This window comes from Oratosquilla oratoria, chromosome 12 (genome assembly GCF_046742065.1).
Source record: "Oratosquilla oratoria isolate Oo_2021 chromosome 12, ASM4674206v1, whole genome shotgun sequence".
Taxonomy (NCBI): Eukaryota; Metazoa; Arthropoda; class Malacostraca; order Stomatopoda; family Squillidae; genus Oratosquilla; species Oratosquilla oratoria.
In genome coordinates, this window is record NC_134788.1 from 67,164,363 (window position 1) to 67,404,362 (window position 240,000).

The window sequence follows — 240,000 nt, forward strand, 5'->3', positions numbered from 1 at the left end:
CTCACCTTTTTCTATTACACGTAGGTGTGACCATTTATGCCACGAGTGATGAACATAAGATCACGCATACAATTGTCCGGGTCAGGGAAAGGCAGGAGTGTCACTTTCTTCACTTTATTCTAACTAACGAATATGAGGACTTTACACGTGTGTTCAACACCGGTTCTAGGCTTACACTGCTGCTATGCGAGGTATGGCATGCGACGCCGGGACCCCCCCCCTCCCCTTGGGGTCCCCCCACGCATACCCTCGCTACAATACCCCTTGCTATGCTTTCTCTCTCCGACATCACGCATCACTCACACATACAAAATCACGTCACGTCCATACTAACCATCCAGGCACACTATGCAACATTCATTCATGCTCTTTCGCCACATTATACATAATACATAATACTTATGTTGTATTAATCATACAAAAATATACAAAATAGGTACTATACATATACCTATACAAAAATAAACTTCTCTTGTATTTCTTAAATTATCTCTGGGTTTTAACACATAACTCAAATATAAGTAATATAATAATGACATAAATGTATTTTTCACTGTCAAAACTAAAAATATATACTTCTGTGAAAATAAACTTCTATTGTATTAATCATACAAAATATAAAGTAGGTACTATACATATAGTATATGACATACCTATACAAAAATAAACTTTTCTATTTCTTAAATCAACTGCGGTTATTAACACATTACTTAAATATAAGTACTTGAAAAATTAATTTGAATATAAACATTTTCTATTCGAAGTTTCCTCCCCTCTGTCTCTGCATGGCTGCTACAATCTGTATCAGTGTACTTTTCATTTTCTTGCATTCATATGCAGTTGGGTAATTCTTGCATTTACATCAACATGTGATGGTAAGGTTTCTGTTGTTTTGAGAATAGATTCCAAGGTGCGTACAGCAAGGGAACTCCTGAGTTTTGTCTTATTTCCTCTCCCTCCTCCTCCTCCTTCCCTCCCTCCCTCTCTCCTTCCTCCTCCACCCTTCTTCACAGACTTATTGCATTCCTCCTCTTCATTTATTGTTTTTAAATATTTCACTTCACTTTACAAAGGATTACAAAGGCAGAACATGCCAACAGTAGACCTTTTGTTCCATAACTAGGTCGGATGCAAAAAAAAAATAATAATAAAAGAATAAATAAAAATAAAATAAATAAATAATTAACAATGAAATATAATAATATTCATAAATAGATAAATGCATAGGTATAGTTAAATGATAATGAATTGACATATAACTAATAATAAATGAGAATCAAACAAATAATAATAAACAGACAAATAATATAAAATAAATGACAGTCATCACAGCATCTTGCTTTGGTGTTTAAATTAATCTTAAAGCTTCGAACTGAACTACGAGTTGCATATTGTGCGCGCGCGCGCGCGTTTAATAAAGAATACATAAAAATGCTGACTGACGAAACTGGGATCTATGTATTTCGTTCTCGTTGGCGCGTTTTCCTTAATTGTGGCATTACTTTATGTCTAATGTTAGAACTTGTATAAATCAAGTGTACAGTAACGTCACAACCGGGGGGAACGTATCCAGAGCCTTGGAATAATTACCAAGTCGGTTTGTCTCCCGAGGCCCACAAAGGGTAATTATGGACTCTCACTTTTCTCCATTTTCTTTAATCATCCCCAATCCCCGGCCCATTGCCCTTTCGTTTACCTCTCACACCACCCCATCCATGTATAAATTGAACCGCCAAGGCAACATAACACATCCCTGGTGAAGTCCCACCCGTACCTCAAACCATTCACTCTTTCCATTTCCGATTTCAACACAGGCTTTACCACTCTCGTAAAAATTCCTGACTGCTCCTAACAGCTCTCCTCCTATCCCAGATAGCCCGTTCCAAATCCATAAAGGACCAAAAAACATCCCCACCCTTTCCCAAAGCTTTCTCACACATCTGCCCCAACACAAAAATCGGATCCATGCAACCCCTACCTGTCCCAAACCCACACTATTCCTCACCAACCACTCCCCCTGTTCCTCTCCTAATCAAGGGAGTATGTCAAAAGGCAAGTACCCACTCCCATCCAGCACCCTCTCATCTTAGCTCCTCATGGATGACGGGTCATCCCTGTATCTTTTTCCTACGAGTCGTATATATCTTACAAGTCAATAACACCAGATTCCTTGGTAGGCAGCAAATCTGATCTTGCAGGTGTTATCTCCCCGTGATACTGTCGTGTCTCTGACCCACTGGGTTTCTGTGTTTTCCAATGCAACATTTAACAGAGCATTATTTCAAAATGCCTTGGTTTTATTTGTTACCCTCTCCTCCCAATTTAACTCTTATTAATAATCGAAATCTCCAACCAGGATTATACTGTCACTTTGTTCAATTGTCTGACGTGTGTCACGTTTATTTATACTGGACAATATACAGGTTACTGATGGCAAAAGTTTCACACAATTAATACTTTAGCGATTTTAGTGACATCCCCACGAACCAGTCAAACAGCATTCTGTTATGACTGGAGACTAAACTCCATTCAAAAAATAGAATGGGATTACTTTTCAGCAACTACCAATTCTCAATGAAAAAGTTTTAGAGAACCCACACCCCTTATTTCATCCAAACAAGTGTATAATTATGTTCCAACAGTAAATATTGCCAACATTTTTACATACATACATATACCAAGACTTTTTCCCCCTTACAAGGGAGGTAGCCAAAAAGGAAAAGGCATAAAATCATTCCCATCCATTCCATCCCTGAATACACTCCACACCCCTCCACCCTCCCTTTCATCTTAGCACCTCCTGGATGACGGGTCATCCCTGCACCTTGTTCACTGCCCTGGGTCAGAAGCAGTGTCGCAAGACACAGCACATCCACATCAAGGCCGCTTTATTAAATCGGCGACCCCCCCCCCTCTCCGTCCCCCCATGCATAAAAGGAGAAGACGGGAAGAAATCCCTTCGGGCTGCGTCAAATTTTGCTCACACATACTACGTCACCCCCCATCCCCTCGCCCATTTTACCTCATGCATCACAACATCATCCATATACAACCATTCTCCATTCACTCGTCTACTGTCCTCTCCCGTCCTTCCTCAACAGACATTCCCCTCTTCCCCAAAGCCCCCTTCACCCCATCCATCCACCTCATCCTAGGACGTCCCCTCATGTTCACTCCCTCCACACCTGCCTTCCATACATCTTTTACTAGTCTTTCCTCACTCATTCTTTCCATGTGTCCAAACCATCCCAATACTCTTTCATCAACCCTATCTCCCAACTCCCTTTCCACTCCTGTTCTCCTCCTCACCTCCTCATTTCTCACTCTATCCAGCCTAGTAACCCCCATCATACTTCTCAGACACCTCATCTCAAACACAAACTCCTTCTCTCTTCCTCTCTTATGTTCCATGTTTCTGCCCCATACAGTGCTGTTGGCACAATCACTCCTTCATACAGTCTCCTCTTAGCATCCATTCCCAAATGTCTATTCCTCATTACACTTTTTAATCCACCAAGGCATTTACTCGCTTCTCTCAATCTACATTCTACCTCCACCTTCACTCCACCTTTTCCTGCCACATTTGCACCCAAGTATCTAAAACTATCCACTTCCTCCAGTCGCTCTCCCTTAATGCTCACTTCCAGTCTACTGCCACTTTCACCCCTTGTACATCTCATCACCTTACTTTTACCCACATTTATCTTTAGCTTTCTTCAATGACACACTCTCCCAAACTCTGTCACCAACTTCCTCGATCCCTCCTCCGATCCTGCTACAAGCGCAGTGTCGTCCGCAAACAACAGCTGGTTCACCTCCCACTTTTCTCCATTTTCTTTAACCATCTCCAATCCCTGACCCACTACCCTTGCATTTACCTCTCGCACTACCCCATCCATGTATAAGTTGAACAGCCAGGGCGACATAACGCATCCCTGACGAAGTCCCACCTTTACCTCGAACCACTCACTCTCTCCATTTCTAATCCTGACACAAGCTCTACTACTCTCATAAAAACTCTTGACAGCTCCTAGAAGCTTTCCTCCTATCCCGTATCCTCAAAACCTCCCACAGTGCCTTTCTGTCTACCCTTGTCGTAAGCCTTTTCCATGAGTATTGAGTTTCTGGTTCATCTCTTTGAAGGCCTGCACGTTGCGGAATTTCACCTGTACAGTAACTGGAGCCATCCGTGGTTCTACGAGGCCCTAACTTTCATATTGTGTTTCTTGTGAATATTTACCATCAGTTTTTTCTCATGTTTCTTGGGTATTTTCTTTTTCTGCCTCTTCTTTCTTTTTAGGGATTCTTGAACTGTGGTAAATAAATAAATAAATAAGTCGAACATAGTGGAGAGAAGTTCTGTCAAAACTTTCTTCTCTGAAATGATCTGAGCATAAACGTGAATACTGTGTTGGGACAAAGTCTTCCCTTTGTATAGCTTTGAGCCAGGCTTGTCGTAATACCTCCTCCTCCTCTTCACTCGCCCACCTCCACCTCCGCCCGGGATTTGTAACCAGATTGGTACTTTTTCATACACTTAGTGACAATCTGGGGACTTTTTCGTGCAGTAAGTGACAATCTGGGGAATGATGAAAACCTTTGAGAGACATGAAATCCCAGTTACACAAATGATGGGTTTTGGGGCTGATGGGTATAGTGTAAGGATGGGAGCTCACAATTCAGTTGTAAGTCACTTCCGTAATGAATGCCCTGGTCTTTTTGTAATCAAATGTGTTTGCCATTCTTCTCACCTCTGTGCCAGAGAGGCTTGTAAGACTTTACCTAGGAGGTGTAAGGATTTAGCAAGAGAGGTGTACATTTTCTCTTAAGTGTAGTAGCAAGCGCCAGAGTGAGTTTGTACAATTTCAGTCTTTCCTTCACTTGAAGTCCCACAAGATGCTACGCCCATCACAGACGAGATGGTTGCTGTTGTTCAGAGAATCTTGGAACAATGAAAAGATCTTCAGTCGTTTATCTCAGACATGTGGTTATCTGAGAAACTAGTTGCTGCTGTGCTAAATTTCAACTCTCTACATGACCCTTTCATTAAGTTGTACTACTACTTCCTAGATTAGATTTTGCCAAAGTTCACTACTTTCAATAAGTACTTTCAGTCAGATAAGCCAGTGATAACAGTGCTCCATGAAAAAGTAAGTGTTCTTTTTAAGGATATTCTCCTTGCATTCTTGGAGAGAGAATGTGTAAGGAAAACAGAACTTTGTTTGATAGATCCAAATAGAAACAATAAGCATCTCAGTGACACAGAAATATATCTAGGTGTAAAAGTGTTACAGGAACTGCAAGACTCCCGTGTAACAGCAAGAAAATCTGAGTTGCAGGATTTTTTCCAACGCTGCCGCAACTTTATGTCTGTGGCTTGCTGTGAAATTAAAAAGAGGTATGATTTCAGCGACAATGTCATCTCAAAACTGAATTGTCTGACTCCAACTAATACTTTATCATTGAAATTTAGGAAATCAGTTACTTCTTTGGTACCCTTAGTAACTGAATTGCCCCTTCTTGTACCTCCAGAAGACAGCTCATTATTTCAAAGACGAGATGATGAATGGCGAACATTGCCACTGGAGTGTAAGAACTCAGCCTTATATACAGAGGACAGTGATAAGTTTTGGGCTGCATTATTAAAAGATACACCAAACTTAACAGACCTTTCACATTTTGTACTCTCTGTTCTTAGCCTACCCCACTCGAATGCAGAATGTGAGAGATTTTTTAGTAAAATGAACCTTTTCAAAACTAAGGCAAGAAAAATGTTGAAGACAGCAATTGTAAATGGGGGCACTGCTAGCAACAGATTGTATGAAGTCTACTGGATCATGCTGTAAAAACTTTAACCCAACAAATTATATGTATTCTCTCTTGGCAGCCAAGGAACTATACAGTAACACCTCACATTTTGACACTGAGTAATGTTATAAGCCATAAGGTATATCTTATGTCTAGAATATGAATAGTTATTTTTAATTACATACAAGTATGAAAGTTTTTTTTATTTTTTAATGTTTCATTTCATTACACTGATTATGAGGCCTATTATATGTGATTTGCTATTGAGGTATGGTACGTGTTAAAATGTGATTATTTGATTATTTCCAATGAGATACTAATTTGTGAAAGATCATTTATTTGAATTTCTCAATACCAATGAATTTTTAGAAATGTTGTATAAAGCGTACGTTTTATTTATCTGAAGGGATAGATATTAGATCTGAAAATGTACGATAATTTGTACGATATATATTTAATAACAGTACCATGATTTTGTAATGAAAACGATAATTTTGAGGTCCCTGTATGATAATACTGTCTTCAGAATCTGGCAACCCTTGTACTACCCTTCCGGTCTCGACAAACAGTCGTCGTACAGACCCGATAGGAAGCACAGTGCGTCTCGTTATACTGCCACAGGATACCTTTGCAATATTTTCGTGGACCTTCATTTTTGCGTCGTCTCACGGGTAAGTGAGCTGTGTTGAATAGTCGGTGGTGGTTGTAGCAGGAATAAGGTACGTTGTGATTGATAACTCGCAAGATTTTTTCTCTCGAGGGCACGGTCGAGAAAGTGTCATGTCGGGTGGCATTTCCCCCAGCCAAAGTCTTCAACCGACGAAAGACGCCACGTCAATTGTCTGCATTGCTGTGCATCATGTGTGAATGCAAAGGTCAGGCCAAGTGCGATAGGAAAAAGAAAGAAAAGAAGAGGAGGAACCAAGTGAAAAGATGGACGGACGTTCAGGACGTTCTCCCATTGACGAACGAACGAAAACGTTCTCGCAGTGATCAGGGAAACTCCTCCTCCTCCCTCCCTCCCTCCCTCCTTCTCATCTCTCCCGCCTTCACCTACCCCGCTCCCTCCTTTCTCTATCTCCCTCCTTCCTCTCCCCTCCTCCTCCCTCCCTCCTTCCTCTCCCCTCCTCCTCCCTCCCTCCTTCCTCTCCCCTCCTCCTCCCTCCCTCCTTCCTCTCCCCTCCTCCTCCTCCACCTTCCTCCTCCCCCTCCCCCTCCCCCTCCCCTTCCTTCCTTCCTTCCCTTTTCCTCCTCCTCCCTCCCTCCTTCCCTTCTCTCCCTCCTTCCCTTCTCTCCTTCCTTCCCCTCCCTCTCCCCTTCTCCTCCACCCCTCCTTCCTCTCCCCTTCTCCACCTTCTGTCCCTCCTTCCTCTCCCCTACTCCTCCTTCCTCCTTTCTCTCCCCTTCTCCTCGTACTCTCCCTCTACTCCTCCCCCCTTCCTCTCCCCTTCTCCTCCTCCTCCCCCTCCTCCCTCTCCCCTTCTCCTCCTCCTCCCCCTGTTTCCCTCCTTCCTCTCACCTTCTCCTCCTCCTCCTTCACTTTCCCTCCCTCCTCTCCTCCTCCCCTCCTTCCTCGCCCTCTTTCCTCTCCCCTTCTCCTCCTCCTCACCCTTCTTTCCCTCCTTCCTCTCCCCCTTCTCCTCCTCCCCCTCCTTCCTCTCCCCTTCTCCTCCTCCTCCCCCTCTTTCCTCCTTCTTCTCCCCTTCTCCTCCTCCCTTCCTCTCCCCTTCTCCTTCTCCTCCCTTTCTCCTCCTCCCTTCCTCTCCTCCCTCCTCCCGCCTTCTCCTCCTCCCCTCATCCTCCCCTTGCTTCTTCCCGGTTCGTCCCCTCCTTCCATCTCCTCCTCATCTCCCTTTCTCCTCCCTTCCTCTCCCCGTCTCCTTCTCCTCCCCTCCTTCCTCTTCCCTTCTCCTCCTCCTCCCTTTCTCCTCCTCCCTTCCTCTCCCCTTCTCCTCCTCTTCCCTTTCTCTCCCCTTCTCCTCCTCCCCCTCCTTCCTCTTCCCTTCTCCTCCTCCTCCCTTTCTCTTCCCTTCCTCTCCCCTTCTCCTCCTCTTCCCTTTCTCCTCCCTTCCTTTCCCCTTTTCCTTCTCCTCCCCTCCTTCCTTTTCCCTTCTCCTCCTCCTCCCTTTCTCCTCCCCTCCTTCCTCTCCCCTTCTCCTCCTCTTCCCTTTCTCCTCCCTTCCTCTCCCCTTCTCCTTCTCCTCCCCCTCCTTCCTTTTCCCTTCTCCTCCTCCCTTCCTCTCCCCTTTCTCCTCCCTTCCTCTCCCCTTCTCCTTCTCCTCCCCCTCCTTCCTCTTCCCTTCTCCTCCCTTTCTCCTCCTCCCTTCCTCTCCCCTTCTCCTACTCCTCCCTTTCTCCTCCTCCCTTCCTCTCCCCTTCTCCTCCTCTTCCCTTTCTCCTCCCTTCCTCTCCCCTTCTCCTTCTCCTCCCCCTCCTTCCTCTTCCCTTCTCCTCCTCCTCCCTTTCTCCTCCTCCCTTCCTCTCCCCTTCTCCTCCTCCTCCCTTCCTCCTCTCCTCCTCTCCCATTCTCCTTCTCCTCCCCTCCTTCCTCTTCCCTTCTCCTCCTCCTCCTCCCTTTCTCCTCCTTCTCCTCCCCTCCTTCCTTTTCCTTTCTCCTCCCCCCTTTCTCCTCCCCTTCTCCTCCTCCCCTCCCTTTCTCCTCCCTTTCTCCTCCTTCCTCCTCCTCCTCATTCCTCCTTCTCCTCCCCTTCTCCTTCCTCCTCCCCCTCCTTCCCTCTTTTCCCTTCTCCCCTGCTTCTCCTCTCCCCTTCTCCTCTCCCTTTCTCTCTCCACCCTATCGTCTCTCCACCCGCCCTTCTCCCTTCTCCTCCTCCCCCTCTTCCTTCTTCCTCTCCCCTTCTCCTCCTTCCTCTTCCCTTTATTCCTCTCCCCTTCTCCGCCTTCCTCTCCCCTTCTCCTCAACCTTCTTTCCCTCCTTCCTCTCCCCTTCTCCTCCTCCTCCTTCCCCCTTTTAATCCTCCTCCCCTTCTCCTCCTCCTCCCTTCTCTCTCCCCTTCTCCGTCTCCTCCCCCTCATTCCTCTCCCCTTCTCCTCCTCCTCCCCCTGTTTCCCTCCTTCCTCTCCCCTTCTCCTCCTCCTCCTCCACTTTCCCTCCTTCCTCTCCCCTTCCTCTCCTCCTCCCCCTCCTTCCTCTCCCGTTCTCCTCCTCCTCATCCCTCTTTCCCTTCTTCTTTCTTCCCCTTCTCCTCCTACTCCCTCCTTCCTCTCCCCTTCTCCTCCTCTTCCTCTCCTCCTCCCCCTCTCCTCGTCCCCCTCCTTCCTCTCCCTTTCTCCTCCTCCTCACCCCTCTTTCCCTCCTTCCTCTTCCCTTCTCCTCCTACTCCCTCCTTCCTGTCCCCTTCTTCTCCTCCTCCCCTTCTCTCCCCTTCTCTCCCTTTCCTCCTCTCCTCCTCCTCACCCCTCTTTCCCTCCTTCCTCTCCCCTTCTCCTCCTCCTCCCCTCTTTCCTCTCCCCTTCTCCACCTCCTCCCCCCGATCCTCCTCCCTCCTCCTTCCGCCTCGCCCCTTTTCCTCCTCCTCCGCCCTCCCTTCCTCTCCCCTTCTCCTCCTCCTCCTCCCCCTTCCCTTCCTCTCCCCTTTCTCCCTCCTCCTCCTCCTCCTCCCCCTATCCTTCTTCCCCTTCTCCTCCTCCACCCTTCCTCAGCCCCCTTATCCGTCTCCTCTCCCTCCTCTCCCCTTATCCCTCCTCGCCTCTCCGGCTTCCTCCTCCCCGCCTACCTCTCCCCCTTCTCCTCCCCTCCTTTCTCCTCCTCCTCCCTTTCTCTCTCTCCCCCTCGTCCTTCCTCTCCCTCCCTCCTCCCCCCCCCCTCCTTCCTCTCCCCTTCCTCTCCTCCTCCCCCTCCTTCCTCTCCCCTTCTCCTCCTCCTCCCCCTTTTTCCCTCCTTCCTCTCCCCTTCTCCTCCTCCTCCTCCTCCACTTTCCCTCCTTCCTCTCCCCTTCCTCTCCTCCTCCCCCTCCTTCCTCTCCCCTTCCTCTCCTCCTCCCCCTCCTTCCTCTCCCCTTCTCCTCCTCCTCATCCCTCTTTCCCTTCTTCCTTCTTCCCTTTCTCCTCCTACTCCCTCCTTCCTCTCCCCTTCTCCTCCTCTCCTCGTCCCCCTCCTTCCTCTCCCTTTCTCCTCCTCCTCACCCCTCTTTCCCTCCTTCCTCTTCCCTTCTCCTCCTACTCCCTCCTTCCTGTCCCCTTCTTCTCCTCCTCCCCTCCTTCTTCTCCCTTCTTCCTCCCCCTTTCTCCTCCTCCTCACCCCTCTTTCCCTCCTTCCTCTCCCCTTCTCCTCCTCCCCCTCTTTACTCTCCCCTTCTCCTCCTCCTCCCCCCTATCCTCCTCCCCCCTATCCTCCTCCCCTTCCTTCCTCTCCCCTTCTCCTCCCCCTATCCTCCTCCCCTTCCTTCCTCCCCCCTTCTCCTCCTCCCCCTCTTTCCTCTCCCCTTCTCCTCCTCCTCCCCCCTATTCCCCTTCCCTTCCTCTCCCCTTCTCCTCCTCTCCCCTCTTTCTTATGTTCTTTTTATATTTTTTTTTCGTATGTTTCTTCTTCTTCGTATTTTTCGTCTTCTTCGTTTTCTTCTTCATCTTCTTCGTCTTTTTCTTCTTCATCATCTTCTTCTTAGCCATCTTCTTCTTCTTTGTCATCTTCTTCTTAGTCATCTTCTTCTTCGCCATCGTCTTCTTCTTCGTCATCTTCCTCTTCTTCTTCTTCTTCTTCTTCTTTGTCTTCTTTGTTTTCTTCATCTTCTATTCCTTCTTCCTCCTCTTCTTCTCCGTTATCTTCTTGTTCGTCCTCTTCCTCTTCATCGTCTTCTTCTTCTTTGTTTTCTTCGTTTTCTTCTGTTTCTTTTTCCTTTCCTCCTCCTCCTTTATCTTCTTCGTCTTCTCCTCCATCCTCTTCTTCTTCTTCTTCTTCGTCTTCTTATTCTTCTGTTTCTTCTTTATTTCATCCTCCTACTTTCTCGTCTTCTTCTTCGTCCTCCTCCTCCTCCTCTTCGTCGTATTTCTTTGCCTTCTTCGTCTTCTTATTCGTCTACGTCTTTTTCCTCGTCTTCCAACTTCATCTTCCTCTTCGTCTTCCTCTTTATCTTCTTCCTTTTCTTCTTTTGTTGTGATAGTACCGGTGAGCAAGACCAGATGATTGGTTGAGTGTGTGGCGATTCGGACGGTGCCTTGTTTTGGTCGTCATTATTGAGCGCCACGGCAACAGCGGACGGGCCGTCCGCTGTAGCGGACGGCCCGTCCGCTGTTGCCGTGGCGCTCAATAATGACGACCAAAACAAGGCACCGTCCGAATCGCCACACACTCAACCAATCATCTGGTCTTGCTCACCGGTACTATCACAACAAAAGAAGAAAAGGAAGAAGATAAAGAGGTGGACAAAGTTGCAACAGCGGACGGGCCGTCCGCTGTTGCCGTGGCGCTCAATAATGACGACCAAAACAAGGCACCGTCCGAATCGCCACACACTCAACCAATCATCTGGTCTTGCTCACCGGTACTATCACAACAAAAGAAGAAAAGGAAGAAGATAAAGAGGTGGACAAAGTTGCAATAGCGAATCATAATACGCTCGACTTTACACATTTGCTTAGGCAAACTCTCTCCTTTCGTCTTCAGTATATCGCTTCCTCTCCAATTTTCCTCCTTCTCCTTTTCACACCTCTTTCCCTCCTCCTCCTCCTCCTTCTCCTCACCCTCCTTCTCTTCCCCTTTCTCCTCCTCCTCCTCGTCACCCCTATTTCCCTTTACCTCCTCCTTGCCCTCCCTCCCTCCCTCCTCCTCCCTCCCTCCCTCCCTCCTCCTCTCTCCCCCCTTCCCCTATCTCCCTCCTCCTCCTCCTCTTCCGTCTGCGACTGGAGGACCGTTGTTTCTGGCAAATAAAAAGCAACCCAACACCTGAAGAGAGAAGATGCAGCCACTGTAGCCACCCTGAAGCCACCCTGAAACACTACCTCCAGCATTGCCCCGCAACTGCTTGTCTGAGGAGAGGGCCTCCGACAACATCTGAGGGTCTTGTGCGTCGCCTATGCAGCCACCTAAGCGATTGTGAACTGCGTCGGCTGGTGGAGTGTCAGCCCCCCCCCCCTCTAGAATGATAAAAAATTGCATTGTTCATGTCAGGAAGGGTGACTGGATGTGCATACATATTTCACATAGGTATGCACATCCGGTAAATGTGTGGGTGGGCGTGGCCAAAGCCACACACACTCATACATTTGACCTATTCAACTCCGATGACAAGATGTCTTGTCATTTGGTCAAATAAAACAAAAAATCATAAAACACCAAAATGTTTGATCAAACACCAGAAAAGCATGACGTCAGTCCTCGCTTCGCTGCGAGCGAAGCGAGGACTGACGTCATGCTTTTCTGGTGTTTGATCAAACATTTTGGTGTTTTATGATTTTTTGTTTTATTTGACCAAATGACAAGACATCTTGTCATCGGAGTTGAATGGGTTAATCACTCCCCCCCCACTTCTCTCTTTAAATTTATTTAAATTGATATAACACTGTTTACTGTATTCACTTCATCTTATGCAGGGTGCATTCACTGAGATGTGCATACGTATTTCATGTACGTATGCACATCTTGTGAATGTATGAGTGTGTGTGGTTGGGCCCACACACACTCATAAGTCAAATCACCCTCCAAACGGGCTCAAACCAAAGCCAGTGGGAGCTTCACTCCCGAATTATACACACACACACTCCTCCTCCTCCCTCTCCTCCCCCCCTCATTCATCACCCCGCCCCTTCTCTTCCTCCTTCCCTCACTCTCGCTCCTTCCCTCCCATCCCTTCTCCCCCTCCCTCCTCTACCTCCTCCATCTTTTTATCCTCCTCATCCCTCTCTCCTTCCTCTGCCTCCTCCTTCCCTCTCTCACTCCCGTCCGCCCTTTCTCCTCTTCCCTCCATCCTTCTTCTCCCTCCTCCTCCTCCTTTTCTCTCTTTCTCTTCCTCCTCCCTTCCACCCCTTTTCCTCCTCCACTCCCTCCCTGCCTCCCTCACCATCAACTGGGTGCCAAGCCACGTAGGTGTGCATGGAAACGACCTTGCAGACGCAGCTGCTGCCACAGCCCGCAAAAGAGCCAGGGTTGACGTCCAGGTCCCTCCCAGCAAGAGTCAGCTCCAACTTAACCCATTCAACTCCGATGACAATATTCTTGTCATTTGGTCAAATAAAACAAAAAATCATAAAACACCAAAATGTTTGATCAAACACCAGAAAAATAGGACGTCAGTCCTCGCTTCGCTCGCGAGCGAAGCGAGGACCGACGTCCTATTTTTCTGGTGTTTGATCAAACATTTTGGTGTTTTATGATTTTTTGTTTTATTTGACCAAATGACAAGAATCTTGTCATCGGAGTTGAATGGGTTAAAACCAGGGCATTAGCACGCAAGCAATGGCACCTCCAACACAGGCAGGAGGCCCAGATCTCCCAACGAGCGGGCTGGTACCAAAAAGTAACAGCCTATGAACCTCTAGTCCTTCCCCGCTCCACTCCCAGAAGGATAGAAAAGCTGCTGTTCAGGTGACGCCTGGATGATCGTTGCTTCTGGCAACTTAATCCCCAGAGCACCATAGAAGACCGCCGATGCAACCATTGCCGTGAAGACAATGCCGACCTCCACCACTACCTGAGCGATTGCCCCGCCACCTCTTTCCTCAGACGGGGACCACCGGCTCCCCCTGAAGGTCTTGTGAGCCGCCTCTGCCGCCTCCGCAGCCCATATGAGCTCCGTCAGCTGCTAGAACGTCCACCGCCGCTCTAGCAGCTGCGGCCTCTCTTTTCTACTGCCATCTATCACCCTCTGACTAGCTATACCATTTCACCTTCTCTCCGCCAGGTGTGTCTTACATAAACACCACCACACGGGCTCAAACAAAGCCCGTGGGAGTGATTCCTCACTCCCGAATGAAAAAAAAAAAAAAAAAAAAAAAAAAAACCGGCCCCCCTCCTCCTCCCTCCCTCCCGATCGCATGGTTGTGCATTGGCTCCTGCTTTGGCTGGGACGGTACACAAAGATGGCGGAGGGACGTGGAAGGCGAGTATCGTCGTGTATTGTTTCGTGAATTAAATAGCATCTTTATTATCTCCATGCGGTTGTACTGCGAAGGAATTCCATTGGAAAATATGTATTTTAACCCGACGACTTAGTGTACTACGGTAAAAATTAAAGAAAATATTAACAGGTGTATAGGAAAACTCAAAGTTGATAAAACACCAGGGCCTGACGGTTGGCACCCAAAGAATATTAAAGGAAATTAAGAATTAAACTGTTGTTCCATTAGAAATTATTTTCAAGAAATCCATCATATTAAAAAAAGGTGACAAAAAGAAACCAAATAACTACAGGCCTAAGCTTGACTTTAATCATAGGAAAAATTATGAAAACTATCATCAAAGATGCTATAGAACACTATTTAGAAAATAACTGATAGATGATAACCAGCATGGATTCAAAGGGAAACGTTTTTGCGTTACTCGAGTTCTACAAAAGTATGACAAAATAAACAATATTGATTTAATATATATAGACTTTGCAAAAACTTTTGATACTGTCCCCCCACGGACTCCTTACTAAATTAGTTTCACACGGAATAAGTGGTAGCCTATAATCAAGTTGGACTACTAATTGGTTAAACGATCGAAAACAGAGTTGTTCTAAATGGCAAAACTTCTAGACAGAAAAATGTTACAAGTAGAGTTCCTCAGGGTTCCGTTCTTGGGCCACTTTTATTCATAGCATACATAAATTATGTAGACCGCAGACTGAAATCTATTGTCTCCAAATTTGCTGATGACACAAAACTGTGCGGAATGGCAAATGATCACTTAAACCAATTAAACATTCAAGAAGATTTAGATAAACTACAGCAATGGTCTGAAAAGTGGCTAATGAAATTTAACACAAGTAAAAGCAAGGTTATACACATAGGTAAAAAGTAACAGTAAGTACGATTACAAGTTATTTAGAAAATCGTTAACAAAAGTGGATAGTGAAAAGGATCTCGGCGTAATTATCAGTAACGATCTCAAATCATCTAAACAGTGTATTTTAGTATCTGGGAAAGCAAATAAGATTGAAGGACTGATTGCGTAATTTTTTTTTTTTTTTTCGAAAGTCCATCACTCATTAACAAGCTATATAAATCGTTAGTTCGTTTGTGATATGATGTTTCCGTATGGTCACCGAATCTCATTAAAGACACTGACAGATTAGAAAAAAAAAAAAATACAATGGTAATCCACAAAACTGATTCCAAATATAAAAAAATAAATCATACGAAAATCGACTAAAACATATGAATATTTTCCCTTAAAAGGCGTAGACTCAGAGGTGACTTGATACAGGTCTTTAAGATTCTAAAGGGAATTGGCAACATCAAAAGTGACAACATTTTCACAATGAATGAGAATCCGACAAGAAATAATGGTCTCAAACTGTCAGGAAATGTATCTAATTTGGAAGTGGGTAGAAACAACTTTGCCAACTGTGTAGTAGTAAATGAATGGAATAAACTTCCTGCAGAGGCAGTGTAATGTAGTTCAGTTCGAAGCTTTAAGATTCGTTTAGATAAACACCTAAGCAAGATGCTGTAATGCCTGCCATTATTATTTATTTTTATTATTTGTTTATTTGTTTGCTATTATTTGTCTGTTTATTATTATGTATTTCATTATAATTTATTATTTATCTGTCCATTTATTATTATTCAATATTTACCTGTTTGTTTATTATTTACCTTTACCTATTTAGTTTATTATTATTATTTATATTGTTATTACTCTATTAATTAGTTTATTGATTTATTTATCATTATTATATTTTTTCGCATCCGACCTAGTTATGAACCAAAAGGTCTTCTGTCGGCATCATGCTCCTTTGTAATCTTTTGAGAGATCTTGAGCCCAGAGGCTGAGTGTCAGCCCCTCAGGGCTGCAGCAGGTGGTCGGGGGTGGGGGATTGGTTGACGGGTTTTGAAAATGGCAACTTCGCTGTCCACCTTGCAGGACCACCACAAGAAAGCAGATACCCGTCATTGGTCCCCTTCAGGTGGCCTTGAGGCAACTGGCAGTGTACTCGCTTGAGTCAGGATTTTCAGATTGTTTACTTGTTTAGTACTTCTGGGTTGCATCTTGTTGTTGTTGCTTCTGCCCTTTTGTGGCTGCCTGCCCCCTCCCCACGCGTGCATTGCACAGTATTTACTGATACCAGATTCCATTTGATAATGTTGGCTCCAATCTGAGAGTTGCTTTCTGATTAGTATTATAAAATTGTTCACCCTTTTAGGATATTTCCCGTTCGTTCCATCAGTTTAGCTCAAAATCAGTCTTCTTTATTGAGTTTTTACTTGAGTTTCTTCTGGGATGATGTACCTACGCTTGCGTGTGAATTTGTGTTGTGGTAAATTAGGGAGGAGACTTTCCTGGACGCATCTATATCGAAGGAGGTATAGTGTAGGCATGGCAGTGCGGTGACATGAGAGATTTGTCTGAAAGAAGGGCGCGTGCTTGAGATTATAGGCCACTTCCTGAGTCAGTGAATCGACGATGGGGGAGTGAGATGGTCACTGAATACATGGTTCATCTTGACTGATACACGAATAAATTGGTTGGCATTTGCAGGTAGCAAGTGAAGAGCTAATATGGTGGAAACAGGAACCTTAGGCAGCCAGGCGTGGGAATTGATGGCTGACAGCAACGAGCGCCTTTAGCACCTGTACACCTCGAGCGAGTTAAGCGACCTGGACATCTTTCCAGAAGACGAGGAGCCTGTCAAGGTAAGTGTGGTGACTCGCACTGAATATGATTCCCTCCTTGAGCAAGGTTGGCGGTGCTCTGACGCGCGTTGCCCCAGAGGAAGGCTTTGTTTGGACTTAACCCATTCAACTCCGATGACAAGATGTCTTGTCATTTGGTCAAATAAAACAAAAAAATCATAAAAAACACCAAAATGTTTGATCAAACACCAGAAAAATATGACGTCAGTCCTCGCTTCGCTGCGAGCGAAGCGAGGATTGACGTCATATTTTTCTGGTGTTTGATCAAACATTTTGGTGTTTTATGATTTTTTGTTTTATTTGACCAAATGACAAGAAGACATCTTGTCATCGGAGTTTAATGGGTTAATACGCGAGTCACTCAGGCCCACAGACTGGTTCTGTCCATGAGCTCCCCCGTGTTCCTCGCCATGCTGAATGGACCCCTGGCTACCAGTAAGGAACTCACCCTTCCAGAGGACCCTCGTCAGTTCTTCCGGAAGCTACTGGGTCACATGTACCTGAACCGGATTGACCTGGAGTCGGTGGAGGAGGCTCTCGAGGTGTACAAGCTGGCCCACAAGTACCGGATGGGTTCAGCGATGAAAAATTGTGTGCAGGTATGTGGGGAGGCCAGTTGCCCTTGCTTTTTTCTCCACAGCAGTTTTACCTCTCTTCTTCTGTTTCTTCTTCCTCTTCTATTTTTTCCTTTTATTTTTGTCTTGTTTTTCTTATGTTTTTTTCTTCTGGTTCTTCTGTATAATCTTTCTCAGTTTCTTTTTATTGTTTCTTCTGTCTCTTCTGCATTTTCTTCTGATGTCTCTTATTCTGTTTTTCTTTTCCTATTTTTTGTTATGGTTCTTCTTTTGTTTCTTCGTCTTCTTCGTCATTTTCTTCTTTGTCTTCTTACTCTTAGTCTCCGTCTTCTTCATAGGCTTCATTTTCTTCGTCTTCTTCTTGTTCGTCTTCTTCGTCTTTTTCTTCTCTTTCGTCTTCTTCGTTTCTTCTTCATCTTCTTTGTCTTCTTCGTCGTCTTCTTCTTCTTCGTCGTCTCCATCTTCTTTGCCTTTTTCGTCTCCGTCTTCTTCGTCCTCGTCTTCTTAATCGTCTTCTATTTCTTCTTCATATTCTTCCTCGTCTTCTTCTTCTTCGTCTACATCTTCTTCATTTTCTTCTTTATTCTTTCTTTCTCGTTTTCGTCTTCTCCTTTGTCTTCTTCGTTTTCTTCTTTTTCTGCTTTTTCTACTTATTCATCTGTTTCTTATTCCTTTCCTCCTCCTCTGTCTTCTGTCTTTTTCGTCTTCTCCTTCTTGTTCGTCTTTTCCTTCCTCTTCTTCGTGTTCTTATTTGTCTTCTTGTTCTTATTCTTCTGTTTCTTCTTTATTTCCTCCTACTTTCTCGTCATCTTCTTCCTCTTAATCTTATTTCTTTGTCTTCTTCTTCGTGTTCGTTTTCTTATTAGTCTTCGTATTCTAGTTCGTATTCTTCTTCGTCATTGTATTTTCTTCCTCCTCTTTCGTCTATTTTTCCTCGTCTTCGTCTTTTTCTTCGTCTTCTTCTTCATCTTCCTCTTCGTCTGCTTTCTCTTCTTTTGTTGTGATAGTACGGTGAGCAAGACCAGATGATTGGTTGAGTGTGTTGTGTGTAAATGTGTGGCAATTGGACGATGCCTTGTTTTGGTCGTCATTATTGAACACCACGGCAGCAGACGGGCCTCTCTGTGGACAAAGTTGCAATAGCGAAACATGATACACTCGACTTTTCACACTTGCTTAGGCAAACTCTCTCTTTTTATTTTCAGTACATCGCTTCCAACGGGAAGGCGGAGACGATGCCGGCAGTGCTGGAGACTTTGGCCCTGTATGAGGACGCGGAGCTGAAGGAGAAGTGCAAAGAGGTACGTGGGTCTGTTTCCTGATGTCGTGGCTGGTGTTTCTTTTGGGTAAAATGGTGATATCTACACTTCTTGGAGTTAGTGTCCAAAGCCCTCTTGGTTGAAAGACGCCTCGCTTTGCATCAGAGCGTAAGGAAGCACGGCGGCATTGCACGTTCGGTCGCGTCAGTTGTCGCCCGTCCCTTGGATTCGTCGACATGTTCAGAAGCATGACCTCTTTGACCCACAGATACTGGACCGCGACCCCGACGCCGTCATGCTGCCTGAGACCGTGTCTCGTCTGAGCAAGGAAAGCTTAAGAGCTTTGCTGACGGACGATACGCTGGCCTTCTCTTCCGAGGCTGTCCCCTTCAGAGGACTGATTGCCTGGTAAGTACTCGCACTCGTGGCGACCAATACAATACTCTCCGCCCTTTGCGCAGTGTTTGTTTTCGTAGTAGCTCATCAAGCCCGCGCACTAAAGTGTTCTCTGTGCCTCTTTTTGGTCGCAGGGGAAAAGCCCAGCTAGGCCAGCAGGAGGAGCCGTCGGGGAGTGCACTACGGGAGGAGATCGGGGACGACCTGCTGAGGGAGGTGCGGTTCCTCGACATGTCCTGTGACGAGTTCGTTGACAACGTGATCGGCTCGGTCGTGCTGACCCACACGGAGTGCATCCACATCCTGACGGCCATCCGGGGCGCCGACCCCTCGACGCTCCCGAGGACCACGCCACTGCATCCTGCCAGGGGAGGAAGGAGGGGGCAACCCCCGAAAGAGCGGCTTTCCCGCTTTCACCTTTCCCCGGATGGAGACAGACATTGAAGTCGCATGTGCGTCATTGTTTGATTGTCTTGCTTTCGAGTGATAGGAATATTTGTGTCCATCGCCTGGATTCACCAGGTGCTGGCACCCTTGCGATAGTGGATATTGATGGGGGCTGTGTTCTAATAAGCGAGGCAGTCTCTGAAGGTCCTGAATTCGTTTTTGCACCGTCTGCTGCCATTGAGAGGGGCAAAAGATATCATGTATGGTTTATCCCCAAAACGGAAGTAGTTGCGAATGGGGCAGATGGCGGAAGTCAGAGGGTGGGGAATGTAACCCTGACGCGTGGAGGGCGTGGTCGTGAGTGTGCCCTGTATGTGTGCAAGTCTGGAAGCTCTGGCTGTGAGTGAGAGGAAAGCCCTGTTTGGCCGCCGCTGCACACCACCCCGGGTCCGGCCGTCCGGCGAAGGAGGAGTGGGCGGGTTGGGTTGGGTTTCGCCCATTTTTGCACGAACGAGGGAGGAAGGGGGCACAGCGGGCGGAGACCCGAAGCCAAATAGAATCGCTTGGCGAAGAGCGGTTTTATTACCATCATCATCGATGCCGCCATTGTTATTATTATTCATATAATCAGGTGTCTTTAAGAGAGGCAGTTTCAGTCCTAAGGAAGCGTTTCATTTGCTGTATTCGGATCCTTTAGTTCAAGTAATTTCCAAGGTGCAGAAATCGTCACAATGGGGGAAAAGCCGTTGGTATACGTATGTACCTGCCTTACTAAAACACACCTAATTATACAAATTATATATATATATACAAATATATGTGTGTATTGTTACGCACTTGTGTCTCATGCGTATTAATAAAGACGAAAGATAATTTGCCGTACGTCTGACAAACCTAAGTTTGGGTAACCACCATTCAAATCTAATTATATGAAATTAATTTCCTGGAATGTACACAAATTAATTTTGAGCATATGATATTGAAAAACAATATTAATAGAATTGGGTTCTCATAAAAGTATGTCAAATTTTTAAATAATAGATGTGTCGTGTTGGATGCTTCCAGTTGTTCGAGAGCTACCTGACTTCGTCTTAGAAAATTAACCCATTCAACTCCGATGACAAGATGTCTTGTCATTTGGTCAAATAAAACAAAAAATCATAAAACACCAAAATGTTTGATCAAACACCAGAAAAATATGACGTCAATCCTCGCTTCGCTCGCAGCGAAGCGAGGACTGACGTCATATTTTTCTGGTGTTTGATCAAACATTTTGGTGTTTTATGATTTTTTGTTTTATTTGACCAAATGACAAGACATCTTGTCATCGGAGTTGAATGGGTTAAAACTTTTATCTTATACATAACCGTTCTCTATAATTACATTTTTCTAACATTTTGTTTATTATCTTTTTTTTTTTTTTATACGTCAAAGACTTGCGTTTTGTTTTAACAGGTCTAAACTATTTTACGTTAGTGAACAACGGCTCTCGAACAACCCTACTTCATAATATTGTTAACTTTCATTTGTAAAGGTTAATAAACATTATTATAAACCTTATAATATATTGTGTAATTTTACTATATAATTTTTACATACAAAAGTCATGGAATTAAGTAAGATGATAAAAACTTCGGGCGAATCCGAGCTTTCATCCAGTCACAGAAACGACTGTCAGTTAGACTTGATTCAGCTATAAAACGATACGCACTGTAAATGTCTAAAACTTGATATCTGAGGTTCTGGTCGATCTAAGCCCTGAACAATTCTCACTTTTTATAGATAGCCAGCTTGCTATCATAACCACGTACTCACGCACATCCGCAGGTAACCTTCTTGCTACCATAAACGAGTACAGTTCAGAGTACCTTTCAACGATCGTCTTGATACGGTTTTCTGTGATACTATATTTATATCAATGTATATGTATATGATTTACACACACACACACACACACACACACACACAGAGCAAAACTTGAACTACAGATACTAGAGCAAAGAAGAGAGAGAGGAGATTTGATAGCTATTTACAGAATCATGAAAGGCATAGAAATTATTGATAGAGAGAATCTGGTAAAATGGGATGATAGAAATACAAGAGGGCACGGAGAGAGAAAAAAAACAGCTATAGAAGAGATGTGAAAAAAAAAACAGCTTTCCTCACAGAGTAATAGACAGTTGGAACAAGTTAGATGAGAAAGTGGTGTGTGCAAAAACAATACATGAACTTAAAAATAGTTTAGATAAAATGATATATGAAGACGGGACTTCACGAGCATAGCTCCCCTTCCCGTAAAATACAACTAGGTAAATACAACTAGGTAAACACACACACACACACACACACACACACACACACACACAGAGGGCCGAAATTATTTCGGTATCGCTGCGCTTCGGGTCGTTACTCTGGCTCTCGTGGGCGGGGAGTTGGGTGTGTGTGTGTGAAAGGTCATAGCATTACCCATAGATCGGTCATACGAGCTCTGAGCTCTCTTCCGGGAGGGAAATAGCTGTCGATCACGAGTCCAACACGTGATCCAAAGACCAAGGTGAACACACACACACACACACACACACACACACACACATATATATATATATATATATATATATATATATATATATATATATATATATATATATATATATTAACTTTTGAATATATGCTGCCGGTGCTCTGCATGTTCAGTGACGATTATTTCAAGTTCATTGTTAATTGTCGGTCCACTACAAAGACTTTAATGTAAGTCCCGGAAACTTTATGTGGCTTCTGTAACTTTTTGGTTACAAATTTCTAATTTCATGAAGTTTGTTTTCTTTTTTATTTATTTTTGTTTGTCTAGGAACGAAAAAGTTGTTCGTTTTTCTCTTTTTTTTTTTACACATTTGAAATAATATAACAAATCGCTTAGTTGGTTTACATTTGTTTACAAGTAAAATGAAATATATCAGAAGATAGAATACTCACGCGAGATGTGGACTAACCCTTGAAATTCCTGCACTTAGCAAACGCATGTTGGGGTGAACATGTGTTAAAGGGAACAAAAAGGTCACACACGAGAATTAGGAAAAAGCCCATTTCACACTCCCAATTCAAAAAAGGTTAGCCTAACATCAAACTAAAACCTCACACCAGACATGGGACGTGTTTCCTCATGTCCATAAAAAGCATTTGCGTAAATGCACTAAGAACTGGTACTACACACGTGTGGGGAAAATCCCCGTATAAGGAGACGGGTGGACAGTCACCGTACTGCGTGAGAAGAAGAAGCGAGAGAGAGGAGTTTTGAAATATTTATGAAGTACGTGTTGCTGGTCAACTAATGAAAAAAAAAAAAAAATGGCTACCTGACATTCCCAAAAATTTCTTTTTAGAATTTTCATGCACACACAACCTTGCATGAAGATAAGACCAGTTGTTGAATCCCCTTGTTGACAATGCACTGGTTATGATCTTACTAAAATAAACTAATAAAGTTGAGGACAAAAACAACTAATATGATCAGGAGTTTCCTGTTATAGTGAAACTTTGAAAAATACAGTTCCATACTATTTCGTGGAAATTTCTTCACTGAAATATTAGGACCTTTCATTATCAAATAATCTTACATTTGTCATCGTCGTTGGTAAAATTTATGCGTGTAAGAGGCGTTATCACACACACACACACACACACACACACACACACACACACACATATATATATATATATATATATGTGTGTGTGTTTGTGTATATATATATATGTATATATATACATATGTATATATTATATATATACATATATATATTTATATGTATATATATATGTATATATACATATATACATATACATATGTATATGTATATATATATATATATATTTCAAATACCCAAATATCAAATTATCTTTCCGTCCTACAAAATGCAAAGCTAGATGATGAACTAATATACTGTAAATTTATACGAATGTTAGACCTACTGCTGAAATGTTCTTAGAGAAGTCTAGATTTCTGCCGAAAGCGAAGTTATATTCTAGATATTCAAATGGAGGTTGGAGGTACGATGTGGGAGGAAAAATACACCAAAAAACATGAAATAGTTTGTCATGAAGAAAAACTGACAGAATCTACATTTTTCATAAACTGGGGCGGGAAATATTTATTGATAATAAAAGATGAGTAAATTCAATGCCTATTTTCTTTTCGACCCTACCCTTATAAAAGTCAGCACCCCGTGAAACGCTTTTAATTTTTCGCTTAACCCATTCAACTCCGATGACAAGATGTCTTGTCATTTGGTCAAATAAAACAAAAAATCATAAAACACCAAAATGTTTGATCAAACACCAGAAAAATATGACGTCAGTCCTCGCTTCGCTGCGAGCGAAGCGAGGATTGACGTCATATTTTTCTGGTGTTTGATCAAACATTTTGGTGTTTTATGATTTTTTGTTTTATTTGACCAAATGACAAGACATCTTGTCATCGGAGTTGACCTGGCACTGCAATTACATACTAACAGTAGCCTAATACTATTTTGATACTAAACCTAACCACTGGAGAATTACAAAACAATGACAGAGGCAGTCTTGCCACTAATATCCTGATCTTGTAAAGATGAATAACCCCGACATCTTGTAAGGATGAACAACCCCGAGATGCAGCACACACACCCATAGCTGGATAACATTGTAAACTGGCTCTTAAAGATGTAAGCTATAAAAGCCCCCACAGCGACCTAGCCTAGTAAAGATCAACTTAAACTGACCTAACTCCGGTGATATTCATCTTTTACAAGACCAAAATATCCTAACCAACTCTACCTAGGGTTGCTAACGTTGTCAGAAATTCTACGTTCAGAACTGGGCTATTTACGTTCACGCTAACTGCTTAAGCCAAGGCTTTAGACCCATTCCCAGGCTAGCCTGACACTATCTCAATCTATTACTGATTAGCCTATGCTCTGTTTTGATCTTGATATAATAATAATGAGAGATATTTCATCGGCTTTGGAATATATCAATCTTATTGGGTCGAATGAATGCGAATAGTGAAAATTTTGGATTGGGAGACAAAGGAAGCCGATAGCCAGTAGTTTAATGGAAAACATATTTCCTAAAAAATATTTCACAAGTATAACACGATCAATTAAGTGCAATAACTTCACGGGTTCACTGACAAATCCCTCAGCTGATAAGGCCTATAGTATTATTATTTTCTAACAGATTTAAACGAAATCCGTCAAAGTGTTCTCTGCTCAAGGCCTGTTTGGGGGGGCTCAAAGACTTTCGCGCGGGAGGACCCGATCTGATCTAATCGGTGAAACAGGTTTAACCCATTAAACTCCGATGACAAGATGTCTTGTCATTTGGTCAAATAAAACAAAAAATCATAAAACACCAAAATGTTTGATCAAACACCAGAAAAATATGACGTCAGTCCTCCTCGCTTCGCTCGCGAGCGAAGCGAGGACTGACGTCATATTTTTCTGGTGTTTGATCAAACATTTTGGTGTTTTATGATTTTTTGTTTTATTTGACCAAATGACAAGACATCTTGTCATCGGAGTTTAATGGGCTAAAACCGGCATTGGACAGTATGCAAGCGAACAGAAAAAAGAAGATTGGAAATGTAAAAGAGAGAGAGAGAGATTTGATGTTTGACCCTTGTTTCTTGTATGATCAACATTTCTTTGATCTAAAGTTCAAGAGGAACCATTTTCCTTAAAGTGCACAACTGGGTGTGTGGTATTTGACATTGTAGAACTGCAACGTAGTCTACAGTGCGTTCTCATGAAAACAATTAATTGAATAAATAAGCAATAGATAGATAACACGTAAATATATTAATGATAAATGTAGAAATAAGTAATAGATAGACAAATATAAGAGAGAATATCATGAAATGCAATAAGACTAGAATAACCGTGACCCACCGATTACTGTTTGTCAATCCAGTGACATCATCAGAGACACCTTGAAGATAAGCGTTATCGCTTGGCGAAAATGGCTGGTGAGGAGAATGTGGGGGATGGGGGTTTGGGGAGGATTTCAGCACGGACTGTATGCATCATGACAGACGCCAGGTCAGCTTTGAGGTCAGACCATGTCAAGAGCACTAGAGAGGAACGGGTCACTTGTAGGTCACCGTTGCAAGGGTGTGGTTATCGACAACTGAGAAGGTGTGTGCCTTGGCATCTCCATTACATCACCTCTGTGCGCCGGTGGCGTTATCAGAAGCGTCATGCATTAGATTCATTGCCAAGGTCAAAAAATTAATCCCGTCAAGTAGTCGCCGCTCCCTCCTGTATGTAGGTTCCCCTTGAAAATACATGTAACAGCGCGCGCGCACACACACACACACACACACACACACACACACACACACACACACACACACACACACACACACACACACACACACACGCTTGCGTACAAAGTTAGAACTGCCTTTAATGGAAGGGAGGAGAGGGAGACAGCGAGGGATAGAGTTATCGCCGCGTTCAGGGCGATGATAAAAAAAAGGACAACATTGACAGAGAGAATCCCTTGGTATGGAACGAGGGAGCAAAGAGAAGGATCAAAGTATTCGGAAGATAAAGTCGAGCATACAGTATGGCACTTGGGTCAGTATGCTTAGGTACACGCGTGCAAGGGGGGGGGGAGGCGAGAGGAAGGGCAGCGAAGAGGGAAACAGGAAGAAGAAAAAGGGAGAGGAGGACACACGAACGGCGAAGGGAGGGATGAAGAACGGGGCAAGACGTCTATAGATTGGCTCGCCTTTTTATCTAGCTGTGCATTATCTTTAGTAACCTTTAGACGATAAGATAACACTTGATTACAGACCTCCCTGTTAGCCGTGGCAGCAGTCAACATTCCGTCAACCACGACAAGGCAGTGTGAACAAGCCAGTCTTCTCCTCCAGTTACCTCCCACGGTTCGTTTTGCGGGTAAGTGAGACTTGTTGGAGGGCGAGACACTCACGCACTTGTGTTCAGGGTCACCCAAGTGGTAATATCATGTTTTGTCGCTCGCAGGGTTAACTGCTTTGAGCTTCCCGCAAGGCAGCGAACAATGGATGTGAAGGAGGGTGGGGAGGGTGGTAGCTTATTTGTATTTTCTATACCCATGGCTCCTTTTAGATGTATGATCAGTTTCGAAATACAATTCTTTTTTCCTTTTATTTTGAATAGGTGTGTTGCTGTGGTAGTGGTGTGTTTTCCCTTCTGTCCTCGTATATGTGTCTTTGTGCATGTGTCATCTTTGTCTTCCCCCTCCTCCCAATGTTTGATTACCTTCTCTGGGTTTGTTCACTTATTGCCTCGTTGTAGTAATCCTATTCTTCGAATCTGGTGATAAGCCATTTGACCCTTTTCTAGTTTTCCTTTTGTTTTATTTTCCTTGTCTTGACCTGTTTCTTCCTGTCCTTATGTCTGCTGCCCATGCCTTGCCTCTTCTTCCTTGTACTATTGCATTTACTAGTTTCTTCATTCACCCTTTGTATGTCAGTCCTTGTCGGCCTCAAAATCTTTACTGAAGCCTTTCCAGAAATGGTCCATGCCCCTTTTTAAAAGTGACTTTGGTACTACTGCCACCCACTGGTGCTCGGTTTCGTGGTCTGCATGATTAGTGTCATGTTGAAAACCACAAAGACGAATGCCTGCTATTTGTATGCTGTTCAGTCAGTCAGTCCACAAATGTCTCGAGATTGACCAAGTGGAATACTCGCAGCCCTGCAGTGGCCGGCAACGGACCTCAGATCCTCTCAAATATTTCTGGGAAGAAACTTTTGACTCTTGTTGTAGCGAGAGGAGAGCAGTTGCCGCTTGTCAGTTGTCCATGTGTGTAAAAGGGGTAAGAAATACAGTTGAAGGTAATAGAGAAAAACATTGGGCCCAATCCGGAAACTGAGTGTCAGCCCCTCAGGGCTGCATCTGGTGGATGGGGGATGACGGATTTTGGAAATGGCAGCATCACTGTCCATCTTGCAGGTCCACCACATGCAGGCAGGTACCCGTCATTGGTCCCCTTCAGGTGGCGTTGAGGCAACTGGGAGTGTACTTGCTTGGGCCAGTGTTTTCAGATTATCTACTTCTTTAGTAATTCTGGGTTGCATTTCATTTCTGCCCATTTGTGGCTGCCCCCTCCCCACGCGTGCATTGCACGGGATTTACTGATATCAGATTCCATTTGATAATGCTGACTCCAATCTGAACTGTTTTCTGATTAGTATTATAAATTTGTTCGCTCTTCCAGGATCTTTCCCGTTCGTTCTATCAGTTTAGCTCCAACTCAGTCTTCTCTATTGAGGTTTCAATTGAGTTTCTTCTGGGATGCTGTATCTATGTTTGCGTGTGAATTTGTGTTGTGGTAAATTTGGGAGCAGACTTTCCTGGACGCATCTACATCGAAGGAAGTATAGTGTTGGCATGGCAGTGCAGTATGTCGCAAGGATTTGTAATTGCACTCGGGAAAAATGAGAAGAGAGAGAAAAACTCACCAACACTTCTATGATGGCTTTATTTGGATTAACACAGTACAGCTATACTAACTGAACGGTATCTAATAGAGGTAAGTACTTCTACAACACTTTCCTGTTCTGTGTGTGTGTGGGGGGGGAGGCTGAAGTGTCCGCCCAACAACTCACGTTTGTTCACTTGCTCGGGTCGAGCGTTGAATCCCTCCTGGTCCGTCACGGATGGCGGCCCGTCGTAGAGTGTCCTCAAGTTCCTTCGTGACCTCCCTCTGTAGATGTGGGGGAGGAGGAGAACCGAAGAGGAGGGTTGAACTGCGCATGCGTGGCGCAGCAGTGACGACGAATTGTCCGGTCTAGTTGGCAGCCCTGGGAAGGGATGACCTCTCGCTATGGTCAACCTTTGACCTGGGGTCAGGTAACTGGCCGCGCTGCAGCGGCTCCTCTCTCCTAAGCCTGGGTCGGTCCACGTGGGGGCAAACTGTCTCTCGCTGTCAACCTCCAGGTTGACACAGTGACATGAGAGATATGTTTGAAAGAAGGGCGCGTGCTTGAGATTATAAGCCACCTCTTGAGTCAGAGAATCGACGATGGGGGAGGGAGATGGTCACTGAATACATGTCTCATCTTTACTGCTGCACGGCTAAACCGGTTGACATTTGTAGGGAGCAACCGAAGAGCTAATATGGTGGATACAGGAACCTTAGTCGGCCAGGCGTGGCAATCGATATCGAAGACCAACAACAAGCGCCTGCAGTACCTGTACACCTCGAGCGAGTTAAGCGACCTAGACATCTACTTTCAAGAAGACGAGGACCCCATCAAGGTAAGTGTGGTGACTCGCATTGAATATCATTCCCTCCTTGAGCAAGGTTGATGGTGCTTTCACGCGCATCCCCTCAAAGGAAGGCTTTGGGCTTAATACGTGACTTCCTCAGGCCCACAGACTGGTCCTGTCCATGAACTCCCCCGTGTTCCTCGCCATGCTGAATGGACCCCTGGCTACCGGCAAGGAGCTCATCCTTCCAGAGGACCCTTGTCAGTCCTTCCAGAAGTTACTGGATCACATATACCTGGAGCGGATGGACCTGGAATCGGTGGAAGAGGCTCTCGAGGTGTACGCCCTGGCCCACAGGTACCAAATGCTGTCAGCGATGGAATATTGTGTGCAGGTATAGTTTGGGGAGGCCAGTTGCCCTCGCTTTCCTCCACAACAGTTCTACCGCTCTTCTTCTGTTTCTTCTTCCTCTTCTATTTTTTTCTTTTTCAATTTATTTTGTTTTGTTTTTCTTCTTACGAAACAATATAGATTTAATATATCTAGACTTTGCAAAAGTTTTTGATACTGTCCCACACGAAAGACTACTTACTAAATTAGCTTTGCACGGAATAAGTGGTAGCCTATTAAGTTGGACTAGTAATGGGTTCAATGATCGAAAACAGAGAATTGTTTTAAAAGGAAAAACTTCTAGATGGAAAAAATATTACAAGTGGAGTTCCTCAGGGTTCCGTTCTTGGGCCACTTCTAAGCATAGTATATATAAATGATATAGACCATGGACTAAAATCTACTGTTTCCAAATTTACTGATGATACAAAACAGTGTGGAAAGGCAAATGATCACTCAAACCAATTAGATATTCAAGAAGATTTAGATGAATTACAGCAATGACCTGAAAAGTGGCTAATGATATTTAACATAAGTAAATGCAAGGTAATGCACATAGCTAAAAATAACAGTAAGTATTTGGAAATTCGTTAACAAAAGTGGATAGTGAAAAAGATCTCGGCGTAATTATCAGTAACGATCTCAAATCATCCAAGCAGAGTATTTCAGCCTCTGAGAAAGCAAATAAGATTCAAGGACTGATTGCGCGATCTTTTGATTTCAAAAGTCCATCACTCATTAACAAGCTATATAAATCGTTAGTTCGTCCACATTTGGAATATGCTGTTTCCGTATGGTCACCGAATCTCATTAAAGACATTGACAGACTGGAAAAAGTACAACGGCGAGCCACAAAACTGATTCCAAATATCAAAAATAAATCATACGAAAATCGGCTAAAACATATCAATTTGTTTTCCCTAAAAGAGCATAGACTCAGAGGTGACCTGACACAGGTCTTTAAAATTCTAAAGGGAATTGACAATATCAAAAGTGACAAAATTTTCACATTGAATGAGAATCAGACAAGAAACAATGGTCTCAAACTGTCCGGAAATAGATTCAATTTGGAAGTAGGTAGAAACAACTTTGCCAACCGTGTAGTTAATGAATGGAATAAACTTCCTGCACAGGTAGTGCAATGTAGTTCAGTTCGAAGCTTTAAGAATCATTTAGATAAGCACCTAAGCAAGATGCTGTAATGATTATAATTTATTTTATATTATTTGTTTTTGTTTTGTTATCATTTGTCTGTTTGATTTTCATTTATTATTAGTTATATGTCAGTTTATCATTATTTACTATTTACCTGTTTGTTTATTATCTAACTATACCTATGCATTTATTCATGTATTTTATTTGTTATTTACATTATTATAGTTTTTATTTATTATTTTACCATTATGATTTTTTCGCATCCGACCTAGATATGGACCAAAAGGTCTCCTGTCGGCATGCTCCGCCTTTGTAATCCTTGTAATCTTCTGGTTCTTTTTCTGTCTCTTCTGCATTTGCTTCTTGTGTCTCTTCTTCTTCTGTTTTTCCTTTTCTATTTCTTCTTCTTATGATTCTTCTTCTTTTGTTTCTTCTTCGTCTTCTTACTCTTAGTCTTCGTCTCCTTACTCTTAGTCTTCGTCTTCTTCATAGTCTTCTTCTTCTTCTGCGTCTTCTTCTTCTTCGTCTTCCTCCTTGTCTTCTTCCTCGTCATCTTCCTCGTCTTCTTCCTCGTCTTATTCTTCTTCTTCGTCGTCTCTTTCTTTTTCGTCTCCATCTTCTTCCTCTTCTTCTTCTTCTTCCTCCTCTTCTTCAATGTCTTCTTTTTTCTTTCTCTTTGTTTTCTTCTTCGTCTTCTCGTTTGTCTTCTTCGTTTTATGATTTTTTTTCCTACTTCTTATTCTTCTGTTTCATCTTCCTTTCCTCCTCCTTTACCTTCGTCGTCTCCTTCGTCTTGTTCGTCTTCTTCGTTTTCTTTGTGTTCTTATTCGTCTTATTATTATTCCTCTGTTTCTTCTTTATTTCCTCTTACTTTCTGGTCTGCTTCGTCTTATTCTTTGTCTTCTTCTTCGTCTTCGTCTTCTTCGTATTCTAGTTCGTATTTTTCTTTGTCTTCTTTATCATCACCTTCTTCTTCTCCTCCTCGTCTTCGCCCTTTTCTTCGTTTTCTCCGTCTTCGTCTTCCTCTTCCTCTTCATCTTCCTCTTTCTTTTCTTCCTCTTCTTACTCGCCTTCTTCCTCTTCTTTTTCTTTTGTTGGCTAGTACGGAGAGCAAGACCAGATTTTTGGTTGAGTGTGTTGTGTGCGTGGCAATTCGGACGATGCCTTATTTTGGACGTCATTATTGAACACCACGGCAGCAGACGGGCCTCTCTGTGGACAAAGTTGCAATAGCGAATCATGCTACACTCGACTTTTCACTCTTGCTTAAGCAAACTCTCTCTTTCTGTTTTCAGTACATCGTTTTCAACGTGAAGGCGGAGACGATGCCGGCAGTGCTGGAGACTTCGGTTCTTTATGAGGACGCGGCGCTGAAGAAGAAGTGCAAAGAGGTACGTGGATCTGTTTCATGATGTCGTGGCTGGTGTCTCTGTTGGATAAAATGGTGATATCTACACTTCTTGGAGCTAGGGTCCAAAGTCCTCTTAATTGAAAGACGTCTCGCATGGAAGCATGGCAGCATTGCACGTTCGGTCGCGTAATTGTCGCCCGTCCCTTGGATTCGTCGACATGATCTGAAGCATGACCTGTTTGACCCACAGATACTGGACCGCGACCCCGATGCCGTCATGCTGCCTAAGACCGTGTCTCGTCTGAGCAAGGAAAGCTTGAGGGCTTTGCTGACGGATGATACCCTGGCCTTCTCTTCCGAGGCTGTCCCCTTCAGAGGACTGATTGCCTGGTAAGTACTCGCCCACTTGGCGACCAATACAATACTCCCCGCCCTTTGCGCAGTGTTTGATTTGGTAGTCGCTCATAAAGCCCGCACGCTAATGTGTTTTCTGTGCCTCTTTTTGGTCGCAGGGGAAAAGCCCAGCTAGGCCAGCAGGAAGAGCCGTCGGGCAGTGCACTCCGGGCGAAGATCGGGGACGACCTGCTGAGGGAGGTGCGGTTCCTCGACATGTCCTGCGACGAGTTCGTGGACAACGTGATCGGCACGGACGTGCTGACCTACACGGAGTGCACCTACATCCAGTGTGCCATCCGGGGCGCCGATCCTTCAACGTTCTCGATGACCATGCCTCTGCATCCTGCCAGGGGAAGGAGGAGGCAACGCCGGAAAAAGGACGCGGCGCTGAAGAAGAAGTGCAAAGAGGTACGTGTGTCTGTTTCATTATGTCGTGGCTGGTGTTCCTTTTGGGTAAAATGGTGAGATCTACATTTCTTGGAGCTAGGGTCCAAAGTCCTCTCGGTTGAAAGACGCCTCGCTTTGCATTAGAGCGTAAGCAAGCACGACGGCATTGCACGTTCGGTCGCGTCAATTGTTGCCCGTCCCTTGGATTTGTCGACATGCTCAGAAGCATGACCTGTTTGACCCACAGATACTGGACCACGACCCCGACGCCGTCATGCTGCCTGAGACCGTGTCTCGTCTGAGCAAGGAAAGCTTAAGAGCTTTGCTGACGGACGATACGCTGGCCTTCTCTTCCGAGGCTGTCCCCTTCAGAGGACTGGTTGCCTGGTAAGTACTCGCCCACTTGGCGACCAATACAATACTCCCCGCCCTTTGCGCAGTGTTTGATTTGGTAGTCGTTCATTAAGCCCGCACGCTAATGTGTTTTCTGTGCCTCTTTTTGGTCGCAGGGGAAAAGCCCAGCTAGGCCAGCAGGAGGAGCCGTCGGGCAGTGCACTCCAGGAGGAGATCGGGGACGACCTGCTGAGGGAGGTGCGGTTCCTCGACATGTCCTGCGACGAGTTCGTAGACAACGTGATCGGCACGGACGTGCTGACCCACACAGAGTGCATCCACATCTTGACGGCCATCCGGGGCGCCGACCCTTCGACGCTCCCGAGGACCACGCCACTGCATCTTGCCAGGGGAAGGAGGCTACGCCCGAAAGAGCGGCTTTCCCGCTTTCAACTTTCCCCGATTACACGCAGAGAGACATTGAAACCGCCTGAGCGTTATACTTTGATTTCCTTCCTTTCGAGTGATAGGAATATTTGTGTTCATCGCCTGGATGCACCAGGTGCTGGCACCGTTCAGATAAAGCAACTTCATGGGGTCAATGTAATAAGCTCGGCAACCTCTGAGGGTCCTGAATTCGTTTTTGCACTGCCTGCTGCCCTTGAGAGGGGGGAAAAATATAATGTATGGTTTATCCCCAAAACGAAAGTAGTTGCGAATAGGGCAGGTTTCGGAAGTCAGAGGGTGGGGAATGTAACCCTGTCACATAGAGGGGGTTGTGAGTGTGCCCTGTATTTGTGCGAGTCGGGAAGCTCTGACTCGGAGTGAAAGGAAAACCCCACTTGGCCAATGGTGCACACACCGGGTCCGACGAAGGAATGGACGGGTTGGGTTTCGTCCCTTGCACGAACGAAGGTGGCACAGCGGGTGGCGACCCGAAGCCGAATGGAATCGCCTGGCGTTCTCCAGAGCCAAGCGCGTCAAAGGGGTGACGTGAAATGGCCAACGCCCCTTCCACGCGGCAGCAGCCCCGAACTAAGATGGCCTGGCGTCGGTCGCCGCCGAGGCGAAGAGGTGTTTTATCACTATTATTATCATCGTCATTGTCATTAGTACTTGAATAATCAGGTGTCTTTTAGAGAGGGAGTTTCAATTCTAACGAAGCGTTTTATTTGCTGTATGCGGATCCTTTAGTTCACGTAATTTCCAAGGTGCCGAAATCATCCCATGGTATGATATGTGCATACATACAATTTTGTTTTTGTTTTTGTAATGATTTCGAAGTTGCGTGAACTAAAGGATTCGAATACAACAAATGAAACGCTTCGTTAGGATTGAAACTGACTCTCTAAAACGCACCTAATTGTACAAATGTATATATATATATATATATATATATATATATATATATATATATACATATGTATATATATTGTTACGTATTTGTGTCTAATGTGTATTAACAAAACGAAAGATAATTTACTGCACGTATGACAAATGTAGGTTTGGGTAAACACCTTTCAAGTCTCCAAGTATATGGAATGAATTTCCTGGATTGTACAAATATTCATTCTTGAGCATATGTTGTTTGTTTGAAAAATGAATGTTAACCCATTAAACTCCGATGACAAGATGTCTTGTCATTTGGTCAAATAAAACAAAAAATCATAAAACACCAAAATGTTTGATCAAACACCAGAAAAATATGACGTCACTCCTCGCTTCGCTCGCGAGCGAAGCGAGGAGTGACGTCATATTTTTCTGGTGTTTGATCAAACATTTTGGTGTTTTATGATTTTTTGTTTTATTTGACCAAATGACAAGACATCTTGTCATCGGAGTTTAATGGGTTAACAGTATTGGGTTCTCACAGAAGTATGTCAAGAGCATAACAGATGTGTCGTGTTGGAACCTTCCAGAAGTTGTTCGAGAGTTGATGCCTGACTTCGTCTTAGAAAATTAAAATATCTTATAAATAGCCATTCACTATGATTGCATGTTTCGAACATCTTGTTTTCTTATCTTCGTTTTTTTTTTCTTTACATCAAAGACTTGTATTTTGTTTGAACAGGTCTATACCATTTTCCGATATTGAACAACGACTCTTGAACAACTCTACTTCATAATATTGTTAACTTTCCTTTGTAAAGGTTTATAAAAATTATCATAAACCTTACAATATATATTGTAATTCTTTTATTATAGTTACATTTCCCATTATCATCATTAAACCTGACAAATTTTCGTCATGTGTATAATGAACCTTTCTCTCATAGCCTTCTAATATTCCTTTCCCTTCTGCACAAAAGTCGAAAAGACTTTGTGTGGGGAGGCGGTCGTGAACAGGAAATCCCACGAGACATCGCGTAGTATACCAGGATCCCAGTGAGGATTGGGGAAGGAGAGCTTTAACCACACGACCGTAATATATATGTGTGTATGTATACATACATACATACATACATATATATATATATATATATTATATATATATATATACATGTGTGTGTGTGTGTGTGTGTGTGTGTGTGTGTGCGTGTGATCATCAACTCTCTTTCTAGACACATTTCCACCATCAACTCTCCCCTACGATTCTTTCCTGGAACTCCACATTTCCCAACCACTCCATCGATTGGACCATTTCCTACCCTAGCATTAAGGTCTCCCAGTACTATTACATTGACATTTCTTCCTAAATCCTCTATGCGCTCATTTAAATCTATCCAAAAGGCCTCCCTTTCATCTACACTCTTCTCACTGCCAGGCCCATATGCACTTACAAAAACCCACATCTCCTTTCCCAGTTTCACCTTCATCCACATTATCCTTGAGGAAACCTCCTTCCACTCCACTACACGTATACCTATCTCTTCACTTACTAGAATAGCCACCCCTTCCCTCCCTCGCCCTCTCTTCACTCCTGATAACCTCCCACTTACACTCCCAAGCTTACACTCCCCCTTCCCTTTCAACTTAGTTTCACTCAAAGCCAACACATCCATCTTTCTTCTCACAAACATACTACCTATCTCTTCCCTTTTACTCTCATCTGTACCACATCCACGCACATTAAAAGACCCAAACCTTAGGGTGCTGGTCCAAAAACTCCCAGACCCTCTTATGCCTTTACTTTTTCGTTTAGGAATGTCCACTGTGGGGCTACAAGGAGAAGGATGCCTAGTCCCAATCCCCGTCTTTTTCTTATCGCCTCTTACGATCCAAGTGGGAATACTTGGTGGCAGTATTCTTTTCCCCCACCACAGGGAATTCCCCCCACTACAGAAAAAGAATACTCAGAGAAATGGTACAGGACAGCAACAAGGGGTTGGGGGACAGCATAACGGAGGTACAGTCGCAGTATAAAAGTGTCATCATTTCTCTATGAACAGAGTTTTCTTCTATCATAGACAAAATGATGTGTGGCTCTGGTCCATAGGGGCGCCCCATATAGACCCTAAAGTATCAACTGCATGCTACTTTGCCACAATAACAAGCAGCCAATACCCCAGACGGCTAGGCTACATGTGACCATGCAGAAGTGCGAGACCTACAAGCAGTGAGTCTTGCAGAATTTTTTTCGTTAAGGACAAATGAAAATAGGAAGAAAAGTGTGATACAAACTCAAGAAGGGAGAACAAAGGCGTGTATATGAATCCCAGTCAGATATATGTGAGGCCACAAGTAAGGGGTAGTTGGAGGAAACCAGTTCAATGTTTTAGCTGTGGAAGATTTGGGCATAAAACTCGGGATTATCATGATAGGCAAAATGAACAAAGATACATGCAGGAATTAGGAAACAAGTGAACCAGGACGGAGGTAATGTGTGTAGAAGGAAACAGGAGGAATGTGAATCTGGGTAGGAGATGGTATCCAGCGGAACTTATGGTCATGGGATGGAAAATTGCCACAAAGATGGGAATTAAAGGGACACACAAGACTGGAGACAGGAAAAGGACTCTAGCAAGACAAAGAAGTTAGTAGGAGGTAAGAAGGATGATAATAATTGCTGTGTAGATGAAGATAGATTTGATGAGACAGAAAATACAGGAGTCAGCCAAGAGCAGTTACCTTATGTGAAAGATGCCAAGATAGGAGTAGAGGGAAGTGGAAGGAAGTATGCGGTTAAGGTCTTATGGGACACAGGGGCATCCCACACCATTGTGAGGCCAAATGTGGTACCAGGATTAGAAGATAGTTACGTAAGTCAGTTCACCATGGGATTAGTCGGAGTGATGACATTAGCACCCATAGTTAGGGTGTTATTTGGGATAGATGGTTAGACAGCAAGTGTTGAAGTAGAAGTAATGGAACTTACAGTAAAAGGAATAGACATCCTCCTCGGGAATGATATAGGCGAGATAGGCCAGGATAGACTCAAGACAGTAGATGACCCCATGACCAGACACACACAGATGAAGCTGACATGGCTGACCCAGTGGCTGTCATCACTAGATCACAGGCCAAGAAAGCACAAGAGGAAAGTGATCAAGTAATGACAACCTGGATCCTTTATTTAGAGCAGATGTTGCAGATGTGGTCCTGAAGGAGTCACATAAGGAACTTGGCAAGGAAGGAAAGCAGATAGCAGAAGCAGATGTAGGAGACAAGGGAGACAACGTCCTAGCAGAGATGATCCATGAGACAGCCATAGTTAGGGAGGAACTCATCTGACTACAGCAGGAAGACCCAGAGCTGGAGGAGGTATGCCAAGCGGCTGAGGAGGATGAGCAGGAAGAAAGGAAGTGTGGCGAGACATTCATCAAAGAAGATGGTGTACTTCTGAGAAAATACAAGGCACCAGAAAAGGTAGGAGGTGACTCTTGCCCAAATAGTAGTTCCACGGAAGATCAGAGAGAAGATTGTGAGGCTAGCTCAGGAGAATTCTTGCACCCACCTTGGAATCATCAAGACTAGACAATTAATCTTGATGCATTTTTTCTGGCCTCAGTTGTCAGATGATGTCAAGAAAGTGATTGGGCGATGCGTTGTGTGTCAAGTGACTGGGAAGCCAAATGACTTACTCAGGAAGGCACCCATGTGCCAAGTTCCTGTCACTGAGGAATCTTTCAGTAGAGTTGTAATTGATGGTGTTGGACCTCTCCCAAAAACTAAGTCTGGGAAGTCCTTTCTTGTAACTATAGTGTGCCAAGCTACATGGTATGCTGAAGCGATACCCCTTCCAAACATATAGGCCAGAACAACCACCAAGGCCTTAATGTCTTATTTCAATAAGATGAGTATGTCTCGGGAGGTACAAAGTGATAGAGGCACTAACTTTTTAAGTGGGGCATTCAAAGGGGCCCTAGCTTCGATATAAAACATGTAATTGCATCAGCATATCACCCCCAAAAGTCAAGGGAGTCTCAAGAGGTTCCAAGGAACCTTAAATCACATGATCAAAGCATTTGTGTTAAAATATGAGAAGAATTGGGATGAAGGCATAGACTTGCTGTTATATGCCACTAGAATAACTGTACACGAGGTTCTAGGATTTTCTCCTTTTTACTTGATGTTTGGTAGAACCCCATGAGAACCCCTTGCATCCTTATATGAATTGATGTTATCAGGGAGCTCTGGTGATAACTCCCCCTATACATAGCTAATTGGTACTAACTTTGAGAAGTTGAGGAAGATTAGGCAAATAGCAAAAAAAAAAAAAAAAAAAAAAAACTCAAAGAGGCACAAGATACTTACAAAGGTTATTATGATAGGAATTCGTTTAGGAGGGAGTTAAATGTTGGGGATTATGTATTGATGTTATCTCCTCAGAAGACCTCATTGCATCTAAAGTATGAGGGACTATTCAGGGTACTTGAGAGAAAGGGGAAAATAATTACTTAGTGCAAAACCCAACGAGGAGATCAGGAGTGCAACAAGCACATATAAACCTCCTGAAGGAATTTAAGGGGATTATAGAGGAGGAAGCAGTTGGTATTATCGAGACAGGGCAGGTTGATAGAGATTTTGATATAGATGTTGGGATCTAAATTTCTTTTATGATTTGGACAGGTCAGACAAAGTGAGTCATTAGAGGGATCTCTGTTGTCTCATAGAGGGAGAGATGAAAAAGTCCAAGTGCATCTCTGCAAGAGTGCCAAGATATTCTTCACATGCCCCTCAGTTACCCAAGCAATATCACATGACATTGTCTTAGAAGATGGAGCCAAGCCCGTGAGTTAGACACCCTACAGATTCTCAGCCCAGAAGAAGAGGATCATGGAGAAGGAAGTGAAGCAGCTCATGGATCAAGGATTAGTGGAACCTAGTACTGGTCCTTGGGCTTCACCAGCTGTGCTGGTACCTAAGCTCAGAGGTGAATGGAGACTATGTGTTGATTACAGGAAGGTAAATGCTGTCATGAAGGTGGACCCTTACCCTCTCCCTAGGATAGACGACCTCATTGAGGAAGTCGCTGCTGCAAGGTATCTGTCAAAATTGGATTTGATAAAGGGATATCATCAGATCCCTCTTACAAGCAAAGCTACTGGGATATCTTTTTGTTACCCCACATGGACACTTTCAATACAAGGTGATCCCTTTTGGTATGAAAAACAGTGGAGCATTCTTTCAGCACCTTGTGAATTGGCTAGTTGAAAGATTGTCAAGTGTCAGAGCATACTCGGATGACATAGTTGTGTTCTCTGTTACATGGAGTGATCATATGCACGGGTCAAAGGGTTTACTTGACAGACAAGAACAAGCCCATCTTACTGTGAATCTGAATCTGGTTGGCCAGAATTGCATCATTCTGTTAGAAGCTAGAGTGAAGGACATCATGGAATTCCAGGTACCAAAGACAAAGTGAAGTATCAAAAGATTCATGGGCATGCTTGGATTCTATTGGAGGTACTGTCCAAACCTTGCAGAGGTAACTGCTCCTTTAACCTGCATACTCTCTTATAATCATTTCAGGTGGGATGAAGGTGCTGATGCAGCCATTGAGGAGTGTAGGAAACTTCTCTCAGGTCCTGTCTTGATAGCTTTAGATTATAGTAAGAAGTTTTACCTCTTTTGTGATGCCAGTCATGTAGCAGTAGGTGCTATGCTTACTCAGGAAAAGGATGGTGCCATGAGGCCCATCTCATTCACGTCTTAGATCCCCAAGGATTATCAAAGATGGTATTCTACCACTGAAAAGGAGGTCCTGAGCCTCATATTAGCTTTGAAGAAATTCTGGATATTCCTGGACAAAAAGGTAATCATCCTGAGTGATCATAACCCCTTGAAATATATCATAGGTGGAAAAACAAAGATTGGCAGATTAGCCAGATGGCATTAGCAATCCAAGGATATGATCTAAGTGTTCAACACCTCCCGGGAAAAACAAATGTGGTAGCCAATGCCTTGTCACATCCAGATACAAAATGTAGCCTTGTTTCACAGGTTTAAACAATTTTTATCCAGGGAAGGGGGATATGTCATGTTCCATGACGCATCACTGACACAAAGGGACATGGGTATGGCACCATAAGCCACATCCTAGCACGAGCCATAGTGCTTGCCATTCTTAGTAAATTGATTATTACATTAGACCCAACAAATTGGTAGATTACCTTAAATTAGATAATTAGATAAAAACTTGAATTAGTTTTTTTTCTCATGTGAGTGTGACTAGTTGCATGAGACTTGCAAGCCAGTGGTGGTGGTGGAGTACAAAATTGAGGCTTTCTCCCCTCAGAAGTCAGGGGGCATATAAACAAAATGATACTACAAAGGAGTATCCTTTCATATGGATTTATATTCTCCCATTTGTTTTGATAGGTAATGATTGAAATTTTGTAAGCCTTCTTCACAAATGAAGAAGTAGAAGTGTATGCAGCCAGGGAAATAGTGATAGAATAGGCTTACAGAGCCATACATCAGCACCTGTCCTTGGCACCGATGTTGTGTGGTCATGGTATAAATTTAAGAAGACACGGGCATTGACTTTGACTCCTGCACTCGCACTCGGTTCATACTAACTTCATTGCAAGTCAAAATCTTATTTTCATATAATGTAAATTAAATAAGTAGTTGCACCCCACCTTTCCTTATCCTTGTGAAGCAGAACTGATCCTTAGAAAGGGCAAATAGTCATACTAGAGACTGAATTGTAGGACTTGTACAAATCATGGCTGAGATTTGATACATCAACTCAAACTCTTGTTCTGTGATACATAGTGTAATGAAGGCTATCTTTTAAATGGACTGTACATGTTACATACATACATGATCCATGCATTCATACATTATGAATAAAGAACTGAAAAAAGTGAATATTCAATTTTACTTCTGATGGAATAACATACTGTATGCTAACCAAATTAATCTACATCGCAAACTAAAGGAAGTAGTCTACTTACCATAGACATCCATAATGGCAGTCTATTTTTTGTATTGCATCCCATTACTTGCCATCTCCAAGAGTCTTCTGTTGGCTAGTAATCTTTTGTACATGGCTGGGCACTCCTCTAAGAAGTTGTTACAGATTTGGAGATCTGCTTTTGACTGAATTCACTTGCAGATGGTTTCTCTTGTTTCTCCAAGCAGGATTTATCATTGATAAAACTTATCCTGTGTGAGCATTGCTGCATGGAATAGAGAAGATATTAGTGCTCACCATCTTCAGAGTTGTGAGTGACTTCAGATTTACTGCACAGTTTGAGATGTTCCTCAACGTGGCTATCATCTCAGTGGTATTGATAATTACCTTCACAATCCCATACTTTTCATTTAATTCATACATACGAGGTATCTTCAATAAGTAATGAGAATATGTCAGGAGAGACACTATTTATTTTCATAAGCTTACAAAACTTCGTCTCCTTCAAAATAATTGCCTCTCGCATCTACACATTTCTGCATGCATCTCTCCCAATCCTGGAAGATCTCCTCAAAGTCCTTTTTCAGTAGTCCTTTCAAGTAACTTTCTGATGCCTCTTTCAACTCCTCTGTTGACTGGAGTCTGGTTCCCCTGAGACTGTCTTTCATGTGTGGGAACAGGAAGAAGTCACAAGGGGCTAGGTCAGGGCTGTAAGGTGTTGTACCATTTTCATTCCCTTGTCGGCCATCCAGGTAGTCACCAGTGTTGACTTGTGGCATGGGGCATTGTCCTGGTGGAACCACCACTGGCCACTCCTCCACTGCTGAGGCCTCTTCTTCCTCATACTCTCCCTGAACCTTTTCAGAACAGTCAGGTAATATTCCTTATTGACGGTTTGACTCTGAGGAACCCATTCAACATGAATGAGCCCCTGGGAGTCAAAGAAAGGAATGACCATGGCCTTCTCTTGCGACCTGGTCATCTCAGCCTTTTTGGGTCTGGGGGAGGTCGCGTGCTTCCACTGAGCACTCTGACATTTACTCTCAGGGTTGTAGGGGAACACCCAACTCTTGTTACACGTCACTACCTTATTCAGGAAACCTGAATCAGCCTCTATCATTTCGAGAATCAGTGCAACATTCCACATGAAATTGCCTGTGGTCGTTGGAGAGAATCTTTGGCACGAACTTGGCACAGACTTTGTGGAGCTTCAGATCTTTGGTCAGAACTGTCTCTACTGTGTCAATACTAATATCAACAGCTTCAGATATCATCCTCACAGACATTTAATGATCTTGCATCACTAACCACTTGCATCACTAACTAATCACTTCTTTAATGTTTTCCTCCTTGCGTGCACTTTTCGGTGCTCCAGATCTGGGTTCATCCTCAACCTGTTCATTTTGTTCAGAAAATCTGTTAAACCACAGATAGAAACTTACTTGGCTTATCTATTCATCCCCATAGGCCTCCTTTAACATTCCATAAGCTTCTTGCTTGGTTTTCTTAAGTTTAACACAAAATCTGATGGCATAACGTTTCTCCATGTTTCCCTTCAAATCATACAAAACAAAGCCCTAAAAACAATTACAGGCTGCACAAATACAACACCAACGGGCCATTTACACCATGAAACAAAATTCCTCAAAGTCAAGGACCACTTCGACATGAGAGGCACACAAACACTTGCCGCAGCCACCACAAACACATCACACCTGCTACACCATATAGCAGAACACCCACACACACCAAGAAACATTAAAACAACACCCAAAGACCTTTATTATGCACAAATACTCTCTTCTCTTCCTCCACAACCACCAAATTCCAGCCTCCGGAAACATATTCATAATCATATCACTCACCGCTCCATCACACTGAAAGACAACACACTGCTGCATGCCAGACCCCCTGATATCCACCCTTCTGAATCCTCTCTCCCACGAAAGGACAGAGTCCACTTGGCCAGACTGCGGTGTGGCCACCACCCAGCACTTCTAAGCTACCAGAAGAGGCTGGATGACCGCATTGTGAACAGCTGCCCAGGATGTAACACTTCACCCCATACCATACAACACATAATTGAAGACTGCATTATACACAATAATGCACGCAAACAACACAACATACACTCTATAAAGGATTTGTGGGAAAACCCAGTTTCAGCTGTGGCATTCCTTGGGGAGACGGGACTGCTCGGACAGACAGTCTAGGGAACAACAACAACAACAACAATAACAAGTGTTCACAGATCGGCAAACCAAATCAGACTGGTTCCACCACATTCACTGCTGCACTCAGACCTACAAATATAGAAAGTTGCCAGTTAGTCATTTCATAGAATATATGTATGTGTACTTCATCATGAAGTAGTATTTTGATCAAGTCATATTTAATGTCTCTCCTGACATTTTCTCATTACTTATTGAACATACCTTGTATAAATATTGAAAATGTTACAGGTCATGATTGCATCACACAATTCTCTAAAAGTTGTAGCATTTGTTAGGTTCAATTTTGACACATTGTTATTGAAGCTATTTTCAGAGAAGTCATACCTGTCACTTAAGTATTTTAGGGCTCTTTCATAGAAAAAAAAGTGTTTTTTTTTTTATGTGTTATGGGAGCTTATGGCTCAATTCCCCTCTAGTAGTCAACCTTAGACTGAATTATCCAGTTTGTAGCCAGGCAATTTATAGTAGAATTAGAGGTACAGTAACAAAGATCAGAAGAATCCAGAAGGAATATAAAACTTGAGGTTTAAATAATAAAAATATATTGATCTGTATAAACAAAATACAGACAGGTATACATATGTGTATATATATATATATATATATATATATATATACATATTAAAAAATGGGATACCTGGGTCAAATAGTACATAACATTAATAGTACATAACAATATTATCAGAATAAGACCTTAAAAGACAAAAGGGGGTTATTATTTTTTGGCGATTCAAATTAGCCTTCTCTTGGGTCTAACCTAGGTTACATCTTAACATGAGAGTGAACTTGGATGATGTGATGGCAAATGAAGGGTAGAGCAAGACATAAATACTCATGAATTGAAAGTGTGGATGTGACAAGGGCACTCAGAAACTATGCCACATGGGGATAGCCAGTGTTGACATAATTTAGCCAATCTGGCTTTCTATTGGCCAACTACGTATGTGAGTCAACTGGAAAAGTGTACATGACTTTTGACATGAGAAGGAATACAGAATACTTTTACAATTTTGATAACATAAATAAGATGTGAAGGTGAATGCATAAGGTAACACAGGATCGCCCATTGCATATCAATAGTGCAGCTTGCACTTACATATGAAGATACAAAAAGGAATACAAAAATATTGTATGATACATGAGAAAATGCATACAAATTAAAAACTGACACATATGGGTAAAATATGAAGAACAGGAAAATATTCAAACAGAAAATAACATAATCATCAAATTATTTTATATATTCTTCTCTCAATTTTGCTTTTCAGTCCAAACATTAGCTTGAATACTGAAATTATGCTTAATGTCTTGGCTTCTAGTACTTCCTGAGAACAACTTAAATGTGTGACTGAGGAAGAACAGGTTTCTAACTATCCACAGGCCTTTCCTTCATCTCCAAAACACTTCCATAGTACCTGGGGGCACTTCTCTTCACCTAAGCTCTGGAAATAACTGTTTAGGATTTCCCAGCATTTAAGTATTTTGTCAATAGCTGGCAAAAGAGAAAACCATCTTGTCACAATTAAGTGCAACTATCAACCTCCACAAATTCACAGAATTCCTTCAATTGTGCTGTTCTTTTACCCGAGTTGGCCATACACTTTGAGCACAATATTTTCAACATCAATTTCGAGGTTTAATTGTGGTAAATCTTGTTTCATTGCACAATACACGAGTCAAGAAATTTGCAGCAATAATGCTCTTTTGAACTATTTCCATCTTTTATGAACACTATCATATTTTCCATAATACACAGTTGTATTGTCAACAGTATATGCAAACACTTTATTCAGATCCAGAGCTGATGTCTCTAGTTCAGATAGTAAATTTTTTTTACTTTTATGGCCTCTGATGATTCATGATTATTGCTGTAAAAGTCAAGTAAACATATGAAAGTATCTCAGAAGTATTGGGAAACATTTTGTTGCAACTTTGAAAAATATGTTGCTACTGTAAAGGGCAAACCATATTCTTTGGTACAGTCCTCAAGGGTTTGTACAGAATATGGTGCTAGAATATTTTCACACAGAACTTTTGTTTTAGTTTTCCCACATGTTACACCCTTTTACACCCTTCACTATCAATGAGTTACTAGGCTATATGTCAAAAAAAAAAAAAAAAAAGAAAAAAAAAAAAAAAAATAATAATAAACTGTATGATTGATGTTGCTTCATAGGATGTTACATTTTACACAGTTTTGCAAATATAATTTTTGTAATCTTGAGATGATTGAGGTGGGAGGAAAAAATTACAATAATGACAATCCAGCACTAATATGAGTTTTATTCTATGTTTATCTGTGGCATTGGCAGTGTGCCATTCAACTGCATTTTTTCCTGTGCTGCTAATATCCACATCACAAGGGCATAATGTACAAAATCCATGAAATTCACAATTTTAACTTTTAGCAATGAACCCAAATTATTTTGGCCTATTCATGGTTAATTGCAGTATTACTTTTCAGTATTTCTTCAGGGGTTTAAATACCACTATTTAATTAAATCAAGAAATAAAGTCAACCACTTCACTTTGGCAGACTGTCTTAGAGACTCAGAATCTGAGTTGGAGTATCAGACTCTGACATGTACTTGATATCTTGACTGTCTTGTGGCCCTGCACGTTGTTGCCAATGGTTACTACATAAAATCATAATAAAAATATATCAGTGGTTAATATGGACTTTAGTTCTCACCGTTTTAGTATACATAAGGTAATTTATACAATTCTTTTAGACAGACATATACCAAGGGCTTTTTCCCCTTACAATGGAGGTAGCCAAAGTCAAAGGCTTAAATTCATTCCCACCCATTTCATTCACATATACTCCACTCCCATTCACCACCCCTCCCTCCTTTTTTTTCTTGGCTCCTGGATGTTGGATCCCTGCATCTCACCCACTTCCCTGGGTCAGAAGCAATGCAGCTAGACACAGCACATCCACAGGAAGGCTGCTTCACCTAATTGGCGACTGCCCCCTCAGTCCTGTCATGAAGAAACAAAGAAGACTGGGAGAAATCCCTTCAGGCTGTGTCAAAATATCATTCACACATACTCCCTCACCCCCACCCACCCCTTCCATGCATCACAGCATCCTCCATACACAACCATTCTCCACTCACTCCTATCCTCTGTTTTCTCCCTTCCTTCAACAGACATTCCCCTCTTTCCCAATGTCCTTTTACCCCATCCATCTCATCCTTAGTTGCCACTTCATGTTCACTCCTTCCACATCCCTTTTACTGATCTTTCTTCACTCAGCCTTTCCATGTATCCAAACCATGATTACCTTTATTTAAACTTTCTAACTTTGCAAATCATACATACATATACCAAGGCTTTTTCCCCTATACAAGGTAGGTAGCCAAAAAGGAAAAGGCATAAAATTATTCCCACCCATTCCATCCCTGAATACACTCCACATCCCTCCACCCTCCCTCTCATCTTAGCACCTCCTGGATGATGGGTCATCCCTGCACCTTGTAACAATGGCAGAACTTTGCAAATAACTATACATAATAAAACAAGTCCATTACTAATTCTTGTTTAGTTCTAGCTTCTCTCTTCTGTCATGGGCATTCACGCACTCTTTCTATACACTATCTAAATTCCTTGAATTTTCATATAATTGGTAGCTTTTCACTCCCATTAGCATACCCAAAAGACCTTCTCCTAAACTGTTTCTATGTTTATTTTTCATTTGATTCATTGGACTAAAACCTCACTCACAGTCTGCACTTACATAAGAACATAAGAATGAAGGAGACTGCACAAGACCATAAGACCTACACTAGGCAGTTCCATGTCCATTACCACCTGTCATCCCCATCCATAAAGTTGTCTAACCACTTCTTAAAACAACTGATAGTTTCAGCACCGATTACATGGTTATTAACCCATTCAACTCCGATGACAAGATGTCTTGTCATTTGGTCAAATAAAACAAAAAATCATAAAACACCAAAATGTTTGATCAAACACCAGAAAAATATGACGTCAGTCCTCCTCGCTTCGCTCGCAGCGAAGCGAGGAGGACTGACGTCATATTTTTCTGGTGTTTGATCAAACATTTTGGTGTTTTATGATTTTTTGTTTTATTTGACCAAATGACAAGACATCTTGTCATCGGAGTTGAATGGGTTCTATTCCATTCGTTGACACTTAATGCATGGAAGGTTTCTTCATTATCCATCAACTTTGCCAAATCACAGAACTGTTCATTCTGAAGAGCAAATACCATCATTTGTGTAAAACTTTATATAATTTTGGATTTAATTTTTTTCTTTTACAGAAAATATGAAATCATTAAACTAATTATTTTTGTAGTATCAGCCAGAAAATCATGATATTTAAGACAAAGGGCATCAACATGTTTACTATCAAATGAGAAGTCACAATGTGAATTAGAAGATATCAAACACTGACCATTCTTGTACCTCATCATCAGCTAGCAGTTCGTCTTTGTTTCATTCCCTTTGTTTACTTTGAATTCTGCATGGTACACCAGTTCTTTGCAATTTTGTTATTTGAAGATTTTTTTTTTTAATTTACAAATAGATAAAAATTACAGAATACAGATCACATCTGTGTGCACTATTTACCAAATATGGTTGTCACCTTGTTTTATTTTAGTTTGTTTCCCTTTCAAGTAAAGTCAAATAGAAAGTTGGGATGGACTTTTCAAATGGCCCTCTTTTCATCATAATTTTTAACTTTTGATCTTTGCTTTGGCTTTCAGTGTTGAGCTCTTATCATAGTATTTATTCTATTCCAAAGCTTTTTTAACAGGCTTTTTTCATAAATATCTTCTTCACTCATATTGTTATTCTTGAACAGTAGGTCTCTGTAGGAAACTCCAGATATTTTTTCTTTTCCAAACGGAATTTGATACATAATCTTTTTCTAATTATATAAAGTATTAAGGGCTATCTAATTTAAGGGAGGCAAAATTGATAACATGAGTCTTGATTTATTTCACCTGATGAATAACCACCACAGTACAAATGATCTCAGAACTACATTTGAAATTATGAAATGCACTTACATTTCAAAGGTCATTAACAGAGTTTCAAAATCACACTTTTCTTTAGCTTTGAATTTTTATGAGGAGGAGAACAGGGGTGGAATAGGAGCTGGGAGATAGGTTTGATTAAATAGTATAAGGATGGTTTGGAAACATGGTAAGAATGTGTGAATAATGACGAGTCAAAGATGTATGGAAGGCAGCTGTGGAGGGAGTTAAGATGAGGGGACGTCCTAGGATGAGGTGGTTGGATGGAGTGAAGGGGGCTTTGGGGAAGAGGGGAATGTAAGTTGAGGAAGGACGGGAGAGGACAGAAGACGGGTGAATGGAGAATGGTTGTATATGGATGATGTTGTGATTGCATGAGGTGGAATGGGTGGGGGGATGGGGGATGAGGTAGTATGTGTGAGCAAAATTTGACGCAGCCCGAAGGGATTTCTCCCCGTCCTCTTCTTTTATGCAATGGGGGGACGGAGAGGGGGTGTCGCCAATTTAATGAAGCGGCCTTGCTGTGGATGTGCTGTGTCTTGTGACACTGCTTCTGACCCAGGGCAGTGGACAAGGTGCAGGGATGACCTGTCATCCAGGAGGTGCTCAGATAAGAGGGAGGGTGGAAGGGTGTGGAGTGTATTCTGGGATGGAATGGGTGGAAATGATTTTATGCCTTTCCCTTTTTGGCTACCCCCCTTGTAAGGGGGAAAAAGCCTTGGTATATGTATGTATGTAGATATTTAAATTCCATCTTGAAAATCTTGTGTGTACAATTTTGTTTTGTTTTATGTGCTAGTTGTAGGACACATTTACCTAGTTGTATTTACCTAGTTGTAATATACGGGAAGGGAGCTATGCTTGCGGTGACCCGTCTTTGTATCTCTCTGCATCAAGTTTTATCTTAAAATCTTGTATAGTGTTTGCACATACTGTTTTGTTGTCTAATTAGTCCCATGTATTTATTGCTCTGTGTGGGAAACTAATCCTTTTCAAGTTTTTTCTATAACTGTCCTTTTCAGTTTTTTTCCGTGTCCTCTCATTTTACCGTTGTCCCACACTAACAAGTTGTTCCTGTCTAAAACTTCCATTCCTTTCATAAAACTTAGCGGAAATATTTCTCATAACACGGGTCACACTGGAATGGCTTCTCTCTAGTGAGTCACCATGTGAAAACTGAGAGAACTCTTTTGAGAGAAAGTAGAAAGGTAACACTTCTGTGAGAGACAGCATGTAATATTTGAGTTTTTTGGTAGAAAGCTGCATCCCACAGGTCACACATCAATGGCTTCTCTCCACTGTTGGTCCTCATATATTTTGAGAGAACTCTTTTGTGAGATAGCAGAATTGCACAGGTCACACTAGAAAGGCTTCTCTCCTGTGTAGGTCCTAATATGCTTTGTGAGTTAACACAAAAACGGCTTCTCTCCAGTGTGGTTCTTCATATGCTTTGCAAGATAAATTTTTTGTGAGAAAGCAGAATCCCACTAGTCACACTGGAAAAGCTACTTTCCTGTGTGAGTCATCAAGTGATATTTGAGGTGATTCTTTTGTGAGAAAGCTACATTGCACAAGTTGCAGAGGAATGGCTTCTCTCCTGTGTGGGTTCTTATATGCATTGTGAGATGACCCTTTTGCGAGAATGCAGAATCGCACACATTGCACTGGAAAGGTTTTTCTCTTGTGTGGGTCCTCATATGTTGTATGAGATGACACTTTTGTGAGAAAGCAGAATTGCACAGGTCACATTGGAAAGGCTTCTCTCCTGTGTGGGTCCTCTTATGCTTTCTGAGATCACCCTTGTGTGAGAAAGTAGAATCACAAAAGTCACATTGGAAAGGCTTCTCTCCTGTGTGGATCATCATGTGATTTTTGAGGTGATTCTTTCGTGAGAAAGCTGCATCACACAGGTTGCATGTGAATGGCTTTTCTCCTGTGTGGATCATTACGTGATCTTTGAGGTGATTCTTTTTTGAAAAACCTTTATCACACACGCCACACTGGAAAGGCTTCTGTCCTGTGTGTGTCTCCATATGCTTTGTGACATACTGCTTTTGTGAGAAAGCAGAATTACACAGGTCACAATGGAATGGCTTCTCTCCTGTGTGGATCCTTGTATGCTGTGTGAGATAACCCTTTTGTGAAAAAGTAGAATCACAGAAGTCACACTGGAAAGGCTTCTCTCCTGTGTGGGTCCTCATATGCTTTGTGAGATCACCCTTTTGTGAAAAAGCAGAATCACAAAGGCAACACTGGAAAGGCTTCTCTCCTGTGTGGGTCCTTATGTGTTTTGTGAGATAACGCTTTTGTGAGAAAGCAGAACCGCACAGGTTACACTGGAAAGGTTTCTCTCCTGTGTGGGTCCTCATATGCTGTGTGAGAGAACCCTTTTGTGAGAAAGCAGTATCACAAAAGTCACACTGGAAAGGCTTATCTCCTGTGTGGATCATCACATGATCTTTAAGGAGATTCTTTTGTGAGAAAGCTGAATCACACATAAACAACTTCTCTCCTGTGTGGATCATCACATGATTTTTGAGGTGATTATTTTGTGAGAAAACTTTATTGCACAGACCACACTGGAAAGGCTTCTCTCCTGTGTGGGTCCTAATATGTTTTGTGAGATAACGCTTTTGTGAGAAAGCAGAATTGCAATGGTCACACTGTGTGGGTCCTCATATGCTTTGCAAGAGAATCCTTTTTTGGGAAAGTAGAATCACACAGGTCACACTGGAAAGGTTTCTCTCCTGTGTGGATCATCACATGATATTTGAGGTGATTCTTTCAAGAGAAAGCTGAATCACACAGGTCACACATGAATGGCTTCTCTCCTGTGTGGATCATCATGTGATCTTTGAGGTGACGTTTCTCTGAGAAAGCTTTATTGCGCAGACCACATTGAAAAGGCTTCCCTTCTGTGTGAAAGCAGAATCACACAGGTCACACTGGAAAGGTTTTCTCCTGTGTGGGTCATCACGTGATCTTTAAATTGATTTTTGTACCATTTGAGATCACCTTTTTTGGAGAAAGCAGAATTGCACAGGTCACACTGGAAAGGCTTCTCTCCAGTTTGGGTCATCATATGATACCTAAGATGATTCATGATATAGCTGTACTGCAGTTGTCACATCAGATCCTCTTCATTATGTGACACATATGGAATCTCTGGATAGCTCTTCCAATGAAAGGTGATAGTTACCCTCATCCTGAGGAAGAAAAAAAAAAAAAATGTAATTGTAAGACTGACATCTTTGAAATTGTTTCATACACTGTAATAGGATTGTGAATGTTTCATACACAAGCCATTTCATAATTAAGTCCCTTTGTACCTTAAGAGACCCTTTATACATACCATCAACTAACTTACATAAAATAGGTAGAAACACTAACAGATAGATCCTATGATATATTGCATTCTATTTTTTGATTAGAAATGTGCTGAAAATCATCCAATAGCATGCATACTTATGCCACCACGACCAGAATTACAAAAAAAAAAGAATTATATATTTTTTTTTATCACATCATGAGATTTGGAAGAGAGGAATGGGTTAGCTGGCCGGAGTAGTTATATCTAAATATATAACTCTATAACATTCCACATTTGGGCTCACAAGACCTGAATACACGACATACTCTAGGAAAATTTATTCAGTTAACCCCTTCACTACGGGCCAAAATCTCGCGGGCAGCATTAGCTGCCAGGCATGCGATGTTGCGTCATAATACTCGCATTATAAAAAATAAAGTTACTGCTGTATTGCTCGTTCTCTTTCACCCGTGAATTTTGATAACCATAGAAAATATGATGAAGCTAGTTTACAGAGTAAGGGGGTCACGATGGTACTACTACAATATACTGTATATAATCAAGACGCCGACATCGGCATCCTCGCATACCCACTTGCTCCTCATGACGCCTACATAGGTGTCATCGTATCGAAGAGGTTAATCTCATTTACCTGACTCAAATAAGTGATATAGGTCACATCATTTAAGATACACTGGCTGGTAAGTGGTGTGCCTGTGTTATATTAGCAAAGTGTAATGAATAAAGTTGATCTAAGACATTGTAGAGGTTCTATATTTTTTCTTGTCACAATTAGCAAAATGCCTGTTTGTCTAATAGAAAAAAAATACACTTCCTAAAATAATCTCAACAATCATGACGTACTCAGGTAGGAACAATCAATGGTTAAACCCCAGTAAATGTGAAAGTAGCAAGACAATGAATGTAAGAACTAACACTTTAACATTTTCAGCCTACAGGTCACATAAACACAGGCATTATATACACAAGCCCAGTCATCTTTCAGGAAGCCTGTGATATCTTCCTTACTGGTTGTGATACTTGTGATAATAGTTGGGAAAAATCTCTTTATGGAACCTTTATTTGATATTAGTGTTATCTCAGTTTAGATGGTGTCCCTGCCTAACACTAATCAATGTAAAGCTGTATGTTCTGCAACATTTGGTCTCATTTGAGCCTTTCCCATATCACTGCTTTTCAAATGGACACTTCCCATGTGAACATTTTATACAAGAACATAATAGTACACACAGATTTACTATTCAGGACTTATATCTGGTACACTGGTTGGACAGTGGCTTGTGTCACAGTTGATCTGGCTACTGTGTGTTTGTTTACACTGTAGTGAAACAATATGAATGGGTTGGAGCACCCACAATTATAATGACCAGTTTGCCATTTTCCAAATTTCCACTTTATGAAATTGATATGATGTATCTACCTAGTTGTATTATACAGGAAGGGAGCTATGCTCATAGTGAACCATCTTTGTATCTTTCAGCATCATGTTTTTTCTTAAATTCTTGAATAATGTTTGCACACACTGTTGCATTATCTAATTTATTCTAGGTATCCACCACTCAGTGTGGGAAGCTATTCTTTTTTCAGATCTCTTCTATAATTATCCTTTTTGAGTTTCTTTTCATGTCCTCATGTTTTTCTGTTGTCCCACTTTAATAAGTCATCTCTATCTAGGATTCCCATTCCTGATTCTATGGTCAGTAGATCTCTTTCTCTTCTTTGTTCCAGAATTGGTAGTTCCAATTTGGATAATCTTTGTTCATATGTCAATTTGTAGTGTGTTGGTGTCATCACTGTCATAACTCCTTGTATTCTTTCTAATTTCTTTATGATCTTTTTAGTACTGAGTGTCCATAGTGTTGCAGCATAAATTTATAGATTTTGGTCTTATCACTCTAATATTTTCTTGCTCACTTCCTCATCCAAATAGTCAAATGCCACTTTAATCAACCTTAATAGGTTGTTGTTGTTGTTGTCATTCCCTAGACTGTCTGTCCGAGCAGTCCCGTCTCCCCAAGGAATGCCACAGCCAAAACTGGGTTTTCCCACAAATCCTTTATAGAGTGTATGTTGTGTTGTTTGCATGCATGATTGTGTATAATGCAGTCTTCCATTATGTGTTGTATGGTATGGGGTCTACGTCGTGGGACCACCCCCCAACCCCAAGAGTTGGGGGCCAAACAGTGGCAACCAGCCCTGGCCACTGGCTCTACGCAGGTGGCACCAATCCCCAAGAGGAGCTACGTCTGCCTTGGGGAGTACCACCTTAATAGGTTGAAGATTTCTCCGACTATTTTATTTATACTGTATGTTTGTCCGGTGACATGTCTTTGCTGATTATTACTCCTAGGTGCCTTTCTGAGCTCACTTTTTTGACTTCACCAATTTTATAATTTCTCGACATTCTATTTTTATTTTTTCCAAACTCCATTATACTACACTTTTTGATGTTAAAGTTCATTTCCCACTTTTGACTCCATTTCCAGATTTTGTCTAGGTCTATCTACAGTGATTCACAATCTTCCTCTGTACTTTAGTATTTCTGAGTCATCTATGAAGAAGTTAATACAACATTCAACTCCTTCATCCATGTCATTTATATATATGGCAAACATGATTGGAGCCAATACCAAACCTTGCAGGACACCACTTATCATTTCTTCCCAATTCGAGTATTTGTCTAATTACTACCTTCATTTTCCTCCCAGTCAAGAAGTCTTTCATCCATTCCAATAATTTTCCTTTGATGCCACCTATTGATTCTATCTTTATTAGTTTTTTGTGTGGTACTTTATCAAATGCTTTTTGTAGATCTTGAAAAGCACAGTCCGCCCATCCATCCCTTTCTTGTATTATTTCTATTAGTCTCGAGTAGAAGCAGATCAAGTTTGTTGTACATGATCTTCCTTGTCGAAATCCAAATTGTTTTGGATTCAGTATATGTTTTTCTTCCAGATGTTTAACCCATCTACTTCTGATAACTTTTTCACATATTTTTGCTATTGTGCTTGTAAGGGAGACCAGTCTGTAGTTAGTTGGATTTTCCTTGTTCCTTCCTTTATATATTGGTACAATATATAAAGGGATTTCTCATCATATCGAAGGGGTTAACAACAGTCAAGTGGTAATTTATGATATACATCTCTATGTTTACAGTGTCCCAACACCATGCTGATTCCCTGGCGAAATGCTGTTTCGCATGCCTTGCCTCAAGGTGTATATCTACGTATCCATACCACTTGTCACCACCACTTGACTGCTATTAACCCCTTCGATACGATGACGCCTACGTAGGCATCATGAGGAGCAAGTGGGTATGCGAGGATGCCGATGTCGGTGTCTTGATTATATATATTGTAGTTGTACCTGCGTGACCCTCATACTCTGTAAACTGGCTTCATCATATTTTCTATGGTTATCAAAATTCACAGGTGAAAGAGAGAACGAGCAATACAGCGGTGACTTTATTTTTTATAATGGGAGTATTATGACGCAACATCTCACATCTGGCAGCTAATGCTGCCCGCGAGATTTTGGCCCGGAGTGAAGGGGTTAATATTGGTCACTGATAATTTCTTTGATCATATCTATACACACACATATCAAAATCATATAGTGGAAATTCCAATAATGCTAAACTGGTCATTATATTGATGTTTGCTCCAACCCATTTATACTGTTTCACTACAATGTAAACAATAGAAATAATACAAGAAAGGGATGGATGGGCGGACTGTGCTTTCCTAGACCTACAAAAAGCATTTGATAAAGTACCACACAAAGAAAATAATAAGAAAAATAGAATCAATAGGTGGCATCAATGGGAAATATTGGAATAGATAGAAGACTTCCTGACTGGGAGAAAAATGAGGGTAGTAATTACAGACAAATACTTGAATTGGGAAGAAATAAGTGGTGTCCTGCAAGAGTCGGTATTGGCTCCAATCATGTTTGCCATATATATAAAAGACATGGATGAAGAAGTGGAGTGTTATATGAATTTCTTCACAGATGATGTAAAAATACTAGAGTAAGAACAGGGGAGGAATGTGAATCATTACAGTTAGACCTTGACAAAATCTGGAAATGGACTCAAAAGTGGGAAGTGAACTTCAATATCAAGAAACGCAGTATAATGGAGTTTGGAAAAAGTAAAAATAGATTATCAAGAAATTATAAAATTGGTGAAGAAGTCAAAAAAGTGAACTCAGAAAGAGACCTTGGAGTAATAATCAGCAAAGATATGACACCGGACAAACATATCAATAAAATAGTCGGAGAAACCTTCAACCTATTAAGGTCAATGAAAGTGGCATTTGACTACTTGGATGAGGAAATTATTTAAAAAATATTAGGTACACTAATGAGACCAAAACTGGAGTATGCAGCAACACTATGGACACCCAGTACTAAAAAGAATATAAATTAGAAAGAATACAAAGAGCAACAACAAAGTTGGCACCAACTCTCTCCAAATTAACATACGAACAAAGATTGTCCAAATTGCTACCAACTATGGAACATAAAAGAGAAAGAGGAGATCTGCTGACTATAGAATCATGAAAGGAATAGATATCCTAGATAGGAATGATTTATTAAAATAGGACAATGGAAAAACAAGAGGACACAAAAAGAAACTCAAAAAGGATATCTATAGAAAAGATCTGAAAAAAAAAGCTTCCCACATAGAGTACTGGATACCTGGAATAAATTAGATAAAGAAACAGTGTGTGCAAACACTATTCAAGATTTTAAGAAAAAACTTGATGCTGAAAGATACAAAGACGGGTCACTACAAGCATAGCTCTCTCCCTGTATAATACAACTAAGTAAATACAAGTTGCCAGATCAACTCTAATGCAAGCCACTTTACAACCAGTGCACCAGTTATAAGTGCTGGCAATAGTACATACCAGTGGACCTTTCCAACAACAGGGTGCTTTACAGTGGCAAGATGTGGAACTAACTGGTAGTAATGTCATTTGAGGATCATAAATGTAAGCAAACATGGTTGAACTATATGTTCATCAGATTCCTTTGGTTTGGTTTCATTTGCAATAGGATACACTGATATAAGTTGTATAGACACGGTAAAGGAAACATGGACTGGAGGTGAAGCTTTTATTCCTGATGTTTCGTCTAACGACTTTCTCAAAGACTGAGAAAGTCGTTAGACGAAACGTCAGGAATAAAAGCTTCACCTCCAGTCCATGTTTCCTTTACCGTGTCTATACAACTTGTTCACATGGATTTACACTGATATAAGAATACAGTGTATAAAATTGTGAGGATAACACTAGGGTTGGGTCCAAGTACAGGCAATTGTACTTAAGTTCAAGTACCTGGATATTTTTCAAGTACAACTACAGTCATTTTACTATGCACTTAATCCCAAGAACATTCCATTATAATTAAATACAAGTACTTTGTTTAACCACTTCCATACGGTAACGCCTACGTAGGCGTCATGAGGAGCAAGTGGGTACATGATGATGCCGACATCAGCGTCTTAATTATATTTATTGTAGTTGTACCTACGTAACCTCCATTCTCTCTAAAAATGGCTTCATCATATTTTCTATGGTTATCAAAAATTCATGGGTGAAAGAGAACGAACGACTGAGCACTGACTTTATTTTTTATAATGCGATTATTATAATGCAACATTGCACGTCGGGCAGCTAATGCTGCCAGACGTGCGATGTGCCCTGGAGTGAAGAGGTTAATAGAAAAATAATCTCGTCACAGATTTGTAAAGCATGAAGGTTGGTAGTTTTCATACAAACACATGTGAATGGAAGGCTAGCAACGAGCTCCACATCAGCACTTTTTCACCAAGAAAAAGGAAACGCCTAAGTTGTGTTCACGAAAGAGAATTTGTGTTTTTCAGAGCACAGTTGAGTCACCACTAGGGGTGATAAAAAAAAAAAAAAAAAAAAAAAAAAAAAAAAAAATGCTTGAATGATACCCAAAGGTCAACTCAAAGGTGGGACAACAATGCTTTTTCAGGGTTTCCAAGAGAAAGAGGACTATCAGGTAAAGGTTTAGATATAGAAAGAGAAACTAGGTATAACAATGTATTAAGAAATTAGGATATTAATGACTTGATGGAGGAACTAATAGATACCAAAATTTATTATAGAGCAATGCACAGAGAGATAAGCTACCAAAAGCTAAAGAAGAGATGAACAGGGACCTTAATGATCTAAAAAGTGAATTAAATATGGTCAAAACTGATAACGAAAGAATTAAAAATGAAGATAAAAACAAAAATGAAGCAATGAAAAAAAAGAGGTCACAGAACAAATACAAGCAGTGACTGAAAATGTTGGAGAATCAGGAGACAGATCTCCTAGAAATAAAAAGTCAATGGAAACAAGAACAAGAAAATCAGAAAATAACATTTAAAGAAATAATACAACAGCAGGTACAAGAAAATGCTAAAGAAACCATAATCAAAGTAATTAAAGAAAAGGAAAACTGGGTAAGAGACACATTGGATAAAAAAAAGTGCATTGTAGTTTATGGTATTAAAGAAAAACATAATGTATACAAATACCAAAGAGAAAAAGAAGAGAAAGAAATTGCAAAGGCAATTCTGAAAGAGGTTCAAGAGGAGGGACAGGAATTGGACAAAGAGATTGAAGAAGTGCATAGGATGGGACAATACTCTAGAGAAAAACACTAGACCACTAAAAATGAAACTAAGGTCTCAAATGATAGCTGAAGAGGTACTATCAAAAGCAGCAAAGCTGGCAAATAGTGAAAATTACAAAAATGTATGGATAAAAAAGGAAATGAGTGATGAGGAAAAAGAGAAAGAAAAGACACTTAGAAATGAAGCAAATGAAAAAAAGAAAAGACGAGAGAAGAACGGAGACTGAAAAGAATTTTTTTTTTGAGAGAGTACTGGACCAGACTAAGAAAATGGTACATAATAAAGAAAAGAAAATAATAAATTAGAAATAACATATACTAACACAGATGGTATGATTTCAGGACTAAACAAATTAAACGACTATCTGTCAATAGAGAAACCAGACAAAATGGGAATTGTAGAGACAAAATTAAAAGGTCCACTACCATTAAATACTGTGGGACAGGGTCTATACAACCACTGGGTGAAAAATAGAACAGAGAAACAGGGTGGGGTCATGATTTTGACTAAGAAAAGTTTAAATGTGACAAAGATAACAGAAGAAGAAAAATAATGTGGAACTGATTATGATTAGAGTTGAAAACAGAAATATGAAAAGTAGCAATTTTATAGTAATATATGTGCCCCCAAAAACACAGGATTGGATGGATAATGATCATTCCAAAATACTGTAAGACACTGAGAATGCATTGATTGAATTATTGAAAGAAGGAAACATAGTAATTATGGGTGACTTCAACTCAAAGGAAATATGTTGGGAAGAAATGACAGTGAAAGATGGAAAAGAACTTTGGGGAAAAACTATAATACATACATATACCAAGACTTTTTTCCCCTTCCAAGGGAGGTAGCCAAAAAGGGAAAGGCATAAAAACACTCCCACCCATTTCATCCCTAAATACACTCCACACCCCTCCCACCCTCCCTCTCATCTGAGCACCTCCTGGATGACGGGTCATCCCTGCACCTTGCCCACCGCCCTGGGTCAGAAGCAGTGTCGCAAGACACAGCACATCCACAGCAAGGCCGCTTCATTTAATCGGCGACCCCCCCCTATCCATCCCCCCTTGCATATAAGGAGAGGACGGGGAGAAATCCCTTTGGGCTGCGTCAAAATTTACTCACATATACTACCCCACCCCCACCCCCCCGCCCATTCCTCCTCATAATAATAATAATATTTATTTATTATTTACATTATTATAGTTTTTATTTATTCATTTATTGATTGATTTATCATTATCATTTTTTTTTTCAAATCTGACCTACATATGGACCAAAAGGTCTCCTGTCAGCATTCTCTGCCTTTGTAATCCTTTCTTTTTTGTAAAATACTCTACTGGATATGACCATTGAATACACACTAACTCAATAGGTAAAGGAAAATACCTGATATAGAAACAATGAAGAACTGTTGAGTAGATTTAATATTTACATCAGAGCCTGAAATCGTGAATGAAATGGAATACAAGACACCAATTGGGAAGAGTGACCACATACTAATAGAGTTTGAACTAAAAGAATAAATTGATTTGGGAAGAAATAAGAAACATAGAAAAGGAAGACTAATGTACAACAAAACAGATTTTGAAAAGCTTAGATTTTTTTCTTTCTTTTTTTTAATGCTAACTGGGATTTTTTTTTAAATAAACAAAGATGTAATAGAAATGGAACATATTAAAAGAAAACTACAAGGATAAATATGTACCAAGGAAGAAACAAGAATGGGTGTACATAAAGTGCTGGTATAACAATAAGTATAGTGAGGCTAAAGATAGAAGAGACAAAGCCTGGAAAAGAGGGAAAAAAAGAAAAAAAAAAAAAAAAAAGGTAAATACACATCAAACTAAGAAACAGATATATAAAAATATGCAGGGAAGAAAAAAGAAACTATGAAAAAGATATAATAGAAAAATCCAAGGACCAACCTAAACTATTCTACAGGTATGTGGATGACAAACTAAAAGATAAACATGAAATAATGAAACTGCGTGAAGGAAATAATGAATATATACATGATGTAGAAATGGCTGAAATTATGATCAAACATTTTAAATTGAAAGTTCACAAAATTGGGAGGAAGGACAGAGAGTAAGATCACCCCCCCCCCCTTTGTAAGAAATAATGATGACAGAAAGAAATAAGGGACCAAATAAAAAACCTTGACATCAGAATGTCACATGTGCTGGATGAAATTGCAAATTGGATACTAAAAGAATGTAATAGATGAACTAACAGACTTCTTAAAATACACAAGATAATTGACTTCTCACTCCAAGAAGGAAAAGTACCACGAGATTGGAAAAACGCAAATATTATATCAATATACAAAGGAGGGGACAAAGAAAATCCAACCAACTATAGACCAGTCTCCCTTACAAGTACAATAGCAAAAATACATGAAAAAGTTATCAAAAGTAAATGGATTAAACATTTGGAAGAAAACAATATACTAAATCCAAAACAATTTGGATATAGACATGGAAGATCATGTCACACAAACTTGATATGTTTTTACTTGTGGCTAATAGAAATAATACAAGGAACAGATGAGCAGATTGTGCCTTCTTAGATTTACAAAAAGCATTTGATAAAGTACCAAACAAAAAGCTACTAAGAAAAATTAAAACAATAGGGGGAATACAAGGAAAGTTATTGGAATGAATGAAAGATTTCTTGAATGGGAGAAAAATGAGAGTGGTACTTAGAGACAAGAACTCCTGGGAAGAAATGGTTAATGGAGTCCCACAAGGTTCTGTATTGGCTCCAACAATGTTTGTCATATATATAAATGACATGGATGAAGGTGTGGAATGTTATATGAACTTCTTAGCAGATGATGTGAAACTACTAAAGAGAGTAAGTACAGAGGAAAACTGTGGATCACTACAAAAAGACCTGGACATGGTCTGGGAATGGAGTCAAAAGTGTGAAGTGAATTTCAACATCCAGAAATGAAATATAATGGGATTTGGAAAAAGCAAAAATAAAATATTGGGGCAATATAAAATTGGTACAAAGGAAGTTTAAAAAATCAACTCGGAAAGGGACCTAGGAGTAACTATCATGGCACCAAACATATCAACAAAATAGTCAGAGAAACTTTCAATTTGTTATGATCAATAAAAGTTGCCTTTGACTGCATGGATGAAGAAATGGTAAAGAAATATCAGTTACATTGATAACACCAAGACTGGTGTACACTGTGACATTATGGACACCTAGTACTAAAAAGAACAAAGATATTTGAAAGAATTCAAAGAGCAATGACAAAGATGACACCAACATTCTCCAAATTGACATACAAACAAAGATTGGCCAAACTTGAACTACCAACCCTGGAACAAAGAAGAGAAAGAGGAGATCTACTAACCATCTATAGAATTATAAAAGGGATGGAAATCCTTGATAGAGATGATTTACTAAAGTGGGATAAAAGAAAAACAAGAGGACATGAAAATAAACTTAAAAAGGATAATTACAGAAGAGATCTGAAAAAGAATAGCTTCCCACACAGATTGTGGAACAAACTGAATGAGAAAACAGTGAGTGCAAAAACAATACAAGAATTTAAGATCAAACTGGATGCTGAAAGATACAATAGCTGGTCACTAAGAGCATAGGTCTCTTCTTGTAAAATACAATTAGGTAAATACATAAGTATTTCCTACACCCCTATCCCCTCCCTTGCATAACAGTATTATCTATACAGAGTCACTCTCCACTCATCCCTATCTACTGCCTTCTTCCTTCCTTGCTCAACAGACATTCCCCTCTTGCTCAATGCCCCCTTCACCCCATCCATCCATCTCCTTCTTGGTCTTCCCCTCAACTTTACCCAACATCTGGCTTCCACAACCCATCTGGGGTATTGGCTACATGTTATTGTGCAGGATAAACTGTGCAGTACCATGTAATTGATACTTTAGGGATGCCTCACAACATTTTGTCTATATCAGAGAAAATCTCTAATCATAGAGAAATGATGCTGCTGTATTATACTGCAACTGTCCCTCCATTATACTATCACACCCCCTATTAATACTGTCTTGTACTACATCTTTGAGTATATATTTCTATCACTGCCTTGCCCCTGGGGTAGGGGGAAACAGAATATTGCCACAAGTCTTCCCACTCAGGTGGTAAAGGTGGCTAAAACAGGATGGAGTGTGGGACTAGGCAACCTGATCTCTGTCTATGGGTACATTCCTGTGAGAAGTCAAGGCATAAGAGGGTGAAGTAGCTTTTTTTTTTTTTTTTTTTTTTTTTTTTTTTTTTTTTTTTTTTTTTTTTTTTTTTTTTTTTTTTTTTTTTTTTTTTTAAAAACACCCTGTATGAGTTTTCCAACCAGAACCCTAAGGTATGGGTCTTTTAACAAGTACAAGTATCACTGAATCTTTAAACTCCAAGTACAAGTACATGTACTTGGACCCAACTCATCATATAAATATATATATATATATATATATATATATATATATACACACATACATACCAAAGGCTCTTTCCCCCTTACAAGGGAGGTAGCCCAATAACAAAGGCATAACATTAATTTCCACCTATTCCATCCCCAAATACTCCACTCCTATCCACCCCTCCTTTCCATTTATATTGGTTCCTCCTGGATGATGGGTTATCCCTGCATCTCACCCACTGCCCTGGATCAGAAGCAGTGTTGCAAGACACAGCACATCCACAGCAAGACTGCTTCATTAAATTGGCGACCCCCCTCTCCATCCCCTCATGCAGAAATAGATTGGGAGAAATCCCACTGGGCTGCATCAATTTATTTTTCACACACACTCCTTCTCCCTCCATCCCCCATCCACTCCCTTTCATGCATCACAACATCATCCATACACAACCATTCTCCATTCACCCCTATCTTCTGGCTTCTCCTGTCCTTCCTCAACAGACATTCCTCTCTTTCCCAATGCCCCTTTTACACTCACCCATCTCATCCTTGGTTGCCCCCTCATATTCACTTCTTCCACCTCTGCCTTCCACATCTCTTTTACTAATCTTTCTTCACTTGTTCTTTCCATGTGTCCAAACCATCCCAATACTCTTTCATCAACCCTATCTCCCAACTCCCTTTCCACCCTCGTTCTCCTCCTCACCTTGTTTCTCACTCTCCAGCCTAATAACCCCTATCATACTTCTCAGGCACCTCATCTTAAACACATTCAAACTCTTCCTCTCTTATGTTCCATGTTTCTGCCCCATACAGTGCTGTCGGCACAATCACTCCTTCATACAATCTCCTCTTACCATCCATTCCCAAATGTCTATTTCTCATTACACTTTTTAATCCCCCAAGGCAATAAACATGGTAAGCTACAATTTATTAGCACAATATCATGGTATCATAGTAGTATTATAGTTGTGTAGAAGGTATTAGAAAAGCTGATGCCTGATCCTATCTCTATCTAAATGCAGGCCAGAGTAAGTGCCTCCACAGATGCCAGTGCCAAATTCACTCTCTTCCCATATCAGCCCCAGTGAGAATCAACTCTCCTTCCCACCAGCCTCACCTACAACGGCCTAATATTATTCAATGCACTTCCAAAACACATAAGATATTTCAACATCACATTCAAGAACTAGACAAATACCTAAGGACACTACCTGATGAACCTCTGTAAGTAAAGAATATAGACTGAGTCACAGGTAAGAATACTGTACAATAATATACTATGGATAACTCACCAGAAGAAATTATTCACCCATGTTTTTCATTTGATAATCTGTTCTAAGACAGACATAGGAACACACTGTGCATTTACTTGAATGTCAAAGTAAACAAATGAGGCTGTGCTTGTTCCTCGAATGACATCACAGGGTTGAAAATGAAACAGTGGCCATCTTTCTCAGAAAAGTCTATTGGCCCTTTCCTTCTAAAAAGGGGGGGGGGGGGAGTGGCAGAGTCAATGCATATACCCACATTTCACCTATCCCACACCTTTTCATAGGTCTTGCATTCACCTACTTGTGCCCCCATAATGCCCCTAATGGAAACCACCTTGTTTAGATGGGAGCGGGTGTGGTCTTGTGTGTCCCTATGACCTGGCAAATGAGGCTAGAGGGGGTCTTCAGCCCCCAGCTCTTCCTTATTCAGGGGGAGAGGGCACCCATGCTAGCAAGGTCGCTAGTGAGAGATCAGATGAAATGGTTCCCAGAGCTATGCTGCCTACATGGGCTAATGGTCCTACCCACCAAAAGGACCATCTTATGAGGTTGTCCTGTGCTGGAATGAGCTGTGTGGGGAGGTCTTAGTTCTGTTATGAAAAAAAAATTGAATCATGAGGAACCACTACTCAAAATGAGTGGTTACCATGGGGATGAGGCACACCGTTTGTGATGGCCAGCGCTCACTCCCCTCATACTCCTAGTGGGCAGTTGCCCTTGGCCCCTGAAACCACATAAATCATGTTTTATGGTTCATATCTCCATTAGTGAGTAAATACTGGTCCTCTTTCTCTCCCAGTAAAAGCAGTCATCGACCATCCTTTACAGCATTACCAGTGTTATGAGTTTGGTCACAGAAGAAAGAACTGTGCAAATGGTCCCCAGTGCCCTTGACTCACACCCTACTCTTGAATCAGAACATTATTGCTTATATTGCAAAGAAGCTCACCCAATATACTCTCAACAATGCAAAAAGTGCCATCTTGAACAAGACATTCTTCGACTGGCTAATTCTCAGTTCATTAGTCTTGGTAGTACCAAGCAAGTACTTCATTTTATACAGATGGATGGAGGGGCAAAGCCATATACCTCCTCCTCCACTCCAGTTCTTCCACTCCGTCAAAGGGCACATTCCTACCTCTTTCAACCACCAAATGTTAACCCCCACCTCTATGAGAATCCTGCTCCTGCTGTTATAGTCCAGGACAAGTTCTCTATTTTGTAAAATCGCACAAAAAAAACTTCCACTGCATCTTCAACAAACCCCTCCACCTTTAGCTAAGCATTCTATTACATTTTCAAAACAACCCTCTTCTACATCCTTATCAAAACCCTCCACAGCATCCTCAGCAACTTCACAGACTCCCAAGACAGAAGTTCATGCTCACACAAATTTCCAATCATGAAAGCATGATAACCAATGTAGAAGTTGGTGAAAATACTGCAAGTAGTGATCACAACTTAGATTCAAACTGCTAAAAGATTTTAGAATAGATACTTGTGTATCTAAAATACCCGAATTCAGTAAGCTCAGTCCATAGGACTACATCAGGAGCTTCAGTTTATAGATTGGGAGGCTAAATCAAGCAAAAGACCTGTAAATCAGATGTGGGAAATATTTCAAAATATGCTTATGAAGATAATTCATACTCACATCCCAATTAAGGATAAACGCCCCCAAATCAGGCTTGCCCAAAATGGCTTGACAAACTGAAAAAAGTATTGCTAGAAAGAGACAGGCTTATAAGAAATGCAAAGAGCACAATTTTTGGAAAAGTGAGAGGAGAGAGAGAGAAAAAAAAAATAATAAACAGGTTCAGAGGATATAAATGTAGAAGTGTGGGAAGTCCTCAATCTCTTGGGATCATTGGATGTGACAAAAGCTTCAGAACCTGATGAGATCTCAAACTGGATACTTGAAGAATGTAGGGAACAACTAGCAGACAAGATCCACACTCTTATTACATGTTCATTCAATGAAGGCACAGTGCCGCTTGAGTGAAAAAAGGCAAACATGGTGCTAATTCACAAAAATGGAAACAAGGAGACGCCACTAAATCATAGGCCAGTATCACTAACCAGCACAATAGTGAAATTATGTGTAAGGATTGTGAAAGATTGATGGACCAAATATCTTGATAAGATGAATATTCTGACAGACAGTTAGTCTGGCTTCAGATCTAGCAGGCTGTGTTGAAACTTTTAAGCTTTTAATTGAGTGATTGACATGTTGTGAGAGAGAGAGAGGGGTGGATGGACTGTGTGTACCTTGACCTAGAGAAGCCATTTGATAAAGTATCTCACAATCAACTTGTTTAGAAATTGGAGCATGTTATAGAAGTGAGTGGTAAACTACTAGAAGGGATAAAAGACTTTTTGAATAAAAGATACATGAAGACAATAGTAAAAGATAAAATGTCAAGACTGAAAGCATCAACAAGCAGAGTACCACAAAGGTTCAGTACTTGTACCAATAATATTTCTTGTCTATGTCAATGACATAATGGAAGGAACAACAAGCTATGGTAACATGTTTGTAGATAATGCGAAAATGAGAAGAGTGAAAAATGAGGAGGATGGTAGACTATTACAAAAAGATTTAGACATTATCTTTGGAGAGAGCCAAGAATAGGAAAAGAAGTTCAATACCAAAGAATGCAAAGTACTGGAAATGGACAATAGCAACAAAAGACCATCCTTAGACTATTCCTTGGGAAGTGAACTCATTACTAAAGCAAAAGAGGAGAAGGACTTGGAAGTGTTGATAAAAGACAACCTGTCACCTGAACAATCATATCAGCAAGAATGTGGAAGAGACATATGGACTACTGCAGAATATTAAAATGTCATCCACTATATGGATGAAGGGATAAAAAATCTCATCAAAACCCAGATACAGTACTACCTCTCATTAACGGACATTAATTAGCTGTGCTTGCGGTGTTTTTGCTGTGTTTTTGGTGTTCTTGTTTAGTGCGTGCAATCACTATGCCACCCAAAAACCACTCCAAATCAACGGATTATTCACATCAACAGACACCGTTACCCCCCTATTAGTCCGTTAATGAGAGGTAGTACTGTATGTCCACGACTGGAATATGCGTCAGTAATATGGTCCCCACACAGAGTGAAGGATATAAGCAAGATTGAGAGAATACAAAGGGCAGCAAGCAAACAGGTCCCCAGACTGGCAGATAAACCATATGAGGAAAGACTAAAAGTGCTGGGTCTGCCAACTTTGATAGGTAGATGAGATAGAGGCGATATAATTACAACATTCAGGTCACTGAAGGGGATAGATTGGATTGACACAAGAGATCTAATTAAAGATAGGAGGGCTTCAACCTCTGCAATACAAGTCAATTTCTCGTGCACAGCATTGGATGCCTAATGTACAATACATCACACTACTTGCATGATAAAATATGAGGTCACTGCTGTATTACTCATTCTCTTTTACTCTGACTAATAATAAACTCTGAAAATGTGGTCAAACCAGTGCACAGAAATCAGGGGTAACTCAGCTACAAATACAAAACAAATATAATCAAGACACCAATGCCAGCATCCTCATTTACCCACTCGTGCCTCATGACGCCTACGTAAATGCCATTGTATTGAAGAGGTTGAGAGGTCATGGAAGCAAATTAAGACCACTTGTCCAAAGGATGTGAAGAAACACAATTTTCCACATAAATGCATATGCGAATAAATCACAAAAACAAGTGATTCACAAAACGTGTAATAAAACCACTTGGAAAATAAAATGAAAGGTGACCAAACGTTTTCGTCTATTTAAGACATTTTCAAAGGTACCTTTGCAAATGTCTTAAATAGACGAAAACATTCAGTCACCTTTCATTTTATTTTCCAAGTGGTTTTATTACACATAAATACATGTATTAGTGGAATACCTTAGGAAGTGACATAGCCCAAGTTCAAACAATAAATGATTCAAATCTAAATATGATAATTGAAAATCAAAGATATAAAGTCGGAACTGTACATGAATGCCTAGGTATGTTAGAAAATTAAATAGGAGATGGGACCCAGTGAGCATTGCTCCTTTCCTGTTAACTACAATTAGGTAGATACAGATGACACAAGTCAGAGGCCGGACCTACCCATTAAATATTAATATCAATTTGTAGTACTTGTATAAGGGTCTCAAAATACTCAGAATGAGACCAGCAAACATCTTTATAATATACCAAATTGGGTGTGGTTTCTAAGCCTTTTTCTTTTTGGCTACTCCCTGTATAGGGGGATAAAGCCTTTGGTATATGTATGTAAAATGTTTGCTAGTCTCAATTTTCTAAAAGTTGCTACCAACATTACTATTAATATGTGATATTTCTATATAGGGCCCAAAATACCTGATGATAAGAGCTATCTAATGACAGAGTTAAGAATTGCAGCTGTTAGATGAGACCTTACCTGACCTAACTTAACATCTTGGTAAATATATGTTCACCCATCTCAATATATTCTTTACCCGCAACTAACATTACTATTAGTTTGCATTACTTATATATGGGGTTCAAAGTACTCAGAATCATAGAATGATAAGAGCTAGCTGACAAAACAGGTTTGCAGTACTTATATATGGGATTCAAAACACTCAGAAAAAAATAGGTGATAACATTGGTAATTGGAGCAGTAAGATTGCCAACATCTAGATAACTACCTACGTTTAACCTACTCAGAATGCCAAATACACTGCCAAATGGGAATTGAAGTCTACCAAATGCTAAATGTGAACAAATTAACATGCATTAAGCTACCTTTACCTAACCTACTCATTCCGCAGAATAAGAGAATCTTTCAAAAATAATATATATAAATGTGTTTGCGTGATACTGGAATAGAACTGATACCATCTGTTTAAATGTCATCAATTCTAAATACGATAAACTATTGAATAATGCTCCATTGTGGGTTTACGAAAAGTTTACGAGAAGTTTACGAATGCTTAAACTTTAAACCACCAACATAATGACCACGGCTGGGGAGTGCCTAAAAGTAACTCATTTAATACCGGGTGGGTGTGAAATGCTGATGATTCTGCTGATGAATTTGCTGATCTCAAACACTATTTTCATTCTTTTCTCATTTCTTTATTTTTCGGTATTTTAAAATGAAATTTAAGTATTATATTCCTTAAAACCTTACCTTTCTAATGGTATCAAACGTTTTGAAAAAGTCCCATGATGAGGTGGGTGTTTTTGATTAAATATACGAGGCCGTTTTTGCGCATTTTGAACGGATATTTTGGATTTTACTGATCTTTTTTCCCAAAGTATTTTTTAATATCATCTCTTTAGTTTTTGAGATTTTGTTGTCAAATTTTAGCACATTATTCTTTATAACCTTATCTTTCCAAAGGTATCAAACGTTTTTAAAAAATCCCACATTTAAATGGTTATTTTTTATCATATATACGAAGCCGTTTTTAGCTCACTTCAAACGGCCACTTAGAAATTTGATGATCTTTTTTCCCAAAGTATTTTTAATACCATCTCTTTAGTTTTTGAGATTTGCTTGTGAAATTTCAGTATACTATTCTTTATAACCTTATTTTTCCAGTAGTATAAAATGTTTTTAAAAAAAATTCTACATTTAATTGGTTATTTTTTTTTATCAGATATACTCATCCTTTTTTGTGTATTGTAGATGCCCATTCTGAATTTTGCTGATATTATTTACCAAACTCTTTCTAATACCATCTCTTTAGATTTTGATTTTTTTTTTGTGAAAGTCTAGTATATTATTCTTTATAACCTTAATTTTCCAGTAGTATAAACGTTTTTAAAAAATTCTACATTTAGTTGGTTATTTTTTATCAGATATACTTAGCTTTTTTGTGCATTTTAAATGTCCATTTTGAATTTTGCTGATATACTTTCCCAAAGTATTTCTAATGCCATCTCCTTAGATTTTGATTTTTTTTTTTAGTGGACATACATACATACATATACCAAGGCTTTTTCCCCCTTTCAAGGGAGGTAGCCAAAAAGGGAAAGGCATAAAAACACTCCCACCCATTTCATCCCTAAATACACTCCACACCCCTCCCACCCTCCCTCTCATCTGAGCACCTCCTGGATGACGGGTCATCCCTGCACCTTGCCCACCGCCCTGGGTCAGAAGCAGTGTCGCAAGACACAGCACATCCACAGCAAGGCCGATTCATTTAATCGGCGACCCCCCCTCTCCGTCCCCCCTTGCATATAAGGAGAGGACGGGGAGAAATCCCTTCGGGCTGCGTCAAAATTTACTCACACATACTACCCCACCCCCCATCCCCCCGCCCATTCCTCCTCATGCAATCACAACATCATCCATATACAACCCTTCTCCACTCACCTCTGTCTTCCGTCCTCTCCCTTCCTTCCTCAACAGACATTTCCCTCTTCCCCAAAGCCCCCTTCACCCCATCCATCCACCTCATCCTAGGACGTCCTCTCATGTTCACTCCCTCCACATCTGCCTTCCATACCTCTTTTACTAGTCTTTCTTCACTCATTCTTTCCATGTGTCCAAACCATCCTAATATTCTTTCATCAACCCTATCTCCCAGCTCCTTTTTCACCCCTGTTCTCCTCCTCACCTCCTCATTTCTCACTCTATCCAGCCTAGTAACCCCCACCATACTTCTCAGACACCTCATCTCAAACACATTCAAACTCCTTCTCTCTTCTTCTCTTATGTTCCACGTTTCTGCCCCATACAGTGCTGTTGGCACAATCACTCCTTCATACAGTCTCCTCTTAGCATCCATTCCCAAATGTCTATTCCTCATTACACTCTTTAATCCACCAAGGCATTTACTCGCTTCTCTCAATCTACATTCTACCTCCACCTTCACTCCACCTTTTCCTGCTACACTTGCACCCAAGTATCTAAAACTATCCACTTCCTCCAGTCGCTCTCCCTTAATGTTCACTTCCAGTCTACTGCCACTTTCACCCCTTGTACATCTCATCACCTTACTTTTACCCACATTTATCTTTAGCTTTCTTCTATCACATACTCTCCCAAACTCTGCCACCAGCTTCCTCAATCCCTCCTCCGACCCTGCCACAAGCGCAGTGTCGTCCGCAAAGAACAGCTGGCTCACCTCCCAATTTTCTCCATTTTCTTTAACCATCTCCCATCCCTGACCCACTACCCTAGCATTCACCTCTCGCACCACCCCATCCATGTATAAATTGAACAGCCAGGGCGACATAACGCATCCTTGACGAAGTCCCACCTTTTCTTCAAACCACTCACTCTCTCCATTTCTAATCCTGACACAAGCTCTACTACTCTCATAAAAACTCTTGACAGCTCCCAAAAGCTTTCCTCCTATCCCATACATCTGCATAACCTCCCACAGTGCCTTTCTGTCTACCCTATCATAATCCTTTTCCAGATCCATAAAAGCCCAAAAAACATCCTTCCCCTTTCCTATAGCTTTCTCACATATCTGTCTTACCACAAAGATCTGATCTACACAACCTCTACCTGTCCTAAATCCACACTGTTCCTCACCAATTACTCCTTCTGTTCCTCTCCTAATCCTCTCAATCAAGATCCTCCCATAAGCCTTCCCTACTACACTTAACAGGCTAATCCCTCTGAAACTACTACATTCACACTTGTCCCCTTTTCCCTTGTAAAGAGGAACTATACAGGCACTTCTCCAGTCCTCCGGCACTCTACCATCTCTCTAGCAAACATTAAATAACCTCACCAACCAGTCCACCATCACTGAACCTCCCTTTTTCAGACATTTTGCATGGCATCAATCCAGACCAGGTGCCTTACCTGCTTTCATCATCTTAACAACTGCCTTCACCTCATCCTTCCTTATTTCTCATCCATTCTCCTCACTCATCACTCTCATTTTCTTCGCATTTCCAACTGCAGCTATCTTTCCTTCCCTATCCTCCTTCACATTTAGCAACTCCCTAAAATATTCTGCCCATCTTCCCCTTACTGCCTTCTCTTCCATTATCATCTCTCCATCTGCACCTTTTACCTTTTCTTCCCTACTTGATTCGCCTCCTCTTCCTCTCTTAATTTCTTTCCAAAACATCTTTTTATTACTTTCAAAATTTTCTGTAATACTCTTACCCCATTTCACATCTGCTCTCCTCTTTGCCTCCTTTACCTTTTGCTTTACTTCTCTTTTCTTTTCTTTGTACGTCTCATATGACTCCCCTGTCCTCTTTTGTAACCAATCTGTGAATGCTCGCTTCTTCTCTTCTACAACCTTCTTTGTTTCCTCATCCCACCATTCACTACCCTTTCTTCTATTTCCCCCTGTCCTTCTTGTTCCACACACCATCCTTGCACACTTTAAGACTCCCTCCTTGAACCATCCCCATTCCTCCTCCACACCCATCTCTCCTCCATCCTTTACTCCCTCCCACTCCTCCTTCAGCTTCTTTTCGTACTCCTTCTCCTTTTCCTTTTCATTCAAGGAGTTCACACTAAGAACCTCCCTACCTTTTGTCCCTTTCCTCTTTCTCCATCTATCCTCCACTCTCAGCTTACCTTCCACCAAAAAATGATCTGATATTCCCCCACCCTCTCCCCTTAGCACATGTACATCCTTAACTCTTCCTATCATAATCCTATTTACCACTACATAATCCATTAGCGCTCTATCTACCACCCTTCCCTCCACCACCCTCTCCCATGTGTACTTATGCTTGACTTTCTTCCGAAACACTGTATTTGCTATCATCAACTCTCTTTCTAGACACATTTCCACCATCAACTCTCCACTACGATTCTTTCCTGGAACTCCACACTTCCCAACCACTCCATCGATTGGACCATTTCCCACCCTAGCATTAAGGTCTCCCAGTACTATTACATTGACATTTCTTCCTAAACCCTCTATGCACTCATTTAAATCTATCCAAAAGGCCTCCCTTTCTTCCACGCTCTTCTCACTGCCAGGCCCATATGCACTTACAAAGACCCACATCTCCTTTTCCCAGTTTCACCTTCATCCACATTATCCTTGAGGAAACCTCCTTCCACTCCACTACCCCTTTACCTATCTCCTCACTTACTAGATTAGCCACCCCTTCCCTCCCTCGCCCTCTCTTCACTCCTGATAACCTCCCACTTACACTCCCAAACTTACACTCATCCTTCCCTTTCAACTTAGTTTCACTCAAAGCCAACACATCCATCTTTCTTCTCTCACAAACATACTACCTATCTCTTCCCTTTTACTCTCAATCTGTACCACATCCACGCCACATTAAGGGTTTGATTCACACTATCGGTCCGGTCACGCTCCAGTCTCGGTCTGCTCTCGGTTCAGAGGCATTCACAACGTACGGTCCGCTCTCGCTCCCGTCATCGCCCCTCCCTCGATACCAGTAGAAGTCTACCATCAGTTACGAAGGAAGTGTGACTTTTCTGACGCCGAGTTGGCAATATTCGCTATTGCACTTGATCAATAAGAAGAATTAGGAAAAAAAAATAGAAAAAGAAAGAGATTGTTGGGTTCTTCCTATGTTGCAAGATAGGAAGACCTGAAGAGAAGATTTCATAATCTGTATAATCGTATTATTGAAGATTAGATTAAATTCAACAGCTATTTCAGAATTAACATAGGAACATTTAAGAAAATAATATCCAAAATTTATTATGACTTGAAATGTAAAAGAAGATGCTGCACTTCCTGGCACTGATGTGCTTGCACCATACGTTATAGTGGGAGATGAGGCTTTCCCGCTGAAGAGAAATTTGATGAGGCCCTACCCAGGTTCACAGACTGAACATAAAGATAGAGAAGAGGATTTTTAATTATAGATTATCTAGAGCCAGGAGGATAGTTGAGTGCACATTTGGTATTCTAGTGCAAACCTTCAGAATATATTTTAAGGAAACTTAAAGCTATGCCTTCTAACGCTAATGCAATCATTACAACAACATGCATACTTCACAATCTGATACACCCAAATGCTGTTGCATTACCAGATACTGTTGTCAATGCCTCCATCAAACACAGTACGTCCAATGAGAGGAAGAGTGGGAAATGCTACAAAGGAGGCTTTTGGCGCGAGAGAAACACTGAAAGATTATTTCAGCTCCCAGCTGGTTCAATGCCTTGGCAAAATGATAAAATATAAGTAGACAAACAAACTTGTGTAGGAATATTTGTTGAGTGAGCTAAGGAGATGCATTTCCGCAGTGGATAATAGGTTGTTATTATTTCCATATGGAATTTCTTTCTTCGGTTAATAATGTGTATTTTTTTTCTCTCGGTACCTTGGCAATATGATAAGTATGCAAACATTATCACTGTAGTGCAGCGAAGTCAGGTCATACAGCTCTGGTTTACCTTTTGAGACCAATTCTATTAGCATTTCATCTAAATCCACAAAATTAAAGTAAGTTTTGTAGGTTATATTGTATTCAGTTGGTGCTTATGAATATCCTCGCTGTACGCATTGTCATTGTATCAGTGATAAATAAAAAGAAGATGTATTTTTTATCATTTTTCTAACTTTCCTCATGATCCATTGTGGTGTTTCCTTTGGATTTATCCATGGTTTGGTAGGACAGAGGGTAACACTACTTGCTTATATGAAGGCTGAATCTCGACTGGAGTGGAGCAGGACCGTGGCAACTGAGTTCACACTGGCGCTCCACGGTCCAGTCTCGCTCCAGTAGAAATATCTTTTGACGGAACCGTGACCGGAGCGAGACTGGAGCGAGAGCGCCAGTGTGAATGCTCCCATTGAAATTAATGAGACAATATTGGACCGGACCAAGAGCGGAGCGGGAGTGGAGCGCGACCGGACCGATAGTGTGAATCAACCCTAAAAGACCCAAACCTTAGGGTGCTGGTCTGAGGCCCTCCAGCACCCCTTATGCCTTCACTTTTATTTTTAGGAGATATGCCCCGTGGGGCTACAGGGAGAAGGATGCCTAGTCCCAATCCCCGTCCCTTTCTTCTCGCCTCTTACGATCCAAGTGGGAATACTTGGTGGCAGTATTCTTTTCCCCCACCACAGGGATATAATAATAATAATAACAATAATAATAATAATAATAATAATAATAATAATAATAATAAATAATAATAATAAATAATAATAAATAATAATAATAATAATAATAATAATAATAATACTATTAATAAATAATAATAATAATAATGATAGATAATAATAATGATAATAATAATAATAATAATAATAATAATAATAATAATAATAATAATAATAATAATAATAATAAATAATAAAATAATAATAATAATACAATAATAATAACAATAATAATAATAATAATAATAATGATTAGATAATAATAATGATAATAATAATAATAATAATAATAATAATAATAATAATAATAAATAATAATAATAATAATGATAATGATAATAATAATAATAATAATAATAATAATAATAATAATAATGATAATAAATAATAATAATAATAATAATAATAATAATAATAATAATAATAATAATAATAATAAAAAAAGCATATAAACCACTCCCACCCATTCCATCCCCTACATACTCCACTCCCCTCTACCCTCTTCCCTCCCTCTTTATCTTGGCACCTCCTGGATGATGGGTCATCCCTGCATCTTGTCCACTGCCCTGGGTCAGAAGCAGTATTGCAAAACACAGCACATTTGGAATAAATATTTTGGTGCAAGCCTGACTAACCAACAGAGGGACCATCCTTCCTGAAGGGGAGCTGAGGATATGAATGTAACAGCCTGGCAGAAGGTTGAATGCTGTCACATGTTTATGAAAGATATGACATTTAACTGCTTATTTTTTATCAGATATACTTAGCCCTTTTTTGTGCATTTTAAACGTCCATTTTTCAATGAATTTTGCTGATATTATTTCCCAAAGCCTTTCTAATACCATCTCCTTAGTTTTTCAGATTTTGTGGTGAAATTTCAACATTATTATTCTTTATAACCGTATCTTTCCAATGGTATCAAACGTTTTAAAAAATAGAAAAATTAATTGGTTATTTTTTATCATATAAAAGAAGTCGTTTTTTTTGTGCATTAAACGTCCAGATCTTTAATTTTGCTCATCTTTTCCCTCAAAGACTTTCTAAATATTATCTTAGTTTTTTTTTTTTTAAGATTTTATTTTCGTGAAAGTTTAGTATATTATCAAATTAAGATGTTTTTATGCCCCCATTTTTTTTTTATCTTTTACTCCCAATTCTTTTCATCGTTTTTATAAAATATTATTTTATAAAACATAACCTCTCCAACGGCATATTTTTGATTACAATAAGAAGACAAATGAACCCGTTTTTATGCATTTATTTTTATTTATTAAAATACACGATGAGCATGAAGTAGAAAATGAAGTAAGTAAACAAAAAAGAAAATACACATGTTCATGTAAAAAAAATTCCAATTAAAACTAATATTTGAAATCATGCAACCATGCAAAAAATGGCCTGGCAAAAATAGCATAAACCAATTGTAAAGGACTCAGAAATGTGGATCTGGCAATTGCCTATCTGCGAGATTATACAAATGGAATGTTTAATTGAAGAAAACATACAAAAGAAATGTACAAATCTACCCAAAAAACAATAAACAGATAAAATAAATGAAAAAAATGAAATAAAAAAAGACACACGAAGATGACTACTGACAAAATGTTGAAAGAGTAACAGAAAATCATTGCTGACGACCTAGAATATTTACAGCATTCATGTGATCAGATGTTAAGCACATAGAAACCAGTAATATATTCTTGTCAGCAATATTCAGATCCACGTCTTTGATCCAAATTGCCTCATTTCTTATGGTGGAGCCATTCCTGGATCTTCTGAGACAGAGCCTAGGCCTGTGTTTGCTAGTCGCATCTTTAACACTGATCTCCATTGCCTCATCTGGTACAGGTGGCCTAGTTTGTACCGGGGGCTGGTGGCTAATGCTACACACGGAATCATTGATCATGCTACATGTACTTTCTGATCCTTCATTACCTTCAGAATATTTCAATCTCTTGTTCGACCTTGGGGTTTCAAGAGGGCTGTGCTTTGCATCACCAGCATTACTAGTACTTAATTTTTGTGATTGTGGTGTTGGGAGTGTATCTGGATCACCACATTTAAAATCACAACTTCCAGAAGGCGTATGAGGAAGCACCTCATCACATTGCAATGCATCACTCTGTTGTACCACCTGGTCAGCAAACCTCAATTTCTTCTTTGACCTGGGTGTGCGATTTGTCTTTGGAAGTGGCTTAGCTAAACTTCCTAGGCCTGTTTCCCCCCTAGATGAAATATTCTCTCCAGGGGTGGAAGTTACAGGGTCATTCATGCAACCTATCAGGTCATCAGCCATGTCATCAGTCACGCATGCACTTCTGTCTAAGGCAATAGAAGAATCAGGTGCCGGAGTTACTGAAACATTATCATAATCTAAGGGTCTTGGCCTTTTCCCTCCAGACTTTTTATCTGACCCTTTTCTACTATTTCTTCTGAGCTGAGACAGATTGTAAGTCTTTTCCTTGCATGCAGTATCAGCGGGGCGCGCCGAATTTTTAGTTGGGGAGGCTAAGGGGGGGGCTGAGCAAATTTTTTTGGGGGGCTAATAGTAATATGATAATGCATATATATTATCCTCATTTCAGAAGGGGAGGGGGTTAAGGGTAGGGCTAGCACTGATGGCTGACAGATCTTTTAGTCCTGGCAATTAAAAAATTCCACTTAATAAAATTATTTCAATGAGTGTTTTTAAATTTTCTATTTGCTCATTTCAGTTGGGGGGGGGGGGGGCTGATGGGGGGGGGGCTGGCCACTTTTTTGGGGGGGCTAAAGCCCCCCCCGCCCCCCCCCCCCCCCCCCCAAGCCGTATATAAACCGTTACCTGATGAACAAAATCTTTGAGATGGTAGGCAAGCTGGACTGTACTGTACAAATCGTCTTTGCTGAGGCGCCGTTCAGCATTGACTGCCTTCTTTATGTTCTTGACCAGGGTGACATTTCTTGGATTGAATACACCTTGATAAGCAGAATCAGTAGCATTTGTGACTAATTCCTGGCAAACCTTACCTGAAGACTTCGAGATCACCTTTTCCTTCATTTCATCAAGGACAGACGGACACGTTCGCCTAAATTCAGGAGCATTAGGACGCTTGCTGTTGCCATGAGCTTTACCTTTATAAACCGAATTATCACCTAGATATTGAATCACAACAACATTAGAAACCGAAGCACATGTGTACACAGTACGCGTAAAAGAACTGACAAAATCCTCCTCACCACGCACCCAATCATACCGCTTCTGGACCAGTAAGTTAAACCCATTAAACTCCAATGATAAGATTCTTGTCATTTGGTCAAATAAAACAAAAAATCATAAAACACCAAAATGTTTGATCAAACACCAGAAAAGTATGACGTCAGTCCTCGCTTCGCTCGCGAGCGAAGCGAGGACTGAGCGTTATACTTTTCTGGTGTTTGATCAAACATTTTGGTGTTTTATGATTTTTTTGTTTTATTTGACCAAATGACAAGAATCTTGTCATCGGAGTTTAATGGGAACTGCTCCAAATTAGAGAGAAATTCAGTAAGTAAAGAGGTACTCACCATCTTATCCGAATAGATTAACACTGGAGGTTTCGAATTACCGCCACCAACCAACTTATTCTTATTGACAGAAAGCACAGAATCTTCAACCACCAAATCTTGGTCACACATGTCACAATCCACAAGCACATAATCCACAGCAGAAGACTGATCCACAGAAGAAGACAGCACATGTTTCACAGGAGAAGACAGCACATCCTCAGTTGGGGAAGACCCCAAAGAATTAGAAATCGGCACAGTTGACTCCAAAGAATCTGAAATTGGCACATGATCCACTGAAGAAGACAGCACATGATCCACAGGAGAAGACAGCACATTATCCACTGGAGAAGACAACACATCCTCAGTTGGGGAAGTCCCCATGGAAGTCTTGGATACTGACCAAAACTTTTGGCAAAAAAAAAAAAAAAAAAAAAAAACCATCTGTTTCTTGTCCGAACGCGCATCATGTTGATATATGTAGATATATATATATATATATATATATATATATATAATATCTATATATATATATATATAATATATCTATAATATATATATATATATATATATATGCGGAAAAACCACCAAGGAAAAAGAAAAACTGATGACCAAGCGCTTTCGTCTATTCAGACATCCTCAGGGTACATAGAAAAGAAAAAGTACACAAGAATATATACAAAGAGTATGAGGTCAGGGAGGGAGCCAGGAAAGGTTGTAAGGCTCTAATGTCAACCTGACCCGTTCGCGGCAGCGAACGTTTGGGGTACTACTTTTTTCACAATAAAATTGTCTAATTTATACATACTTAAATTTAAGTTATTGACAAATGTATCTTTGATCAGACTGGATTCTATTATATTTCTCGTCAAATATGACTTATCTTTAACAATTTCTTTAGCACCCTCCCAATTTATACAATGATTAAAATCCCTTAGGTGAATAAATAAAGCATTAGAAATTTGCCCACTCTTGACGCTATACTGATGTTGTTTTAACCTTACTTTTAATTCTTTTTTCCCGTCTGACCAATGTAGCATTTGTCGCAATTTTTACATGGAATTGAATATATACATCCTTCTTCCTCCTTATATGGAGATTTTTAAATTAAAAGACTTCTAACTGTATTGGAGTTCTTAAATGTCACTTGAATGTTGAAAGTCTTAAGAATATGAGGTAGTTTGAACGAAATTCTCGTTGAAAAGGCAATACAAGTAGGTTCTTTATATTAAAAGTTTTACTAGCTTTTTCCTCGTAGTAAAGATTTCTTTGCCGATTTATAAGAAATCTCCACGAGGTGCTTAGGATATTTTAATTTTGGAAGCTATGTTAATATTCTTAAGAGTTCATCATCCAAAAACTCCGGACTGCAAATTCTATGGGCTCTCAGAAACATTGATGACAACACTGACATCTTTGTCCTGCAATGATGAGACGAATAAAAATGTACGTATGGAAGGACATTGGTGGGTTTTCTCTATAGACATCAAATTTGAAGGACCTTTCCTTTCTGCAAATCATTACATCAAGGAAAGGTAAATGATTATTTTATCTTCTATTTCCATGGTAAAATTTAATGGAAGGGACCAAGGCTTTGAGTTTAGTTAAGAACAAAGTAGGATCATCATTTGCAGGCCAAATACATAAGATATCATCAATGTATCTGTACCATGTGACAAAATGGGGGAGAATCTTAGGTAATAATTTAGTTTTTCAAAAAATTCCATGTAAAGATTGCTAAGAACTGGAGAAAGTGGGTTACCATAGCCATACTAAACTTTTGTTGGAAAAAAATTACCGTCAAATACAAAATATAAGTCAACAATGCATAATTTAAATTAATTCAATGATAGTGGTGGTAGGCAGTGGCAACTCATGTTTCTTCAATTCCTTCTTCAAGATACAACAATAAATTAAAAACCGGTACACGAGTAAATAACGAAGTAACATCATAACTTATTAACTTAAAATGGTAATTTAAATTTAGGTTGTTAAGCTTATCAATGTAGAGTTAGTTGATAAGCTTAACAACCTAAATTTAAATTACCATTTTAAGTTAATAAGTTATGATGTTACCTCGTTATTTACTCGTGTACCGGTTTTTGATTTATTGTTGTATCTTGATTTACAGAAAGGAAAGGTCCTTCAAATTTGATGTCTATAGAAAAACCCACCAATGTCGGGGGCAATGCTGGAGGTAATCCTCTGGGGTGTCTACTGTTTCTCACTAAAAATCCGTGGATTGCCGTAACAATTTAATTTCAACATGTGAGCGTATTACAAATTAATATACATATATATATATATATATATATATATATATATATATATATATATATACATACATACATACATATATATATATATATATATATATATATATATATATATATAGCTGAAGAAAATTTGTGACATTGTATCGGGCTTGATATATCGTAAACATTTAATTGATAAGGCTCATAAAATGGCTAAGAGGTCCTACCTTGACACCACTCGGGAAATGAATAACTTTTGTAAAAAATATTTTAGTTCTTCCTTTCCACGAGAACATTTATGCAGCAGGTTCTCCTGTAAACATGTTAGGTTAAAAAATACAGCGACTTCTGTATTTATGAACTTGTTGACACCCTTCTTTGCGAATTGCAGATTCAGGCGTAGAAATGAGCACAGAAATACTTCTGTCAAAAGGCATAGTAAAACACAGTGGATCGTTGTTAATGTAAACACGACGTTTCGTACACTTTGTACATTTTCAAGTGATATTGATTACAATAAAAAAAAAACGTTTATATATTGAAAGAATAGGGTTCATGGTGCGGGGTGGGGTCACGTAAATATGATCACAGGAGAGGAATGGTGCTGGAACTCCATGAGATGGTGGAACTCTGTGGAATAGTGGAACTCCGTGGGGAGGTGGAATTCCGTGCAGTGGTGGATTTCATAGACGGAATTATGGCAAAGTCTCTTGATTGCAGATTTATTTTCGGAGACTTCTCTTTAACCCATTAAACTCCGATGACAAGATGTCTTGTCATTTGGTCAAATAAAACAAAAAATCATAAAACACCAAAATGTTTGATCAAACACCAGAAAAATATGACGTCAGTCCTCGCTTTGCTCGCGAGCGAAGCGAGGAGTGACGTCATATTTTTCTGGTGTTTGATCAAACATTTTGGTGTTTTATGATTTTTTGTTTTATTTGACCAAATGACAAGACATCTTGTCATCGGAGTTTAATGGCTTAATAAGAAGGGCCTCGAGAATTTACAAGCGTTTGGTATCCTGTTCTTGTCCAATGATTTTTTTTTTTTCAACATTTCTCTTGTTAGAGTGTTGTGGGTTTTTCTGTTTGTATAATAAATGACAACATCGAGGAAATCTTGGGGTCGGGCAGGTTTCATATTTTTTTTTATTTCTATCATACATTAACACATTAATACATTAAGAACGATAAATTGTGTTTTACTATGCCTTTTGGCAGCAGTATTTCTGTGCTCGACTCTACACAAAGTAGAGTATCAACAAGATCATAAATACAGAAGTCGCTGTATCTTTTAACCACATATATATATATATATATATATATATATATATATATATATATATATATATTATAGATATATATATTATATATATATATATATATATAATATATATATATATATATATAATATATATATATATGAATTACGAAGGCGGAGCATGCCGACAGGAGAACTTTTGGTCCATATCTAGGTCGGATGCGAAAAAATAATAATGTTAAATAAATAAATGATTAAATAAAAACTATGATAATGTAAATAGATAAATAAATAAATAAATGCATGGGTATAGTTAAATAATAAACAAACAGGTAAATAGTAAATAATAATAAAGTGACATATAACTAATAATAAATGAAAATCAAGCAAATAACAATAAACAAAACAGACAAATGATAAAACAAATAAACAAATAATATAAAATAAATTACAGTCATTACAGCATCTTGCCAAATATACATATGTATATACATATATATATATATATGTATATATATATATATGTGTGTGTGTGTGTGTGTGTGTGTGAGTGTGTATATATATGTATATATATATATATATATATATATATATATATATATATATATATATAACTATGCATTTGAGGAGGAAACGTCATTTAAGAAAAAAAGTCAGATTTCAGAATTAAAGTAACTTATGATGTAAGGGTCCAGTCGTTGGGAGAATGCAATCGGCTGGAGCTGTCTGTTGACCCTCTGTTGGAGGACCTATCGCTGTGGAAGAGGCGTCGGTAGTAAGGAAGGTGAGGTTTTGTCCCACCGGGGAGGATAGGCGAGCGGCCTCTGCAATTGCAGCCTTGACCTGCCCAAATGCTTAGGTAGCTTCGGGAGACAACTTCAAGGGTACGACCGATCGCTTGTTGAGGTCGTTCATTGGTGCGAGTTTGGCAGCTGCATCGGGGATTAATCTATGATAATAATTGACGATCCCTAGGAATTGACGCAGCATCTTGACGGATGTTGGCTGTGGGAAGTCTATGATGGTGTCCACCTTTTGAGGGAGAGGGTACACTCCTAGGTGACACTGTGCTTGATCAGTCCGCACATGTGCCTGTCCCAATTTCTCAGCGCTCTGCCCCTGTTGCTCATTGTGCTGCTGTTGTTGTAGGAGAGCATCTTATTGAACCTTCAAGTTCTGTTCGAGCTCCAGTGCGCGTCTCAGGTGCCCCAATTGGGTCTGACGTTCTCTCTTTGCCTGACTCTATTCGTATTCGTCGGCTTGCCCTAGAAGGAACTCTCTCCACTATTCGTGAGGATCACGTTACCACGGCGATGGTAACCAATGTCACGGGTGCTCCTATCTCTCTCTCTCCTGGCAGTCATTTTGGCTCCTTTGAGGTGGTACGCGTTGCTGCTTTCCAAGATTCGCCTATTATAGCAGCTTCTGTCTTACAGTCTCCTCCAACACGTGACCCTGCTCGCGTAGCTTCTGAGCTTGCCACATTTGTAGGCGAAACTGATTTTCCTGATGAGACGCCTCGTCTCCTTGACCTGCTAGTTACCCACCGTCAGGCTTTGGCTTTACCAGGTGATCCGTTAGGGGTAACGGATCGTGTGGTTCATAGAATTGACCTTCAGCCAGGCACTCGTCCTGTTTACGTCCCCTCTTACAGGTTGCCTCACTCTCGTCGGCTTATAGCCCAGTCCTTGGTTGACGATTTGTTGAGTGAAGGTGTTGTACAGGAGTCCCACTCCGAGTGGAATTCGCCTCTTCTCCTGTTGCCTAAGAAGGATGGATCTTTTCGTCCTGTGGTTATAGGAAAGTCAATGAGGTCACTCTTCCTGATCATTATCCTCTGCCTATCTTAAGCGAGCTTCTTCAGTCCATTGGCAATGGTAATACAGTGTGTTCACCCACTTTAGATTTAAAAGCAGGTTTTTGGCAGATACCCTTGGAGGAGAAGTCTCGTAAGATCACGGCCTTCTTGACTCCCAATGGGCACTATGAATGGCTTCGTTGCCCCATGGGCTTGGCGGAATGCTCCTTTGACTTGCCAGCGTTTAGTTAACTCTATATTTCATGGCTTAATTGGGAATGGACTTTTTGTTTACCTGGATGATTTGATTCTTGTTTCCAAAGATGTAGAGAGCCACTTTTCTAAGTTGTCCATGGTTTTGCAACGGTTTGCTGAAGCTGGGTTAAAACTCCAACTTACCCAAGTGTTCCTTTTTCAAGGCTAGTATCCAGTTTCTAGGTCATGTTGTAGACAAACATGGTATCCATACCACTGGTGAAAAGATCAAGGCAGTCAGAGACTTCCCTGTACCGAAGTCGGTTGAAAATGTACGGTCCTTCCTTGGACTTGCAGGATATTATCGTGCATTCATTAAAGACTTTGCTTCAATTGTTTCCCCTCTCACTCGCCTTCTCAAGTTTTGATTCTTTGAAGCTTGCTCTTACTGAAGCACCTGTATTGGCTTTCCCTGATTATAGTATCCCCTTTACTATTTGTACAGATGCTTCTGGTACAGGTATTGGAGCTGTACTTATCCAACAAGTAGAAGGATGTAGACCTCATGTTATTGCATATGCTAGTCGCATTCTTAACAAGCCTGAGTCCCGTTACCTTTTGCTACTCATTTAGAGGCCCTGGCTGCGGTGTGGGCTTTAAAAAGCACTTCCGTGATATCATTTTTGGATATCCTATTACAGTTTATACGGACCACAACTGCTGTCACTCAGCTTTTTTCAAGGAAAGAATCTGTGTCAGGTCGCCTAGCCAGATGGTTCTTCACGATTGAGGAATTCAATCCAACCCTAAAAGCATTTGCCCGGGCGAGCTAATCATGTTGCTGATGCACTTTCACGGAATATCCCTGTTGCTGCTGTTACCGTGATTGATAACTTTTCCCTGCAGGATCTGGTAAAAGCTCAGCGTGAAGACCCTGTCTGGTCTGCTGTCATTCATGCTTTGGAGTCTGGTGATGATTCCACCTTACCAGCTTTACCAGTACCTCTGTACCAATTTTCCCTACAGGACGAGGTTCTCATTCGCAATGTGGAAGTGTTTGAGCAGGATGTGGCGCAGCTAGTGATCCCTGAGTCTCTAGTTCCCATTGTTTTGTCCCTTGCTCATGATCCCCCTCAGGCTGGTCACCCAGGTCGTGACAAAACTCTGGCTATGGCACGGAAGAAGTATTATTGGCCTAAAATACGACTAGACATTGCCTCTCATGTGGCCCGGTGTAGTTCTTGTTCCCATAACAAAGGTTCTACGAGCACTGCTCCCATTTTAGAGTACCCTATTCCTTCTCGCCCTTTTCAGACTGTAGCTATAGACCTTTTGCAACTGCCTCGTAGCACACAGGGCTCTGTGTATATCCTTGTATGTGTGGATCATTTTAGTCGTTTTGTGGTCCTAACAAATCTGCACCAGTTGTAGCACATGCTTTAGTTTCCCATGTGTTGTGTCCATACACCACTCCTTCGGTGCTCCTTAGTGATAATGGGGCTGAATTTAAGAACGAGGTTTTGGCAGGCATTTGTGCACGCTACGGCATTAAACAAACTTTTGTTACTGCTTATCATCCGGCGTCCAATGGTCTTGTAGAGAGGACGAACAGGAAAATTTTGGAGATCTTACGTCACCTTGCTAGTCATTTTCATGAGTCTTGGGAGGATTGGCTTCCCCATGTTAGTGCTTGTATCAACAGCACCATAAACGCTTCCACGGGAAAAACGCCCCATTGTGTTGTCTTTGGATCAGAGAAACGACTCCCTTATGACATGCTTGACAGTCATGCTCGTCCCCTCTACAATGTGGATGACTATAGTAAACTTCAGGGTCATGTGCTGCATGATATTTATGCGTCTGTTAGGGACAAACTTGTTATTTCCAAGGCTGACATGTTGAAACACCAACATGGTCGTGCTAAGCCTGTGAACATCATTGTTGGGGATCATGTCTTTAGGAGCATGCCGGATCGCCAGTCCAAACTAAATTGTAAATTCACAGGTCCCCTTTTAGTAACAGAACAGCTCCATCCCAACAAATTCAGGGTTTTTGACCCATCTACGGGTCTTAGTGAGATTTGCCATTCTGACAGGCTTAAAAAGACGCAGGTGCCCATACCTGCATTCACCCAACCTCCCCCAACACTCAATGTTCCCATTGTATCACCCATTGTGGGCCACTCGTATCATCTACGTTCACGAAGTGCTAGGCCTTGATGGTCGAGTGAGCCTCTTGTATGTATTTTTGTGTATTTGTATGTAATTGGATTGTGAAGTTTTGTACCTAGCCCTTACTATTGTAAATTGTGTATTTTCTTGGGCGCAGACTCATTTGGGTTTGGCGTACCTGTGGTAGGGGATGTAATCTTTGTTATGTTTACAACTGTTATTTTTCTGCCAATGGTGTTTTGTTCTTCCCATTGTCCTATGTCTCTTGTCTATTTCATGTGTATTTTGTATATTGTGTATTTTGTACTGTTTCATGTTTCATGTCCCGAACATCCGGCAATTGCCCTGATTATTTTTTTTTACTGGCGCCAGTACATTTCTTTATCATTGTGTATGTGTAATTGTGTTTAAACTTCTTGTATTACTTGCGGTTTACCCAATTCTATGTCCTTTTTTTGTGTTTGTATATGTTGGTTCTGTATTCAATTATGTATATGTATTTGTGTAATGTTTTGGGTGTGCTTAAGTTCCATGTATGCCACACTTCTGTCTGCCACTTGTGCGTGTGGTTTGTGTGTGGCTTGTCTGTAATTGTATTTTTTGCCTCGGTCAGTTTTTCTTGGTTGCTCGGTGTGGACACCGAGGGCGCGGGCCGAGCATTGTGTTGGCACGATGTTTGTATACTTATATTGTATTATATTCTGTGTGTTTTGTATATAAATTCTAAATGCCGTATTTATTATTTTTATCAAATGCCGCAAGGCTTGGCGTGGGTAGTTTTTTAGCGGGAATGTTGGCGTCAGTCGACGAATCACGTTCACGCCTACTGCACGCTTGTCCATTGTGTCGTGCCATATATTATATTTTTTTCCAATTCTATAAATTTGAACTGTACCTCCTGAGTTTCTTTAGCCACCCAGAACAACACTTAGACGGGTGTATCTGGAGGCCATGATCATGCAGTCGGCGGAAGAGAAGGCAGAGGTGTTGGTCATGGTTGTCAGAGGCCACCAATATATCGTCGATATAGACGGTGACGAAATTGACACAATTTTCCACTCGAAAAGGCCGAATGGTGTGACAGTGGCTGTCTTCTGGATGTCCTCTGGTGCCACAGGACTCTGGTGGAACGCCCTAACAAGGTCGATCTTGGAGAAGACTTGCTTCCCGTAGAGCTTGAAGTGGAAGTCTTGGGAGTGCGGGATGGGGTAGCGGTCGGCCTTGGTGATGCGATTAAGTTGGTGATAGTCACCGCAGGCTCGCTACTGGTTGGGTGGTGGAGGTGTTCAGGACCATGTGGAGTGGCGATGCCCAAGCACTCTCCGATGGCCGGATGATGTCTTGGCCAAGAAATTCTTGGAACTCTTGTTTGGCGGCGGCCAACTTCTCTGGGGAGAGGCGTCGAGACTTGCTGTAGACCGGCGGGCCAGCTGTTTGGATGTGATCCACAATATTGTGGAGGCTGGTAGTGGTGGCCTCGCATGGAGATGCCAGCTGGAGAAAATCTTGCAGGATGCGCGTGTATTCGCCAACTGGCTGAAGGGAAGATACTTTAAGAGAAGTGGCGTTGGTGATAGTTCCTGGTATGCGTCTTGTTGCATGGTACAAGCAGTTATCCTTGGCGCTGACTGTAGGAAGTCGTAGCCAAGAATGGGATGACGGACATCTGCGATAACGAAGGTCCAAGGGAACTTGCCATTCTGGAGGTCCAGGACCCTGTAATGGCTGCCGTAGGTGGCGATGGGTGTACCGTTGGCTGCAAGCAGGTCGTACAACGGAGGGCCTGTACCTTGGATCGGGTCTTCTGTCGGAGGCATGATGCTGATGGCTGAACCCGTGTGCACACTCCACTTACACTATTCACCGCATTATCACTGCACACTATGTTCCTCGTAGAGAGCGTGGTGTGTGTCGAAGCTTGTAAGGACCTACGGCGCTGGTACATCCTGTTGGCGATAGAGCAGTAGGCGTCGTCGTCCTTATCGGCAGCTAGGGCTTCCAGATTTAATTGGAGGGCGTCCGGCATCTTGGCGAGGTGTAATGACCGGAGAAATTCCTTGGGCAACTTCACCTTTGCCCGTGCGTTAAGAGTGGCAATTCTCCTGAAGAGTTGTGATGGTCGGTCGTCTCCGAGTTCGCCGTGCTGGATTTCCTCGTACAGCTCGTTATCGGGCGTGGCGTAGTGTTTCCTCAAGGCAGTTTAGTGGGCAGCACACTTGTTTTCCTTCGGTGGTGAACTGACGACGTCACGGACGAAAACAATAATGTCCGTCGGTAGTGTGGCAATGTACACTCCGAAGGCTTGCTGGTCCGGCACGTCACTCTGGGTGGCTAAGTATGTCTCGGCGTGAACTAGCCAGCTCTCCATAGGAGAAACTGGGAAGTTTAACTTATGAGCCTGCCATCTTCCTGGCACGCTCATAAGTTAAACTTCCACTAAGTTCGAGATTTCACAAACCTGTACAGGTTTCCATTAGGCCGGGAGCGGTAAACAGAGGGACACAAATAAAGAGAGCCATGACCAAAGATATCGGTATTCAAGTGAGTGGTTGCCCAGTTTGGTTGAAGGAGGTGGCGTCAACCCAGGCTGAACCTGTCACAGATGTCTCTGCGTCCCTACCCGAGGCAGTTGCCTTATCTGAGCCAAAGTGAGACAAACCCTTGGGCCTTGGGTGTGGTAGTAGTGAGGAGGATCCAGTGGTGGACGACATGGTGGATAACATGATGGACACTGATCCTGATTGGGAACCAGACATGCCAGACACTGAGTACTTGGACTTTGATGAGCCTGGCATGTAGGTTTTGAGTATCACTTTGAAAAATTTGAACAAACCAAAACAAGGATAATTAGTAAAACACAAGAATTCCTCCTTGTATGGACAGATGAACTATCCATGCACTGTGGACATGGTCATCTTGGTGGTTGTGTGGATGTTCTTCCAACGAAATAAAACCAAAAACAGCCATGCTGGGCATGCTGGGGCCTGGCAAATAGGGCCAGACCCATCAATGTCTGCTAGGTATTAGGCCTACGATTTCATACCTTCAGACCTTCAGCCGCACGTCTGATGACAAACCAACGAAATCATGTATTTGGTCTGGTGTGTGGTTGGTGGTGTACATTTATGTATGTAAAGCGTGCATACAGTAATGCATTCCGACAAACTCACCTGTCCTTATTTCCTGCACGTTCTGGGCGTTCGTCCTCTGAGGATTCCTCGCTCACGACATGTTCTTCGTCAGTTGAGTTTTGTTTGGATATCTGAATTGGTTCGCACATGTATCCTTGTACCATACCCTCATTGGAACACGAAAGGACATCCAAATCCGATCAATCTTATACATATATATGCATACACACACACACACACACACACACACACACACACACACATATTATATATATATATATATATATATATATATATATTATATATACATATATATATATATATATATAAATATATATATATATATATATATATGATACGATATGGTTTAACGTCACACATTCCCCCTTATCGGGAAGCTAGGACGGTGCCCCTCACAGAGGACTTTGTAGCGTGGAATTTAAAGAACCATGCCTTTGGTTCAACTTCGCTGGTGGCAGGATTCGAACCGCCCTCACCTCGACCTTCGTCACAAGTAACGACGGCCTAACCCGCTCTGTATATTTTACAAAGGCGGAGCATGCCGACAGGAGACCTTTTGGTCCATATCTAGGTCCGATGTAAAAAAAAAATCATAATGATAAATTAATAAATAAAACTATAATAATGTAATTAGTAAATAAACTACATAAATAAATGCATATGTGTAGTTAATAAACAGGTAAATATTACATAATAATAAATTGACATATAACTAATAATAGATGAGAATCAAGCAAATAATAATAAACAAATCGACAAAGGATAAAAAAAAACTATAAAATAAATGATAGTCATAACAGCATCTTGCTTAGGTGTTTATCTGAACGATTTTAAAGCTTCGCACTGAACTACATTGCACTGCCTCTGCAGTAACTTTATTCCATTCATTAACTACACGGTTGGCTTAGTTGTTTCCACGTACTTCCAAATTAAATCTATTTCCACACAGTTTGAGACCATTGTTTTTTTTCTGAATCTCATTCAGCGTGAAAATATTGTCACTTTTGATATTATCAATTCCCTTTAGAATCTTAAAGAATCAAGTCACCTCTATGTCTACGCTTTTGTAAGGAAAACAGATTCATGTGTTTCAGTTGATTTTCGTATATTTCATTTTATTTTATTTATTCATTCTATTTTTTTTATATATATTTGGAGTCAGTTTTGTGGCTCGCTGTTGTACTTTTTACAATCTGTCAATGTCTTTAATGAGACTCAATGTAAAGCCACTTTCGTATTGTGTGCTGGCCATATTGAAGAATGTAAACAGGAATTTTACGTCATCAGTATGCCCTAGCGGTAGAAAATGGAACTGCGACATTGAAAAGTTTGTCTAGTATCAGGCACTTTTAAGATTATCCTATTTGGATAAAATCGAGACTACAAAATGATAGAAAGTGCATTTTAGTGTTTTAACTTCTTATAAGTTATATTTTCATACATGAAATGACAAAAATCCAAAACCTTCTCAATTGACCTTTAAGCCATTCAACTCCGATGACAAGATGTCTTGTCATTTGGTCAAATAAAACAAAAAATCATAAAACACCAAAATGTTTGATCAAACACCAGAAAAATATGATGTCAATCCTCGCTTCGCTGTGAGCGAAGCGAGGATTGACGTCATACTTTTCTGGTGTTTGATCAAACATTTTGGTGTTTTATGATTTTTTGTTTTATTTGACCATATGACAAGACATCTTGTCATCGGAGTTGAATGGGTTAAGCTGTTTACTGGGCACCACGGTGGGGGGTTGACGCTTGCCTCGGCTGATGGTCGGGAGTCTGCTGTGGCATCTATTCGAACCTTTGCCGCGGGCCAGAGATTAGGAAAGGCATCCACTCTCAATAATGCCCCCCGACCGTAATTCACCTAAGGACCTGAAGTGACTTGGGCTTCACTGTGTGTGCGATACATCAGCTTCCTTCGGGTATCATCACTGATGTGGCTATAGCGTGGACACCGTCTCCTGCATTCATTTATGAACAGTTTCGGACCACCGACAAGGTTGAGGTCCAAGCGGATACCAGTCCCTCAAACCATGAAAAAAGAAGAAGAAATACAATCGAACGGCTTTTGGGTTACGTTACTCATCTTGAACAGTTCCTCACTTGTGTTATTCGCCTTTTCCATTGGCCTAGATAGCTTGTAGACTGAAACTGAGTGATTCAACTTACCTTAGCGCCGTTCCTCCTTCTGTTCCTCGTTGTCGCGGGACAGATCAACGACGTCACTTTAACTACTCTCACTCACTAATGATACCTGTATAATCCTTTTACTAGGTCTGGCTGTCTTCTATCTCCCCCCCCCCCCCATTGCACTTCTTTCACTCATGTCTTGCACAACATTCTCTCTTGCACAAGACTCTCTCATCACCTCTGCACATTCTACAGGTGACCTTTGTCTTTGTGCTGGGAGAGCCAACTCCTCATCCACACTCACCATATTCATACCCTCTAACATCTTTAAACCTTCATTTTCTTTTCTCCCGTCTGTTTCTTCTCCTCCTTTGATTTATTATTATTATTATTATTATCTTCTCACGCATCTATGGGGGTTCCGTTCTGTCATTTTTTTTCTTTCTGTATGTTCTTTCCAGTGTTTTTTCAGTTGTTTTCATTATCTGAATTATTTCTTTTATGATCTCCACCTCTAAGTTTTTTGTCTACTTCATTTACAAATGTCATCTTCAATTCTTCGTCTGTTTTATGTACTTTTTTCCCATTTTTTTCCCCTTTGTGGTCCCTCTTCTTTTCTTTCCATGTCAATGTTGCTTTTACCAAATTATGGTCCGAGCAATCATATTCTTTCTTCTTGTCTGTCTTCACCTCAATATCTCTCATCACCTTCAGTACTCTCACCATTGATGAATTACAAAGGATTACAAAGAATTACAAAGGAGGAGCATGCCGACAGAGGAGCTTATGGTCCAAAATTAGGTAGGATGTAAAAGAAAAAGAAAAAAAAAAAAAAAAAATAAAAAAAATAATAATAACCTTTTTATCTCTATGTATATAATTCTTTGGGATTCTCTTTGAATTTATCAGCAATATTAAGTTTGTATTGTCATTTTTGTTTATTTTAATTGTCTTTTCTTAATTTTCTCTGTATTATTATGTAGCTTTGATAGTCATTAGGTGCACCCGAGCATTTGTATTTCTTATAAGCCTGTCTCTTTTTAGCAATACCTTTTCCAGTTTCTTTGTCAAGCCATTTTGCGTGAGCCTGATTTGGGGGGCATCTGTCCTTAAACGGGATGTAAATATAATTCATCTTAGTAACCGCATTTTGAAATATTTCCCACATCTGATCTACAGGTCTTTTGCTTAATTTAGCCTCCCAATCTGTAAGCTGAAGCTCTCGGCATAGTCCTATGAACTCTGCTTTACTGAAATCAGGCATTTTAGTTACACAATTATCTATTCTGGAAATTGATAGCAGTTTGAATCTAAGTTGTGATCGCTACTTGCATTAGCTTCATCAACTCCTACATTAGTTGATGAAATAGTACAAATAAATTTCCATGTCTTGCGGGCTCTTTTTCATGCTGAACTAAGTAACTGTCACCGAGAAAATATATCAAGCGACTACCTATATAGCCATATTCAAGGGTCATCTAATCATGTCAGTAACATTGAAATCACCCATTATCAATAAATCCCGGTTGCAAAAACAAGACAGTTCTTGAAACAACAGTTTGTTGTCTGCTAATGATAATGTTTTCTGCCTATATATTGAACCTACATTCATTTTTTGTCCATTTGTTTGGGTTAATCCTACCCACAAACTATCATATGCATCCTGTTTCATTTTCTCTAAAACACAGGCATGGGCATTGCTTTTAACATACAGCAGACACCCCCCCCCACCTTTCTTGTGGTTTCTATCCTGATGAAACTATTCAAATCCCGCAATATTAAAGTCAGCTTCAAACTCTACCATTTAACCGTGTCTTGGTTATTTCTATCATATCGAGATTTTCGCTTTTGACATACGCCTGTATTTCTTGGAATTTGTTCCTAATACTATGATCATTAAAGTACATGGTTTTAAGAAACTTGTGATTATTTCTTTTTGACATGTTTTGAGTTTTGATATCATGCCTTACATTATAATTTTGTTCTTTATTGACACCTTGCTCTATACTGACATTTAGTCCTTCATTGACATTCAGTGCCTCATGGACATTTGCCCCATCACGGACATCTGGTCTCTACTGGTCATCCGATCTCTTATATATACCTTGCCCCTCTCCGTCACCACATCCCACACAGGCCACCCGTCCTTCATTGACATTCTGTCCGACATCACTTACCTAAAATTATATTCTGTCCTACACTAATATTGTGTCCTACCACGATATTTTGTCTTCCACTATCCTTACAACCCATCATGATATTTTGTCCACACAAACGAATACTGCCACCAAGTATTTCCACTTGGATCGTAAGAGGCGAGAAAAAAGGGACGGGGATCGGGGCCAGACATCCTTCTCCCTGTAGCCCCACAGGGGACATTCCTAAAAAAAAGTAAAGGCATAAGAGGGTCTAGGAGTTTTCCAACCAGCACCCTAAGGTTTTTATTTTAATGTGCGTGGATGTGGTACAGAAGAGAGTAAAAGGGAAGAGATAGGTAGTATGTTTGGGAGAAGAAAGATGTGTTGGCTTTGAGTGAAACTAAGTTGAGAGGGAAGGGCGAGTGTAAGTTTGGGAATATAAGTAGGAGGTTATCAGGAGTGAAGAGAGGGCGAGGGAAAGAAGGGGTGGCTATACTAGTAAGTGAAGAGATAGGTAAACGTGTAGTGGAGTGGAAGGAGGTTTCCTCAAGGATAATGTGGATGAAGGTGAAACTGGGAAAGGAGATGTGGGTTTTTGTAAATGCATATGGGCCTGGTAGTGAGAAGAGTGTAGAAGGGAGGCTTTTTGGATAGATTTAAATGAGTGCATAGAGGGATTAGGGAGAAATGTCAATGTAGTAGTACTGGGAGACCTTAATGCTAGGGTAGGAAATTAACCAATTGACGGAGTGGTTGGGAAATGTGGAGTTCCAGGAAAGAATCGTAGTGGAGAGTTGATGGTGGAGATGTGTCTAGAAAGAGAGTTGATGATAGCAAATACAGTGTTTTGGAAGAAAGTCAAGCATAAGTACACATGGGAGAGGGTGGTGGATGGAAGGGTGGTAGATAGAGCGTTAATGGACTATGTAGTGGTAGATAGGAGTATAATAGGAAGAGTTAAGGATGTACATGTGCTAAGGGGAGAGAGTGGAGGAATATCAGATAATTTTTTGGTGGAAGGTAAGTGGAGAGTGGAGGATAGATGGAGAAAGGAAAAGGACAAAAGGTAGGGAGGTGCGTAGAGTGAACTGCCTAAATGAGAAGGAAAAGAAGTACAAGAAGCTGAGAGAGGAGTGGGAGGGAGTGAAGGATTGAGTAGAACTAGGAGTGAAGGAGGAATGGGGGTGGTTCAAGGAGGGAGTCATAAAGTGTGCAGAGATGGTGTGTGGAACAAGAAGGACAGGAGGAAATAGAAGGAAGGGTAGTGAATGGTGGGATGAGGAAACAAAGAAGGTTGTAGAAGAGAAGAAGCGAGCTTTCACAGATTGGTTACAAAATAGGACGAGGGAGTCATATGAGAGGTACAAAGAAAAGAAAAGAGAAGTAAAGCAAAAGGTAAAGGAGGCAAAGAGGAGAGCAGATGTGAAATGGGGTAAGAGTATTACAGAAAATTTTGAAAGTAATAAAAAGATGTTTTGGAAAGAAATTTAGAGAGGAAGAGGAGGCGAATCAAGTAGAGAAGAAAAGGTAAAAGGTGCAGATGGAGAGATGATAATGGAAGAGAAGGCAGTAAGGGGAAGATGGGCAGAATATTTTAGGGAGCTGCTAAATGTGAAGGAGGATAGGGAGGGAAAGATAGTTGCAGTGGGAAATGCTAAGAAAATGACCGTGATGAGTGAGGAAAATGGAGGAGAAATAAGGAAGGATGAAGTGAAGGCAGTTGTTAAGATGATGAAAGCAGGTAAGGCACCTGGTCTGGATGGATGCCATGCAGAATGTCTATAAAAAAAAAAAAAAAAAGTACAGTGATGGTGGACTGGCTGGTGAGGTTATTTAATGTTTGCTGGAGAGAGGGTAGAGTGCCGGAGGACTGGAGGAGTGCCTGTATAGTTCCACTTTACAAGGGAAAAGGGGACAAGTGTGAGTGTAGTAGTTTCAGAGGGATTAGCTTGTTAAGTGTAGTTGGGAAGGCTTATGGGAGGATCTTGATTGAGAGGATTAGGAGAGGAACAGAGGGAGTAATTGGTGAGGAACAGTGTGGATTTAGGACGGGTAGAGGTTGTGTAGATCAGATTTTTGTGGTAAGACAGATATGTGAGAAAGCCATAAGAAAGAGGAAGGATGTTTTTTGGGCTTTTATGGATCTGGAAAAGGCTTATGACAGGGTAGACAGGAAGGCACTGTGGGAGGTTTTGCGGATATACGGGATAGGAGGAAAGCTTCTAGGAGCTGTCAAGAGTTTTTACGAGAGTAGTAGAGCATGTGTCAGGATTAGAAATGGAGAGAGTGAGTGGTTCGAGGTAAAGGTGGGACTTCGTCAGGGATGCGTTATGTCGCCCTGGCTGTTCAACTTGTACATGGATGGGGTGGTGCGAGAGGTAAATGCAAGGGTGGTGGGTCAGGGATTGGAGATGGTTAAAGAAAATGGAGAAAAGTGGGAGGTGAGCCAGCTGTTGTTTGCGGACGACACTGCGCTTGTGGCAGGATCGGAGGAGGGATTGAGGAAGTTGGTGACAGAGTTTGGGAGAGTGTGTGAAAGAAGAAAGCTGAAGATAAATGTGGGTAAAAGTAAGGTGATGAGATGTACAAGGGGTGAAAGTGGCAGTAGACTGGAAGTGAGCATTAAGGGAGAGTGACTGGAGGAAGTGGATAGTTTTAGATACTTGGATGCAAATGTGGCAGGAAAAGGTGGAGTGGAGGTGGAGGTAGAATGTAGATTGAGAGAAGTGAGTAAATGCCTTGGTAGAGTTAAAAGTGTAATGAGGAATAGACATTTGGGAATGGATGCTAAAAAGAGACTGTATGAAGGAGTGATTGTGCCGACAGCACTGTATGGGGCAGAAACATGGAACATAAGAGAGGAAGGGAGAAGGAGTTTGAATATGATTGAGAGGAGGTGCCTGAGAAGTATGGTAGGATTTACTAAGCTAGATAGAGTGAGAAATGAGGAGGTGAGGAGAACAGGGGTGGAAAGGGAGTTGGGAGATAGGGTTGATGAAAAAGTATTAGGATGATTTGGACACATGGAAAGAATGAGTGAAGACTGATAAAAGAGGTATGGAGGGCAGATGTGGAGGAAGTGAACATGAGGGGACGTCATAGGATGAAATGGATGGATGGGGTGAAGGGGACTTTGGAGAAGAGGGGAATGTCTGTTGAGTAAGGAAGGGAGAGGACAGAAGACAGGGGTGAATGGAGAATGGTTGTATATGGATGATGTTGTGATGCATGAGGTGGAATGGGTGGGGTAGGGGGTGAGGTAATATGTGTGAGAAAAATTTGATGCAGCCCAAAGGGATTTTTCCTCGTCTTCTCCTTTTCTGCATGGGGGGATGGAGAGGGGGAGTCACCAACTTAATGAAGCGGCCTTGCGACACTGCCTCTGACCCAGGGCAGTGGACAAGTTGCAGTGATGACCCGTCATCCAGGAGGTGCTAAGATAAAAGGGAGGGTGGAGGGGAGGAGTGTATTTATGGGTGGAATGGTTGGGAATGATTTTATGCCTTTTCCTTTTTGGCTACCTCCCTTGAAAGGGGGAAAAAGCCTTGGTATATGTATATATCATTACATCCCATCATGATAGTTTCCTCTTTGACATTACATCCTAATATATTTCATCCTCTAGTGACATTATATCCTAAAATGATGTTTTGTCCTACACTGACATATTGCTCTACATTATTGCTATACACTCTATTTCTTCTTCCCCTTGAGTTTCTACCCCTAAAAAGGAACTAGCTCATTACGAATTCACACAATGAAGTTTGTAAAAACATCTTTGCCTCTGCAAGTAAAGTGGATCCTATCAGAAGCATAAAGGTCATGACACCTGGAAAAGAGATACCAAGGATCAAGAAAGTGGTATCCCAGTTGTGTGCAGAACTGTGATATCCTCTCATTGATCCCTATGTCCCTATGGTTCTACTGTTCCAACATGAGCCAGTGTAGATCCTCAGAAGGATCCCACAGACTACATGACGGCTCCTATGTTCCTTCATCTCCTGAAGGAGGACCTTGTAATTCCAAACAATTTCCTCTGATCTCACCCTACCCACATTGTTACTTCCCATATGAACAATCGTAACCATGTTCATCCACCTTTGCTCCCTGATAGTCTGGGTACAATCAGTGATCCCACATCCCAGTTGACATACATGCTTGTAATGCCATTTAGTCTTCTTCTGGTGCAGGATGTCATCATAGTCTTGCATCATGGTGTCCCCCACCACCAAGAACTCCTGATTTTGAGCCACCTCATCTTCCAGCACAGTAAATTGATTGGTTAGAGCCAGCGGTTCCTCTGCAGGGCACCCGCTTACTGAACACAGACTTGACAAACGGGACCCCATGGAGCGTCACTCACTCACGGCAGTGGCAGAAGTGGAAGAGGTGGAACACTCTTTGGATTAAGGGGAGGATTAGCTCTTCTCACAGAGTGCACTCTTGAGAAGACAAATTTTCTCCTTACACATCCTGAGATGGTCCTCCAGGTTCACACAACCTTTGCAAGCCACTTCACTCCTCCTTTGGGAATACAAGTGGCAAAGAGAAAATATAAATCAATAAAAGAAACAAAAACGGTCTCTAAATAAACTAAATACATGTAGCTTACACTCCTTACCTTATATTATTACTTCTAACTTTGGAATACAGTAACAGACTACTGTTTTGGTTCTAAATTACTAGAACACTACACTTTATCTTATACCTGTAACTGTATAGTGCTATATGTATACAATTACAAAAAAAAACACAATCACTTGTCACTATTCAAAGATATAAACTTCACAGGAAGTAATAAACTTAACAAGAGGTATTGACTAGCTGGTGTCTCGGCAGCAAATGAGTTCTCTAGCTGAGGTCATGGATGAGACTGAGCTGAGGTCATGGAGTATGTCATACAATAATTGAGTATTGCTGTCATCCTTATTGCTTCCCCAGCTTTTGAAGAGAGCTTGAGGGTGATCAGCCTCAGCAACACTATCTTCCTCTTCATCCTCATTGCCTGACTGCACAATCTCTAACAGTTGATAATCATTTAAGGCCATGGCATGTTCTTCCACCAGTTCCCTTACCTCATACTCCTGCATGTCCTTGAACCCTTCACCACCAACTAGCCTAGTTAGCTCCACCATCTTCTTCACATCATCATTAACCTCCTCCTAAGGAACAAAGCCTGTGAAATTGCGCACACACTCTGGCCACAGTGCACCTCCAACAACCATAGACTTCTCACTTCTCACCAGACGCCTGGTAGGCTAGTGCCTGTCAGCCTCAACCATAGACTAAGGGCGCAAATCCTTAAGGCACTCCTACACAATTGAGAGGCAGTTAGCAATAGTGAATTTTTTCAAATACTGAATGACACTCAAGTCAGGGTTTGCATCCAATGCAGTGTGAAGCCTCTGCATGCATCTGCATGCGTAATACGCTTTGAAGGCAGTTATCACACCCTGATCAAGAGGCTGTATGATGGAGGTTGTGTTTGGCGGCATAAACAAAACCTTAACGTCATTGCACATTCCATCAAGTGACACAGGGTGACCTGGAGCATTATCTAGGAGCAGAAGGATTTTGTTTGGGAGGCCCTTCTCTTGTAGGTATGCCTGTACCTCCATCAGGAAACAGTGGTGGAACCAGTCAATAGCGATGGTGTTGGTTGTCCATGCTTTTACATTATGTATCTAGAACACTGGCAGTAAGTTCTTGTTGTGTCCCTTACACGCTATGGGGTTAGCATACTTATAAATAAAGCCTGGCTTGATGGTGTGGCCATCAGCATTAGCACAAAGCATTAATGTGCATTGGTCCTTAGCAGCTTTGAACCCTGGTGCACTCTTCTCTTCCTTTGCAACAAATGTCCTGGTAGGCATCTTCTTCCGAAAGATACCGGTTTCATCCATATTCCATACCTGCTCAGGCCTGTATCCCTTACATTCAATAATTTTCTTCAGAGCGCCAGGGAATGCAGCTGCCTAAACGTGATCTGCCGAACCTGATTCCCTACACATTTTCAAATTGTGCAAGGAAAACTGCCTCTTAAATATGTCAAACCATCTTTTACTTGCTAAAAAAAATTCAGACTCGGTGATGGGAGGACGGTCTGGTTCTGCACTAGTGCTAGCTTTTTGTTCTGGTCTGTTATCCACAAATATAAAGCAGATTCCATCTTAGATATGGCACTGCTTCTTACCTGCGACACTTGCTTAGCGGAAGGAGGAGCAGTAGATCCCAGTGCTGCCCTAATGTACACCTCATGTTTCTTTATTGAATGCACTGTGCTCTCATTTACATTAAATAGCTTCCCAACAGTACAATTGCTCATATAACTCAGCCTACACTTGTCTAGCAACTTCACCTTCTCCTCCAAATTAAATCACTTTCTTTAATCTTTTTGGGGTAGACTCGTCACAAGAGGTTGCTGCTCGCTTGGGGGCTATAGGTCATCACACACACATGTGCACTAGAGGACACACAAACATAAAAAGTTATAGCAATCACTTCAAGCTGAGTTAACTGCTGCCTGGACAAAAAAGACAATGAAGACAGAGATGCAGATTGGTGGGCTGACGGTGGGGAGGAGATGAGGGAGGGAGGGTAGTGACGCGGTGATAGACTGCTTTATTATTGTTTCGCGTGAATTTTGGTAAATATATTTGTGGTGCTGGAAACTAGCGAATGTGTGAACTTCAAAAAAGTGAAACTCGTGAATGTTAAGGGCCTACTCTATATATATATATATATATACAGTATTATACATGTATATATATATATACATACATATATATATATATGCATATATATATATATATATATATATATATTCTAGATATTCCTGAAAAGAGATTTTCCATTGACTGGGTGGATTGAAACTAAGTCTCTATATTCTTCCATTTGTTCTTATTTGATATCAACGTTTCGTCTTAAACAAGACATTATCAAGATATAACTGAAATAACAAAAATTACATGGTAACAGTAAAGGTACTAGACAATAACAAGATATAACTGAAATAACAAAAATTACATGGTGACAATAAAGGTACTAGACAATATCAAGACACAACTGAAATAACAAAAATTACATGGTAACAGTAATAATAAAGGTGACAAATTTATAAAAAATAAATACGGAGACTTACGTATTTAAAGAGAAGGAAGGGTGTGACAGAGCTGGGGATGACAGAAGTATATATACCTAAGATCAGGTCAGACCAAGGGGGGGGGGGGCAGACAATAAGGACCTCAGAGGTCAAGGGTAAAGGGGGGGGTGAGGAACAGACAATAAGGACCTCAGAGGTCAAGGGTAAGGGGGGTTGGGGGGGAGGGTTAGGCGGGTGCGGTCACCGAGGGTGGGGGAGGAGGTGGAGGGAGAGAGAGAGAAGGGGTAGAGGGAGAGGGGGGATTTTTATTTCTAAATAAAGGAATAGAGGAGATTACATTGCATTGAATGTTAATGACCGGATTTTTGTCCTTAATGTGAAAGGCTTCGAGTAGTTGTAGTCTCCTAGGGTCATTGCTTGATCCAATAATTTTGGTGTTGTTGATCAAATCATCTCTCCTGAGTGCAACGTTATGGGAACTCCTATGATGTTCTTTGATTGCCCCCTCTTGTAGGTGGAAAGTTAGGCGACGGCTGACTTTACATCTAGTAAAACCAATGTAAGAATGGGGGAGGAAATTACAATTTCCTGTAGAACATTTATATTCATATACTACATTAGTTTTAGATGTGAAGTCCGATCGCTTAGACAAATTGTTTGTCATGATCAGGGAGGAAGTTTTTGGGTTTTTATAATATATGAGAACTCTGATTTTGTTGTTCTCATTTGTAGGAAGGCACTTTTTATAAATGATGTCCCTGATGACTTTTTCATCTTTCTTATAATTACTAGTGAAGGTGTTTCTGTAGTAAATGTTAATGGAGTTATGATTTTGTGGTTCTTTAATTGTGAAATGGGATTCAAGCATTTTGGAGGTAACAGAATCAAAGTCAGTGTTAGAATACCCATTATTTGTGAGCATCTGTCTCAGGTGTTGGAGTTCACTGTGTAAAGCTTGCCATGAGGAACATACTGAAATGGCTCTTTTTATATATGCTCTAATGACACCTTTTTTGTAGTTGTCTGTGAACTCGCTCTTACCATTCATGCACTTATCCAAGTTGGTGGGTTTTCTATATAAACTATTAATGAAGTTGTCAGAAGTAGAATCGACCAGCACATCCAGGAAGGGGAGTAGACCATTGTTGTTCATTTCAGTGGAAAAAGTTAAGCCTGAAATTTCCTGAAGTCGGCACCGTATATTTTCTAACAATTCAACAGAATGGGTGCTGACAAAGATGTCATCTACATATCTACAGTAAATATGTGGTTTTAACTCTCCGTCCTGGAAGGCTGATCTTTCTACCGCAGACATGAAGGCTTCAGCGAAGAGGACACCTAACGGTGATCCCATCGCTACCCCATCTTGCTGCACGTAAAGGTTTCCCTCTGGGCACCTGAATGGAACTTCTGTGGTGCAGGTGACCAGTAATTCTTTTAAAGTGGACTCAGGGATACGGGGGGTGGGATGTCATCATTATGATACACATATTCAAGGATGATATTGATTGTTCTTAATATAGATTTTTAGCATCTAATGATGCCAGGATTCCGACAGGTTTATTAACCCGTAGGATGTCAACAAAGTCTTCAGTAGAGCGGAGGGAGTATGTTCTAGGAATGTAAGGGGAGATGATATCATGTAGCCGTTTGGCAACATGGCAAGTGGAATTCCTAAACTTAGGCATCAACTGTCACATGATGCCGAGGTACAACCAAACCAACAAGAAGGTAGAACTGGCTGTAATTTACAAAAATCTCTGCAAACTAGAAAAGGAAAGTAAGATCCATATTAACCCTGACTTACAAGTACAATTGCAGAACGAGAGTACTAAATCCCGCCACTTCCGGAATTCCAGCCACCTACTCCCCCCTCGTCTCAGAGAAGTGGCAAAACAACTAAAGGAAAACGGAAACATCATAGTCCGCAAAGCAGATAAGTCCTCTTGTTTCGTTATCTTAGACAAAGACATCTACCTTCAAAAGTGTAACGACATCTTGAAAGACCGTACTAAGTTCAAAAGAATTTCCCATAACCCTGTTGACAACTTAAAGATAAAGCTAAACAGACTTATCTCGGTAGTAAATGCAGAAACAGGAGGACCCAAATTAGCTAAGGTAATCGGCGATTTTCAACCCGGTTACTTCTACGGGAACGTTAAAACTCCCAAGGAAGGAAACCCACTTAGGCCTATCATTTCCCAAATCCCCACCCCTTCTTACCATGTTGCCAAACGGCTACCTGATATCATCTCCCCTTACATTCCTAGAACATACTCCCTCCGCTCTACTGAAGACTTTGTTGACATCCTACGGGTTAATAAACCTGTCGGAATCCTGGCATCATTAGATGCTAAAAATCTTTTCACTGAAATTCCTATATTAAGAACAATCAATATCATCCTTGAATATGTGTATCATAATGATGACATCCCACCCCCCCGTATCCCTGAGTCCACTTTAAAAGAATTACTGGTCACCTGCACCACAGAAGTTCCATTCAGGTGCCCAGAGGGAAACCTTTACGTGCAGCAAGATGGGGTAGCGATGGGATCACCGTTAGGTGTCCTCTTCGCTGAAGCCTTCATGTCTGCGGTAGAAAGATCAGCCTTCCAGGACGGAGAGTTAAAACCACATATTTACTGTAGATATGTAGATGACATCTTTGTCAGCACCCATTCTGTTGAATTGTTAGAAAATATACGGTGCCGACTTCAGGAAATTTCAGGCTTAACTTTTTCCACTGAAATGAACAACAATGGTCTACTCCCCTTCCTGGATGTGCTGGTCGATTCTACTTCCGACAACTTCATTACTAGTGTATATAGAAAACCCACCAACTTGGATAAGTGCATGAATGGTAAGAGCGAGTACACAGACAACTACAAAAAAGGTGTCATTAGAGCATATATAAAAAGAGCCATTTCAGTATGTTCCTCATGGCAAGCTTTACACATTGAACTCCAACACCTGAGACAGATGCTCACAAATAATGGGTATTCTAACACTGACTTTGATTCTGTTACCTCCAAAATGCTTGAATCCCATTTCACAATTAAAGAACCACAAAATCATAACTCCATTAACATTTACTACAGAAACACCTTCACTAGTAATTATAAGAAAGATGAAAAAGTCATCAGGGACATCATTTATAAAAATTGCCTTCCTACAAATGAGAACAACAAAATCAGAGTTCTCATATATTATAAAAACCCAAAAACTTCCTCCCTGATCATGACAAACAATTTGTCTAAGCGATCGGACTTCACATCTAAAACTAATGTAGTATATGAATATAAATGTTCTACAGGAAATTGTAATTTCCTCCCCCATTCTTACATTGGTTTTACTAGATGTAAAGTCAGCCGTCGCCTAACTTTCCACCTACAAGAGGGGGCAATCAAAGAACATCATAGGAGTTCCCATAACGTTGCACTCAGGAGAGATGATTTGATCAACAACACCAAAATTATTGGATCAAGCAATGACCCTAGGAGACTACAACTACTCGAAGCCTTTCACATTAAGGACAAAAATCCGGTCATTAACATTCAATGCAATGTAATCTCCTCTATTCCTTTATTTAGAAATAAAAATCCCCCCTCTCCCTCTACCCCTTCTCTCTCTCTCCCTCCACCTCCTCCCCCACCCTCGGTGACCGCACCCGCCTAACCCTCCCCCCCACCCCCCTTACCCTTGACCTCTGAGGTCCTTATTGTCTGTTCCTCCCCCCCCCTTACCCTTGACCTCTGAGGTCCTTATTGTCTGTTCCCCCCCCCCCTTGGTCTGACCTGATCTTAGGTATATATACTTCTGTCATCCCCAGCTCTGTCACACCCTTCCTTCTCTTTAAATACGTAAGTCTCCGTATTTATTTTTTTTATAAATTTGTCACCTTTATTATTAGTTACCATGTAATTTTTTGTTATTTCAGTTGTGTCTTGATATTGTCTAGTACCTTTATTGTCACCATGTACTTTTTGTTATTTCAGTTATATCTTGTTATTGTCTAGTAATTGAGAGGATTAGGAAAGGAACAGAAGGAGAAATTGGTGAGGAACAGTGTGGATTTAAGACGGGTAGAGGTTGTGTAGATCAGATTTTTGTGGTAAGACAGATATGTGAGAAAGCTATAGAAAAGGGGAAGGATGTTTTTTGGGCTTTTATGGATCTGGAAAAGGCTTATGATAGGGTAGACAGAAAGGCACTGTGGGAGGTTATGCAGATTTATGGGATAGGAGGAAAGCTTTTGGGAGCTGTCAAGAGTTTTTATGAGAGTAGTAGAGCATGTGTTAGGATTAGAAATGGAGAGAGTGAGTGGTTTGAAGTAAAGGTGGGACTTCGTCAAGGATGCGTTATGTCGCCCTGGCTGTTCAATTTATACATGGATGGGGTGGTGCGAGAGGTGAATGCTAAGGTAGTGAGTCAGGGATTGGAGATGGTTAAAGAAAATGGAGAAAAGTGGGAGGTGAGCCAGCTGTTGTTTGCGGACGACACTGCGCTTGTGGCAGGGTCAGAGGAGGGATTGAGGAAGCTGGTGGCAGAGTTTGGGAGAGTATGTGATAGAAGAAAGCTAAAGATAAATGTAGGTAAAAGTAAGGTGATGAGATGTACAAGGGGTGAAAGTGGCAGTAGACTGGAAGTGAACATTAAGGGAGAGCGACTGGAGGAATTGGATAGTTTTAGATACTTGGGTGCAAGTGTAGCAGGAAAAGGTGGAGTGAAGGTGGAGGTAGAATGTAGATTGAGAGAAGCGAGTAAATGCCTTGGTGGTTTAAAGAGTGTAATGAGGAATAGACATTTGGGAATGGATGCGAAGAGGAGACTGTATGAAGGAGTGATTGTGCCAACAGCACTGTATGGGGCAGGAACGTGGAACATAAGAGAAGAAGAGAGAAGGAGTTTGAATGTGTTTGAGATGAGGTGTCTGAGAAGTATGGTGGGGGTTACTAGGCTGGATAGAGTGAGAAATGAGGAGGTGAGGAGGAGAACAGGGGTGAAAAAGGATTTGGGAGAAAGGGTTGATGAAAGAATATTAGGATGGTTTGGACACATGGAAAGAATGAGTGAAGAAAGACTAGTAAAAGAGGTATGGAAGGCAGATGTGGAGGGAGTGAACATGAGGGGACGTCCTAGGATGAGGTGGATGGATGGGGTGAAGGGGGCTTTGGGGAAGAGGGGAATGTCTGTTGAGGAAGGAAGGGAGAGGACGGAAGACAGAGGTGAGTTGAGAATGGTTGTATATGGATGATGTTGTGACTGCATGAGGAGGAATGGGCGGGGGGGGTGGGGTAGTATGTGTGAGTAAATTTTGACGCAGCCCGAAGGGATTTCTCCCCGTCCTCGCCTTATATGCAAAGGGGGACGGAGAGGGGGGGTCGCCGATTAAATGAAGCGGCCTTGCTGTGGATGTGCTGTGTCTTGCGACACTGCTTCTGACCCAGGGCGGTGGGCAGGGTGCAGGGATGGCCCGTCATCCGGGAGGTGCTCGGATGGGAGGAGGGGTGGGGGGGGGTGTGTCTGGATTGTATTTAGGGATGTAATGGGTGGGAGTGTTTTTGTGCCTTTCCCTTTTTGGCTACCTCCCTTGGAAGGGGGAAAAAGCCTTGGTATATGTATGTATGTATGTACCATTTCTGTTACCATGTAATTTTTTTTATTTCTGTTATATCTTGATATTGTCTTGTTTAAGACGAAACGTTGATATTAAATAAGAACAAATGGAAGAATATAGAGACCTAGTTTCAATCCACCCAGTCAATGGAAAATCTCTTATCAGGAAAATCGAGAATACGAAGAAAAGATTGAACAACTACAACAATGCTGTCGTTTTTAACTCCATGGTATTACTGAGAACCTGCTCCCCCCTTCACTAATATATACATATATATATATATATACATACATATATATATATATGCATATATATATATATATATATACATATATATACATATGTATATAAAACATATTCAGTTATATGAGATGAATTATTTAATATAGATTATCTTGAAATAGAAAATACATTTTATGGAATATGTATTGTGGCATCTGTTTAAATACTTCTATTTCAAGTATTTATGCATCTATATAGAACTGTATTTCTTCACATCTTTTAGACATCTGGTCTTTCTTAATTTGTTCCCATAACCTATTAATGCCCCCTCATCATTAATCAAGAGATCTCTTCAGTCAATACAATTGATCTCCTTTAGTAACATGAATAATCATATCACCTCTTTCTCCTCTATCTTTCAAGGTTGACACACCCAGTGCTTTTAGTCTTTCCTCTTGTATAGTTTATCTGCCAGGCTAGGGACCAATCTAGTTGCTGTCCTTTGTATTCTCTTGATCTTGTCTATATCCTTCACTCTGTGCAGGTACCATATTTCTAATGCATATTCCAATCTAGAAGGGATCAGGGTTTCAATGAGTTTTTTCATTATTTCTTCATCCATATTGTCATAAAAAAGCAATGGGGAAATCCTCATAAGTTTAATTATAGTGCAAGCTGAACTTGGCTTCACCAGAAAATGAGGCAATCACAAACAACATTAATTGATGACATGATCAAAACAATATCAGAGCTTTTGCAGACAGGATCTAATCTTAATAAAGGCTCCTCAATACTACACAATGTAAACAAGGGAAACAACTGACAAATCTACTTAAATACCAATATTTCACATCCCTCTCCACTAGAAGGAATAAAGTTCAACCTGTCTGTGGGTTTTACTACTCAGCCAGATCTTCTCAACTTCACTGGTTCTGGCAAAGAGGTGTCTATAGAACTTGAATCCTCAGAGGGTGGAATTTTAGTACAAACCTCTGAATTGCTCATATGGCTTTTAGGCTTATGGTTAATTCCAACCTTTGAATCAGTTGGAAAATTTTCATCAGGAATACTAGAACCCTGAGACCCATTATACTTCTGACATTCAAATACAATACACTCTTCTAAACAAGGTATAAATCTTGGCAGTAATTACTCAGCATGCCTTTTCCAAATTATATTACCAAAGATTTTTTAACTGTACCTTGAAGTATCCAACTCCCAGTACTTCAACAATTTTACATTCTACTGAGGTACTTCCCTGGGGATAGTTTCTAACAAACACAGCATCATCTACCTTGTATTTTCCTGTTACAACCTTACATTCATTTCTCAGGTCTCTGTTTTCCTAAGGTCCCACTCCTTCAATTAATCCTTTAATATTCCTATTGAACATCATATCAGCTGGTGTTTTTCCTGAGGAAGAATGTACTGATCTTCTATAAACATACAAAAATCTACATACCCACGTATCAAAGTCTCCCTCTGTAAACTTCCTAAGGCCTTCCTTGAAAGTTTTTACTGGCCTCTACAACACCATTTGAAGAAGGATTATAAAGAGCCAGGGTAATATGCTTGATGGCATTCTTCCTGATGAAAACAGAAATCTCCTCAGATACCAAACATTTTGCATTGTCTGAAACAAGCACATCTGGTATTCCAAAATTACAAAAACTATGCCTTAATCTAGCAATAGTTACAGTAGATGTAGTTGATTTTATAGCATGTCTAAAAACTTAGTATGGGAATCAATATAAAAAAAGAATATACATCTATTGAACCAGCATAATCTACATGTAGTCTGCTCCATGTATTTTCAGTTTCTGGCTAGGATAACACAAATGATCTAGAACTCTGAAAGTTTTTAAAACAAAGGTCACATGACTATTACTTCAGGTAGATCCTGGTCTAGTTTAGACCACCATATCCAATTACATGCTACAGCCTTCATAGCACTAATACCACTGTCTCCATTATGTAGTTGTTCCTATACTATTCCATGTAACTCTGTTGGAATAACCACATGATTATAGTATGACAAAACAATGTTATACATGCTAAACTCTGCTTTTACAGTAGCAAACTCAGATACCATAGCATCATCAATCCATCCAAATTTTACATACTTAATCACATTATTTAGAAATAGTTCTGACTTGGATATCCACTTAACAGCATCAAAAGAAATATCTTGTCCACCTAAAGATTCTACAACATGTACATATTTATTTGTAGTACTTGAATCCAAACTTGAATCATCCAATGGTAACCAGTTTAATGTATCTGATTTAATATTTAACACATAATTATATTCTGATGATAGCAAAGCCCAACATTATACTCTCACATTTACATCTGTTGGTATCTGCTTACTCCAACCAAACAAACCAAAGCAATTGTAAATAATCATCTTTCTAATCAATTTTGGAAAATTATTTACTTTTCCCTACTATACCAAAAATTAACTGTTTTAGGTAGAGAGTATTTGTCACATGCAATATTTCCATTCAGATATTTAAAGTTACACCATATACTCATTGACTGCTTGTCTGCTTTTAAAACAGGAACTATTGGTATGGCCCAATCACTAAACTTCACTGGTTCTATAATCCTGTCAGATACAGGTTTGTTTAATGCTTCTTCAACCAGTTTGATATATTTACTCACTACAGTACAAGCTCTCTGAAATTTGGGTACAGCTCCTTCTTTCAGATGAACTTTAGCTACCACACCTGTTACAGGTAAACTTGGATAAGTAAACAAGTTTTCCAGTTGAGATTGATCATCCAATACATTACTCAACATATGACAACTTTTATCCAAAACTGTTAAATCAATACCAATCTTTGGCATCAAATCTTTTCCACATAAGTTGTTATTTACCTTGTCAACTACATTAAACAAATGCCTGGTGCTATATTATATGTTACAAATGCAAACACCTTTCCCATAATCTTTACATTAGTATTCCCATATGCCTTTAGCAGTTTTTCACAATCCTGTAATGGTAACCTCAACCTTTAAACATAATCATAACCTAAAGCGGAAATTCCAGCACCACTATCTACTCTAAAGAGACGATATTCCATCACAACCGACCACAATCTTGGTTTAAATATTAAGGATTTGATTTTCTTTTAACTTACGTACATTGTCTTTCAAATAACAATTGTCTATCACTGTTTTCTGGTAAACATTGACCGTCCTCAGCTAGCACATTTACTTTTTTCTGATTCTCCCACTTTTCCTTGGAACACTTTTGTAAACCATTACTTTGATGCTGAGACCCCATAGTCAAATAAGACCTGTAAACATGCTTCTGGTGCCTCTTCTTACTACACACTGAACACACTAGGGGAGAAAATCTATAGTCAGTACTTAGGTGAGGGTATCCTCAATGTATGCATTTGATATCTTTTCTTTTCTAAAGAGCTAACATTACTATGTAAAATATACACCTCTGCAGATAAGCTTACTTTTTGTCGGAAAGTATTTTCATATATCAATGATCTTTCCAGAGTGTCTGCAGAAGACTTTGATTTTAATCTAAATTTTCCGCAGCCAAATTAGGAAAATACACTTTCCTATCTATAGCCATGAATAGTTGGTCTCTAACAAGACTGTGAGACAAATCAGCAAAATCACATTCTTTAGCAGGGGATTTTAAATCTGCATACAATTCTTGTAAAGTTTCATCACTGTGTTTCTTCCTTTGCTGAAACTTAATGCACAGTGGTAGGCTATCCCATGTAAGGGGGGAAAAGCCTTTGGTATATGTATGGTAAGAAGGCTTTATGACATTATGTTTTTTCAAACTATTGTTAATGTCTTCATACCCCCACTTCATAGGGTAGCTTTGGAGATGAGGAACATGCTAAAACACTGTAAGTCTCTGTTCCTAAAGACACTAGCAATGTGTTCTTTTTCTGAGAAACATCACTGATACCTGCATGAGAAAAACATGGACAACCAGACTTCCAGTTTTACCTTCTTTGGATCAAAAAGATCAGCCTCTCCATAAGCACTGGAAACCATCTTAAAGTTTACTCAATCTTACAAACCTTTAATTGTAGACAAAATCCATTGGTAGACTTATTATGAAGCAATCCAAACCATGACATTTTTCTACCACAATAACACAAGGTTTTCAAACTTGCTGGCGATCCATATGAAGTTAGCTTCTTTAGAAAAATCTCTCTTCAACAGGAACAATCACGTCAAACCTTGATATTGCTTGCAAAACCTTCTAAGCTTCTTTTTAAGCCATCCTTGTTAGCAGTGTAATAAAAAGGTGATGGGGAAATCCTCACAAGTTTAGTTATAGTGCAAATTGAACTTGGCTTCACCAGAAAACAGAGCAACCACAAACAACAAGAAATGACATGATCAAAATAATACCAGAGCCTTCACAGACAGAATCTCATCTTAACAAAGGCTTTTGAATACTATACAATGTAAACATGGGAAACAATTGACAAATCTACTTAAATATCAATATATCACACACATAGAGAAAAACTACTTCAATCCCAATTTAACTTTTCCTGTTTTGCTTGTATTTCTGTTAAGCACCTGATGTCAAACTTGTTTTTGTTTTCTATCAGTCCACTTATTTTATACTAATTCTTTTTTGTTAATCGATATATGTTAAATGATATGGCTCTTATATTTGTGTTACTGTACTTGTTACCCACTGTTTTTACTGTTTTATCTGTTCATTCTATATACTTTCTTCTGTTCTTTTTACACCCAACTGGAAACATATCTGGAGAAAACTTAAGCACATGATTCATGAAGGGGTATTTACCTCATTGTATTTACCTAATTGTAGCATACGATAAAGGACCACCATCATTGGATCCTGTCCCTGACTCTCCAGTTTTTTCATACCTAGTCTCAAATTCATGTACATTTCCAATTTAATTTATATCCTTGATTTGCAATTATCATATTTAGATTTTAATTCATGTACTGTTGAAGCTTGGGCTATATCTCTTTCTAAGCTATTCCAAGTATTTATGCATCTATACGGAAAAATGTATTTCTTCACATTCTTTAGACATGTGGTCTTTCTTTGTTCCCATGACCTATTAATGTCCCATCACCTTTAATCAAGAGATCTCTTCTGTCGATGCAATCTATCCCCTTTAGTAACTTGAATAATGTAATCATATCACCTCTTTCTCTTCTAACTTTCAAGGTTGGCAAACCCAGTGCTTTTATTCTTGTATGGTTCTGATAGTCTGGGGACCAGTTTGGTTGCTGCCCTTTGTATTCTCTCGATCTTGCTTATATCCTTCACTCTGTGTGGGGACCATATTACTGACACATTTCAGTCTTGGACAGATCAGTGTTTTAATTTTTTTTTCATAATTTCTTCATTCTTATTATGAAAAATCCCCTCAAACTTAACTTTTCCTGCTTTTTGCTTGTGTTTCTGTTAAGCACATGATGTCAAACTTGTTTCTGTTTTTTATCAGTCCTATTTCATTTTTGTATATAAGAATATAAGAATAAAGGAGACTGCAAGAGACCATAAGGCCTACACTAGGCAACTCCGTATCCATCACCACCTGTCATCCCCATCCATAAAGTTGTCTAATTGTTTTTTAAAACAACTGATAGTTTCAGCACTTACTACATGGTTACTAAGTTTATTCCATTCATCGACCACACTATTAGTAAACCAATTCTTGCCTATTTCCTTCTTAAATCTAAACTTGTCCAGTTTATACCCATTACTGCGAGTCCTGCCCCGTTGTTTTATTATGATGACCTTGTTTGCATCACCCTTGTTATAACCTTTGATCCACTTGAACACTTCTATTAGATCACCCCGCACTCTGCATCTTTCCAGAGAGTGTAAGTTTAGGTGCCGCCTCTCTTCGTAAAGCAAATTTCCGAGTCCATGTATCATTTTGGTCATTCTTCTCTGTACTGATTCAAGTGAATTGATGTTATTTGTGTTACTGTAATTGTTGCTCACTGTTCTGTTTTATCTGTTCATTCTACATAATTTGCTCTGTTTACACCCAACTGGAAATAAATACTATGTCTACAGAAAACTTTTCCACATGATTTATGAATCATTAAAGGACCAACTCTCCTATTCTCCTTTTCATACCTAGCCTCAAATTCATCCACATGTCCAACTTAATCTATATTCTTGATTTCCAATTATCATATTCAGATTTTAATTCATGTATTTTTCAAGCTTGAGCTATATCTCTAAGCCCTTCTATCTATATGGAAAACTGTATTTCTTCATATCCTTTGGATATTTGGTCTTTCTTCATTTGTTCCCATGATTTATTAGTGCCCCCTTATCCTTAATCAAGAGATCTCTTCTATCAATACAATTTTCTTTAATAACCTGAATACTGTAATCATATCATCTCTATCTTTCAAGATTGGCAGGCTCAGTGCTTTTAGTCTTTCCTTGTATGGTTTATCTGCCTGGCTAGGGACCAATCTGGTTGCTGGCCTTTGTATTTTCTTGATCTTGCACTCTGTGTGAGAACCATATTACTGATCCATATTCTAATCTTGGACAGATCAGGGTTTTAATGAGCTTTTCATCACCTTTTCATCCATATAGTGAAAAGCCACTTAAATATTCTGCAGCAGTCTGTATGTCTCCCGCAATCCTGCTGATATCTCAGTCTAGTTTCAGGTTGTCTTTTATCAACACTTCCAAATCTTTCTCCACTTTTGCTTTTGTAATGGGTTCTCTTTCCAAGGAGTAGTTTAAGGATTATATTTTGCTGCTATTGCCCATTTCCAGTAATTTACATTTTTCAGCATTAAACTTCATTTCCATTTTGGCTTCAAGCAAAAATAATGTCTACATCGAAGAAAAAACCCAGATCATTTTATGATGTTCCTTAGGGATTTATGCATTTGCAGCCCAGAGTACATTGATGATACATAAAGCCCTAAGGAACACCAAAGAAAAAAGATAATTTTACAACGTTCCTTAGGGCTTTATGCATTTGCAGCCCACAGTGTATCAATGATGAAATCAGGTGTATTTACAATATTGGTACTAAGCTGCGATACCCCACACACGTCCTTGATAAAGCTTATAATTGTGCCAAAAGAACAACCCCAGGTTCAAATAAAATCTTTAATAAAAAGAACATGTTGGTTTTACCTTACTAAGAGAACATGCAAGGCATCCTAGATTTATTATATGGTTTTAACATTAATGTAGTTTTTAACAATAAGAACACTGTAAGACAATTGTTCATAAATAATTCTGTTACTAGTGATAAAGGATGTGTGTACAAAATACCTTGTAAAACATGTAATCAGTTTTATGTTGGTCAGACTACTAAAACACTCATAACATGAATTAAGCAACACAAGAAATATGTTAGAGAGGGAAACCAATCTAGTGGTATATATTCACATGAAAATTTTAACCACCCAATTGACTAGGATAATGCTAGTCACCATATATAACAATAACATCACAGAAATATAATGAATACAGTTTGGTCAAATCTAGTATGGGAATAAATGTTAACCTCCATCAAGGTTTGCACAAATTTTATAGTTACGTTTACCAAGAAAAAAAAAGAAAAAAAAAGTAATATACCAGTTGTGAGCAATTGTCCCATGCTGGTTGATTGCCAGGATGGCAGTAAAGCCACGTGTACTTCTTCCACTACCTCTCCAAATTCCTACTTCACCATGTCACATTGTCATAATCTGTATGTTTTTTCTTCCTTATATAATTCCTTCTTTATATTAGCACTGAAGATATAATTATATGAAAGCACTCTGCTTGATTGGTTTACTTTTTCCTGATGGTTACTCCCAATATTGTAAATACATCTGACACTATGAGATACAAAGGCAAGACACCACGAGCATAGCTCCCCTTCCCGCAAAATACAACTAGGTACAACTAGGTAAAGACACACACATATATATATAAATATTTATATACAATGTTTTCCCCATAAAACCAGGCATCTTCTGGTAAAGTGGTACAATATATAAAATATTTTGGAATTAATTTAAACGCTTCATACTCTGGGAACTGGGGAAGGTGACTATGGCCCCATGAGTACGCACTATATGGACACAAGATCGCTGCAGGAAACTCCAAACAGTTCCACAATTACACAAGTATTTTGTTCTATGATAATTACTGGGCAGTAATTTCTTATAAAAACTGCCTCCAGACATTCTAATTTTCTCATACAACTAATTTTGGTCATAGTGGTTAAGGTGTAGGTTGTTATGGGTTACTTTTATGTAGTACTCATGAGGTGTGATTTTACTGTGCATCACAAGTCACACTGGAAAAACTTCTATGTGTGAATTATCATATGCCATTTCAGATCACCAGGACTTTATTTCATACATAGATAAATTAAAAGGTATTTTTCCTAGTATAATGGATGGCTCTTTTATTGTAACTTCACTATATCCTTCACTTTTGAAAATTGTAACCAACATACAGAAGTTACATTCCATAATTTGTATGTAAACATTTTCTTGCAAGCTTGTAATTATGAACAGTAAATGCTTAATCAAATTTCTATAATTAGTTCACTTGTATTGTTTTAAGAAAAATTGGGAATTATCCTTAAAAAAACAAAAAAGTTCCAAGCAGGAAGATCACGTTCCTCAAATATGATGGTATTATGACAGTTGCCAATATATAGATGTGCAGCAAACACACAGGAGTTGAGATCCAGTGTAGATGTACCTTGGGAATTTTGGGTATCCTGTAAAACTTAACTCAAGCTATGCTCACTGTACATGTTTAAAACTCAAACACTAAATGCAGTCCTCTTCGGCATGTACATTCATGGAGACAAGGAAAATATATACAGGTCAAGTGTCAGTATATCTGATTAATCTTCAGTTGTTTGTGATTCCATTCCCGTGATGGCTACACAAGTGTGGGTCATCACATGCTTACTGAGGTGGCATTTTTGTGAGAAAGATGCAATGCACAAACCACACTGGAAAGGCTTTTCTCCTGTGTGGGTCCTCGTATGCTCTTCCAGATGACCCTTCTGTGAAAAAGCTGCATGGCATACTTCACAGTGAAAAGGCCTCTCTCCAGTGTGAATCATCATATGTCTTGTCAGATGATGCCTTAATGAGAAAGATGCTTCACACAGGCTACAATGGAAAGGTTTTTCTCCTGTGTGGGTTCTCGTATGCTCTTCCAGGTGACCCTTTTGCGAGAAAGCTGCGTCGCATAGGTGACACTGGAAAGGTCTCTCTCCAGTATGGGTCATCGTATGTCTTGTTAGATGATGTCTTAATGCAAAAGATGCATTGCACAGGCTACAATGAAAAGGTTTCTCTCCTGTGTGGGACTTCTTATGTTTTGTTAGATTACTCCTTACTGAAAAGGCTGCATCGCACAGGTCACAGTGAAAGTCTTTCTCTCCTGTGTGCGTTGTCATATGTTGTTTCAAAGTAAACTTATGCGAGAAGGCTGCATCACACACATCACAGCTAAAAGGCTTCTCTCCTGTGTGGGTCACCATATGCTGCTTTAGATAAAAACGTCGCGTGAAAGCCGCCTCGCACAGGTCACAGTGAAAAGCTTTCTCCCCTGAGTGGATTGTCATATGCTGCTTCAGGGTACTCTTGTGCGAGAAGGCGGCTTCGCACACCTCACAGCGAAAAGGCTTCTCACCTGTATGGGTTATCATATGCCGCTTCAGATTACCTTTTTGTGAGAAAGATGCATTGCACAGATTGCACTGAAAAGGTTTTGCTTCTGTGTGGGTCATCATGTGCTGCTTCAGACTACCCTTCAGTGAGAAAGCAGGATCATACAGGTTACATCACAAACATTCCTCTCTTGTATTTACCCTAGCTGTATTATACGGGAAGGGAGCTATGCTCGTGGTGACCCGTCTTTGAATCTTTCAGCATCAAGTTTATTCTTAAAATCGTGAATAGTATTTGCACACACTGTTTTTTCATCTAAGTTATTATATACAATTTTATGAAAATACACCATGAGAAAATTCACTGCATATGTCACTATTCTTTCCTTAGTAATTGGAATTTAAGATTACTTGTATGGGAGAGCAGTATGTACCTCACAATCAGATTCCTTTCTGTTTTGGTCGTTTTAATACCATAGTATGGAATCTATGGGTAACTCCTCCAGTAGAACCTTGATGAACCTTGTCCTGCCAAAGAAGCAAAATATGCTTTAATGGCACATATTTATTGAGTCATTAAAAAACAATAACATGTACAGTCTTTTTATTTCCTAAAGAAAAAGAAAAAGTGTCTAATGGCATAGTGTGCCAAAATGCCACCCAGGGCAGGAGCAATATTGCTGCCCACTATATTCTTTTGGTCACTTATATAATCTCTATAACCTATCCATACTGTATTATTATTGGTTACATACCAAGCAAAAAAAAAAAAAGTAGTCTAAGGGATTAAGCAGAATTTTTATGTCTACAACATGGAGGAATTGACCTGTATAGAACAGTGTAGCAGCCAATAGTTCGCTGCAACGAAGGTCAAATGCAAAGTGGAGCAAACAGTGAAGGAGCACAACTTCAAGCAAAAGTTGAACTCAAATGACTTAAGGGGATTGTCCATTAGAAAATCGAACTTTTTTTGTTTGAGGTGAAAGTGGCTGAGATTTCTTCCTAGTAACTGTCTTGTCTCAGAGAAGTTACCACTGAGTTTTCAAGTCATTTATGCTTACACCTTTTTTTATTGTGATTTTTTTTTTTTCGTTTTCGAGGGGTAATTTTTGAAAATTTTGACCTTTGACTGGATATTGATTATTTTTTGTCTTTACAATGGGCTAAGATAGATGAAGAAAAGGAGGCAAAATTATGATGTTCTGATCAGTCTGTTATATATAAAAAAAAAAAAAATCCAAAGTTGATAAAAAAAGAAAAAGAATAAGAAAAAAAAAATTATATATGAAAAAATCCCACTAGTCCTTGACAGAACATAAATCTGCCTCCAGATGTTCTCCAATTATGCTGAATCCGAAAAGGATTTGCAGTTGAAAATCAGTGAAGGCGTTTTGGATATGAATCATGTTAAATGTGCAAAAATCAAGTTTTTCAGGAATGAGCATCATAGTTTTTTGTTCATGGCTGCTGGTCCCCATTCATTATCTAGGATGTTATGGTGTTGAAAGGGTATCATAGGCACCACCCTACTCTTTATTGCCAGCTTTTGATTAATTACAGGTTCATATGATGAATCCAGTTAGTATCCACCAGGGTTATATTGCTAAGGTTCCAAGCGTGAACTTTTCCTTTTCTTGGCACAATGCATCTTTGGCGACAGACGATCTTTATCTGCCATCCTAAGCTGTTTTATGGCAGCACTGGTTGTTGTCCCTCTTGCTGATGGAATATATGCAAGTTCATAACCAATGATATTGTTCAGAACTGCAACTTGAGCGCAGAATTGAACTCTAGAAAATAGTACATCTCACTTACTTGAAAGACAAGCTATGAATAAGTCACATTCACATACTGTACGACAGTACGTTAAGCAGTCAGGTCCCTGTTGCCATATCATAAGCTATTATTTATCATACAAAAGCATAAATGTTGTGCAAAATATGCAGCTTCTTTTGTTAGCAAATATATGTAACAACAGAAAACGTGATATGCAGTATGCAGCGGACACAACCCAGCCACACAGGGGGGGGTACGGTATTATATTTTTTTTAGATGGTAAAAATCAAGATACAACATCCATACTCGGTCACGAGATAGCTAATGAGCAACACTTTTAGAGGAAATATATATATATATTTTTTTTTCATGATTTTCTGATGGATGATTCATACTGTATGCTACATAGTCAGGTCTCTGTTGCCATATATGCTATTATTTATATTCAAAAGCATAAATATTGTGCAAAATACACAGCTTCTTTTGTTAGCAAATATATGTAACAACAGAAAACATGATATGCAGTATGCAGCGCACACGACCCAGCCACAGTAGGGTGGGGGGGTACTGTATCATATATTTTTTTTTTTAGATAGTAAAAATCAAGATACAACATCCATACTCGGCCATGAGATAGCTAATGAGCAACACTTGTACAGGAAATATTTTCAGAATTTCGTTTTTTTTTTTTCGTGATTTTCTGATGGACGATCCTCTTAAGGTCAAGCACAAAAAGAACTAGTTGCTGGTGCCATCTGAGATACCCTCAGTTGATGGCCATGGTAAACGGAGTGGAGTTTCCACATGTGGCTCAGTGAGGAGCCATGTAAGATGTTAGTAAAGCAGAATACATACATGGCACAAGTTATATGCAATAGCACAGGGAAGCCACTGGAAAAACCAGTGGTGCAAAAGAAACACAATAAACATAGTGTATTCATTAAAATATGACATCAACAAGTATTGTACGTGGCTCTACAAGACTTGTTTCTACTTACAATAAAGTTGAGTGAAATAATGTCACATGTGAGAATAAACATTCCTGTAATAAATTTCTACTGACAAATTTGGATAAAAGAATGAACAGGAGAAACAGATAAATCATTTTTACTATAGAATTCTCAGTGCACCAGCTGTCCCTTAAAGATAAAATGCTTTTTATACCTACCTGTACAGGTATTGGAAAATGGGTAATTGCTGAAGACCATTTCTAAACTATTCACTGGAAAATAAATCCATAATAAATGCATAAGAGGAGAAAGATTCAGGAGTGCTGGTAAAAGACAACCTGTCATGTCCTTACTATGAATAGAGTCCTGTGGTTGTGCTGTGTCACACCCTTGCATAAATAAAGTCTCCTGTTTGTATTTTTTAAGGCATGCCTTGCATGAATATAATGTATTGTGTATTATCATTATTGTATGTTATTCAAGTATGTTATAAATATATGTTATAATGTATGTTATACATATACGTCATAAAGAAAGCTTTAGGAAAAGATAAGGATTTTTTGGGGCCTTTATAAATACATACATACATACATATACCACGGCCTTTTCCCCCTTCCAAGGGAGGTAGCCAAAAAGGGAAAGGCATAAAAACACTCCCACCCATTTCATCCCTACATACACTCCACACCCCTCCCACCCTTCCTCTCATCTGAGCACCTCCTGGATGACGGGTCATCCCTGCACCCTGCCCACCGCCCTGGGTCAGAAGCAGTGTCGCAAGACACAGCACATCCACAGCAAGGCCGCTTCATTTAATCGGCGACCCCCCCCTCTCCGTCCCCCTTTGCATATAAGGCGAGGACGGGGAGAAATCCCTTCGGGCTGCGTCAAAATTTACTCACACATACTACCCCACCCCCACCCCCCCCGCCCATTCCTCCTCATGCAGTCACAACATCATCCATATACAACCATTCTCCACTCACCTCTGTCTTCCGTCCTCTCCCTTCCTTCCTCAACAGACATTCCCCTCTTCCCCAAAGCCCCCTTCACCCCATCCATCCACCTCATCCTAGGACGTCCCCTCATGTTCACTCCCTCCACACCTCTTTTACTAGTCTTTCTTCACTCATTCTTTCCATGTGTCCAAACCATCCTAATATTCTTTCATCAACCCTATCTCCCAAATCCTTTTTTACCCCTGTTCTCCTCCTCACCTCCTCATTTCTCACTCTATCCAGCCTAGTAACCCCCACCATACTTCTCAGACACCTCATCTCAAACACATTCAAACTCCTTCTCTCTTCTTCTCTTATGTTCCACGTTTCTGCCCCATACAGTGCTGTTGGCACAATCACTCCTTCATACAGTCTCCTCTTCGCATCCATTCCCAAATGTCTATTCCTCATTACACTCTTTAAACCACCAAGGCATTTACTCGCTTCTCTCAATCTACATTCTACCTCCACCTTCACTCCACCTTTTCCTGCTACACTTGCACCCAAGTATCTAAAACTATCCACTTCCTCCAGTCGCTCTCCCTTAATGTTCACTTCCAGTCTACTGCCACTTTCACCCCTTGTACATCTCATCACCTTACTTTTACCCACATTTATCTTTAGCTTTCTTCTATCACATACTCTCCCAAACTCTGCCACCAGCTTCCTCAATCCCTCCTCTGACCCTGCCACAAGCGCAGTGTCGTCCGCAAACAACAGCTGGCTCACCTCCCACTTTTCTCCATTTTCTTTAACCATCTCCAATCCTTGACTCACTACCCTAGCATTCACCTCTCGCACCACTCCATCCATGTATAAGTTGAACAGCCAGGGCGACATAACGCATCCTTGACGAAGTCCCACCTTTACTTCAAACCACTCACTCTCTCCATTTCTAATCCTAACACATACTCTACTACTCTCATAAAAACTCTTGACAGCTCCCAAAAGCTTTCCTCCTATCCCATAAATCTGCATAACCTCCCACAGTGCCTTTCTGTCTACCCTATCATAAGCTTTTTCCAGATCCATAAAAGCCCAAAAAACATCCTTCCCCTTTCCTATAGCTTTCTCACATATCTGTCTTACCACAAAGATCTGATCTACACAACCTCTACCCGTCCTAAATCCACACTGTTCCTCACCAATTACTCCTTCTGTTCCTCTCCTAATCCTCTCAATTAAGATCCTCCCATAAGCCTTCCCTACTACACTCAACAGGCTAATCCCTCTGAAATTACTACATTCACACTTGTCCCCTTTTCCCTTGTAAAGAGGAACTATACAGGCACTACTCCAGTCCTCCGGTACTCTACCCTCTCTCCAGCAAACATTAAATAACCTCACCAACCAGTCCACCATTTATGGATTTGGAAAAGACTTATGACAAGGTAGACAGGAAGGCACTGTGGGAGGTATTGGAGATATATGGGATAGGAGGGAAGCTGTTAAGAGCAGTCAAGAGCTGTTAAGAGTTTTTACAAGAGTAGTAGAACTTGTATTAGAAACAGAAATAGAGAGAGTGAGTGGTTTGAGGTAAAGGTGGGACTTTGCCAGGAATGTATTATGTCATCTTGGCTGTTCAACTTATATAAGGATGGGGTGGTGCAAGAGGTAAACACAAAGGTTATGGGTAGGGGATTGGAGATGATTAAAGAAAATGGAAAAAAGTGGGAGATAAGCCAGTTGTTGACTGCGGACGATACTGTGCTTGTGGCAGGATCAGAGGATGGATTGAGGAAGTTAGTGACAGAGTTTGGGAAGGTGTGCAAAAGAAGGAAGTTGAAGATAAATGTGGGTAAAAGTAAGGTGATGAGATGTACAAAGGGAGAAAGTGGCAGCAGACTGGAAGTGAGTATGAAGGGAGAGAGACTGGAGGAAGTGGATAGATTTAGATACTTGGGTGTGAATGTGGTGGGAAAGGGAGGAGTGGAGGTGGAGGTAGAATGCAGATTGAGAGAAGCAAGTAAATACCTTGGGGGATTAAGAAGTGTAATAAGAAATAGACATTTGGGAATGGATGCTAAGAGGAGACTGTATGAAGGAGTGATTGTGCTGACAGCACTGAATGGGGCAGAAACATGGAACATAAAAGAGGAAGAGAGGAGTATGAATGTGTTTGAGATGAGGTGCCTGAGAAGTATGATAGGGGGTTACTAGGCTGGATAGAGTGAGAAAAGAGGAGGTAAGGAGGAGAATGGGGGTGGAAAGGGAGTTGGGAGATAGAGTTGATGAAAGAGTATTGGGATGGTTTGGACACATGGAAAAAATGAGTGAAGAAAGGTTAGTAAAAGATTATTGAAGGCAGAGGCGAACATGAAGGTGCAACCAGGGATGAGATGGATGAATGGGATAAAAGGGGCATTGGGAAAGAGGGGAATGTCTGTTGAGGAAGGAAGGGAGAAGACAGAAGATAGGAGTGAATGGAGAATGGTTGTGTATGGATGATGCTGTGATGCATGAAAGGGAGTAAGTGGGGGATGGGGGGTGAGGGAGTATGTGTGAAAAATAATTTGACATATCCCAAAGGGATTTCTCCCTGTCTTTTCTTTTTTTACATGAGGAGACAGAGGGTGGTTACCAATTTAATGAAGTGGCCTTGCTGTGGGTGTGCTGTGTCTTACCACACTGCTTCTGACCCAGGGCAGTGGGCAAAATGCAGGGATGACCTGTCATCCAGGAGGAGCCAAAATAAGAGGGAGGGAGGGGGGTGAATGGGAGTGGAGTATGGGGGGATGGAATGGGTGGGAGTGGATCTTATGCCTTTGTTTTTTGGCTACCTTCCTTGTAAGGGGGAAAAAGCCTTTGGTATTTGTTGGAGGAGACTAAACTACCCACTTTAGATACATTTCAACACCCAGGAAACATAATCACCTATTCCCAGGCTATCTAAGGCCGGGCGGAGAGCAACTACACAGAGAGAACCAGAGAACCAAAGAGAGACCTTGAAGAGAGAAAATACAAGAGAACCAGAGCAGAGATCCAGCTGAGAAAACTGAGAGCAGAGCGACAAGAAAGAAGCAGACATCCACAGCTCATCTGGATCTATGTAGAGTTTTTCTACAACTGTCGATTATGACAACTCAACTAAATAATTCCTTTGGACCTCAACGATTGCATTAATCTCTATGCAATGTGCAAAGCCTGTTTTATCTTTTTTTTTCAAATTGTTTCAGACATCTCAAGACTGCTGCTGGACTAAGTGCAACTCTACACTCTCTCTGTTATTTCTCAACTACAAAACATCAACAAATCTCCTACATGTTCCTGGCTACCAGAAGATTCTCCAACTAGAAGTTTTCGTGTATCAGCCTCTCCTCAAACAATTCATTTCTTCCTGAGACTTGAAGAGTGGACCAGATGACTTTCTGTTGGTGAGACTTCTAGCAACCAGAATCAAGACTCATCTACACCATAATCAAGACTTCATTTTCCCACTTGTTCTTATGTGCACATCTAGCTACTCTGGTAATTAAGTACTCACTTATGATTCATGAAACATATACTGTATTTAATAATTTTATGATCAATGTATATTGCTATTTTTTTATTCTGTGCCCATTTGTGTTGCTTGTGTTTGTTTTACTATTGTAAATAATAATTAATTTTAACGAGGAGTTTAATTATTCTGCCTGAACTCCATCACTTGTCCAAGCTCCACTCCACGGAATGTGTGACAAAATTCGGCTGAATGGTGCTGTCTCACCCACCATATAGTCCCGACCTGGCACTCTCAGACTTCCATTTGTTTGGACCTCTGAAGTTCGCATTACGTGGGCACTGTTTCCCCAACAACAACGCCATAATCGCAGCCATAAAAAATGGCCTGCCTCAGCAGGCACTGACTTTTATGACCGAGGCATCATGGCTCTTGTTCATCACTGGCAAGAGTGCATTGAGAATGGTGGTGACTACATAGAATAATAAATTCTGGAGCACAAAAGGTCGCTCATTTTAATGGTGCCACTCCTGTCTTCGTAGCTCTTCAACTTTTTTAGTTAAAAAATAGGAAGCATTACTTTTGGAACGACCCTCATACATTAAATATGCTTGTTGAGTAATAACAAACATTGTGAAAATGATTGCAAAAATAACTGAAATATTACTTGTGTAGTGGCTTATGAATATTTACTTACAGCATCAAGTTGCACCAGTGTGTTGCATATTCTATACTATTCATTAAGAATGGTGTTTTAAGAATAAATATATTTGTTCAAATAAGCCATCTCTTTCATGCAGTCCAACAATAAACACTGCTGTCCTATATATTTGATGCTGGGTCAATGTGTAGAGAACTGAACTGGTGCATCATCTGTAATCATGTTGGCATAGCTTGTTGTTCCTTCCATGTCACTTACATAACAAGAAACATTATTTATGTAAGCACTGAACCTTGTGGAACTCTGTTACTGCTCTTCATCTTAACCTCTTCACTCTGGGGCACATCGCACGTCTGGCAGCATTAGCTGCCCGACGTGCGATATTGCATCATAATAATTGCATTATAAAAAATAAAGTCAGTGCTCAATCGTTCATTCTCTTTCACCTGTGTATTTTGATAACCATAGAAAACTGATGAAGCCAGTTTAGAGAGAATGAAAAATACGTAGGTACGACTACAATAAATATAATCAAGATGGCGCCGTCGGCAACATCAAGTACCCACTTGCTCCTCATGCCGCCTACGTAGGCGTCACCGTATGGAAGTGGTTACCGACTTATCCTTTACTACTGTCTTTCCTTAATTTTTTTTTACATCCATTCTAGTAGTTTGCCTCTTAATCCTCCAACATGCTCTAATTTCCACATAATTTGACTGTAAGGTGTTTTATCTCATAGTGCACCTACCCCTCTCTTGCAGCACATCAATCGCTCTTGAGTAAAAGCTTAAAAAGGTTTGACCCACATGACCTTCCAGATTTTAGCCCCTTCGATACGATGATATATATGTAGGCGTCATAAGGAGCAAGTGGGTATGCAAGGATGCCGATGTCGGCATCTTGATTATATATATTGTAGTTGTACCTGCGTGACCCCCATACTCTGTAAACCGGCTTCATCATATTTTCTATGGTTATCAATATTCACGGGTGAAAGAGAACGAGCAATACAGTGGTAACTTTATTTTTTATAATGCGAGTATTATGACGCAACATTGCACGTCTGGCAGCTAATACTGCCCACGAGATTTTGGTCTGTATTGAAGGGGTTAAGCTAAACTGACTGACAGAATGTTTATCTTTTTAAGATATTTGGTCAATCTTTCACAATCTTTTTACATAATTTCACTAATGTGCTGGTCAATGATACTGGCCTATAATTTAGTGGTTTCTCCTTATTTCCACCTTTGTGAATTGGCACCATATTTATCTTTTTCCAATCAAGCGGCACAATGCCTTTCAATGAGCACATAATAAGACTATGAATCCTGTCCACTGGTTGTTCCCTACATTCTTCAAGTATCCAGTTTGAGATCCCATCACATCTTGAAGCTTTTGTTGCATCCAGTGATCCCAAGGAATTAACCCCTACTTCTACATTTATATCTTCTAAACCTGGTTTTTTGCTTCCCTCACTTTCCAAAAAAAAGTGCTCTCTTTTGTGAAGACCGAGTTAAAACTCATTAATTAATTCTGCCTGAACTGAGGCTTCTTCAAAGATCTCACCACCATTAACTTGGTGATTACTTCCCTGTCTCAATTTACAACTTATAAACCTTTAAACACTTTTGACTCATCTTTGCAATTATCTACTACATCTCTTTCAAAATTGATTTCTTCCTTACTTTGCATTCCTAGCTTGTTTATAAGCTTCTTTTGTTTTATTGCTTCTTCTTTTGCTCCACTTTCCCCATGCCATATAACTGGCCTTTTTTGTAAATCTCACACTTTTTGTTAAACCAGTCTTGTTCCTACTTCTTCCTCCCACTAGTCTTTGGCACATGTTTGTTCACTCTCCCATTGTAAATGTCAATAAAAAATTTCCCATTTCTTCCTTATTCCTCTGGTATTCATAAATTCCTCCCAATTTGTTTTTTCAACCCTAAATAATCTGCTTTCCTAAAGTTGAGTCTCTCTTGCCTGTGTGATTCATTCCTTGGCTCTATTCCTCATCCTCAAGCTGTAATTCAATTTTAACATGGTCACTTTTTCCTATGGGGCAAAGGTAGTTCAATGAGATGATGATGGTTGGCTTTTTGGTTAGTAACAGATCTAACCTTGTGGGACTGTCATCTTCTTTTATCTGGGTCACTTCCTATACCCACTGGGTCATTGTGTTCTTCATTCCTATACTTAACCCCTTTGATATGATGATGCCTACATAGGTGTCATGAGGAGCAAGTGGATATGCAAGGATGCCGATGTCAGCGTCTTGATTATATATATTGTAGTTGTACCTGCGTAACCCCCATACTCTCTAAACTGGCTTCATCATATTTTCTATGGTTATCAAAATTCACGGGTGAAAGAGAACGAGCAATACAGCGGTAATTTTATTTTTTATAATGCGAGTATTATGACGCAACATCGCATGTCTGGCAGCTAATGCTGCCCGCGAGATTTTGGCCCAGAGTGAAGGGGTTAACAGGGTATTTCCCAAGAATCTGCTGTGATGCTTGCTTCCAATTCCTCCCAGTTGACTTTACTGCAACTAAAATTTCCAATACAGACTATATTGTTACTTTGTTCAATATTTTTCTTTAGGAAAAGAGCTGTATCCAATAACATTTCGCGATATTCAGTTTCACTCCAAGCTCTTGTCTTTGGGGGAACATATGCCACCATGAAGTCTATTCTGCCCTTTAGTATTAAATTTTTGATGAATTGCTTCAGCCTTGCATTCACAAAGATTTGCTTCTTCCACCTTTGTCAGTCCTCACCATAAACATTACCCTTCTACCCTTTTCATCTTCTCTGTCTCTTCTCCAAGAGGTATATCTACTGTTCCCCAATTTTAGGGGTTTTGTCTCTACTAGACACAAAATATCAGGCTTATCTTTAAGTAGTCATTTATCTCATACTTATCTGATAATAAATCATCAACATTAGTATATGCTATTTCAAGTTTCTTTGTAGTGTTTCCTTTGGAATACTACCTTCCTGATTTTCTAGAAACCATTCCCTCACCTTCTGATTGACCTAAAAAAAAAAACAAAAAAAAAACATTCTCTTATTGTTTTTGAATTTGGCTTCCTCCAACTGCTTTCATGTCTTTGCTCATTCCTCTTCATCAGCATCTTTCCTAATCTAAGTTATTCATAACTTTTCTCATGCTTACTTCCAAGACTTGCTGATTACTTTGCCATGGCTTGCAACTTGAACTTTATTTTCATTGGACATGTGCCATTTCTCTTATACTGACCTTACCTATACATACTATCAATCTGTTAATCCAAATTATTCACTAGAGTTAATGAGGTAATTTCCCCAATTGTCTACATTTCTCGTTCATGGCATAGCTTCCACAAGGTGATGTGTTCTTCTCGGAAACCAAAGAGTAAAATGCACATGTATGAAAGTGGCAGTTCCAGACAAGTCTATCAAGATAAACACCATGAGAGGAAGGAGCTTTTATTAGTATGATGTTTCGCTTGTTACAGCCTTCTGTCATAATATACATGACTGAGATTAAATAAGAGGAACAGGGGGAACAGACAGAGGGTGGGAGAAAGGACGTAGAGAGGGGAGGGAGAAGGGTCACTGAATACTAAGAAAAGTTAAAGAGAAGGTGGACCAAATGTCTGCGAATAGGAAAGATTAACCACTCTGGTATGATGCCGGCCATACTGATGTCACGAGTTGCGAGTGTTGGGTTATTGTGTACTTGGTAGCTGGGGCCAAGGTGCTGATACCAGACCGTGGATGTATGTGTACTTTTTTCCACTTTTTTTTTTTTGCATAGAGGAAAATGTATAATTGATCATACGAACACTCTTGATTATGCCCCACCCTCATTTTATGAACTATTTTTGTTTTTTATGTAGAGAGATAGAGAGAAATATTTTACTGAACAGGCTTGATCGTGTTTTCTGTGGTTTGTCAACCACAACTGGCGAAAGAGACCAAGGAAACTGCCTATGTAGGATCAGTGCAATGGAGTGTGTATTTCTCTAGTTGTTTACCTAGTTGTATCTTATGGGACGGGGAGCTATGCTCGTGGTGTCCCGTCTCTGTATCTCACCATATCTAATTTGCTCTTAAATTCTTGTATTGATTTTGCACACACTATTGTTTCATCTAATATGTTCTATACATCCACCACTCTGTGGGGAAAGCCATTCTTTTTCAGGTCTTTTAAAAAACTATCCTTTTTGAGTTTATTTCCATGTCCCCTTGTGTTTCTCTTATCCCAATTTAGTAAGTCATCTCTGTCAAGGACTTCCACACCTCTCATAATTCTGTAGTCAACAAGTCGCCTCTTTCTCTCCTTTGTTCCAGAGTTGGTAGTTCTAGTTTTGACAATCTTTCTTATGATATTTTGATAGTGTTGGGGCCATCTTTGTAGTTGCTTTCTGGATTTTCTCAATTTTCCTTATATTCTTTTTAGTGCTGAGTGACCATAGTGTCAGTGCATACTCCAATTTTATTTATATGTTTGTCAGGGGACATATTTTTTGTGATGATCACCCCCAGTTTTTTTTTCAGATCCTGCTTTCATTACTTCCTTTTCACCAATTCTATATTGTCCTGGAAGCAAAGAAGGGTGGAGAAGAGAAGAAGCAGGCTTCCATATATTGGTTACAAATTAGGATGAGGGAATCATATGAAAGGTACAAAGTAAAGAGAAGTAAAGTATAAGATAAAGAAGGCAAAGAGGAGAGCAGATGTGAAATGGGGTAAGAGTATGACAACATTTTGGAAGTTAAAAAAAGAATAAAGAAATTAAAAGAGGAAGGGGAGGCAAATCAAGTAGAGAAGAAAAAGTAAAAGGTGCAGATGGAGAGATGATAATGGAAGAGAAGGCAGTGAGAGGAAGGTGGGCAGAGTATTTTAGGGAGTTGCTAAATGTGAAAGAGGATAGGGAGGGAAAGGTAGTTGCAGTGGGAAGCGCTAAGAAAATGGAGTAGAAATAAGGAAAGATGAAGTAAAGGCAGGTGTTAAGATTATAAGAACATGTAAGGCACCTGGGCTGGATGGATGTCATGCAGAATGTCTGAAAAAAAGGAGGTACAGTTATGGTGGACTGGATGGTGAAGTTATTCATTGTTTGTTTAAAACAGGGTAGAGTGCGGGAGGACTGCCTGTATAGTTCCATTTTACAAGGGAAAGGGAGACAAGTGTGAGTGTTGCAGTTTCAGAGGGATCAGCTTGTTTAGTGTAGTTGGGAAGGCTTATGGGAGGGTTTTGATTGAGCAGATTAGGAGAACAGAGGGAGTAATTGGTGAGGAACAGTGTGGGTTTAGGACTGGTAGGGGTTGTGTAGATCAAATTTTCGTGGTAAGATAGATATATGAGAAAGCTATAGGAAAAGGTAAGGCTGTTTTTTTGGCTTTTATGGATCTGGAAAAGGCTTATGACAGGGCAGAGAGGAAGGAACTGTGGGAGGTTTTACAGATTTATGGGATAGGAGGAAAACTGTTAATTATTTGGATGAGCTCATGGTAAAGAAAATACTAGTCACACTGAAAGGCGAAGATTGGAGTACACTGCAACACTATGGATACCCAGTACAAAAAAGAATATAAGGAACATAGAAAGAATCCAAAAAGCAATGACAAAGATGGCCCAACTCATTCAAAACTGACATACAAGCAAAGATTGTCTAAATTGGAACTACCAACCCTTGAACAAATAAGAGAAAGAGGAGACCTATCAGACATTTACATAATCATGAAAGGCATGGAAGTTCTTGATAGAGAAGACTTAGTGAGATAGAAGAAAGACAAGGGGACATGAAAACACTCAAAAAGGACAGTTATAGAAGAGACCTGAAAAAATATATATATAGTTTTCCACACAGAGTGGTGGATGTCTGGAACAAATTAGATGAAGCAATTGTTGAGTGCAAACAGCATACAAGAACTTAAGAACAAACTAAATGTTGTGAGATACAAAGACGGATCACCACAAGCATAGCTTCCCTTCCTGTATAACTAGGTACACCTAGGTACACACAAACACTCACCACACACACGCATGCACCTTCTAGACCTTATGATTTATTCATGCAAGCTTGTCATAAACTAAAAAATGTTTCCCAGTAAAAGTTGATTACTACATGAAAGAACAAAGGAGATAAAACTGCTATAAATATGACATCCACATGTTTTCTCCTTTTCAATCTCCTTGCCTTTTCCTAACAATAATAATGTGATAATAATAATAATAATAATAATAATAATAATAATAATAATAATAATAATAATAATATTATTAATCATAACAATAATGATCATTGGTTTTGAGTTAATGATACAAAGAGAGGTATGCACATATTGTGATGTATCATAATCACTGTATATCGGGCATCTTGCCTGTGAAACGTGAGGCATCATCGAATCATTATACAACTGGCAACCTAATGTTTGTGCATGAATATATGGGTCATACCAAAGTGGTTAAGGATAAGATGGAACAATTGACTGGGTGAAGGACATTAGCTCACAACTGAGGAACAAAAGGAAGAAATAAGAAAGGTGAGCAATTGTCTACTGAGGAAAAAGTGAATTTGGAGGGCAATTAGGGATAGCTTAGAAAATTTTGATGGCAATGGGTGTTAAAGGAATCAGGTGAGGTGATATTGAACATTCTCCTATTTTACTCAATTTTGTTGGTTCCTTGTAAAATGGCTGCTTCCCAACCTTTTCTACCCATTGCCAACCAAATTTTAAGCTATCCCTAGTTGCTCTCCAAACTCCCTTTTTCCTTTCAAGATTGTTGTCAATCCTCAGCAGACAATTGCTCACCCTTCTTATTTTCTTCTTCCTTTTGTTCCTCAATTGTGAACTAATGTCTTTCACCCAGTCAATTGTTCCATCTTATCCTTAACTTTTCCTGTTCGAAGACATTTGGTCCACCTTCTCCTTAACCTTTCCTAGTATTCAGTGACCCTTCTCCCCACTCTACCTTCCTCTTCCCAATCTCCCCCTGTTCCTCTTATTCAATTTCAATCATGTGTATTACAACTTTTCTTTTTTTTTCTTTTAGGAATGCCCCTGTGGGGCTACAAGGAGAAGGATGCCAAGTCCCAATCCCCGTCAAGTGGAAAATACTTGGTGGCAGTATTCTTTTTCCCCACCACAGAAAAAAAAAAAAAAAGGATGGTTCGGACACATTGAAAGAATGAGTGAAGAAAGACTAGTAAAAGAGGTATGGAAGGCAGATGGGGAGGGAGTGAACATGAAGGGATGTCCTAGGATGAGATGGCTGGACGCGGTCAAGGGGGCTTTGGGGAAGAGGGGAATGTCTGTTGAGGAAGGACGGGAGAGGACAGAAGACAGGGGTGAATGGAGAATGGTTGTATATGGATGATGTTGTGATGCATGAGGTGGAATGGGCAGGGGGGTGGGGGTGAGGTAGTATGTGTGAGCAAATTTGACACAGCCCGAAGAGATTTCTCCCCGTCTTCTCCATTATGCATGGGGGGATGGAGAGGGGGGTCGCCGATTTAATGAAGCAGCCTTGCTGTGGATGTGCTGTGTCTTGCGACACTGCTTCTGACCCAGGGCAGTGGACAAGGTGCAGGGATGACCCGTCATCCAGGAGGTGCTAAGATGAGAGGGAGGGTGGAGGGGTGTGGCGTGTATTCAGGGATGGAATGGGTGGGAATGATTTTATGCCTTTTCCTTTTTGGCTACCTCCCTTGTAAGGGGGAAAAAGCATTGGTATATGTATGTATTTCAACTTTGTACTTGAAAAAGCTGTATCAAGCAAAATGTTGTACTAATATAGACTCCATCATCACATGGAGTTTATTTTAATAGTAAGATGCATCTAGACTTGTGTGTATGTATAAATGTATATGTACATACACATTTATGTATATGAATATACACATACACACACACACATATATATCTTTTTTAACCACAATTCACTTTTAATTCCATGCCATCGCAATCAAGATTGAAAGTCGCTCAAAGGAGGCATCCGTTGGAAATTGAAACACGGACAAGCTGAGGATTCGAACCTAGCTAACCCGTAACAAAGTTACAGTGACGTAAACCAATACGCTATCAAGAGAGATTGGTTTTATTGGTTTACGTCACTGTAACTTTGTTACAGTTTAGCGGGGTTCAAATCCTCGGCTCATCCACGTTTCAATTTCCAACGGATGCCTCCGAGCGACTTTCAGTCTCAATTGCGATGGCATGGAATTAAAAGTCATTTGTGGTTGAAAAAGATATTAATTGATCACTGGGAACAAATCTAAGGAGTCTTCTCAACAATTTTCAAGTGGATACTACTATGGGGCTTCGGCATAGTGATGAACAATATAGGTTGAATGAGCCAAGAAGTAATTTGGTAATGGGTTTTCGAGCGTTTGAAAGATGTGCGCCAAGACTTTTTAATGAGCTACCACTAAATGTCAAAATGAGTAGAAACTGTGCCATTTTCAAGAAAAATTTGAAGACACATTTGTTCACCGAGTGTTATGACATGGATGATTTGTGTATTAGAAGTGACTATAGTGTTTGATAACATTAATGGAGGCCCTGCAGAGCACCGATGCTGGTGGAGCGGGGCCTAGAACTCCCAAATAACAAGTAACAACAAGTAACAAGTATATGTATATGTATATATATAAATACATATATATATATATATATATATATATATATATATATATATATATATATATATATATATATATATAACATGTGTGTACAGCATGTTCATGAACTTTACTGATAAACTTAGGAATATATCCTTCAAAAATCAAGCCTGCAATATTCTGTAATGACCTGCAAAACTCTGTTTTGCAAGGAGTGGGGTAACCGAAGTCAATATACTTTGCACACAACAAAAAACTGGTGCATCCCACCACCTCCACCCTCTTGCATAGACCCTTGAGTTTTCAAATATATATATATATGTGTATATATATATATATATATATATATATATATATATATATATACACAAATATATATATATATATTACTGAATCTGTCACAAATCTATGGAGCAATGCCAAGATGCAAGGGCAAAGGTGGAGGGAGGAAGGAGGAGATGGGGCAGGGAGTGGACCACAACAAAAAGGAAAGGTTTGCTTGGTAAAACAGAGGTTACATATCACCATTCTTTTCCCACTTCCTTGTGGAGTATCACTCAATACTGTATCAAGTCAGAGACCCCAATAAGTAATAAATAAGAATGCACATGAGAGAACTATGGATAACTACAGATATAAATGAATTTGAAAGTTTTTTGAAAACTTTTGCCATACAAGACCTCCAGAGTACATTTCCTAGAGTACACTTATCCCACACTGTACTGACCACACTTCCAGAACTGGCATTATTACACTATGTCACAAGTACTATATATTTTTATTCTTCCTGGCAAATCAGGGTAAATTTATAGAAGTGCACATCTACGTGATATAGCAATAGTAAATTATTTTGTATATTATACTACATCAATGTAATATGCAATTTTCTTGGTGGAAATCAATAATAAAAGTTGCTAAAACCGATTTATTAACAAAGTTGCAGCAGTTGAATGATACCATGTTTGTTTTGATAGATGCCGAGGTTGAAGAAATGAAAGGATGATAAATTTGTCTATTCTAATCTAACCTACTTAACATAAACTATGTAACCTAACCTATATTTAGTAATTCGGTATCTCAAATTCTAAAGATCATCTGGGTCATCGTTGTCATCACAGATACTGATGGCCTGATTATTATTGTACCTTGGGCAATTAACAGACAATGGCAGAATCCTGTGTTCTCTCAAAAAGTCTGAGAAAGCCCTATTGTCTTTGTAACAGTACTTATTAACATAACCTGGAGTTGGAGAACACCCAATACACAATGTGAAAGCCACTGTCTAAATGACAGTAACTGGACTGGATTGACAACAACATGGCATCTGGACTGTATCCTAGCGGCTTCATTCGTTAGTAGATTTGCTTTTAGCAAGTTTTTTTTTTTCAACAAGAAAATCACATATTACATTCATGTATTATAATTTACAAAATTGATATTTAATTTTCTAATGCTATATCATGTAGGTGTGCACAAATAAAATAATACCTAAATCAGAAACAAGTAATAAAATGTTAGATTAGGTTACATTAGTTTTGATCAAACAAATTGTAACAAATTAGATGTTACTCAAATTTCCAAATGCACTGCTATTCTGAAACTTCACCATTTTATACTACATCTTAAGATTATAGGAGTCATTTCTTTTGTGGAACACAATATTCACTGCCATGTAACCTTAAGCCAAACAAAAATTTAGCCATGTAACCTTAAGCCAAACAAAAATTTAATATAGTCTGACCCTCAACCTCAACGAAGTGTGAAATTTTGGCTTGTTTTAACCCCAACCCTTTGGTCTCACTGATGACCTAAAGCATTATCAGCAGCGACAATAGCTACAATAAATCAATCTTAATATTGACTCTCGAGGCAAATAAAACATTATGGCTAGGTCCTGGTTGGTGAGTGGAGTGTCTTCCCCCTGTGCTTATATATTACGCGACACCTCTGGATCTCAGATATATTTCCATAATCTCATGGATCCTTGAAACTCTTGTAATATTACCCACGGGATTTTTTGTTCACATTGTTTACACTCAACTGGAAATAAATACTCTAACTCTAGAGAAAACTTTAACAGTTTATTTATGAAGGGGTGACCTCTCTTTTTGAATGTCGTAGTCGAGGCAGAGAGAGAGAGAGAGAGAGAGAGAGAGAGAGAGAGAGAGAGAGAGAGAGAGAGAGAGAGAGAGAGAGAGAGAGAGAGAGAGAGAGAGAGAGAGAGAGAGAGAGAATGAGAGAGACAGAGAGAGAGACAGAGAGAGAAAGAATGAGAGAATGAGAGAGAAAGAGAGAAATAATGAGAGAGAGAGAGAGAAAGAGAGAGAGAGAGAATGAGAGAGAGAAAAAATGAGAGAGAGAGAGAAAGAGAGAGAAAGAGAGAGAAAGAATGAGAGAGAGAGAGAGAGAGAGAGAGAGAGAGAGAGAGAGAGAGAGAGAGAGAGAGAGAGAGAGAGAGAGAGAGAGAGAGAGAGGGGGAGAGAGAGATAGAGAGAGAGAGAGAGAGAGAGAGAGAGAGAGAGAGAGAGAGAGAGAGAGAGAGAGAGAGAGAGAGAGAGAGAGAGAGAGAGAGAGAGAGAGAGAGAGAGTAACTCACAGACGACTTGTGTGGAAATTGAAGTATATTCGAGGGTTAAGAAGCAAACAACTTGAATTGCTTATTATTATAATTTTTATGAAAGATGCATGGGGAGAGTAATAAAGGATATGTCAGGATGTAGATAAGTAATGAGCGAATTTCAACAAGGTTGGTTGCACCAATAAAGCCAGGTTTACACGCTACGATAAATTGTAGCGATTTATTGTAATGAAAAGGTTGTTACAATTTGTCATTACGTGTAAACAGGAGATCGTAGCGATTTATCGCTACGATCTCCTGTTTACTCCTGTGACGTCAGTCCTCGCTTCGCTCGCGAGCGAAGCGAGGACTGACGTCACAGGAGTAAACAGGAGATCGTAGCGATAAATCGCTACGATCTCCTGCTTACACGTAATGACAAATTGTAACAACCTTTTCATTACAATAAATCGCTACAATTTATCGTAGCGCGTAAACCTGGCTTAATGTCTCTTATCTATGTCAATGGCATAATGAAAAGTACAACAAAATATCTCAACATGCTTGCAGAGGGAAAAAACGAGGACTGTAGGCTAATACAAAAACATCTAGACACTATTTTTGCATGGAGCCAATAAAATTGTATATTAATTTCAACACAAAAAATATGGGCAATATCTGCATAAGACCACCCTTAACTATTTCTTGGGAAATTAACCTATTACAGAAACAAAATAGGAGAAAGATATGGGGGCATTGATGAAAGACAACCTGTCGGAGAAATGTGCTGCGTTTCCACCGAGCGAGTCTGGGCCGATTCTCGCCAAATGCTGTGAATTCGAATAACTGGGAGAAGACTTTGCTTGCAGCATTCTAGACTTCCCTAAGAATATTTCAACAATCTGTCTAACATTTGTAAAGGTTTAGCTCCTTTCATTTCGTCATTCGGTTTCTCAATACGTGACGCAAAGCTGATTTGACATTTGAAGATTGAAAAAACGAAAGATTGTAACCGAAGTCGTTTCTACCCAAACGAACTCACAACGGTTGATGAGAGTCAGCCGAGACTCGCTCGGTGGAAACGCAGCCTAAGACTGGTGCAGAATATTAAAGTGTCTTTTCATTATATGGAGGAAGAGATGACGAAAATATTCATCGAATCCTTGATCCGTCCAAGATTGGAATATGCGTCATTGGTATGGTCCCCACACAGAGTGAATGATATAAGCAAAATCGATAAAATACAAAGGACAGGAACCAAACTGGTACCAAGGAAAAACACTGGGTTTGCTAACTTTGAAAGATCGAAAAGAGGTGGTATGCTTACAATGTTCAGGTCACTAAAATAGATGGGTTACATTGGCAAAAGAGATCTCTTGAGAAAGGATACGAGGGATTTAAGAGGTCATGATAACAAATTATGGAAGATTAAATGTCTAAATGATGGAAAGAAATACAGTTATCCATATAGATACACAAAGACTTGGATTGGCTTAGAAAGAGATAACTAAGCTGGAACAATATGTAAGGATGGACATTCTATTTTTGATACTTTCCTTTTTTTTCGTACGTGACTAAGGCGATTCGTGTCATGGCTCGCCCCGCCATTGGGATGACGTCATCGGCCTCGTTCGGATAGTGGCTATAATCCTTATGATAGATCGTAGGCAAAATAAGAAAAAATCCCGCCATTTAATTCAGAATTTCGGTCAGTCGACTACTCGGGAACAATTCTAAAGGTTCCTCTCACATATGAGAGTCTCATTCCCCGCACTTGAACTGGAGCCGGATGCCCTAAAGGCGTTCGGACGAGGCCAGGGCATCGGCGTGCCCGCCGGCGGCTAAAGATGTTACTTTTAGTAAGCCGCCGTGCCCAGTACAGGTGAGTGACGAAGTGTCCTGGGCATACTTGAATACAAAATGGATATATATATATATATATATACATAGATATATATATACATATATATATATTTATATATATATATATATATATATATATATATATATATATGTGTGATATATCATCATAGCTTATCACGCCAGACAGACAGACATTCAAGTGTTCTTTGGTTAATTTTGATCAGGTCAATGTTGTCTAAATTGGTTGAAAGCGGGCACGAGCTTAGGACATGGTCAATGTTCTGTTCAGTTTCTCCGCACTCGCAGGATGGGTCGGTTTTGAGGCCCCATCTAACCAGATTGTCATTAGTTCTGGCGACTCTGGATCTTGCTCTATTTAGTGTGGACCATTCGCGTCTTGGTAGCAGTGCCCCATCTGAGAGCTCTTCACTGGGTCCTTGCACTGTACTGTTAGGGAGACTTGTGCTGTCAGACTCCTTCCACTGTTGTATTCTGTAATTGTGGGGCAACATACCAGGTGGTATCTCCTCCACGGTGGTAAAGCTCTTTATATATATATATATATATATATATATATATATATAAATAATATTCATATATATGTATATATATGGATATATATATATATATATGTATATATATATACATATATATATATATACATATACATATACATATATATGTATATATATACATACATATACCAAGGCTTTTTCCCCATTACCAGGACTTATTACAGGCGCTATATAAAGTGATAGAAATGGAGTGTTCATACAACGTTACAAAATTACATGGTTGAAAGGGGAAGCGTCACTAGTGAGACGCCATAGGTATATATGATAGGGAGGGAGTGTATAAGATATACAAAGTTTACCCTTAGGGGAAGTGAATAGAATTACTTGATTGAAAGGGATGTACTGACTATTAGTGTTGTAATGATCGTGACCCATCGTGTCCCCTCAGTTCGAACGGTAGGGTTATCAAGAGGTGAGGAGTGAGACGGCCAGAGTTAAGATGTAGTAGTATCCCACAAAGCTTAATTAACCCATTCAACTCCGATGACAAGATGTCTTGTCATTTGGTCAAATAAAACAAAAAATCATAAAACACCAAAATGTTTGATCAAACACCAGAAAAATATGACGTCAGTCCTCGCTTCGCTCGCAGCGAAGCGAGGACTGACGTCATATTTTTCTGGTGTTTGATCAAACATTTTGGTGTTTTATGATTTTTTGTTTTATTTGACCAAATGACAAGACATCTTGTCATCGGAGTTGAATGGGTTCATGTCTCCTAAAAATATAGAAGTGGGCTGGCTCATTTTGGGGGATAGTTTTTTTTTCTTTTCTTTTTTTTGCGGGGGGGAGCATACATTCAGGACTAGGGAGTAGGAGGCGCATATACCAAATGGTTAAATTGGGTCGTCATTGACGAAACAATACAATATTTCATCTATTGTGATAGGTTGTAAGTTTGGTTATATTGGGTCGTCAGTGATAAAACAATATAATATTTCATATATTGTAATAGGTTCTAAGTTTTGGTTATATTGGGTCGACAGAGATATAGGTGTAAGGCTGCTGCCTTTGTGATGAATAAATAACCCAAAGTGCAAGAAACTGTGGTGTGAATGTGAGTGTATGTGGCGCGGACGGGGACGGGCGGTTGGCACCCCTGATGGGGGAGTGCCCGTGCGTCGGCGTGGGTCGGCAGTACCAAGATCTAAGAAAATAAGGTCTAACCACTTCCGACCGAATTTCGAGGGAGTTGGCGCAGCGGGCCCGTGAACGTCACTTGGCTGTTCAAAGTGGGGTTAGCGGGTCCTATAGCTGTCAATTGAAGCTGGTCCGTCGTTCGAAAATGACGTCGCCTTCGCTCGCACAGCTCCACGCAATTAGTTATATTCTGACAAATATTATATAAAATATATATATAAACATATATAAAATATTATAGTTCCTGTCTATATATATGAATATATAATATATATGATATATAATATATATATAAAATATTATAGTTCCTGTCTTCCTTGGCGTTTCAGTTTTCTTCAGTGTATCACAAAGAGAAAATGGACTCAGCCAAATGACGCCAGAAGCTGCGCAGAAGAATGTAAACGGTCTGACCTGTATATTTAGACCTTGGGCAGTACCAAGGACGGGCCGCGTGAGTATGGAGGCACGAGTGCGAATGCGAGAGAGAGACTCACCCCGAAGGGAGGGGCTAGTATTAGAAGTTAGGAAGGGAGGGAGACTAGAACGGAAGGGACTGTGCTGCCGCGAGTGTTCCGAGGAGGCGTAAGGACCGACCAAGAAGTAATCGAAGGAACGGGATCGTCGACATCAAAACCAAGTACCTCACTGGAACAGTAACTAAACATTTTTTTTTTCACACAAATCAATTGATGAGCGAAGGCCCTAGGACACGGAAAAAAAGTGTCTACCAAGCCTATTGTATCAAGAAGGGTGGTGACAGTTACTCAGTGATCTATGTATGTATGTACTGTATATATATATATATATATATATATATATATATATATATATATATATATATATATATATATATATATATATATATATATATATATATACATTCATTTGCCTTTTCTTTTAAGATCGTGAATGGAACATACCTCCAAGTTCCTCAAAGATAGATTCCCTCTCTATCTCTCTCTCTCTCTCTCTTTATACCCATCCTGGAGAAAGGAGAAGCACGGTAACCATAAATGATTCTGTCTTTAGTAATTACCTGGTCGGATTGGAACGACACCCATTGGTTGACCACCGTTAATGATAACAGAGATAACTATCTCCCAAAAAAGAGAAAATCCAACTTGAGACTGTAGACCACATACCACGCTAGCTACCAAAACAGTTGTACGACTCAGTTCGGGTCGTTACAAATACACGAATTCAAATCTAAATATAATAATTGGAAATTAAGGATATAGAAAAAATTGGAACTGTACCTAAATTTGAGGCAAATGTATAATAAATTGAATACACTGTTTACACCTAACTGGAAGTAAATATTCCACGTTCTGAGAAAATTTCATCACATATAATTAATTCATGAAGGGGTGATCACTTTTTCTGAATTGCGTAGTCATGGGAACAATTGTTAGTTCACTACTTTTTTCTTCTTCTTCTTCTTGTCAGTATTTTTCCATTTGTTACCGTTTGCGTAAATTCAATGCATATATCTTTATTATACGTAAGAGTGCCTCTTGTCAGTGTATTTTTTGGTAGTTTATAGAAGTTCTCTTCGTCATGGGTTGTAATTTTTCTTCTAGTTCGTTAGTGATCTTAATTGGAAAGTAATCAGATGAAAGATCTTGTATGGAGAGGCGTACACATTATTATCTCAAGGGATGTTGGCTGCTGTTCACTGTGTTTAACCCATTCAACTCCGATGACAAGATGTCTTGTCATTTGGTCAAATAAAACAAAAAATCATAAAACACCAAAATGTTTGATCAAACACCAGAAAAATATGACGTCAGTCCTCGCTTCGCTCGCAGCGAAGTGAGGACTGACGTCATATTTTTCTGGTGTTTGATCAAACATTTTGGTGTTTTATGATTTTTTGTTTTATTTGACCAAATGACAAGACATCTTGTCATCGGAGTTGAATGGGTTAAGAGGTTTGGTGGGTTTGTTGCTAGAGTTCATTACATTTAGGTTGTGGGTTGTTCAAGAATTTTGTGTCTTCTTTCATCTGTTGATCCAGCCGGATTGGATGGTATGCGTTCTGATTACCTACCAGTATGTAGTTTGCTATTAAGTTGAGAGATTAGTGTGGTTATATATATCTATATAAATATATATATATATACATATATTTATATAGATATATATATATGTCTATATATACATATATTTGTATATATATATGCATAAATATATATATATATATACATATATATATATATATATATATATATATATATTAATAGGAAAAAACCTCCTTTCCAAGTATCTGTGAGAGGTAGAATATTCCGTACTCATCGCGACAACGGAACAGGTATTTCTCAAACAGGTCCATTGGACTGGACACTGCTAGAAAGTGTCGCACTGTTTAGAAATAGAATGATTATGTTTCCCGGGACATGAGGTATCCATGCGTGAGACATGCATGGCCCTTCCGGAGATGGGTCAAGGCGTCCTTGCATGTATTCATCAGTCCACGGATGGAAAGCAAGAGGGATTATGTTGCACATCTTTGTGGTGGTTATCAAAGACTCCCACATGCCAACAGAGCCCTTACATGCCTAAGTGCCGCCCCCCGGGGCAATGTTCTCAGTGACGCCCGTCCCCTCTCCCATCACCACTTCTCATCTCCACCATCCCTTAGAGCAATCATTCTCAACGGGGGCGATTTTTTAGCTCAGGCGGGCGAAAAACGTCACAGGTATTACTTCTAACTGACCAATTTAAGCCTAATATAAACGATCTAGCAGCGAAGCACCAGGTCCAAGGATCTCATTAAAACACAACGTGAGTTGAGTAAAACATTTTAAATTAGTTGTTTATCATTGTTGCAATAATTTTCATTATCATTTTCCGATTAAGGGGGGCGATCCATTTTTTTTTTCAATTGAAAAAAGGGGCGATATGGCTAAAAAGGTTGAGAAACCCTGCCTTAGAGCCTGTTTTAGCTATTGGCTTGCGAAATGATTAAGCTGATTTTAGAAACTGTATTTAATGTCCCAATTACAGAAAGGATAAGGGAAAATATTTCATATTCTGTTGATTCTAACGCAAAATTCGTATATTACGGTAAAATATTCAAGGCTCCTCTGACCTTTATTTACTATAATTATTTTGTCAGCCTTGAGGGCGGTATGTCCAGACTAGAATTGCCGCCCCCTCTAAATTGTTGAAATATAAATATTTGTTATTGTGCATCTCGTGTTTTTTTTATTGAATGTACAATGCAATGTATAGTAAGAATGTTGTCATTTGATTTATTGTATAATCTGTACTTAATTTGCATGTATAACAAAGTTCAGTTGCTAGGCCTGAGAGATTTCCCGCGCTAAGGGAGACGTTACGCCATTGCAGGTTAGTCTTGGTGGAGCCACGGTGTGGAGAGGTTGATGTGTATATTTTTTGTCTGAACAAAAACTTATTTGTGTCATGTGCATTGTGCCTTTGAAGAACAATAAACAGTTAAGTGTTTTTCTAAGCGTTTACATACCCATAACTTTTAACATAAATGTACAGCCCCAGGGCATATACCCCCCCTCCATGTGAAGAAGCAATGGAATAGGGTTGGAAGGGGCAATCCGAGTTGCTTCCTCTCTAGCCTCTTCACTCCGGGGCACATCGCACGTCTGGCAGCATTAGCTGCCAGACGTGCGATGTTGCGTCATAATAATCGCATTATAAAAAATAAAATCACTGCTCAATCGCTCGTTCTCTTTCACCCGTGAATTTTGATAACCATAGAAAATATGATGAAGCCCGTTTAGAGAGAATGGAGGTTACGTAGGTGACACCAACGTAGGCGGCATGAGGAGCAAGTGGGTACGCGATGATGCCGACGTCGGCATCTTGATTATATTTATTGTAGTCGTACCTATGTAACCTCCATTCCCTGAAATTCCCACATGGGCTGAGACCCAGGAAATTCCAACGTATTAACCTCTACGCTAGAGTAGGTAGAGCCATTCAAAGACTCGTAAAACAAGTGGACTAAAGTATGAATGACTAGAATCTTCCACAGCAAAGAGTACTGAACGAGAGTCGCTAAAAAGGGTAAAAGATGAAAAGGGAGGGAGAGTGAACAGCTTTTAAAGCTAATATAATGGCACATAGCTCTGCCGTAAATACCAAAGCTACACTAGAGAGGCTACAGCCTCGACCGAATAGGATTAATGTAACACCATATCCAACTCCAGCATCAAGTTGTGAATCGTCTGTATGTACTAGGATGAAGTCGGAATGCGTGAAAAAGTGTTTCAGGAATAATGTATGGTTCTCGTAATCTGGTAACACAGGAGAGAGGCCAAACGCAGAGTATGGCATTATTCATATTGTATATTTTCATGTCATATTTATGTTCTAATATTCTCTTATCAATACCACGGATAATATTAGAACATAAATATGACATGAAAATATACAATATGAATAATGCCATTTGATACAGGCCACAATGCGGACTGGAATAATTCCAAGATGATAAAATATGAAAACCATACAATGAAACATAGATGTTTTGAATCTGCGTTTATATCCCTCATTGATAATATAAATCAGAACAGTGGATTTTTTGCAATAAATAAACTATTGGCAATTTTAATAACCAAGTAACAAGCAATTTGCGCAAATTGTGTGTACACCCCCTTTTCATGTTTGTTTCTCCCCGCAAGCTCGGGCTATATAAGGAGTAAAATGTTTCTCAACTGTGCTATTTTTGAAGAAGCCCTGCTGCGCGAAACGTCAAATATATTGGATCCCATACTCTGCGTTTGGCCTCTCTCCTACAGTGCTGTTGCAGTCGATGCTGCTTTTACTCATCTAGTAACACATTTTATTAGAAATCAGGGCTGCATACAATAATATTGAGGAATTGACGGCAATCAACTCTAGGAAATCGATAGGGACATATAGAAGAGTAGGGGGACATTTAATGTCGTCATGGCAGATGCTGCCCTGAAGCCGATATGTTTAGGGAAGCTTGAGTGAGATACATATAGTTGTGAGCGTGAGTCTTGGGAAACTGACATCCAAGAAACTGACTCAGGAATACGCTGAGCTCGATACCAGCATTTCTGCAATGAGGACTGGCGACTTAACCCATTAAACTCCGATGACAAGATTCTTGTCATTTGGTCAAAAAAAAAAAAAAAAAAAAAAAAAAAAAAAAAACAAACAAACATACATACATACATATACCAAGGCTTTTTCCCCCTTCCAAGGGAGGTAGCCAAAAAGGGAAAGGCATAAAAACACTCCCACCCATTTCATCCCTACATACACTCCACAACCCTCCCACCCTCCCTCTCATCTGAGCACCTCCTGGATGACGGGTCATCCCTGCACCCTGCCCACCGCCCTGGGTCAGAAGCAGTGTCGCAAGACACAGCACATCCACAGCAAGGGCGCTTCATTTAATCGGCGACCCCCCCCTCTCCGTCCCCCCTTGCATATAAGGAGAGGACGGGGAGAAATCCCTTCGGGCTGCGTCAAAATTTACTCACACATACTACCCCACCCCCCACCCCCCCGCCCATTCCTCCTCATGCAATCACAACATCATCCATATACAACCATTCTCCACTCACCTCTGTCTTCCGTCCTCTCCCTTCCTTCCTCAACAGACATTCCCCTCTTCCCCAAAGCCCCCTTCACCCCATCCATCCACCTCATCCTAGGACGTCCCCTCATGTTCACTCCCTCCACATCTGCCTTCCATACCTCTTTTACTAGTCTTTCTTCACTCATTCTTTCCATGTGTCCAAACCATCCTAATATTCTTTCATCAACTCTATCTCCCAGCTCCTTTTTCACCCCTGTTCTCCTCCTCACCTCCTCATTTCTCACTCTATCCAGCCTAGTAACCCCCACCATACTTCTCAGACACCTCATCTCAAACACATTCAAACTCCTTCTCTCTTCTTCTCTTATGTTCCACGTTTCTGCCCCATACAGTGCTGTTGGCACAATCACTCTTTCATACAGTCTCCTCTTCGCATCCATTCCCAAATGTCTATTCCTCATTACACTTTTTAATCCACCAAGGCATTTACTCGCTTCTCTCAATCTATATTCTACCTCCACCTTCACTCCACCTTTTCCTGCTACACTTGCACCCAAGTATCTAAAACTATCCACTTCCTCCAGTCGCTCTCCCTTAATGTTCACTTCCAGTCTACTGCCACTTTCACCCCTTGTACATCTCATCACCTTACATTTACCCACATTTATCTTTAGCTTTCTTCTATCACATACTCTCCCAAACTCTGCCACCAGCTTCCTCAATCCCTCCTCTGACCCTGCCACAAGCGCAGTGTCGTCCGCAAACAACAGCTGGCTCACCTCCCACTTTTCTCCATTTTCTTTAACCATCTCCAATCCCTGACCCACTACCCTAGCATTCACCTCTCGCACCACCCCATCCATGTATAAGTTGAACAGCCAGGGCGACATAACGCATCCTTGACGAAGTCCCACCTTTACCTCAAACCACTCACTCTCTCCATTTCTAATCCTGACACAAGCTCTACTACTCTCATAAAAACTCTTGACAGCTCCCAAAAGCTTTCCTCCTATCCCATAAATCTGCATAACCTCCCACAGTGCCTTTCTGTCTACCCTATCATAAGCCTTTTCCAGATCCATAAAAGCCCAAAAAACATCCTTCCCCTTTCCTATAGCTTTCTCACATATTTGTCTTACCACAAAGATCTGATCTACACAACCTCTACCTGTCCTAAATCCACACTGTTCCTCACCAATTACTCCTTTACTCCTTCTATTCCTCTCCTAATCCTCTCAATTAAGATCCTCCCATAAGCCTTCCCTACTACACTTAACAGGCTAATCCCTCTGAAACTACTACATTCACCCTTGTCCCCTTTTCCCTTGTAAAGAGGAACTATACAGGCACTTCTCCAGTCCTCCGGTACTCTACCCTCTCTCCAGCAAACATTAAATAACCTCACCAACCAGTCCACCATCACTGAACCTCCCTTTTTCAGACATTCTGCATGGCATCCATCCAGACCAGGTGCCTTACCTGCTTTCATCCTCTTTACAACTGCCTTCACCTCATCCTTCCTTATTTCTCCTCCATTCTCCTCACTCATCACTCTCATTTTCTTCGCATTTCCCACTGCAGCTATCTTTCCCTCCCTATCCTCCTTCACATTTAGCAACTCCCTAAAATATTCTGCCCATCTTCCCCTTACTACCATCTCTTCCATTATCATCTCTCCATCTGTACCTTTTACCTTTTCTTCCCTACTTGATTCGCCTCCTCTTCCTCTCTTAATTTCTTTCCAAAGCATCTTTTTATTACTTTCAAAATTTTCTGTCATACTCCTACCCCATTTCACATCTGCTCTCCTCTTTGCCTCCTTTACCTTTTGCTTTACTTCTCTTTTCTTTTCTTTGTACGTCTCATATGACTCCCCCGTCCTCTTTTGTAACCAATCTGTGAATGCTCGCTTCTTCTCTTCTACAACCTTCTTTGTTTCCTCATCCCACCATTCACTACCCTTTCTTCTATTTCCCCCTGTCCTTCTTGTTCCACACACCATCCATGCACACTTTAAGACTCCCTCCTTGAACCATCCCCATTCCTCCTCCACCCCCATCTCTGCTCCATCCTTTACTCCCTCCCACTCCTCCTTCAGCTTCTTTTCGTACTCCTTCTCCTTTTCCTTTTCATTCAAGGAGTTCACTCTAAGAACCTCCCTACCTTTTGTCCCTTTCCTCTTTCTCCATCTATCCTCCACTCTCAGCTTACCTTCCACCAAAAAATGATCTGATATTCCCCCACCCTCTCCCCTTAGCACATGTACATCCTTAACTCTTCCTATCATAATCCTATTTACCACTACATAATCCATTAGCGCTTTATCTACCACCCTTCCCTCCACCACCCTCTCCCATGTGTACTTATGCTTGACTTTCTTCCGAAACACTGTATTTGCTATCATCAACTCTCTTTCTAGACACATTTCCACCATCAACTCTCCACTACGATTCTTTCCTGGAACTCCACACTTCCCAACCACTCCATCGTTTGGACCATTTCCCACCCTAGCATTAAGGTCTCCCAGTACTATTACATTGACATTTCTTCCTAAACCCTCTATGCACTCATTTAAATCTATCCAAAAGGCCTCCCTTTCTTCCACGCTCTTTTCACTGCCAGGCCCATATGCACTTACAAAGACCCACATCTCCTTTCCCAGTTTCACCTTCATCCACATTATCCTTGAGGAAACCTCCTTCCACTCCACTACCTGTTTACCTATCTCCTCACTTACTAGAATAGCCACCCCTTCCCTCCCTCGCCCTCTCTTCACTCCTGATAACCTCCCACTTACACTCCCAAACTTACACTCACCTTTCCCTTTCAACTTAGTTTCACTCAAAGCCAACACATCCATCTTTCTTCTCACAAACATACTACCTATCTCTTCCCTTTTACTCTCATCTGTACCACATCCACGCACATTAAAAGACCCAAACCTTAGGGTGCTGGCCCGAGGCCCTCCAGCACCCCTTATGCCTTCACTTTTCTTTTTAGGATATATGCCCCGTGGGGCTACAGGGAGAAGGATGCCTAGTCCCTCTCCCCGTCCCTTTCTTCTCGCCTCTTACGAGGAAACTTGCTTCCTAGGACTAGTATCTGACAGCCGCCTAACTTGGGTATCTCACCTTTGCTATATCAAGGCTATTTATATGAAAACAATGTCGCTCCTTAGAGCTTTAGCCCATACTTCTTGGAACGCTGACAGACAGGTCCTCCTCCTATCACATCGAACAATTATACTCTCAAAGTTAGAGTACGGTTATGAAATCTACTCATCTGCTATAGAAGCTTGACTTCGTATTGTTGAACTCGGAACTCCATGCCGCTGTTCGCTTAACAACTGGTCTGTTCCGCTCATTTCCAATAGCAAGGTTGCTGGTGGATCCAGTCGTCCGTCCATTGGACTTAACCCATTAAACTCCGATGACAAGATTCTTGTCATTTGGTCAAATAAAACAAAAAATCATAAAACACCAAAATGTTTGATCAAACACCAGAAAAATATGACGTCAGGCCTCGCTTCGCTCGCGAGCGAAACGAGGACTGACGTCATTTTTTCTGGTGTTTGATCAAACATTTTGGTGTTTTATGATTTTTTGTTTTATTTGACCAAATGACAAGAATCTTGTCATCGGAGTTTAATGGCTTAATTAATGGTAGCGATGGTACGAGGGAAAATAAGATATTTTTTATTATTGAATAAGTGAATAATCCAGTGAATCATGTGAATAACGTAAACAAATCAAGTAGGTCGCTACGCATTGATAACCTGCCGGCCGTTCTCAAAGCAAGGAATTCTGATTAGGGCGTCGTTACTTGCGGCGAAGGTCGAGGTGAGGGTGGTTCGAATCCTGCCACCAGCGAAGTTGAACCAAGGGCATGGTTCATTAAATTCCACGCTACAAAGCCCTCTGTGAGGGGCACCGTCCTAGCCTCCCGATAGGGGGGAGTGTGTGACGTTAAACCATATCATATCATCATCATCATCATATACCAACAGACAATGGCAACTATTTTTATGCTAAATCCTTATCACATGGCGAGCGGCGGAGGCCATACCAGTTCTAACTCCCTCTAATTATTACCGATTAATCTATATTTGTGATAGTAAGAGGGACGCCACGCATTGATAATCTGCTGGCCATTCTCGAAGCAAGGAATTCTGATTACGTTATCCATATACCAACAGGCGATGACAACTATTTTTATGCTAAATCACTATCACATGGCGAGCGGCGGAGGCCATACCAGCTCCAACCCCCTCTAATTATTGCCGATTACCCTATATTCATAATAGTGTTTTATAATACTGATGACCCACTTTCGGAGAAGAATAAGCGAAGGTATAAAGATCTGTATGTTTCGATCACTAACTGTGATCCTCTTCAGCAGATGTGAATTGACATCTCTTCACATCTGCTGAAGAGGATCACAGTTAGTGATCGAAATATACAGATCTTTATACCTTCGCTTAATCTTCTCCGAAAGTGGGTATCAGTATTCTTTTACAAATGTGCTACGACATAACTTTGTTGTGGATAGTGTTTTATGTTTAAGGACGCTCGGCTTGGTCCACCTGCACGTAAGGGTGTCTTGGTTTAGACTGACACCTTATGTATATGTGCGCGCGAAACTTCCATCCGATCGTATTCCTATTCTTCCCCTAGAAATGGCTTCGTTACAAAGGATTACAAAGGCGGAGCATGCCGACAGGAGACCTTCTGGTCCATAACTAGGTCGAATGCGAAAAATATATATACATACATATACCAAAGGCTTTTTTCCCCTACATGGGGGGTAGCCAAAAAGAAAAAGGCATAGAAACCACTCCCACCCATTCCATTTCCTATATATTCCACTCCCCTCCACCCTCCTCCCTCCCTCTTGGCACTTCCTGGATGAGGGGTCATCCCTGCATCCTGTCCACTGCCCTAGGTCAGAAGCAGTGGACAGGATGGAAAAAAAATGTAATGATATAAATAACAATAAATAAGACAAATAAGGGCATAAGTATAGTTAAATGATAAACAAGCAGGTAAATAGTAAATAATAATAAACTGACAGATAAATAATGATAAGTGAAAATCAAGCAAATGATAAACATACAAATAATAACAATCAAATAAACATATACCAAAGACTTTTTCCCCCTACACGGGGGGTAGCCAAAAAGAAAAAGGCATAGAAACCACTCCCACCTATTTCATTTCCTATATATTCTACTCCCCTCCACCCTCCTCCATCCCTCTTATCAAAGAAGAATCAAATAAACAAATAATATAAAAAATGTCAGGCATTGCAGCAATTTGCTTAGATGTTTACCTAAACGAATCTTAAAGCTTCGAACTGAACTGCATTGCACTGCCTCTGCAGGAAGTTTATTCCATACATTAACTGCACGGTTGGCGAAGTTGTTTCTACCCACTTCCAAATTAAATCTATTTCCGGACAATTTGAGACCATTATTTTTTGTCGGATTCTCATTCAGTGTGAAAATTTTGTCACTTTTGATGTTGATAATGCCCTTTAGAATCTTAAAGACCTGTATCAAGTCACCTCTGAGTCTACGGTTTTTTAGGGAAAACAGATTGATATGTTTTAGTCGATTTTCGTATGATTTATTTTTGATATTCGGAATAATTTTGTGGCTCGCCGTTGTACTTTTTCCAGTCTGTCAATGTCTTTAATGAGATTCAGTGACCATACGGAAACAGCATATTCCAAATGTGGACGAACTAACGTTTTATATAGCTTGTTAGTGAGAGATGGACTTTTGAAGTAAAAAAAATGCGCAGTCAGTCCTGGAATCTTTTTTGCTTTCTCAGAGGCTGAAATACACTACTTGTACATGATTTGAGATCTGATAATTACCCCGAGATCCTTCTCACTATCCACTTTTGTTAACGAATTTCCAAATGACTTGTAATCGCACTTACTGTTATTTTTACCTATGTGCATTACCTTGCATTTACTTGTGTTAAATTTCGTTAACTACTTTTCAGACCATTGCTGTAATTTATCAAAATGTTCTTGAATATCTAATTGGTTTAAGTGATCATTTGCCACTCCGCACAGCTTTGTATCATCAGCAGATTTGGAGACAATAGATTTTAGTTCGCGGTGTATATAATTTATAAATACTATGAACAGAAGTGGCCCAAGAACGGAACCCTGAGGAGTTCCATTTGTAACATTTTTCCATCTAGAAGATTTGCCTTTTAAAACAACTCTGTTTTCGATCATTCAGCCAATTTTTAGTCCAACTTAATAAGCTACAACTTACTCTGTGTGAAGCTAATTTAGTAAGTAGCCTTTCATGAGGAACGGTATCCAAAGCTTTTGCAAAGTCTAGATACATTACATCTGTATTGTTTCTTTTGTCATAATTCGAGATGACTGTGTTGTATAAGTCGAGTAAGTTAGTCACGCAAGAACGTTTCCGTCTGAATCCATGATGGCTATCATTTATCAAACAGTTACTTTCTAAATGATGTTCAATTGCATCGCGATCTCTGATTGTAGTTTCCATCATTTTCCTATGATTAAAGTCAAGCTTATAGGCCTATAGTTATTTGGTTTCTTTTTGTCACCTTTTTTGAATATAGGAGTAACGTTAGCTAGCTTCCATTCTCTTGGGACATCTCAGGATATGATAGATTTTTTAAAAATAATTTCTAATGGAACAACAATCTCATTTTTTATTTCCTTTAAGATTCTTGGATGCCAACCGTCAGGCCCTGGTGTTTTATTAATTTTGAGTTTCTCTATAGGCTACACCTTTTAAGTTTTTCTTTTGTTATATTTGCCATAGTAAGTTCACCCTAGACTTTTCCCAGGTTCCAGTTTGGAGTTCACTTTGAGGTGCTTCGTTTACAAATACTGAGCTAAAATAGTTGTTCAAAGTATCACTCATTCCTTCGTTTAAATACTCAAGTTGACCGTCAGCAGATAAAAGTGGACCAATGTGATTCCTAATAAACTTTTTATCTCTAATGTAACTATACAATTCTTTGGGATTCTCTTTGGATTTATCACCGATATTCATTTCGTATTGTCGTTTTCGTTTTTTATTTTATTTTTTCATTCTCTATATTATTACATAACTTTGATAGTCATGAGATGCACCCGGCCACATGTTTTTCTTATAACCTGTCTCTTTCTTATTTTATCTATTTATCTATTTATTTATTTTTAGTATCTTTTACGAGCCATTTTGGGCGAGCCTGATTTGGGGGGCGTCTGTCCTTAAACGGGATTTATGAATTATCTTGGTAAGTGTATTTTGAAATATTTCCCACATCTGATCTACAGGTCCTTCGCTTAATTTTGCCTCCCAATCTGTAAGCCGAAGCTCCTGACGTAATCCTATGAACTGAGATTTATTAAATCAGGTATTTCAGATACACAAGTATCTATTCTAAAATTTTCTAGCAGTCTGAATCTAACTAAACTGTGATCGCTATTTGCAACGATTTCACCAACTTCTACATCGGTTATCATGCTTTCGCGGCTAGTAATTAATAGATCGAGTAAGTTTCCATGTCTTGTGGGCTCTTTTACATGCTGAACTAAGTAATTGTCACCGAGAAAATCTATCAAGCGACTACCTATATGGCCATGTTCAAGGGTCATCCAATCAATGTCAGTAAAATTGAAATCACCCATTATCAATAAGTTCCGGTCACAGAAAATAGACAGTTCTTGAAACAACAGTTTGTCGTCTGCTAATGATAATGTTTTTGGCCTATATATTACACCTACATTCATTTTTTGTCCATTTGTTTGTGTTAATTCTACCCACAAACTATCAAATGCATCCTGTTTTACTTTCTCTAAAACACAGGCATGGACATTGCCTTTAACGTACAACAGAACACTGAACACCCCAACCTTTCTTGTGGTTTCTATCCTGGTGAAAGTGTTTAAATCCCGCAATATTAAATTCAGCTTTGGACTCTTTACCATTTAACCATGTCTCGGTTATTCCTATCATATCGAGATTTTCACTTTTGACATACGCCTGTATTTCTTGGAATTTGTTCCTAATACTACGAGCATTAAAGTACATGGTTTTAAGAAACTCGTGATTATTTATTTTTGACACGTTTTATATTTCAACATCCTGCCTTACATTATAATTTTGTTCTTTATTGACACCTTGCTCTATATTGACATTTGATCCTTCACTGACATTCATTGCCTCATGGACATTTGCCCCATCACGGATATCTGGTCCCTCACGGTCATTCGATCTTTTGTGTATACCTTGCCCCCCTACGCCACCGCGTTCCACACCACCCATCCCTCGTTCGCCGACATTCTGCCCGGCATCCCTTCCTAAAGTGATAGTCTGTCCTTCACTGACATATCCTACCGTGATATTTTGTCCTCCTCTATCATTACATACCATCGTGATATTTTGTCCTCCACTATCATTATATCCCATCTTGATATTTTGTCCTCCACTATTAATATATCCAATGGTGATATTTTGTCCATTGGCATTACATCCTAGTGTAATATTTCGTCCTCTACCGACATTATATCCTAAAACGATATTTTGTCCTACACTGACATATTGCTCTAAATTATTATCATATCCTACTCTGTTTTCCCCAATACACTCTATTTCCCCTTTTCTTTGAGTTTCTACCCCCCAAAAAGGAACTAGTTCATTACAAACTCCCACAATGAGATTTGTGAGAACATCTTTGCCTCTGCGAGTGAAGTAGATCCCATCAGAAGCATAAAGGTCATGACGCCTGGAAAAGAGATACCAAGGATCAAGATAGTTGTATTCTAGCTGCGTGCACAATCGTGATATCCTCTCATTGATCCCTATGGATCTCCTGTTCCAATACGTGCCAGCGTAGATCCTCGGAAGGATCCCACAGACTACGTGACGGTTCCCACGCTCCATCTCCTGAAGAAGGGCCTTGTAATTCTGAACAAGTTCCTCTGATCTCACCCTACCCACATCATTACTTCCCGTATGAACAATCGTAACCGTGTTCGTCCGCCGTTGCTCCCTGATGGTCTGGGTACAATCGACGATCCCACGGCCTGGTTGACATACAAGCTTGCAACCTCGTTTAGTCTTCCGCTGCAGGATGTCGTCATAGCCTCGCGCCATGGAGTCCCCACCACCAAGAACTCCTGATTTTCAGTCACCTCATCCTCTAGAAGAGCAAAACGATTGGCTAGGGCCAGCGGGTGCTCCGCAGGGTACCCGCTTACCGAACTCGGGCTCGACAAACGGCACCCCACGGAGCGTCACTCGCTTACGGCAGTGGCAGAAGTAGAAGAGGTGGTGCGCTCTTTGGGCTGTGGGGAGGATTCACTCTTCTCACAGAGCGCACACTTTAGAAGACGAATTTCCTCCTCATACTTCCTGAGACGGTCCATTCCAGGTTCACACAACCTTCACAGGCCATTTCGCTCCTCCTTCGGCAATACAAATGGCAAAGAGAAAATATAAAACAACAAAAGAAAATAAAAGCGGTCACTCAATAAACTAAATACACGTAGCTTACTCTGCTTACCTTATACTATTACTCCTATCATTGGAATATAGTAACAGACTACTGTTTTGATTAAAAATTACTAGAACACCACACTTTATCTTATACCTGTAACTGTATAGCGCTATACGTATACAATTACAAAAACACACCACAAAAACTTGTCACTGTTCGAAGATATAAACTTCACAAGAAATAATAAACTTAAGAGGTATTCGCTAGCTGGTGTCTCGGCGGAAGACGAGTTCTCAAATTGGGGGTTTCTAATTACCTACATTCCCGGTGTTATGTGATCATCACAATTCTCTCCTTTTTAACTTAGGAATACGGACTTTTTAGTCGGTATCCCGGTCTAAACTCTGCCCTGATGCATTCGGAGGAGATGCACAAGCCGGGCACGACAACCATATCCCGCTCAACCCTGGAGGGTGCGATAGGGGTGAGAAAAAGGGATTCTGTCGTTATAGCAACGGCACGTAGGAGAAAATAGGAAGAGACGACACAAGAAGGGGAGGAAGGTACGTTTTACATCTAAATATATTTACACTTGCATTGATAACTGATATCTTCCCTAGACCCATATATATATATATATATATATATATATGTGTGTGTGTGTGTGTGTGTGTATAAACAAAACACACCAGTAGTTCCGGCAGTACTCGTTCTGATTTGTGGGATCTGTGATCCGTAATTTGGGGCAGTGTAGTTTTTGGAGTCAGAATTAGAGTTTTAGATATTTTTTTTTTTTTTTTTTTTTTTTTTTGGTGGTCGTCTGCCAAATCGATGGTGATTCCCGTAATATATTGGAACCCATACTCTGCGTTTGGCCTCTCCTACAGTGCTATTGCAGTCGTTGCTGCTTTTACTCATAGTGAATATTTAATGAAGATATTGTGAGCTCTATTGAAGCTCTAATTACTTAAAGGAAAAATTTTCCACATCATTCAGCTTGGTATGAAATGAAAGCTTAGAGTCTGGGGAATAAATCTTATTGAATACATTTTTTCAAACTAATACATATATACATACACCAAAGGCTTTTCCCCCTTACACGGGGGGTAGCCAAAAAGAAAAAGGCATAGAAACCACTCCCACCGATTTCATTTCCCATATATTCCACCCTCCTCCCTCCTATCTTGGCACCTCCTGGATGACGGGTCATCCCTGCATCCTGTCCACTGCCCTGGGTCAGAAGCAGTGTCACAAGACAAAATTCAAACTAATACCTCTGATTTTTTTTTTATTAGTTTTTCTGACTAATTAAAAATGCTGCAAATTTCAGGTTTCATAATTAGAATAAATAAATAAATAAAATAATTCAAATCTTTTATTTTTTACTGTAGAAAATAAAGAGCATGATGTTTTCTTTCAAATGAAACAAAAATGACAAAAATCTATAAAGAACAACCGAAGATATTAGAACAATGAACAAACTTTACAGGATGGGGGATTTAAATTTTTGCGACCATTTTTCGCGAACATTTGTTTGATGGTTATGTATAGCAAATCTCCAATTTCCTCTTCTTTGCTGATTAGGTGTGAGGTGAGGGTGAGTGGTGTGCCGCGGGTGGAGGTGTAAGGTGGGCATGGCAAGTAAATGCTTGTGGAGTGCTGGGCGCAGCTGTGCTGCTTTACTTTTTTTCTTGTTTCTATTTCAGGCACTCACGGGCCCTCTCTATATTCTGCCACTTCACTCTCTTGTTTTTAGTTCATTTTTCCATGATCACAGTAACAAAACAGGGCAAGGAATCAAAATTGTTGCATACGGTGAGAGCACCAGGAGTGACGTCACCTTATTTTGACCTTTTGAAGAGTACTGGTGCCCTGTCCACTGTCTGTGTGGGGTATGCTGGTGGAAGGAGTTGCCAAATATCTCCATCAACCCAATTCTGTAGCAAAAAACGAAATAGCTATAGAAATGACGCTATTTCAATATACAGAATGTTTTTTATGCAATAGGGTTGCCAGAGGTTGCCAATATTTTATTTATTTTATTATGTATAACAAAATAGAAACGAAATACAGTTGTATAACTTTGTATGAGTGTTGCCACCATCATAGAGATTCTTTTGAGATGTTTACCTAAAACTCGCTCATGTACCAGAATTTTTTAAATGATCGCTGGTGACGCTCCCTTAATAGCTTTCCTCTAATCCCATATATCTGCAAAACCTCCTGCAATGCCTTTGTCTACCCTGTGATAAGCCTTTTCCAAATCCATAGAAGCCCCCCCCCAAAAAAAAATCCTTATCCTTTGCTAAAGTTTTCTCACACATATGCCTTACCACAAAAATCTGATCAGCATAACCCCTACCTTTCCTAAACTCACACTGTTCCTCACCATTTATTTCCTCTGTTCCTCTCAATTAAAACCTTCATATATGCCTTCCCAACTACACTGAATAAACTGATTCCTCTGCAGCTACTACAATCACATTTGTCCCCTTTTCCTTTTTAAAATGGAATTATACAGGCACTCCTCCAGTTCTCCTGCACTCTACACTTCCTTAGAGACACTTTAAACAACCTCACTAGCTAGTTCACAATTACTCTACCTCCCTTCTTCTGACACTCTGTATAACACCCATCTAACCCAGGTGCCTTGCTCTCATTTTTCAGAACTACTTGCTCCACATCTTTTCTTATTTTGACTCCATTTTCCTCTCTCATCATCATTTTCTTTGCACCTCTCACTGTTACTACCAATCCCTCTGTATCCCTCTCCACATTCAACAGTTCTCTATAACACTGTGCTCACCTTCCCCTTACCACTTCCTCTTCCAATAACATCTGTCCACCTGCATCTTTTACCTTTTCTTCTCTACTTACCTCCCATTCCTTTCTTAACTTCCATCCAAAACATCTTTTTATTACTTTCATTTTTTTTTTTTATACTCCTCCATATTATGCTCTCCTTTTTTTTCTACTTTATCTTTTGTGTTGTCTTTTTTTCTTTTTTTGTACCGCTCATATTTTTCTCTTATCCTACTTTGCAACCAGTCCCCGAATGTTCACTTTTCTTCTACTGCCTTTTTCACTTCATCGTCCCATCACTCACTACCCTTCCTTCTATTTCCTCCCATCCTTCTTATTCTACATACCATCTTTGCACACCTTGTCACTCCCTCCTTGAAACACCATTCCTCCTCTACTCCTACCTTGACTTTATCTACATTTCAAATATCCTCATCGATTCTTCATCTGTTTTATGAACTATTTTGTTTCCTATTTCTCTTTGATGTTCTCCTTTTCTTTCCACGCAAATGTTGCTTTTATCAAATTATGGTCCGAGCAATCATATATCTCTCCTCATCTGTCTTCATCTCTATAAACTTTTCATACATTATTTCATTCACCATCATAAAGTCTATAGCACTCTTGTTCTCTTCTCATTTAATCATTCTAATATCATTTTCCCATTTGCATTTACATTTTGATCTAATGTTTGCATATGCCCATTGAGGTCTCCTTGGATTAAACTCTCACCTCCATTCTGCTCTTCCACTTTACAGTATTCTCAATTGTTCTGTGTATTCTTTCATTTCTTTTTCTGTTTTCTTGTTTATTTCCTGTCATCATGTATGTTACAGTTATCTGCACAGGAATTTCACTGCTTTTTCCTATCAATTCTAGTACATCTCTGTATCTATTTTCTTCATCTATGTTTATACCCCTATTGTACACAATCAGCTAGATTCCTCCTTTTTTATCTTTGTGCTTTCTCATCTCTTGGTGTATTACTAGAGATTTATCCCGATTTAACTTTTCCTGTTTGTATTTATGTTAAGCACATAATGTCAAAATCATCTATTTTCTATTAGTCCTTGTTTTTCTTACCATTTCTCTTTTGTTAACCCATTCAACTCCGATGACAAGATGTCTTGTCATTTGGTCAAATAAAACAAAAAATCATAAAACACCAAAATGTTTGATCAAACACCAGAAAAATATGACGTCAGTCCTCCTCGCTTCGCTCGCAAGCGAGCGAAGCGAGGAGGACTGACGTCATATTTTTCTGGTGTTTGATCAAACATTTTGGTGTTTTATGATTTTTTGTTTTATTTGACCAAATGACAAGACATCTTGTCATCGGAGTTGAATGGGTTAAGCACATAATGTCAAAATCATCTATTTTCTATTAGTCCTTGTTTTTCTTACCATTTCTCTTTTGTTAATCCTTGTATATCTATCAATTTGAATTCTATATGTGTTACTGCACTTGTTGCTCACTGTTTGTTCTATCTTATCTGTTCATTCTACACACTTTGTTTTGTTCTGTTTACAACCAACTGAAATACACTTTGTCAAGAGAAAACTTTACTACATGATTTATGAAGTGGTATTTACCTAATTGTAGTATACAGGAAAGGAGGAATGCTTGCTGGGTCCATCTTGTACTCTCCAACTTTTTTCAAACCTAGCCTCAAATTCAAGTAAATTTCCAACTTGAACTATATCCTTGATTTTCAATTATCATATTTAGATTTTAATTCATATATTGTTTGAGCTTAGCCTATATCTCCTTCTATTTGGAAAACTGTATTTCTTCTCATCATTTAAACATGTGATCTTTCTTAATTTGTTCCATGTCCTCTTAATTCCCCCTCATCCTTAATCAATATATCTCTTCTGTCAATGCAATCCATCCCCTTTAGTGATCTTTCAAAGTTGGCAGACCCAATGCTTTTAGCCTATCCTTGTAAAGTTTATCTGCCAGGCTACAAACCAGTCTGGTTTCTGTATTTTGTATTTACCTAGTTGTATTATACGGGAAGGGAAGCTATGCTCGTGGTGACCCGTTTTTGTATCTCGCAAGATCAAGTTTGTTCTTAGATTGTTGTACTGTGTTTGCACACACTATTTCTTGATCCAATTTGTTCCATATATCTATCACTCTGTGTGGGAAGCTGTTCTTTTTCAGGTCTCTCCTGTAGTTGTCCTTTTTGAGTTTCATTGCATGTCCTCTTGTTTTCCTCTGTCCTGCTTTAATAAGTCCTCTCTATCAAGGCATTCTTTTCCTTTCATAATTCTGTAGATGGTTATTAGGTCCCCTCGCTCTCTTCTTTGTTCCAGTGTTGGCAATTCCAGTTCAGCCAGTCTTTGTTCATATGTCAGGTTTGCAAGTGTTGGGACCAACGTTGTCGTTGCTCTTTGTATTCTTTCTAATTTTCTTATATTCTTTTTTGTACTGGGTGACCATATCAGTGCTGCATATTCCAGTTTTGGCCTTATTAGTGTTTGTATTATTTTCTTGGTCATTTCCTTATCCAGGTATTTAAAGGCCACCTTTATTGATCTCAACCAATTGTATGTTTCTCTGACCATTTTATTTAAATGTTTATCTGGCGACATGTCGTTGGTGATGATTACTCCTAGGTCCCTTTCAGAATTTACTTTCTTTACTTCTTTTCCATCAATTTTATACTGTCCTGTTATTCTCTTCTTGCCTTTTCCAAATTCAATTATACTGCACTTCTTGATATTGAATTCTACCTCCCATCTCCTGCTCCACTCTGAGACTTTGTTCAGATCCCTCTGCAATGAGTCACAGTCTATTTCAGAATTTATTCTCTTTAATAATTTTGTGTCATCTACAAAGCAGTTCATGCAACTTTCAATGCCTTCGTCCATCTCATTTATATATATAGCAAACATTTTCGGAGCTAGTACTGACCCCTGTGGCATGCCACTACTCATTTCTTCCCATTTTGAATATTTGTATCTGAGCACCACTCTCATTTTTCTTCCATGTAGGAAGTCCTCCATCCAATTTAATAGTTTTCCATGTACGCCTCCTATTGTTTCCAGTTTATATAGTAAAAGGTCCAGGAATGCACAGTCTGCCCAGCCATCCCTTTCTTGCGATATATCTATCAGTCTTGAATAGAAACAAATTAAATTAGTGGTACATGATCTTTCTTGTCTGAATCCAAATTGCCTCGGGTTCAGTATGTTATTCTCCTCCAGATATTTTGTCCATCTATCTTTGATGATTCACAAATTTTGACTATTGTACTTGTAAGGGACACCAATCTATAATTTGTTGGGTATTCCTTATTCCCCCCTTTATATATCGGCACTATATTGGCATTTTTCCAGTCCCCTGGTAGTTTACCTTCTTTGAGAGAGCATTCTATTATTTTGTATATTTTCTTGTTAGTTCGTCTATACATTACTTCAGTATCCAGTTTGCAACTCTGTCTGGTCCATGTGACTTGTTAATATAGAGCTTTAGTATTTGATTCCTTATTTTACTCTGAGTAATGTTTATTTTCTTCAGTGGAGGAAATCTTACTTCAATTTTTTTCATCACAGTTTTGTAATTTTTTTCCCTCTTTGGTGAATACAGATTTGAAATGTTTGTTCATGATATCTGCCATTTCTATATCTTCTGTGTATTTTCTATTACCTTGATGTAATTTGTGCATTTCCTGTTCATTTCTTAGCTTGCTGTTTACATATCTATAAAATAGTTTGGGTTGATTTTTACATTTATCTATTATGTCCTTTCCATAATTTCTTTTTTCTTCTCTATGTAATTTTACATATTCATTTCTTAGTTTGGTTTATGTTTTCCATTTCTGTCTTTTATTCCTTCTTCCATCTTTTCCAGGCTTTATCTCTTCTGTATTTTGTCTCGCTGCACTTTTTATTATACCGGGATTTCAAATATATTTATTCTCTCAATTTTGCTTATATCTTTCACTCTGTGTGAGGACCATATTACTGATGCATATTGCAGTCTTAGATTGTTCAGGGTTTCAGTGAGTTTTTTCACCCTTTCTTCATCCCTATAGTGAAAAAACATTTCAATCTTCTGCAGTAGTCTGTACATCTCTCCCACAATCTTCTGGTATGTCTTTTATCAACACTCCCAAATCTTTCTATTTTGCTTTTGTAATGGGTTCTCTTCTCAAGGAATAGCTTATGGATGGTCTTTTGCGGCTATTGGCCCATTTCCAGTATTTCACATTTTTTGGTATTGAAATTAATTTTTCATTCTTGGCTCCATGCAAAAATATTCTCTAGATCTTTTTTTCTTTTTTTAAGTCTTCAGCCCTCCTCTTGTTTTCACTCTTCTCTTGATTTTTATATCATCAGCAAACAGGTTGGTATAACTTGTTGTGCATTCCATCATGTCATTAACATAGACAAAAAACATTATTGGTGCAAGCACTGAATCCTGTGGTACTCCACTCATTACTGCTCTCCATCTTAGCATTCTATCTTTTACTACTGTCCTCATGTATCTTCCCTGCAAAGATCTTTCATCTATTTGAGTAATTTGCCTCTCAGTCCTCCTATGTGCTCTAACGTTCACATAAGTCACCCATGAGGTACTTTATTCAAAACTTCCTCCAGGTCAGGATACACACAGTCCACCAACAGCAGCACATCAATTACTCTCAAGTAAAAGCTTAAAAGGTTTGACACACACGATCTTCAAGCTTTGAAGCCAAGCTTTTCCTGTTTCTTGTCATGGGTGACCACTCTTTCTGAATTTCATATTTGTGGGAACAATAATTAATTCACTACTGATTTGTTTTCTTCTTGTGGTCAGTATTAATCTAATCATCACCATTTGTGTAAATGTAATGGACATATTTGAATATGTCTATGTACATCTTGCATACTCTGACTACTAGTGTTTTCATATGTTTGGGTGCCTGTAACTGACAATAACCAAGCATCTTCAGATAGAGTGGTACAATATATTGACATATATTGGAATTAATCTAAACACTGCAAACTCTTGAATTGGGGAAGTTGACTATGGTCCCATGAATGCACACTCTATGTACACTAAATCACCACAGGAAGCTCCAAACAGTTCTAATGTCACACACATATTTTGTTGTATTTCAATTGCTGGGCAGTGAGTCTATATCATTATCACCTCCAGGAGTTAAGAAAGAGGCATGAGTAGAGAATGGTTGTGTATGGATGATGCTGTGATGCATGGAAGGGAGTGGGTGGGGGATGAGGTGGTTAGGGATTGGTTATGTGTGAATGATATTTTGACATAGCCTGAAGGGATTTCCCACCATTTCTTTTTCTGCATAAGGGGATGGAAAGGGGGTGGTTGCCGAATGAAGCAGCCTTGCTCTGGATGTGCCGCATTTTGCTGCCTTTCTTCTGACCCTGGGCAATGGGTGAGATGCAGGGATGACACATCAACCAGGAGGAGCCAAGAGAAGAGGGAGGGAAGGGTGGTGATTAGGAGTGGGATGGGTCTGGATAAGGTGGGTGGGAGTGGATTTATACCTTTTGACTTTGGCTACCTCCCTTGTAAGGGGGAAAAAGCCCTTGGTATATGTATTTGTATGTATACAACTATTTTTGGTCTTAATAATTGTGTTAAGATTTAGGACTTTCTATTTTGTGTTTACTTGTGAGGTGTGATTTTACTGTGCATCACAAGTCACACTACAAAAACTTCTGTGTGGATTACCATATGCCATTTCAAATCACTCAAGACCTTATTTCATACATAGATATACTAAAAGGCATTTTCCCTCTTATAAGGGGATGGCTTTATTATTGTAACTTTACAATAGTCTTCACTTTTGACAATTGTAGACAACTTCTATATAGGAGTTACATTCAATAATTTGTATGTAAACATTTTCTTGCAAGCTTTTAATCATTTACAATAAATGCTTAGTAAATTTTCTATAGTTTACTTTCATAGTTTTACTTTAGAAAAAAAGGGAATTAGCTAAAGAAAATAATAATAATAGTAAATGAAGAATTTTAGGTATAATAAAACTTGTCATTCATGGAACTCAAGCTACATTCACTGTACATATATATACTTGACCACTAAATGCATTCCTCACTGGCATATGCATTCAAAAAGGCATGTCAAGTGTCAGTTTATCTTTATTGATCTTCAGTTGCTTGTGATTCCATTCCCGTGATGGCACAAGTGTGGGTCATCACATGCCTCCTGAGATGGCATTTTTGTGAGAAAGCTGCAACACATAAATTGCACTGGAAAGGTCTTTCTCCTGTGTGGATCCTTACATGCTCTTCCAAGTGATAGTTTTGCGAGAAAGCTGCATTGCACTGATTACACTGGAAGGGCCTCTCTCCAGTGTGGGTCATCATATGTCTTGTTAAATGATGCCTTGATGAGAAAGACGCTTTACACAGGTTACAATGGAAAGGTTTCTCTTTAGTTGTTTGTGATTCCATTCCCGTGATGGCTACGCAAGTGTGGGTCATCACATGCTTCCTGAGATGGCATTTTTGTGAGAAAGCTGCAACACATAAATCGCACTGGAAAGGTTTTTCTCCTGTGTGGATCCTCACATGCTCTTCCAAGTGATACTTTCGTGAGAAAGCTGCATTGCACTGATTACACTGGAAGGGCCTCTCTCCAGTGTGGCTCTTCATATGTCTTGTTAAATGATGCCTTAATGAGAAAGATGCTTTACACAGGTTACAATGGAAAGGTTTCTCTCCTGTGTGGGTCGTCATATGGTTTTTTAGATTACTCTTTTTTGAGAAAGCTGCATTGCACAGGTCACAGTGAAAAGCTTTCTCTCCTGTATGGGTCATCATATGCTGCTTCAGAGTACTCTTATGTGAGAAGGCTGCACTGCACACATCACAGCTAAAAGGCTTCTCTCCTGTGTGGGTCATCATATGCTGCTTCAGATGAGAATGTTGTTTGAAAGCTGCATCACACAGATCGCAAAGAAAAGGTTTTTTTCCGGCATGTATAAACATATGCTGCTTCAGTCTGCTCTTTAGTGAGAAAGCAGTATTGCAAATCTCACAACCGAAAGGTTTTTCTCCTATGTGGGTCATCATGCCGCTTCAGATTACCTTTTAGTGAGAAAGATGCATTACACAGATTGCAATGGAAAGGCTTTGCTCCTGTGTGGGTCATGTGCTGCTTCAGACTATCCTTTAGTGAGAAAGCATATCTTACAGGTCAAATTGCAAATGTTTCTTGCAAGGATTATTGTATGTCATTTCATAAAAATTCTCAATGAGAAAATTCACTGTACAGGCAACTATTCTTTTCTTATGACACATAATCTAAAATTACTCCCATGGGAGAGCAGCATGTACCTCACAATTGGATTCATTTCTGTTTCATTCATTTCAATACCACAGTAAGGAATCTATGGGTTCCTCCTGTAGAACCTTGATGGTTATCTTTGCCCTGTCAAAGAAGCAAAATATGATTTAGTGGCACATATTTGTTAATTGCAAAACAATGACTATATTTACAGTATTACTTGTTAACTAAATAGAATTAATTAAAAAAGCATGAATCCTGCCTATAGGTGTAGCATGTTGAAATGATGCTTAGGGCAGGAGTCATATTGCTGCCCACTGATTGTTCAATCACTTAACTAATATCTATCACTTATTGATACTGTATTCTTATTGGTTACATACCAAGCAAAAAAGCAGAAGGTAAAGGGTTAAGCGGAGATCTCGTATCTATAATGTGTTAGAGGAATCAACCTGTATTGAAGAGCATAGCAATCAACAGTTCACAGTGATGAAGGTTGAATACAAAGTGGAGTGACCAGCTACAGATCACAAATTCAAGCAAAAGTCAAGCTCAAATGACTAAAGGTCGAACACAAAAAGAACTAGTCTCCCTGGCACCATCCAAAATACCCTCAGTTGATGCCCCAGGTGAACAGAGTGGTGTTTCCATACATAGCTTGGTGAGGAGCCACAAAGATGTGGGTAAAGCCAAATACAATATCACTGGTGAACCCTGTGTGGCACAAAGCATATGCGATGGCATGGGGAAGCCACTGGGTAAGCCAGTGGTGCAAAACAACAACAATAAACATAATGCATTCATTAAAACCTTCTCATCTCAGTCACCACTCTGACCACCATTGTTACCACTGTTCAATATTCCCCTTCTATAGTTTTGTATTTCGTCTCTCACTTTCTACTTTCTTTTCATCATTGTCTTTACAAAAGAAAGTCATTCACAAATTCTTCAGTATTTACAGTGAGACCTCTCATTAATGGACATTAATTATCTGCGTTTGCGGTGTTTTCGCTGTGTTTTAGGTCTTTTGGAGTGGTTTTTGGGTGGCATAATAGTGATTGCATGCACTAAACAGCAGCACCAAAAACATCAAAAACACCACAAACGCAGCTAATTTACATCCGTTAATGAGAGGTCTCACTGTACCTAGTTGTATTGTACGGGAAGGGAGCTATGCTCATGGTGACCCGTCTTTGTATCTCTCAGCATCAAGTTTTCTTTTTTTTTTTTAAATCTTGAATAGTGTTTACACATACTGTTTCTTTGTCTAATTTGTTCCAAGTATCTATCACTCTGTGTGGGAAGCTATTTTCTTTTTTTTTTAGATCTCTACTGTAATTATCTTTTTTTAGTTTCTTTTCGTGTCCTCTTGCTTTTCCATTGTCCCATTTCAATAAATTGTTCTCATCTAAGATATCCATTCTCTTCATAATTCTATAGTTAGTAGGTCTCCTCTTTCTCTTCTTTGTTCCAGAGTTGGTAATTCTAATTTGGACAGTCTTTGTTCATATGTCATTTTTGGAAAGAGTTGGTGCCAGTTTTGTTGTTGCTCTTTGTATTCTTTCTATTTTATTTTTTATTTATTTTTTATTCTTTTTGGTACTGGGTGTCCATAGTATTGCTGCATACTCGAGTTTTGGTCTTATTACTGTAGTTAATTTTTTTTTCTTATCATTTCCTCTTCCAAATAGGCAAATGCCACTTTTATTGACCTCAATAAATTGTAGGTTTCTCTGACTATTTTATCAATATGCTTATCCGGTGTCATGTCTTTGCTGATCATCACTCCAAGGTATTTTTCCGAGTCTACTTTTTTTACCTCTTCTTCACCAATTCTATCTCTCAATATTCTGTTTTTTTCTTTTTCCAAATTCCATTATACTACATTTCTTGATATTGAATTTCACTTCCCACTTTTGAGTCCATTTCCAGATCTTGTCCAAATCTTGTTGTAATGAGTTGCAATCCCCCTCCGTTTTTACTTTCTTTAGTATTTTTGCGTCATCTGCAAAGAAATTCATATAACACTCTACTCCTTCATCCATGTCATTTATGTATATGGCAAACATGATCAGGGCCAGTACTGATCCCTGCAGGACACCACTTATCATTTCTTCCCAATTTGAGAATTTATCTCTAATTACTACTCTCATATTCCTCCCAGTCAGGAAGTCTTTCATCCATTCCAATAATTTTCTGAAAGCTGGTGGGGCTGATCTGGACAAATTAATCATTTCTACATCAACATGTTGTAGCAGAATGCTGTCCAGGTACAACATGAGTCCAATTCCAAGACAAATGCACTCCTTTTTCCTACAGGGTCACTTGTACTTCCTTTGCTTTTCATCAGTGACCTGTGTTTGTCATGAAGTTTCACGAAGAGCTTCATGCAATTTTTTCTGGTCATCATCTTGATCCTAGGCATCTGCCAGAATAGGATGACAACTTCAACTGTTTCATAGGCGAGGTCTTGAACCATGGGTTTCCCTGTATTTTCTAGTAAACTTTGGAGATAAAGGAAGTACTGGAATGCTTGTCTGCTGGTGGGAAGCTGGGAACCACTGATGCAAGCTGAAGGGTATTCAACCAGGAAGGTTTCAGTGAGAGATCTGGTGGACAGCTGACCTGATGCTTGCTTGTGGACTGTAGGTGGAGGTTTTGAGACATCAAGTGTGTATCCTTGTACCTCCTTGCTTAATGCCATTGTGAAGTATCTTGTGGATAGTTTTCTGGATTTGGATAGAGTTTCTGTGCTGGCCTTGCTTTTGTACTATTCAGTATTGCCCAACATCATTGACAAGTTTCTGTAAATATGAGATATGAAATCAAATGCTGAAATTATGTATGGGTTTTGGTCTAAATTCACTTAAAATTCAAACATCCATACAAAAACTGTCTCCAGGTTAGCAAAAAAGTCAGGATTTTCAACAATTCCATATCTTTTAACCTCTTCACTCCGGGGCACATTGCACGTCTGGCAGCATTAGCTGCCCGACGTGCGATGTTGCGTCATAATAATCGCATTATAAAAAATGAAGTCAGTGCTCAATCGTTCGTTCTCTTTCACCCGTGTGTTTTGATAACCATAGAAAATATGATGAAGCCAGTTTAGAGAGAATGGAAATTACGTAGGTACGGCTACAATAAATATAATCAAGATGCCGACGTCGGCATCATCGAGTACCCACTTGCTCCTCATGCCGCCTACGTAGGCATCACCTTATGGAAGTGGTTAAAAGTCATGGAGAAAATTCATCAATTCTAACAGCTACTATATGTAGAGTGGATTCTGTTCTTTCATTTGGTACTTAATTTGTTGTTCTATATTGGATAGATAAAAAATACCACAAAATATGCTTAGAAATGACTCAAAATTGGCCCATTTGGTAGGATAGCAAAAATTTCAGCTTCCATGTGGCAATACTTCCATACATCCTAGATAAGAATGGATGTTTTTTTTTTTCTTTTTTATCAAAAAGCATGGGTAAAAGTATAGTAATGTATGAAAATATGAAAAAGTTGTTTTTGAACAGGGTCAATGTATTTACCTAGCTGTATCTTACAGGAAGGGAAGCTACACTGGTGGTGTCCCATCTCTGTATCTTGCCATATCTAATTTGCTCTTAAATTCTTGTATTGTTTTTGCACACACTATTGCTTTGTCTAGTATTTTCCATACATCCACCACTCTGGGGATAGCTGTTTTTTCAGGTTCTCTTTTATAATTGTTCTTTTTGAGTTTCCTTCTATGTCCTCTTGTGTTTCTCTTATCCCAATTTGGTAAGTCATCTCTATCAAGGATTTCTACACCTCTCATAATTCTGTAGATGGTCAACAAGTCACCTCTTTCTCTTCTTTGTTCTAGAGTCAGTAGTTGTTTTGACAATTTTTCTTCATATAACAGTTTTGATAGTGTTGGGGCCATCTTTGTAGTTGCTCTCTGGATTCTCTCAATCTTCCTTACATTCTTTTTTAGTACTGGGTGACCATAGTGTCGTTGTGTACTCTAATTTATGATCAATGTGACTAGTATTTTCTTTATTATTTCTTCATCCATGTAAAAGCCGCTTTTATTGATCTTAGCAAGTTATAGGTTTCACTGACAATTTTGTCTATATGTTTGTCAGGGGACATACCTTTTGTGATGATTACTCCCAGGTCTTTATCAGATCCCACTTCCTTTACTTCTCTGCACCAATATTATATTGTCCTGATATGCTTTTTTTTTTATACTTTTTTTTTTTTCCAAATTCCAATATGCTACATTTCTTAATTTTGAAGTCCACTTCCCACTTCTGACTTCATTCCCAAAGTCTGTTCAGATTTCTTTGCAGTGAATCACAGTCTGTTTCAGTACTCACTTTCTTTAAAAGTTTTGCAATATCTGCAAAGAAGCTCATGTAATATTCCACATCCTCATCCATGTCATTCACATAGATAGCAAACACTATTGGAACCAATACTGATCCTTGTGGAACTCCACTAATTACCTCTTCCCAATTAGAACTCTTACCTCTGAGCACTACCCTCATTTTTCTTCCATGCAGAAAGTCCTCCATATCAGTAGATTACCTTGTATTCCTCCTATGGTTTCCAGTTTTCTTAATATTTTTTTTGTGAGGGACTTTATCAAAAGCTTTTTGTAGATCTAAGAAAGGGCAATCAGCCCATCCATCCTTATCCTCCATTATATCTAGTAATCTTGAGTAAAAACAAATCAAAGTTGTGGTACATGATCTTCCCTGTCTAAATCTGAACTGTCTCGGATTTAGTATCTTGTTCTCCTTCAGATGTTTTATCCATCTACTTTTTATAACTTTTTCACAAATTTTGGCTACTGTGCTTGTAAGGGAAACCAGTCTGTAATTTGTTGGATCTTCCTTATTTTCTCCTTCATAAATTGGTATGATATAAGCATTTTTCCAGTCTCTATTCTTCACTGTTTTCTCTTCCAAATATATTTCTTTGCAATTGAAATCTTCCATAAGTTATTCACCTAGTTACATGCGTACATATATCAAAGGCTTTTTCCCCCTTACATGGGGGTAGCCTAAAAGAAAAAGGCACAGAAACCATTCCCACCCATCCCACTCCCCACACATTCCAATTGAAATCTCCCATAAGTTATTTACCTAGTTACATACATACATATATCACAGGCTTTTTCCCCCTTACATGGGGGTAGCCTAAAAGAAAAAGGCACAGAAACCATTCCCACCCATTCCACTCCCCACACATTCCACTCCCCTCACTCCCTCTCATCTTGGCACCTCCTGGATGACGGGTCATCGCTGCATGCTGTCCACTGCCCTGGGTCAGAAGCAGTGTTGCAAGACACAGCACACCACAGCAAGGCCGCTTCATAAATTCGGTGACCCCCCCTCTCTGTCTCCTCATGCAGAAAAGGAGAAGACAGGAAGAAATCCCTTTGGGCTGTGTCAAATTTTTTCTCATACATACTTCCTCACCACCCATCTCCCACCCACTCCCCCTCATGCATCACAGCATCATTCATACACAACCCTTCTCTATTCACCCCTATCTTCTGTCCTCCCCTGTCCTTCCTCCACAAACTTTCCTCTCTTTTGTAATGCCCCTTTCACCCCATCCATCCATCTCATCCTAGGACGCCCCCTCATATTCACTCCTTTCACCTCTGCCTTCCACACTTCTTTTACTAATCTTTCTTCACTCATTCTTTCCATGTGTCCAAACCATCCCAATACTCTTTCATCAACCCTATCTCCCAGTTCCCTTTCCATCCCTGTTCTCCTCCTCACCTCCTCATTTCTCACTTTATCTAGCCTTGTAACCCCTATCATACTTCTCAGACATTTCATCTCAAACACATTCAAACTCGTTCTCTCTTCCTCTCTTATCTTCCATGTTTCTGCCCCGTACATTGGTGTTGGCACAATCACTCCTTCATATAACCTCCTCTTAGCATCCATTGCCAGATGTCTATTTCTCATTACACTTTTTAATTCACTAAGGCTACTCGCTTCTCTCAATCTACATTCTACCTCCACCTCCACTCCTCCCTTTCCTGCCACATTCGCACCCAAGTATCTAAAACTATCCACTTCCTCCAGTCTCTCACCCTTAATGCTCATTTCCAGTCTGCTGTCACTCTCTCCCCTTGTACATCTCATCACCTTACTTTTGCCCACATTTATCTTCAGCTTCCTTTTTTCACACACCTTCTCAAACTCTGTCACTAACTTCCTCAATCCCTCCTCTGATCCTGCCACAAGCGCAGTGTCGTCAGCAAACAACAGCTGGCTTATTTCCCATTTTTCTCCATTTTCTTTAACCATCTCCAAACCCTGACCCACTACCCTTGCATTCACCTCTCACACCACCCCATCCATGTATAGATTGAATAGCCAGGGCGATATAACACATCCCTGATGAAGTCCTACCTTTACCTCAAACCATTCACTTTCTCCATTTCTAATCCTAACACAAGCTCTACTACTCTCATAAAAACTCTTGACTGCTCTTAACAGCTTTCCTTCTATCCCATATATCTGCAGTACCTCTCATAGATCCTTCCTGACTACCATGGCATAAGCCTTTTCCAGATCCATAAAAGCCCAAAAAACATCTTTACCCTTTCCTATAGCTTTCTCACATATCTGTCTTACCACAAAAATCTGATCTACACAACCCCTACCTGTCCTAAAACCACACTGTTCCTCACCAATTACTCCCTCTGTTCCTCTCCTAATCCTTTCAATCAAGACCCTCCCATAAGCCTTCCCAACTACACTCAACAAGCTTATCCCTCTGAAACTACTACACTCACACTTGTCCCCCTTTCCCTTGTAAAGCAGAACTATACAAGCACTCCTCCAGTCCTCTGGCACTCTACCCTCTCTTAAACAAACATTAAATACCCTCACCAGCCAGTCCACCATAACTGTACCTCCTTTCTTCAGACATTCTGCATGGCATCCATCCAACCCAGGTGCTTTACCTGCTCTCATCATCTTAACAGCTGCTTTCACTTCATCTTTCCATATTTCTCCTCCATTTTCCTCACTCATCACTCTCATTTTCTTAGTGTTTCCCACTACAACTACCTTTCCCTCCTTCACATTTAGCAACTCCATAAAATACTCTGCCCACCTTCCTCTCACTGCCTTCTCTTCCATTATCATCTCTCCATCTGCACCTTTTACCTTTTCTTCTCTACTTGATTTGCCTCCTCTTCCTCTCTTAATTTCTTTCCAAAACATCTTTTTATTACTTTCAAAATTTTCTGTCATACTCTTACCCCATTTCACATCTGCTCTCCTCTTTGCTTCCTTTATCTTATGCTTAACTTCCCTTCTCTTTACTTAGTACCTCTCATATGATTCCCTTGTCCTAATTTGTAGCCAATCTATGAATGCTTGCTTCTTCTCTACTACACCCTTCTTTGCTTCCTCATCCCACCACTCACTGCCCTTCCTTTTATTTCCTCCCACCCTCCTGGTTCCACACACCATCTTTGCACACCTTATGACTCCCTCCTTGAACCATCCCCATTCCTCCTCCACTCCTAGCTCTACTCTATCCTTCACTCCCTCCCACTCCTCTCTCAGCTTCTTATACTCATTCTCCTTTTCTTTCTCATTTAAGCAGTTCACTTTAAGTACCTCCCTACCTTCTGCCCTTTTCCTCTTTCTCCACCTATTCTCCACTCTCAATTTACCTTCCACCAGAAAATGATCTGATATTCCCCAACTCTCTCCCCTTAGAACATGTACATCCTTAACTCCCTACCATACTCCTGGTCACCACTATATAGTCCATTAACGCTCTATCTGCCACCCTTCCATCCACCACACCTCTCCCATGTGTACTTATGCTTGACTTTCTTCCAAAACACTGTATTTGCTATCATCAACTCTCTTTCAAGACACATCTCCACCATCAATTCTCCACTACAATTTTTACCTGGAACTCCATACTTCCCAATCACTCCGTCTATTGGTTCATTTCCTACCCTAGCATTAAAGTCTCCCAATACAACTACATTGACATTTCTCCCTAATCCTTCTATGCACTCATTTGTATCTACCCAAAGAGCCTCCTTTTACCCTATGCTCTTCTCACTACCAGGCCCATATGCACTTACATAAACCCACATCTCCCTTCCCAGCTTCACCTTCATCCACATCAACCTTGATGAAACCTCCTTCCACTCCACTACATGCTTACTTATCTCTTCACATACTAGTATAGCCACCCGTTTTCTCCCTCGTCCCCTCTTCACTCCTGAGTACCTCCCAGCTACACTTCCAAACTCACACTCGCCCTTCCCTTTCATTTTAGTTTCACTCAAAGCCAGCACATCCATCTTTCTTTTGCAAACATACTGCATATCTCTTCCCTTTTACTCTCATCTGTGCCACATCCATGCACATTGAAAGACCCAAACCTTAGGGTACTGTTTGGAAAATTCCCAGACCCTCTTATGCCTTTATTTTTTTTTAGGAATGTCCCCTTTGGGGCTCCAGGTTGCTGTACTCCTAATCCCATCCCCCATCCCGTTTTTTATCGCCTCTTACGACTCAAGTGGAAAGACTTGGTGGTAGCATTCTCTTCCCCCACCACAGGGGAGGTGAAAAAAGGAAATGAATATTCAGAGAAAAGGTATAGGACAGTAACAAGGGGTTGGGGGACAGCATAATGGAGGGACAGTCGTTGTATAAAAGTGTCATCATTTCTCTATGAACAGATATTTCCTCTATCACAGACAAAATGATGTGTGGCTCTGGTCCATAGGGACACCCCATATAGACCCTAAAGTATCAACTGCATGCTACTCTGCCACAATAACATGCAGCCAATACCCCAGGCGGGAAGGGAGCTATGCTCTTTGTGACCTGTCTCTGTATCTTTCAGCATCAAGTTTTTTCTTAAAATCTTGAATAGTATCTGCACACACTGTTTCTTTATCTAAGTTATTCCAGATATCCAGCACTCTGTGTGAGAAGCAATTTATTTTTCAGATCTCTTCTATAGTTATCTCAGTCTTGTCCTTATTAATTTTCAATCTCTTTGAGGTCATCCAACTTTTCACTTCACTCATTATTTCATTCAATTTAATTTCAGCTTCAACAATACTTGTCAATGTTAGATAAAACTGTGTGTCATCAGCATAAAGCTTAAAGTCAATTTCATGATTTCTTAGTATCTGTGCTAGGCCGATTGTGTAAATACAAAAAAGAATTGGACCTAATACACTACCCTCTATGCATTCTTATTTCCAAAAAGGTACCACCAATTTGCACTCAGTAAGTTCTATTTGTAAGATAACCTCCAGGTATTCCAAAGCTTCATTAACTATCCCAATATTATGACAATCTTGTATTAGTAGATTATGTTCAACAGTGTCGAAAGCTGCAGCACTTAGATCTAACAAAATTAAGATGCTATATTTACCAACATATTATTTACCACACCACATAAGGCTGTTTCAGTTGAGTATAGTCTTCTATATGCTGACTGATTGTCAGGAAAAATATTGATGGCCAACAATGGTTCCATTAACTGTTCAAGGATCACTTTCCCAAACACTTTTGATAAAAATGTTAGGTTAGATACAGATCTATATGAAGTCAAAGAATGTGGATCTTTATTGGCTTTAACTATTGCCTTCACTATGGCACATTTTTCACTATCAGGAAAAACCCTAGCTGCTTCAGTTAGTGATATGGCAAGTGATTGTCTTACCGTGTTCAGCGCCAAAGAGGAATTGAAGCCTTGGAGGATGCTGTTAAGTGCCATAAAGAGGAGAATCGAGTTCTCGGCTCGAAGGCCCAAAATATGGAAGACAAAATTAGTGATGAGCATGGATGGAATACAGTGAAAAATAAGATGCGGAATAGTGGAAAAAAGTCCTCACTAGCCCCACTGAAATGCAAGAACTCGTTTCAAATACTAGCGAATCTGCAGGAAGAAGAAACTAATGAAATCCAAGAGAAGAAGGGAAGGGCAGACGCTGGATCCCTGCCCACAGGTAAGATTTTGGTTGTAGGAGACAGTCAAGTGAGGTACTTAGACAGGGCTTTCTGCGATAAAGATAGGAAACATGGGACGCAGGTGTGTTTCCCCGGCGCGGGCATAGGAGATATTAGAGATAGGATTCAAGAGTGTCTAGTAGGGTAAGGTAAGGACCCAGTAGTTTGCTTAAGTGTCGGGAGAAATGATATAGGTAAGTTAGGGATTGAGGAATTGTTTGCGTGGTTCCAGGATGCGCTATACAAGATTAGAAATAGGGTGTTCCTGTTGTATGTGGAATCCTTCCAAGGCATAGAGTTGGAGGCATGTGGCATTCCAGGGCTATTGCTATGAATTGCAAGCTGGCAAAACATTGTAAGGCCAATGGATGGGCATTTGTCAACAACTGGGACAGCTTTTATGGCAAGAATCACCTATACACAAGGGACGGGGTGCACTTGTTGCCCACACGATTTCAGCTCCTTGCTGAATCCCTTGAGCGAGAAGTAGGGATCCTACAGGGTTTTTCCTGTAGATTACGTGGGAGTAGGGGGGGGAAGTATCGGAATATAGCTTAGGCAACAGAAGCAACTTAGAGAGGGACTGTGAAAAGAATCACCAAAGCAGGTGGAGGGAAGATAAACTTAAAGTTTACTATACAAATAGCAGGAGCATAATTAACAAAATTGATTTGCTGCGAGGTAAAGCATGCGTAGAAAATTTCTATATTATAGCTATTACTGAATCCTGGATCAACATGGCTGATAAACATTTCCTTCCAGAAATCGAAATAGAAGGATATAAGTTTTTTCACAAGGATAAGGTTGGCAGGAATGGGGGAGGTGTAGCACTTTTCGTTAAAAATACATTAAACTGTATTATCAACAATACGATTAAGGAAGAGGACTGTATGGAATCTATTTGGGTAGAGATTATAGGCAAGAATAAGAAAGTTATTATTGGCGTCTTGTATAGACCTCCTAACCTCAGCATTGAGCAGACTGATCCCCTGATTCATGAAATTCACAGAGCGTCCCGGTACAAAAATGTGATCATGAGAGATTTTAATTATAGAAACATTGACTGGGAAACTTTAATAGGAGATCATGAAGCGAAGAAATTCCTAGATGTGGTGCAAGAAAATTTCCTAAAACAAGTGATTACTGATCCTACAAGGGGACAAAATACCCTGGACTTGATTTTAACAAATAATGAGCACAAAATTAGCAGTGTAATAGTGGGAGATAGTCTAGGGTCTAGCGATCATCAAGAAATAAGATTTAATGTTATTTGGGAAAAATTAAAAAGTACGAATAACATTCAAGTACCAGACTTCAGAAAAGCAAGCTTTGACAATATAAAACTTATTTGAAATTGAATATATGTCATGCAGACGTTTTGAACAGTGTTGGGTCTCAGTGCGGGGCTGGGAGTCAGGTCAAGACTAAGAGTCGGGTCACAGAGGGTAATATGCATACCTTAGGTCAGGTCATTTGGGGGCGAGGGCCCAACAGTCAGGTCAGCAGTTTGGAAGAAATGTATAGCAATCTAACTGATCTAATTATTAATGCACAAAACACATTTATTCCCCTAAAGTCAATACGGAAGAATAGTAATACTCCCAAATGGATGACGGACTGAAACATGAGATCGGGATGAAAAGAGGACTTTACGTAAAAATAAAAAACGGAGAATCACACCTTAGATCAAGATATAACGAAATGGCAAAGCTGGTTAAAACAAATACACGTACAGCGAAATGTAATTATGAAATCAAGGTTGCCAGTCAAGCAAAATTCAATCCAAAGGGTTTCTTTCACCTCTATAAAACAAAAAATAAAGAATACGACCAATTAAAAATGATGAAAATGTCATGATAGAATCAGAGGAAAAAATGAGTGAGGAGTTTAACAATTATTTTCTATCGGTGTTTACTAATGAAAGGTTAGATAAAGTACCTGACTGCGATCCGATTTACAGAGGGGATGAAGAAAGTAGTCTATCTAATATCAGCATTAGTAAAGATAAAGTAGTCAAGCAGATTGAAAGACTTAAAGCTACAAAATCTCCGGGTCCAGACGAAATTTTTCCAAGAATGCTTAAAGAGTGTAAATTTGAAATCTGCGACCAGTTAACTGAAATGTTCAATAAATCGTTAGACACTGGTTTTGTTCCAACTGCTTGAAGGCAGGCAAACGTTGTTCCTGTTTTTAAGAAGGGAGATAGATCATCTATATGCAAATACAGGCTAATCAGTTTGACATCGGTTATAGGAAAAATGCTTGAATCGATAATAGTAAATAGACTCAGAGAACACATTGAAGGGCAAAATTTAATTCGTGATTCACAGCATGGTTTCTCCAAGGATAAGTCATGTGTGAATAATCTATCCTTTTACACTAAGGTATATAAGGCATCAGATAACAATGAAAATTATGATGTTATTTACCTTGACTTTAGCAAAGCGTTTGACAAGGTGCCACACCAAAGACTACTAGATAAAATCAAAGCCCATGGCATAGGAGGAAAAGTGTTAGAATAGATTAGAGCTTGGATTAGTAACAAAACAGCGGGTCACCATAAATGAAATAAAATCTAGGTGGGGCAATGTTACTAGTTGGGTCCCCCAGGGCTCGGTTTTGGGTCCCTTGTTGTTCATTATGTATATAAACAACTTAGACAATGGGATGAATAGTGATGTTAGTAAGTTTGCGGACGACACTAAAATAGGATGCCTAATTAGGTCAGGAGACGACACAGAGATTCTGCAGGATGATCTTATAAATTGTTAACATGGTCGGTGAAATGGCAAATGAACTTCAATATCTCTAAGTGTAGCATGTTAAACATAGGGCTACACAGCCCCGAAAATATATACAGCTTAGATAACACATTTTTAGAAAAATCTGAGTGCAAGAGGGACTTGGGAGTTCTGGTGAGTCTGGACCTTAAAACCAGGAAGTAGTGCATTAGCACCACAAATAAAGCCAACAGAGCATTAGGTTTCATTGCTAGGACGGTAATGAATAGAAGTGCAGAGGTAATTATTAAACTCTATCTAGCGATAGACCCATCCTTGACTATGCGGTCCAGTTTTGGTCTCCGTCCTACAGAATGGACATAAATTCACTAGAATCAGTACAGAGAAGAATGACCAAAATGGTACATGGACTCAGAAATTTGCCTTACGAAGAAAGGCTTAGGCACCTAAACTTACACTCTCTGGAAAGACGCAGAGTGCGGGGTGATCTAATAGAAGTGTTCAAGTGGATCAAAGGCTATAACAAAGGTGATGCAAACAAGGTCATCATAATAAAACAACAGGGCAGGACTCACAGTAATGGGTATAAACTGGACAAATTTAGATTTAAGAAGGAAATAGGCAAGAACTGGTTTACAAATAGGGTGGTCGAAGAATGGAATAAACTTAGCAACCATGTAGTAAGTGCTGAAACTATCAGTTGTTTTAAAAAATTATTAGACAACTTTATGGATGGGGATGACAGGTGGTGATGGATACAGAGCTGCCTAGTGTAGGCCTTATGGTCTCTTGCAGTCTCCTTTATTCTTATGTTCTTATGTCACTACCCATGCCAGTTTATCAAGATTCCCTCCAGTGAAAATTTTCCTGAACAGAATCGGATCGTTATCACAGAACATTGGATTTGCTTTAAGTATGATAGATTTGATCTTTGGTATGTCTTTTTGCTGAAAACATTCTAATCTCTCTTGATCGTCTGGTACAATTATAGGTATTCTGTAGTCATAGTCATTGGTAGAAACCTCTTATTACATTCTCAATTTCCTCTTCAAAGAAGTTCAGAAACATATGGGCCAGTACTTCATCAGAATATCATTCCAGCAGCTTTTTCTGTTTATTGTTGCCAGTTAAAATGCTTAATATATTACAAAGCAATTTAATATCAGATCCGGTTTCTCTGATTTACCTCTATAGTATTAACATTTTCGTTGAACAATAACTCTTTTTTCATGCTGTTTTGCTTCAATGTAGGCTAGTCTAGTTTCATTCGTCTGATCTCTATGCCATTTTCTCTCCTTTTTCTTTTTTCTTGTTTTGCTGCTTTAGTAACCCCATTAAACCATGGTGAATCGTCTTTAATGATTATTTCTTGTTCAACTATAGGGCATTGAGAGTCATATATTTGTTTTATTGTGCTATTAAAAAGGTTTAGTCAAACAAACTGCACAATTTGTATATAACTTTTCATGGACGCAAGTTTGTAGTTTTTTCTTGGTGAGAATATCAATTAGAGTAATAGTTAAGGCCTTAGGGTTTAGATTAGTCAATAGTCTGAACATTATTTTCTTCTTTTGTTTTAAGTCTCTACTCAATGGAAGATTAAATTGCACAAGTTTATGAACAGGCAATACATCAACCTCTATCAACTTCACCAACCTCTATCTCCATAACCAAGTCTCTATCCAAAGCACAGAAAACAAAGTCTAGAGCAGTGGTCCCCAAACTTTTTTCTGTCATTTTCCCCTGCACCCAGTTAAACCATCCAGATTTCCCCCCTTCATGTGTATGAGGGAAAGAGTAGTTAAAACACACTGTGACCATTTACTAATTTATCATTCAAATGTACAAATATACTGATAAACAGGCATTCTCTCTCTCTCTCTCTCTCTGTCTCTCTCTCTCTCTCAGACATAAGAAAATCCATTTGAGATTTTTTTTATTTAGTAGGTAGTGTAATTATTTCCCCCCTGGTAGCTTCAAATTTCCCCCCAGGGGGAAATTTCCCCCAGTTTGGGAACCACTGGTCTAGAGTATGTCCACTTATTGAGGTCATACCATTAACTTTATTAGTTAAGTTAAAGGAAGACATCATCTCCAAAAACGTGACTGTTGATGGAATGTTAATATCGTCAACCCAGATATTTAAGTCTCCACAAATAACAATTTCTGTACTGATCATATCAACTGTCTCTAAAAACTGGCATAAATCATTAATAAATAGGTTAACATTGGTCTGCGGTGGTCTATATACAACAACAAAAGAACACGTTTTTGCTCCTATCTCACATGTCACGTAACTCCTCCACCTCTTCTTATATCCCTAGGAACATGAACAAAGTTATAAGAGTCAGGGGTCATTTCTTTTATTTTCACATTTTCACCAACACTTAACCAAGTTTCAGTTAGCACTATTATATATCAAGGTCATTATCCTTCAATAAGTTATATATTAAAAATGTTTTGTTGCCAACTGATTGTACGTTTAACAATCCACATTCAACACTACTATTCAGTCTAACAACAGCCATGATCCGTTAAATTATGTATCCTACTTATTTCAGATTGATAGACAGGGCAGTTAGAGTCATTAACACTATGACATATTTAATTTTTCTTGTATCTGACACAGTTAATGCATTTCTTAATGGTAGCTGTGTAGTCTTTGGATGCATGATTACCCGCACATCAACTCTGATGACAAGACTCTTGTCATTTGGTCAAATAACAAGAATCTTGTCATCGGAGTTAAATGGGTTAAAGCAAATTGAAATCATCATTATCATTCTTAGCCTGACATTTATCAATCTTATGGTTGAGCCTTTGGCAATAGTAGCAAACCATTGGGCGATACCTATCTCGAACAATAAGTCTCCCCCATCCCAGGAACACTTTATCGCCATTTTTCTTAATAAGTGCTCTTAATTCTGGGTTGCATCTCAATATGTAATGCACTGTATTATTGGCTGCAGGTTTATCAAGTAGATATTCTATTTCTTTCCTTACATTGTCAATGGAATTTAGACAGACATTTCTCTCTATTAGTGTATCAATGATATGATCCTTTTCTTCCTCTTTATAGACATTGCAAATCATTATTGTTGGTTTCATTCTTTTAATGTACTTTATAGATACTTTGTTGACAACTCCTAATTGCTTTTCCGCTTCTATAAGTGTTGTTTTATCCTCACAATTTAAAACAATGTCTCCACAACCTGTAAAACAAGTCAGTGATTTGCACACCGTGCTCCGACCACATCCTTTTTCATTTCACTGTTTTTTTTTCCTATTTTCTTTTGCACTAACCACAAGCAAGTTTTTTTTGTCGCCTTATCTCATTACTTGATAACACTTGGCTCCATAATGGTGCTGAAGCCATGCCTACAGTAGTTTGGAGGTCAGCCGAGCCGGCTGCATGGTCGGTCAGTTCAACAACCAGGCCGTCTCCTACTCCTCCCACCACCTCTCTCTTTACATCTACAACAACATTCTGCACATCTTTAAACTCCTTTACATCATCTACCACCGTAACTACCTCTTTCTTCACGTCTTCAACTACTGTCTCAATTTCAGACTTGATCACAGTTTTCATATCACCTTTCAACGATTGCGAGCTATTTGACAACTGTGCCTTTATTTCATCCAACTTATTCATAATTAAATTGCCTGGGACAATACTTTCAAAATATGCATCACATGCCTAGTTTATACTCATAACATTGTCTGGATTGACATCTTTCAAACATACACACTTCAAATGAGCCCATCTTATTTTTTTTGTAGAACATTTAGGGCAACCAATCCATTCCTGTTCTTTCCCCTTTGATTCATTGCACTTATAACATATGCTACTAGCACTTGCGGACACCGGGGATAGCGACATGACGGGTTGAGGGGAGTGACAAGCGAGCGTCCACCTCTTACGGCTGCAAACAATCTCCACCCTTTACTGTCATTTCTTCCCAACAATTTTTTTTTAGTCGAAATCACCCATAATTACTGTATTTCCTTTCTTTCAGTATATCAGTCAGTTCATACTTAGTATCTTCCAACAATTTGGAATGATTGTGTTCTGTCCAGGACTGTGTTTTGGGGGGTACATACACTACTACAAATTTTCTACAGCAAGTTTGTGAACTTTAGTCTTTACATTCAAACTTAGGAATATATCCTCCATTAAATATCAAATCCATAATATTTCATAGTGAATTGCAAAACTCTTGTTTTGCATCAGTGTGGTAGCCCAAGCCACTATACTTCGTAACCAACCAAGATCTTGTGAGAAAACAAAAACAAAAAACAAAAAAAAAAACATGCAGGGACCCTCAAGCTAAAAAGTAAATAAATAAATAGATAAATAGAAATAAAATAAAATAAAAAGATAAATAAACAAAATGTATATTCTATTGGATAACTATGGGGCAAAGCCAGGAGGGGACAAATCTGGATAGAGGAAGGAGATGGGCGGAGGGAATGGACAAAAAGAAAATGTTTGCTTGGTATGACAGGAGTTATATATCACCTTCCTCTCGCACTTTTTTATGGAGTATCACTCGAGCATCAATACTGTGTCAAGTCAGAGATCTGAGTGAGTACTATATATGAATGCTCATGAGAGAACTACAGATATCAGTGAATTTGAAAGCTTTCTGGAATCTTTTGTCATACAAGACCTCCACAGTACATTTCCTTGAATACTCTACACTTATCCTACACTGATTCAACCACAACTTCCAGAACTAGCATCATTATACCGTGTCACAAGTACTATATATTGTTAATCTTCCTACCAAAACAGAAACAATAAAACACTAGGTTAGGTTACAATAGGTTTTATAAAACAATGTGTAATAAACTCCAACAGTTACTCAAATTGCCAAACATGCTGCTATTCTGAAACTTGATCATATCATACTATGTTCTAAGATTTTAGGAGTCATTTCTTTTGTCAGACTTGGTTTTCACTGTAATGTAACTAAAAACCAAACATTAATTTGCCCCCCCCCTACAGTAATGAGTTACGGAATCTTTCTCTTGTTTTAATCCTAACCCTTTGGCCTTATCAATTACCCACAACATTATTAACAGTTAATCCAAAAAGTCTTACAATTGACACAATTATGTTGAAATTGACTCTCGGGGCAAATAATACTGTTTCTGGTTGGTGAGTACCTTCAAGTAACACATTTACTCCTGGATGTCTTCCTACTGTGCTTACCTTTGTCTTTGACGAATTCTGCCGTTTGTTAGCAGAGCTGAGATGGGCCACCGCTTATAATGTCAAGGATACTTGCAACCCTTAAAATATTATTCACGGGATTTTAGATTTACATTGTTTACACCCATTTATAAATAAATATCCAACGACTAGAGAAAACTTTACCTCGTGATTTGTAAAGGGGTGACTACTCTTTCTGAATTCCGTGGTCTTGGTAACAACAATTAATTCACTACTGATTTATTTTCTTCTTAAGGCCAGTATTTTTCCAATCGTCACCGTTTGTGTAAATTTAATACACATGTTTAAATATGTTTGAGTGTTTCACTTGCCAATTTGATTTTTGGTAGTTAATGAAAGTTCTCTTGGGATTGCATTGCCAATTTTATAGGTGCTGGAGCTCTGAATGGTTTGATAAAAACCTGAAATTCCGATAATGTCTCTATATAGTGGTGAAAAAACCCCGAGATATGATTGTTTAGATGAATAAAAAGGTTATAGGATGAATAGGAAGAAAAGTGTTAGAATGGATTAGAGTTTGGATCAGTAACAAAACAGCGGGTCACCATAAATGGAGTAAAACCTAGGTGGGGCAATGTTACTAGTGGGGTTCCCTAGGGCTCGGTTTCGGGTCCCTTGTTGTTCATTATGCACATCAACAACTTAGACGATGGGATAAATAGTGATGTTAGTAAGTTCGCGGACGACACTAAAATAGGACGCCTAATCAGTTCAGGAGACGATGCCCAGATTCTGCAGGATGATCTTAACAAATTTTTCACATGGTCGGTGAAATAGAAAATGAACTTAAATATCTCTAAGTGTAGCGTATTAAATGTAGGGCTACACAGCCCCGAAAATAGATACAGCTTAGATAATACGCTTTTAGAGAAAACTGAGTGCAAGAGAGACTTGGGAGTTCTAGTGAGTCTAGACCTTAAAACCAGGAAATAGTGAATTAGCGCCAGAAATAAAGCTAACAGAACATTAGGTTTCATTGCTAGGACAGTAACGAATAGAAGTGCAGAGGTAATTATCAAACTCTATCTAGCGATAGTTAGACCCATCCTTGACTATGCGGTACAGTTTTGGTCTCCGTCCTACAGAATGGACATAAATTCACTAGAATCAGTACAGAGAAAAATGACCAAAATGATACATAGACTCAGAAAATTGCTTTAAGAAGAGAGGCTAGGCACCTTAACTTACACTTTCTGGAAAGACGCAGTGTGTGGGATGATCTAATACAGATGTTCAAGTGGATCAAAGGCTTTAACAAGTGTGATGCAAACAAGGTCATCATATTAAAACAACAGGACAGGACTTGCAGTAATGGATTTAAACTGGACAAATTTAGATTTAAGAAGGAAATAAGCAAGAATTGGTTTACTAATAGGGTAGTCAATAACATTAAAAAATAGACTTAGTAACCATGTAGTGAGCGCTGAAACTATCAGTTGTTTTAAGAAACGGTTAGACACCTTTATGGATGGGGATGACAGGTGGTGATGGATATGAAGCTGACTAGTGTAGGCCTTATGGTCTCTTGCAGTCTCCTTCATTCTTATGTTCCTATAACTAATTTTGCTAGGTGCCGAAGCGGAGCTCCGGTAGTTTTGAATTCTTGCCCAGTTCTTTGGTGATCTTAATTGGGAACTGATCAGGTTATAGATCTTGTTTGGTTTATTATGTGGTTTTTGTTTTTGGAGAGGTACATATGATTATATCAGGGGATGGTTGACTGCTTGTTCGTTGTGTTCAAGAGGTTGTCTGGTGGGTTTATTGCTGGGGTTAATTATGTTTAGGTGGGGGGGAGGTCCAAAAATTCTATGCCCTCTTTGATCTGCTGTTTTGTGTCAAGCCAGATTGGACGGTACGCGTCCAGATCATCTGCCAGTGTGTGGTTTGTTATCGAGTTTATAGGTTAGAGCTGCGGGATGTAACTTATTGGCCTAGATGTAGTTGGAGGGATACATATGTTTGTCATTGTTAAGGTTTTCTTTATACTTGAATTATGGCAATTGTCTAGTAACTCGTGTTTTGTTGAAGAAAGGTGTGCTGTTGTCTACTAACGTGGGTCCACCTTCGTTCCTTGTTTTGTTTTCTCTTATATTTGGTATAATCTGTGACTATATAACATTGACCTAGGTGGGATAATTCATTATGGAGCTGTACCAAAATAACTGCTCCAAGGATTGCCACTAGTACTTTTATTGCAAAGGCCACGATTGAAATACTCATCTATGTGGGTCATCATATGTTGCTTCAGAGTACTTTTTCATGGGGAAAACTTTACACAAAGGTTACCATGGAAAGGCTTCTCTCCTGCGTGGGTCGTCGTATGTTTACTGACTTGTCTATTTCTTGAAGAAGCTGCATCACACAGACTAGTTTTAGGACACTTTTGGGTTCCCTTTATATGAGCGAACCTGCAGTTTTCAGTGAAGCATTGGTAACTTGAAATTGAACATCTGCATAGTTTTAGGTGGTAGTTGAGGCATTTGGATCCGAGCTTGCATCCTCCTATTTCCGTATTTTATCAACTTTTGACAAGGCTTGGGTTGTAAAAAGGGAGAGTTCTTTCCACTGAGGCCATGTTTGAAGCGGTTCTTTCTACAGAATCTGCAAAGTTTGGTTTTTGTTTCTACTTGATGTATAGACCTCTGGGTGGTCTGGTTTTGAGTAGTAGACTATTCTGTGGCCTCATTGCACTTTGTTTCATAAGCAGCTCAGCTTTCTTCGACGTCAGGAGTCGGGAAGATTCTCTCTCAGACCCTGGGTGAGCATATTCCTGTTGATCTTCTTGGTGCTGTTGTGTGGCTCCGAGTTCATAGCTTAGCGACTGTTTTACGAACGCTTCTTATTCCACTATTGTCTTTTGTCCCTTCTTGATCCAGTTATTCTCGTCCTGCTTATATCCATGTGCGGAGCACTTTTCGCACGTGAATTTTCTGTTACGCTTAGAGAATCTCATTAACTGGTATGTGGGAAGTTTGCTATAGTCGTAGTGGATCCATCCAATGCAGTTGTCACAGCGGATGGTGTGACTCACGTGATCCTTACGACCACATTTACCACACTTAATTGCATTGTTTAGACTGTTGTGCACCGCCATATGTATCTACTCACTGCACTTTATTTTCACAACAACATTTTCTGTTTTATGTCCATAACACTTATTCTCTATTATTTTTTGTTTATTTCACTCGGTTAAGTGTAGTACACGAGTACAAACTCTCAGGTCTCTAGTCATTTATTCACCGTTTCGTATCGACGGGACTGATCCAGACAGGTTCTCTAACGACAGGCAATGATATCAGGGAGATAAAATTCAGGAAAAGTAATCGAGAATAGAAAGATACGAAGGAGGAGCAAAGAGCAGAGAGGAGTTTCTGTTCTGTTCTGTAAAATTGGGAAAAATATTCCCACGGGCTTTATGTGTGAGCCCGTTTGGAGGGTGATTTGACTTATGAGTGCGTGTGGGCCCAACCACACACACTCATACATTCACAAGATGTGCATACGTATATGAAATGCGTATGCACATCTCGGTGAATGCACCCTTCCTAACATTAGCTGTGTGTTCAGTGATGGTGGTGTATGTAGTAAGTGGTGTAATAAGATTTAGAAGAAGTGGGGGTGATTCAATATATGAGTGTGTGTGGCTTGGCCACGCCCACTCATACATTTACCGGATGTGCATACCTATGTTAAATATGTATGCACATCTCGGTGAATTCACCCTTCTTGACATGAACGGAGTACACAATAATGTAAGAAAAGTATTTAAAGGGGGGGCTGACACTCCACCAGCCGACGCAGTTCGTATACGCTTAAGTGGCTGTATAGGCGGCGCACAAGACCCTCAGATGTTGTCGGAGGCCCTCTTCTCAGAAAAGCAGTTGCGGGGCAATGCTTGAGGTAGTGGACAAGGGTGGCTTCAGGGTGGCGGCAATGTCGACATCTTCTCTCTTCTGGCGTGGAGTTGTTCTTGATTTGCCAGAAACAACGGTCCTCCAGCCGCAGACGGAAAAGCAGAGTTTCCACTTTTCTAGGTGTGGAGCGAGGAAGTACAAGGGGCTCGTAGTCTGTGACTGCCCTGTACCACCTCGCCCTCTCTGACACCTCTGCCTCCAGTCTGTGCTGAAGGAACCGTTGTACCTGGTTAAGAGCCCTGGTGCGTAGGCGCAACTGATTTCTGCTAAGAGGGACGACAACATCGACTTTGGGTCTTTGGCGCGCCGCTTCTGCTGCGGCGTCGGCTAACTCGTTACCTGGGACACCTACGTGGCTTGGCACCCAGTTGAGCGTAACACTCCTGCCTTGCTGATGCAGCTTCAGCAGGAGTGCTAGGATGGAGGTCAGTAGGCGTACATTGTCGCTGGGCTGTGTCGATTCTAAGCTGCCTAGCAGAGAATGTGAATCCGTGTGGATCACTACAGGACCAGCTCGAGATATTAGAGCATGCTCTAACGCTCCTTGGACCGCAATGGCCTCAGCTTGGAGAGTGGATGCGTGATCAGATACTCTCCTGCCGAAGGTCAAACCATCCGTCACGAAGGCAGCCCCCGCACTACGGGGCCTGTTGGGGTCTACGGAGCCATCCGTATAATAGACGGCCATTCCAGGTTCCGACAGTGCGCGGATGCCTTGTAGGGCCTGCGCTCGTACTCTTTCCTGGTCACATAACTCCTTCTTACTGTGAAGTTTGTGACAACGAAGGTTGCAGGTATCGACAGCCATGGTGGTGGGGGCTTGAACTCTGGGTGTGGAGAGTCCCTACCCTTCTCAAGGAGAACTCTGGTGAGCCTGAAGGAGTCGAGAAGTCCAGCCGCCTGTGATAGCCAGGTATCGGAGTGGATATGAGTACTCACCCGTCCCAGAGCTATCACATGGCTCTGACTTAGCTCTGTTATCCTGGGGCTCTGGACTATCTTGGCAAGAAAGTCGACCTCCAGCCTTCTGACCCGTGACGTTAATGAAGGCAATGAAGCCTCCATCTGGAGGTTAACAATCTTGGTCCAAGGTTGAGCTCCCAGGATAATCCTTGCTGCGGCATTTTGGCAAGGCTCCAGGGCTTCAAGCTTGGCAGTTGCCACATTTATGAGAGCTGGGGCAGCGTAGTCCACCAAACTGTGGACAGCTTGCACATAGAATGTGCGAAGGACCTGATGCGTGGCACCAAGTGCCTTCCCCGTCATTGCTCTCATAACTGTGGTTCTTGCCTTCAGCCTCTCCTTGAGATAGGCTAGTTCCTTCTGAAAGGTAAGCCTCTCACCATTCCAGACCCCCAGGTACTGATACTGGTGAACCCAGTCCAGCCTAAGGTCCTGGATGGTGAGGTGCTTCCCTTCTTTCTAGAGTCTCAATGCCATGGCCTTCGATTTTGTAGGGGGGATCTTTAACCCTAACCTGCAACATTCTGTCGCCACAATGCTTAACCCATTAAACTCCGATGACAAGATGTCTTGTCATTTGGCCAAATAAAACAAAAAATCATAAAACACCAAAATGTTTGATCAAACACCAGAAAAATATGACGTCAGTCCTCGCTTCGCTCGCGAGCGAAGCGAGGACTGGGCGTCATATTTTTCTGGTGTTTGATCAAACATTTTGGTGTTTTATGATTTTTTGTTTTATTTGGCCAAATGACAAGAATCTTGTCATCGGAGTTTAATGGGTTAAACAGCGTTGAGCCCTGTTGAAACACCGCCGTTTCCCAGTAATTATGAGCGCAAGGTCATCTGCATAGCAGATGACCTTGGACCCATGTGGTAGAGGTAGTTCCAGAATGTTGGAGACGAGCACATTGAACAGAGTGGGGCTGAGGACCCACCCCCGTGGAGTGCCATTCTCCAGCATTCTGGCCTCTGATATATGACCCTGAAAGCGTACTTTCGCAGACTGGTGACTGAGATAGTCAGCAATCCAAGATAGCAGCTTGCCTTTTACGCCCTTGCGAGCAAGGGTGTCTAATATCACAAGTGGACTGGCCAGCTCAAACGCCTTTTCCAAATCCAAAAAGACCACGATGGACGGTGTGCCACTGACAGCATTGAGGAGTGTTGCTATACTGTTTGCTGTGCCAGTGCCCTTGCAGTATGCATGGATATGCTCATGCATTGGGCCCAGTTTCCACAGCAGCCTGTTTAGCACCATCCTCTCAGCTGTCTTCCCCATGCAGCTTGTCAGGTTGATGGGGCGATAAGCACTAGGTTCCTTTGGCTTTGGAATTGGCGTTATGATTGCCGTCTTCCAGGCTGTTGGTAGCTTGCCAGTCCTCCAAGACGCGTTTATCACCCTTAGAAGTGCCTCGTCACCCGCTGGCCCAAGATGGGTCAGCATGGAATAGGTGAAGAGGTCTTCTCCAGGTGCCGTGTCAGAGCTGGTCTTGTGTGTGACCCGTAGCTCCTGAAGCGTAAAGCTAGCGTCAGTATCATCCGATTGACTCATCATGTCCTCGACACTGTGGCGCCTCATTCCTTGGAGGTCCTGCAGTGTGTCTCGAACACACTGCGGGAGTGAGGTGCTGCTGGAGCGAGAGACAAACTCCTGCACCAGTCGCTGCGCCTCAGCATCAGAGGCATGATGAGTGCGTCGTGGTTGAGTCCTGCCAGTAGCTTTACGGAGCTTAGACCACAGCTCTGCTAGGGAGGTGTGAGCGTTAAAACCCTCACACCATTCAAGAAATTAAGCTCTTCTGACATCTGCAGCTATGACGTGAGCGTCATGAACTGCAGCGCGCAAGTTGGCCAAATTGGTCTGAGTTCGGCGCCGTCGGAAAACACGCCTAAGCATGTTCACCCGATGGTTGGCCTCTCTCATCTCGGGGGTATAATACCAGCTGTTCTTATGTTCTCTGGGGGACTGGCGAGTCTTTGGGATGGCTCTGTTGGCAGCCCCCTGAACGGCTGCAGAAAAGTCAGCTTCTAACGTTTCCACGTCCTGTGGTAGAACGTAGGACGCTGCCCATTCTTCAACAGACCTCTCAAATACTGGCCAGTTTGCCAAAGCTGTCTTCCACCTGGGAACAGGTAATACAGCTGGTATGGGTGGTGTATCCCGTACGTGCAGAGAGACACCGAAGTGATCGCTAGTGACAATAGGATGCGCCTCCCAGGTTACCCTAGGGAGGAGAGTGGCCGTCGCCAAGGTCAGATCAAGTCGTCCACCTTGCACGTGCGTCGGGTTTCCATCATTCAACAACGCAATGTCAGGGCATTCATCTAATACGTAATTTAAGTGGCGCCCAGCGACATTGGGCCCATGGGGCGACATCAAGATATTATGATGGGCGTTGAAGTCCCCTCCTATGATGAGGAGCCTGTCCGCAGCAAGAGCACACACTTCTCCAAGGTCCAGTTCCGCTCTCTGGCCCCTGTATATGTTATAGATGGTGTATACTTCATGGGCTCGATGGAGTCGAACCGCAAGAACTTCCACACCATCCCTACATGATACACCTGTATGAGCAGAGAGGAGATGGAGAGGGAGAAGAGAGAGGAGGAAGCTTGGACGAGGAGAGAACAGGGAGGAGGAGGGAGGGAGGGAGTAGGAGGCTTGGGAGATGCAGTGGAAGCCTCTGTCGTTCATTGCCGTTTACTCGTCAGGCGAGGTGGGTCTGGGAGGAGGGGGAAAGGGGGTAGTTTGGTTTATGACCCTCAAACACTGGCACCCTTGTTCAAATTGTGAACATGCTCGGACCCATAGGACTAACTTAGACATTTCGATTCCTTATTTCCAAATTTGTTTTCCTTTTGAAGCTACTATCGGTCCAGCTAGTCACTGCATCTGTGAGCGATGTATAAATTATTCAATCACAAACCACTTAGTTACCTATCTCTTCCTTTGGTACCCCCCCCCCTCTTGCGTTATATAACAATAATAAAAACAACAATAACACGGGAACCACGCGGACACACATCCGTGCTACCGCGGCAGGGCACCTCAGGGTTAGGTAAACTTGGGATGTTCTTCGGGCAGCAAGGGTTCTCGCCCCTCAAGGTCAATCTGGTTCTTCGGGAGGGGGCTGCTGCGCTCTGGTTTCACCAACAAAACACACACACACACACACACACACACACACACACACACACACACACACACACACACACACACACACACACACACACACACACACACACACACTTACAACTTGCTAAGATCAATAAAAGTGGCATTTGCATACTTGGACGAGGACATGATAAAAAAGATATTGATTACATTGATAAGGCCTAGGCTAGAATATGCGGCGACATTGTGGTCACCCAGTACCAAAAAGAATATAAAGAAAATAGAAAGAATCCAGAGAGCAGCAACAAAAATGGCACCTGCACTTGCAAACTTATCATATGAAGAGAGATTGGCTAAACTGGAGTTACCGACATATAGATACACATGACCACCTTCCGGATTGGGATAATACAATTATAATAAATAAAGGTTCAACGAAGAAATTAAGGAAAACCATAGAAGCAGCCTATATTAATGCTAATAATAACATCAACCATAGAGATGGTTTTATATGCTTGGCAAGAGCTACAAGTTTATTGATAGTTGATGAAAACAAATGGACAAGTGTTCCGACCACGACGACCTTTCCTAGTCATCCTGTGAGATGATATGCCTATGTATAAGATATCCATGTTGTACTTTATTGTTAAGCTTTGTGATCAAGGCCCTAAGGGTCGAAACGTTAAGGCAGTAAAATTCTTCCATTATTCCTCGTATACTTCCTCCGCCTTCAGTTACACACACACACACACACACACACACACACACACACACACACACACACACACACACACACACACACACACACACACACACACACACACATATATATATATATATTATTTCTTTGTCGCGGCTCGTGCCGCTTAAATTCTTCTTATCGGCTTAAGAAACCTGCACAGCGAAGCTATAGCGATAATCCCATACCACACTCCTGGTCATATGGCCATTTCCCGAAGGTTGAGTGTGGTTTGAATTTTCCGCCAAAATCATCGGAAATTTAAAATTCCCGGCTCTGTGCAGGCATGCGCATTGTCGACCCCACCTCCCCCTCCCTATCCCCTCCCTTCTTACCCGGCTAGCTCGAGCCGGGCGTCGCGTCACTTCAATGAGAAATGAAGGCTTCGCCTGTGGGAGGAGGGAGGGACCCTAAATCTGTGCAGGTTTCTTAAGCCGATAAGAAGAATTTAAGCGGCACGAGCCGCGACAAAGAAATATCATCGGCTGAAAGAAACCTGCACAGCGAAACTATGCATGAGACGAGGACAGGTGGGAGGAGAGGTGAAGCCTGAATCAAATCGTTATTACGTGTGTCTTTCCTATGGGAGACTTATTCATTTTATCACTCAGTAGAGGGGAGAAAGAAACGTCAAGTACCCACGCCGAAGAATGTGACATGCACAACATTGCACTGTTCACACAATGCGTAAATTATACGAAATTTGTATCCTGTTCAACGGTTCCTGGCCCCTCCCCACTCCTCGGTCGCCCTTTGCCCCCTTCACTTTTTTTTTTTTTAGATGAGAGGGGTGGAGCCGTTTCCATGGCGACACATGGGACAGGGGCGACCGAGTGGTAGAGACACCGTGTCCCCAAGGGAGTCGTCGATGTCCAGTCCCTAGGTCCCGCACCCGCTCCACAGAGTGGGTGCGAAGAAACTCCAGCGATGCCACAAAGTCCCTGATGCTGTGGGCGTGCGGGGCATGGCCCGGGTCGGCTCTCTCCCAAAAAGCGGAAGGGCAGGTGCGCCCGGGACCTCGGGGTTAGGGGAATCCTAAATCTCGAGTTGTAGAAGAGATGATCCTCAGAAATCTCTTCCGTGTGGTCCACGTAGTCTTCGAACGCACGGACCGGGCGCAGTGGATGTGGGCGTCCTCCCTCCCGGAAGGATTGTATTCTGAGAGGGCCGATCATGTCGTCCGCTCGGCCGTTCCTGGCCAGGAATGTTGGTGATGGAGAGAGGGTTAGGGCCGAGCTGTCCTCCTCCAGTTTGGAGACGGACGGGTGGCGGGTGATTGCCGCCAGCTGTGAAGCCCTGTAGTCCGTAGTCAAGGAGAGCAGAAAGGCGACGCGTCGAGGAAAGTGTTCTTCCTCCATAATGGCCCTTTCGAACGCCAGGTACTGCAGAACACGATGCAAGGACCAGGCCAGGACCGGTTGATGTCTCGGCTCTCTCGAGGCGCTGATCCCCTTCATTAGGAGGGTTCACGCCCTCTGTGGCACTCGGATGTTCATGCCAAAGCGTAGCGGATCAGTGAGGGCTGTATAGTGAGGCAAGATAGTCGCCGGTGCCCTGTTGGTGGAGGTAGCCAGCCAAGTCAGGAAGTCCGGGACCATGCTGGCGGAGATGGTCACCATCGCGCGTCTCCGAAGGCAGTTCCGGAATCTCCGTCAGCAGGACCCACACTGCCGCACTGAGGACGGAAGGTGAGCTCTGAGCATCTTGTCTGCTGCCTCTGTAGAGAAGAGTTGGCTGAGAGCTCCCCGTAGAAACTCCAATTATCAAGTTGGAGTGACGCTTGGAGAGGCGCGGTAAGGCTGTTGGCTAGGCAGGCTGACCCCAGTAGAAGGGGAGAAGGGCCCCATCTCATTAGCTCCCCGAACCACGGCTGGGTTGGCCAGTAGGGAGCTATCAGGAGGACCTGACCCTTGAAGGATCTGAGGGTCTGCATCACCTTCAGGAGGACTAGTGTCGCTGGAGGAGGAAAATGAATACGTACCTCCAGCTGTTCCAGTCCTCCGTGAAGGCGTCTGGGCCTCCTGTGCGTGTCCTTTGGATGCAGGTGAGGTAAAGGGGGAGCTGGGTCGTGTTTGGGGAGGCAAACAGGTCCACCTCTGGGGTGCCGTAGCGGAGGGAGAACGACTCGAACACTTGTGGGCGTAGTTGCTACACTACGTAGATCTCTTGAAACCTGGATAGAGCGACCGGCGTAGGGCCCCCGACCGAAGCCAGGGACGCAACAAGCTGTGGAGTGCTGAGGGTATCGGCCCGGGCAGGTCACGCGGGAGAAGCAGTAGGCTCCTGTCGACCTCCCGTACCAGCCGTCGGCGCCCCAAGCGGCTCAGTGGAAGGGCCGGGGTCGCGAAGTTGAGGCAACCCCCCCCCCCGCCACCGAAGGAGGGAGGACGTGTGAGAGAAGCACGCTCTTTTGGCGCAGGGGAGCACCCGAAGGACGCTGACTGTGTCCCACTCAATCCCGAGCCCATAAAGTCTCTGTGTGGGAGCAAGGGCAGACCCGTCCCAGTCCACCCCGAACTCCACGTCCGCCAACACACTCAGAGCCACTGAGATGTCGGCCGATGCACCCTCCCCGGTGGGCAAATGCATCAACTAGCCGTCTAGGAACATGAGTGTGGAGACACTTGCTTCCGTCCAGCGTACGCCTACCACTCTCACTAGTTTCGTGAAGATCCTCGGGGTAAGCGAGAAACCGAAAGGGAGTATGCGAGGCCAAGTTCGTTTCCGAGCGACCTCGTCCGTGGGCGTTAGTCAAGAGGCTTCGTCCTGGGTGAAGACGTTCCCTGAGCGTCTCCCACGAAGACGGGCCTGGACCCTCGGTATGTATCCAACTCACCCCAAGTCTTCCCGCGGGAAGTCCTCGAAGCCCGTGGCGAGCGTCTTCATCCAATAGTGTGCTATGGCAATTTGTGACGTCTCATCACCCACAAGCGGACTTCTATATGTTTAATACCTAGTGACATCATGTGATTATACTGTGACGTCACCGGATTGATCATGGCGCCATAGGATCGTCTCGTGACGTCACAGGGACACAAATTGACGTCATAGGACTACATGGTGACGTCAATTTATCACATAATGACGTCATACCGTGACATCACTGAGTCACAGTGAGCGTTGAAATAAATTTTGACATGGTAAAATTCTGGACCATCATGACTGTAGATTAAATTAAGTTGAATAGGAAAAGTCATGTTCATTTCGACCTAAGTCACAGTGAGCGTCGAAATTAATTTTAACATGGTAAAATTCTCGACCATCATGACTGTAGATTAAATTAAGTTGAATAGGAAAAGTCATGTTCATGTTGACCTGAGTCACAGTGGGCGTTGAATTAGTTTAACATGGTAAAATTCTTGACCATCATGACTACAGATTAGCTTAAGTTGAATAGGAAAAGTCATGTTCATTTCGACCTAAGTCACAGTGAGCGTCGAAATTAATCTTAACATGGTAAAATTCTCGACCATCATGACTGTAGATTAAATTAAGTTGAATAGGAAAAGTCATGTTCATGTTGACCTGAGTCACAGTGGGCGTTGAATTAATTTAACATGGTAAAATTCTTGACCATCATGACTACAGATTAGCTTAAGTTGAATAGGAAAAGTCATGTTCATTTCGACCTAAGTCACAGTGAGCGTCGAAATTAATCTTAACATGGTAAAATTCTCGACCATCATGACTGTAGATTAAATTAAGTTGAATAGGAAAAGTCATGTTCATGTCGACCTGAGTCACAGTGGGCGTTGAATTAATTTAACATGGTAAAATTCTTGACCATCATGACTACAGATTAGCTTAGGTTGAATAGGAAAAGTCATGGACATTTCGACCTAAGTCACAGTGAGCGTCGAAATAAATTTTAACATGGTAAAATTCTCGACCATCATGACTGTAGATTAGCTCAAGTTGAATAGGAAAAGTCATGTCCATTTCCACCTGAGTCACGGTGAGCGTCGAAATTAATTTTAACATGGTAAAATTCTCGACCATCATGACTGTAGATTAGCTCATGTTGAATAGGAAAAGTCATGGTCATTTCGACCTGAGTCACAGTGAGCGTTGAAATTAATTTTAACATGGTAAAGTTCTTGACCATCATGACTATAGATTAGCTTAAGGTGAATAGGAAAAGTCATGACTGTAGATTAAATTAAGTTGAATAGGAAAAGTCATGTTCATGTCGACCTGAGTCACAGTGGGCGTTGAATTTATTTAACATGGTAAAATTCTTGACCATCATGACTACAGATTAGCTTAGGTTGAATAGGAAAAGTCATGGACATTTCGACCTAAGTCACAGTGAGCGTCGAAATCAATTTTAACATGGTAAAATTCTCGACCATCATGACTGTAGATTAGCTCAAGTTGAATAGGAAAAGTCATGTCCATTTCCACCTGAGTAACGGTGAGCGTCGAAATTAATTTTAACATGGTAAAATTCTCGACCATCATGACTGTAGATTAGCTCATGTTGAATAGGAAAAGTCATGGTCATTTCGACCTGAGTCACAGTGAGCGTTGAAATTAATTTTAACATGGTAAAGTTCTTGACCATCATGACTATAGATTAGCTTAAGGTGAATAGGAAAAGTCATGTCCATTTCGACCTGTTTTTTTTTTCCAAGGTCAAGGCATTTTATTTATGTAATACCTAGCACTTTGCGCCAACTTAAACTGTACTATTTAAAACTGATTTTCCTCTTCTCATTACACTAAATGATTGTAGTTTCTTTGAACTAATTTATACTCATTTTAACTAATACTAGACTCCCTAAGTCTAAAGTTATTTTGTTTTACTTGGGGGTGGAACATCAGGTAAGTCATCTTTAAACTCAAGCCAAGTGAAGTTGATAAGAGGTTGGCTGTGGCTCATGAGAAGGGCTGGGTGGTGATTTTTTTTTTAAGAAACCTGGAAGGAGGGTGGTGCCGTGAGGCGTTAGAAGACCATTGAAGCTCGGAGGTATGGGGCTGCCGAGGCCTGATGATCCTCGGGGAGCCACCCTCCGTATCATAAGACACGTCCCCTTGTCCTACAAGAGGCCCGGGTTCTTACCACGGACGACTTGAGGACGTATGGGGAACGGAGTACGAGTGGAAAAGGTCAAAGTCTACGCCTAGGGCCTGACAAAGAAAGTTATAAGGCGTTAAAGGACCATTATTGGTCGAAGGTATGGGGCTGCCGAGGCCTGATGACCCTCGGGGCGTCACCCTCCGTATCATAGGACACGTCCCCTTGTCCTCCGAGGGGCCCGGATTCTTACCACGGACGACTCGAAGACGTATGGGGAACGGATTACGAGTGGAAAAGGTCAAAGTCTACGCCTAGGGCCTCACAAAGGGAGCCATTAAGGCGTTAGAGGACCATTATTGGTCGGATGTATGGGGCTGCCGAGAGGCCTGATGACCCTCGGGGGCACCCCCTCCGTACCATAGGACACGTCCCCCTGTCTTCCGAGAGGCCCGGATTCTTACCGCGGACGACCCGAAGACGTATGGGGAACGGATTACGATCGTATAAGGTCAAAGTCTACGCCTAGGGCCTGACGAAGCAAGCTATGAGGCTGTTAGAGGACCGTTGATGACCGGAGTTTGGGGCTGCCGAGAGGCCTGATGACCCTGGGGGGCGCCACACTCCGTACCATAAGACACGTCCCCCTGTCTTCAAAGAGGCCCGGGTTCTTACCACGGACGGCCTGGAGACGGGGACGTATTGCGATCGTATATGGTCAAAGTCTACGCCTAGGGCCTGATACAACCCGTGAGGCAATAGAGGACCGATGATGGTCGGAGGTATGGCGCTGCCGAGAGGCCTGATGACCCTGGGGGGCGCCACACTCCGTACCATAAGACACGTCCCCCTGTCTTCAAAGAGGCCCGGGTTCTTACCACGGACGGCCTGGAGACGGACGTATTGCGATCGTATATGGTCAAAGTCTACGCCTAGGGCCTGAAACAAACCGTGAGGCAATAGAGGACCGATGATGGTCAGAGGTATGGCGCTGCCGAGAGGCCTGATGACCTTGGGGGGCGCCACACTCCGTACCATAAGACACGTCCCCTGTCCTCCGAGGGGACCCGGGTTGTTTACCAGGGACGGCTCGAAGACGGGGACGGATTGTGCTCGTATAAAATCAAAGTCGAAGAATGGGACAAACCAGCAGCCAAGCGGAAAGCGATAAAACTAACAGACGATTAACCAGCAGTAAACGGGACCGCCTGCTCCCATGTGGGCAGCGAGTTAACCACTCGGTCCCGTTTCCGCGATCTAAGTGACGCGACGCCCGGCTCGAGCTAGCCGGGTAAGAAGGGAGGGGATAGGGAGGGGGAGGTGGGGTCGACAATGCGCATGCCTGCACAGAGCCGGGAATTTTAAATTTCCGATGATTTTGGCGGAAAATTCAAACCACACTCAACCTTCGGGAAATGGCCATATGACCAGGAGTGTGGTATGGGATTATCGCTATAGCTTCGCTGTGCAGGTTTCTTTCAGCCGATAAATATATATATATATATATATATATATATATATATATATATATATATATATATATACATATATATACATATATATATTGTGTGTGAATGTGAATTATGTGGCGCGGACGGGCGGTTGGCACCCCTGATAGGGGTGGGGGGATCAAAGGGCGCGAGCGTTGGTACTCCGAGAGGGGGCAGTGCCAGCGTTGCCGTTTCGTGGAAATATCGCTTATGGTGACGGAATCTAGCGAGAGTTGGCAACTGGCGTGGATAATGTGGACGGATTTCTACACATTGTAGAAAAATATTTCCACATTTTCTATCTGCTTTGGGGCCTCTAGCTTATTGTATGCAAAGTTATGTTTAGTTAATGTTATACGTAAAATGGATTGCTGATAACCCAATTTTCCATTAAATACCTATATCTATAAACTAACAGTCGTAAAATTGCAATGATACAAGAGAAGGGTGTTATACGTAAAATGGATTGCTGATAACCCAACTTTCCATTAAATACCTATATCTATAAACTAAGTCGTAAAATTGCAATGATACAAGAGAAGGGTGTTATACGTAAAATGGATTGCTGATAACCCAACTTTCCATTAAATACCTATATCTATAAACTAATTCGTAAAATTGCAATGATACAAGAGAAGGGTGTTATACGTAAAATGGATTGCTGATAACCAAATTTTCCATTAAATACTTATTTACACTAACAGTCGTAAAATTGTAATGATACAAGAGAAGGATGTTATACGTAAGATGGATTGCTGATAACCAAAATTTCCATTAAAAACCTATTTACACTAACAGTCGTAAAATTGTAATAATACAAGAGAAGGGTGCTTAGCAGAGGAAGGTAACATGGTCAAGGTGTAAGTTTGTGAGGTCCAGTTATTCAGCTGAAAAGGAGCAGTATAACAACACGATGTCCAGCAGGGGGATCCCCCCGTCCTCGTAGAGGGGTGGTATTAGCGACCATTCTACTCGCATGCTTCATCGCCGAGCATAACCTTCCATTCAGTACAGCTGACCACTTAGTTGAATTAATGAAGATGAACTTTTCCGCCTATGTTCATTTCTAACACCAAAAAATGTTTTAGATATAAACACAAGAACAGCCCTACCTTCTCTCACAAATTTAGTTCAAGCAGTACCTCGCATTTACGATTTTGATGTCCAAATTCTAGACAATGAATGGAGGAACCTAGATTCCGTAACTTTGCCGCAAGACTTGGTACCCGACTGTAATATTTTAGAGTTCTATGAAAAACTAGGGAAAGTAACAGACGACGATGGCACACATCATTTTCAGTATCTGTGTTCCTTTATAATGCAGGTCTTGTCCCTACCAACTTGAAATGCTGATGCTGAGAGACTATTCTCAAAGTTGTCATTAATGAAAACAAAGACTAGGAACAGGATGCACTAATTTTAGTGTCAGAGGCTGTCAGGGAGAAAGGTACTTGTGTGAGCTTTAAGCCATCTCAGTTAATGATAAACTCCATACATTAACCATGTAATTGCATTCTCTCTCTCTCTCTCTCTCTCTCTCTCTCTCTCTCTCTCTCTCTCTCTCTCTCTCTCTCTCTCTCTATGAGAAAGTATATGTTCTTGTACTTTATAGTATAGATATATGCGTACATTTTCATCCCTCAAAAAGTATGCTCTAATACTTTGAGTATAAATATGTTGTGTGTATAATGTTTGTTGATTTGTGACTTGTGTATGTCCACTTGTGATTCCACCATCAGAAATTAAGTGTGTATTGTTTCATGTATTATTACGTCACCTGCTTATAATATAAAGTCTATATTTATAGCTTTCCCTGCGAATTTCTTTAAATCATTGGAGGCATAGTGTTGGAGCTACTTTGTGGTGATATTGCAGAAAACTTTCCTTTGTGTGTGTCACCGATCCCTCTATGTATTATTTATGTGTTTTCTTTCTCATCTAATGTTTACAGAACTCTGTTGGTGGCAATACTCCTATTCCACATTGTTGTGTGTGCCCGTTAAGCCGATAGAAATTCCGTCAATCACAAACATAGAATAGCTTAGTCACTGTTCAGTTTTCGATCAAAGAAAACGTGTGAAAAAGACAGGTGTGGTATTCCGGCAACGCTGGGCAGTGCCCGCGCATCGGCGTAGGTCGATAGTGCTAAGGAAGGACCGCGCGTGTGTGGGTGTGTGAATGTTCCAAGGAGGAGTAATGACCGACCCAGACGCAACCGAAGGAACGGGATCATCGACAACCAAGCAAGTAAGTACCACAAGCTATCTAGGCGCCGCCGAGATGACCGCACCCAACGAGCCGTTCAAAATGAACAGTATCACCCTAAGGCCGTTTGACGGCAATGGAGACGTCGCCGTGTGGCTTCCGAAGGCGGAGTTGGTCGCGGAGCTAACGGGAGTAAAGGACATGGCAAGTTACATCGCACTAAACTTAGAGAGCGTGGCCTTATCCGTCTACATGGAGATGACAACCAAAAATCGAGAGGACGTGAAAAAGGTGAAGGATAGGTTCCGGGAGGTTTTTGGTGAGAGCCCTTTTGACGCGTTCTGTAAGCTACAGCGAATGCGGTGGACAGGTGAACAGGTCGACGTGTTCGCCAATGACATCAGGAGACTGGCAGGCCTGGTTAATCTCGAAGGCAACAGCCTGGAGACGGTAGTGAGAATGGTTTTCGTGAATGGGTTTCCGGATTGTATATCGACTGGGCTGTAGGAAATGGATAATGCAGCGAAGGCGGAACTGGCCGAATTGATAGCCCGCGCCAGGCTCCTGACTAAGGCTAAGGATGGAGGGCTGGTGTGAGCCGTGGCTAGGGAAAAGCCACAAAAGAGGATGCAGGGTGTGGTGGGAGAGGGAACGCGGGCCGGAACAGCGGGTGGCAGGCATCTAGATGAACCGCCGAGAGAAAGGAAAACGGGAGAGCCCGGGGGTGACTACAACGGATCGCGGGGGCTGTCTCGGGTCCGCTGTTACGAGTGTCGGCGACTGGGTCACCTCGCGAGGGACTGTACAGAGATAGAACTCGCCTGCTACTTATGCAATCAGCCAGGGCATATGACCCGACATTACAATCAGGGAAACGGAAAGGTGAGGACACCGTTCAGCCGTATGCCGATCGTGGATATCTGGGTGAGAGGAAGACGCGCGAGGGCGCTGATATATTCAGGCTGTTCAACCACGATCGTGAGGACCGACGTAGTTCAAGAGTTCAGACAGAGAGATGTAGCCCTGACGACAGTCGACGGGAGGGAGACGAAGTGCGAAGTCGACCAGCAAAATAGATGTTGCCCAGTTAAGAAAGAATGGATGAAGAAAGAATTGCAAGGGGATGCTGGGAGTGGATGCCAGACGGAAGAAGGCCAAGAGGAAGACCGAGAAAGAGATGGAAAGAAAATGTTGAAGAAGCCCTCAGGAGACATGACTTGCCCAACATCGAATCTCTGAGGGAGGAAGGGGCCTTCCATGATAGAGCCAGATGGAGGAACATGCTGAGACCACTGACAGGCATGACGCCTACTACTGGGAGCTGAAGTAAGAAGTAGAGGGTATCTTGATACGACTAAGATTGCTCGTCATCAGAACGATTCTAGAGGGAATTGACGAGGTGGTGGGAATGGACGTAATTGCCCAGCTTGGAGAAGTCACGTTTATCGGTGGGCTCGTACGGATTGGAATGATGCAGGACTCGTAAGGGAGGATGGAGACCCGACCGAGGCCGGGTGTGGACGTAGGAGTGGCAATGGGAGCCACGGAGGGTGGTGCTGCCCCAAGGCTTGACCCTGTCGAGAGGGCGACACCATGCACGATTGAGTCCATTGCCGAGAAGGCAAGAATACTGCCGACGGAGGCAGTTTTTGGGTATAACATGTCCCCCAGGTCAGGCCAAGATGACTGCTCGGTCCCGCAAAGAGCCGTGTTCAAATACGATTGGCGGCATCCCCAGAAGGGGTCGGGACCACCGCCCAATTCCGAAGAAGGCCCCGCCTCAATGCAGGTGGGGGAGGAAGTATAGGTGAGACCAAAGGACAGGAAGTGCACGTCGCAGTGGACGAGAGGGACAGTGATGGAGGAGAATTCGCGGAACAACGTCTCTATCGAGGGAGTGCCGCAGTATATCTTGGATGTTCGGCGTGTGCTGAATGAAGGAGAAGACGAGGAGGAAGGGTGCGGAGTGACGGCGAACGAGGGGGCGGTGTCACGGAGACCCGCCGCGACAGGCGTCCCCCAAGGTGGCTACAGGACTATGAAGTAGGAGAAGGAGACGAGGAATAGATTGATTTCGAGATCAAAGGGGCGTGTGGTGTGAATGTGAATGTATGTGGTGCGGACGGGGACGGGCGGTTGGCACCTCCGATGGTGGTGGTGATGATGATTTATGAGTTTTTGGCCGACGGCCAGGCACTGGGACCAAAATGATCATTCAGCGCCACAATGAATTTATGAAAATTGAAATTAATGAGATGTTAATGGAATGAATTTAAAATAAAGATAAGTTGCATAGTAAGACTATGCATATGAATAAAAATCAAAATGAATTTAAAAATTTGAATGAATAAAATCAAAATGAATTTAAAAATTTGAATGAATAAAAACCAAAATGAATTAAAAAATTTGAATGGATAAAAACCAAAATGAATTTACAAATTTGAAAAAAATTAAATTCATATATATGATGATAATGAATTAACGAATACATAAAATAAAGTAAGATCTAGATAATATTTACATAAAAGTTAGAGCTTATAAAACAAATTAATTTCTTTTAAAAATTTAACTAGTCTAGCTACATCTGCGTCATCCCCTAAAAGATTTGGCATGGGCTTGCCAGCAAGCCCATATTTACGTCGAGCTCTAGCATACAGCTGACAGTGCATCAGAATGTGACCAATTGTCAGAGGACTGCCACAATCACACTCGGGTGCATCTGATCCTTCTAACAGAAACTTATGTGTCAGATGGGTATGACCCATTCTCAACCTACTTAGGACTATTTCAGTTCTCCTATCAGCATGGAACACAGAAGGCCAGTATGATGTGTTAGGCCTAATGCTTTTATATTTCCTGTTAGTGGCAAGAAGAGGATCAGACCAACGGTCCTGTCACTTCTGTCTGATGTAAGACTTGATAGGTTTATACAGATCAGAATGGGGCAATTTTCGCACATCAATTCTGCTTTTCTTACTAGCTTCCTTAGCTTCTTCATCAGCCACTTCATTCCCTCTTATTCCCACATGGGAAGGGATCCAGCAAAAACACACAGATTTATGACGGGAGTGAATGAATTGTAGCCACTCTTGTGCTTTTTGTCCTAGCGGGTGGGAAGTATTGAACTGGCATACAACATCTATGGCACTTTTTGAATCTGTATATATAACAAATTTCTTAGCTTTAGTTAATGAAGCTTCTTTTAAGGCATGGACAATTCCTGTTAGTTCAGCTGTGAATGACGACGCTGCATTGGACAGCCGTCCCAATCTCGAGTGGTCTCTGGTGACAACTGCACAACCAACACCTTCATTCGATTTAGAGCCATCGGTAAAAAAATTAAAATCTTTGACATGCTGTCGGTCATGTTCTAAGAACTTTGCTCGAACCACTTCTGGAGGAGAGTTCTTTTTGACAATATTAACTGAGCAACGCTCAACTTGTGGTACCAGCCATGGAGGGTTGTCTGGATATTTAACAGGTAAAATATGTTCATCAAGCAAACTGCCATTTCCCAGTTGATCTTTAGAACGAACATGGAGAGGCTTTGTATTAGCTCTATAGTTTACTGACAGGTTCTGATTTATCAGTTTGAAGGTTGGATTCTCTGGAGTACTTTTAATTCTTGCTAGATATCGTAGACCTAGCTCCTCCCGACGAAGGTCTAAAGGAAGCTGATGACAGTCTACATAAGTACTCTCCACAGGAGATGTTCTGAATGCTCCAGAGCAGATCCTTAAACCCATATTGTGAATAACATCCAGTTCCTTCAGTCTTGTTTTACATGCTGAAGAATATATTTGGCAACCATAATCCAACTTAGAGCGACATAAAGCATCATAAAGGCGCAGTAGTGATTTTTTATCTGCCCCCCAATCAAAACTGGACACGACTTTCAAAATATCCAAAGATTTTCTTACTTTTCGCTTCAAGTTATCTATGTGACTTTCCCAAGTTAGTTTTTTATCAAATGTTAACCCTAAAAATTTAACTTTATCCTCATAAGGTAAAATTTCCCCCATTTAAAATCAGATTTGGAACTTCCTCCTGACGTCTACCTCTGGTAAAACGTACTGCCACAGTCTTGGTGGTAGAAAATTTAAGACCATTATTCAAAACCCATTTTGATGTATTATTTATAGATCTATGTAGGTCATGACATGCAGAAAGGGCATCATATGATGAAACATATATGACAAAGTCATCAACAAATAATGACCCTTTAACTCGGGGGCCAAGTGTGTTCATTATCCCATTAATAGCAACAGCAAAACAAGTAACGCTTAAAACGCTACCTTGTGGGACCCCTTCCTCTTGACAAAAGGAAGATGATAAAGTGTTTCCCACCCGTACTTTGAGATACCGATTAGATAAAAAGGAACTTAAAAATCTCATCATATTTCCCCTTACACCCATTTTATAAAACTTTTTAAGTATACCATGTCGCCAAGTGGTGTCATAAGCCTTCTCCATATCAAAAAACACTCCAATAGTTTGTTTGCTTGTAGCAAAACCTTGTTGGATCTCATTAGAGAGTTTTAAAAGAGGATCCAGGGTACCTCGGTTTTTTCGGAATCCGTATTGATGGGGAGAAAGTAAATTCTTAGATTCCAAGTACCATACCAGACGAGTGTTTATCATTTTTTCCATTAATTTACATACGCAGCTAGTCAGTGCTATAGGTCGATAGCTGGTTGGTTGAAAGGGGTCTTTGAAAGGTTTTTGAACTGGAATGACGATGGAAATTTTCCAGCTCCTAGGTAAAGCCCCCGTTTTCCATATTTTATTGATGATTTTCAAGAGAAAGAGCTTAACTTCAGCAGGAAGTTGGCGTATCATCGAGTACAAAATTCTATCCTCTCCAGGAGACGTGTCTTCAGTTGAAGATAACGCACTATGCAGTTCTTCTAGAGAGAACTCTGTATTATACTCTTCAGAAGAGTTGGATGCGAAATTTATGGTAACTTGAGAATTTCTTATTTGTTGGAATTCTTCTGAATAATTGTTTGGACTCGAGACATCTGAGAAATGTTTCCCTAGAGTGTTCGCTACCTCACCAGGGTCAGTGATTAGATTGTTGTTTATTTTCAAAGTTGGAAGAGGTGAAGGTATAAATTTTCCACTAAGTTTGCGAATCTTCCTCCAAACAAATCGAGATGGTGTTTTTGAAGATATTCCATTGATATAATATAACCAGGATTCTCTTTTAGCTTTTCTATAATATCGGCGTTTCTTAGCCAATGCACGCTGATAAATTATCTTGGATGTTTGAGATCCAGTGGTTTTATATCTCCTATAACATTTTCTTGTTATCTTACGAAAAACATTACATTTCTTGTCCCACCAAGGAACTGCAGGCCTTCGGGGTTGGTTTCCTGTTTGAGGTATTGATTCTTCAGCACTATTTATGATTTTCTCTGATAGGTATGAATAAGCCTCCAAATGAGAGTCAAAAGAATCAAATTCCCTATCTATTTGTAAAACCTGCCTATACTTATTCCAGTCTGCCTCCTTCTCTTTCCACTTGGGTGGAGAGCAAGTAGGGATATTTTCTGTATATTTCAAATGTATAGGGTAATGATCGCTGCCATGCAAATAATTGTCAACTGACCAATTAAAATCCATAGCAATATTCGATGAGCTTATGCTTAGATCAATGGCTGAATATGTATTAGTATGGATATTATGATAGGTCATTGATCCATCATTATAAAGGATAATGTCATTTGCATTCAAAATGTTTTCAACAATGTTGCCATACATATCTCGATCATTTCCACCCCATAGTGGATTGTGCGCATTAAAATCTCCTAATATTAAGAATGGAGGAGGAAGCTGATTAATAAGGTTCTGTAGATCTACATTAGTGAAACCAGCTGCACCAGGCAGATAGATGGAACATACAGTAATTGATTTTCCCAATATAGCTTTAATTGCTACAGCCTGAAGAGGTGAATTTAATCTCACAATTGCATGCTGAATACCTTTATTTATCATAATTGCAGCTCCTCCGTGTGCCCTGTCTCCAGGAGGAGGAGTGGAGGTGTAAATATTGTAATTCAACCCAGGATTAATAGATGTATTTCCAAGTTTTGTTTCCTGGAGGCAAATGATACCTTCATCAGCACTTTCAATTCCTCTGCTCGAGTACGAAGACCCAGGCAGTTCCATTGGAGGATGTTGAACGTGAAAATAATTTATTTTTTCTTGGATCCAGCCAAATTATCTTTGGACTGGAATTCTGGGGTATTTTTATTAAAAGACTTGAAGTTGTAATTTAGTCTCTTTACCTTGGAGCCCTGATCTTTACTTTTAGAATCAGGCGATAATGTCTTTCTCTTTATGTCTTGTTTATTCTTTTGAGAGTTAGATTTTTCATTTTTTTCCCTTCAATTCAGAGGCACTTACCCGTCTAACCCCGGAATTACTGTCAGTAGAAATCTCCATTTCAGAAGAGCCCAAAAGTTTAGTACTGCTTTTGAAATGTGATGTTCCACTCTGCATCTGATTAGAGTTGTCTGCACCTACCAAATTCAATTCACAGCACGAGCTGGATGATGCCATATCTTTAAAAGGTGTAATAGAATGTGATGGTCCAAAAGGATCATGGGCAGTAAACTTATTAGATGTTTCTAATACAAAATTTTGAGGAGAAGCTGGTCTACCTTTCTTTGGTCTAGGGGGGGTCCAGAATCCATCTTTGGATTTCGAGATGTTGGTTTTTTGCTTGACTGAAGGTGAGGAGGTTGTTGGAAGGACACTAGGCTTGGAAGAGGTGGTGGGTAGAACTACAATTGTGTTCTCGCTATAAACTGTAGAGGTGTTGTCTAATGAAACAGGGGCATCCCTTTTATTCATTCCAGATTGAACGTTGGGATCATTGTTAGACTTCTTGGCAGCATCTGCATAGGTAAATAGTGGATTTTTGTTTCTTTTAAGCTTATATTTAGCAGCTGCAAAACTGATGTGCTCATTGGCTGCTGTTTCTAGCACTTCACCTTCAAATTTGTAGATTGGGCAGTGACGCCAATATGGTGAATGGCCACCTCTACAATGAAAACAGAACCTTTCTTTTTCACAAGTTTCACCTAGTGCATGCATACCTGAATATATATAACATCGTGCATTGTTAGGACATTTTTCCTTAATGTGACCAAAGTCAAAGCAATGATGACATTGCATAGGTCGTGCTTTAAATTTCTTAACTTGTAAATTTAAACGACTAATCTTTACATAGTCTGGAAGGTAAGGTGAATGAAAAGTGAGCTGTATGGCACCATTAATTCCTTTAAGTTTTTTTACAGCTAATATAATATCAGGACATCGTCTAAGGATCTCTTCTTCATTAAAGTCACACAAATCTTTGCAGTATACAACCCCTCTAGCGGTGTTAAATGATCTATGAGGGGTTATGGCCTCTACAACATTGCTAGGTTGATCTTTAAAAGATGATAACTGTAGCAGTGTGTCGGTGAGGAAAGTCGAAAAACGGGGTTTCGCTTACGAAGTTTTATTGTAAGCGGATATCAACAAACAAGCGACGTCTAGAACGTCTTCGTATCAGTAACTTAACAAAAACAAAAGATGTCTACATAGGATTCAATTAGATACACACGACTAAAAGTGCTGTATAGGATCTAATCCTATTACAAAGTATAAAACATATGAGAATCACATATATAAGAAATCTACAGCACCAGTATGCAATTCTTTAACACCATTTTCATGTATATAAAAATAGTAGTAAGACAATTAATCTCAATTTACCACAATAATAAAATAGCCTGACTTTTGCTGACTGCCTTAATTAATATTTTCTTTCCATACTTTTTCACATTTCCATCTGGAATGGATCCTACAAATTCCTCCAGATTCTCCCAGGCCTTTATTAGATTACTTTGTCCCTCTTTATATGTAGCGATATGCCAAATGGGAATTTGCATTTTCCTGTTCTTTGGATCTTTGCCATTTGGTTCAGAAATTTTAGGAATAAAATCACCATCTTCATCATCAATATTTCTAACATCCAGTAATTTAGATTGTCTTGAGAATATAAGGTCTTCATCTTCCTTTTTCTTTATATATTCAATTACTTCTCGGGCTGAAAAAGCCTTTTCATATGTAATATAGAGATTAAAAAACTGCTCATTACAAGAAACCTTTAACTTCATTCGTTCTACAGGTCCAAAATTCTTTGCTGTCTCATAACAAACTTTATAATTTAAGTCTAAACCAACATTGGTGTCACAATTTTTTAAATTGTGACACCCAGCTCGTTGACTCCCTTCCCATTTTCTCGTCTGTTTTCTCTCCGTATCAGCCCTTAATTCCCCATACTCGGGGGAATTTCCAGAGTCCTTAAGACTTCTAGTAGCAACATCCTGTCTTTTCTCCTCATCGTTATCCTCTTTATCTGTCATGTCATTTTTGACAATCAATTTCAGTGCCTTAACGAAGGGAGAGACTTCTAATTATCTAGAAACACCCCCCCCCCTTTTGATTTGTGTTCTCAGAGCCATGCTCAACGGTTTTCGCGCCCACACAAAGCACTCAAACACACACACACACACCCTGCGCGCTGCCACATATTTGATTAAGCTAGGCAATTAGAATTATTAGGATTGTGTCTAACCCGCTCGGGAACAGTGTCTACCTCAAAGAACACTTGGAACTGTGTCACCCTCCCGCATGAACATTATTCGTAGTACCCTTCGCAACTAGGGACGGAGACCTAGTACTATTGGCAACGTCGGAAGCCGGCTAGCGGACATCGTGACCTGACCTACCGCAGGACACAAGTAGTCTACCCATTAAAGTCGATCAGGGAGGTTCGGGCCGCTCACGTCCTGGAGAGCCCAATCGCGCCCTATCCTCCCTCATGTGGTTATTAAGGATTTGCATCCTTAAGTGAGTGCGTGAACGTTAAAGGAGTATTAGCGGGTCATATCCCCCTCCGAACTTATCAGGTGGAGTGCTGTGTGTATCATCCCGATCTATCATAGTGACTAGAGGCCTCCAGCCTCCAGTGAACCAAACATTTGTGTATCAAGGGGTCACGTACGTATCTGTACCCCCTTTCCTCGGGACGCTGACCTGAAAGGAACTGGATAGCGTACACGAGAAGCCTCCTACGTGTTCAATCCTGCTCCCCCTCCACGAGGCTAATCACAAAGGATGACCTGGGTTCCCGCCGTGATCGACAACAATGATATACTTCAAAAGCATCCTGCCAGAACGAGGAACAGTACCCCATGGAAGTCATCCCCTCAACCAGCAGAGACCCTCTAAGGATAATAGCAAGTAACAAGGAGTATTTAATAGATAGGACCCCTAGATAGGCGCGCAGGGAGATAGGATAGATAGGATGTATGTGTGAATCCAACTGTTAAAACCCTTATTTAATGTCAAGTAGCTTAATTTTAGTGTTTAATTATTCAATTCATTAAAACTCATAATAGGAATTCTGGGTTTCATTACCCAAAGACGGTTATCTTTATGAGTTGTCCCCACACCCCTCTTTGATTTACGTACATACACGCTTGCTGAGAGGAAGCACGCGTGGTCCCGTGTGGTAATGCGAACCTCCTGGACTTCGGCTTCCCCACTGAGATTATCCTCCTCCTCCATTCTTCACTCCCTTGAGGTACGTATTTCCCCACGCCCCCTCAACCACCTCCTCCTTCCACTGTCCAGGAAATTTGTAATAATTGGGGCTGAATATGACTCTTAAATTTTCGTTTACATTTTTGACACCAGTTTTGTCACCCTGGTGTCCCAGTGGAGAAGAAGGGGGTACACTTGCCATTTGTACGAGTGTATATTACTTCGACCTGGCAGTCCTCCGCCCACCAAAATTCCCAAGAATATCGGAGCCCAACAAGGGAGGGATGTGATGGCCACATAAGGTGGCCTCCCTAGAGACTACTGCCTGGTTATACACATGACTCCCAGAGCTTAAGGCGCCATCCGTCCGTCGAGTTCAGGCCCAGCTCTGGGAGCCATGTTTGACATTTAGACTTTCCCCTCGCTCGTGTACGTCAGGTACTCGAATTTTACGGGTGGAGCGGCATGTCATGCCACTCCACCCTCCATCAGATCAAAAGAGCAGTCAAAAGAATATTCCAAGAGAGAACCAAGGTCGTCAACTTTAGATCAATCCTGATAAGAGAAGGAAAAATTGAAAATAGTGATAGATCAAAAACCTCATCCTAAAACAACTGTCATAGGATGAGGGCGACAAATCCTAAGAGTATTCCAGTCTATAATCAAAGCCAGGCTAGGGTCGTCAACATAAAGACTTTTGGCTCAGTTTTCGTCTGGTAGCTCGGGGCTGACCTCTCCAGTATGGTTGCACCTGGCTGGCACAGCTCAGCCCGTCCTTACTACACGGAAGCCCCCCCACTACGTCAAAGTACTGGGCCTCGGGGGGGCGATGGTGGTGGTGGGGGTGTCAAAGGGTGTGAGCGTTGGTACCCCCAGAGGGGGCAGTGCCCGCGTGTGTGGATGTGTGAATGTGTGTAAGGGAGACCGACCGAGGAAGGGAGGGGCTAGAATTAGAAGTTAGGAAATAGGGAAATTAGATTAGGTACAGTGGCGCGAGTGTTTCAAGGAGTAAGGACCGACCCAGAATCAACCAAAAGAACGGGATCATTGACAACTAATTAAGTACCACATGTACACACACACACACACACACACACACACACACGATGGTTGGTAGAGTCCCAGACTGTCACTACGGCGGTCCGGGTTCGAATTCTGCCCAGGGCTGATAATAATTTCGGTATCGCTGCGTTTCGAGTCGTTATTCCTACTCTTGTGGGCGGGGAGTTGGGTGTGTGTGTGTGTGTAAGGTCAAAGCATTACCCATAGATCGGTCATATGAGCTCTCCTCCGGGAGGGAAATAGCTGTCGATCATAAGTCCAACACGTGATCTAAAGACCAAGGTAAATCACACACACACACACACACACACATATATATATATATATATATGTTTTGTTAAAAACAACTGCGCATTCGGCGCTACAAAGCTTCTTAAGTAGACTTTCAAGTCTTCTGAACGTGGATTTCTGGTTATCACAGGACAGACGGAATAATAGATTTCCAGTGGACATTAGGAACTTTAGTTGAGAAAGAATGTACAGACGTTTCGCTAAACGCAGTTAGCATTTTCAATGTAATAGAGACAGAGAGTACAGGACATAATAAACATAGAAAGAAAGCTCTGGGAGAGGTCACAACGTAAGACACGGGGGGAGGTCACGACGTAAGACACGGGGAGAGGTCACATACATTTGTGGGATTTTGTTACTGTGGGACAGATGTCCATTGAGGGCCAAGTGTCCTCTCTATCAGTCTGGCGGAACGTCGGAGAGGGACTTGGGTGTCGGTGTGATTGGAAGGAGTGTTGTTGTGGTTGAGAGGGCTACTAGTCCTAGGGAGGGGCTTCATGCTGGGGAGTAATGTAGGGGCTTCCACTTGTCTGTTAATAGTTGGTTGTATGTCTCGTATAATAAGTGTTTCCAGGAAGAAAAGTCTAGACTTTTCTGATTCCTTGGCGAGAATGACGGTGTTGTCTTCTAGAAGTTTTCTTGTGATTTGTGTGTTGTGTTTTTCTAGTAGGTGTAGTTTGGGGCCTCCACTTGACAAGTGGGAAGACATTCTTCTCGACAATGTCGTTCTCGTTTGGCATAAGGTAATGCGAGAGAGTGGAGACTGGAAAGGGTAAACAAAGATGCAGCTGGGCCATTGTCCGAAGAAGAAGGCTTGACCTGAGATGCAGAGAATCTATTGTTCGTCAACGGGCGTTGTCGGAAAGGTCGGTTAGCTTGGTCACTGAACAATGCACAGTCCCTTGGGAGATGGTAGCTGTCGTTGAGAGTACTACGTTGTAGCATATGTGTGCGTGCGTGCATGTGCACGCTAGACATCGAAGGGAGATGCAGCTACGAAGAATACAAGATTTTAACACACATACACACACACACACACACATATATATATATATATATATATATATATATATACGTTAGAGGCCGGTAGATAGAGGTAGACATTTAGGTAGATCGAGGGGTAGGTGAAACGATATGTAAATTTTATCCAGTTATGATACAATGGCCGACTGGAAGTTGCAGAGAGCTGCATATTCTAGCTTACCGTCTTGTATTGTAAACATTGGTTGGAGCGATGATCAAAGGTGCTGATGTGACTAATATGTAAACACAGCTCGTTCTGCTTGCGACGAATTGCTTGTGTAAACAATATTGCTTGAGACAGTATAACAGTCTTCCTGATTAGAGAAAAGGGTGGAGAAAATTTATTGGTGCATGGAGGTAAAGTCACACCCTAAAAGGGTGGCACTCATTTGTAACGTTCAAAGTTATTGGATGAATTAAATCGTGACGTCGGAGCAGACTTGGCTTGGTGGATGTAAGAGGATACCTAGTGGGAGTCCCTTGGCGTAGCTTGAAAAAACAAGTATAATTACTTAGAAGAAAAGAAGATAAGAAAACTATATCTCCATTTTAATTCCACCCATAAAGAAACTTATATAACTGGTTATAGAAGATTTGGTGGAAACATACTTAAGAGAAGGAGACATGGGGCCTACGGATGAATAACACAAGTGACTAAGTGTTAGTGGCAGTGGAGATATATATATATATATATATATATATATATATATATATATATATATATATATATATATAAGTGCAATATTTATGCTATGTTCATGTGGGAAGTGGAACATATCTGTGGGTTCTGTAGCATGTATATGGTGTGTTTATGTTTTGTTGTGTTTGTGGGTAAGTTATCTTGTGGTGATTACAGCTCCACTTTTTTTTTTTTTTTTTTCTTTTTGGTACATTGGTTTATGATTGTAAGCATATATTTTAACTGGAAAAAACTGTGGCATGTGCTGCTTTGATGGATTTGTGCACATAATGTCTATATTGCAAGTGGGGAAAATGTAAAGGCCTGGGGTGGTTTCTATGTTGCCGGCTAATAGAAGGAGGGAAGGGAGGCACCAGTGCACTTAACTCTTATTGTGAAAAAAAAAATGCAGCATTCAGGAACAAGAATAGTAACAGCAAAAGCAAGAATAGGAACAAGAGCATTACTAACAAAGGAAAAAATTGCAACACCACCAAATTGAACAGAAATGAGAACAAGGACTGCATTAATAACTACAAAAACAGCAACAGCAAAGCAAGAACACTAGCATGAACATTAACAGTAGTAACAGGAACATTCAAGAACTGCAAACCAAGAAAGATTGCAATACTAGCAGTAACAAGAATAGAAACTGTAAAACCAGAAACAAGAACTGCAAGAACAGCAACACTAACAAAAATAATCAATAACAAGTTTAAAATCAGCTACAATAGTAACAGTAACTGGATGAGAAACAAGAACTTCAACAAGATAGAAAGAGTAAAATACAAAGGCTGCATTTACACCAAGCAAATCTAGGCCGATTCTCATCAAGTGCTATGAATAGCTAGACAACTTTGCTTGCACCATTCTAGACTTCCCTAAGAGTATATAAGAAAAATACTAATGGTACCCCAATCACCACCACTACAATCATTATACATTGAAATGGGTTGCTAGACATAACAACAATTACAACCAAAAACAGACTGAACATCGAGAAAAGACTATACAAAAACCCAGAATACCTGACAACCAACATTATGAACAGACAAAAAACGGAAAGAACTAACACAAAAAATAAAAAATGCAATGAACAATGATAACAACCATGCACAGCACATAAAAATCTTGTACAAACACTTTGAAAATAAAACAAATGAACAAAGAATAAATCCAAGCTCCAGGCACTAACAACAAACAAAACCTGGAAAGCAGGTATAAGACCAGAATATATGAAACAGCTTACCAGACAAGCGGCATCAACAATATTCAAAACTAGAACAAGAATGCTAGATGTAAAAAACAACTACAAACATAAGGAAGCTGATATCAAATATGCAGAAATTCTAACATGCTTACCGAAACCCTGGAACACACATTATTGGAATACCCAAACAATTAAACTAGAAATGCATACAAAGTCAATATCTATGATATATATGACAATGACATAAACAAACTGAAAAGAATGGCAAACAACATCAACTATATCATGAACACACTAAAAAACCCAAATAATGTAAACTTACACAGTGTAGCTCCCAAAGAAATTAGGTAGAGCATTCTGGCAAACCAGAGATACACAATATTATATATATTTAGCAATATGTCTAACATTCGTAAATGTTTAACTCCTTTCAGTTTGCCACCCTCAATTTATGATGCAAAGGTAATTTGACATTTGCAGATTGGAAAAACAAAATACTGTTACTTCAGTCCTTTCTACTAATGAATCCACAACATTTGAGGAAAATAGGCCCAGATTTATTTAGTGGAAATGTAGCCTTACACTTATGGGCAGCAGAATTTTTTTTCTAAATGTATAACAATGGTATCTCCATTTAATCTTCTCAATAACAGGTTATGGCCAGCATAACTCTATGGTATGCAATTTCTTATATGCTATACAATTTATGCAAAGTTGTAATTACCTTATGAAATAAAGAATACATACAATACTCATTTTACAGAAGGATTGAGCACTTTGGGATTTTCAAGTAGGAGGGGGGAACAATGACTTTGTCATTTCTCCTGGCATCTTGGCCTTGCTTTTGATAAATTTACCAACAAACTGGGGGAGTTGAAGAAATAATAACCAAAAAGGTAGAGAGGAGATTTTTTTTCTTTTAAAAATAGATGAAATAGGAATCACTGTGAAAGTCCTAAAGGATTTTTTTTTTTTTCTTATTGTATGTATTTACCTAACTGTAGTATACAGGAAAAGGAGCAACACATTTTGCAAATTGAAAAAAGCATGTTTGCACTTGTGGGTTTGATAATGCTTGTGCTGTGTGTAGCTTCATTGAGGCGTGGGTTGACTGGCTGTTTGCATATGGGAACATTTTAATGTTGGATTAAAGACCATAGAAGGACGAAACTTGTATTAGTACCTCAAACTCAAGGTCATACATTTTTAGTGGGTTTGAAATAAAAAATCTTTATAGAAAATTAGATGTTTATTATCATCAGTACATGGGGAGTTGCATATGGGTCTTCACTTGGCAGAGAAAACTCAAGTTCATAGGACCAAAATCTAAGATTAAAAAATAACTGAATATGGATATTTACTATTACCAATTTTTAGGATTTTGAATGTAGAACTTTATGACATTGAACTAAGTGGAGGAATTCAATATCAAGCTGTACCAAAATAACTATCATTGGGCTTGGCATGAGTAGCTTTATCACAAAGGATGCAATTGAAATACTCATCTTGTGTGTGGGTCATTATATGATGTTTCAGAGTATTTTTTTGTGAGAATGTTTTATTAGGTCACAATGGGAAAGATTTTCTCCTGTGTTGATCATTATATGCTTACTGAGTTGCCCATTTCTTGTAAAAGCTGCATTGCATAGGTCACAATGGAAATGCTTGTTTCCTGTGTTGGTCATTACATATGTATTTTCAGACAACTTCTTGAGAAAGATCCATTGAACGAGTCACAATTGAATGGTGTGCTGATCCAGTAATACAAACTGAAACAAGGATGCAGTTACCCACCAATCTAAGCAATTAATATCATGGAGGAAGTGACTTAGTGTTCATCAAAGGCCAAATTGGAGGAGGGGGGTAAAGCAGTGTTGACCCACTGTACTGACCTGACATTATCCTTTTCTATCTAAATCACCAAGGGAATTAGACTTAGTAAGGTCAAATTTCTTGGCTCCCACCTACAGAACAATGCATCTGTCAATGAATGCACACCAATAGACAATCTGACCTTATCTTCCCTGGTAGGGTCCTTAACACCCAGTCATTGACAATGTAAGTGGTTACCACAAGGGAAAGATTGCCACCGACAATAACACCCTGCACAATATGCTCTAAGATTTAAACTTTATATTGTCACTGTACTTATGTATCATTGCTAAATCAATAAAATGTTTATCATTATTATTATTATTATACTTTATGAATCCTCAGTTGTTTAATTCCATTCCCGTCATGGCTACACAAGTGTGGGTCATCATATGCCTACTGTGGTGACATTTTTGTGAGAAAACTGTGGTGCACATGTCAAACTGGAAAGATCTTTCTCCTGTGTGGGTCCTCATATGCTCTTCCAGGTGATCCTTGCTTGAGAAAGCTACATCACATTGATCACACTGGAAAGAACTCTCTCCAGTGTGGGTCATTGCATGTCTTGTCAGATGATGACTTGATGAGAAAGATGAATTGCACAAGCTACAACAGTAAGGTTTCTTTCCTGTGTGGGTCATCATATGCCGCCTCAGATTAAAATTTTGTGTGAAAGCAGCATCGCACAATTCACAACAAAAAGGCTTTTCTCCTGTGTGGGTCATCATATGTTTTTTTTTGTTTCTCTTTATTGAGAAGGCTGCATCACACAAGTCACAGCGATAAGCTTTCTCTCCTGTATGTGTTGTCATATGCTGCTTCAGGGTACTCTTATGTGAGAAGGCAGCAACGCACAGGTCACAGCAAAATGGCTTCTCTCCTGTGTGAGTCTGTGTATGCTCTTTCAGATGACTATTTCTTGAGAAATTTGCACCACACACATTGCAGTGGAAAGGCTTTGCTTGCGTGTGGGTCACCATATGCATTTTTAGATTACTCTTTGTTGAGAAGGCTGCATCACACAGGTCACAATGAAATTTTTTTTCTCCTGTGTGAGTCGTCATATGCTGCTTTAGATTATTATATGAGAAAGTTGCATCACACACATCACAGTGAAAAGGCTTCTCTCCTGTGTGGGACATCATATGCCGTTTCAGATGAGAGCTTTGTGTGAAAGCTGAATCACACAGGCCACAATGAAAAGGCTTTTCTCCTGTGTGGGTCATCATATGTGTTTTTAGATTACTCTTTGTTGAGAATGCTGCATCACACATGTCACAGTGAAAATCTTTCTCTCCTGTGTGAATTGCCATATGCTGCTTCAGAGTATTCTTATGTGCAAATGCTGCACTGCACACATCACAGTGGAAAGGCTTCTCTCCTGTGTGAGTCATCATATGCCGCTTCAGATGAAAACTTTGTGTGTAAGCTGCATCACACAGATTACAGCAAAAAGGCTTTTCTCCGGTATGTGTATACATGTGTTGCTTCAGTTTTCTCTTTAGTGAGAAAGCTGCATCACAAAGCTCACACACAAAAGGTTTTTCTCCTGTGTGGGTCTTTCTATGCTCTTTCAGATTACTATTTCTTGAGAAGGTTGCATTACACACATTGCATTGGAAAGGCTTTACTCCTGTGTGGGTCATCATATGCCGATTCAGACTACCTTTCAGTGAGAAAGTAGAGTCACACAGGCTGCACTGGAAAGGCTTTGCTCCTGTATGGGTCACCATATGCTGCTTAAGACTGTCCTTCAGTGAGAAAGATGAATCGCACAGGTGACACTGGAAAGATTTTTGCTTTCCTATTGTGTGGGTCATCATGTGCGGTTTGAGTATAGCCTTTACTGAGAAAGCTGCATTGCTCTGGTCACAATGGAAAGGTTTCTCTTCCATATGGGCCATCACATGGTTTCTGAGATGACTTTCCTGTGAAAAAGCTGCATCACACAGGTCACAATGAAATGGCTTCTCCTCTGTGCAGGACATCATGTGCTGTTTCACACTACCCTCCACTCTGAAAGATAAATAGCACAAGTCACAATGAAAGTTCCTATCCTGTGTGGTTTGTTAAAAAGCTTTTACATTACTACAATATATCTTGAGAAAACTGCATCACAGGCTACACTGGAGATGCTTCTCTCTTGTATTTACCTAATAATACCTATCTTATTGTAGTACACAGGAAGGAAGCAATGTTCGTTGGGTCCTGTCTCCTATTCTCTAATTTTCTAACATACCTAAACTCAAATTCATGTATGGTTCCAACTTAATCTATATCTTTGATTTCCAATTATCATATTTAGATTTGAACTCCTGTATTGTTTGAGCTTGAGCTATATCACCTTCTAAGCTATTCCACATATTTTAAAATATGGAAAACTGTATTTCTTCACATCCTTTTGACATGTGGTCTTTCTTGATTTACTTCCATGACCTCTTAAAGCCCTCCCATCTTTAATCAGGAGATCTCTTCTATCAATGCAATCTATCCCCTTTAGTGACCTGAACACTGTAATCATGTCAACTCTTTTTCATTGACCTTTCAAGGTTGGTAGACCCATCTTTAGTCTTTCCTCATATGTTTTATCTGCCAAGCTGGAGACCAATTTGGTTGCTGCCCTTTGTATTCTCTCAATCTTGCTTGAATCCTTCACTCTGTGTGGGGACCATACTATACTACTGATGCATCTTACAATCTTGGATGTATTAGGGTTTTCATGAATTTTTTCATCATCTCTTCATCTACGTTATGGAATGCCACTTTAATAATCTTCTGCAGTAGGCCATATGTCTCTCCTACAATCCTGTCTCACAATTTTGTTAGGTGACAGGTTGTCTTTTATCAACACTCCCAAGTCTTTCTCCTTTTGCTTTTGCAATGTGTTCTCTTCCCAAGGAATATTTTAAGAATGGCCTTTTGCTGCTATTGCCCATCTCCAGTACTTTGCATATTTTTGGTATTGAACTTCATTTCCCATTCTTGGCTCGATGCAAAAATAGTATCTAGATCTTTTTGCAATATTCTACTGTCCACCTCATTTTCCACTCTTCTCATGATTTTTGCGTCATCTGCAAACATGTTGGCATAGCTTGTTGTTCCTTCCATCATGTCATTAACATAGACAAGAAATATTATTGGTGCAAGCACTGAACCCTGTGGTACTCCACTCATTACTGCTCTCCAGCTTGACATTTTGTCCTTTACTACTGTCCTCATGTATCATTCCTTCAAAAAGTCTTTAATCCATTTTAACCCCTTCACTCCAGGCCAAAATCTCGCGGGCAGCATTAGCTGCCAGACGTGCGATGTTGCGTCATAATACTCACATTATGAAAAATAAAGTTACCGCTGTATTGCTCATTCTCTTTCACCCATGAATTTTGATAACCATAGAAAATATGACGAAGCCAGTTTACAGAGTATGGGGGTCACGAAGGTACAACTACAATATATATAATCAAGAAGCCGACATCGGCATCCTCGCATACCCTCTTGCTCCTCATGACGCCTACATAGCCGTCATCATATTGAAGGGGTTAATAGTTTGCCTCTCAGTCCTCCAGCATGCTCCAATTTCCATATAAATCAACGGTGATGTACTTTATCAAATGCTTTCTCTAGGTTGAGGTACATGCAGTCCACCCACCCCTTTCTCTTTTGAAGCACATCAATCACTCTTGAGTAAAAGCTTAAACAGTTTGACACACATGATCTTCCAGATCTGAAGCCAAATTGACTGTTACAATGTTCATCTTTTCAAGATATTTGGTCCATTGATCTTTCACAATCCTTTCGTCTCGTGCTGGTTAGTGATACTTGCCTATAATTTGGTGGTGTTTCCTTGTTTCCACCTTTGTGAATTGGCACCACATTTGCCCTTTTCCAATCAAATGGCACAATGCCTTCTTTCCCTGAACATGTAATAAGACTGTTGATCTTGTCTGCTAGTTATTCCCTACATTCTTTAACCCATTAAACTCCGATGACAAGATGTCTTGTCATTTGGTCAAATAAAACAAAAAATCATAATAAAACAACAAAATGTTTGATGATCAAACAGCACCAGAAAAATATGACGTCATCAGTCCTCCTCGAGGAGGAGGACTGATGACGTCATATTTTTCTGGTGCTGTTTGATCATCAAACATTTTGTTGTTTTATTATGATTTTTTGTTTTATTTGACCAAATGACAAGACATCTTGTCATCGGAGTTTAATGGGTTAAGTATTCAGTTCGAGATCCTGTCAGGGCCTGAGGCCTTTGTCACATCCAATGATCCCAGGAGATTGGGCACTTCCCTCACTTCTACATTTATATCTACTAAACCTGATTATTTGCTCCCCTAGCTTTTCTTTAAAAAGTTGTGCTCTTTGGTGAAGACTGATTGGAAACCTTCATTCATTATTTCTGCCTGAGCTAAGGCCTCCTCAAAGACCTCACCATCTACTATTAACTAGGTGATTTCTTTCCGGTGTCAATTTACTATTTATGAACCTGTAAAGCAGTTTTGCTTCATTTTTGCATTTTTCTACTAAATTTCTTTTCAAAATTACTTTCTCCTTTCCTGCACATTCTGGTAGTCATTACTAGCTTGTTTGAAAGCTTCTTTTGTTTTATTGGTTCTTTCCGTTTCCCCCCAAGCCACATCCATAGCCTTTTTTGCAATCCAACACTTTTTGTACAACCAATCCTGTTTTTGCTTCTTCTCTTCTTGTGCGGATTGTTGTATGTCAGTTCATAAAAACACTCACTGAGAAAATTCACCATATAGGCCACTATTCTTTTCTCAGTCAATGAAATACAAGATTACTCCTATGGGCAAACAGTATGTCTCTCATACACAATCAGATTCCTTTCTGTATGGGTTATTATAATTACTGAATGGGATCTCTGGGTAACTCCTCTGATAGAGCCTTGATAGTTATCCTTGTCCTGCCAAAAAAAAAAAAAATGCTTTAATAGCACATATTTCCATTCATTATTGATGATTTTCAGATTAATTATATAAATAAAAATCATCATGTGGGGCATTTTGTGCACAAATCATTTTGAATGCAGATCATCTTCTGCCCATAGGTATACTGAGAAAAACATTAAATGACAGTGAATACATTGAAATCCATGTAACTACTGTTTAACACTTTGACATATTCACTGCAATAATATATATATATATATATATATATATATATATATATATATATATATATATATATATATATATATACATACATACATACATGCCTATACCAAGGACTTTTTCCCCCTTACCAGGGATGTAGCCAAAGTCAAAGGCATATACACACTTCCACCCATTTCATTCCCACCCATTTAACTACCATCCACCACCCTTTCTTCCCTCTCACCTTAACTCCTCAGGGATGACAGGTCACCCTGTATCCTGTCCACTGCCCTGGGTCAGAGCCAATGCAGCAAGACACAACACATCCAGAGCAAGGCCACTTCAATTAATTAGTGACCCCTTCCCCCTCATGCACAAAAAAGATGGAAGAAATCCCTTCGGGCTGCATCAAAAAATCATTCACACACAACCACTCCCTAACTCCCCTCATCCCCCACTCACTCCATTCCTTGCATCAGAGTATCATCTATTAATGGCCATTCTCCACTCACCCCTATCTACAGATTTCCTCAACAGAAATCCTCCTCTTGCTCAATGCTCCTTCACCCCATCCATCATCTAATCCTTGGTTGCCCCTCATGTTCATTCCATCCACCTCTGCCTTCCATACCTCTTTCACTAATGTTTCATTACTCATTCTTTCCACATGTCCAAACCATCCCAGTACTCTTTCAGCAATCCTATCTCCCATCTTCTTTTCATCCCCTGCTCTCATACTCACCTCCTTGTTTCTCACTCTATCCAACCTTGTAACCTCTACCATACTTCTCAGACATTTAATCTTAAACACATTTCAACTCATCCTCTCTTAAATTCCATGTCTATGCCCCATATCATATCTGCACAATCACCCCTTCATATAATCTCATTTTTGCATCCATTCTCATATACCTACAATTTACCTCCACTCCTTCCTTTCTTGCCACATGTGACCCCAAATACCTAAAGCTATCCACTTCCTTCACCAATTACTCCCTCTGTTCCTCTCCTAATCCTCTCAATCAAATCCTCCCATAAGCCTTCCCAACTACACTTAACAAACTATCTCTGAAACTACTACACTCACATTTGTCCCCTTTTCCCTTGTAGAGCAGAACTATATAGGCACTCCTCCAGTCCTCTGACACTTTACCGTCTCTTACACGCACATTAAATGACCTCACTAGCCAGTCTACTATTACTGTACCTCCCTTCTTCAGACACTTGACATGACACCCATCTAGCCAAGGTGCCTTAACTGTTCTCACCATTTTCAAAAGTACTTGCACCTTATTTTTCTTATTTCTTTTCCATTTTCCTCAACCATTATTGTCATTCTATTACAAAGGATTACAAAGGTGGAGCATGCCGACAGGAGACCTTTTGGTCCATAACTAGGTCAGATGCAGAAGAAAAATATAATAATGACAAAATATATATATATATATATATATATATATATATATATATATATATATATATATATATAAATGATAATCAAATAAATAAATGCATAGGTATACTGTAGTTACATAATAAACAAACAGGTAAACGGTAAATAATAATGAATTGACAGATAATAAATAATAAATGAAAATCAAGCAAATAATCAATAAACAGACCAATAATAACAAACAAGTAAACAAATAATATAAAATAAATGGCAGTCATTACAGCATCTTGCTTAGATGTTTATCTAAACGAATCTTAAAGCTTCAAACTGAACTACATTGCACTGCCTCTGCAGGAAGTTTATTCCATTCATTAACTACACGGTTGGTGAAGTTATTTCTACCCACTTTCAAATCAAATCTATTCCTTGACAATTTGAGATCATTATTTCTTGTCGGACTCTTATTCAGTGTAAAAATTTTGTCACTTGTGATATTGTTAATTCCCTTTAGAATTTTAAAAACCTGTATCAAGTCACCTCTGAGTCTACGCTTTTTTAGGGAAAACAGATTCATATGTTTTAGTCAATTTTTTTATGATCTATCTTTTATATTTGGAATCAGTTTTGTGGCTTGCCGTTGTACTTTTTCCAATCTGTCAATGTCTTTAAGGAGATTTGGTGACCATACAGAAACAGCATATTCCAAATGTGGATGAACTAACGATTTATATAGCTTGTTAATGAGAGATGAACTTTTTATGTTAAAAGATCGCACAATCAGTCCTAAAATCTTGTTTGCATTCTCAGAGGCTGAAATACACTGCTTAGATTTGAGATTGTTATTTATAATCATGCCAAGATCCTTTTCACTATCCACTTTTGTTAATGAATTTCCAGATAACTTGTAGTCATACTTACTGTTATTTTTACCTATGTGCATAACTTTGCATTTACTTGTGTTAAATTTCATTAGCCACTTTTCAGACCATTGCTGTAATTGATCTAAATCTTCTTGAATATCTAATTGATTTAACTGATCATTTGCCATTCTGTGCAGTTTTGTATCGTCAGCAAACTTGGAGACAATAGATTTTAGTCCATGGTCTATGATTTATATATACTATAAATAGAAGTGGCCCAAGAACAGAACCCTGAGGAACTCTACTCATATCATTTTTCCATCTAGAAGATCATTCAACCAGTTTCTAGTCCAACTTAATAGGCTACAACTTACACCATGTGAAGCTAATTTAGGGAGTAGCCTTTCGTGGGGGACGGTATCAAAAACTTTTGCAAAGTCTAGATATATTAAATCTATATTGCTTCTTTTGTCATAATTCGAGATGAGTGTGTTGTAGAATTCGAGTAAGTTAGTCATGCAAGAATGTTTCCATCTGAATAATACATGTTGGCTATCATTTATCAAACATTTACTTTCTAAATGATATTTGATAGCATCTCTGATGATAGTTTCCATAATTTTTCCTATGATTGAAGTCAAGCTTATAGGCCTGTAGTTATTTGGTTTCTTAATGTCAACTTTTTTGATTATGGGAGTAAAGTTAGCTAGCTTCCATTCTCTTGGGACATCTCCAGATATGATGGATTTCTTGAAAATGATTTCTAATGGAACAACAATCTCATTTTTAACTTCCTTTACGATTCTTGGATGTTAACCATCAGGCCCTGGTGTTTTATTAATTTTGAGTGTCACTATACACCTTTTATTTATTTATTTTATTCTTATTTTTTTTTCTATGTTTACCATAGTAAGTTCACCCTAGATTTTTCACAGGTTTCAGTTTGGAGTTCACTTTGAGGTGTTGCGTTTACGAATACTGAGCTAGAATAGTTGTTTGAAATGTCACACATTCCTTCATTTGAATGTCTTTTTCATACCGGTGTGTAGGATTTTGGTGTTGTTCCAATTAGGCATATGTCCATGTTGTGTAGCGTGTACTACTAAGTAACCAACACATGGGAGAGAAAAATGAAAAGAGCATGGTTTACAAGATTCCATGTGGTGGATGTGATGCAGCTTTTTTTGGAGAAACTTCAAGAGGAATCACAAAAAGATTATACGAACACAAGAACGATATGAGACACCACAGGACATCTAATTTGTTAGTAGTACACGCTACACAACACGGACATATGCCTTATTGAAACATCACCAAAATCCTACACACCGGTATGAAAAAGAAGACAAGAAAAACTATCGAAGCTGCATATATTAATACTTTTAAATCAACCAATCATAGAGAAGGGTTTGTAAATTTACCACACGCAACAGCAAGATTAATCATCGAGAGGGCACAAACGGCGAACTCTATCCCAAGGCGACCTGTAAGATGACCCGCTTAGTACATAGACAATGTATTTCAATTTGTCTGTACCATTATCTCTCTGAAGAAGACTCTGTCAAAACGTTAGAGAATAAAGTACTTCTGCTTCTTCCTGGACTTTACCTATACCACTCTTGCCATACATTTGTCTTTTCTCTTGTCTTTCTATTTTGTCTCTCCTGCTTTTAATCTGCATGGTCCTTCTTCTTTTAATTAAATCATTTGTAGCTTTGGAGTATTCATTGTCTCTAATGTTTTCTGTGCTTCCTACTTTCTTTGCCGATTCCCTAATGATATTCACTAAATTCAAATTAATATCTTCCACACTGTCCTCCTTAGTTAGCTTTGAATCTATTTTTAATTTCAAACTGAAATTTCATATTATTATCCTTAACCTTTGCAAGGCTTATTTTCTTTCTTAAAATTAGTTTATTTCTCTTGGCTCTGAAATTGAATTTTACTGTGCAACCTACCATTCTATGGCCACTACCTATGTTGACTTTATTTTTATCACCGGAACACAGCTAACGCTTTTGCTCTCGTCTCCTAATATGAAGTCTATTTCATTCTTTGTTGTTCCATTTGGACTTCTCTACGTCCATTTACAACCTACACGCTTTTGGAAGAAGTGTTCATTATCCTTATCTTGTAGTTCTCTGCAAAATTTACTAAAATCTCGCCTCTGTGATTTCTTTCAACTACTCCAAACTTACCAATGCATGTTTCATCTCCCATCTTCTTCCCCACTTTAGCATCAAAGTTGCCTATTACCAACATGCACTTACTTTTTTCTTCATCCATTACCTGACTTAAATCATCATAGGACTCAATTTCATTGTCTGAACTCTATGAAGTTGGTGCATAAACCTGGACTATTTTTAGAGTGTACCTTTTACACAGCCTAATCACAATCCAAGCTACCCTGTCTGACAAACTAGTGAATTTGACTATGCTACCAGCAACCTCTCGGTTAATCAAGAATCCTACTCCACCAGATCTTTCTTTGTCCTTACCTATATAGTAGAACAGGTGGTGACCATCTTGTAATTGTATCAGCTTTTCTTCTGCTCTTTGGACTTCACTCAGTCCTACAATGTCCCACTTGATGTTGTCTTGTTCTTCCATTAAACTCTCCAGCCTGTGATCTTCTGAGGGACTTCTTACGTTGTAAGTATAAATCTTCATTTTCTTTGTGTTGTTTAAATGTCCAAGACTTGAATCTGCTTGGACAGTGCTTATTTGGTGGCACACTGCCTGTAAGCACACAAGGCAATGCAGTTGGACCTTTAGATGATGATCCAACAGGAACGCCCAGCTTTGTTTTTGTTGAGCTGTTCATATTGGCTATGAAGGGGGGTTGGCAGTAATCTCACCTCTGTGCCAACTTGTTTCTGGTGAGATATTTCTCTGGTGTCACCTTATTCATTATATTCGGTGAAGCCCTATATCTATAGGGTGTCCAATGGTCCACGCTGTCATTATGACAGTACCCCATATATCTATAAGGAATTTCCCTGTTCGCTATCAGGGACGTGCCAGTTAGCAGTGGGTCCTGCAACTGTGTTTTTGAGCTTCTCTTTGTCTGATCTTTCCTAAAAAACCTGTTCAATATGGGTGACCCAGCAGAGATTTCCTCTCTATTGACATAGCTTTTCTGATCATTAAGATTCTCTAGCCTATCCACCATGTCAAGGTACCAACTCTCAGATAGGACATATATATATGTACATACACACAATATACATACATATATATATACACATATATATATATATATATATATATATATACTGTATATACATATGTATATATATAAATATATATACTGTATATCCATATATATACACATATATATATATATATATTATATATATATATATATATATATATATAACTACAAAATGATGTAACACATTCGTAAAATTCAACAAGAACCAACTGTGTTGGATAAGAAGAAATTAAATAGATTATATCAATATTTTTAGATCACAGACTGTGATCCTCTTCACAGAAGAGGATCACAGTCTGTGATCAAAATATATGGATATCATCTATTTCATTTCTTCTTATCCAACACAGTGGGTTCTTGTTGAAATATATATAATATATATATATGTATATATATATACATACATACATATACCAAAGGCTTTTTCCCCCTTACACGGGTGGGTAGCCAAAAAGAAAAAGGCATAGAAATCACTCCCACCCATTCCATCCCCTACACACTCCACTCCCCTCCACCCTCCCTCTTATTTTGACACCTCCTGGATGACGGGTCATCCCTGCATCCTGTCCACTGCCCTGGGTCATAAGCAGTGTCGCAAGACACAGCACATCCACAGCAAGGCCGCTTCATAAATTTGGCGACCCCACCTCTCCGTCCCCTCATGCAGAAAAGGAGAAGATGGGGAGAAATCCCTTCAGGCTGCGTCAAATTTTTTCTCATACATACTTCCTCACCCTCATCCCCCACCCACTCCCCCTCATGCATCACAGCCTCATCTATACACAACCATTCTCCATTCACCCCTATCTTCTGTCCTCTCCCATCCTTCCTCTACAGACATTCCTCTCTTTTGTAAAGCCCCTTTCACCCCATCCACCCATCTCATCCTAGGACACCCCCTCATATTCACTCCTTCCACACTTCTTTTACTAATCTTTCTTCACTCATTCTTTCCGTGTGTCCAAACCATCCTAATATTCTTTCATCAACCCTATCTCCCAGTTCCTTTTCCACTCCTGTTCTCCTCCTCACTTCCTCATTTCTCACTCTATCCAGCCCAGCAACCCCTATCATACTTCTCAGACATTTCATCTCAAACACATTCAAACTCCTTCTCTCTTCCTCTCTCATGTTCCATGTTTCTGCCCCGTACTTTGCTGTTGGCACAATCACTCCTTCATATAACCTCCTCTTAGCATCCATTCCCAGATGTCTATTTCTCATTACACTTATTAATCCACCAAGGCATTTACTCGCTTCTCTCAATCTACATTCTACCTCCACCCCCACTCCTCCCTTTCCTGTCACATTCACACCCAAGTATCTGAAACTATCCACTTCCTCCAGTTTCTCACCCTTAACCCCTTCCATACGGTGCCGCACACGTAGGCGTCATGGGGAGCGAGTGTATTCGCGAGGCTGCCATATCGGCGTCTTGATTATATTTATTGTAGTCGCCCCTCCATAATGACATTCTTTCTAATTCTTTTGTAATCGCATTTTCTATGGTTATCAAAATTCATGGGTGAAGAGAGAACGATCGATATAAGCGGTGACTATATCTTATGATGCGAGTATTATTACGACACGTCGTACGGCTGGCATTGGCTGCTGCCACCGAGATCTAAGTCCATGACGCCTACGTGTGCGGCACCGTATGGAAGGGGTTAATGCTCACTTCCAGCCTATTGTCACTCTCTCCCCTTGTACACTCATCACCTTACTTTTAACCACATTTATCTTCAGCTTCCTTCTTTCACACACCTTCTCAAACTCTGTCACTAACTTCCTCAATCCTTCCTCTGATCCTGCTACAAGCGCAGTGTTGTCAGCAAACAACAGCTGGCTCACCTCCCACTTTTCTCCATTTTCTTTAATCATCTCCAACCACCCCATTCATGTAAGGATTAAACAGCCAGGGCAACATAACACACCCCTGACGAAGTCCCACCTTTACCTCAAACCATTCACTCTCTCCATTTCTAATCCTAACACAAGCTCTACTACTCTCGTAAAAACTCTTGACTGCTCTTAACAGCTTTCCTCCTATCCCATATATCTGTAATACCTCCCACAGTGCCTTCCTGTCTACCCTGGTGTAAGCCTTTTCTAGATCCATAAAAGTCCAAAAACCATCCTTACCTTTTCCTATAGCTTTCTCACATATCTGTCTTACCACAAAAATCTGATCTACACATCTCCTACCTGTCCTAAAACCACACTGTTCCTCACCAATTACTCCCTCTGTTCCTCTCCTAATCCTCTCAATCAAGATCCTCCCATAAGCCTTCCCAACTATACTCAACAAGTTGATCCCTCTGTAACTACTACTACACTCACACTTGTCCCCCTTTCCTTTGTATAGCAGAACTATACAGGCACTCCTCCAGTCCTCCGGCAGTCTACCCTCTCTTAAACAAACATTAAATAACCTCACCAGCCAGTCCACCATAAGTGTACCTCCTTTCTTGTATATATATATATATATATATATATATATATATATATATATATATATATATATATATATATTCGTAAATAGCTGGAGTCCAGGAACCATTATTATGGGAGAAAGCATACGCTGGACTCGACGTTCGTCAATTTATTCCGACGTTTCGAACCCTGTCCGGGGTTCGTCTTCAGGGTAATACAGTGGTAGCAATGGAAATGTACATAAATAAGGGGAATTTGGTACACTGGGACAGGTCTCCACAGTAACCGTTACAATCCGACGCAGTTAAACCAAATCAAAAACACAAATGAGAAACAAATATAAATAAAACTATAAAATAACATGTGCAATACTTCCTTGAAAACATTCACCGAGTTTACCATAGAAAAATATGTATATATATATATATATAAAGAAAATATAGTGAAAGTTGTAAGGATTCACCCCGCTACCGATGGGTCGCACCACTGTGCACTCCCGTGGAACAAATGTCCCGCGTAGCATGTATATCACAATATACATACATATATATTGCAGTAATTCACAAGGCACACGTGAAAATAATATGCAGAAAAAACCACTGGGAAATAAGAAGCATAGTCCGAACATTTTCGTCTATTTAAGACATTATCAAGGAATACGATATTCGATAATCGTATTCCTTGATAATGTCTTAAATAGACGAAAACATTCGGACTAAGCTACTTATTTCCCAGTGTTTTTTTCTGCATACATATATATATATATATATATATATATATATATATATATATATATATATATATAATATATATATATATATATATATATATAAATATATATATATATGTATTTATATATATTGTTTCAATGAATTTGAAAGCTTTCTAGAATCTTCTGTCACAAGACTTCCAGAGTATAGTTATCCTAAACTGTGTTGACTATCACTTCCAGAACTGGTGTCATACACTGTGTCACAAGTATTTAATATTGCTAATTTTTCTTGCAAATCAGAAATGTGTAATAAAATGCTAGGTTAACGAGTTAAACACCATATGAGGATGGAGCCTTTATTTGTATGACGTTTCGTTTATTACAGCTTTTTCAAGTACAAGTTGAGATACATATGCTTGAGATTAAATAAGGGGAAAGCATATGTATCTCAACTTGTACTTGAAAAAGCTGTAATAAGCGAAACGTTGTACAAATAAAGGCTCCATCCTCATATGGTATTTAACTCATCAGTCTTGTCGGCAACTGCCACTTTAATGAAAAATGCTAGGTTAGTTTACATTAGGTTCAATAAAGCAATTCTCAAACTTTACAGTATTATGTAAACTACACCCTCAGCTTTTATATATATATATATATATATATATATATATATATATATATATATATGTAAATATATACATATATATATATATATATATATATATATATATATATATATATATATATATATATATATATGTATATATTTTCTAGGACACGTCTTTCACAGTGATATAACCTAAAACCAAACAAGAATATAAACTCATAGCTCGCCTTCCACCTCTTCAACGTGTTGTGGAACCTTTGACTCGTTTTAACCCCCTTCGGCCTCGTTGATGACCTACTGCATTATCACCAGCGAATTCAAAATGTCTTTATCTGCTACAATATTACGATTGACTCTGGGCAAACAATAACATATGTGTCCGGATGGCGAGTATCTATTGGTAACTCATTTACTACCTGGGTGTCTTCCTCCTCAGCTCCTGTGCTTACAAACTGCATGACACTTTTGGATCTCAGATATATTTCAATAACCTCAAGGATCCTTGCAACTCTTATGATATCATTCAAAGAGTATTCGATTCACAATGTTTACATCCAACTGGAAATAAATACTCTACGTCTAGAGAAAACTTTACCTCATAATTCATGAAGGGGTGACTACTCTTTCTGAATCTCGTAGTTGTGGCAACGATGATTAATTCACTACTGACTTGTTTTCTTTTAGTAGTATTTTTCCATCATCACCGTTTCTGTAAATTCAAGGCACATATTTGAATATATCTAAATGTACCTCTTGTATGATTTGACTACTTGTTTTTATTTACATGTTCTAGAACGCCTGTCTATACATCTATTTATATACCAAGGACTTTTTTCCTCTTATAAGGGAAGTAGCTAAGTCAACAGGCGCGTACCCACTACCATCAACCACCCTTTCCTCTCTCCCATCTTAGTTCCTTAGAGATAAAGGGTCATCCTTGTCTCCCGTCAATTGTCCTGGATCAGAATCAATGCTGCAAGACACAGCACATCCACAACAAGGCCGCTTAAATTAATCGGCAACCCCCCCCCCCCCGTCACTCCCTACTCCACCCCCCCCCCGTACCTCAGTCATACACTTCCTTGCACTCACCCCTGTCACAACTTTGGCGTTGTGACATACTGTCTAGTGATTCCCATTTACTTTTATTTCTTTTTCAGCCCCTTCGGCTATTACTTTTTTCATTCACTCTGTGAAATCACTGGAAGTCTTAAAGCACCTAGTAGTTACTTTTTTTTTTTATTGTTGCTCTCCCTTCAAGTGAGTTAAAGTTTGCCAGTTCCCCTTCTCCACAGCATTTGTATTGAGAGTTTAGCGCTAATTGGTTGCAGTGCCTTATTGAGTCTAAGTATCCTCGGTTTTAGTCAGGAATCATCTCACCTCGCCATCCAAAGATGTCTTCGTAAACTCATGCTCGAAGTCACCAAATATACTATAATCTTAAAACTTAAATGTCTCAACTTATCAACTGATTTTAGTTAATTCACCATATTATGATTTGTGTCTCTGTATTTTTGTATTACAGCTGATGTATTTTTACCTATGTATCACCATTTGTTCTTATTCTTATTTATTTATTTATCTATCTATTTGTTTATTATATATATATATATATATATACATATATATATACATATATATATATATATATATACATATATATATATATATATACATATATATATATATATATATATATATATATATATATATATATATATATATATATATATTGTTTTTGTTGTTGGAGAGTCCTTTGCGTTTCATATCCCCTGTTCGCTTGCCACTTCTTGTTTAGACTAGTTTAAATTAGGTTAGTTAGGAACATATGTCCCTTTCCTTCTGACTAGTGATTATTTTACAAGACTACTAGAATTGCCTCAACTTCTGCCCTGACATTACGCCGCATTTCTCACCCATATCAACGGTTAGAAAAATGCCCCCCCCCCCAAAAAAAAAAGACAGCTCATCGTGCCCCACCCACGATGTCCCAGGCAGCATCCTCTCAGTAGCCACTCAACCCTCACGGAAAACGCATCCCTGGAGGACCTAGTTGCCGAGACAATGTAAACTTGGTGAATCCCAACAAGTATGAATAAAGCATTCCAGCTGCTGGCCATCGCCAATCACACTCCAGTTGATCAGTGTAGTGGGGGCCGTGTGCTCAGGAAAATTTAAAGTGCATAATACGTGGAGACAATGTGGACTCAGTGACCCGTGTTGAAATCGAACACGAGAATCCAGTCGTGGTCCATTTCTAATCCCACTCCAGTGACTTGGTGTTGTGGACCCGTGTGTTCAGGAAAATTGACTCAGGGTGTGAACAATGCACGGAGAGATCGATGAAATAAAGGAAATGAATCACAGGTTTCAATTCCCCTCCCCCACGCGAGTTTGGCGCCATCCACGAAAGACGTAGTTTGAGTCACCGTCCAAGACAAAGACAATCAAATCACCTGACGCACGGACCATCCTGTTCGTCTGAGAGCGCTTTCCTGTCAGAAGACTCTACCAAACTAGTGCAGTATCATCAACATGAACAGAGGAATATTACTTTAAGGTATTTCTTATCATTTTAGCTAGGCGTTAGAGCGGACAGGGCTAGTCAGGAATAATGTCTCCATCCATGTTCATATGTCTCATCCAAATAATGATAAGTGACCCTTTGTGAAGCTTTCCTAATATTGATCATATCATATTAACAAACAGTGGATACAGAAACTTGGCTCATATCAACTGCATGTTGCTGATTTGTGGAGACATCTTAAATCACAATAAAAATCAAAGCGTTACTTTGCGTTTAATTTACCCATGATAGGGCTCTGATTTACACGAGCTTGTTACCCTCCCTCCTACTCCTTCTGGGAAACATATTTCTCTGGTCCTTCAAAATTACGCGCTCGGCTTGGAAGGGGCGTGCGCGGTCCCAGCCGGTGTCTCAGATTTCCTGGACTTTGGCTCTGAACTGCTCTTTTATTAATCTTTCTTCACTCATCCTTTCCACGTGTGTCCAAGCCATCCCAATACTCTTTCATCAACCTTACCTCCCATCTCCTTTTCCACCCCTGTTCTCCTCCTCACTTCCTCGTTTCTCAATCTATACAACCTCGTAACCCCTATCATACTTCTCAGACATTTCATCTCAAACACATATTTCTCATTTCTGTCTTAGATTCCGAGTCTTTGCCCCCATACAGTGTCATCGGCACAACCACCCCTTCATATGGTTTTTTCTTGGCATCCATTCCTAAATACGCAATTCTCATGACATTTTTTAATCCCCCAATGCATTTACTTGCTTCTTTCAATCTATGATTTACCTCCACCTCTACTCTTTTTCTTTTCACATGCGACCCCAAATACCTAAAACTATCCGCTGAAAAAGTATTGCTAAAAAGAGACAGGCTTATAACAAATACAAGTGTTCGGGTGCACCTAATGACTATCAAATTTGTGAAACTTTTATCTTGTTTGAACAAAAGTTTCAAGACTAAGGTTTATACCAAAGCCACAAATGTGGGACGCTGCCTTAATGCACACACACACACACACACACACACACACACACACACACACACACACACACACACACACACACACACACACACACACACACACACACACACACACACACACACACACACACAGGGGAGGCTCCACAATAAAATAGGCAAAATATTTTCAAAAAATGATTTTTTTTTTTTTTTTACGTGATTTATGCACCTTAAAGTAATATGAAACTATTGCGGTAGAATTTTTTTGCCAAAGCAGACATATACGACGGTTTAACCCATTCAACTCCGATGACAAGATGTCTTGTCATTTGGTCAAATAAAACAAAAAATCATAAAACACCAAAATGTTTGATCAAACACCAGAAAAATATGACGTCAGTCCTCGCTTCGCTCGCAGCGAAGCGAGGATTGACGTCATATTTTTCTGGTGTTTGATCAAACATTTTGGTGTTTTATGATTTTTTGTTTTATTTGACCAAATGACAAGACATCTTGTCATCGGAGTTTAATGGGTTAAATAGCGTATGGGGATTCAACTCCTCCGTAGAACGAATAAACGTTTCATTTTTTCTTGCTTTGACGTCCATTCCTTCAAGTCGAGTGTCTACAAGGCTGCTAGACGTACGATTGTATGATGAGTTGCTTATTGGCTTATTTATGAAGCATATATCAGTTACCCTAATTGTGTGAATAAGTGAAGTGCTTTACTTTTTCCCTCCCAACATATTCGTTCATATTCTCTCGCGCAAAGTTGTTACAAAGAAATTATATCAAAATGGATAGATTAAAAAACAAAAAGCTTACTGCAAAGCAGAAAATAAAGAAAATGATTGAGGTACGTAGAAAAAAGAAATTAGAAAAAATGGACATCGTGAGGCAACACGAACCGGAGGAGACCTCACTCCCGTCATCTGGTGAACTGATAAATCGTGACTCTACTTTTTCGACACTTTCTCGTAGTAAATTTAAACTTGAAAACATTCCTGTTGCTGATGTGCAACAGGGGAATGACAGAAAATATGTCATCATTGACAAAGACAACCTAATACAGTGGGTTCAAGAAATTGCTCGCTGTGAGTGTGGGAGGAAGATGCTTGTGAAAGAAGATAAGCAGATAGGGATGACAAGCTATTTTGAGGCGAAGTGTAATGTTTGTATAACAACATTTAAAATGTGTACCTCAGAGAACGTTCCAAAAATTTCTCTAGGTAAAGCCAAGCGAAGACGCTATGATGTGCACGTAAAACTAGTGCAATCAAGTTTGCAGGCATCATGTGGATACGCTGGGATACTTGAATTAGGTACGTGTTTAAATATGTCGGTCTTATCCAGTGCGTCTTATTATTTGATTGCAAAGGAAATCGAAGAGCGTACCGTTATTCAACTGGAAAGGGTAATGGAAAAAACACGCGAAGACAGGAAGAGACTAAGAAGTTCAATAAGATCATCAGAGAAGAAGGAAGAGGAAAAGGAGAAGAAAATTAGAAAAATACGAGAGGAAGAAGAAAAGAGAGAAGCTGAAGGTGAAACATATGGCGCTGGAATAGCACCTGTGTAACCAGGTGTACGTGCACAAGGCACCTGTTTGGTAAGTAATTATTAATGTTTTTTTTTTTGTTCATTCTATTCACTATGTGTTATACAATCATGTGTGTGAAAATAATACAAATTGTACGATAATTACCCAAGATACATGACATTGAAACTTTTAAATCCCTTTTTCTCAAAATGAGAAAAATACGCATTTAAAAATTCACCAAAAAAAGAGAAACATTTAGAACTTCTTGAAAATTCTCATAGTTATACAATTTGGGTGTGTGTACATCGTGTAGTTTTGCTTTTTTTTTTTATAAAAAGCAAAGTTAAGCCACGGGAGCGTTTAATTGACGAAAAATACGGACGTCATAAAAAAAATATACACATATTTGTAACAGTAATTTCTTGCGACGTATGGAAAATTTTAACAAAACTAAAACTACAGGGTGTTTATATGTTATTTAAGTATTACCATGCAAAAGCTGGGGTCTCTGGAACAAATATTACGATTCTCATTTACTTATGAAGTCTTAACATCGGTATGACGTCATAACATTATGACGTCATAACACAACAAGTTTTTATTTTGGCAAAACATCAGCGTCTAGACTTTAAACAAAACCTGAAAGTTTGAACAAAAAATATTGAAAACTTTTTTTGTTTTTTTTTTTATAAATATTTTAACTTTATTGTGGAGCCTCCCCTTAACACACACACACACACACACACACACAAATATCATGACAAGGTGAAAAGTACTGATAAACTAAATAGATGACTGAATGACTGGTCTACAGAGTGACGAGAATTCTGAACGTTTTATATATATATATATATATATATATATATATATATATATATATATATATATATATATATATATATATATATATATATATATGAATGATAGCTAAAGGAATGGATTATTACTTAGACACAACAACTGGGTAACCGAAATGCTAAGAAAAGAAAAGAAAAAAAAAATCATCGTAAGTGATGAGTGGGTGAGGGGAGTAAAGGATCAGGATAACTTGTCAAACAACAACAGACAAATGGTATTTCATCACTGATGTTTGTCCTAATTACTGAGACTTGTAGATGATAAGCAGATAATATCTTGTCAAACTACTGCAACAGGATGATGATATGAATGGCCCTTTTACCAAACAGTAGTTAATCTAGTATAGTCACCCCTAAAATAAAATATCAACACAATTTAAATTTATACTTTCTATGTAAAAATATTATTCTAGCATTTTATTAGGATTTATAATTTTATATATATTTTTTGCTATAAGAATTGATATGATAGGTATTATACATTCTAATAAACTTTGATTTGTATAGTTGTACAATACTTGTACAATTAAATATACATATTTTCTTAAATTTTGCTTATCGCTGGTGCAACTTCAAGTGGTTACACTTGAAGTACATTTCGAGTTTATTTCTGCAGAGGCAAATTAATACAATTGCCTGATTATAACGATATATAAAACATTATTATTACAGAAATTAGTAATAGCCGATTCGCGTGTGGTAGTGAATAGTGCTGGGCAAATACCGCTATTTTCAATACCGGAGTTTCCGGTGAATAACAACACCGTTACCAAAATTGCCGGTAAAAGACTTATGAGGTAGTAGTGACGTCCCGAGTTCGAAAAATCAATGTTTTTGTCCTTTAGTAACCCATATCTCTGGTTCTATTTTACATATAAATTTTATTGTTATGTCATTGTAAAGGGCAAAAGTCATACTTTAATTGGTGCTACTATAGTATGCTATCTACCGCGCGAGTGAGTGAATGGAGGGTGGGTGTGGTGTACAAACTTTCGTCCGCGTCTGTCTGCATGCATGGGTTCATGTTTGGGGGGTGCATGTGGGAGTGGAAGTTTTGTTAATACACACACACACATACACATATAATGAGCTTTGACTAATTTGTAATAAATGTTTTTCTAAAAACTAACCTAACCTATAATTTTTTTCTAAAAACTGTTTTTTATGCTCCCTTGTTTTAATACTTATTTCATACAAATTAGCCCAGCACGTGATCCAAAGACCAAGGTGAATACTCAAGGATATATTAGATTTAATTGTCAGCATGTTTTTTATTGATTTCCTCAATTTTTTTTTCATACAAATTAGTGCATATTCTTATTCAGAAACAGAAGCATATTGGCATTTTCATAACCTAAGCATATATATATATATATATATAGATATATACATATATATATACATATATACATATATATATATATATAAATATATGTATATACATATATATATAAATATATGTATATACATATATATATATGTAGATATATACATATATATATACATATATACATATATATATATATATACATATATATATATATATATAATATATATATATATATATATATATATACGTATATGGGTCTTCGTTTGGCGACACGCGGAATTTTTCGATGAAACTTTCACAATTAATATAGTTTCGTATGCTGATCACGGAAATAACATTAATTCTATTAAGAAATTAACAAAAGTGCCGAACAAACTGTTTCAATGGTTAAAAGAATTACCGAGACCTTAGCGGCACATACTTGCTTAATGGTAAAAGTTTAACCGGTAAGATTAGCGGGTGCACGGGACACTGGGCCCGTCAGTACCGTCACTCAGTACCACCAAGCCGAGACGTGCCTACCGCTCTCTGAGTGTTTTTGGTATAGCTTATCGAGTTACCGGTTAACAGAGCCTTAACGGTAGTAGAATTTTTGCCTGTAAGCTACCGTCAAGGTTATTACCGGTAAAACCCGTAACTTTACCGGTAGCTACCCACCACTACCGCCAGTACCGTCACCCAGTACCACCAAGCCGAGACGTGCTTACCGCTGTCCGAGTGTTATGGTATAGCTTATCGAGTTATCGGTTAACGGAGCTTTAACGGTAGCAGAATGTTTGCCGGTAAGCTACCGTTAAGGTTGTTACCGATAAAACCGGCAACTTTACCGGTAGCTGCCCACCACTAGTAGTGAATTTTTCACACAAACACGGTCAGCTCCCTCCATCATAGTCCAGACGCCTACGCCCAGGATCTCATTACTTTATGGTCGTCACAGTCGCGAACTAACAATCTTCCTACGCATATCCAAGAGGCACTCTCCACTCGTCGCAACACCCGTAATCTCCACCTAATGGCTCCACTTCTCCACCCAGATGAAGAAGGCGACGTCCCGATTGCGGAGAATGAATTACGACTAGCCATGACTAATACAAAAACTGCCCCCGGTGATGACGGCATTACATACCAAGTGCTCCGACTTCTACTGGAAGTTCCTGGCAACCCCCTCCTCCGCCTCTTCAGCCTCTTCCCCCTCCATGGACACGTGCATACAGCCTGGACTTCAAGCACGATTGTTCCGATACCGAAACCAGGTACTGATCAATTCAGGCCCATTTCCCTCACTTCATGCCTCAGCAAGGTGCTTGAACGTATCATCCTTGCCCGGCTCATGAATCGTCTACAAGGTCAACTCTCCCCGAAGATGTATGGTTTCCTCCCACGTCGAAGTATATGTTTTCCCGCTCTCCCTTTGTGTAGCCCAAACTTATGGCTACAATCATAATCTATACATGAAATATGTTTTCATTCGGCAAGCCCACGTCGTCGTTCACATTCTGACGTCGCGTCGCCCTTCTGTCTTTGGTCTTCACAGAATGGCAAACCTTTCCTGGAACCTCGCGAGGGAGTCACTGTCAGGGAAGGAACACTACTCAACTTCAGCTTCATCAGAAGCTCGGATGACTCCATTTACTCGTGTCTGGTGAGTGCGAGATAACTTGCTTTTTTTCTCATTGGTTTTAACATCCATGTTGAATATTCCAGGATTTATATGTGACAGAAAATGCAATCTATGTAAATTTATTCTTTTCTCCACAAAGGCCTCAAATCGCCAAGCTTCCATCCGTGCACAGACCAAGATACAAGTGCTGGACCCAGACGAATGGTACGAGACATTGATGAAAATCTTCGTCGTGGTCCTGGTCTGCATATTGATCCCCTTTACCGTGGGTTGCCTTGCATACAAGCTTATTCACAAACAGGTAAGAAGAACCGTACCAAAGTCTGGCAGTCGTGACGAGCAGGAGACAGAACCCCGTATCATCCTTTCTTTCTTTATGGGAACCCGCAGAGGTCCGCTCACTGGCGGATTCATGTGTGAACGCTGAGCTGGGGGATAGGGTTAAAGCCTCGTTTACACGGGGGCAAGTTGAGAGGCAAGTAAAGCATGCAAGTTACTTGAACTAGAGAGGAAAGCGAGCAAGTGCATGCTCACACAACCCAAGTCAGAGACAAGTGTCCTGTGTGAACATGTACTTGCTCGTTTTCCTTTCCAGTTCAGGTAATTTGCACGATTGACTTGCCTCTCAACTTGCCCCATGTAAACGAGGCTTAGGGACATGATTTGGACCAGGATTGGGGTTAGGATGAGGGTTAAAGTTGGGATCAGAATTAGGGCCAGGATTGGGATTAGGATTGAGGAGACGGAGGTAGTGATGGGTAATCCTATCAGGAGTGGGACTGTTGACTGCATGAGATGGTATATTCCGCTTTTGGATGCTGCGAGAGAAGAATGAGGACTTAACCCATTCAACTCCGATGACAAGATGTCTTGTCATTTGGTCAAATAAAACAAAAAATCATAATAAAACAACAAAATGTTTGATGATCAAACAGCACCAGAAAAATATGACGTCGTCAGTCCTCCTCCTCCTCGAGGAGGAGGAGGACTGACGACGTCATATTTTTCTGGTGCTGTTTGATCATCAAACATTTTGTTGTTTTATTATGATTTTTTGTTTTATTTGACCAAATGACAAGACATCTTGTCATCGGAGTTGAATGGGTTAAATATGTTGGCACTTTTTTGATATGTGTGTTATTTTAGGTTGTGACTGCCTCTTATTTCTTTTGTATACTTGTTGGGTCCTACTTGGCTCCTCCCTCGAATCCAATATATCATCCTTGATAAATCTCTTCAATAATCCGCATTTCAGAAAATATTTTATTCATTTAAAGAATACAAAGGAAGAACATGCCGACAAGAGACCTTTTGGTCCATGCCGACAGGAAACCTACATATTCCAACTTTCTCAGAAAAGGATGATGAGAGGATATGAGATGAGGGGATAAAGAAATGTCGTGGGACAAGAACAAGAAAGTTGAAGATCAAAGAGGGATTAAGCAGCGTATCTCAGACAATTTACGTAAAACTTGGCGCAGGTATCGAAAATTTTGCAAAGATAAATTGTGTCATTAAAGTTATTAATTTCTACAAACGGTTTATGGGCTTAAAGTTCTCATAGGATTTAAACTACGTACACTACCTCTAGTAAGCCTGGTCAATGACAGAAAAAGAAAAAGAGGAAAAAAAAAAGAGATGCAGAGAGAGAAGAATATTATGAAAAGAAAAATATATCAGTTTCCTCTTAAATCGGTAATATATTTCTTTGCCAGCACCGACGACTGAAGGAACGAATGGAGGACCAAAGGTCTTTCGAGTTCGGGAACCCCAGTCGCCTCAACCCTGAGCTCTGTGTGGGTGAAGTCTCACGGCGCAACGTACAGCTCGGTAAGAAGAACCTGTTGCCGGTCGCTGGGTTGTTATGGTTGACAGCGAAGAAAAATGCTTACAGAAGACCTCTCGGTCCATAACGGTTGCCTTCTTGGCCTTGTTCTTTGTCATACGACATAATAATGATAATAATGATAATAAT

General features: G+C 40.3%; 5 protein-coding genes and 1 long non-coding RNA gene across 6 annotated transcripts; 2 read left to right on the forward strand and 4 right to left on the reverse strand.

The window, feature by feature from the left end:
* The first annotated feature begins 16,953 nt into the window (after positions 1-16,953).
* LOC143030856 (BTB/POZ domain-containing protein 6-like) lies at positions 16,954-20,298 on the forward strand. The gene is made up of 4 exons (XM_076194077.1): positions 16,954-17,201; positions 18,383-18,478; positions 18,705-18,844; positions 18,967-20,298. Exons 1-4 carry the CDS (start codon positions 16,989-16,991, stop codon positions 19,274-19,276), a joined length of 759 nt encoding a protein of 252 aa, XP_076050192.1. The 5' UTR covers positions 16,954-16,988; the 3' UTR covers positions 19,277-20,298.
* A 5,460-nt stretch (positions 20,299-25,758) lies between these two features.
* LOC143030480 (uncharacterized) lies at positions 25,759-33,721 on the forward strand. The gene is made up of 9 exons (XM_076193630.1): positions 25,759-25,830; positions 26,049-26,154; positions 28,343-28,503; positions 28,616-28,849; positions 31,296-31,391; positions 31,602-31,741; positions 31,864-32,155; positions 32,382-32,521; positions 32,644-33,721. Exons 1-9 carry the CDS (start codon positions 25,759-25,761, stop codon positions 33,293-33,295), a joined length of 1,893 nt encoding a protein of 630 aa, XP_076049745.1. The 3' UTR covers positions 33,296-33,721.
* A 14,586-nt stretch (positions 33,722-48,307) lies between these two features.
* Positions 48,308-69,067, reverse strand: LOC143030857 (uncharacterized). Its single transcript, XM_076194078.1, has 2 exons — positions 68,861-69,067; positions 48,308-51,217 (listed from the first exon to the last, which is right to left on the reverse strand). Exon 2 carries the CDS (start codon positions 50,534-50,536, stop codon positions 49,517-49,519), a length of 1,020 nt encoding a protein of 339 aa, XP_076050193.1. The 5' UTR covers positions 50,537-51,217; positions 68,861-69,067; the 3' UTR covers positions 48,308-49,516.
* Positions 69,068-106,974: 37,907 nt separating this feature from the next.
* LOC143031967 (uncharacterized) lies at positions 106,975-134,464 on the reverse strand. The gene is made up of 2 exons (XR_012967054.1): positions 134,419-134,464; positions 106,975-116,503 (listed from the first exon to the last, which is right to left on the reverse strand). It is a non-coding gene; the product is annotated as an uncharacterized LOC143031967 (long non-coding RNA).
* A 23,246-nt stretch (positions 134,465-157,710) lies between these two features.
* LOC143031968 (uncharacterized) lies at positions 157,711-181,754 on the reverse strand. Its single transcript, XM_076196370.1, has 2 exons — positions 181,635-181,754; positions 157,711-163,809 (listed from the first exon to the last, which is right to left on the reverse strand). The coding sequence occupies exon 2, from the start codon at positions 163,449-163,451 to the stop codon at positions 162,516-162,518; it is 936 nt and encodes a 311-aa protein (XP_076052485.1). The 5' UTR covers positions 163,452-163,809; positions 181,635-181,754; the 3' UTR covers positions 157,711-162,515.
* A 32,442-nt stretch (positions 181,755-214,196) lies between these two features.
* Positions 214,197-229,615, reverse strand: LOC143031970 (uncharacterized). Its single transcript, XM_076196371.1, has 2 exons — positions 229,600-229,615; positions 214,197-216,854 (listed from the first exon to the last, which is right to left on the reverse strand). Exon 2 carries the CDS (start codon positions 216,827-216,829, stop codon positions 215,180-215,182), a length of 1,650 nt encoding a protein of 549 aa, XP_076052486.1. The 5' UTR covers positions 216,830-216,854; positions 229,600-229,615; the 3' UTR covers positions 214,197-215,179.
* Between the last annotated feature and the right edge of the window lie 10,385 nt (positions 229,616-240,000).

Excerpts from the sequence above, each read along its gene's own strand:
- LOC143031968 (XM_076196370.1), bottom strand. The coding sequence starts at position 163,451 with ATGATGACCCACATAGGAGAAAAACCTTTCGGTTGTGAGATTTGCAAT.
- LOC143030856 (XM_076194077.1), top strand. The coding sequence starts at position 16,989 with ATGAGCTCCCCCGTGTTCCTCGCCATGCTGAATGGACCCCTGGCTACC. Across the intron at positions 17,202-18,382 it reads CGATGAAAAATTGTGTGCAG|TACATCGCTTCCAACGGGAA; the intron begins GTATGTGGGGAG and ends TTTTATTTTCAG. Across the intron at positions 18,479-18,704 it reads TGAAGGAGAAGTGCAAAGAG|ATACTGGACCGCGACCCCGA; the intron begins GTACGTGGGTCT and ends TTTGACCCACAG.
- LOC143030480 (XM_076193630.1), top strand. The coding sequence starts at position 25,759 with ATGGAACGAGGGAGCAAAGAGAAGGATCAAAGTATTCGGAAGATAAAG. Across the intron at positions 25,831-26,048 it reads GCATACAGTATGGCACTTGG|ACCTCCCTGTTAGCCGTGGC; the intron begins GTCAGTATGCTT and ends ACTTGATTACAG. Across the intron at positions 26,155-28,342 it reads TCCCACGGTTCGTTTTGCGG|GGAGCAACCGAAGAGCTAAT; the intron begins GTAAGTGAGACT and ends TGACATTTGTAG.
- LOC143030857 (XM_076194078.1), bottom strand. The coding sequence starts at position 50,536 with ATGATCCACACAGGAGAGAAGTTGTTTATGTGTGATTCAGCTTTCTCA.
- LOC143031970 (XM_076196371.1), bottom strand. The coding sequence starts at position 216,829 with ATGATGTCCTGCACAGAGGAGAAGCCATTTCATTGTGACCTGTGTGAT.